Raw genomic sequence first — 269,096 nt, 5'->3', positions numbered from 1 at the left:
CTTGTTGCTCAACTATGTGGGTAAGTTTTCACGCGATCGCTGGAGGTTTCACCTTGCACACATTTGCACCTCTGAGCTGGCAGAACCACTGCAGTCCTTCACTGAAGCACCTGGCAGGATATTAAAATTTTCCACAGTAGACTCCGAAGAAAACCACCCACATGACCGCTCAGTGGCTTCTGTGACATAAAACAGTCGACATGGTGAACACAGTCATAAAATCCCCTGAAATGACCAAAAATCTACAATGTTCGCCCTCCCGAAACTACTACCACTGTGTTCAGCGTTTTTGTTTTGTTTTTGCTTTAACTTCTCACTGTGTGATAAATGTTCACGGCCCAGTGGCTACAGAATAATCAACCATCAGCATTTACCGTAGATTGGTTCTCTGTAAGCCTCTTTCATGCAGCTGTGTCTGCCACTTGTAGAAAACTTCCCAGAAAAATGAAGCCTTGATTCTGCAACTACAAGTAGCTTTCCTCAGGTGCCTGAACTAGTGGTTACTAGAAGCTCTGTGATGGAATAAAAAAAAAACAAAAGAAGACGAGAGCCATCCTGACAGAGGAAGTTAAAAACATGGAAAAGAAACCAAACATTAAACAGCAGTTAACCTCAGACAAGCGTTCATATGATTGTAGAGAGCTGAGACTTGGGAGGATCCAAATGAGATATTCGGTTTAATCAGTAAGTGGACAAACCTGCTTACTTAACAGTAAGCAGGTTTGCCCAAGAGAAAATGATCCAATCTTTGCAAAGCGAGCAGAGGGAGGGAAAAGTTGTCCGTTGACACTTTGAAAAACTGGTCTTTCATTCTCTGAAAAGCCTGAAAAACTATTAAAACTCCTGGCCAATTGTTGGGGACCACCATCGACTGCAGATTTGGTGTGCAGTCAATAGCTCCAGGCTGGGCTGACACAAAAGAAACCACAGTCTCAGACTTCATAGTAATGAAAAGAAAACATGTCACCCTGGTGGCACGCTGATATTTTGGCAATAACCTTTGGACAACAGTGGAAGAATAACCCACACTTGGTTTTAGTTTTACAGACACTTCCTGTTAGCAGGGTCAATTTGATGTGGATGTAAAGTTGGGCTTTCTTTGTAGATGTTTTTAAAACCACTTGATTCATGGATTTCATAAAAAGCTTCCTTCATTTTATAATATTCATGTCACCGATCCCAGAACAACATGTTCTTATGCATAATTCTGCCAGCACTCAGTCGCTTGCAAAAAAACCCCCCAAAAAAACAACCCTCACTGCGTCTTGATGTCTTATCGGGGATAAAGAGGAGCAACAAAGTGCTCACTTGTTTCCGCATGCAATCACTGTAGCTTATATAAATCTGTCTTCTGAGCTCGACATGGCCATGTGCAGATACGGCGCTGTCTGAAGGGAACAGAGACACCGGGGTCATTTCTGCTTTGATTTGAAGATTACACATAACGACAGATATCCAGTCTTACAAACTGGGGCAAGAGGTGGGGTTTAAAAATAAATGTAGCGTTCATCAGGTAGGTGAAGTCTACAAACATGCTTTTGAGCTACATTACATGACTCGCAGGGAGCAAAAGTCATCCTCTAAAGCGCAGAGTTTCTTTTAGAAATCCATCAAGTGCAATCCTAAACAGAAGGAGAGCCCATTTAATGCTGAACTGAGGGGGAGAAACTATTCACTGAGCTGACATCGTGGCATTTCTTGCACACATGGCGTCACATCAGGTTACATTAAATGACTGAGTGGTTTCCAAGAATCTCATCATCATCAGACCAATGAGCTAATTCACGATCCTCTTAAGACAGAATGACTGTCAGTAATGGCTCTACTAATTATCTCTCACAAACACTATCCACGGCTTTATCAATGTAATGGATTAGCTGGACGACGCCCTCCACCCGATGTGTCACACACGTCTCACAGCTGCGCTCTGCAAATGTTTGGAAAAAGAAGAGAAAAAAAAAAAGGTGGGGGGGCAGTCATAACCTCGCCAGGCTGAGACGCTGTAGAAGCCATGGAAATCAGAGAGAGACGTGAGCGCGGTTTCAAATTGGGAATGAAACCGTTGCCCCATTAGGACATAGTTGTGCATCTAATAATATCTCCTCATTCCTGCGAATCAGAGTCGGGCAGAAATGCTGGTTTTGGAATGCCGGGTGTCATGAATAAATGATTTCCCCCTCGTTTTAGTGCACAGAGAGGAGGAAGAGGAGGCTGATTGACAGAAATGTGTAATGCTTTGCGAGGAAAGTCTAAGAATCTGGAGATGTTTGAATAAGTATGCAGATGCATGGCTCTCAGCACAGTGTAAGCTCCTGAGATCTGAGACAGCTGTGCCTCATCTGAATCCAGGCGAGTTCAGTTTAAAACAACAGGTAGGTTTTAATATAGTCTCTAATGTAGGTGAAATCAGATACACTGCTACATGATTCCAAATCTGTCTGCTTAAAGGGTCATTTTGTTATTTTGGATGTGACAAAGTGTAATTAGCTGTACTTGCAGGTTCTCAGTCATCCAGGTCAAGGTGGTCTAAAGAGCTTTTTAAAAAAAAAAAAAAAAGAGACAACTGGACTTCTTGAAGTTTGTTTTATCCAACGGGCTCCTTTAACTCCAATAGCAAATGTTGAAGGGTCATGAATATTGAACCCACAGACCCACTGATCATGTGATGTGAGTAATCACACGAGCCAAGGTGTGAAAAACAAAAGGCACTGGTTATTACTGTCACCGGGGATTAATGTTGGAATGAATTGTAATTACTTACCATTTCAAATTCCATATCAACATCTTTTATTTTTGCCTTTTGTTCATGGCCTCACAGTTTGGAGTAAAATCTTTTTCAAATTAAAACACATTTGCTGATGATGAGATCAACCCAGATACCCACTGCACTCATGGTGTCACCAAATGTAGCATTTAAATGCTAATGTTACACCTCAATATTTCTGCTTTTGCAGGTGATACTCCACAAACTACTGCTGTTGCTGACCATGCCCAACCCTTTATGAGCACAGTGCACCCATCTTCTGATGGCTGCTTTCATCATGGATCACTCCATGTCACAAATATTCTCAGACTGGTTTCAGATGGCCTCCAGAGTAATAAGATCTCAATCCAATAGAGCACCTCTGGGATGTGGTGGAACAGGACAGGTGAAGCTGTCAAATATGCAGCAAATGGGTGATGTTATAAAGTCGATATGGACCAACATTTATTAGAATGTTTCCAGAACCTAGCTGGATCTGCCATGAAGAATTAAAGCAATTCTGAAAGCAGGGTGCAGCTTTGTACTCGTAAAGCTCCAATGATGTACATGGAGACTGTAGATAATAGAAACATGTATAGCTGAAATAAATTAAAATAGGCAGATACATTAAAAGGAAAATAATCAGCAGTTAGTTTGGATAAAAGTAATCAATGAAATGACTGAAAGTAGCAGGTCAAGAGTTGAAATAGCCAAAAATAATGAACCAACATTAAAATTCTGACCTGCTGAAGCATCAGTATCAAGAGTCCAAATATACCCAAAGTAACATAAAAACTTCAGCTGCAAGGAAAAATATTGTAACAATTCTGTAACTGTGTGAAATTGTAGGTATAAACTCAGACTGGCCTGTGTGGGTTTCCTCAGAGGGGAAAAAAAGAAATCTTTAAATTGCTCAAGCAAAAATTAAGTGTCTGCCAAACCCATCCCGAAAATGAGACTCAGATTTGTAATGTCAACACATTCTCGTATTCACTCTGCACCACAAGAAGATGAGTTTTTGGAAGAGGTGAGACTAACGATGAAAAGGATTTTATAAATACAATTAACTCCAGCGCCCAACTTCCTTCTATTTTCTCTGAGCAGCGCTTGTCACAGTCTAAACGGATGATTGCACTTTCATGGCAAAATATTAATAGAGTGAAAGAAGTCAGTAGTTCAGGGAATTGTACTCTTGTCGTCACTTAGAAAAGATTACATACACGCTTGAGGGCATAGAACAATTCAGAACGTGTGGGGTCTATTAATATCAAACGTATGAATGAATCACAGATTCTGGGTCAGTTAGATGAGCTGAGATCTTTTCGTTCCGCTCGTTTTACTGCTGTGGCACTTTTACACTTTGGCTTCTTTAGCCTTTAAGCGTCCAGCCTTGAGAGCGTATATGTTCACAAGTATTGATCGCTCGGAAAAACAAGGAATTCTTAAGTAGTGTTCCCCCTAGACGACATCACTTTGTACCTTCTATCTCTTGCTTAAGCCCAAACAGGAGCTCATCTTCCCTCCAAATATGAGGAAGTTCATAATTACACGTTATTCTGAAAACTAACAGTGGCAAACGTAACGGAAGAAAACACTCAGGAAATACGGCCGAGCTGTTAAATTATTATAATAATAGAAAAGCCTGAGGAGATTTAAAGTGTAATACATAACTGCAATCTGACAGTAAACACGGAACAATTTGTTTCACAAGATGACAGATTCTGGTGAGGACAGGACTCAAATAAAAGGATTCAGAGGAGATGAAGAATATCTCTAGAGCTAATAATTTAAACATTTTGCATGAGTATCCCTCCAGCGCTCATCAAAGTTTAGACAAATTTAATAACTTCTTCCAGAAGTGACCTTTTTTTCCCCTCCCGTCAGTGTGTCATTTCCACGCTTCTCCCAGTTCACAATGAAGGGCCTCGATGTGAATCAGCGAGAAAGGCTGATGGGGCGGAAAACGCCGCGCTTATCTATGCTGGAGAGTGGAACAGATGCGGATATGACTTTGTTATCATGCTGCTCAGTGAAAGAGAGGAGGCGAAAGGATACGATGGGAGGGAGGAGGAGGGTGGTTAGGAGAAGAAGAGGAATGCCTGCTCGAATGTCAAGTTAAGTGCAGGAACAGATTTCTTGGCAGGTGGGACGGGCCTAAATAAAACAAACGACTCAAACTGTCCTCCATTAATAAAACATTCAGCATCATCTTTCATTATTTACCCCAAAAAATAAATTAATTAAAAAAGAAAGAAAATATACAGGGAGGAAATCTAATTGTGGGGACTCAGCATCAATCACATGGCTAAACAAACAGATCCCCCTAAAAGAAGCATGTGTCCAAAGAAGCCTTGGTCTTATCGATTACATGAAAACACTGATCAGTTTGGTGCCAACACATCCTCTGCTTCAAAACTCCAGCGCTGTTACTCTCTTAGGAGAAGAATAGGATTCCTGTTCCTTTTTAAGTGGGGAAAAAAAGGACCTGTGTGGTCCGTATCCAGTGTGGACTGAGCACAGCAGCATCAGCAGCGCCCCCAAGTTTACTGCGTTCATCGTTCCCAAAATAAACAACAAGTGAGCCATTAATCTCTCTTAAATGTTCTTTATTACCTTTGAGGAGGCTTTCATAAAACCGTGTTAAACGAGTGAGTCTATTCCACAGTCGCTCCAACTGCTTTGTCAAGTTCCCCAAAAAAAATCTGTTAATATCACAAGTGTTAACATAGGTACAGTATGACGCCTAACAAATACAGTAAGGCCACATCACTATCTGCACAATAACAATTACAGTACAAACTGTGTGTGCGCGTCTGTGAGAAAGCCCATCATAAACCTACAAACAGTAAAGAAGATGAAAAGCTTCAGACAATAAATTTACAAAACATAGCAATGCAGAGGAATCATCGTTAAAACGCCATCAAATATCTGCATTAAACCAAAAAAAGGTTCAGCTCTGTCTCCAGAGTACCAACAATTAGAATAAAGTACTCAGTCTCACAGCAATCACCCTGAACATGATGACCTTCACACGCTGGTATTGCACATGGTTCTTGTACCATCCCTGACAGTTACATTAATAAAGCATCTTTTCATCTGCAGTCTTCCCACATTTTGACATTTTCAAATTTAATAACCGACTTCATGATACAAATACCGGCAGGATGCTACAGCTAAAGGTGAGGTCTTTTTTTCTTTAAGCTGCAAATGGTTTATGTTGTTAATATTACGAACCTGCAAAGTTTGACATTATTTTCCCTACAGAGTGTCCCACATTTCCAAATCTAAGTGGTTTTTTTTATAATATAATAATCATAATTCTAGTAACTGACAATGGCTCAGTTTAGTGTTTTAAGAAAAAAATATTACAGAAAATGACCTGACAGCTAGTGTCGAGTGCATTTTACCCACAGTGTCACGTAGTGAGTGTAGTGTGAACCACATTCAGTGGTCCCAGGGGCATCCACAGGGGTCTCCACAGGCTCTTTTCCTATCCCACAGAACATGCAGCTCCTTGGCCGTGTGCTGGGGGGACGACAGCATGTCCAGGTAGCACTCCTTCTCGCACAGCCAGCCGGGATCCTGGCAACAGGAAGGGGAATAAAATTTATTCAATTATGAGGCGGACGCTGGGTCACATTTCTCTCGGGTTAAATTGGCAGTATTTTATTTTGATATGCTCCAGGTTACAAACATTAAACCAGTTAACACAATTACGCCTTTAAACTGCGACTCCACTAGCAAAGCTTTTTTGCCGCATGCTCGTAATAAAAATGTTAAGCTGTAAAGCAAACCGCATATTGAATTACTGGTAAGAGAAAAACAATCATAAATGTTCATGCCACAGAAATCTCCACAGAAATCAAATTGTACGTGCTTAGCAGACTAAAGAACTCAAGGGTGAGAGGGGGTTTTATCATTTCAGTTCACATTTTTATTTCACGTTGTGTCTTTTGCTTGCAGAGCCTATTAGTGAGATGCTAAAGTTTGGCTAATGAAGCTCAGAGGACCAATAGTGAGTACAAAAGAGTGCAGTTTTCTTTTTGTTACGCAGTATGTAGCTTGCCTCCACCAGTGTGTGAATGTGAGAGTGAATGAATAGTGGCATTGTAAAGCGCTTTGGGTGCCTTGAAAAGCGCTATATAAATCCAATCCATTATTATTATTTGTTTTTCTCTTTGTCTGACATTGTTTAACAGCTCTAAGTCATATAAAAAAACAAAACTATGTGTTAATACACAGTATCTTATCAATATTGCTGTAAATTTAAGTACCATTTATATTTACAGCTTGAATTCAGCTGCCATTTATATTCTAAGAAAAATGTACACATTAAACACATTCATATCTGTACCTTTCTAACATTTCTTAATGCCAGACGCTGACCTTTATCAGTCTGACGTTGATAAGGGAAAGTGAAAGCACTGGGCTAAGTTGTATTTTATGCCAGTGTTAGACTGATAATAAAGCAAAACAAATCATTTATGTTTTACTAAAGCTGGCAGTTCATACCATTCAGCTTCTCACCTGATATTTCTGAGGCCCAACAGCTGCCATCCATATCCCCATGCTCACATCCTCTCCCTGCAACGAGACATCCAGGATGGGCTGCTCACATTATGATCATGAACGTCGGACGCTCTTATTTAGCATTCGTACTCTACCTGGTAGGCCCTCAGTTTCTCTGCATTGTTGGCAAGCCACTGGACCAGGTCACGAGAGACCACATAGCCAGAGCCGCAGGCAAACGCCGGGTAGGCTGGACTCGCGTACTCCAGCTCCTGCCACTTCCCAATGCGATCCACTGCCCAGCTCTGCCTGAAACTGGGTCAGGATGGCAGAGACATCATCATCAAATACAGTCTCCATTTCAGGTGACCTATCAGCTTTTTAACCGTGCACAGCGTTCCCGTTTCTTCGCTCCAAAACTCAGCTGACAGCGCACTGAAGTTAAACTGTAAGCACAAGTGGACACAAAGTATACGCTGTCAACAGTACCGGACGCCGAACTGTACTTACTTCCCCCACCAGAAATTGCTGCGTTTGAGACCCTTGTGGTCAATCTTCATTAATACAGAGTCCACGTCGATGTAACAATCATCATCCGTCTTCAGCAGTAGATTAAAGTCAGCGTTTCCCACAGACCTGCCGGAGAGGGAATATGCAGCCTTAATTAAAGCCCACCCTCTGATTTTATACAATATCCCAGAGTGGATTTACTTTCAAATACCAGCGAGCATGAAGGGCAGGAGGTCTGCAAATAAGTATAACACTTATCACATCACAGCTTAAGACCACTCTGTGTATTTTGCTTTATCTGATGACTCAGAACTCTACTTCTTGACTGAGCGACTGCAGTCGTGATTTTAACAGTGAGACATTTTGAGGCGTCGGCACACTTTCATTTCAGGTTGCTGATTTCCTCAGAGGGCCCAGGCAATTTGGAGACAGAGAATCGAGTCATTAGCACTTGGCATACCATTTATAGAACTGAAGCAGTTTGGAAGGCACGTTCCTGTAGGTGTCTACCACATCTACGAACACCATGTCGCCATGCCTGAGGCTTTCCTCCTGCAAAGTGGCATCCTCCTCCCTCAGCCTGGAGGCATGGCGCTCCATCCTGGCTGGGCGGCCCCGCAGGAGCTCTGACAGACCGTCTCCATCTGACGCAGAGTGAGGAAAACATTCGGGGTAATCAGAGAAAAAGTTGTAATAGTTTTTGTGCAAATATTATATTTATTCAGCCCAAATTTTTTAATAACCTAAGGCGCTTGAGGTATAATAACTTTAATTACCATCGAGTAAAACGATATGAAAAAATGATAACGTTTGGCACAATGGACCATTAGTTCGGTTCTTCAGAGATGCTGAATGATGGATTTAATTTTGTTTTGCACAGATTTACACCAAATCTGCTCTTAAGATTCAAAATGCAAACACATGTAGGTAAAATCAATACTGGAACAGCCGGGTGTTGAGGCTATGAAAATGCTATTTTCTATTTGGAACATATACAAAAAGCCTGCAGCACGGTGAGCGGTGTTTTTCGAGCTCTTACATCTGGTCTGTTTTTAAAAATGTGGCTTTGATCACACAATTATCATATAAAAAAAGTGCAAAGTTTATTCTGCTGCAGGACTAACCATAGATAGTAAATGTGAAGCCTCCAGCCAAACCAGGAAATCCAAGAGCACTTCTATGAGGCAATATCCCCTCCGCAATCTGCAACTCCAAGAAAAAGAGCAAAAAAAAAAAGTTTTAAGTTATTGGAAACTTGAAAGAGGAATGAGAGTGCGTTATTCATATATCTCCTTCTAGATACTGTGTGCGAACACATACAGAAGAGATCTTTAGGACGCCTCCTCCATCACTGAGCTGCACGGAGGAGGAGTTGACTGTGGTCAGTGCGGCAGAGTCGAGACTCTCCCAGACGAGCGTCCCCTCAAACCCCTGGAATAAAGACAGATGTTATGGGTGTGCTGTCCAACGCCATCTCATCTGAATGATGTAATTAGCTACCATCAAGGACACTGCAGACTTGGAAACTTTAGAGTGGATTACATTATGCTTCGCTACAATGTTGATGAAAGATTAATTTAACATCCCCTGAACCTAGCCTCTGCTGCAGCGATGTACCGGTGTACTCTTGTACCCCTGACATCACCGCCAGGCGTACGTGCAGACACGGGGACGGCTTTCGCTTGGCGGTGCGTGTTAAAAGCCAGGACATCGTGAGCATCAAACACTTTTTTATGCACTGATGTGTTGCTTTTCTGCATCAGTTCAGGTTGGGGATGTTTACTTATTCAAAGGTAAACATCAAATTCAGCGCGAGGTCACCGTTATATAAATATAAGAGGACAAAATGAAGCGAGGCTCTCCAAAATTTGGCTCTCCAAACAGATACTTATTCTATTTAACATCATCCTCAGTGAGTGAGCTCATACACATGAATGCCTTCATGTGTCCTCCTCTGATTTGGGGGGTTAACCTCTTTAAATCTGCATGTGGCACCCATTCACATTAATGATAAATCCCTTCTGCTAAATAAATTTATAAACTCCTGAACTTCCATAAGTCTCGTGTGTTTTTCTCTTTTCGTCTCCTCCACAGTTATCAACCCAAGCAGAGCTAATGAAAACAACCCAAAGATCCCTAGTTTGATTCCAGGAGGAGACACAAATCCCTTTGTGGCTGCATCAAGAAAATCCAGGTTAAAAAATAAATTAAAACAAATCTGTCAAATCAAATATGCAGAGCTACCTGCTGTAGTGACCCGTTGTGAATAAGAGCAGCTGAAAGTAGCTTTCTAGTACTTAAAAAAAATAGAATAAACTAAAACAGCTTCTGAAGACTTATATTCCCGACTGGAGGACTTTTACTCCATTTTTCTTTAGTCGTGGCTACAGCTCAGAGGATCAGCGACAAACTGACCTTCGGCAGGATGAACTGCTCCACTGGTTTGTACCACATCCAGTTCACCAAGGTCCCCGTGCTAATGGAGCTGAAGCGAGCAGTAACCACAGCCTCCTGAAGAAGAAAGTGCAAAAAAAGAAATATTCAAACTTTTTATCCATAAAGAATTCACAGAGATGCCGTCCTTCATACTGAACACAGCCACACACTGCTCTGTCAACAGCAGGACTCTAAAATGAGCTGAAGTTTGTTCAACAAACAGCAGCAGCACAGAGTCCTCCAGCTGCCCTCGGGCTGCGTTTCTACCGAGCTCCACAGAAACGCAGCATACGCGATGCATTATGCTCACAGGCCAAAGCCACGTTACCTCCTGGTCCAGCTGGAGAAGCTTCACCGTCACGTTGCTCTGAAGCTCGGCTCGGGTCCCGCTGGGAAACACCCCTAGCCGGGTTATCACCACCGGGTGGAGCACCTTGAAGTCCAGGGCGATGGCAGACACGTCGGAGGGGGCGAGCAGCGAGGGATCAGACACCGTCACAATCTCCATCTCTCCGTCCCGGCCTGCCGCTGGGACACAGAGAGGGCAGCGAGTCACTGCACAAGCACACATGAAATTTATTACAATCCCAACATGCTGACTATCTTTCTTTTTTTCTCCTAGTGATGAAGAGACGAGAGAAAGCATTCGGAAAAAGCGGCGGACTCTGGGAAAGCTACACCATCAGCACTTTGAGGAGCCGCTTCTTCAGGACGGCTGTCTTCAAAGCGAGCCCCTGCTTGTGAGCGTGCTCTCTTAATTACAAAAGAGCAGTTTATTACCCGAGAGATCAATGAAAAGATCGAGGCTGTTAAAGCGAAGCTGCGAAGCCCCCCCCCACCCCTGCCCCGCTTTCACTTTATGTGCAGTCTACACAGCTTCTACAGCTCCTTCCAAAATAAAGACAATTAGAGGCGAAGAGGAGCAGAGGTTTTATCACGCCAAACGCTTCTCACGTTAGCTGAATGGGACTGAGCCGCAGGATTGTGCTACCACTAAGAGACAATAGACAAATCATTTTGATCGATGCTTTATTCCCCGGAAACATGACAAAAATGTGATTATCAAACTATCATACATTTTTATCATTACATTTCTGTCGCTAAGGGTGTTTATGGGCAATTACTTCAATATCAAGCACCAACTATAGGCTGCATTGGGCATGGCTCATTAAATAGATCATAAATCAAACCATTATTTTTATTACTGGCTAGTGGATGAACATTCAGTCTAAAAAAAAGAATAAGTACATAAATAAATAACACACACAAAAAAAAGAACTCAGTGTCTTTAAAGTGCTTGTTTTCTGTAATAGTTCAGAATTCAAAGGCAAAGACAAAAATCTTTAATTACATGTCAATCAGTCCATTCATCTCATGCTGTAGTGTTTATATCAGCTCTGAAATCTCAAAACCTTCAAACATCATTAAATATCTCACTATTTCTCCTGGATTCAAAGCGTACGTACACACACACACACACACACACACACACACCTACCTTCTGCCGGCAGCAGGATTACTGCTCTGAGAAGCTAATTAGCATTCACCTTATTGTAGTCCAAAAAAATAAATAAATAAATAAAAATCGCTGTGATGAACGCAGAGCAAACAAACACATTTCAGCGCCACAATTAATTGTCCACTTGACGCGCGCTTTGACCTGAATCCTGCGTCAGGTACCCCGACTGTGCTTAAAAAGCTGCCACTGCCTCTTTCTCTTCCAATCACACGGAGCATCACGCGCACCCAAAGCCTGCCTGCCATTCTGAAGCAAATCACGTCAACAACCAACAGCCATTAACGCAGTGGAGGGCAAGAGAAAGGGCTGGGGAACAAAAAAGAAATAAATAAATATATATGTAACGCATTGCCATGACCCCAAAGGCCACTGTGTGAAAAGCCCATTCTGATGAGCTGTAATTATGTTTCCATGAAGGCAGCTTAACGCCAGTAAAAGTGGAGAAAGCCGGCTCAAGTGGACGGGCTCGGCGAAGGCGACAGACGTTAACAATTACTGCCAATGTTCAAAACTGACTGCGAGGGAGTTAAATTATTTCATATAGTGTCTGCTCTTTGTGCAGCTCTACTTTTCTAAGTGTTAAGCAGTTCTAGTTACCCCACCTCCTCTTCCCTCAGCCCTGCAGCAGTGAGCATTTCTGCTTTGGCCTTAGATATACAAAAGGAAGAGAAAGTTGTCCTTGAGCTGTGGGAACACATGAATAAAAAGGTGTTTCACTCTTTTTCTCAACAGCCATTCTTCTCATTCTCTCGACTCCTCTGCTGTTATCCTGCCTCCGCTCCCCTTTGACGACCGTGCACGCAAGCAACAGATTGCCGAGAGAATTAGAGCTGCAGTCAGATGCCTCTCCCCTCTTTTGCTTTTCTATTTTCCCCCTCTTTTACCTGGCTCGGTGAAGTTCAGGAGGGAGCAGGAGTAAGGATCTTCTCGGTCATCCTCTGGTATAGGACACCCATGTTCCCCCACGATAAACTTCACCCCCACTCTGGATGAGAGAAAACAACAAAAAAATATGTAACAACACCACAAACACTGTGACATATCCCCCCGTTTGTGCAATATTCGGCTACAAGATTTCTAAAGCTTGTCCATCTATCCACCCTGCGTTGCCATGGTTACCGGGGGGTTGCTTAAAGGCCATCACACCTTATCTGTGCTCGGATCGCTCAATGAGAAGGAAATGGACAAAGAGGAAGAATGAAAGAGAACAATATTGGCCGCTGGTCAGGTAAAGATAAAAGGCTTGATGGGGCTGTCAGTTATTTGCTGCCAGCTGCTGCTGGCTTCACCCCCCCTCCCTTTCTCTCTACTATATGAATTTGACATGGTGAGAAAAAGAAAGGCAAGACAAATCAAAACAAACAGAAAAGCTGTGAAGTTGAAGGTCCAGCCTGCTGACCTGTGCTGGAAGTGGGGGTGGTGTCTGAGGTATCCCAGCCAGGTCTCTCTTATCGCCTGTCGCAGTTCATAATGATGTCTTGCTGACAGCACCCCCACCAAAACTTCATAGAAAGGTAATGGCTCATCTGCATTGGAGACAGACATTTCACTGAAGATGACCTCACACAACAGCAGAGTACTCAAAATGTAAGGGCAGATGTAACATATGGATAAAAAAAAGAAATCTAACCAGACCTGTTTTCCTCTCATACTCAGTTTGCGGTGACTTACTGCGATGCACCCCGTGAAGATTAATGTCCTCGTGCATTAAAAGGTAGTTAGTCTACACTGATCTGATGGTGAAGCCGCTTCACACAGCCAGCGTGAGGGCTGATAATGAGTGATAACCCGCTTCAAGCAGCCACGGAGCACAGTAGTTGCACTGTAACACGGCGAGGGACTATCCCAGCAACGCCCCGCACTATTCAAATGTTACATTCACCTATTTTTCCTCCGTAAAACACACATTAGAAAACACTCATTACAGTCACTGCCGTTAACTACCTGTCCACACACACACACTAACTAGCAAACTACCACACCGGGGCGGTAAAGGCAAAGTTAACCAGCCGCTCGAAAGGAAAAAAAGTTGCGAAGCTGAGGAGGTAAAAGCCCGGGGTAGTGGCTAAAAAAGTACCCGAGTATGTGTTGTTGTCCAGCGGGGCGGAGGAGGGTCGTTGTGCCAACCACAAGTGCACCAGGACGGCGACAGCACAGGGAAGCAGAAAGAGCGCTAGCCTCCGCATGGACGGAGCCCTTCATTCAGCCGGAGCAGCCTTCAGCTTTAGCGGCGCGGAGCCTGCCTACCTTCCTCGAGCCGCACGGTGCTGCGCGGTGTGAGCTGCTCCGTGTGTGCGCTTCATTTCAGCTCCGCAGCTCTCCGCCGGGCTTTCACCACTGCCTCATGTCTGCCTCCGCTGCTCGATGAGCGAGACCAATGGGAGACGAGGAGCCCTACCGCGGTGCACTCTGGGAGGTGAAGTTCAACCCTGTAGCCAATCGAACGAGCCTTAAACTTGATATAGCAGTTCTCTAGGTTAATAATAAAAATAATAAATCATACAAATGTATGTTCTGGTCCTTTCTCAGCTTAATAAAATTACTTTTATTCTTTTGACATAGCTTCATTATTATCAATATTATTATTTGTAGGATTAATAGTAATAGTATTTAAAAAATATTAAGTATTACATTACTTTTTAAAACTCTAGCTAGTGAAATAAAACTATAAAGTACATGTATCTAGTACATTTACTTAGCTAGACTAGCATGGAAAAAAAGATGCAAATTAGAGTGACAAATACTGGATATTTAGGGCCAAAAAAAAAAGTTTTTATGTGATACAGTGGTCCGGTTCCCTTTCCTCCATCATACTGTGTACAAAGATAAATGTGTTGACAACAGCAGGCAACACTTTCTAGCATTTAATGTGTCTCCATTAAAAATAAATCAGCCTCGTGCTGTTTTATTTTCCACTCAAATCATATTAAAGTCAAGAGTATGTTAATTTAAGTATGTTCACTAAATATTTTATCCCATGTCCCTAAAACAAATGAAACGCTAAAACACTAAAGGTGCGTCCCATCCCATGATTATCACATAAAGACATGTCAGTTTGGTAGGTTTGTTTTCCTTTACTCCACACAGTAAAGTGAGGAAAACACTGTAAGCAAAGACAAAAATTAACATATGAATCATTTCATCCTCTCTAAACCCAGGTGATGTGTTCTAGAATTAAGAGCGCAACTTTATCAAAAGCTGTTCCCCTGTGCTGCACATAAATCATTTAAATGGAATCTTTTGTGCATGGAGACGAACGCTTGAGGAGGATTTCTTTTGACTCGGAGAGCACCAGTGTTTTCCCGGAGGAGGAGGAATGGATCACCCCACTGAAGAAAAAAAAACAAACAAGCCCTCTATAGTGCTTGTAAACATTTTATTTGTATTGATTTTAATGGAATTCCAGCATTTCACAAGTGCCATTTCAGAGACCTTACTGCCCCTCGGAGTGAAAAAATAATGTGACGGGGAAACACTGCAATGTGCTGCATGTCAGTGCCCTGAGCAGAATTCATTGAGAAGCTGCTGCAGAACACCATGCTGTGCCTGTAGATGAATAATCTTATCAGGAATTATTACTATTCTGGTAGACTTTGGGGGCCTCACTGCTCAATTTGGAAAATTGCTCCAGTGCAGATATCCAATATTAGATAACCCTCTGCCCCAGGGATAATTACTTTCCTGTGCATTATATAATTCTTTTTGGACTCTTATTCATAGATCTACTCATTAGGATGATTTAGTTCTCTCCCCGCAACACATTATTCATTTGAAAGGAAAAGGCTATTCATAGCATGTTCAGGGGTCCTTGAAACCCATCCAAACATCCCGCAATGCTGTGGCTTCTCCAGCCCTCGTCTATCAGAGTCTGCTTATTTATATGTGGAGTTCATACTCTATTTATACTATTCCAACTTGTGTTTCTCATCTTTTCCCACTCAGGAATCACTGTACTTTCCCTCCACATCTATAAAAGTTTCTTTTTATCCAGTCAGGTCCCACATGGGAACAATGTGCCTGCAATGATGCAGGGACCTAATTTTAGGGGGGTTTTTTTTGGGTACACCATTTGTCTTCTCAATAGCGCATATCGTTTCCACAAGCAAAAGGATTTTTCTTAACTTTGATGTAGCCATGACCAACAACTAAATTTAAGCAATATAATTGCCAAGAGATTTAAGGTGTAGATTGACAGAGATCAAGATTATTCAGATTGTGGAAAAACAAAAGCGTTTCAACTTTAGAAACCAGAAGCGTATTCATGGAGGAGCCCATCATTCACTGTAAGATGCTGACTGAGAAACTTTGCCTCTCACTGGGGTTTAAATGTGAAATAAATGTAGATAATCAACAGCACAGCTGGTCCCAAGCCTTAAAAAAAAACAGAAAGAAAAGAAAAACTATAACACTGACTACTTAATTACATCCTAGCCCTTTGGGATCAACCGGGCGAAGAAAAAAAAAAAAAATCAATAAGAGATACCAGTATTCACCTTCTCAGTGTCATTCATCAAAACTGTCAGTGCTGTGCATTAAATCATAACTGCTGTCTCTCATAATATCAACACGCAAGAGTTGATTTCCTTGTTTGTCCAAAAAAAAAAAAAAAAAAAGACCAATTCTGCCTCTGACCCGATCATCAGACCATGAAGTGCAGTGAAAAGTGGCTAAAAATAGAATAACCACTATCAACTAAATTAGGTGGAAAGTTGTAATTTTGGCCTATTCCCCCAGTGAGGATGTAAATGGATGCATGGATGGAGACATGAAGGAGCAACAGCAGACAACGTGAATGCTGATGTCAGCCGCGGATACCTCGAATCATAAAAATCGAGGCCGTTCTTCGTGCAAACTGTGCTGTCACCCAGCACATGTAATGCCCTCCCGCTTTAGATTTGCAGAATAGAAGGCAAACTGGCCAAGGCTGAACTGAATCGTAATCCTTTTCTTTTTTTAAAAAACACAAGAGTGCATCCAGATGGCCCATGGTTCAGCTCAGCCACAGGAGGTCTCCAATACACACCGAAACACGATGTTCCTCTGCGAGACCCAGAACGATTTGCAGCATGTTGTCGGTGTGATCAGACAGATGCCAGAAAGAGAGAAAAATACTGAAGACACAGCACACTGTGGGTTGCCGTTTTCTTTTAATTCATTTGATCCGTCAAAGGATTTTTACAAAGTCTGCTATGTAAATGCTATTTATTCCCCCCCCCCCAAAAAAAACAATAATACCATTCATGAATACAGCTGCACGTTGTTGACATATCCGGACTCCAGGGAGATTATTATGTGCAGAGTAGCACCCAGAAAAGTCAATGAACAGGCAATATTTCATATCATAATAGTTCTGTTATAAATAGAAATAAATCCATGCAATATTCATCTCTAGCCGTCGTATTTCTTTTCAGATTTTGGCACCATCCTTGAGATGAGGTCAGCGAGAGTGTCCTGAGGTCAGCTCAGGTTTTCAGATAGGAAATAAAGTCGATAATTATCCTGAAGACAATTGAGTCTGCGTTTGTTACGGTCCAGTATCAGAGACTGATTCCTAATGCAATGGCTATTCAAGTACCAAAAAGGAAGTCCCCACTCACCCTCCCCTTCGATGATAGAAACCTTGATGCAAAAAGCCTGAACCTCCAAATAAAAGAAAGAAAAGAAAAAAGGGACCCCATTATGTAAACGACCCTCAGCGCTGTTTTTAAAAAATACTCACGATAGTATCAATAATTGCATGATTTATAAACGTTCTTTTTCTCTACGTATCATACAGGCTTAGGAGCACTGCACGTCATGTAGCTGTCAGTGCTGTGCAACAGATATTCGTTAATACTACTGATAACAATATTAATAACGATCAGAACAAGTCATCATAAAAATCAGCAAATGCTATTCAACTACCATGTAAAGGAAATGTTTCGACAGTGTGCTTTTTTTCTTCCAAAAGAGAAAAAACCCAGAACAGAAAAAGAAAAGGCTCCGGGAAGCACAGTGTGAAGATCACACCGCTCCCACAGAAGTTGGCACCGTAACATACTGTACACTCGAAGAGACTGACGGTCCCTCGGAAACAGAGGAGGCTGTCAAAAAGGAGCAGAGAAACATGCAGGCCTCCAGTTTGGTATTAATGTCAAAGGCCTCGCCATTCACTCTAGGACAGGCAAAAAGGAAGAAGAAAAGGAAAAGAATCAGGCTCAGGAAACATGCCCAGAAATTAAGAGACTGCTGAAGGGAACAAGATGTCCTGCAAAAAAATAAAATAATAATGATATTTTATATCTATTCCTGCAGAGAGCTGCAGGATTAACTGATGCTTTTTCAGATTCGAAAGAAAAGAGCAAATCAAACCGAGAAGCAAAGTTAGAATGCATTAGAGTGGGCAGAAGGTGGCAGATTCATAAATAATTCTTGACTTAAGGGCTTGTTTGCACAGTGATAACCCCGAAGAACTCATCTGGCTGTTGAAACATTAGCTCTGCACCTTTCAAAAAACAGTCCACTCATTTCTTTGCAGCAGAACGCGACGTGCGGCCGCCTCATTCTTACTGAGAGTGCAGCGGAAATTATTCACTGTGAGATACGGTTTCCGTTTCTGGGCTTTAATCTGAATCAGATTGTGCTAAAGCGAGTGGGTTAATTGTCGATGCTGAAACTGAAACCACTGCTGAGGGAAGTCGTCGAATTTTTAGTGGTGCTTTAAGTGTTGCTACTAATAGTTACATCTGTGCATTGAGAGCCATTTAAAAAAAACGAAAAAAAAAAAAACACTAACACAAGTCATGATTGAGTTTATACAAAGACCTACACATTTTTATTCAGAAAGAAAAAGGGGAAATAAATGTTTTTTAAAAAAAGTCAAACACTGGGCAAAGTTGTTTCCTGAGGCAAGTTCAAATCTAGCACAGAAAAAGAAAAAACCAAAACATCTCTCATCTCTTTGAGCACTAAGCAAGGCTGTTTCTCTAATAACAAAGCAATAACAAACCTATTTAACAAGACATTATACGCCCACTGGGTTGCCAGTTTGGTAGCTGACTCCCCCAAAACCTTCAGCCACCAGGGGCAGAGCTGACCAACAACAGAGTGTCCCCGCCTTGGCAAAACTCAGCTCAATGCCTATGGCCAGTAGCTTCAGGTGTGGTGAAGACAGAGAAGCCAGGCAACGCCATGCCTGCACAGCTCTACCAGCAGCTCATCAGAGGATGGTGCAGAAGAACTTCTTCTCCCGGAAGGGGTTCTCGGAGGCGGGCACGGGCACGATGAGGGGGTCCTCGCGTATGTGCGCCTCGCAGTATGCCATCAGGTCTGCGGCGGCTTTGGATACCTGAAATATTCAGAAGAAATTTTTTGATCAGACATTTCAGATTTATTCTTTAAACTGTGTGATGATGTTTCAAGGCCGTTTTTTGGGGGTGCTACCAGAAACACGCAGTCCTGCATTTCAGATTTTCAATCAATGTTCATGTTGTTAAAGTTGCTTCCAGTGTTCTCTTACTAAAGTTCAGTAGTCATGGCTTCAAAGTTCAAACTCATCCTGGGGCCATAGCTGCATCTCATTTCTGATCTCTGCACTTTAGCTGCAAAGCAGCATAAAGGACCCCCAGAAAATAGTGAATAACATCGTATTACACAATTTATACCAGATGATTAGTTTTTCCCCAGAATCAATTAAATGCTGGCTTTCTTTGTATCTTTGTTAAGAGATAAGACAAAGATCGGTTGTGAGAAGCTTCCCTAGTTGGTGCTTAAAAGCTAAAGAGGTTGAAACGGTCACTGCAGCTCATGAAATTCATGCAGTCACATGAAATCCAGTGTGAAGGAGCTCAGTGTTCAGAAGTTGCAGGGTAACCCTTCTCTGGGCATGAAGTGAAAAAACAGTCCTGTTATGAAATATCTTGGAAATCAACGACTCCTGAGCTGAAGAGGACCGAAACCTTTCACCTTGCTGTCAGCGCAGAGTGTGGAGACCCCATCAGTGCTCAAGTCCAGCTCAAGTACAGGTTTGAGTAACTCGCAGACGTCGGACCGTACGCACACATCAAAGTATTCATGGTAAAGTTTTCAAACTAGTGACCCATCAATATTTCAGTAACCGAATTAATTCGTATTGTACAATCAAATTCAGACTATGGGCAGGGTAAAAACATTTTAGTGCAAATATTAGTGGACGAGGCCCAAACGTCTTTTCTTGAGAGCAAGGTGAATAAGCTCACACATCTCTGCAGCTCACCATTTATTCATTCTCAGAGCAGATGTTTCTGAAGTTAAACTCACACCAGATGAGACCTGGGCAAATTGCTGTAAGGCTCTTTCAACTTGCATATTGCCGATGTTCCCGATTTGTCAGCGCCTGTAGCGACTGCACCGATGACCGTTACCCGAGCCTCAGGAACCAGGGCGAGAAAGCTCGTCGAGGTAACTCACGGGTCTTAAGGTGGGACTTCAACAAGCATAGCACGAAGCATGTGACATCTTCCAAGGCAAATGAAAAGAAAAAAAAAAAAAAAAGTCGAACGGTGACCATAAATTTTATAGTACAGTCAGACTGTATGTGAATGCAGGTTTTCAACTGGGAATTGAGTGGGAGGTTACGGGAGGGGAGGCGGCAAATGGAGAGCAGAGGAGCAGCTGCATCAGAGGGCTGGCGAGGGCTCAGGGATCTATGTGGAGGACAGAGCCATCTGATCTCCTGCCTGCCACTTCACCTCACCCACTGCTGCTCTCACAAGAGAATAGCACAGCTTTGGTCCTCAGCATGGATTGTTACATTACCGTTTCGACCATCTTGCAGCCTGAAATGGAGCCGTTTCAACTCAAAATCCCACAAAAAGAGAAGAAATGGCAGAAAACCAGGATGTGTTATTCAGTTTCTTAATTTCAACATCCCTACCAAGCACTTAGCCACAAGGACACCCATATCTATTTAAAAAAAAAAAAAAAAAAAAAAAAAAATCTATTAAACATGTTCTCTTCCCTCTCTCCCCACAAACAGCCTTTACTGCCTGCTTTGCTTTCACATCAGGCAACCACAACAATTTGACAATACGCTCACAGGTCACACAGTCTGGCAAACACTGAGGTACATCATGCTGTGCCAGTAAATCGGAAAACAAGAATAAAAGTCTGTAGCCATCTCAACAACTCAGTTTTGAGCCAAACGCTAGTGTCAGCGAGCCGACTTTAAGAAGCTTTATCGTGTTTACAGTATCAACCATATTTACCATATTAGCATTATGCTGTTTGCTAAATGCCACAAAAACAAACAGTCCAGGCGATATTATCCATTAAATGAAATATTGGCCACATTAAAAAAAATGTGACATTATTAAAAAGGTCAGGGATCACCAGTGTCCCCACAGACCATCCTGAAAGGAGCAGTGAAGCCTTTGATTTTGTTCCACATGGTTGGACTGCTGAGAGGAATGGCAGACTCTCTAATCGTAATTCATTCTCACTGGAAAGTTAGCTTTTGCCCAAATTTTTAAAACCCAAGAACAGTTTAGATCTACTCATGGCCACTTTATTAGGTACATCTGCTCATTAATGCAAAAATAATTTCTAATCAGCCAAATGCATGATGGTAGCTCGGTGTAGCTTGACACGTCATCATGCTCAAACTGAGCAGAGTGAGGGAGAAAGGCGATTTAAAGGATTTTCAAGGTTGAGCATTTCAGAAACTGGTGATTTACTGAGATGGTCACCATTTGGGGTTTACAGAGAATGGTCTAAAGGACAAAATACTGAGTGAGCAGCAGTTCTCTGAGTGAAAATGCCTTGTTGATGTCAGAGGGGAATAACCAAACTTGATTTGAGATTATAGGAAGGCAACACGAAGTCAAATCACCACTTGTTGCAACCAAGCTGTGCAGAAGAGCATCTCTGAATGCACAACCCGTCACAACTTGGAGCAGATGGGCTACAGCAGCGGAAGACCACACCGAGGACAACAGAAGACTGGATGATGTTTGGTCTCATGAGTCGATTTTTGCTGCAACACTCACATGGAAGGGCAGCATATGGTTTAAACACGAGACCATAGACAAATCCTACCTTGTATCAATGCTTCAGGGGTGCTGGCAGTGTAATGGTGCAGGGAATATTTTCTTGGCACACTTAGTACCAACTGTGTATCATTTTAAGACCCCATCATATCGTATTTTTACTGAATGTCCATCCTTTTATGACCACGGTGCACAGATCTCTTGATGACCGCTTACAGTACGGTGTTGTTGCACGTCAAGGTGCTCAAATCTGTCTCAGACTGATTTCTTAAACATGACGGTGACTTCACTGTACTCAAATGGCCTCCAGTGTCACCAAACCCGTTTTTGCATGCAACTGAACAGGAGATTGTTAGCAACTGTACTGCATTCATGTCAGCATCGACCAAAACATGAGGAATGTTTAAAGCACCTTCTTGATGCCATTAAAAAGGCAAAACTGTGCTCTAACCCAGTACAAGCAAAGTGTAACTATAGAAGATGGACAGCGAGTGCATCTCTCATTTTGAACTACTTTTAAAAACGACCCCATGAAAGTACGACATTCTGTTCAAACTACAAATGCACAGCGGAGTCATTTCCCCCACTGCTGCTTTCATTTCCATCGAGCACCTCTTTCAGCAAAATCCAACCCAAAGTTAAGTTTAGTTATAAGCTGTGCAATGCATGAAACTTAAAAAGGAAAGCCAAGCATACTGACACAGCAGTGTTACCACGCATGGCTACCTCTCTGCATCATTCTGTCAGCTTTCTGCTCCAGCCACGGTACTGTCGCCACCTTCTTCCAGCTAATGCGTTTCTATTATTTATGTCTGCACCTACATCATGGATCCCCTTTTGCAGTTCCTCTGTTGCTGATAAAAGCTGTTAAGTCACCTAATACTCAATACACCACACGGTGATATTTCAGAACAGAGGTGTCTGTGCTGAAACTAAAAAAAAAAAGACTCAACGCCACACTTTAGTTGGCAGAATTGTAACACTGCATTCATGAGAGGATCAATCGTCATCAGTGACTGTACGCTTACAGACCCACCAGTGATCTGAATATTTGGAATAATGTGACTAATGCGTTAATTAACAGAACTTTAATTAGCTGAAATAAAAATTAGTCGCTCAGACACAATGTACCCCAAATGGCTACCTAAAAACTAAAAAAAGACCAAACTCAGGCACTAATTAGAGAATCCAAGCTCGCATGAAGTGTGAACACTAACAAAGCAAACAGTTTAATTATTTTCATAATCAAAGTAAATGTAGTCATTATATTATTATGCAACTGCAGCCAAATGCTCCTGCTCTGAACAGGAGGCTCACAGGACAGAGAGTGGTACTGCTCAGTGTGTGTCGTCAGGCCCAGACTGATTGTAATTACACCGCAGCCCCATGATGGAAGGAGAGTCCTCCTAATTAGCACAGATCACATTCCTTTGGCTGATTGAGCAATTAATGAGAGTGTGGTGATCCCTCAATCAGCAGCACAGAGACCGCTCTTGTCACACTCTCCCTCGTCAGATCCCTTAATTAAATTTAAGGGATCGCCAGGCGTGGCCAAGTCTCCTTTTCCCTCTGCTTTTATATCCATGCACATTCGAGTTCTTTTATGAAGTATTATTTGGATCGCCACATCTGATGCACTATGCGGTTATTAAATACTAGCAGCTGTCTCGCTTTCGTTGAGCAACCGCCGAGAAAATGATACAGATGTGAATCATGCTGCAACTGAAGCTGCTGTTTTGCAGAGCAACAAGATCCCCCCCCTTAATTTGGAAATTTAAACAAAGCTTAAAATATGTTGCCTGAAAATGTCTGAACACCATTACAGCTAAGCTAACGCTTCATATAAAAAGAGGAAAAAAGCAGATGATCCTCAATACTTAACATCAGTGTAACAACACCTGCATGAAAACCAAAGTTAGGAGGATTTGGCTAAAGAATAGAGTTGTTATTAAAGCAGTTTTTTCTATAAAATCCTAAATTGACAGTAAAACTTTAATTCTCATCTTAAGACAAGAGACTCATTATATATTGCAATAAACCATTTATAACTCCATGCTGCTGAAATGCGTGTAGAGACGTGGGTCACAAGACAATAATTTATGAATCAAACAATATTTTTTCAGCTGCCTTGCTGTCGTTCTGGCACCATCCTGTGAATCCACTCGAGAACTGGCTGCAGGCCTGAACATAATGTGCAAAAAAAACAACAAGGAAACTGTCCATTTTTCTGATGCTGGGTTTTCTTTCTGCATAGACAGTCTGATAAGACTGCCATCCAAAACCTGAAAGTTCTTCTACGCGGTTGCATACGGGGGAGGAAACCTCGCGTTTTGATTCGGGAACACTGATGCTCTACGTCAGAATGGCTACTTACAGTCATGTGAGGGGACACACCTACCTACACTCATGATTCAGTAGCTTTAAAACCACCTTTGGCAGCAACAAATTGGACTATCAATCTCTCACATCTTGTGAAGAAATTTTGGACCACTCTTTCTAAATTTGTAGAGTTTGAACAAATTTAGAATGGTTTTAGAGCCTAAATCTCCCAAAAAACATTGATTTCTTGGCATTATCCTATAGATGCTGGAGAATTTGGATTTTTATTTTCCCATCCACTGCAGTGAGTTTCCCCATCTCAGGTTGGCAGATCACGTGCCGTTTTGTCCTTCCTCATTTCCTTCTAGTCTTAGTTTTTCAATCATCTCTGCTTCACTCTAAGGTAAAGACGTCTCCTTACATAGAGTACTTACTAGTCAGTGCGCCATTATTCTTACAAGTTTGCAAACTTAAGTTGTGCTGCATGATCTTCTGACAACTCTTCCAAAGAAGTCAGACTTGTTCAGTCATTTTCTAAATGTACTCATGAACTTTAACATGCTAACTGATGCCTGCAGAGAGGAAGCTCTTGGCTGTCAGAGCACTGCACCGTCTGACCTTTGGGGTGAAACTGCTGGGACGTCTGCTCCCGGGACAGATTGCGTTAACACACCCGAATGCTCCAGACACGCAAACTGCCAAAACGGCTGCGTTCATAGAGGTGCTCACACCTGCTGATGATCAGTTAATGAAGTGCATTTGATTGTCAGCATCCTGGCTGAGCGGCTCGGTGCCTGTGGAAGCAGTGCGAGGATACTGCATGGAGTCCTGTTAAAAACACTTTTCACAGACTCCACAATGATCTCACAAAAAGTAGCCAAAGTGCATCAGATTTATTAATATAATAAAGATATTGCTATTAACAGGCTTCAAAACCAGAGGAAGAATTGCTCTTTAATAATGGGTTTGAACTCAATCTGCTGGTTTGTGTTGAAAAATTAAAAAAAATTCAACATTTTCAGCAATTTTCCAATGAAAATTTGGCATTTTAGAGTTTGTATTGTCTACAAAAATGCTGCAGTCCCATTGCACACATGCTGTGTGTTAAAAGCCAAGTAATGGTTTTGCTGTTCGGTACACTTAATATCTTTAAAACGCATGAGGTCTTATTTTGATGAGCTACCTGAAAGAAGCCCAAATTGATACCTAATCTTCTTAAAACTGATTGCAGTTTCGGGCGGATCACTTTACTTTTTAAGACTATGAGGTTTGCTTGTAAGCAGCCTTTGTGCTGTGCCGAGCAGGAATGAAGGTGTTTGGCCGGCTTCCATGCTTAGCTATATTGCTGAGTGAACAGCCTCTGATCTGCAGGGCAATCATTCCCCAAACACACGAGGAGCCTACTGAATGAGATGACATTAAGTTGCATAAGAAGTCATTCATAAAAGAAAGTGTTCAGAATTGCCCCAACATGCCAGATACATGAACAGAAAACAGGAAGTAAACATACCGAGAAAATGATGCCTGGAATGGACGGAAGCACCAAACTGATGTCTAATTGCAGCAACAGCCTCGAGGTGATCGACCACAAAGAGTGCACAGGGAGCAAAAGTCAATATTTAACCAGGTGTTGTTTAATGAGGAAACAATACTGTTTCACAATAATGTGTGTGGTGGAGAAGTAATCCTGCAGCCACACTGACCTAAATTGGTGGAAAGTTACTGTCAGAGCTGGTTAGCAGCCACCATAGCCCACCTTTCCTACGGGTTCATCCCTCACATTTAACACGCTGGTCTGCTTGGAATTCCAAGCTGTGCACAGCAGAGGCGATGATAAGGTGAACCGAGACTTCGTGCAATGCCTGTCAGAAGACATCGGACTAAAGTTATTTAAAAAAAAAAAAAAAAAAAAAAAAAGACCCACGTGCATTTTATTGGCATGTCACAGTCTGCTGTGGAAGTCAGTGGTGGGAAATGCAACGGTTGTAGTTTGAGGGTTTATGTGACAGGGAACTAGGCCAAATCTGATAATGTTGACTCAAGCGATATCACTAAGGCTCAGAAAAATGTGAGGATGCAGATTGGGGGAGTTAAAAAGAAGTGATCCCACTTAGCGGATCAGACAGCAGTGGTCAGCACAACCAGAATTATTGTGCAATGAACTTGCAGTCTCTTTGCCTTTGAAATGGCCGCTTCAAAGATTGAGACCTGATTTTGAGAACTCATGTGATCAACTTTGGTCCTCAATTTGGCATTGAAACACCAATAAGGCAGAGTCCATCTGCCATCAGTTTACAGCTTAATGTAATCATGCTGGCTATTTAATCTAATTTAAATAGTACCATATCACAGCTGTCACTTCAAGGTGCTTTTAAGTAGATCCCCTAAAATAATACAGAAATCCCAACAGTCAGAGGAGCCCTAATGAGCAAGTTCTTGGCGACAGTGAGAAGGAAAAACTCTCTTTTAACAGGAAGAAACCTCGAGCAGAACCAGGCTCAGAGAGGTGCAGCCATCTGCTGTGACCGGCTGGGGGTGAAATTACAATAAGTTTGAAATTCTTCCACATAGTGTGACATGGTTGCTGCAGGAATGCAATTTAACTACAAAATGACAAAGTGGCTTGGCAACTTTGCTTTTCATGTGAGAGAAACAAGAATGGAACCAGTTGAGTCGAGTCTCCTGCTGCAAGAAGTCATCACAGATGAGTTGAGCCCATCAGCATAGATCTCAGAGTGATTAAGATGTGCTGGAAATCTGTCCACGCTTTTAAATTAGAGGGCAGTTACTTGTAGAACGTCGCTAATTTGAGTGATTGCAGTCAGAGCCATAAATCAAGAACTCAAACCTCACTAACAAACACCAAACATCATCAAACGTCAATTACTTGCCAACTAGCTAGCGCTGACGAACGTTCCCTCCCTTCTAATTGCTATAAATTGGTTGTTGATCCCTTCCACTACATAACCAAGATTGTGTTTAAAATGCATTTAACAGGTTAAAATAAAGAGGTAGTTTAGGGTCATTTATTTTTCCCCTCCCCACATATGCAACTGACACACGCAATCCACAACCATGTCCATGAACGTCAGAGTAGGGCTGCTCAATTAATCGAATTTTAATCACGATTACGATCTGGGCTTTCAACGATCATTAAAAATGACTGAGCCGATTATTGGCCCCTCCCTCATTTATCCGCGACACCTTAAAGGCCGGTCCGTGAAAATATTGTCAGGCATAAACCGGTCCGTGGCGCAAAAAAGGTTGGAGACCAGCTAAGCAGAAGTTATTTGGAGAGTGACTGCCGTTGGTTGAAAAGAGAGGTTAAAAAAAAACTTCAGTGGTGTTGCACACTATTTTATATTATTTTTTAAAGTCATTGTTAACCCTTTAAAGCCGGTCAGAGCAGCACGCTCAGTTTTGTGTAACTATTTTTAAATCCCTGAAGAACCCTGAGCCCTGTAAGCTAGCACAATAATTTTTTTTTGCATATGAAACCGGAGGAGTTGTACTTACATCTTATGACATCAGCTTGTCCTCGGTCACGGTTTCCTTCCACATAAAGCTTTGCAAAAATTGCATAAAAAGCGCTTGCAGGAACAAAAACCTAATATTCCAGAAACAGGCTTTGCCGATCCGATCCTAACACTTCCCACAGTGAAACAGACGTCAGTGCGAATTATCGCGCATGTCCGCCATTTCCTGCCCAAAACCAGAAGTGACGTCATTTTCGCGGAAAATGTAGTTTTTTACTTGTAGGCCTTAAAAGCCTATACTGGTGTTTTTATAAGTCATGTTTGACTTTTCTGAATAGTTGCTGGGATGCTTAGAACTCGAATTGCACTGCTGGAAATAGTTTATTTTGATGCACATGCTGTTTTCTTTGCAAATTTGCATCATAGGATTGTTTTTCGTTTTTCCTGCAGTATATAAAAATTGGTGTATCTCCAAAATAAAACTATGAAGACACTCAAAATAAATTTCCTGTTGTTGTAAACTATTTTTTGCAACTTTTTTGTATTTAAAGTTTTGAGGGATAAACCTCTTAAATTTCTCCAAGTAGAAATATATGTAAAAAACAAAACAAAAATGATTTAATTTTTTTGTAGTTTATTGCACTTTTTTGCAATTAATGTAGTTACTATGGACTTAACGCATACATATTATTAAAATATGGGTTATAATAGTTGTATAGCAACTTGAAATGCTCCCACAAATGGCACTACAACATGTAAAAAAAAAATATATATATATAAGCTCTGGTGGACTTGGTTCTATAGTAGGTCGTAAGGGTTAAATAAATATCGTCAAATAATCAAGATCTCAATTTCAGTGAAAATAATCGTGATTATCATTTTTGCCATAATCGAGCAGCCTTACGTCAGAGGTACTCCTTCAGAACATCAAGAGGCCCTGCTGATGTCATAGTGACCACAGTTACCTTTTATATACACAATCTATAGAAGTGCCCAACATTCCTCATTCAACTTTACACAATCCAGGGACTCAAAATAACAAATATGCAAGTTTGTAATTACACTGAACTGTCACCGAGTCGAGTTGCAAGGTGGGAAAAAGTGCGCCAAGCATCCATCACGAGTCTGGCAAAAATGCCAGCACTGCAATACTCAAAACTGTGGCGCGCTTCTCTAAAGAAAAGAAATCCAAGAAAGACGAGGGAAGATAATAGCAGTGATTTACTCCAACTGGACCAGGCCATCTAATAAATGGGTTAAAGCTTTTATAATGGACTGAGACAAAGAGTGCACAGTAATAGCGGACCCAGGATTCAACACATGGATGTTATCTTGAATGTTTTATGAGTGCAGAGTTATTACACTGTGCTTCTAAATCAAGAAAACATAATAGGCTGGAGTAACAGAAAAGTGGACCATGTCACAGGGATGAAGGTTTAAACAGGACTAGTGATACATTGTTTCCATGCCTATGTACAGCGTGTGTCTTGGTCTCTAAATATACCTAAACCTGCCTAAAGAAATTTGTGGAAATACAGTCACACTGGCACCGCCTCCTCATGATGTGTCCCATTCTTCAACCAGCATTTGTCATAAGTCAGTGTAATTGAACAGCACGCTCAAGTTGATCAAACAAGTATTCAGTGGGGTTGATGTCATTACTGCCGGCATGCCACACCATCCACTCCACTCCCAAATTCTGGATGAAGTCTCTGATTTGCAGGGGCAAGCACAAGCAGGATCTGGACTCATGGTTGAACATGGTGTTCCTCCACATGTTCAGGTTCCAGTGCACGTATTGGTGACACAAGTGCAAACATGCCTGATGGTGAAGGGCTCGGGACAGGCCGCCACAAAACCGGCATGGAGCCTGTTCTAGATCATCTGGGTAGAGAGCCGTTGTCATCCTGCAAATCTGTAGAAGACTGCTAACAGTTCTTAAGTGCTGACAAGGGAGGAAAACAGTCTTCTTGGGACGCCAACTTCACCGCCTTTCTCTGACATCCTCCATTATCGGAATCTTCGTCTTCAATTTGGAGATTGTACTAGAGCTCACTCCAAATAATGCTGCATCTTGGTTCTGCAGCTTGACGTTGTCCTACAGCGCAAGCACCAAATCAGTCAAACGTGGCATGTTTGGATTAGACACCAACTGACCGCTGCAGCAGGGTCCATTAGCTTGCCAAGTTGGCAAGTTTTTCATGGGCGGAACAAATGCACTTTCCTTCCAAGTGGTACCATTTAAGGAAAAATAAACAAGATTTCCAACTGTATAATATTTATTCCCAAGAGGCTTTTTGTTACAACAAAAAGAAATTGACCAAAGACAAATTTCCTTACTTTTTGTGCCAGGTTTATTTTGATCTACCTCAATACGTCTGACAGCAAGCCAATTCAACCCCACTGTGGAAATGAGGATTCATTTAAAAATTAAATAAATAACGTTCAAACAGCTGGGCACTGTAGTGTTTACCAACGGTGATTCAAACAGGAGTAATTAGTGCATTAATAAAGGATGCAGATTTAGTGCACGAGTGAGTATTTTAAACACGAGGAAAAGCCAATGCAGTGTGGCTAATTGATGCATTTTTCCCAGTTTTTGGACGACGGCACCATGATCCCGGCCATTTCTTCTTTTAAACAGTGTTACTGTGTGCAAATATGAAGCCATGAGAGCCAAGCGTGATAATGTTGCCAATTGTAAGCCAGCAAAGTTAATTTTGTGCTTTATTCAGACAAAAATGAGCAAAAATGAAATGCTTGCTGAGAACTGTCACTCATCGAGACGCGCCTATTGAACTGCTCCAAAATCCCAGCCGATGTTAGAGGCACACAAAGCTTTCAGTTCCATGATAAGTGGAGGTACGGTTTTTGAGTAATTGCATACTTGGTAACAGAAGCGATGTGAAAATATTTGTTCACGTGCGCAGACAATAACAACAATAAAGCTTTGTACCTTTATCCTATCCATGCAGGCCTCCATCTTCAGTTGCTCCACAGCTTTCCTGGCTTGGGAGATGCTGGCCGTGCTGTTGTTGGCGATGCCGTCCTTCATGGTGCTCCTGTGACGCCAAACAGATGCAAGGGAGGGGGGGGGGGGAGACTCAGTGAACGTCACATTAAATCAGCACCCCCCTGGCGACAGCTCTACCCTGATGGAGCAGCTACTCTACTACAACCTCACCCCCACCCGTTCCTTTTTACACAGTGAAACTTGGAAGGACCCATTTTGTTTGTCCATTTGTTATCTGAAGAAGCTGCTCTGTGGGCATCAGCTGGACAGCGGTTTGTCATTTTTCAGCCAGCGCTCATGCATGATTGCTTTTCTTCCTTTGTCACGTTATCATTTAGACCAACTGGCGGGGGGGGGGGAGGTTAGCAAGGAGTGGAGGGCTGGGAGGGATTAAGAGAGAGAAAGACACACACACACACACACACACACCCCTAGTATTTTGCTCAAGTGCTCTTCAGCAGGAGTTTATGCTGGTACACCTAGAAAAGCAAAGCACCTGCAGCTTCTCCCCAGTTCCTCCCAGGATCTGCAGATCTTTCCACTGCTGGCCTTCCTCCTCTCAACTTTCACCTCAAGAGTACATCAGCTGCAGCTCTGCAGATCAATTCTCGCAATCACTACATCTTACTCCCATTTTAGCCTCCTTGAGCCACCCCCACCCACCCACTCACCACTGAAATGTCCCAGTTTGGCAGCCACGGCAAAGATGTGCCCACAGATGTGTTTTCTAATAATTTGCCTTAAGAAATGAAGCATTTCACTGGAGGTGAGGGGTTGCTGAATCAATCCCCCTTTCTATGATAATATGCATTATTATTATTGCGCATCTATTCTTTGTTAAAAATCACACAAAAAATGTATTTATCTTAAAGCAGACTGTCGAAGACGACAAATTCTTCTGCCATCCCTCCAGCCTCCACAGCTCTACGGCCAATTTATAGCTTTTAAATCACACCCTCGTAGGAAGCCATCGGGCCTTCTCCGTTTAGGTTTGCTTTGGATGCATCCATCCTGAGGGTTGCTCGGCTGTATTCGCCCCTGTGCAGTTTTATCCAAATGCAACGATGCTGCTAATTGCTGATGCAGATCTGTGAAAACGCGTGCGACTATTTATTTCTAAGAGGAGATTAATCTGTGGACACACAGCGAGCTGCGGCCCTGGTTAGAGCAGAAAACAGCAAACCATGCATCATGTGTGGGGTGGGGGGGAAGGAGCAGCAATGATTTTTGCACTGATGATAAACATTTTGAAATAAATCCCTGCATTGGTCGGATACGCGCTCATTAATGTAGCCTGCAGCCGTCGACCTACCTGAAATGTGCCAGTGGTTTTCCAATTTGGGAGAATTCCGGGTTGACTCCACCCAACACACACAGACACACACACGCGCGCACACACAAAGATCTGTCAAATATGAAACGATAAGAGGAAATCCCAGCCTCGCTTCGGTCTGGACTGAACCCGAGGAGCCAAAAATCTCGGCGTCTTTAAATGTCGCCTCGGCGGCTCGCTCAGTGCGTATTCCGTGTAGGAAGATGAGCTCCAAGCGGTGAGGTCTTGGTGAGCACCACGGCTGGACTTGGAGAGATGTTACGCAGCAGCAGCAGGGGGGGAAACCTCTGTATGACGATCAGATACAGGCTGTGGGGCGGGGAGCACTCGATCAGTGGACCAGGAGCAGCAGCAGCAGGGAGCCGGGATGAGCTTCAGCTGTCCAGAGTGGCCGTAAACGCACCGACGCTGCCTGTTAGTCAAATTAGGAGCGGCTGATTCTAATTAGCTTGATTGCTGCAAAAGGCAGCGCAGGTCTGCAGGCTTTCCCCGTATCGTTTATTATTTTATTTTCTATCAGCTTTGACATCACCGTGTCCCCCTGATGGCCTCACCCTTAACGACTGCACGCGCTCTTAAGCGTGGCTTGCATCCTGATAACTTTTAAAATTTTAATTTGTTTTTCCTGTTCGTGCTTCCGATCTGATTTGTGCAGTACGACACGAGTTTCTGCTTACATTATGTCCCTGAACGCAACCCCTCCCCCAACACACGCACACAAAGAAATGGACACAATCAACACGACGATAATATTTCTTCAAATATTTATAGATTTTTATATATTTATAATATGCTTATCACTTGGTTCATTCAAACACGTACACGCATACAAACAAAACTAAACATTAGGAACCTTCAAGATGCCAAAAATGCAAAGGAAAAAAACAGAAAACTAGCAGGAGGGGCCAAAATACAACTTAAGCAACCTAAAACGATGATCTTAAATTATGCATAGCTTTAAGTCATTAACAGAAATATAATATTTCCTTCTGTCAGAAAATCTGTCACATTTTCTACCTTTTACATTAAAAAACAAACAAACAAAAAATACATACAAACACACATTTGGGTTGAGAGGTTGTGGTTCACATAAAGTTTTTCATACATTTCATAGAGAAAATCAGTAAACAAACACAGTAACATCATGTCCACGTAGGATCAGGAAGAAAAATAAATCAGGTCGAAGCGAAAAGGAATGAGTTAACAAGAAATAATCCCTTTCTCAAGTAAGTGTAAGACATTAGTCGTCACCGGGTGCTGCCGTCACCACAAAAGGGAATAAAAACTAATTGTTTCACAGCTGTCTTAGAAAAAGAAACGAAATGCACCCTGGTTTCTTCCCACATGAAACAAGGTACCAAAAACATGACCTATTGCATGTCTGTGTCTGATATTGCTTTCTGGATTTGATTTATTAGTGGAATTAAATCAAGCTCAGTTTGTGTTAAGGCCACAGATCATTGGCTCTACTTAAACTGAAGTAGCTGAGGGGGAAAAAAAAGTGCTTCTGATTCTCGTTTAAGAAACCGTGAAGTGCAGTAACGTAAGTGGGAATGTAAAGAAAGGCTACATGGATCCTGGAGTGGGTTAAGAAAAAGAAACAGCTGCTCGGCCATTTCCCAGACCGATGTGTGTAGTGTATATGATATCAGCCGACGCGACGCTCTTTACTAAACCCTCCCACACCCACTGCACCCTTTTAGTAATGCTGCACAGGTGCTAAGTAAGTGTGGGAGATCAGTGAGGATCACGGAGCATTCAGGAAATCACTCTCTCCTCCGCCTTCTTCCTCCTCCGACTGCAAGCATCTAACAGTTTGTTAATTGCTTTCTCAAAAAAATAAATAAATCAGCCCTGTAAAGTAGTGAAAAGTGGTTCTTGTGCATTTAAGCGACGGGCAAGACAGAGATGAGCCTCCATGGTGTTTTTAAAGAGCAAATGGGCTGGTTTAACTAAGGGAAGCCTTAAAACAAGGAGCATTGCAGCAAATGTTACATCCACATTCACACAGTCAAGGGCAGCATCGTCCTAGCATGCAAAAGCAGGACAGAACAACAGGCACCCACAAGGTCCCCTCGGTCCGTCAACTGAGCTCAGACACAAAGTGAAGCAGGTCTGTGACTCTAGCGTTCAGATCTGAGTGGAGCAGACAGCGCGGCAGAGGGACGTCTCACTCCCGCAGAGCGGGACCTCTCCTGGCGACAGACGCGAGGAGGGGGCTCCCTTCCCTTGCAGCCACTGCAGCGTCAGCAGGACGCGTTCACTGAGCTGGGGCGGCGATCTGTCAGACCGCACGCTGCAGGAGACGTCGAGGTGAAACACGAGGGTCTTCACACTTTGAGTCTGGCTTTGTCCAGACCATAGCAGCTTACCAGGAAACGGCTAAATCAACACCAGCCAACAAAAACACATCAGCAGGAATTAAAGACTCGACAAATGAAACACTCTCAGAAATACATCTTGTATAAAGTGTCTGATGCAGCCTCAGCCAAATACTCAACCATTCCTGCAAGAGTCCATTTTAATGTATTTATAAATATATACTTATGTACATATAATACTATTTTCATAATCATTTCTTGATGCTGGGAGTGGCGGCGGTACAGTTTGCTCTGCTGGGGATGGCTTTATTTAAAAGTCAGGGAGGGTTCAGAGAGTTTGAGGACATGCTGACATGTCCTCCTCTCTGTCAGTGCAGACAAGAGGAGGAGGAGGAGGAGGGGAGGTCCTCTTGCTGAGAAGTGGACAGGCGCAAACATCACACAAACACTCATCCTGCAGCATAGCTGCTCAGGAAGGAGTAGAACATGGGCAGCTTCATGCGCTGCTGGTCCCGTCGACACCACGCCATCACCGTGCCCTCGCTGTTGGCCGTGTAGAGGTGGTGGCCATCACACGAGTACGTCAGGCTGAAGCAGACACGAGAGGAGACTGTTAGACTTAAAATGCTGACGAGCATACAGGCGTGGCATAAAAGTACAAAGAGAACAGCGCGCAGTAAACAAACCTGATGATGGGCTTGCTAGACTTGGGAAATGTGATCTCTCTCACTGGTTTCAAATCCCAGGTGCTCCATAACCTGAAAACATATCAGAGATTAAAAAAAATAAAAAATAAACAGTACAGGGAGCGGGATGTCAAACTCATTTTACATCGTGGGCCACATGCAAGCCCAGTGGGCCGGACAAGTGAAGCTCCTGTCAATCCAAAGACATTTAACTACACATTTAATTCATGGGATCTCTTAATATGAGAAAACCAGCAGTGCAGTTTCAACAGGACATCTGGGATTTTCTACATGACAGAAATTCTGCTGCAGTAAAACAAATCTGTCAGCACGACTCCTTGGGCTTAAATTATAAGAAATAAATGTGTAAAATTACAATGTTCTGGTAGCTCTTTGCTCAGACTGCACTCCAAGTATAAACGTTTTTGGTCATTCACAGACAATTTCCTATTTTATTCTCCTTTTTTAAAAAACTTCTGAGCTATTGTAAAATAAATAAATTCTATAGCAGAGAGTGAAAAACAGGAACTTTCTGTCATGCAATATTTACTTATTTACAGTTAGATCCATAAATACTTGGACAGACAACTTTATTCTAATTTTGGTTTGTAACATCACCACAATGATTTTTAAATGAAACAACTCAGATGAAGTTGAAGTGCAGACTTTCAGCTTTAATTCAGCGGGTTGAACAAAAAAATTGGATAAAAATGTGAAGAACTAAAGTATTTTGAACACAATCCCTTCATTTCAGGATCTCAAAAGTAATTGGACAAATTAAATAACTGAAAATACAATGTTCGTTCTTATAACTATATAAACTTCTATGACTATATTTAAAATATGTTTGAGTAAACATGTAAAAAACCAAGCTTGTGTCAGTGTCCATATTTATATGGACCTAACTGTATTAATTACTTTGGTGAGTGGCCATGGAGTGGATCTATATGAGAAAAGTCAAAAAAGTATTCCCTCCTCCAAAATTTCCAAAGCCGTCTAGTGGAACAGGACACAAACGTAACGGCAAAAGAAAAGTTTTGCCTACCTGACGACGCCATTCTCCAGCCCACCAGCGATGACGTTGACAGACACGCCCTCCGGCTGGTTGGAGAAAGCCAGAGAACAGATGATCTCTCTGCAGTGGACATGCCCAATCAGGTCCCCGTTCACCGTCCACAGGCGAAGGTCGCTGCCTCCTCCCTCTGGAAACAAAAGAAGAGGAGCCATAACTCACACCAAGGACCAGAAGACACTTCAATAACCAGAAGATGAGACGCGATAAACACTCTGGTTATAAAAGAAGACGCCCGCCCCCTCATACCTGAGTCACACACTGTTGCGATGTCCCCTGTGGTCTCGCTGGCAGACACAGCCATCACCGGGCTTTTGTGGCCTGTGAGACTCTGTACATAACAGAGTCTGGAAAACACAGAAGTACTCAGAAACCACACAAACACTGCATAATGCAGTTTCTTCTTCTTTAAAAAAAACAAAACATAAAAACCTTTCACACACACTGACCTGTTCAGGTCCCAGAGGATGCAGGTGCCATCATTGCTCACACTGATGAGGATGCTGTAAGGTTTGCAGACAAACAGGCTGGTGACTTCGCCCGTGTGCCCGTACAGGTGAACCTGAGATTCCACCTCCATCTCTGATGGCTGTGGAGGGAAATACATGTTAGAGACCACACACAGAAGAAATACAGATCTAAATGTATCTGTGACTCTTATATATTGTGTCTTGCTTTTTCCTAAAAATCTCCATTAATTAAAGTCAAATTGCCTCTCGGTAGTTGCTGGAAGTCCAGAAAAATGGCAAATCCACATGTCTACTGGTGGGGACTGACGAGGTCTGAAAGCTTCTCTGATGACTGAACTCTGAGACCTCTAATCCCACTTATGGGCTCAGTGGAAATGTGTTTCAAGGGCAGCTGTGATGTGACTAATGAAGCTGAGCGTTTGAGCATGGTGAGGCTGCCTAAAGAAGAGGACGGGGGGGTAGGGGGGGTGTAATCAGCGGTGGGTGGGCGGTTTGGGTGTTCGTGTGCAGGCGGAAGGTTAGAGGGGGACGTTGCCATGGAAACGCACCGTGGTGCTGGTGAAGCGGTTGCTGTAGGCGGTGATGACTCCACACTTGCTACCCGTAAATAGCTGGCAGCCATCGGGCACCCAGGCGCAGCTGGTCACCTGGAGGAGAGGGAGACGGACGGTTGGATGGAGGAGCGCACACCAAAAGCCAGATAACTCTTATATAACAGGTGGTCAGGATTTGTCGAAGCATAAACTGATGCGTACCTGGTGAAGCTGTGAACACTGAATGAAGTTGATAGGTGGCTCGCTCTGCTTGCTCTTCAGCCTCAATATGTTGTCCGCGTAGCCCCAGCTTAAGATGGCTGACCACTGGATGTCTGTGCTGTGCATGCTCCGCACACCTGCAGAGCAGAGAAGAAAAATTTAATGCGAGTCAGCGGGGCACTTGTGCAATACTTTCTGGAATGAGTCTTTGGGCTTCCTACCCTGCTCCTTGCTGTAAATCATCATGAGGCAGAACTTGCTGGAGAGGCCGCAGATGGCTCGCGTCGGCAGAGCCAGCAGGGATCCGAACCTCTCCCCGTGCGGCTGACTGAAACACACCACTGGGTCCGGAGCGGAAGGTGAGCCCACATACTCGCCCCACTTCAGACCTTTGATCCACGGCAGCGGACTCTGGGGAGAGGAAGAGAAAATTGCTAGGTGAGGAGCAGATCATTTCACGGGTGGTGAATTAAGTCATGTCTTGCTCAGCGCACAGCAGGCTGCCAGAGTCACAAACACCACAGAGTTGATTACCGGGCAGACTATTTCCTTGGCTGGTTCTCTGCTTTCTCTGAAGGCCAGCTGGACCAGGAGGCCCATGGCTGCTGGCAGCTCCCCCTCCATGAGTTTGGTGCTTGTCCTGCTGATGTGAGAGGTGTTAAAGAGCTGCCTGGGCGTCTGTCCGTATGTCTTGATCATCGTCTCCAGGGCCCGTCGCTGAACAGGGTCTTCTACAGCCGAAACATCCATGCCAAAATAGGTCTGTAAAGAGTGACATGAAACTGGTGTCTGAGCGACAAAGGTTTATTATTTATTTTTTTACACTAACGTCGAGGAAATGCGAGAGTCAGCAGCTACGTACAGCTGGGTGGAAGACATTGATGGCCTGGACCGCTGCTTTGCCTTTCTGCTTGAGCCCGAACACCAGATCGATCCACTGACACAGCGTCTGGGAGACCTGATCAGACTCTAGTGCTTGTCGGTGGATGAGGATGAACAGACGTGGGTCGTTGCGAGCCCACGGCGGTAAATTCACATGATTCACCCTCTCGCCATTCTGACGAACCCCGAAATCAAAACCTATCCAGGCAAAGAAAAAACAAAAAAAAGAGGAAATTCTGAGAAGATGAAAGATGAACGCACAAAAGCTAAAAATAGGAAAGGAAAACTAATTACCTTCTCTGTTAACCAGGAATTCTGGGAGGTAGAAAAACTCTGGGATGAGCTCTTTGACGTCAGTCATTGACTCGTAAGAGGACAGACGCCACGTAGTGTTCATGGAGTGAAACGTCCGGTCCGGGATATCAAAGCTCTGGTCTGATTAAGGCCGGAGACAGTCTAATTACAAATTCGACTCACTGATTGAAAACATCTTTCATGACCTTAAACACCACGGTCGCTGAATACGTTTACAAATCACATAAAAAGATGCCTCGGAGGATCAGATGAATGCAAAATAAATTAAAGAGAAAGAAGCGAGGAAGGGGAAGGGTGAGGAGCTGATCAGAGAAGAGTGTAAAGATGAAGAAGGCTTTCATGAAGCAATAACACAGACACTGCAATCCTATGTTAGATCTGAGAGCACCGTGCCAGATTCAGGCTTCACATAAAAAAAACAAAACATACTGTTTGGTCAGTATAAGTATAGCATCATTCATTTATTAGAGGCCCAAAACAATTAACCATAACCATAAGATTTTCTTCTTGTATTCTGAAGGAGGCTTAATGTTGCGACTTACCCTGATAGGCGAGAAACATCTTTGTGAAAGGAGGCATTCGAACCAGGAAGTGCAGCACAGTGCCGCTGTTGGAGTAGTGGGAGCCGTAGTGGTAAGGCTGGACGGGAGGCATGGGGTCGTCCTCACGGATGCCCTTCTTGTACTCCTCCTCCAGGTACTGCACGAGGAACACGTCAGTGTGTTTTTATTTATGGAATACGCAAAATGCTCGAGTAGCACGTGTTGAAACAGACACGAGGACTTACCCTGTAATTATCCACGTAGCGATCCTCTTTCTCTTTGGACTGGACGGCGATGGGTTTGCTCAAGTTCCTGCGTTAAAATACGAAAGCAAAAAATTGTTGAGCGATGACATCATCAGCGACAGAAGCGTTGACTTCAAAGAGACGCCAGTTCCCTTTCACTTTTTCTCAAAAAAATATAACAACAGTTCAATGTTTGCCTGGATTCATAATACTTTAATAGAAAAGCTTTAAACGGGAGGCTTTAAATTAGCTTTTGTGTCAATGTCAACTCGGGAAAAGATTCGTCATCCAGCACGGACCTGTAGATGTTTGGGTCCTGCAGGTCGAGAGTCTCGTTGGTGTAATCTCGCAGGATAAAGGGGAACACCGGGTACTGCATGAGGTCGTTGAAGGAGCGGCCGGCGTGCTTGTTGAGATGCGTGAGGTACTCGAAGTTGGAGATCTGACCCGAGCCCCAAAGCTGCGTGAGCGCCGTGATGTTTCCGTGCTCCAGCAGGTTGGGAAGATCAGAGGTCAGTATGTTGTGGTAGACGTCATCTCGGAACTGAGGCCAGAGCAGAGACACCACGAGATCATTTCCAGAGGTAGTTTAGAGACTTGACTGAAACATGGTGCTAACTTGCAAATGTAACATGAAAGATGAACTTTAATTTAAAAATATTTAATGGCTAATCCACATAAAACAATTAAATTACTCTTTAGTTTTAGTTTCATTCATTCTAAAGCTTCTCCAGCAAACCGAGCCTCAGATTCTGCAACAACTATGATAGAACATAACGATCTTTACAATTAAAAAGCTTCAAACCATTAGTAGCTCTGTGAGGCTTATATTATCGTAATGATGTTGAATTACGATGATCTCCCGACTATAATCCCGATCCACTGACATCACATTAGGTCAAGCATGCAAACATTTACACTTTAAAAATTCCATATCCTTCTGAACTTGAAATAAATACAAAAGAGAAATGGAAAACTTTTCTTCCTGCCTTATTGACAGAAAGGTTTTCAGAAGTCTGCAAACATTATCTGTTTGGCTTTCGTGTGCTCAGTAGGTCGGCACGCCCTTTGATTTTTCTGAATTAAAAGCATGAGCAATAAGCCATCTGTCTGACCATATTGTAACTTTCTCTCAGTGTATCACTTTAAGCCACTGCAAAATAACGATATATTTTCACAGCAGAGTGCGATGCTACTGAATCTTATTATCATGGCTTATTGTCAAGATCGATTTCTCGCACGGAGCACTACAGAGCCAGAGGTTTCAAGAGCAGAATACCAAAAAGGCAATTCAACAATTAACTCCCACAGCATTTATTTTTTCTTCTTCTGAAACTGTGATTTTGTCCAATCTTTCTCTTTGACCATCACTATGCTTCTTTGTTTTATCATTTTTAATCACAGTCCATCCTGTGCGGTTACATTTTATACTCAGATAAAACACAGACTGGAATATTTCCTCCTGTAATCTGCTGGGTAGTCTAGTCCAGTCAGCGCTCTGCAATAGTTATGTTGAACAGCTAAAGTAAACAACTTACAAGATCTACTGTTTATTAATCATGAGCATTAACCAAACCTTCCACAAACGATCCGGTGTCTTTTATTTAAAAGCCCCTCTGACTCCACTCACCTTGGAGTTGTCAAAGGCCAACAGCAGCGTCCTGCCGTTGGTGAGGAATATCTCCACAGCGTTGTCTCTTAGCTGCCACCATCGCTTGTGCACCTCCTTGATCTCCTCGTACGTCCAGGAGAAAGAAGGTGCCTCGGTCTCCCCGTGCAGGCTCTGCTCAGACACACAAACATGTTCGGTGTTGAGTAGCCAGGCGGAAATTATTGCAGAAATTATTGTCATTCCTCTGGCAGGGAACACGCCTGAACGGTGCTCTGGCTTTACCTGGTTGTCATGAGCGTCAGCAGCGTTGTCCTCCACAAAGTACATCCCACACTTTCCTGTGAGACAGCACAGGGTGAGAGTGAGATTTGAACGCAAGACAAACAAACGCTTCCTTTACTGAATAAATAGCAAATGCTTGTGTGTGATGGAGGAGCAATACTCCGCGGTGCCTCAGAGAGAGCAGATTATGGAGCTCTGTGTAAACAGTGGCCGGTGTCTTACCCAGAAGAAGCTCCCCTGCTGTTTCTCTGGAAGGGGCAACGCTGATGCAACGTCTGGTGAACCTAAGGACAAAAGAATGACGTTTTTCTTACAACCTGACATGACATGTTCACTTAAAGGGTTACAGGAAGAAAGAAGCAGGATGTTATACCTGATGGATTCACTGGTGGCTTTGTCTTTAACAGTGGAGGAGAAGGAGGAGTGAGTCTTATCCTCAAACAGGAAGGACAGCGGTGGCTTCACAGTTTCTATTAAAAAAAAAAAAAAAAAGAAATATGAGATTTGGGAGACACCAGTGCGACACAAAATTTAGCCAAAGAGCATTTTTTCCTCCCACCTTCAGGCTTGCGTCTGTCTTTGAGCAGGTATTTGTTTGGGATGGTGAGGTAGCATCTCTGTAGCCGCCGTCGCTCACGGTTCGGCCCTTCGGTGGGGTCCAGCTGCCAGGAAGTTGGGTAGGATGTGGGATCATACCAAACCGCACTGGAGGAAAAAAAATAAAGAAAAAGAAACTAAAAAAAGCACACTCAAAACCTTACATCAGTACAAAAGAAAGCTTTGCAGGTCTGAAAGGGAAGTATTTGATTTGTTTTATTCGCACTTTAACCAAAACCAACAAACAAGCAGCCACAGCGAGGATGACATGAGCAGTAATGTAGATCATGAACAACTCCTACCGGTCGTGTGTGAGCTGCTGCACCAGCTCCTGCCAGTGGCGGCTGGCACTCAGGTCGGTCTTGTAGAGGCCCCTGATGTGCTGGATGACTTTCTTTCTCTCCATGCCTTGCCGGAGGGACACAGTCTGAGTGATATCGGCTGCAATCTTGGATATATCCTTTGACTTTCCATCCAGCCTCTGGATAAGACTGCAGAGGAAAAATAAAAAGAGTGAGCGAACGAAATAAAACAAACTAACATATGATTCTGTCTGTTAACAATAGAAAAAAGAAAGAATTATACTCACTTCCTCTGAGCATTTGCCATTTTCTTTTCCCATGCCACTTTACTTGTTTTCTCTTCTGCTTCATACTTGAATTTTTCCTGTTGCAGGTAAACAAATTTATCTGAATAATAAGAAAAATGCTAAGCACAGCCTGTCAGGTTATCAAAGACAGACTTTTGCTTGCACTAAAGTTAATATATTTCATACAGCTGAAGGGAACAGATGAATTAGGTCAGACTAAAGCAGCCTGGAAGCTGGTGCCCTTTCCTTTAACAATGACTCTTTGACAATGACCGTGTAGGACGTACCTCTTTTATGGCCTTGAGCAAGTCTTGTTTGTGTGGAGCATTGGGTGGGATGCAGCGATGACCGCAAAGCTTGAGAGAGGTCATGAATACACCCACGGCGCTCTGCTCTTCTTTGGTGAGGTTATCCTTGTGATCGTGCAGCATCTCGTACAGGTACAGCGACAACTTTGGTCCGTGCTGAGAGCGGCGAGAGAAAAGAAAGTGCAGACTTTAGTTTATTTGTGTCTGAAGTAAGTCACAGACACTGGCTATTGGAGCCGAGCTTCATCTAGCTTTCAGTAAAGTCTGGCAGGGGGATGAACAGGGAAAGACACCAATTTTTGAACTTTTAAAGCTAAAGAGTTTTTTTCTGTACCTAATCCGCAATTTCTCTCATTATATAGATTAAAATGAACAGAAATATCTCACTTTAGGGTCTAATTCATGGGAGTTAACATGACAAATCACATTCACCTCTAGTCCAGGGCTGAGACTCTCCTTGAGGATATCCAAATGTTTGGGATCAAACACAAACTGAAGTGCCTCCTTCCTGTCTGATAGAGGAAGTGCAGGGCTGAGTGTGTGCACCAGCAAACGGCCAATTTGGACCCGAAAAGTGTCCCGACAGGACCACAGGATCCTTCGCCACTGCTGATGCGGGGCTCCGCCACGACCTGTGCTCCCCTACGGATACACAGTAGCAACACTAGGTTAGCCATCAAACGCTACAACGCTCAGAGTAGAGGTTTACAAATAAGAGCTTCTAAAGCATGAAAAAGCTTCAACTGGACTGCTGTCGTACCAGGCTGACTTTGATCCCGTCCATCATGAGCTGGAGGATGTCCTTCTGGAAGCTCTTCTTGCTCGCAGGAGGTAGAGTGAAGGGAGTTGGAGAGTGCGGGACAGAAGCGGAGCCACCATCTTCGTGCGGTTGATCAGCTGGATCTGGTGTGAAAAGCTGTTGGTCTGTGCACTCTGGGATATTCAGCAGATCAAATAAATCTTGACTCACATCTAAAATAAGGAAAACAAAAAAACAGAAGCAGGATTAGCGTGCAGTGTTCATAAAGGGTTTAGACCAGATCATTCAAAGAAACACCAGGCTGTGTACCGTGGTAAATGAGTCTGTTGACGGCAAGAACCACAAGCCTCTGCAGCCGCTGGACAAACTCGGTCTCACTGGCACGGATGGGGTTTTCCTGGCTCATCCTCCTCTGCATCATTTGGTTGAGCTCGTCACTGGCTACAGAGCGCATTCGCATCAGCAGAGAGTCAGTCTGGGCCAGAGAGAACCGGCGCCGACCTACAAGAACAATCTTGATAAGTGCTCGAATGTGGTTATAAAATTGGTAGTCTGGGATAATTAGCCAGTTTTCAGAAAGGATAAGCACACGTGTTTTTGGTAAAGAGAAAATTATTAGGATTCACTAATCAAATAGTCATCTGTGCTGGAATGCTTAACACTGACGAAGTTAAGCATTTGATCTCTCACACACTCACATGCACACAGAGAAGGCACCAGTAACACACTGGGGTACTGGGCAAATTAACCCCCAAGGTGAGGTCCTGGGGACAGGGTGAGTTCACTGCATGAGAGGGAAACATGCCCCTTGACAGGGAGGATGTTTTCCGCAGCTACCTGCGTCACAGTGGAGCATGTACGATGGAGCTCCAGTGGGGGAAGGGAGGGGGGAGTCCTGGGACAGGAAGCTGAATGGAGGGGACAAGGGGATCTGGCCATAGGAGCAGTAGTGCTGCCTGGGGATGCGGGGGATAATGGAGTCTTTGATGGCAATGGAACCTTCAGATCGGGATGAAGAGACGATCAATAAACAGACACATTTCTACCTCCAGCAGCACAGAAGCAGACTGCAGCTTTCTACAGTGCCAGAGCCAGTTTGAGACACTCACCGGCGATGCTCTTGCGTTTCTGATAGATGGCGTGATGCGGAGAGCTTGGAGCGTTAACAGAAGTGCTCAGTTTCTGAGGTTCCTGGTTGGCGGTCGTTTTTATAAACTCAATCGCCGACTGAAGGACACGGAACTGCAAAGCCACAGCCATCTCTGGGAAAAGAAAGATTTGTGTCATGTTAGAGCCAACCTGCTTCTGATGAGTGACTCAAGGTCACGCTCTTCATGCTACAGTCAACTGACAGGTTAGTCAATTTTACAATTAATTACTGCTCTTTGATACTGACAACACTAAAATTAATGGCAACAGGACTTGCAGACAGAGCAGCACAGGTAGCCTCATGCGGCATTTAATGGTGTTGATTACACTAGTGATGAACACACACGCCTCACTAACAAGGACACAGTCATTAAGTTGAAATAAGCAAACTGCAAAGTGCTGTACAATTAAGACTTAGAATAATTATGAGAAGTTGAGAACAACAATACAAAATGTTTTTTTGCACAGAGCCCCATAATGTTAATAATACATCTGAACATTTGAATATAATATCTGAAATGAAAAACAACCAAAAATAAAAAGATACACACTCATAATGCCATTCTAATGCTTCTGTGATCACAGAATGATAATATCAGATCATAAATATAGCGAGGAAATAAGTGCTAATGGGGAAGAGGAGGGAGAGATATTTTTCAGAGAGCAAATAAAAGGGAAAAATGAGAGAAAACCATTTGGTGGGAAGATGAAAATGGGAGATATTTCTCAAATGAGTTTCCACTCTGCAGATGGAGATAATAAAGTGACAGCCCTATTTGTTTCTGTAGCCAAGCTTGACAGCTTGATATCATCCACGATTGCAGAGCATGGGAGGTGACAAGACTGATGTGTTTTGCATGTGTATCGAAATACGGTTCTCACCTTGTGTGCGACGCATCTTGCTGGTCTGCATGAAACCCAGTAAGGTAATGAGGTCTTCGATGATGCGGAAGTACTGGGACCCAGAGGAGCTGCAGGAGTGAATAGTCACAGCTACAAGCATCTGCTGGATGTCACACACCAGGAGTTTGTAGTCATTCAGGGGAATACTACAGAGGGAGGACAAGGAAAACAAGAAAATATGAAGCACAGGAAGTCAGTCTACCACTCACATGTGCCAGATCAACCAACAATAAGAGGATTAATGATTTAATTCTTGGCTCAAAGGTTCAACACAAACGTGCTATGAACCCGTGGAGATGTCTGAATGAATCATTCCCTGTTCTGGCAGTCGTACCCGTTCTCCATGCCATTGAGGGTAGACAGGGTGTTAAAGAGCACGTAGAGCAGTCCGTGGTCTAGCAGGATGTCTGCCAGCTTGGGGCAGGCATTGATGAGCTGCAGGAGCATACACAGGATGTTGTGCACCAAAGAGTTCTCATACAGAGAGTTCTCAATAAGACCCAACACTGGGATGATACAGCGCTTTCTGAAGGGTGAGAGATTTTCCATTTCCTCCAGGTCCAGACTAAAGAGAAACACGAGAAAGAACAATGTGGCACAACATGAAGAATATGTTTGCATCCAACATTATTCATACGGCAGACAATTCTATACATATTAATGTGCAATCATGCGCCTGTGGTGCAGTGGATGTTATGTACTCACTCTTCCTCCAGGCCCACCGGCCGTCCAAACAGCATCTCCAAGAAGCATTCAAGGAGCCCCTGGCTGCCTTGGTGGATGTATAGTTGGTTGGCCAGCAGTGAGAAACCGTGATTCTTCAGAAACTTCTCCTTTTGCTCCTTAAGAGCTCTGGTGAAATAGGCGTCCAGCAGCTGGGTGGGAGAAGCAGAATAAATTACGCCTGTCAGTACAGAGGAGTACAGCGCCAGTGTTATCCCTCAGCCTCATAGAGGCATCCGTGGTATTACGACAATCCTCCTGTTTGTTTTATTAACAGCTGTTGCACCCTTTCACCTCTGACAATTGGGTTGTAGCACTGCCCCTATGCTCCACAGGAACCACATGTGTGTTGGCATTTAGGAGGGATATGCACAAAAAAATTTGGATTAATTGTTGGAAAATATAGTGGGCTGAATGCAAGGTTTTTCCCAAAGAGCCACTATTTACAAGTAATTTATGATTAACAAAAGAAAATGTGTAGTGAAGTTTCAGTGTGCAAACCTTTTAGCTGCAATAACCACCTAGTTTATAAAATTCTTAAAAATACACAAAAGTAAAACAAAAGGCTATTCAGTGACACATTTGTGATTTGGAGTTTTGATGGGATTTGTAAGCATTAAGGAAAAAAGTAGTGTTCGGCCTGTCCAAGCTGTTCCCAGCTTTCTAAAAGCTCAGTGTGAGGTATCTCGGGGGAAAAAGTGCTTGCTGCAAAGCATAAAATACAAAACTAATGTGTAACTACAGCTTGTTGGAATGGCAATGAGCTCACACATCCTACAGCCCGTAACAGTATTTTGCAGAAGATACTGGGATGAAAATGAACTCCTGGTGCAGAATCAGACCCCCCTCTGCTTTACAGTACATCAGACTCTCTAAGGAGAAACCAACCTTCATGACTCCTTGCTGGATGAGCGGTGATGAGTGATTGACCAGGACGATGAGGGCCTCTGTCTGGATGAGTTTGTCCATCACCTCCTCAAGCATGAGGTCAGGCAACAGCAGCAAGATGCCCCTCAGAAGATCATAGAGCCCACAGCAGATCAGCACCAGGCAATCCTCTGTGCTGGACCTAAGAAACACACCAAGACGAATGTTACTGCACATGAACGGCTACACCAACCAAATAACACTAAGAAAGTCAAGTACAGACAGAGTGTTGAATTTAATATAACAAGGAGGAATAAGCTGAATCTATCACGGAAGTACAAATCGTTGTCATAGTTGGCTGGGGATTATTACTCTGAGCACATGCTTTATGAAGATTATGCAAATCCCGACTCTGGTCATTATCAGATGCGAGACGTTTCTGGTGATACATTCAGAGCTAAACCCACGTGCACGTGGATTTAGATAAACTGTTGCTCACTGCAGCTTGGCCACAGTTTGTTATGGGCTGCATAAACATAATTACTTATGATAATGAGCGCTTAAAACATCCCGAGTGTTTTTTTATTTATTTATTCATTCACAGTATATCAAGCTGCCATGTTAAAGAGAACTACATACCTGTCATTGGACTCAGTCTTGCTGTGAGCCCTCTCATAGCCAGGAGAGTAGGTGTAACTTTCCCAGTCTTCAGGTATGGAGCTCCGGTCAGCAGCTGTGGGCCACCGGCTGATTGTCAGCGAGCCATTTGTAGCTGGGAAGGCCAGACCCAGACTAGCAAGATTGCTGTGGCTCCTCTGGAAGGATGGGATGCCTTTCAGGCTGTCAGGTCGGCGTGGCGCCTCGTCCATGACCCACTCGAACCTGTCCTCGGACTCTGCCACCCCAACGCTCCCGTCTGCCAGGCTGTCGACCTCTGCTGCCTCATCCCGCTCCTCCTCCACACTGATGGATGGTGTGCGCGGGGTTGCTCCCTCGCCCGCGTCTTTGTCCTCACATATCGTCTTGGCAGACTCACAGCTGCTGAGGAGCTGCTCATCACCTCCGCCCTTTTTGAGCGTCTCTGTGCTTCCGAGAGCCTGATGAGTGGCGAGGGACGCCCCGTTACCTTCGGCTGCCTCGTTTGAGCTACTGCGTCCGAGCCGAGGCGTCAGCAGAGGCGAAGAGTACGGAGACGGCCCCAGACTAGGGGCACGTAATGACTGATCATCACCTCCATGATCAAGGGAAGAAGCATGGAGATGGCCTGGAAAACACAAGAGACTCATTGAGTATTTGCAAATGCTTCAATTAAAGGCTGCAGAGCACCTTATTTGTATGCACGCATAGTATACAACACTTAAAGTGCAAATACAAATACTCAGAGACCAGCGGGCTGCGGCGAACAACATAATGCGTCCTTGTTTAAACAGGACTAGGAAATTAAATCTATCCCCTTATAGCTGAGTTGATCACAAAGTATTGTAGGAATTACTCATGTGCTTGCTAAAGTTTAACTAAAATAAAATATAAATCAAAAAGAAACACCGTGATTGCAAAATGGGGCTCTTAAAGTAAAACCAGGAATAATAAATGCTCAGTCAAAAGAGGTAAAACGATAGAGTAATTAGATATGTTGAATTTATATCACAAAGTATTACAAAGAGAGGCTCTAATAGACTTACATCAAGCTGAGGTTATTTCAAGTCTTTTTAAAAGCTAAAAGCAGAGGAGGATGGGAGGGAGAGTTATAATGACCTAATGCTCATGCATCAGCTTTTTCCCACAAGTAATGATGTTTACATTAAGTTCTTAAAATAAAACTTTTGAGACCAATTCATCACAGAGTGAGGGGGAAAAACCCAACGTAATCAGGCTGATACAGCACTAAACATGTTAAACAAATTTCCTTTGTTAGAGGCACATACTCTCATAAAAGCACTGCTGAGCTTTCGATTTATAATATCATTCAAAGCAACAACCTGAGGTCTGTATTTAATTATCTGCTGTGTTAGGGTACTGGGAGTGCATTAAGGTTGGTGTTTAGTTGGAGCAGCTGTACCGTCATGAGGAGCATCGGCAAAAGCAGTCGGGGAGAGCGACACCACAGAGCTGCTGGCAGACTTTCCTCCGCTGTTGGAGTGTCTTAGGTACATAATGGACTGCACCTTCTCCTGGTACAGCTTCCCATCTGACAGAGAAACATCAAAGGAACATGGCACATTAGCTTAATGGATCTTTGATATGGAGCTGGTGCGCTCAGCTGTAACCGCTTCCTCACCTATATGCAGTGAGAAGTAGAAGGTGGATGGAGTGTGGCAGACGTAGGTGTTGGTAGGTGGGTGCACTGCCATCAGGAAGTTATAGATCAGTTTTAGCAGATCCATGTCAGGAGGAGACCCGAGTACTTCCTGGATGATTTTGATGAATGACAAAGACACCTCCTGTGGGATCGCCGTGAGATGCTCATCCCGATGTTCCTTAAAACAAACACGATATTTAAAATAAAAAGGAAGGAAGAGGGAAGGGAATGTGAAGCAGCTCTGTGGCAGCGACCTACCTGTAATACCTGACAGGTGAGCAGGAAGCGATGCACTACTTCAGCCTTGAGGAACTGACGGATGTTAAAGACCTGATGAGGGTGGTGAACCCTGATGAGGATCTCTAAGGCAGCGAGCAGCGTCTCCCACACTCCGCACTGACACAAACAGTAAATGACACCATATGACGGCTGAGACAGTAAAACAGTTCTGGAAAGAATCCTCACGGACTCTTTGATTTTAAAAAATGTCGTCTGCAGCACAAAAACTGCAGGAATAACCACTAACTGATGCTTTCTCCGAAAACATTTGATTCACCAGAAGATAAAACCTTAAAGCGCTTCAGAGGCTGCGGGGATTTTGTGGGAGAACTAAAATCAGTGACTATGGCCACTAGAGTTAATGTATGAATTTCTAAGAAGCTCATCATTTAGCTGATAATGTTTTAAGCTTTCTGTCTGTTCAGGAGAGGATATCAATAACAATAAATAAATAAATAAATGAACAGACCCTGAAAAAACCAGAAACGCTGAGATTCACAAAAGTCATTCAGAAAAAAAGACAACTTTCCTTCTTTTCTTTACAACTGTACCTTCAGGTGTGATGAGAAAATGAATGATTAGATCTTGAACAAACTGCATTAGAAATGCAGCTCATTTGAAGTATCCTCACAGTAATGAATGTGTGATTGCTCATCTTCACCTGCTTAGTTTTTCATGTTTTGTCTGCCTTTGTTAGACACAGTGTCCTTCAAAAACATCATACATTATTTATTTATGCTCTACTTATTTCCACCGAGGAGAGTGGAGATGATGAGTTGTTATTAAGGAGGAGAGAGGCTTTCTGGATGTTTACATTACAGATATCCTCGCACGAAGGGCGATGGACTTTAACTTGATGTAATGTTACAGTTTCTTTTTGATGTAAATGATAAATGATAAAAACTGTTCTTAAGAAAATATATGTGTGCAAATACATGGATGTTGCTTTTGGACGTGATGGACCTGACCAAAACGATGTAATTGAATTAGACGGTGTGCCATAGTTACATTTAATTGTAATGCAGTCTTTACCTCCGCCTTGGCCCAGATCTTCCAATCCAACAGAATGTCTGAGAGAAGCCTTAAATCCTGAACCACGGCCACAGACTCCGCGTCCAAATGGAACTGACCGTCTTCTCCGAGGATGAGGATGGGTCCACTGCAACACCCATCGAGTAAAGTCTAGGAAGAAAAATCGTGGCCGTCAGAAACGCAACGACTTCTGTAGAGTTTCTGTGATAATAACTCACAGGGCGCCGTTCACTCTCATCAGAAACACACCTCAACATATTGATAATCTCTAGTTCTGAATCTCAAGCAGGAAGAAAATCAATACATTCTCCATGAAATATTTGGAGTGCTTATCACTCAGTCAACTCAGTCAAAACTAATTCCATTTACTCCACGAGCAGCCCTGTCTGTATCGATCAAAGAATATCATTTGTGACCAGATTCACTGCAGTGGTCATAAATCTTGCAGTCCTTTATGTCTCTGGTACATTTTGTTACTTGAAGACAGAAGCTTGCAGCCTTGCACTCAGTTAAAACATTAAGATGCAGGTTAACAATGTAACTACCCCAGTTTAAGAAAGGTACCAGAATTAGATTTCTTTTACAGCATGAAGTGAAAGGTACAAATGGAAACTATCAACAACTGTAGCACAGCGTGTTCCTTTTATATAGGAATGATCATGGGAATTTAATGCCACTAATCAGTGCAGTTCTATGCTATACAATACAGGATGAGAAAGCCTAAAGTGACAAATGCAATCAGAGTTGCTGTGTTACTCTGCAGGAGCTCAGTGTTTCATCAAGTCAGACACAATGCATTTCAGCCAGAGCCATTACACAGCTCAATTACAGACACAGCCAGAGGGTCAAGTAACAGCAGGGTCACCAACACCGGCTCAGAGAGGAACCAGTGTGTCGGGCCAGATCAGATTCATGGCCCCCCAAAAATCAAATAAATAGAGGATATATTTTACTGTGCAGATCAGCTGAGGCTGCAGGGACAGAAGACAAGAGTTCAAGGTGTGACTCACTTTCAACATGTGATATCCTACGATGCATTTGGGCTTGATGAGGACCTGATGGATCATGGAGTAACCATGGTAACAGTCCATTTCGTGGATGCGGTGTTGGTTAAATTTGGACAGCGACAGCAGCACTTGCAGGGCCAGAGCCTGGGTCTTCTCACAGTCACTGAGCTCCACTGTCTGGACACAACGGTGCCAGAGGAGGCGAAGGGGGGGAAAACAAAACAGAGTGAACATGAGGGCCTGCTGTGGCCACTGAGATCTCACAGAAGCACAAAATAATGTCAAATGCTTTCTTTATGAATGAAACTGAACTAATGGGCACCTCATCAGTTGGCCTGGAATATAATTAATCAAATACAAAAATTCTCCAAAGTCATTCAAGAGCCTTCTTTCTCCTACATACTGCAATCAAATTGCATACATATTATATATAGGCTTTGCCCTTCACATTTAACCCTTTACTTATTTTGGGTCTCTTTAAATAATCATAACTCTGTTACAGTTTGTGTCAGAAAGAAACCCCAACTGGTTTCGGAAAGAAGAGAAGATGAGCTTTATGGAGATATTTGGTGTATAACGGTAGCACAAAGCATTCACGAGATACTGCTGTGTGCACACAGACAGAAAAATCAGGTTCTAGATTTTACCATATGTGCCTCACATTACTGTAACTCCTCAACTATTTTGGGCTAGAGAGAAAATTCAAATAGTTCTTGAAAGCTGAGAATTATGTAGCAATTTTAAAGCCAAAATTACAAAATAAGTCCAGGCAGCCTGTATGACACTTGGGTGAGAAAGGGTTAAATCATCCCACCTGTGCAAAGAGGAAGACAAAAGTTCCAGTTCCTCCGATCTTGTGCAGGACACTCTGCAGGCCGTGGGTTTCGGTGGGGAGCAGAGCTCTGAGAGCACTGGACTCCAGGGAAACACTTTGCACCTCTTTGGAGCTGAAGGGCCGCTGGGTAACCACAGTCTTTGCTTGACCTTTCAGTCTGATTACAGGCTCATAAATTGTGTAGACTCTCGGACTGCTGGGGGCGTACACGACCGCCAGGCTCTCCTGTGCAGAAACCAACGCACACAATTATCTTTTTTGGGAAAAAAGTAATATCTTAAGATAAGATAACCTTTATTAAGATAACCTTTATTAGTCCCACACGTGGGAAATTTGTTGATAATTGATTTAGGATATTAGATATAAAGTAATTTTAAAAATAAATAAATAAGGAGCCAAAATGTCCTCAAATAGGGTTCAAATGTACACCAGGGCAAGGGTTGTTAGATTTAACAGTAAGTTACAAAAAAATGGCCAAACATTTATTCTTATCATCTTGGCTTTTCTTTTTATAGCTATTAGCTAAAAATGAGCTATTATCAACAAAGCAATTCCCACTTAATGGGAGAAAAACTATTTTCAGTCTGACTAAAATAACTGCAGCTTAACTATAATAGTTGTTTTTCCCCATTTGGGACAAATTACTTCCTACCATGCAGTATCATTAATGACAGCTAATTGGAACAGCACATAACTCATACACCGTGAAATGAAACAATAAATGAGACATAGGGGGGATTTGCCACGCTAACAGAGCACTTGAATCACCCTGCATAAGTAGAGGGGTCGGCGGCGGGCATTGCAGGAATTGAATGAGAGATGAACAAACACGGCAACATTTTTTTTTCTGGCTTCATTTCATAATTACACTTTTTGTGACACGGCTGATGTTTTAATGCCTCGTGTTAAAAAAAAAAGAGAAGAGAAAAAAAGAGAGACTTACGACCAAAGTTGTTGTGTCTACATCCTTGCTCTTCATTAAAATCTCTCTCACGTGCTCACACTTCAGACCTTCCTGGGTGACAAACTTGGAGAATGTTACACTGGGTTTGCCATACTTGCAGGGCATGATCGAGGTGAGATCTGGTCCACTCGTGTACAGGTAGAAGGCCTCCTCAGATCCTATTCTAGACCCTGAGAAGAGGCATGCAAACATCTATTATTATTTGACTTAGGAAAAGGGAATATCCTCTCTCTTAAGGAATATCTTTGTGTGTTTGTGCAATCCAGAAGCTGTAAAATTGATTTGTGAGAAATCCAAACTAAAGGCTGAATGAACTCAAAGAGTTAATGATTTATATGATTCCACTAATACGCTGCAAATTAATAACACATGAGCTGATGCAATGCAAGACTCCCGAGGTGTCCTGGTCAACTTTTTTTTCTTGATACTTTCAGTCCTGCTTTTCAAAGAAGAACCTGCTACACACAATGAATTCCAACCACAGCGGAGAGGCCAAGCTTGTCTAAACACATCAGTTGGGCTCATAGGTCGAGAGCGCCTAGATGCAAGGCTTTCACAGCCAATTAGAGGTAACCAGAGAAGTATTCAGTAAGCCTCCCGAGAGAATGCTGAGAATCCACAGCACGCCACACATCACACCACGCGCAGCCTTCTACAGCTGCATACGCTTTTAAAATACAAATGCATCACAAAGCATTTCTACAGTTTCTACTGCTTTGTAAAAGTGAAGGTGATAATCAATGTGCCACCAGAGAGCAGCACTGAGGGCAGTTAAACAATTAAAACGGACTGCAGTGCGCATGTCTAAGTATGATATTACAGACACGATCTTCAGTTCAGTTTAACAGGAGCCCTACCGTTGAAGAGTAGCACAGTGCCCATGTTCCAGCGTGTTCCCATCTCCTCTGAGGATGGCACACAGTGGCCCAACATGCAGAAGGTTTTGTTGCTGTCAGATGATAAACTGGACTTTCTGGGTAGGGTGTAATCCAAAGAAACTTCACACTTCCTACAGAAAATGGCAGTTTGGACTGAATTTTAATTATTTATCAAACCATGCGAGCCAAACGACAGCTTACATTTCGGTCAGTTTTCCTCACCAGATGCCAGACACCCAGACGACCACGCGGCCGTGGACGTTCTTCTTTCCCTCCGGCTGCTGGCTGTAAGTGAGGGCAAGGTGTTGCCACTGGCCCCCACTGAACAGGCCCTCAGCTGAGTCTGCTTGTGCCAACAGGCCTGCTTTTATCTCATCGTTGGGGTCTATACAAATCCTGAGGAAAAGAAATATATTAGAATACTTAAAGTCCAAGAAAATCTGAATACTTAAAAAAACAGCACTTCATTCTTTTGACACTACTTTGAGACTGCACTCCTTGGAGCTCACCTAAAAGTGAGAGAGCCTGTAGAGAAGTCTGCCCACACTTGAAGCATCAGTGCCTTGGAGCCCATGGATAGAATATGAATGAGTCCTTCCTCTAGCAATCTTGTCCCTGCCTGAGATGACGCATGGTGCAACTCAGCTGCAGGAGGGTTACTTTCTTCTGGAAAACAATAATCAGAGAATGTCAAAAACGATTCGTGTTCATGGGCATCATGCACAAAGGATTCTTAGTAAAGGAGTTCTGCCTCACCCCTGTTTTTGTCCCCGTCCTTCGCTCCCTGCTCGGCCACCCTCAGCCATATAGAGGTACTGAAGCCGCTGGCCATATGGGGCCAGCAGTTCTGTCCAACTAAGGGCAGGTGGAGAGGGGCGATGTGCCAGGGAGAGGTGCGCAGGTGGCTCGGTTGGTACTCAGCTTCTCCCTCCCTACGGCCTGGAGACAGCTTGCTCTTCCAGAGCAAACCAACACTTTTCCCTCCGGCGGCACAGTTCTGTCTGGAGCTGGGGGAAAACACTCCCGGAGTCGAAGCCCCAAGGATTATCGGAAAACTCAGAAAGTGTAGAGGTTCGATGTTCATGTTGGCTTCGACAATTTGTAAGATGCCCTTCAGTAAAATCTCCTGGGAGGTAACAAAGTAAATGTGAAGTTAGGGGAACTGTTTTAAATTTGATGCAAAAACACTTAAATCTGGGCTTTTTTGTAACCCTAAACTTAAAGCTGTTTTCAGCTGCTCTCTTATTCACAAGGAGTTGCCACAATGGGTAGCCCCACATATTTGATAGTGCCGATTTTCACAGCGGGTGTCCTGACACACCCAATAAAGAGATATGTCCCCTTTAAAAAAAACAAAACAAAACCAAGCCCCCCCATAAAAGCTAATACACTAAGAAATGTAACTGATTTATCTGTGATCCATAATAAACCTGCAGAATATTGATAAAGAACCAGCAAACAAACCATGAAGAATGCAGATGAATACAGCTAAGCACAAAGAGTTGTGTGTTATCCGCACAGATGACAAAATTAACTTGCCTTGCAAGTTGTTAAAAATAAATCCTTCCTGTCTGCTCTCATAGACGTCTGAATTCCAATTAAATGCAGACGTGTGTTAATAAGTACTAGTATTACATCTGTTCTGCACACTTTGGTGTTAATTGTATACAGAATGAAGCTACCTAAGGGAGCATTATGTGTTGATACATTTTAAAGCGGCAAGAAGTGAGAAGAGAGGCTGACAGCACGGTGTGTTAAAAATAGATTCTTGTTCCTGCTTTAAAACAAGCAAAAGCATGCAGGCACTGAGAACAAGAAGACATCAGTGTCAGGCATCACGAGTGCAAGCAAACAGCACACTGTTGAGTGACTGATAGGAGATGGCTATTTACAGTAGGTGGGGTCTTCTCCAGGAAGAGGCGACTCAATAGAGCAAGTTCCTCAGCTGTGATCCTCTGGCTCACCATGGCAACCAGCAGCTCCACAAGCACAGTCTGGCAATCTGAATGTAGACCAATGAAGAGCAGATTACATAAAGAGTTATCATCGCATTTTGGCAGGCATCAGAATAATTTCTTACCACAGAAAATAGATGATTTTTCTTAAGCTTTCTCAATAATTGTGAATGTAATCTATGTTGTATTTGAACTTTTAGCCATTAGAAATTGGCTGACAAAATATCCCAAGGACAAAAATCCTCCCCAACACCACAGAGAGCAAACACTTATCTTGTTTTTCCTTTAGATTTTGGACATCATGATATTATAATGTTAAATAAGATCAACTTAAGTTCCAAAGAAGCCCACCGGGTAAGACTGACTAAGAACTACTAAAGGTACCTATGATAAAACATGACACTGAGCCCAGGGGACCCAGCTGAAATGTCAGAAGCAGAAAAAATCTCAGGAAAACAGCAAACTGAGAGGGCTCCCCTCCTCCTGAGACGTCACACATGAAAAATATGTGTTTAGATCAGATAAGACAGAAAAAAAATAAAGCAGGATGAAGAACAAACCTGTGAACGAGTGGTTTGTTTGACTGAGAATGTTGTGAAAGCCAGACAGGATAGTTTTGACTCCTCCCTGTGAAAACAGGAACAAAGCAGTCAGTCATTTTCTTCAGACCACAGCTGAGTAGTAAAGTAAGACAAATACGGGAGGTGGTTAAGTGTAGCACAAAGAGGAAACTGTGGTTGGCGGGACCTGGTCATAGAGGAGAGCAGCATTGTGGTGATTGGCGTGTACTGCACTGAGCAGGCTGTGAAACACATGACTCAGAACCTCCAGGTCTGGGGAGCCAGAGGCAAGTAGCTGCAACTCCATCGTACAGATCTCTGGGAACAGGAGCGCGCCTCGCCCGGGCCTGTCTGCCACTGCTACAAACTCATGCAATGCGGCTGGCTCCACCTTCAAACCTAAGAAACCCAACAGAAGAAGATCAGAGACACAAACAAGAGATTGGCACGCACTGCCTGCCTTGCTAAAGCACAGGCACAATATGCCACCCTCTGCTCCTTGAACAGCACCATGATTCAAAGGCATTCCCTCTCTTGGGTTCTTGGAGGTAGAGCATAAAAATGAATTTGCCTCAGTTCTGTGCTCAGCTGCAGAGCTGCCTCGTGTTTTCAAGGAAAGCAGTCCAGCAGGCTCTCACACGGCTCCTAGAAACTCCTTTTAATTAAAGAAGCTTGGTTGTCTTCCTGTGCACCGCTACACGCTTTGTTACAATCTACCACACACGCATCCAGTCACATATTGCTAGCAGTAAATATAAACTAAAAGCCACGTACCAACTGTCATACCCGTCTGCCTTGATAGTGCATTATACTGATGCTTGTGTTTGGTCTGTGGTTAAATTTAATTGCAGGAAGTCTACAGTATGCATTTCACATCACTTTTCGCTATGTTTATGGTCTTTATCCTTTCAATTAACCTCAAACTAATAAACACAAGGATCTGGAGCAGTGTAAACGCCGCTAAGAGACCAGGAAATGTGAGGAGGCAGCAGCTACAGGAGCCAATTTGGACAAAACGAGAACAGCCTGAGGAGAGAAATTCTGGAATAAACATTTTTATTATTAAATATTAGAAATAATTTTGAATTGCTGTAATGCTAGATTAAAAAAAATACAGGAAAAAGGATCAAGTTTTAATTGAGTGTGAAAAAAGGAACAGTCATTGGTGCTTGTGCTCAGTTACCTAAGTTGAGCTATGTACCATTGAAAAAGGATTTTCAGTGGAAATAAGTGGTTTGATTTTACAGAAACACGAGATAAGGCTAATTACCAAATAAATAGCACTGCATTGTGAAGTTGGTTTGCTCAATATGACTCAAGGTTAAAGATTCTGTTTCTCATGACATAAGAGTTTTCCAGGAAGCTAAAATTTCCATCTGATGAAGACTTTAAGTCACAGGATCTAGCTCATGAGACCAAAAGAATTTAGTTGCCTGCAGTTGTAAAACGTAAAACAATGACTTTATTCTGAGGAGATGAAGCAAAAATAGTGTAATCGGGCCGTGTCTTTAACCTGCAAGCGGTGAAACAGAGCTGACACAAGAGGTTAAACGCATTTTCTGCCTTGTCATATGCATGAATTAAAAACTAGCCACCGTTTATTGCTTCACATCCTTCACAGCACACCAAAGGAGGATGTTGTTTTTTTTCTTTATTATAGAAGTAACTGTCTGTATGTGCATTTGCACTGAAAAAAAGAGCATCCAGTGAATGCACAGAACTCCAGAAAGGACTAATCATTCAGCAAAAAGACCGATTAAACAGTTAACAGTGTGAGAAACAAGGTTTCCCAAGACTCAAAACAAGCAGGTTTAGAGGTTATAACGGTCCCATGACCTCTCAATCCAGCGAGGTTAGTCTGTTGTTGTTATAGCCAATAAAAACAAGATGCAGAGAAGACAAACATCTGAAGTAAAAATGATTTATAGCGTTCAGAAAATAAACTGAAAAATGAATAGGCAGTGAAAAGTAATAAGACTCATATAAGTGTGAACTGCAACCAGCCTCAGTAACAATATCTGAAGTGGTTTGGTATGTGCAGCAGCTATGGATCCTTGAGGAGGAGTAAGTGAGAATAAAAGCATGCGTGTGTGTGGTAGTGTGGCAGTAAGTGTGGACCTACCCTCTTCCTGCTTGGCCATGTCCTCTGGGTTGCTTTCGCTGTCAGCGTCGTAGCCCTCCTCCTCCCCTGGGGGCTTGCCGCCGCAGCTCTGCACCTCGTCCACCTCCTCAGACAGATCGCCCGCTGGGGCCGCCCCCTCCGCCAACACCTGGAGCTTCTGGCAAGAAGAGAGTGAAAGAGCAAGTGAGGCAGAAGAGGAGGTAGGAATAAGAAGAAGAAAAAAAAAAAATCATGAATTTCAATCCCATACACTCCAAGTTCAACGGCTGGTTAACTTTCAAGCACTTAAGATAAGATTGCTTTCATAAGAGCTTACCCAATGCTGCTTTAAAAAAAAAAAAATTAAAAAAAAAAAATTCCTTGATCGAGTATTTTTAGGGTAAAATGTAAAAGGCATGACATGGAGTGTCATGCCTGATGCGGCGAATCGACTGCCCTCAAAACGGGGGAAAAAGAAAGTACAAGATTTTTAGTCATAAGACAAATATCAGCTGACCTGCAAGGCGCTCACACAGCTCCAGTTCCTCGACATGAACAGTTATCATATGTGCATGTAGGCAAACACACACACACGTAAACTGACAAACTAAACCATTTCCTGGTTCAAAGAGGCTTTTTGCATCACACACCTCTATTCCTTCGAAACTAATATGAGGCTGCTTTTATATTTAATTGTGGGTGAACATTTTAAAAGACTGGTCTAAATCAGTGGACAAACTTTGCGGTGGAAGACTAATCTCGGTGCTTCAAGCACATACTTGTAATGGTTAAGCGAACATCACAGTCTGCCAGTGCTCACTGAGAAAGAACTAAGCTCTTAGGAAATAGGTAAATCTATTATATAAAAAGCCAAATCCTCCTGTGTTGGAACAGGCTTAGTCAGACAGGCATTTTAAGACTTGAAGAAAACACGGCTGAGAGACATGAGACAGTTACTTTCAGTCATGTAAGTGTGGACGGCTTCTTTTCGTTTGTGTTTGCCTTATTTATGGAATAAATGAAAAAACAGATTCATGTCTCTTGCGAATCTTAAATAACGCTTTACAAAGCCTGCACTGATAGTGGCACTGCTAAGGAGGTGAGAGTTTGTAGAGGCCCATCTGTACTGAGCAAATGAGAAATTGTCAACATGTGTGAAGATAACTGATTGAATTAAAAAATGTTTTCAATATGTTAATTAAACTAAGTCTGTCTGAAGAGCTGACAGCAGAGTGTAAAATCCACTAAAACAAAGAAACATCAGCAGCATGCTGGGTTTTAAAATGAGGCTGCATCCGCTGCTGGCTCCACACAAAGGCTACAATTATTTACGTTCACCGTTTCTGTTGTTGTACATCAGGCTGATAACAGCAGCTTAGCAACATAGTGCGAGTGGCCTTACACGGCAGTACTGATGCTTGATAACACTTGGGTGGAAAATGGTTTTCCTCTCATTGTACGCTTGCCTCTTAAATAAACACCACTGCTCATTATATTTTACCACGGTGCTCAAACACACGCTGTAGATGCACAGATACTTCACTCTGCAGACAAAAGAGGCAGCAAAAAGAAACATACAATTTTCACTCGTGTTTGCACTGCATGTTATTGTCCGTCTGACTGGTTAATAGTGGCTGCTGGTGGGAGATGATGAGTTAATAACATGGGGGTCACACACAAGAAAATGCAGTTGTTTCTGATCACACAGGCTCTCAACTCTCTCTCTAGTTCTCAGCCCTGCCTGAAACCTTTGAAGGCATTTGCCCTTTTGTTTTGCCCTTCTGCCAAGTTGCTGAAATCAGTAGGAATTATCTCTGGAATTTGTTAAAAGAGTGAGAAAAACAGTAACATAAAAGACAGAGAAGTAAAAAACAGGCAGGAAAGTATGCCTGTTGTTTTTAGAGTCAACAGGACAGATATGGGCAATAAAGGCCTCCAAGATACTAACTGCTCAACAAAAGGTCAATAAATCAACCTATAGCAGCTTTCATTTAGTGCCATAATATAGTCATTTGAAATATTTATTTCATGAATGACTTTTTAGTAGTGTGAAAACAGGCACATATTGTGCAAGCGAAAACAAATGGTTTTAAAAAGAGATTTAAAAAAGATTAATTTTAATGAGTAAATGGAATTCAGCCGAACAAATAATGGAGAGACATTTTGCCAAAAGCTTTATAGAGTGATTAGATGTGATCAACAATGACGGCACCTCATGTCTCTTTATACATGAGTGTTTCATGAAAGTGGAGAATATTTATTGTCTCACAGGTTCTCCCAAGGCAGGACTCACCCTCTCTGGCTTCTCCTCAGGGGGATCGGGACAGGATGACACCTCAGCCAAGGCCACTCTCAGGAGAGAGTCAAACAGGGGTATGGCAAGGTCAGAGTTCACCACTCCAGACCGAGAGAGCTGGTCTCTCACTTCTAACAAGGTATCCTCCACTGAATGGAGCTATAATCGAGAGGACATGACACTTTAAGTTAAGCCAAAGTATTTTTTTGCGTATTTGGCCTGTTTAGGGGTTAGTTAATTAAACACATTGCTCAACATACCTGATAAGAAAGCTCAGGCTCTATCCTCTGCAGGGCTGAGTTAGCACTGTGTAGGCAAATAGCCAGCAAAGCCTCAAGGAGACGAATACTTTGAAGTTGCCATTCTTCCTCAAGTTTCTTTGATGGATCTTTGGTCTTTCCTTCAGCTGGACTGGTGCTGCTGGTTTCAGATGCATCATGAGAAGTCTCCTCCAGTCCCAGTGAAGTGGCTGTGGAATCGGGGCTGCCTTTACCTTTGCCGTCTCTCTTCTTCTTTGCTTTTCCATCCTTCGTTTTACAGGAGAGCTTTTGAATGACCATTGCCATAAGGCGCAAACAGACATCCAGTCCACCCAGCCTGAAGAACTGTCTCTGGAACAAAGGGCTGGCCAGGTAGATCCACCGACACACTGACCAAACATCAGCGGCGCGTCGTAGCTGCTCTTTAGAGGGCAGGGCTACACTGTCTGGGGACAGATATGGCAGCCGTCCACCCAGAGGTTCACTCGCTGTACTGTCATAACCCGAAGTGTCTTCGGAGTCATTGGCTGAGTCCCGGTCAGAATCTGCCTCCTTGCTGACGCAGAGGAAGGCCACACATAGAAAAAGATTGATAACATGAAGGTGGATCTCTGTTCGGCTGCGCCCCGGTCCACGAGCCTGGCCGCTACGGCTCTTATGTCGTGGATAAGCCTCCTTCAGGCCTTCATAGAACTTGCTGAGACTCTGTGCGCCCTCTCCGATGCCTCTGGACCCCAGTTCCTCAGCCAGGCCTAAGACAGCCTCCCTTTCTTCAGCATCAGCACTCTCCAGCTCCTGAAGCACCCCCTCAGCCTGCTGCTTTCCACTGCCTATTATCAGAGTCTCAAACACCTTCAAAGCTAAAGAGCGTGTCTGGTCCAAGTAGACAAGCTCTGTCACCTGGTTGAGTCCATTACAGCTAATAAAAAGGTCTCTGATCACCCTATAATACAAAAGATGAGAAACTAAGTTAAACAAAAAGGACATTTTAATAAGTTGTTTTTCACATTAAAATGCACTGTGTCATTTATTACCCCCCTCATAAAGAATGGGTATATATATATAAACCCAACACCAAAAAAGATGAGAAGCTATGTAAAATGTAAATAAAAACAGAATGCCATGAATTATTATTAATGACAACAGAACATATAAAACATAAAATATTTGTACTTAGAAAATGTACCAAGTCTTTCTGAAAACTATGGACATCACACCCTCTGGACTAAAGAGGAGAGGGAATATCTGACTTGTTATCAGCGTTCAGTTTAAAAGCCTGTCTGGTGGTATGGGGGTGCCTCAGTGCCTATGGTACTGCACATCTGGAAAAGCCCCATCACTGCTGAAATGCATATCCGGGTTTTAGAGCAACATATGCTCCTATCCAGACAATGCCTTTTTAGGGAAGGTCTAAACTGCATACTACATCTACTACAACAGCATGGCTCCATAGTAGAAGAATCCAGGTGCTGAGGACATTTCACCAATTGAAAACATTTAGTGTATCATGAAATGGAAAGAGTGACGAAGATCCAGGACTGTTGAGCAGCTAGAATCCTGTATCAGATAAGAATGGGACAACATTTCTCTCCAGCAGCTCATTTCACAGATGTTTATGGACTGTTATTAAAAGAAGAGGAGATGCTACGTGATTGTGAACATGACCCTGTTCCAACTTTTTCAAGCCGTGTCGCTGCCATCAAATTAAAAATAACCTTTTTCTTGAAATGGTATGTTTTCTCAGTTTAAACATACGTTTTCTATCTTCTGCTGCAAATTTAATATGGGCTTATGAAATCTGCACATCATTGCATTCTGTTATTTGCATTTTCCAGAGCATCCCAACTTTTTTTGGAACTGGAGTTGTACTTCTTATTAGCCAGCAAAATAAACAACATGCTGACAACTCGGGTAGATGTGTAGAGTGCACACAAATACCTCCTACCGCAGCGCTCCCTTATTAAAATAAAAAGCACCGCTCAGTTCAATCAGACAAGTGCTGTAACCAGCCAGTGACAGAAAAAAAAACCTCATCACGCAGGAGCCTTCACACGCCAACTCCATTTGTTCTCTTCAGGTTGCAGAAATAATTCTCTCTCCAGCACAACACCTTTACATAAATAAGTCATCATCTACAATAATGCACACGGACACACCTGCTAGTCTTTATTTACTGCGTTTTCTTTGTTCTCCAATGTCTTTTCTGCTTCATGTTTATTCTATTGAGCAACATGAAAGACAAATTCACGACTTGTTATCTTAAGGCAAATCATATATTTACTGGGAAAACACAGCTGACACCTTACCCTTTTAAATTTGTTTACTGGTGATATACACACACTACTGAGGCTGTGATGAATAATAAATGACGCTATCACAGCACAAGGTAAATTATGGTGGAAGAATAAAGCATCACCTCTGAGTGAAATCAACATTTGGTGTGGAAAAACAACTTGAGAGAAGTGCTAACATTACAAACGGACTGAAATCCCACAAAAAAAACAAAAAACAACCACTTTAATCTCAGCATGGAGTTTTCTCTGCAGTGTGCGGTGACACAGATGTTCAGTTAGAGCTTTGAGGATGGGAGCGTGAAACACAAAACAAATTTAACAGATTATTAACTTGTTGATTTCTTTTCACCAATTTAAACCCATTTTCTCCAGTCTTCCTCTAAATAAATGTAGCGTTGATTAAATCTGCTTCTTCACAACATTTCCTCCTTTCATTAGTGGTCTGAAACTCCATCAGAATGGCTATTCATTAGTCTGCATATTTAATGCTCACTTCTGAAAAATATGATTCCTGTTTCGCAGAAACCGAAACGAGAGCAGGAGATGATGCAGTGGCAGGCAATGCATCAGATGATGTCCAACTTTGAAGAAAAGCTGCTCGTCTTTCAGGTTATCTTTCGATAACTTTTCCTGCATGAGCAGACTGCATAAGAAGGGGATGTAAAAACCACTTAAGTAGAATTGGTTTTGCCCATCCACGTGAAGGATGATCACACAAATAACCTCATCGATTCAATCGCTCGGTTTGTGAGACCACGAAAGACAGAAAAATCTGACACATGTCGCTCAAACCTTTTCCCGCAGTACTGAAGGCTCTGAAGCTCCAATTTGTGTAACTCATACATGAATGTGCCCCAAATCAAATGATCTGTGGATCCTATTTCGCCTAATTTCCATCTGTCTGCCAACCTAAACAACACAAGTTAATCACCGCTTTGCAGCCAGCTAACTTTGCAGCTATATTTGGAACAAATATGTATATAGCCCAGTAGATGGAGCTGTATAGTCTAACCTAGCGAGAGTGACCATGTGCAAAGATGTGAGGTCTGACCATATGCAACTGCAAATTCAGTACCAATGAAGACTTTTTAATTTGGAGCCTGTCATGGAGTAATGCTGCAGACTTCATGGGGAAATGTGGTCGTTCAATTTCATCCTTGAGACCAGTACAGATATAACATCTTAGTAAGCCACGCACCAACTATCCTGTGTTCTGTGAGCTGAGGTTATAATAAAACAGACCAATACAACTAGATCTACAACTACATCCATTGCATACCAAACAACTGAATATGGCACAAAAACCTTAAAGTTGCTGCAGAAAACATAAAAGAGAGTTTTAATTGTAAATGTTATACCCCTTCATTTGGGCTTTGAGGATAAGTGAAAACTTGTTTATATAAACTTATAGATCTACATTTATAGTCTATTAATTAAACTAAAAGTCTCAACACAAGCTGAGAATTTTGATTCCTGCTTTTCTGAATCTAAAAGTAAATTGTTGTGCATTTTGTCTCAAAAAAAATTAACAGAATGAAAAAATAGCAGCAGAGTTAAACTGATTAGCTATTGGGCTATTAATGTTTTTTCCTGTTAAAACACATGTGGACTTTTTATCAATAAATATTTTATCAGACACCTCATTGATATGAGCAGTTTATTGTTATGCTCTAAAGAGTTGTAAAATGTAATTCAGAGGATTGGTTAAAAGAGAGAAAAAAACCAAACCCATCACAGATGTCAGTCAAACTTGTAGAGAGCAGAGAACTCTCTGAATTTTAACAAGGAAATCTATCAGCCTACTGCTGACAAAACATCTCAAAGCATCCAGCCATCTATTTTTTAACACTCCCGATCTTGCTGAGGGTCGCAAGAACATGCAACCAATCACAGCATGTGTAGAGCGGCCGCTGAGATGTAATCTAAGCAGGTCACCTGGGTTAACACACAGGCACAGACCTCTGCACGTCCCATTCTATGGGCGTTTCAGAGTTTACTTAACCTGTATGTCTCTGGATTGTCTCAACATCTCAGAATTCTACAGACAACTGAGAATATCCACACCAAAAACCAAAAATACAGTTTTACACAACTTCACATTTGCCAGCATTTTGATAAAAGCACACGAACAAACATTATCTGCCTCTGCTATGTTATGCTACTGTACTCACGACACTCTTACATAAACTGTCAATAATCCTCTCCATCTCGCTGAGTTCACAAAGCAGTGCTAAATTATTGATTAGCATTAATTAGCAATGACCTGGAGGGATAGATCTAATGACAAAGAAATTCCAAGTAGATTAGGTATCCTCCTTTGAACTGGCGGATTATATTTGCTTTAGGTCATTGTATCAAAAGGACAGGAATCCATTTCATAAGAAAGAAATATGCAATATCTATCGAAATAAACATCTATATCACTTGTCTTTCAGAAGAAATTTATAAAATAAATTGCTAATGCTTCTGAAAATATTCATAACCAAAGAACGTGCTGCTTTTTTTCAGGAGGTTTTGACATCTAACAACACACACACACACACACACACACACACACACACACACACACACGAAGAGGGAAAACTGAGAATTATATTTTAAACTAACTAAACCTGTGAACCAGCTCACCTTGATTTGAGAAGCGATGGTAACGTTTGTAGGTAAACAAGTAGTACCTCCACAGGCAGGCACTGCGTGTGATAGCTGCAGACCTGAGTACAGACAGTAGAAACTCCCAGTTGCTGGGCGTGGTGGGCTAGCTCTACTCCTCTCTGCAGCACAGGGTTGAAGATGTGTGTGTAGAGCTGCCACTGCACTATAGCATTGCCCCTCTGAGTTAGGTGGCACACATGGCCAGCTATCTGCTGACTAAGCTGCCAGTCCTCACCAAACACTAGCTCTTGGTAGGCCTCCAGAGCATTCCACTTCCACAGCATATCCTCAGTGCCCCCTCCACTTGGCAGAATACCCTGGGAGCGGTAACACAGGCTGGTAGAAATAGCTGAAGGTTCCCCGTGCTGCAATGTCTCCTCCAGGCCTGGCAGCTGGCTGCTATCCAGAGTGCAGATGTTACATGAGGCCAGCTTGGCTTTTTCTGAAGGCTGTCCCCCACCAAGCTGGTCTAAGATCAGTCTCCCCAGGACACTAAGAACATGAGACTGGTAACTACGCAGCCCTGGAGCTTTAAAGGCATCGAGTAAAGGTCCTACGACTGAACGGGGGTCCATACAACAGCAGATTCCAACAGCCTGCACCCCAGCCAATACCTGCAACACACCTGGCCCGCTGGGGGACAGGCGCTGTAGGAGCCGCAGGCACTGGTGGGCACAGGCAGCCAAGCAGCAGCAGCGCTCAGGATAACGTACTGCTTCACCCTCCATCTCTCCTCCGCCTTCTCCATCCTCTTCAAAGGGGTTGCGCCTAGCAGCTTGCTTGAAAGCAGAGACGGGCAAACCTGACAAGTCTCTGTGATGATGCAGGAAGTGGGAATATTCACAGCGACGATGGCGCCTTCGGGCACACACAGACTGATGCAGCTGCTCTGACTTTGCCTTCTTTACAGCACTGACAATCTTGAAGACCCCTGCAATGAGGCCTCGTAGCCTCTCTGAGGCTTCACCTCCAACTTTAGAATCTCTGGCTCTGCCAAGTCCCTCCAGTCGAAGCACTGTAGTCTCAAAGAGCTCCAGGCCACGGTGCTGAACAAACTCATGGATGAGCTCTAGAGCCTGACTAAAGAAAAAAGGGTTGGGAGTGGAAGCCTGCAGGCAACCCAGCAGCACTTGCAGTACTCCTTCTAAAAGTTCTGGAAGCAGTAGCGCTCTGTGGCGATAACGAGAGAATGAGAAGTCATCCTGTACTTCCTGTAGAGTCTTCTTGGGCCGAGGAGCAAAAGGGTTACTCTGTCTGTCCAAGCAGCTCCGGATTTTGAGAGTGGCTCGCAGCAGGTCTGTTAGACTACGTCTCAGGCTGTCTGGAAGGCTGTCATTCTGACTCACATCCACAGACATCAGGTGCAAGATGGTTCGTAGTAGCATTCTCTGAACTAGTGCAATTGGCTCCTCTGTCCAGCCTCCAGCAAGCTCCTCTGGTCCTGCTCCTCCTCCACCCCCTGGACCACAACAATCTCCAAATTCAGTAAGGATCTCTGTGAGAGTAGGTACAACGCTGACAGCCAGGCCAGGGTTGTGGTTGATGCTCATGTCAAATTTACACACTTTCTCCAACAAGGAAAGCAACACATGGCAGAGATCAAAAGGCGAGTTTTCCATTCGATTGAATATTGATATTGCAGCTGGGTCTGTTAGGGTTTCGCTGTCAGCCATCTGGGATCCAGGGGCTCTGGGATGTGGGTATGGGGCACTCATGGTTTCTGTGGTGGTGCCGGTGGACGTGAACTGCGAGGCGTCTGATCGATGATGCTGACAGCTTACCTGGATGGTGGAGCCATGTGATCTTCGGCTCCGTGCACTACCTGGGCCAGTTTTGTCTTCAGAGTTGGCTTCTGAATCTGAGGTAGAAACCTGAGACTTGCGAGCATCTTTCACAGAGTATCTCTGCGCTGTCCGCCGGGACCTCCGTGACTTCCAGGTACTGCTGGCAACACGGGATCTCTTCCCAGAGGTCTGCTCATCTGTTGCAGCCTTCAGCCCTGTTCTGAGAGGGATGGCCTTCACCTCCCGGTTCAGGAATACCTCCAGCAGGGACGGCAGGGTGAAATCTGTCAATACATAGAATACATATCTATCATACTTGTTCTAGGTGCATGCAAATCGCAAAAAAGTAAGAAAATCCCACAAAGTGAGAGTATTGTTTTTTTTGTTTTAATATTTAGACAAGCACTTGATCCTGGTGTCTACAGATAAAGGTGACATACTTAAACAAGACCAAAATAAACCTTTTCAACAAAAATATCAATAGATGTGAAATGCTTGTGTGGATAAAATATAGTAACCTTTCAAACTACTATGGCACCCTGTATAAGAAAAAAAAAAATCTTATACAGGGTTTCCCCAGCAAATCTAAATGGAATGGAATAGAAAGTCTTTTTCTTTATGACCAAGCCATTCAACACCACCTCATTTTTTTTGTTTTTGTACCATTCCTTGGTTGATTTCTTTGAGTCCTTAGAAGCATTATCCTATTAAATGGTCCTACATTGTTTAGACATTCAGACTACAATCTGAGGACTCAGACTGCGCTTTGAGTGCTCAGATTAAGTAGAAAAGTGCCAGTCCTTTTACCATTTACAAATAGCTTACATCATCATCAACAAGTAAGCTTTGATAGTGAAAAATGAAAGTTAAAGCCCTGCCAACAAGCTGCCAAATCCCTGAGGCAGAGGAGCAACCTCAAGCCGTACCATTTTCACCACCATGCTTCACAGTTTGAATGGGGTTATTTTCATCAAAAGCTGTCTTTGGCCTGTGCTCTGCATCCTATCATTACTGTGACCACACAATATTCCAAAAGGTAAGCTCTTTGCCCATATGTTCACTGGCAAGCTGCAGCTTTAATGTTGTTTTTGGATAGAAAAGACTTGTATTGGCCCTGCACCCATGCAAGTTAAAATTGCTTTCTGATTGTAAATACATGCACTTTGTCACCGATAGTTGAAATAGTTACCTGCAGATCCCGAGATAAAATCTGGGAGGGTTCATTGGGCCTTTTATTATTCATTTCTTTTTACGCATCAAGTGATCTTGATCTGAACTTGCTGGAGCCAATCATTGTTATGTGTACTATGACTAACATACTTTTAAATCACCCTGACTAACTCGTAGGTATCCCCTCAGGTTTTCTCTTAAAACCTGACTGCGACTGGAGTGATTATACCACAAACTCCCACAGAAAGGAAAAAACCCACCCTAGATCTCACAAACGCTGGATTCCATTTATGTGGATCTGATAGTGTTACATATGTACAGGTGTATTTTGTTGCAAGTGTCTGATATTTATTAACTGATTTAATATAGGCAAATGTTTAATGCAGTCAAGTTGTTACATTTTGGGTTTAAATACACTTGTATTAATTGGTATTGCTTCAAAGAGTACAAAATGTTATCTGTACAAATACCAAAAAGGCAACATTTTTCATGGGACTACCTATAGACAGCTGCTGAGTATACTTGTAGACGTATACTCAGCAGCTGTAAATGTCACATTTTAGTATTTGACACGTAATGTTAGACACCAGCCTGACAAATATTTATTTTTAAATATCAAAAATATTACTTCCTAAGTGTAATGCTCAGCTGCATCTCAGCAGCCGTACCTTGTTTGCTCAAACTCTCAGTAAGCAAGAATTAATTAAAGTAAAAATGTCTAGGGTGCATGTTAGAAAGGATCGGCAGCCCTGTACTAAATGCCAGTGTCATCTGGAGGTCACAGGACTCTGTAATCACTGCTCTTCTCCCATTCTGTGGCTGCTTGTGCTTGCAATACTAACATCATTCACAATGTGGTAAATGGTTAAAATTGATTAATCCGTTGTGAAACAAGTACAGTAGAAAGTTTGTGTTGTGCAAGTACAGCCCTGAGATAAAAATAAGTAATTCAATAAGGACATTAGAGACGCAATTTAAAGTCAAAACCAATTTCAGTGTCTTCACATACAGTAGTGTGCAAAACTCTTGAGCTTCCCCCCAATTTTTATCGGTTTCCAAGGAGACAAAGTTTTGTAATTTTTTTTAAAGTGGTCTTGACCAGCAGTTCTCCAGAGTTTATGGGCTTTGTGGGCTGTATTTCAGTCAGTGGTGTTAGGGATCTTTTCAAAATAGATTTAATTATCAATGCAAAAACTATGGTAATGGCTTCATTTTTCAGCTTGAAAATGATCCCAAACACACTGCCAGAGCAGTAAAAGCATAAGCATGGATAGAAAAACACAGCTGAAGACTATTGGTCAAGGACCTCGACATTATTGAAGGAGTGTGGGATTGTCTTAACAGAGAACAGAATAAAAGGCAGCAAACATCCAAAGAAACTGGAGAACTATTCCTGAAGGCTACTTAAAGAAATTACAAAGAAGCTCAACTAAAGCTGTGCAAAAGAATAAAGGTGAAAACTTTTAATGTTCACTTATATATGTTATTTCCATGTGTGTCTGCACATGTTTCCTTAAATCCTTGCATTCATTTCCCCATTCGCCAATGAAAATATAAAGAAATGAACAATGGGTAAAGACTCTTGCATATTACTGATAAACCCACCAAACCTGATGCTGGAAGACTGCTTGATAGTCTTGATGCATGCTCAATCATTCAGGTAAGTAAATCCCAGAAAGCTGATTGTGTTCATCTGAACGTAGCACTTTCAGTGGGAGAAACGTTTCGTCATTCATTCAAGTGACTTCTTCGGTCTCTTTTCTCCCATAATCAACTTTTTGGGATTGCTTGATAGTAATAATTTTTTAAGAATAATGTAAACGCTAGAACACGAAACAGAGTAACTATAATGGTTAGCTAATTTTATACTTATGAATTGGACACATTTAAAGGAAACTTTTTAGGTAATGTTACATTACACGTCATGTGTGGGCACTGACCTGGGGCTTTTTCCTCCTGCACAGGAATCTTCCAGACCAATGGGAGTAAAGACAGCAGCAGAGTGAGCAGTTCCTCACGACAGGTCAGCTCCTGAGAGGGCAGCAAAGCACACTGAGTTTACCTAGAAAGCCTCTCTTTGCTTTTCCCTGTGGTCACACTCCAATGTCACACCAAGACACACCCACCACACTTGGTTTGCACTACTTTCAACAGTTAGAATGAATAGATTATTGCCAGACACAATAATCTGCCTTGCATCTAAATGTAACAAACTTAAAAAACTTCCTTCAGCTGGAAATAACGCATTTATTTTTTTTATAAGCACTTTTATTGAATTAGTTATTTAATCTCCAATGCAAGTGCGTCGAGGAGCAATGTAGCAGCTACATGACAGACTTACTTCTGAGACCTCGGGGAGCTCATGTCTATCCAGGGGATTCCTCCTCCAGGTGTTAATTAAAAATGATAAACCTACTCTTTCATGTGTGAATTAAACAGCTTTCTGATTTAGCAAAAACATACAGGATGTTTAGTTTATAGCGCACGCCGACTTAGACTGCATTAAAAAAAGAAAAAGTGCAATCCATTTCATTCCAGGATCATTTTGAGCATTTCAAAGTATTATATTCAGCTACTACTTTTTACAAATATGCATCTCCATTTATTGCAAAAGGTACATTTTGGATAATGAAGGGAGAAAATAAGCTGTTCTTCTCTTAACGATTCATAATAGAAGAGTATGAACACAAGACCAAACACCTTTGCTGTGGAAATGCCCAAAGGAGAGTAATAATAGCATCCTTGGCAGAGGATGAAGTCCCACTCCTTCTGTGTTTCTAATTGGTGCTTCTCTTAGGTTTTTTTCTGGTCCAGGGGTAAGTGAACATTATAGCCACAACTGTTTTCAGTTCTTTTTTGTCTCAAGTGTACTTGTTATTGAAATGTGAATACAGGGTAAGAGATATGGCCAACGTGCCTATTTGCCTTGGCTCAAAACATCGGTGCTCCAGCGCAACCTTTGATGGTTCTGTTCTTTAGGACATCTCCAATGGGTGTGTCAACGTTAACGGTTTGCAGACAGAAATGACTCACACCGACATTCAGTAAGTAAATGCAAGTCACATATCCAGTAGTATCTTCACTAGATATTCTGTTAGTATTACTCTGGAATTTTTCAAATACTTTTACTACCATTTATTGATGACTTCTGTAATACATTTTTTTCTAGCTGTAGTATATGTAGTAATCATTTGAAAGGTAAACCATTAAGGTGAAATCAAAGAGCCGACACAAGCCTGACGCTTAACACATCAACACACAACCTTAATTTAAAAGGGAACAAAAAATAATTTAATAAAACCCTCAAATCAATAGGATGTTACATGGTTGACTACAGGACTCCTGTTCTGCTAATGTAAAGACTAATAACACTTCTACTGTTAAAGAGAATTTTACAGAGTAGATCTGAATCATCTAAACCAACAGAGTGAAGGTGACACAGTCTGGGAGGACATAACAACTGTGTGGAATAAACACTACTCAAAATACATTTTCTCACACACTAGGTCTATGATTTAAAACCTGATTTGTTCGAAAAGTTTAAGTTCTTCATAATGTGTCTCTGAAGGCTTTATTCCACTTGGGATGCTGCTGATGCACACAGCTGCACATGGATGCTTTACACTGAAGGCTTGGACAAAAATAGAAAATTTACTTCAAATTAGCTAAAAGATATGAATAACATGAGGCAGTGGGGACACTGACAAACAGTTCTTTTTTTTCAAGAAAACACTTGATATAGACAGGTCATTTTTCCCAAAATCTTTTTCTCACACAAACTATCAAGGGGAAGCGCTCCAGCAGTCATGTGAAAGCTGCAAAAACCAACCATAAATAAACAAATAAACAAATGAAAAATCTCCTAAACTCTTTCTTGACACAAAAAACACTCACAGACCAAATCAATATATAAGAAACACACAGTGCGCTCCAGTGTGAGCTCCAAGGTGAAGTTGAAGACTGGTACACAAGTGTGTAGGCAGAAAAAACCCTGCACTCTGTCATAGCCTGGTGCCAGTTAACAGAGGAAACAAAAACTGTGTCTAAAAGAGGCACATCCTATTTAACAGGAGCACCACAAAAAAGGCCTCAACTTACCCTCATAGACAGTGGGTAGGAAACTTTGGCCTTCATTTATTTCTATGTACTAATATTGTTCAGACCACATCACAAAGAATTTTCCGAGGAATTGTCTTTTATGATCTATTATAAAAATGCACACACACAGTCTAGCTATCTTTGTGAGGACCAAAATCTGCATTCTACTATACTTACCATCACTTGTGAGGACACACAAACGGGTCCTCACAAATTTGATGGTATTTAAAGGCATTTTGAGGCTCAAAATGTGGTTTTAGTGTCAGGGTTACAATTAGGTTATGTTTAGGTTCAGGGTTAGGCATTCATTTTTAATGGTTAGGGTAAGCAGCTAGGGAAAGCATGATGTCAATCAAGGTCCTCACTAAGATAGCTGAATGGGCTTGTGTGTGTGTGTGTGTGTGTGCGCATTTTTAAGTGCAACTCATATATTCTATAAAGACTTGCATCAATAATTTGCATATAGCAGAAGCAGAAAGACCGTCTCTCAGCAATCATTCATGTCATCAACAGCGTGTGGGCATCGCCAGTTTCCTCTTATGATAAAACCGTCTTGTAAGTTGTGCAAACACCAGAAGCAGATGTATTGTAGGAGCCTAAATTGCCTTTGAACAAACAGAAAATACTGGCTCTGTGGTAGTAAAAGAATTGGCTATAATGCCTGGAAGTCCCCTAATGTGAATAAAGGTTCTAGAAGCATAGAAAAGCAGTCAATTCAATCCAGCGTTATTTATATATCACCACATCACAACAGTAGTCACCTCCAGGCACTTAAAAAAAAGCATAGAGAAAGTTACTGACAACCATCAAACTCCAGGAAATTTTCAAATATACAGCATGCTCAACTAAATCCCATCTTGTTCACTCTTAAAATGTTATCGCGTCTTATAAATGCATAATGGTCATTAAATATCTCCATTCTCTCATTTCTGTCATGTGCTTTAACTATATTGCATCTCTCTACTGCAAAGTCTATCTGCAGTTTCTCCTTGATCAAGAGATTAGATGCTGCAAGAGGCGGCAAGTGAAGAGAAATTTGAATCTGATACGCTGGTGTTGGCAAAGCTGCATAAATGATAAATGTTTGTGGGTTCTCTGTAACTACAGCACAGAAAGGTTAACTTTTTGGGGAATTAAATACATAATGGATTTTTTTTTCTATAATCAAAGTCAGGATGGGTGCACTTGACTTCTCCTTACCTGGTCAATGATCGAGTCCAGGGTACTGAGCAGCAGGAAGCCTCGTCCCCTGACCAGGTACTCGCCCAGAGCCACCATGTGACTTTCCTCCTCATCTTCCTCCCGTGCCTCCGATCTCTGGGCTACCGCACTGCAGAGCTGATGCACATCAGTCAAGAACTCCCGTGCCAGTGTGTTACTGGCCCCACTCATGTCTGAGCTACAACAGAAGACAAACACATCAAAACACTCATAAATATTTCGGATTGTAGCATTATAATACTGAAAAACTCTGGTTTCCTTCTTCACAAGCATTAGTGGACAAACAGTAAAAATACACCTTGCTATTAGTGTGTTTGTAACTTAACTCGCTCAGACGAACGATAGTAAATTTCTCTCAAGTAAAAGAAAACACATGAATCACGTGAATATCCGATTTTAGCAAAAGCACTCACTTACGTCTAAAAAAGGACAAAAAACACTCCAAAAACAAACAAATAATCCTTTTGCCATAATATGTTGAGATGGCTGTGAAGCTCTAACTAATGAGACAAAACAAGGATGTAATCACATTAGTTCAGCCTTTGTTTTGTAAAACTGCATTCCCTTTACAATCCACTGGTGACGTCAGATCTAAGACACAAAACCATGGGATGAATGAAAAACCGCCAAACCCAACCCCCCTGAAACAGCCAGACTATACAAGGCATTGTATAAATGAGCAAAACAAATCAATGCTCCAATTACGCTCATTATGATCAAACATGAAACTGTTGATTCGTACTGATACCAAATCAAACAGGAAACTGTGCTTATTCTACTAAGAAAGCCATTTAGAGCGGCTCCAGGCTTGTATGTGCATGCCTGCCGCAACCACGTGCAGCATAAGCTGTAAACCACACACCTCCTTCAATCACCGTTTCAGAACAATTTCTGTAACACAGCACAACGCGAATTCAAGACACGGCCTCAGGACTGAGACATGATTAATTCCATCAGACAGATCCAATAACTCAGTGTTCACACTTGGATGTTTACATTTCACCTCTAATCCAAACCTGCGTACAATACAATAATCTACACACAGGAGGGCTTGGTTAATAAAATCTTCAACATGTACTTAATTTAAAAGAATAAAAAACACCCATTTCTGACACAAACCTCTGCAACACGCACAGTCCTTCTTATCTTACCAAATGTTACTGGGCCAAATAGTTTCCTTCCAGTCATCTTTTGTGTGCTGAAAGCTTGACTGCAGCTCTGCTGGCTGTATCTGCACACCATCTCACATGACTACTGACTGAATTTTCTGTTCTGCAGCACAAATTCCATTAAATTGGAATTTCAAATGGAAGCTTTCCAGATTCGCAGCAGATCAGCGTATCACATGAAAGCATGTGATGTCACATGGCGATGGGAGTGGCCCTCTGAGCTGATCAGCCTCCAGTGCCCCATACGAGACCTCAACCATCATTCATTGTAACTGCCTTTGTATCCTCCACTACAACAGCTGAGAGGTTTTCTTTAATGCACACAGAGTCCTGCAGAGGATACGCAGAGAAGGTGCCATAAGGGAAACTTTACACACAAAAAAAAAAGATATTTCTCAAACTTTTTGCTGCTTTCATCTTTACAAATTAACCTTGCACGGTGATGAATTTGAAATGCAAATTTTAATTACATTTTTCCCCAACTATTTCTAATTATACTTTTCCAATCAGTAAACACCATTTCCGTAAGATATTAAGTGTAAAAATCATGTTTATTTTTTAATTTATTGCAGTTCCAATATTGGTTCTAATTAAGGCCATGAGGTTTACACAATAAATAAATATTAAAAAACAAAAAAATAGCACTGTCGGAAAGAGGAGTGGGCTGCAGATATTCACTGCCGGCTAGACTCAGAAAAAGATAAGGTCACAAGAAGAAAGTAGATGAAGTGAACTGGCTAAAGAAAATAGAAAAGAGAGCGGCACATTTTAGAAAATCCAGCTGCAACACCTGGTTTTGTGAGCCAGGTCTAAAATTTTGCCTTTGTATAGATCTGCCTCTGCTTACAGAAGCTTTCTAACTGTCTCTGAAGACGCTTAACCTTTCCCAAGAAGCCTTCGCTACATTTGAGGTTGCCCACATTGAGCTGCTTTTATTTTCCCATCCTTTAATTTTCAAATGCTTTCAATAACTTGTAAACAAGTTGGGATTTCAACCTGAAATTCTAGAGACTTCCAGAAGTCTGATGTAATAAAGCGAATTGTGCTTCAATAATAGGTGGCACCACAACCTGAAAGCATTTTTATCTCATAACTGGCTGCATGAATTTGCATGTAATTTGGCTTGCATAATGCAGTTGCAACAAATCTAAATTTTTATAAATCTCAAATTGAACCTTTGGTACATGACTAAATATATCAGCTCGTTGACTAAATTTGCTGAATTTGCCAAAAATAGTTTCACAGTTACCTAATTCAAGCCACTCAATTTGCCAAACAACCTTTGGATCTCACATTTTTCAAACACGTCTTACTGTAATTAGTAGTGTGTGTACACAGCATTTTTCATTTCCCTTAATATTTTAACAAAGTTCAAAGCACAGAATATTTTTTAAAAGAAGTAGATAAATTGGTGTACAGTGTTTCAGAAAAATACTACACCACCACCCAGTGTAAGGTTTACGCCACAGTTCCCCTAAATTAAAAGGTACAGTACTGGTAAAACAGTAGTGACAATATCATTTTGTTATGTTTCTGGTGATGTATTACCATTAATTACTGTTTTTAATCCTTGAATTTTCATATTGACTGTTTAAAACAAAACAAAACAAAACAAATTTGGGATGTTTGATAGAGGTGGGAATCACCATACATCCCACGATACGATATTATCACAATACTTAATGCACGATACGATATTATTGCAATTTTTTAAAAATATTTTGCGATATTCAGATTCTGTACATAAAGGTAAACTTTATCAATATTCATTTTGTCTAATATCAAAGTCTCACACTCAGTCTCTCATTTCAGCCAGTTTTATTGTTGACAAACTTAAACGGTTTGTATTACAGTCTAGTCCAACTTAACTGAGTGCAACCATCTGGTACAATTATAGCTATTCTGAACTATGCAATTTATGAAAACTATGCAGCCCCTTCAGCAACTGAAGAATTTGAAAGTAAATTAAAACAAAATATAATTTTATATTACATAAAAAAAGCTTTAAACTTAAAATAAAACATGTCTTAAATTAAAATAAGTAAACTGTCATGTTTATTGCTGCCAAAAAAAAAAGTTAAACACATTTGGACAGTGAAGGAATGTCAGGATTCTTGCTCAGAAAAAGGATCAACATGCTCTGAAGTCAGAGCACAAAAACCTTTTTTGTAACAAAATATCGATTTCTGCTGTCCCTGTATCGACACATTATTAGCAAACAAAATATCACGATACTACACAGTATCGATTCCCCACCCCTAATGTTTGATTAAGACACCAAATTACATCTCTGAACAGAACATTTTCTTTTACTGGCTGAATTTTATGCTTGATTAATTTCTGAGAAATCCAGTGCCCGACTCAAATTTGGGTATAAAAATGTGAATTTGCTTTATTATTTGCCTAATAAACAATGTAAATTTGAAGCTTTAAACAAGTGTTTGGCAGGTTGCTAAAATATTTCTTTTTTATGACAGTTGGTCTAACAAATTCTTGAAAAAACTGCATGCACCATTTTCTTCCACTGTTATTAGAGATCAAAAATGCTAACAGCTCAAAATCATCACCATGATCAATGTGACAGCTCTGCAAATACACCATCAGTTTACAGCCACCATGTTTAAGAGAGTTTAGCGACAGCTCAGAAAGTTCTTTGTCGTCAATATCGGATCCAATTCACCCGCTTTGTCCTGCTACCACGAGACCTTAAATCGAAATTCAGTACTTCAAAACGATTTCCATGAAAGCTTCCCACTCCAGATGTCAAATTTTAGGTTTACCCCCAGGCCAAAAACTGCGACGTTCTTCACTCAAACCCAGTTATCATTACAGTGGATGCTTTGTTCAGCTTTGTCATTTGAGTCATGCATTGGATAATATTCAAATACAGCTCCCCTCATCTATGAATAAAAACCTCAGTGTCATTGAAAGGATTCCTGTGTGGCATGCACTGTTAACAGACTGTCAGCACTGTTTATCTCCTGCATCTGTAGTTCTGGTTCTACTACAAACAACATGAGATTAGATAATTAATGCAAATTTAATGCAAAAAAAAAAAGTGTAATGAATTTAAATCTGTCAATTAAGACTTAAGTGAGTTTTCATGGCTGCTTGTAAACAACAACCGGGACAGTGGACTCCGGGCTTATATGTTTGACACAGATTTACACAGAAAACAACATAAGTCAGTACATCCAGAGTAGTATTACACACTTCATTACTCTATTGTCCAGTTTTCTGGATTTTTAATGGCACATTAAATCCTCTTCGGTGAGGAGGGTCTAAGCATTGCACAGATTTTTGAACAGATGCCCCGCTATCTTTAAGGCACTGTTTTTTTGTGAGGGTTGTTTTGCGCGATCGTTCTCGTTTGTATTCTCCATAGGCATTCTACTGGATCAGGTAAGATAGTAAGGTCTTCCATTTTTATCTTGTTTAGAAGCTCTGTGATTTTATCATTGTGTTCCCTTTTCAGAAGACTAGGAGTCACCTTGTCATCCAGCACCACAGGCATTCGTGGTGTCGTCTCAACAGCACTTAGTGATGTGGCCACTTCACTAACAGGAGTATGCTAGCCTGTCTAAAACATGCTGGACTCCTTCTGACTGAACAAATAATTTTTGGTAATAGTACCGAAGCGCTTCCTGAAATTCAACCTGATTCAATTTAACGTGGAAAAAAAAAAAAAAAAGAGCACCACATTTTAATCAGAGTACAGCATGAAGTCAATTAATCTTCTGGGATATTGATCTGATCAGTTCAGTAGTAGACAAGGTTGTTAATCAGTTTCTACTTTGGTGTTAATCAAATTAACAACAGGTGCACTAGAGGGGCAACAGTGAGACAAGCCCCAAAACAGGAATAGTTTTACACGTGGAAGACACGGACATTTTTCACTGTTTTTTTCACTAGGTTTGCATTTGGCTAGGGTCAGAGTCACTACTGGTAGCACGAGGGGATACAGGGACCCTACAGAGTTGCACAGGTAGTTCAACTCCTCCAGGAAGGCGGGGACATGCGCCATTGCTAGGAGGTTTCCTGTCTCTCCCAGCACAGTCTCAAGAACATGGAGGAGATTCCAGGAAACAGACAGTTAGTCAAGGAGAGCTGGAAATTGCTGTTTAAGGTCCTTAACTAATCAGCAGGACCGATATCTGCTCCTTTGTTCAAAGAAGAACAAGATGAGCACTGCCAGAGCTACAAATGACTCACTGGGGATGGTCTGAGGGCGTGATGTCCTCTAGAGGGCCCTGTGCTCACTGCCTGTCACCGTGGAGCAGATTAGCATTTGCTGTAGAAAACCAGAATTGGCAGGTCCACCACTGGAGCTTTTCACAGATGAGAACAGGTGCACGACCAGTTTGGTGGTTACCCAGTCCATATCAATATAGATATCCAGCATGATTTCTTTTTGAGATCTAATGTGTTTTTAAAAGAGCTCCTTTAATTTTTTTTAAGCAGGGTAGAAATCAGGGAACTCCAATGCACTCTAGTTTAGTAAATTAGTTTTAATAGAAGTTGAAATGTTTTCATTGACCTAAAGGAGCACCTATATATCTTAGGTTAACCACGCAGCTAGAATACATTCATTTCTTGACCATTATCAATACAGACTGACACTGTAATCTTGTCTGTCTGATCATTATCTAAGTCACAGAAATCCAGACCATCACCGATACTCCTGTGACATCTCTTTTTCATATTTAGACCGTGAACATTGTCACTGTGATTGGAGGATTAGCGGTACTATGGTCACTAATCTTCCTGTATCATTTCAGAACTTTGTAAAGGCTTACAGTCAAATTTTTCAATTCCTCTCTCAGTTCTAGTTTTGCAACAAAAAAAAAGAAACAACACTTCTACTCACGTTTGCTCAAACAATTTCAAGTAAAAGGAGTTTATTTCAAAATGCAATCCAAGTGTTTTCCTTGAATTTCTTTTTTAAACTATATGTATACTGGATGTTGCCTCTTCAAATAATCCCGACAAACATGCTTTTTTTTTTTTGGCACAACTCTTTGTTCACATGTAAGCATGCAGGCAGTATAGGTATTACTTTAATCTGTGATCATGCTCCTCTAACAATATTACTTATAAACGTGTAAGCGTCTGATGGTTTAAAACAAACCACAGTAACAGCACACAAGTAAAAATCTACAACCTAGTCCAATGTAAGAAGTTGTACAGCATGAGGTCTTGTTTCTACAACATCTGTTAGCCAACTGCTTCATTTTCACATAAAAAAAGCTCTGTTAATTAAGCAAATTAGTGTTCAGTAATTGATCTCACAGAGCAAAACATCAAAACGCCTCAAGCTCGTCTTTACACAAGGACATTATTTTTGGTATTTTAACAATGATTTTTCAGCTGAAGGAACATGTGGATTGCAAATGCTAATGCATCCACTTAATTCTAGGCAGACTGCGTGTGTGTGTGTGTGTGTGTGTGTGTGTGTGTGTGTGTGTGTGTGTGTGAGAGAGACCGACTTACCCACACTCAACAGAATACAAACAAGAGGTACTCGAGGTTCCTAAAGTCCCACAATTTTCCTCATCAGTATGTAAATCTATGCAGTAAGGTACTCCAAACGCCAATGCACCATGATTACATAATTCCTCAAACCTCTACTATAGAGGCAGGACATAAAAGGATATAAATGTGTCATTTCTGCCGTTCTTTTGCCAAAACAGAGAAAAAGAGGACTAAAATAACTGCACTTCCTGCATGTTTGCACTGCATCCAATCTACGACACACTGGTTCCATTGTATTATTGTAGGGCCTTTATGTTAAAATATAAAGCGCCTTGTGGTGACCGCTGTTGTGATTGGGCGCTATATTAATAAAACTGAACTGAATATATACATTAAGTTGCATGTGGCCTTGTTTATTCTCTTAAATTTGATTGTTTGATTTTGACAACATAGTTTGAGACACAACTATAGTGATTGTATTATTAGCCTACAATAATGCTAATAAATATGTCTTTATGATTCCACTGTTGCACCAGATTTTCGAAAGCTCATTTCATACATAGGCTTTATCCCGGCAAAGTGACACAAATGTCTTATAATGAGGTGTTAAGACACTGACAGAGTGATGAGACCTTACCAGAATTTCAGTGCATCTTTGCTGCTGTGCTTGCAGTGGTGCTGCACGTAGTGGAAGAGACAAAGGAAATTCTCCAGACTCTGAAGGCTGACCTGATAACACACACAGAGACACACAAATGAGACACAAGAGTAGCAACATAAATTAAACCCAGGTTATTATGTACATGTGCTAAAACAAAGAGGACCTGAAAGCATTTTCTTTTAAAGTGACAGCTACTGTAACATTTTTAGGTTTTACAATCATTCGAAATGGTAGCAGAGTCCATTCAATAGTGATGTAAAAGCCTCCAATGTCATTATGTGAGCGTATTGCTCCAATATAGATTTTTCAGGTCAGATAAAGTGCTGGGAGCCAGTATATTTTCTCTCTCCTCTCTAACCTCCAACTATAAAAGCACCGATTTAAAACACATTCAAAGAGAAAAATAAGTTACCAAAATTACAAGTCCTGTAGTTATAATATTTCTGATGCCATTTTGATGAAAATAACCACATTTTCTTTTAGCATCTTTCTAATATAATCTTTGCCCCAACTCCATAAACTTATTAGCAAAGTGAAAAATTAACACTTTGAACAAAAGGTCTGCCCTACTGGAGAGCACTATGAAAGTTCACAATTAACAATATTAGCAATAAAAGTAGTAAGCTTAATAGTACTGAGGCATCTATCAGTGTAGGGAAACAAAGACCATATAATGATGAATCTGTTTTGTCACAGTGCAGCGGTCAGAGCCTGACCGCCAAGCACAAATCTGTCATTAGAGCTGGAAGGCAACAGGAACTTTCTTACCGGTAAGACATGCCATCTGACCACTTTTAACTGCATTACTTTTCTAGGATAGTGTGTTAATACCTTGCCAACAGACGGGTGAACCACTAAGCCAGCATACTGCTGTCTCCTATGCTACACAGGAGCTAGCTTTACGCCTCCGCTAATCTGATACCGCTGACTGGATTCATTCAGGCAACACTGATCCCTGACTGATGCGGCTGCCCCGAGTGTCTGGGTCACAAAGCCAAAGAACAGACACCACATACTACATTACACAACAAGATCTACAAGCTTAGGGTGATCCCTACACTGCTTTTTGGAAGGTAGGGTTATTAAATGACAATCCCCACAGCTGGTCCATTAAAAATAATATAAAGATGCATTTAAATCCTTCAAATAAAAGATAAATCACATGCATGGAATATATCAACATAGACCTGAAGGAAAAACCGCGCATTTTGGAAAGAAAAAGCAGAAAATAAGCACACTTGTTTTTGATTTGTCTTCATTTTTGTCACGAGCCCAGTATTAGCCCTTAAATCCCCCAACCCCATCAAAACAACGATAGTTTGAAAAGATCTTTATCTTTGGATAAAAGATTATGTCAAGCACCTTGAACAGATTCATTGCAAAACAGTCTTTTATCATTACACAACTTACAGTACGACATGACAAAACAATAAAGCCAAGTGATGTAAAGCATCACTTTAACAAGTAAACTTGGCGACAGTTAGAGTGAAAGTGTGATTTTCTCACACGCTATGATTGAAACACAACGGGGGAAAAGTTTCACATCGGTTATTCAGGTGCTGAAGTTCTATTACACCTCAGCTTTTGACGCCAAGCATCACGTTTAGCACAAGGACTGAGGCTATTTTCTGGCATCACTGCTCTGCTACCCTACATTTAGGCGAGAAGTCAACTTCCTTCCTGTGTCATAACTGTCAAAAGGAGGTTATTTACTCTGTTAGCTTATGTATGGTATGAAACAGATTTTACATGTGTGTCATATGGTCAAAAGCATGTAGACATTTAAGGCAGGTGTCTTACACTGTGAGGTACCAGATGATGAAGGTGCAAAGTTGACCACACTCACCAGGGTCAGGGAGGGTCAGGGAGGGTGATACTTCAACACCTGAGGCAACAACCCACCTAAGCACTGATGTGATGGGTGGATGGGGGAGGGGTCACTGCACATCAGGGGGCTGGACAACATCATACAGAGCAGACGGGAAAGGGAAGAAAAAGAAATGCATGGAGCATGAGAGAGACAGGAAAGGACAAGGGGGGGAAAAAACATGAGAGTGGACAAGAGCGTAAAGGTGAAAGAAATAAATGCAGCAACAGATGAGAGCAAAGATAAACAGAGGAGGTGACTGGCAGGAGATCAAAGCTTCAAGCTCGCAAAAACTGTTATTAGTTTGATAAATAAGCCCTGAAGCAATGCTGGAGCTGTGCACGCCGTCTATTAAATTAATCTTCCGAAATGAGGATCTAAAATGACTGGGTTTGTCCTCGTGTTATCTTGTGTACCTGTGTTCTGGTTGTATTCCTCATATGGGAAAGGGAAACTGAATGGTTCGAGATAACATTTCCCAGCAAAGGTTTGTTTTTTCCTCCGAGGCTCGAATCCAATATTACAATGCACTCAGCACCAAGCAGCCAGCGTGATTTGATAATGGAGAGACTGCCAATAGCGATTAATGCAGCTTAGAAGGGAAATCAGCAGTTCACAAAGCTCACTGAACACATCTCTGTAAACGAAAGGAAAGTTCTGACCTTTCCTCTGCACCGACTTCTTTATTCGCTCATTTGTCATGTAGACGTGGGCAGGCTATCCAGGTCGGTTGACACTTGCCGCTACAGATTTCCATTACTATCGCTTATTTAAGGTGTTACTTTCTGTTTTATAGCTTGCGACAGTAGAATACATTAACATAATTTAACCACAGGTAACTTTGGTTATGTCGACCTTTCCTTTCATCTTCTCTCGTGGACTGCCACTGCACACGTGTAAGATTAATTTGCTTAAAGTAACACACATTTAAGTAAAAATAACAGATTCAAATCAGACTTCCCTTCTCTACTACATGGGAGGTATACATGATTCCAGCTGAGACTCTGACTTTCCATAATTGCTTTGATACAGTTGCTGTGACTTGTGTCTTTATCCAATTGGTGATCATGGGAGACCTAGTCATGGGAGTGTGATGGGTGAGTCACCCATGCTTGTACAGACTTTTCCTCTCAAGCTCTGCTTGGATAATTGGGCAGTCTACAACTTGGCAGAGGCGCGGAAAGCGATGTGATCCTGTCCTCATGAGAGAGGACGTGTAGCGTTAGTTATGCAATCTTGTTTGTTTTTTTTAGTTTGAGATCTCAGCTGATTTAATTTGACATTTGGGTGATGAGCATCATGAGAAGCCCCTAACGTTACACATTTCCGCTATGAGTCAGAGAGCAGAATCCTTTCACACAAGATCATAAATAACATAATAAAATGCTCCCCCAACCCCGTCCAATAAGACACAGGCAAAATATCAGGTAGCCACAATTTAAAAAAAGGTAGCATGTTGGTGTTTTTGCTACTCTCAGATCTTCGCTGTCACAAACAGTGACCTTTGTTTGAGCATAGCCACTGTGCAGGAAATGAAAATCTGTTACTGTCTGCTTCATTGTTTTCATGACAGGGAAATAGCACGCAAGCTGGTGTTAAGTCAAAATTACAAACCAAGCAACCTGCTCTGGCCTTTCTCTTCCCCTGTGGCCTGAGACACTGTGTTTTTTGAGGAGGAATCTGACTTAATAACAAGCCACCGGGTGGAAAAAGCTGAGGCATAGCAATGGCTGGGATCTGACTCAACCCCAAACCAGAGAGATGAATAATTCATCCATTCAGCCAGTGGTTTGGAACAGCTCCGGAGACCAGAGCGAGCAGGAGTCAGGCTGAAGCTAAAGGGCAGAACAATGAAAGCAGATGTGAAACAAGTGTATGGTCAGTCAGCAAGCCCAACAAAGCAACTTCACTAAAATTGCGATGATAAACAATGCCAACAGCAGCCTGTCAAAGTGTGATGATCACAAGACAGCACGATCAGATCCGGCATGATCTGTAGCACTTGAATTAAAATTCAGTGGTGAATCACTAAACAGTGAAGTATCGGCAAATCACTGAGGATCAAATGATTTATCTACTGTGTTGACAGATGTTAGAAATGAGTAATCCTAAAACTTCTATTGTTTATTCAGCACTGAAGGACAGAAATGGTGCACTGGAAAAAGCATTTTGTTAGATAAACTTGTTCAACTGCTCATTAAAGTAAATCCTCCAATCACGTCATCAGCTCAGTGAATTCAGGCATGCAGACGTGGTGAAGATGAGCTGCTGGAGATTAAACTGGGCATCAGAATGGGGAAGAAAGGAGATTTCAGTTACTTTGATCACAACATGAGTGTCTGTGCTAGACATGCCCATTTAAATATTTCAGAAACTGCTGAGCTACTGAGATTTTACCACACAACCACAAAAACAGAAAATATCCAGTGAGCAGGAATTCTCTTTGCAAAAAATGCCTCGTTGATTCCCGAAGTCAGAGGAAAACTCCCAGACTGCTTTGAGCTGACAGAAAGGCAACAGCTACTCAAATAACCATTCCTTACAACTGAAGTATGCAGAAGAGCATCTCTTAATGCACAGCACATCAAATCTAGCTGCAGACGGGCTAAAACAGCAGAAGACCACACTGCCATTCCTGTCAGCTAAGAATGGGAAACTGAGGTTATAAAATCCCACAGACTCATCAAAATTTGAAAAACAGTGTCCCAGCTGATGAGTGTCGATTTCTGCTTTTGCATGGTAGTGTTAAAATTTGGCATAAACAGAGCACAAATCCATCCTGTCTTGTATCGACAGCTACATGTGGTCAGTCCATTAGTGTCAACTAGCCATCTTTTAAACACCGCAGTGTTGCTGCTGATCTTTTTCACCACAGTTTACCCATCTTCTGATGGCTGTTTCCAGAAGGATAACGTGCCATGTCACAAAGCTCAAATCACCTAAAACTGGTTTCTTCACAATAGGTTCTTTGAAGTCAAATGGCCTCCATAGTGGAACGGGAGATTTGCATCATGCATGTGCAAACCTACAGCAGCTACGTGATGCCACCACGTTGATATGGACTTAAATCTCAGCAAGTTACACAAAAAATAAAGGTAGTTCTGAAGGTAAAAAGACATCCAATTCAGTATTAACAAGGCATAACAAATAAAGGGCCTATGAAAAAGTAAAATCAAGTTTTTAGGCGTTTCTCTAAATGTAATATTACTGTTACCGGTCTGTTTTGATGGGCTTGCAAAAAAGCTCTGGGGTGTCCTACTTCCATCAGTGACGCTGAAGATGCGTCTACATCTTGACTGAAGTCCACCTCTGCCTAATAAATTAATTCACTGGACCTCAGTGATCTGATTTATTTGTGGGATAAGTCTAAAACAAGAAAAAAGAAAAGACCTTGAAGTGGTCTCTAAATGCATTACATCTTATTGGTCCACGTGATTCTGACACATTAGGTATGACAGGACAACCTCCGAGAAGCTCCCCCACCACCCGAGGTTAGGAATTACTAACACTGAAAGCATAAAGATCGAGAACTCTCCAGCATAAACTTAGTGGTTGTCATTTTTCAGTTACTCACATAAATTTCAAAATCACTAATCTAAATTATGGTAAGAAAGAACTGAACATTCGTTTCTGACTACTATGAAGATGAATGAGATACACCGATAAGAACTTACATTGCACAAATAGATACACACAGTTCAAAAATTACCACCAAATATTCTTTAGTGAATAACTTAGGGTTAAACTAAATATAGCATTGCAGATATATGCCTTATAGACCATTTAGTGTACTTCACCCTAAAATGAAAAGAAAACACTATAATTGGGCAACCGTGGCTCAGGGGGTTGGGAATCGCATCTGTAACCGGAAGGTCGCCGGTTCGATCTCTCGGCTCTCTGTCCTGGTCGTTGTGTCCTTGGGCAAGACACTTTACCCTACTGCCTACTGGTGTTGGCCAGAGGGGCCGATGGCGCGATATGGCAGCCTCGCTTCTGTCAGTCTGCCCCAGGGCAGCTGTGGCTACAACTGTAGCTGCCTCCACCAGTGCATGATTGTGAGAGTGAATGAATAGTGGTATTGTAAAGCGCTTTGGGTGCCTTGAAAAGCGCTATATAAATCCAATCCATTATTATTAATTAATTATTTTTCCATTTTTACTGCTACAATTACATTTCCTGTACTGCTATGAGTTCAATCGTTTGCAAGACAAACAGCACAGCATAAGGTCTCAGTTAATACAATCACAGAAATAACATTGACAGCACAGCCTTTAACCAAAATATTCTAAAAATACGAGGATGGCACAGTTTTTTCCCCTCACTGTTCAGTCCTGACAAGCCAAATAACAAACGCTGGGGATGAAAGTAAAGCAGCACTGCCATCTTTACTCTCCTTTTAGTATTCACCACATTTTTGCCTCATGCTTTGCTCGACAAGTTTAATCTTCTTTAGACAAGGATTCAGTGCTTTACCACAGCATGAATGAGATGCACAGAACAGAACTCAGAGAAGTAATAACAAGTGATGTGGGTGGAATGTGTGGCTGTCCTTATTTAAAACAAATAATTAATAAAAACAATTAAAACAAAACAAACATACCATTTTATCAGCTTTAAACAAAAGTATCTGCTGTCACATATTAATTGACACCTCACAGACAGTGTAATTAACACTACAGCCCATAATTTGTAAACTGCCAAAACCATAACTCACAAGATGTGTTCATCCACCGTGCAGGAAAAGACTGGTTATCCACATTTATGCAAAAAAGCTAAAGCCAAGCGGACCTTACATGAATTCAAGACCAACTGGTTCAGTTAATGGAATTTTAAGTAGTTCAGGAGTCATACAGAGCAAGCAAAGAGATCACTTAGCTGAACCCCCTTTGTGCCAAAAAGCAAGAAAAAGAGAAGTGCTACAAACACCTCACTTTGGTGTTTTGAAACATCCTGTTAGCTCATAATGAAACTTAACTATCAACAGGCAACCTGTTTTCTTGCCTGGCTCCTCGCCAGGCAGCCATTCTGCTAAATGGACTCTGCTCATCAAGATTCAGAGAGACTGGACTGAATGAAAAGTATCCTTTCGGATCCTTCGAAATATCCTCTTTGTAGCAGATCACACTAATTCAGTAGCTTTGGCTCCATTAGAATGAATGCATAGAAAAGCTTAATGTCAGTAATCCTGTTATACTGAAGCTATGATACATGCGCACACCCTTGGTAAATACCACCAATTCAGCACAAGAAGTGGCTGTGGTTATGCCATATTGCTGTCATCTAAATGGTAATATAATGTGCAAACTAGGAGAAACTAAGTGACAAGGGGCAAAAAGAGGCAGCAGTATCAATCCAAACGTTCTACTCTAACCAGTTTTGATTTTTTTTTAGTAACTGCCTATCTCAGCTGTCATAGGGTTTGAGATGGGGTGCACCCTGGACAGGTCACAGTCCCACTGTGAGGCTAAATCCTACAAAGAAGCAAGACATTTGTTGAGTGCATAACTCTGAGACACTAAAAGCTAACACCCACATTAAGAACGCTCAAGTTACCAGTGATAAGTATGCAAAGTTCAGTGGCCACATCTAAGGTCGTCCTTGTGGCATTTAAAATAAATAAATAAATAAATAATATAAATCATAGAGAAATTGTATGTCTTTTGTCTTTGCAGCTTCATAAAAATCTGTGATTACGTGGAGCATAAACAAACTCGCACTGTCTGCTTTCTCAGAAGAGAGTGACGATCGAGCCACAAGAGGAAACAGAAAGAGGAACACATCGGTCAGGGTTAGCCCACCCAGCACTTATGTTAATGACCACGGTGATTGCGCTGTGAACAAATGATGGAAATACAGGGTGTGAAATTAGTCCTGAAACACCTTAAGAAGAAAAGCAGAGAGAGGCATGAATAAAAGATGATAAAAGTGAGGAGCTGCTGCAACACCGGTATATTTCACACCTTTTTTTGTGCTCTCTTATTGATTGCAGCAGGAGAAGCTGTGTTTTCCCTCCCCTCTTCTCTAGAAGGTGTGATCACAGAAATGGATGCAGAGCAGCACAACAGAGGCTTGCTTCTGTCAACGGTTGGACATTTCCCATGATCACTTTGTTGTGTTTACCTGTAGACTGACTGCCATGAACAGAAGATGTCACTTTGGGTGAAAAGGATGGAAAGTAGACGCTCTTGCACTGACGGGGTTGGCGGAATGAGCTGCATCTGTGTGCTGCAGGCTCAATCAGGAGGACAAGCTACAGGATCATAACACAGGACAGGACAGCTGTGCTCACCTAACCATCTCTCTACACACAGACTTGCATGGCACTTTGATCACTGGGAAGCTGACAGGTGGAGGAGCGCACACAGTTGTCCCATGAGATTCGTCACAAGTGACAAAAGTTACCAGTAATAGAAAGGCTGAGCCTGCCTGGCACACTCCAAGTGTTGCAACAACTGAGAAAAAGCCAGCACCATTCCTCCTGCTGATATCCTAATGCAGACTAATGTGATTAACAAAGCAATGAAGCATTCTACACCAGCAAAGACATGATGACTATGGAGGAAGGAAGTCATTATTTCCAAGAGAGAATAAACCCTCAAGGCTTTCTAAACACTAATTAGCTTTAAAAATGATAGTAGGTCTGTCTTTAAAAGGACAAATCACACATGATTAATCAAAAGTAATGGGGTACATTATGAGTGAGTGTGCCTCTGTGTGCGCGCGAGTGTGTACTCTTAGATCCGCAGTCTGAACCTAATCCAAGTCTCGTGATCTGGATGCCGTTCATTCCCTGACAGAAAGAGGGGGATGAAAGAGCTGCAGAGATCTGACAGTTTTCAGAACCGCTACCACATATGCACAGGATACAATGAGATAGAAAGCAAAGCACCTTTATGCAGCGCCAACAGTGAATAATCTGTGGTTTACACCTGCCTCCACCTCTGTGCAGTGACTTAATGCTGGGCCTACGCAGGCCTCTGGTGTGCACCAGCCAGATTTCTGGCCACTTAAGTGATATCTGGGGACCGCCAAGGTAAACCAGAGGGTTTAAGGTATATGCAAAAACACATCGGAAGTCATTTTCTTTGATAGTCAGTGACTCTTCCCCTTACCCACTTTTCATATGCACATGTATAATTCTGCACAAAATTCATACTGGAGCATTTTGCCTAAACGTGTTAGTGAACACTGACCTCGGCACAGCGAGGGCAAAAATGAGAAGCAAAGTATTTCTGGATAAGATTACCTTATTCATGAGTTTATCTAGGTTAAAAGCGTTCATATAGCACCTGTCACAGAACAAACTCTTGCTATTCAAGCGTAGAAAGCACACTAACTTCGTATCGACTCAGCCCTTTGAATGAAATCCTGGAGAGAACCGGTTTTGCAACTGTATCGTGATTGAAAACAAATAATTTGTCTCTATCAGAATAAACAAGATACATGGCTGTCTTCAGACCTTTTCCCAAGTACAATGACATCATCTTTTTTAAGGACCTGCTCCTGTAAAAAGTAAGCAGCACCACCACCCAAAGAATGATCTCTGACGTTACACTCCTGCCAGAAGCGCCATACCTGGAGATCGGCTCCTTGCAGTCTACAGTCCATATACTTTTCCCACGCATAGCACAGATCCGTCTCCTGTGGACTGGCCATATCGTCCACACTTCCAGATACAACACCAAGTCTGGTTGAAGAAGTTAGGAATCAGAAAGGTCTCCTCTGGGGTTCTTTCTCAATCCTCCAGGTGGCTGGAAGTGCCCCGGGATAACCCGAACGAAGCCCCAAATCTTCTTCGGAGTCTTTCATAGCATATTCACTGCATCGCTCTGCCACTTTTAAACTGGGCTTCTGCTGAAAAATACAAAGTCTGATGGGTTAGCAAAGCAGAATTAGCTGGCAATGCCGCATTCACTTTTGTCAACAAACGCAGATACACTAACAGTTAAAAACAACAACAAAAAAACCCCACACTTGAACCATAAACTTCGCCCAAGCGAGTTTGACACGCTAGGGCATTACCAAAACAAAACGGACACTAGCCATACAGACAGCTAGCTAGCTAGGTATCTGACAGAACTGCGTGAAGTCTTTAGGCAGCGACACACATCCCATTTCCGGCGACAAATTGTGTTTTCAAAATAAATGCACCCACATTTATATTGCAGTAAAAGAACATCGATAATCCGAATCGCAAATAAACTGAAAATAAAATATCCAATTTGGATGCTTGCTGTATTCAGTCAGTATTAAACGGTTAAATTACACTCAAATGTAATTTGTATGTTTATATTTAAATTTTCGTTTCAAGTGTGTTATGGAAATATTCAAATGCAGAGACATCTAGGTTTCATACTGAGATAAAATAAATATATAAATTGCAAGTGGTAACTCTGTAATGTGGCTATTCCCCTCCTCGGAACTGGACTTTACTTAAAATACATATACTTTACATCGCACGAACGAGTTAGATATATTTTGAAAGTTCATCTCCGTTAGCGTGTTTATAGTTGTGGCTAGCTTGACCGAAAAAGAAACAACCCAGCAGCTTCGGTAACTTTAAAAAAATGTCCAAATAAATGCCATATTCTCCGGAGATACGCATTACCGACTGACTTTATGAGCGTTTTTTAACGAATAAAGTAGCTATTCCGGAGTTCTTGGCTCTTTAGCCAGCAGCCGTGACGTTAGCGGCTCTGCTGATTGTTGCATCGCACCGTCCTGTGTACGGCAGCTGTCAAAACTGTATCACAGAGCGACCAACACATCTTCAAGAACATCCAAAACAAGCAGGTGCTATGGGTATAGCCACGTATCTCTTACATGTATGATATTTACCTGTAATAAGAAGAATTAATTTTATGACATACCTTCGTTTTCCCCCAAATTAACCCAGCTAAAGCTAGCATCCATCCAGCACTAAAGATATTGGGTCGTTAAGCCCTCAGCTCTGACTGCAAGACAACTCCCTCTACAATACAGCCCATTTAGTTGGCTGCGAAGAACCTCCTAGAATCCAAAGAGAAGTCATAGCAAATGTTTTGTAATAACACCCAAACAGGTACACTAATTTCGCGATTTATTTCCTTGGAAACTATTAATATGATCTAAGACTTAATATGGCTGTGCGTAATGCATGTTTAGCCCTTGAAAGCCAAATAGTTAGCTTAAGTTTTCTATGCGCTGATCAGCTTTTTTCCTCAAAGACTTGTCTGAGGGTGCAAATGACCATTTTGTTATTAAGCGCTAACGGTCTGTGGAGTGCCCACTGACTGCTGTTCTGCTCCCAATTGGATAACACGCAAATCATTTTCCAATCAATCAAAGCTTTTAGCCCAGGGAATGGTGGTGCGTTTGGGGAAGCTCTGTAGATGGCAGAACAGACTGGCAAGCTAATTCATTTTTTCCCCTAAAGTGTAATTTGCTTGTTTGTGCATATCAAAGTGAGAAGCCGCCACACTCGAGACAATTGTCTAAAAATCCCGGCGTTAGGTTATCTTTCTTGCAGATTAGGGTTATTACGAGTATGAAAATGTAGTTGAACTACTTATAAAGTTAAACGAATCGACTGAGGTAATTTTTGCGTAATGACGAATGATTGATGTGTTTAGTGAAAAAAAAGAACAAGGATTTGCTGCTTTTATTTATTTTATGGTGACATTACTGTGGGCTTCAGGACACTGAATTCCCCCCCCCCCCCCCCCTTATTCATACATTTTAATGGACAGCTGGTAATCAGTGAAGCAAGACAAGCACATCTGTCACAGTTATGAAAAACAGAATTAGCTTCTTGGTTCTGGTCACAATCTCCCCTGCTGTTCCTTACCCGTGGCTTGACAGATGGCCAGTAGAGGTTGGCGGACTGAACCAATAGTATCGATTCCAACGCTGGTATTGGTATCAGATCAATAGTAGCACGATAGAATCGATACTTTTTTTTCTATCAAACATGCACTTTGAAAAATATCTGAACCTTTTTGATCGTCAGGTCTTTTTTAATTTATAGTAAATAACACACACACACACACACACACACACACACACACACAGCCTCAGATTCAAAATATATGAAAAGCTGAAAGGTGTGTTTGTTGTGTTAAAGTATTGTGGAAAGTAAAAGACCACAGTGATTCCATGATCATTAAAATGTATTCAGAATTTGCAAAGTGATGATGATTTCTCTAATAAATCCTGACACAATGATCTCCCCAACTTAAGCTGTCTTTATAGATTAAAAGTATCAGCATATTTAAAATACTGTCTCAATATTTACTTTGTGTCTGATCAATACCAAATTTTGCAGTCTTGCACAGGACTAATGGTCAGACTTTTTTATTGTTAGACAATGACAGTCACTGATAATTTGGATAGAAAAGGACAGAATTTTATTTTGTTTTCCAGTTATGGTCATAGCATTGTTTTGTGAGATCGAAATGACGATTTGTCTCAGAGTCATATCAAGATATACCCCTAAGGCGTTGATGTGAATGGGACAAGTCACTGGAGAGAGACAGTAACGACTGCTGCGACTCGAAGCAGGTTTTCAATCAGGTTTCAAGTCTTTATGATAAAAATATTCCGGGTTTATTAAAAGCCCCCTTAATGCACCACTGACGTACGTGTCTCCCCCCTCCAGCACACAGACTGCGTGGGTGGCAGCTTTTCTTGATCCTTTTTGAGAAAGAAGAAGCATCATCCAAGCAGACGCAAAAAATAAGTCATGTGACAAGAAACACACACACACACACACACACACACACACACACACACACACACACACAGCTTGTTAAAAATAAGCCTGTTGCAAGAAATGGTGTATAATGGCACCTGTGTATAAGTCATCTGCGATAAAAGTCGCGCAGAAATTGTTTAAGAATAAACATTTATTACATTTTCATACATATAAATCTGCAAGACAAGTTATTTATTCAACCATGGCAGGTACTGTATATCACAAGGCATCCCCTTTTTGAGGTTATACAATGGCGACACCTACCGCAACAGCACCAGATATGAATATTTGTAATTCACTTACCTAACACAAGGTGTCGCTGTAAAGCAACAAACTCGGGAGCCCACGGTGTCAGAAAAATTTTTATTCCCTCACATTTCTGCTCAGCATCTAGACTCATCCCACCAGCTTCCCCCCCTACCCTGTTCCACAATAACACTTCCATGAGAAAAAGCCCAGGTTCAGTGTGCAGTAGTGCATGAGATGATGTCATTTACCGCTCTGATAAAGTTCACATTAGAATTACGCATTCCTTCGAGCTTCATTCTCAGTTTTTGTGGACTCAGGAAAAAGGTCACCATGGTAGTGCTTCTACTTACAGTTCATTGTGATTTTATAAATGGGAAATGTAACACACACACAAAAAATGTAGGTAACAATAACAGTGAGCAGTAGAAAAAAAAAAAGGCACAGTAAGTTCACCTCTGCTTTTCAGAGGCGGTTCTGGTTCTGCAGCAGTTCGAATTTAGTCATGCTGAGGGGCTCTGGATTTAAAACTTGTCCACTCCGGGAGTGCTGGATGTCTCCTTTCAGTACTCTCTCTCGACGCAGCCCACTTGAGCCGCGTTGTCGGGACACTTGCAGGAACGGCCGTTTGGTGTTGCTAAACACAGGTGGGAGCAGCCACCGTTGTTTCCAGAACAGTAGTTTTGTCCTGACAGACGGAGGGGACAAAGGAAACATTTTACAGCAGGCATCGGTGGGAAATAGCCTTTTCACTGCTTGTTATTAATGCACTAAAAACATCCAAAGGAAGCACGCAGCAATCTCCAGATGTTGGAGGCCCCTTTCCCCTGACTCTGCATTCCCTGGCTTTAGCCTTATCTATAAGAGAGGCTGTTGCCTGGTGCCATTAGTCATTCCTTTGCTTGATAATAAATACAAGCTGGAAGAATTCCCCCAGTTGCTTAAAGATTAAGAACTGTACTCGTGTTTTTTTGTTTGTTTGTTTGTTTTGTTTGCAAAGTGCTCTAAAGGATTCTTTAGAGAGCCTGCAGAGGTCACAACTAGGTCAGCCTGGTCCCAAAAAGGAAAAGGAACGCATAATAAGGTTGGCCTCAAAGGTAGCCCCCAAATATACAAGGGTCAAGCAGTTTCTGCATGCGGCTTTAAAGTGGAGCTGAACATCAGGGTTAGATACCGTGCAAAGATTCGCTTCGAGCATGTGAAGAGGGGGAATTGAAGGGGAATGTGCCATCACAACTTCCTACCTGCAGGACACTGGGCATAGGCTGTGGCGATCCCGTATAACCTGGTCCGCTTCTGAGGCTGGAACTCATCTGACTCCCTGCTGGCATAGCGGTCCACTGCAATCACAGCATCCCTGTTGCAAACACAGTCAGCACAGGAGTTCAGAAATCCAGGACTATCTGAGCTTGCGCAATCATCCGTCCGGCCTCCTTATGTTTCCTACAAAGTCTGTCGAGACTGAGTAAGGCCAAAGAGGGGGATGAGGGTAGGTTTCTTAGCCACAACATGACATAGTTTGTGGTAAACTGTTTAAGTGTGCACCACCCACACCACCTCCTCTCAACCTTTCTGCGGCCCTGGCGAGATCACAGGGAGGCCCTGTGGAGGTCACTCGCAGACGTCTGGGACTGAGAAATTGCAAGCAGCTGTCACTTTTCAGGACTCCTCCTCACCTCATGTGCACACTAACACACACACATACTCACACATGCACACACACACAAAGCCCTCCCCCTTTTTTTTCTGCAGTCACTCAGGAATAAATAACTTACAGAGCCGGACACATGTGGAGGAAGCTCCACAATTTCGAGTGTGGGAGCGTCTGAGCCCTGCCACAGAGAATGTAAAGGGGGTTGAGTGTGGGCAGCTTTTTGACCTTTAACCTTCCCTCTCTTTCCTCTGCCTTGACACATTGAATCACAGGTAAAAGTAAAAACCCTGTGTCTTCGGTGCTACAACACCAGTGGTTCTCATTTATAAACAAACTCCAGCTGCAAGAAATATTATTATTATTTTTTTTTTTCATGATTTAAAAAGGCAGAGTTTGAAAAAACATTCTTAAAATAAAAATCAAACCTTCGCCAGTCGGTGTAATAGATGTTTTTCCCGAAAGCTGTCATTCCAAAAGGATACTGGATCCTCTCCAAAACCGTACTGCGACTACCCCGACCTGGATCCATGCACTCCATTTTTTGCGTGCCTGCAGGCAAGAGACTGTAATTAGTGCTGCTTGCACACAGCAGACACCGTTTCACAGATGAGTCATCTGTCTGAAATCTACCTGCGTCTGCCCAGCAAAGCTGTGAGCTGTGAGGGTCGTAAGTCAAGCCGTTTGGCAGGCCTAGATTGTCTCTAACCAGCACCCGTCTGTTGGATCCATCCATGTAAGATGTCTCAATCTTGGGGGCTTTACGGTTCCAGTCAGCCCAGTATAGGTTACTGTTGGAGGACAGGTGAAGAGTGAGTCTGCTGTGATGTTCAGCAACACTGAATATCAATCTGTTTGTGAATGTTACCTGCTCTTTAAAGTAAATGAGCATCGCAGATTTTCACCGAGAGTGCTGTTTAACTCAAACTATGTTCAATAAACAGGCTGTTAAATCATAACGCACCCGTTGGAAGGGTCAGCGATGATGGCTCGTGGGTTGACGAGGTCGGTGTTTATGAGGACACGTCGGTTAGACCCGTCCAGAGACGCCACCTCGATGTGATCCTTAGCGGAATCCGTCCAGAACATTGTTCGACCCAAGTGGTCGATCGCAATCCCTTCTGGGCTTTCCAAACCTGTTAAAACAGTGCATTTTTTCTGTTTTTTTTAACCTCCTCTTTCAAAATGTAGGGGAACCAGTAGCATGAAGAAAACACTACCTGAACTAATGACAGAAGTGGGCTCTCCCCCCTCGATGTTGGCCTTGCTGATGGAGGGAGACGTGATTTCTGTCCAGTACACCATTTTCTCCACACAGTCGTAGGCTACACCAATGATGACCTTCTCCTGTGGAGCCAAGGAGGGTGTGAGCAAACAACAAACCTTTGAAGTGCAGTTTTCGTCACACAACAACGGTCCAGAACGTGGAGCAGATGTGCTTTTTGGATGGTATCGTCGAGACTTTAAATCCAAACAAACTGAGTCACACAGTGAGGAGCTCAAGCAGCTCAAATCAGTGCAACAAGAAAAGCAGACTGCAACTGTAAAGTTGTCTGACTGATGTTAGCAATTAGCTTGAATGTCACCATGTGCCCCCAGTAAAGTGCAAGCTTTGGATGCGAGAAGCAGATGGGAAAAATCCCAGAGCTGAAGAAAGTTTTAGGACAACAGAGCGCAGTTATTTGTGACTGTTTTCTCATATATTATTTAAATTAAGTAAACAATCCTGACAGGAAATTGTGGCTTTAACTTAAAAATAAGAATAAAACTGCTGCAAAAGCCATATAAAAATTTATGAAATAACTCCTCTCTTAAAGATGAACTTACGGGCAGGTGGAGGACGGGCTTGGCATCGTTCTTTTTCATGTCGTAACCCCCCAGAGGAACGTGCTCTATCCTGCCGCTCTGGGCAAACAGCAGGTGTGTTCCTGGGGTCAGGGCGTCCACATCGGGCCGTGGCCGGGGTCCGACGGGCGGCAGCCCAGTATTGTGGTCGATACCTAATTGAGACGCACACAAATCAGTTCATCAAAACTCCCGAAGTGTTTGTGCTTCCATAGTTTTTGTTTAATGCCACTGTGAGTGACACTGTCACCTCTTTCTGTGATTTACTCACACATTGGTCTGCTGCCAGGCCCGGTGCGAGTCCCCGAGATCTCCTGTCCATTTTGGTCCACGCACCAGCAATGTCCCGTGCTTCCATGGCACTGCATGGGCTCATATTGACCGTTGTTATCACACGTGGGGATGTAAGCGCCAATCGGAGGCCGCGGCCCCCGTGGGCCAGACACACCCAGGACGTTCTCTCTGTGAACCTCACATCGTGTTTTTGGCCTCCCTGAAGAAAAATATGAAAAGAAAGACTCGAAAATTAACAAATACAGCCTGCAACAAACTCCCCGAACTTGTTTCTTTTATCTTTTTGGAGTCTTCTAATTTAAATTTCAGCTACACATAAAATTCACATCCTTCACAAGGCATGACAAATTCCTCGCGCTTTCCAGAAGGGAATGAGAAACAGATTCCAGCTGGCACCAATATACTCTGGCGAGGAATTCATTTTCCAAACACCCCCTCCGGCCTAAACGGCTACAAGGCTGTGAATGAAAATGACCCATTTTGCGAAACAACATCAAACAAAAAACTATTACTCGGCTGTCTGAACTCCAGTGAAGGACCTCCATAACAAACATGTAACTACACAGGCTTTATTTTCAACCCCCAGAATGAATGTGCAGCCAAGCCAGCTAACAAATGTTTAAAGCAGTGCAATTCAGAGAGTTCACCTACCAGGAAGGCACTGGAAACCGTCGCCGCTGTAACCTGGCCTGCACTGGCAGGTAAAGGATCCCTCTGTGTTGTAACACACGGCGTCTGAGTGACACCTGCTTTGCTGACACTCGTCTATGTCTTCAGGCAGATGGATGAGATGATGGTGAGATGGATGGATGGAGGATGAGAGAGCAGAAAAAAATCAAATATGAACATTTTCTGTGTCATTTTATGAGTGGAGATCCATGCAGAAGAGCTTGGGTGAACCTTTGACTTAAACTTTCCTCAAATAGCAGAAAATCAAGCAAAAATGTGGAAAGAATGGAAGGACCCAGACCAGAGAAACCCCTCCAAAAACCCTACACCCAGACCCGGGACCTCTACACATGAAATTCCCATCTGCTTTTAATGTTTCACTCTTCGGTCTCTGTTGGTGTATTATGCAACCAACCTGACCGCCCACAGTCCCGAGCAGATGGTGTAACAATTCAAATAATTCCTAAGGATGCATTTGGTGAATCAAGTGATTTTGGCCACACTGAACGTAGTCCTTACTTTCAGCAGATTTTTCTTCATGTCCCTCGTTTTTGACCGGTCACACTTAAAGCTGCTTTGATCTTAAGTGCGCCGGACCAGTGAAATTACATGACAAATGTGTAAAATCATTGCCCAGACTGTCCTGTAGTTATAAAATTCAAAGTTTCATTCAGAAAACAAAGCCGTTTTCTGTGAACTCACTGTAAAAAAACAAAACCATAAATTTCTGTGGTAGATAGTAAAAAAAAACCCAGGAAATTTCCATCATGTAATTGTGTATCTATAGATGACTTTGCTGTAGTATAAAGCGGGGTGGGGGGAATCTTTATCAATAGGAAAAGGTGTAAAACTTAAACAAATATAAATAAAGTGAAGTTATAGTGAGTAAAGTTAAAACTGTGTTTCTAAAACTCCGGGGTGGAGTTTTTGCTGGGCCGATTCTGGCCCCTGGGCCTTATGTTTCACACCCCTGCTTTAGAAGCTCCTACTATTTAATTTAATTGTTTAATTTTATTTCATAAATGGAAGGAACAGGGAAAACTGCAAATCCTTACATGCAGCCAACAAACTTTAAGCCTTTTTTTGTCAGTAAAATTACCTAAAAACTCATTTAATAATAGAAAACACGTAACACTGCTTATTGCAGGTTGGTGAACTATGCAAAAAAGAAAACCCACAAACAAACAAACAATGAAAAAAATTCTGAGAGCATTATGTTTGTCTGCAGTACCTTGGCAGCTTCTACCGTCTCCTGTGAACCCTTGTAGGCAGGTGCAGACGTAGGACGAGCCTCCGGCGTAGCTGCACTGAGCATGGGGTGAGCAGGTATGGGTGCCTGCCTCACAGTGGTCCACGGGTCGATCAACCTCTGAGGAGAAGCAGAACAAGTTCTGGGAAATGCTATCAGCGTGAGAAAAATAATGTGTTGACTGGTTTTGGATAGAGCCGCTTAAGTTGGGGAACAGGGTGAAAAATATGGCGTGAAATTAAGACGAATGAATATACTTTAATATTTATTTAACTGAAATTCAAGTTGGATCTTTTTGGGGCATGCCAGAAAATACTTTACAGCCACCGCGCTGAGCAAATCTAATTTGCTGCTGCTGCTACACGTGTTAATAATCACCACAGACTTTTTCATACAATAATGAATTTTATTACAGGTTATGTTTGCACCTCTACCTCCTTAGAACCAGGTAGGGTTTGCCTGATATGGAATAGCACTTTACAGCACACAAAAGCCACTTACTAATGCAGGTTCTCTGGTCACTACCGAACTGATACCCCTCTTCGCACTCGCAGCGGAAGGTCCCGGGCTGGTTGTTGCAGATAGCGTTAGGGCCGCAGCGTTGAGGATCCTCTCTGCACTCATCGTTGTCTGATAAAAAAAGAAAAAGAAAGAAAAGAGTAGTGATGAGATGCTAAACTGATTAAATTTTTTTTCGTCTGTCTACTGTCTTTTGCTTATCTAATTCAGAGTCACAGAAGAGGCTGGAGCGTATCCCAGCTGTCATAGGATGAGAGGCGGGGTACATCCTGGACAGATCGCCTCTCTGTCCAAGTGCCTTTTTCCTGTTTTTATGTATGTAAAATCCTGGGAAACTTTACGTGTGACGTTGAGTCGTGTAAACAAAATGACTTGATTTAAATAGTCTTGGACTGGGTCAGAGTTTGAGAAGTCTGGTTTGCCAGATAAGTTTTTCATTATCAAATGTTTTCGGATCAAAGAAAAGAGCCTGATTAGATTTATAATAATACTTTTATGATAGCATCTGTCTGAAATTCTTCCTTCCTCTTCCTGTTTGGTCTCTAATGCAAAAGATTCGGTTGTATAGAGGTTGAAATAGCTCTGTTAACCTGGTCTCTGAGTCGGAAATGCTTTGTTTATCCTATGGGACTCCCCCTGCTAATTGTATGATTGTGCCATTCCCTAGTCAGGAAGGAAGGCTTTAGAAAATCTGGGTTGATTTTAATGATGAGTTTGAAAGATATGGAAACAGTTAGATTTTTTCCAAAAGCAGAAAATAAACTCTAACTGCTCTTTGTTACACGATTAAATATGCAGTTCTTACCATAACATGCGCGTCCATCGCCGCTGAAACCAGCAGCACATTGGCAAGTGAACGTTGCTCCCTCTCCGACTTTGCAAACAGCATTCGTGTCACATCCGTGTCTTCCGGTTAAGCATGGGTTGTGCTCCGGCTGCCCTCCTGAAAAGGAAAGGTGAATTTTATTTCTAAACAGGTTTTGTTTTGGGTTTTTGAAGCAAAACATACCTATTTTTACCATTTAACAATAGCAACAAAAAGCCTGTCTGGCAAAAATAATCTCTCTGTCAGGACGTTGTTCCTGAGGAAGGAAGTGAGCTCAAACCAAAGGCAGGAAAACGAATACGTCTTCTCACCATTGATGTCCCCGATCTTGCTGGTCAGGGCGAACCGGATGAGTTGTTGTGCAGGATCGTAAATGGCAAAAATGTGGTCCACGCTTAGCATCTGTGTAGGTTTCATGTCTCTCAAAGTCTCGCTATGATAGCAGCCGTTGAAGGAGATTGTCTCACGCCACTGATATCTCCTGGTTTCCCTGGATCCATCCTGCAGAGTCACTACGTAGTCCCGAGTGGACGACGAGGTGATCACTGAAAGGCAAGATGGACACGTTAGAAACGCTCACCTTTTTTCACTTCTTTTATGTCTCGCTCAAAATCAGAAAAGGTGGTGAAATATTGTTTCTCTGTTCAAGTCATGTCTCACAGTTGTTGTTGTACTGGTAGATCTCAGAATACGGGTCGAGCTTTATGGTGGAGCCAAGAGGCACCTCGGCCACCCGGCCCTCCAGGTTGGTGCTCACAATCAGGTGGTCGTGCTCATCGATGCCTTTAAACTCTTGCCTGATGTTCAGCTTTTCATTCCCTGGCATAAAGGTCACCTCAGCCTGCCGAGTGAACTCCCCCCCTGTGGAGGCCAGAGAGGAGGATGTTAACTCTAATACTGGCCCGGGATGAACTTTGTCTCGTGGCCTTCTGTTACAGCTGAGGTAATGCGAGTGGAATTCAGGGAGACAGTGCAGAAGACTGCAGCTGTATGCAAGCTGTGTTTGCAGCAGCGCAAACAGCTTGTTTACAGAAATTTATGCTTCCCACTAGTTTTTTTTTTAAACCCTGTAAAAACTACAAGGCAAGCTACTGAATATCACATCATGAGATATCTTCATTGCAGCGTTGTTCTCACTCACCGATGATGCTGAAGCCGTTCTTGAAGCCTGGGTGCTCCAGAGCAAACGCCCACCCAATCACACCGCTAATTGACACCAGGGGCTCCAGCGAGGGCCCAACAGTCTCCGGGAGGTCACTGATGGCGACGTAGGCTCGACCCTCATTCGCAACAATGTAAGAATGGAGGTCGATGTTGGCGAACTCCACCGGAGAAGGAGACCTGCCCACAAACACTCTTCCGTGTACTTTGCCGTTCACCCTCTGTGGCTTTCCTGCAAAATCCCCCAAAGAAAACAAAACAAAAACACAGCCACCCCACTGAAGTTACTCACCGAGACGTGCAAACCCACTTCCCTTAAAATGAATTTCATCCAAGAACAGCTAAGATTTCTTCTAATGTTTCCACATCAACTAGCTAATAAAAAACGTCATATTTAAACGCTTTTCTGCGTGTACCTTCTGCCACACACTGTATCCCGTTGCCATAGAAGCCAGAGATGCAATGGCAGCAGTATCCGTTGGCATAGTCCCTGCATTCACCAAACTTGGAGCATTTATTTCTGTTGTTTGCACAGCTGCCAAGGTTGTACGAGAACACTGAAAACATGGGGAACGGTAAGAATACCATGACTGGAACAGCTGATAAGACAAGTACAATAAACATTTATATACAACATGCTCTCACTCTCAAAATACACTGTGATAGACAGCATGGCTCAGGAAGCAGAGCTGCAGACAAGCTAGACATCATAAACTCACCATCTACATTTATAATTGGATCATCCACCTCCACCACCTCCGGGTTCTGTGGTTGGAACTGAACTGGGTGGACTTCAGTCTGTTCCTGCAGATAAGGAGGGTAGGCTACCACCGGTCTGTCAGGGTACAGCGGCCTCCTTGCAGCGCTGGACTCCTCATAAGCGTCAACATCTTCTTGTGGTGGAGCCTCAGTGGGCAGCTCAGGGACCTCACCTGGAGCCACGTTGCTAAAAAAGGGAGAAGTCCCAATCTCGTACACCCATACACCCCTCAGGCCAGAGTTCGTCTCCCTGTGGGGGGAAAAGTTTAGATTCTGGGCAGAAAACATGTCTTCAAGAACCGTCATTGTTACCGTCTGACTTACTCTGCTAAAGCTCTAACGGACTGCTCGTCATCAGTGGTGGTGCGGTAGTATGGTCCCTTGATGGAACTGAAGAAACCCCGGACTAAACCCTTACTGAAACCAGCATGCATGATTACATTAGTGTCTCCCACAAGCATGGAGGAAAACTTTATCCCATCCCTTGGATAGAGGACAATAGCGTATGACGTGGTCTCCAGAGATGCAATAACCAGCTGGAAGGTGTTTCTCTGAGAAACAAAACATTATAGACTCTGTCAGTGATCACATCCACTTTAGATTACTTGAATAACTATGTGACACTCACCTTCTTGATGCCGCTGTCTCCTCTGCTCTCAAGTCCATGGGTGGTGACATCAACCCAGGTGACCACCACAGCATGGGTGGGATTGATTTCGTCATCTTCAGGGAAAGCCCTGTTGATGTGCTCAGCAGCGCGGCGTAGAATATCAGGACTGGAGTCCTCTCGGAAGAAAACTTTCCCCACACCATCGCTCGTGTGCAGGTCTCCTTGCAGAGCTGCAATCATGCCAAATTTTGGGGGCATTTTGCCAAGATACGTCAGCTCGCTTTCTGGCTCTTTTGTGGCGACGAACCCATTGGTATTAATCTGAAACGAAAAGCTAAAATCATTAATCCAGAAGACAGAAACTGAAATGAAATCCCTGCGATGTTGTACACAGTTTTATTCTTGACACAACTTGAACTGTTTCACAGGGGATACAATCTGACCCACTTTGATCTTCATTGCAGTAATGATTTGAGTCAGCAGCTATGTCCCACTACTGTGCTAATGAACAAACAAGATGCTATTTAACGCAGTCTTTACACACTTGCAGTGGGAACACATGCAAGGCTCGTAAAAAAGAAAGAAAAAAGCGCTCGTGTGAAGAAAACATGCCCAGACACACACTGGACATGGGGGCTCCTTCACTTCCTGACCAAAGGAAAAAACAAAAGGTTTCCTGTCCTTGCCCCCGATGAGTAGCCCCAGAGAGCCTAAAGATTGCGCACTAAATGTCATTACAGAAACTTCCTGCCAAAATGGAGGGTAGATCTGGGAAAATGATCAGTGATCCTATTTACAGAGGTGCTGCAGATAGAGAGCTCTAAGGTTAGTGGTTAACATGTAAGTGCTCAGTAAAAAATGGATCATACTCATGAAGGGTGAGAAGAATCATCCCCCCCACCCCAGGGCAGAGACAGTTCAGGGCAGACCGTCTCAGAGATGAAAACAAAACTCTTGAGGGCATCTTGACTGCAGCGCAGAAATATGTTTGTGGTGGGTAATGGAAGGTTAACCTGGAGGCAGTCAGCAGACTAATTGGTGAACGCTGCATTCATGTGTTTCATTTAAGCTCCAGACTCATGTGTTAATCACGTTAATCATTGTCTCTGCACGATCTCCTTAAATGGAGATCGTGCAGAGACAGCCTCCACTGGGTTGAGACTGGACAGGCTACTGTGGAATGAATGGCAAGCTTTACTAAAGAAGAAACTTTCATTTTAAGAGCTTGAATGCTTGGTAGAAACATCTTTATGCATAAAACATCAGCAAAGCTTTGACGAATGCATCTGTTAGTGTAATCACTGCGTCATGGCACAGTTTACTCATGCAGCACTGAAACAGAGATGTAGCACTTTTCTTTGAAACCAGAACTGCGGGAATAAAGGGCTGTTTGTCCGTTCCACACAATGGTGCGGCTTTTAAAAACACTACAGGCCAACAGTTAATATTCTAGCAAATCATACAGTTTTACATGATTTACTGCATTTATTCCAGAAACAAACCTCCCAGTGACCACTCTGTAAAGTTCTCTGTCTCATCACTGGGTGTTTTTAGGATGGATTGCAAAATAAGGTTTGGTATTTGGTATCGGCAGTAAAATGATAACCTCGAGGGAAACAAAGAAATGCCTGGGCACATGCTTTCGACATGATACAGTCGCATCTGCATATAAGAAATCCAGTATTTACAAATACTCCACAGACAAGAAAAAAGTCATACGCTGCTGGAACTCCGTTGTCCAACTTCCAGGAACTGTTTAAATTCACTCCATTTCTGGCTAACGCGCAATTGCGCAAGAACTACGGACGTTTGATGACCAGTAAAGCCAACGCAAGTGCATTAATGTTAATAATAATAATCATCAAAATGTTAAGAATTAACTTACAAAGATGCTGAGGAAAGTGCCATCATAAAACAACACCGGTTTGCTCAGATCCAGTCGGTACGTCTGATCATTCCCTGGCTCCAGTAACTGGTCTCTTGCGCTCGGGCCAAAAGGAAAAAGCTCGTCTCGACTTATGCTCTTTACCGAGACCACAAATCCGAGAAAACTCAGACAAGCAATCCAGCCTTTCTCCTTCCAACCCATGGTCCGTCTTTCAGAGGGAGCTAAGCAGTCCTGCGTTAAAGGCGCGAGTGATACATCCAACCCAGTAGTTGTAGAAAGAGTTGTGGGCGGTCACTAACTCACAGAGGAGTTTCAGTGAGAGGTAGTCCAAACTTTGCTTTCATTAATGTTCCTGAAACAAATGGTATGGTGCTGTTGTTGTTGTTTTCTTTTTATAATGGCATGCACTTTGACTGAGTCAAATTAAACTCTGAGAAGAGCTAAGGTCATTTGCAGATCCTTTATTTAAAATTCTTCAAACGGATTATTGCAGTGTTGCCAATACAGTAGAAAACAGACAGCTATGTGCAGATTATAAGTGGTTTTAATAGAAGGGCCACTGTCTCTGGAGGGACAACACTGAAGCTGTATTTGCAGGTTTGGACATAGGCCAGCAGGCCATCAGAGCATGGACCAGTAACCGGCAACAGAGCCCCATGCCCGGTTTGACTGAAACATTATGTAAAGGACAATATCACAAAGCACTGTACCATACACTAATCATTTGAGGCATGTGCTGAGGCTATCAGACTCATCTCCAGTTGGGATAATGAGAGTCATGCCGGTACAGTAATATGCTTCAACTTGGAGCTGTTTTTGAGATGCTTAGTGAACCGTCCAACTCTTCGGTCCACAGTGCTCTGGCAGTTTGTATTCACGGTCCCCCACAAAGGGTTTTTGCAAATGTTTACCATCACTCCAAAATGCAGACTCATCCACTGCTGTAGCTCTTAAAGTATCTTCAATGACAAATTACCTCCAAGACCTAGAATGATTTCCAAAGTATCTGATATGTTTAGACAATGTTTCTGTGGTTTTCTCATAAATACCACCAGGAGGAGATTTCTTTAAACAAGACAGTGATTTATGAAGCTGCCTAATGTTGTGATAAAACACCCAACATTAACTTCTTTTTCAAACCTGCTGAGACTGTGTAAATGAAATATTTCTTCTGTTCCTCTGAGCTGCAAAATAGTTGCATATTTAATCATCTGGGAATTTACCCAGCTGTATTTATTTATTTAGAAAGAGATCTTGACACCCCCCCCCCCCCCCCCCCCCCCCAATGTTCAGCACAAAGTTAGGCCGATGATCAAGCATTAGTAATAACTGGCAATGAGTCTTTTCGAGTATGAACGGCCTGTTTAAGGTCACGTCAAAGCATCTCAATCTGATGTAAGTCCAGACTTTGACTAGGCCACTCAAAAACCTCCCCCTTTTTAAAAATCCAGTCGAAGGTGGACTTGTTGATTTATGAACTCTGAACTTAACTGACACAAGTGAGATCTGCAGTTCTTTAGATGTTGTTCTCTGTGCTTTTGTAACCTCCTGAATGGATCATTAAAGGGTTATTGCAATAATTTTGATAGGCTGGCCTTTCCTGGGAATGTTCAAGATGCCGTTCCAAGGTTTTTCCATTTGTAGATAATGGCTCCTACTGTGCTTCACTGAAGTCCCAAAACCTTAGAAATTATACTTCCAAAGGGATCTCAGATGTTGAGATCTCTTAGTCTACACACACACACACACACACACACACACACACACACACACACACACACACACACACACACACACACATGAAATGTTTAAAAGATGAAATGTTTGATGATCTGAAACATTTAAGTGTAACAAATATGCAAAAAAAGAAGAAATCAGGAAGAGAGCACATACTTTTTCACAGCACCGAACATGCTGTGGTTCCAAAATCAGCAAGTCAGTATCCCCCAATGTCTTTCTGTTTTTCTACAGCTAAAAGGCGCCACCTCGTGGTCACTTTGTGGGATTTCCATTTGTGGTTTCTAAATGCCTACCCCACAGATTCACATGGCTTCAAAATTAATCTGCATACACCATATTTAAATAACATAGTGCACTTGTATTTCCTTAACACAGATTTAGATTGTTATATATGGGCTGCAGAGAATGTTATTCATAACAGCACATTGTTTGTAGGAAATAAAATGGATCTCTCTGCGTTTGAATGATGAGACACAATGGACCCTTGTTGGGATATTTACATCAGAGCTGGTGATGCCATTAGGTCTGACTCGTTACTGTCTGAGCGAGTCTGCTTTCTCTTACCAAGTTGCCTAGGAACCAGCAGGCTGGTGTTTGATGTGTCTATAACAGGACGCTGTGGCCTGATAATCAGACTGAAGTGCTATTTCATTATCACTCCAATACTGTTACAGATGAAACCAGAGATGCAGGCAATATGAAGGGCTGCAGGCAGGCTGAAGTAATTCTGAGTGAACAAAGAAACCGATATATACCATGTACAAAGAGGTTTTATGCTATCTGTATAGACTGACAGTACACAGCCACAACAGTGAAACCACTGACTGGTCAGTTTACTGCAATGTTCTGCTGGGAAATGCCTTGAGTCCTGGCATTCATGTGGATGTTACTTTGACACTTACCACCCACCTAAACTTTGGAATGGACTAAGACATCCATCCACACCTCCCACTCCATGTCAGAGCAATGGTATCCCCCAACAGCAGAACAGTTCATCCCAGCACTCTGTACAAACTACACTGACCTGGCCTAATTAAGACATACCGTAATTAAGCCTCTTGTCGAATTATTCATCTTTGAAGTAAAAATCTATGCATTTATGTTCGCATTTACACAGGCCAAACACAAAATCACATATCTCTGATATTGGAGAGTACCAACCTGTGGTTTCACAGCCAAGGCGGAGGTACTGTAGCTGACGGCATCCTGTTTGGTGTCTGGCTGGCACTGTCCCCGTGTGCTAAAAGATTAATGGATCACAGTGACCTCCATCCTTGACATTCTTCGTGTTCACATGCCCTGGTCTTGTGAAACCAAAACCTTGCTGCTAGGATATTTACCATAACAAACAAACGTCCCTTAGATTTCTGTGCACATTGGATAAATAACCGATTGGGTCATAAACTGAATTATGTGACTTGCGGTTGGAATTACAGGGAAATGTTACATTTGATTTCATTTTCATTTTTAAAACACAAAAAGTGTTTTATTTGTGACCAGGTGGACTATTCAATGTATGAAAACTATATGAGGTCTTCTGAAACTCAGGATGTAGTTTAAAATGTGGCAGAAAATAATCCTGATGATGTCATGAAAGCCATGGGACTTACTTTTTTAAATGAAAAAGCTACATCGCAAGATGTATCTGTGAAGTTCTAAAAATGTGGGTGTTTTCCAGGCAGGAAAGGTCAAATGAAGAACCGATCTGCTTCATCAAAGCTGTAGCATTCAGTATTTTTGGATCATGACTCATAACAGGAACTAAAAGTCAGGAAACGATCGCCTCTGTAGGATTAGTTCAAACATTTGTTGACCATTTAAAAGTTTGTCTTTCGCCAAGGTTGGCTGTTTCTTTATGATAATTTAACTGTATAAACAGTGTCTTTATACCATAAAGTCAACCTATCATACTTTTTTCTTATTTTGTGTCATCAACATACTCTTACAGTGCTGCATATTCATATTAAACATGGAAAAAGTCTACAATAATGACATCAGTGTCTTCTCAGAGAGTCAAAACCTCAGGTTTCAACTGCTCAGACAGACTTTTCTGCTCTGGGATCTAGATCATGTTCAGTATTACACCCTTTATTTAAACAGGATGTCCCCCTTTGATCAAGAAAGAATGTACATAGAAATAGAAAGACACATTATACATAGTTGAGGAAAAGTATGCATGAGAATGATTTCAGATTCATAAATAGATCATTTTGAAATGTTCTGGTAACATCAGAAAATGTAGCTCCATGTTTATTTATTTCTGTATTTGTTGGAGCTCATTCCAGTTACAGGCAGTAAGGTTTCTAAATCCAGTTTTTTGAAGTTCAGTGTGGATAAGAGGCAAAGCTAATGTTAGAAAGTCCTGTGACCTGACGCATTAAAGTGATGTCCTGAAAGAGGCAAACACCTCTGACTGTGAGCACAGCACCGGCGGTTCAAACCGAAAAAAAAATCATTACTTTATTGACCTCATTCAATTCTTGTGTCCTTTTTGTAAATTCAATTTTTGCCCTGTTTTACGATTGGCTTGTCAGTCATCTGTAAGGACCTTTGGACTGCAATAATCTATTAAATATACAAATTCATTCTGATTAACTGTAATTTGAAATGAGATAACCTCGAAAGTCTGAGGCTCTGTCTTGTAAAGAGGACAAGTGCCAGACGCTAAATAAAAATAACATTTTCCTCCTTTTTGTATGCAAATGTATCTCATTAAGAATAATTAATTCATTAATTATCGTATAATAAGTCTTTAAACTTCATAAAAATTTTAAACCGTAATGTTGATCTGGGATTTACACGTTCTCGTTCAAAACATGAGGTTATTACAGTAAGTAAAACTAGATGCGAATAAAATAAATAAATAAATCGAGTAAAAAGCTTCAGTTTTAATATTTGTTAATTTGGTTAAATTTATTCTCAGAACTTACCTGATGAGGCTTTGGCGGACATGTTCATTACATTGTTTCAGTATAATACCTTTCCAGATTTTCCTGAATCTTAACCCTGACACATTCTCTCCATACATTAACAGGAATTCAATAAAGGAAACAACTAATACTGAAACTAATAAACCGAAGTAAAAATATTTTTTACGTACTAAAAACTAAACTGAAACTAAAAAATTATAAAACGTCAAAAACTAGTTACTTTCCACTCTGGAAAGGAACTGAAACTAAACTGAGTAAAAAATAAATACATTTCAAAAAGTCAAAATGAAAGAAAAATAAAAACTGATTAAGGATCCTGACTTTTGTCATTAAACTGTGTGAACCGGAAGGGCAGCTCCCCCTGCGTGATTAATTATACTCTTTATTTCACTCATCTTGATGAACTGAAGGTAAACACATGTAAACTCTCCCGGGATCTGCGCTGCGGTGGGAAACCCCTCCGCGGGGTTAAAGGTACGGCGACTTGCGTCAGCTGATGCGTCGCGTAAACGAGTGAGCAGAACGGAGCGGATGGGGGCGCTGGAGGAGGCTGGTCCTCTCTCGGAGCTCCTGCTTGCAACTCTGAGCGGCTTCCTGCTCTCTCTCCCGACAAACGGCTCATTCTCATCGCTGATCACGTGCTTCGCTCTCCGGATCGGCTGCAGGAAGTTGGACTTGCTGCGTTTTTTCCCTCCTCGCTCGTCTTGACAGCCTTGTTTTCTCCTCCCCCTTTCTCCTGTTTTCCCTCTGGCTTCCATCTCTCTCTTCAGCCGGCCGTGAGAGAGAGACAAGAGCCGACAAGGTGGCTCCGTGAAGCCGCAGGAGCTGGCGGTGATCACCCCCCCTCCTTCTCACCCCGGACACAGAGAGCAGGTCATGGAGGCTCTGGCGGAGGAGAAGGGGCTCTGGGCGTCGGACGACTCGCAGCCCCTGCCTACTTTGAGCCCGGCCGTGCCACCCTACGTCACTTTGGGCCTGACGGTGGTCTACACCGTCTTTTACTCTCTCCTCTTCATCTTCATCTACATCCAGCTCTGGCTGGTCCTGCGGTACCGACACAAGCGCTTCAGCTACCAGACCGTGTTCCTGTTTCTGTGCCTGCTGTGGTCGGCGCTGCGCACCGTGCTTTTCTCCTTCTACTTCAAGAACTTTGTCACGGCCAACACTCTGGGACCCTTTCCCTTCTGGCTGCTCTATTGCTTCCCCGTTTGCCTGCAGTTCTTCACGCTCTGCCTCATGAACCTGTACTTTGCGCAGGTGAGTTGCTCAGATGTTATTTTTCTTTTTCGTGTGCCAGCACAGTGTTTGATTAATGAGGGAAGTCTATGTCTGGGCTAAAAAAATTGTGTCACACCCCAGCTGGTTTATAAACCAGTTAGTCCAACATCCAACTTGCAGTGTGATAATGAACTAGCAAACAAACTAAATGTGGGGCAAAGAGTAGATTTGAGTGGGATAATGTGGAAATGCTGAGAGCTGCTTTAAAACACTGATGTATGTGATTGTTCTGTGTATTCTACTGTCATGGATGGGAGGACGGGGAGAAAGGTGGACCACCTGGTCACTCTAGGTATAGCCTCCAGCCAGTCAAGGCAGATCGCTGCCCCTCTGTGAGCCTGATTCTGTTGGAGGTTTCTTCCTGTTAAAAGGGAGTTCTTCATTCCCACTGTCACCAGGTGCTTGCTCACAGAAGGTCATCTGATTGTTGGGGTTGTCATAGTACTATTGTTGGGACTTTACCTTCCACTCTAAAGCACCTTGAGGAGACTGTTGTTGTGATTTGGTGCTATATAAATAAAATTCATTTGCATTGAACAAGTTGGCCAGTTTAAACACATTTTGATAATATGGTAAATGACCTGTATTTGTATAGCGCTTTACTAGTCCCTAAGGACCCCAAAGCGCTTTACACATCCAGTCATCCACCCATCACACACAGGTGATGGCAAGCTACATTGTAGCCTCAGCCACCCTGGGGCGCACTGACAGAGGCGAGGCTGCCGGACACTGGCGCCACCGGTCCCTCTGACCACCCCTTTCAATAGGTGAAATGTCTTGCCCAAGGACACAACGACCGAGACTGTCCAAGCTGGGCCTCGAACCGGCAACCTTCCGATTACAAGGCGAACTCCCAACTCTTGAGCCACAATTGCCCCCTATGGACCTAATATAGGTCCATAAACCTCATGTCATAATTTTCTTATGCCCACCCACTATGGCTGGATGGATGGCTCTATTTATTTTTTAATTTTTCAGGATTTTGAATTTTAGAGAGGCATTGTCAGGATACAGGCTTGACATGCCACTGTAACGGTGATTCATATAGGAAGTAAGTCGTCCACTGAATATTACCTGTTGCTCTCAGTGCAACAGACTCCCATTCACATCAGGTGCAAAAGTGGGATGCAGTGAATCATTCCTTCAACTGCTTACATAATCCAGATACAAAATAATAGCTCCTCTGGCCTCTGCCTGAAGCCTATTTTTAGCGTAAATCCTATTGCGCTTGATGTGAGTCACAGTTGCGAACGAGAAGCGAGGCTCAAAGCTTCTGAGGCCCTGCGCTGTGTGACCATTGCATATCCGAAGTTCAGCTCTAAATAGTTTTACAGCCTGGAGGTTCCTGTTTAATCAGAGTGTCTTGTGCGTTTCGGAGAGCAAGAACAGAGAAGTGAAAGCAGTCTGACACAAGGCCATTGCTCATTTGAATGAAACTGTTTGTTTCCTTTTCACAGGTTATTTTTAAGGCAAAGTCCAAATATGCACCGGAGCTTTTGAAGTACAGGTAAGACCAGCTGGTGGACTTAAATAAAATAAAGAGTCTTATTCTTTTTAATAGTAATTTTTGGGGTTAATAAATCTTTGCCTGTTTTTGTTTCCTCACCACCAGGCTGCCACTGTATCTCACCTTCCTGTTCATCAGCCTGGTGTTTTTAGTTGTCAATCTGGTGTGCGCCCTGCTGGTGAGGATGTCCTCTGCAGAAGCCCACACCATCGTGCTGGTGAGGGTCGCGATCAACGACACGCTCTTCGTCCTGTGCGCCATCTCGCTGGCCTTGTGTCTTTACAAGATCGCCAAGATGTCGCTGGCCAACATTTACCTGGAGTCCAAGGTGAGATGTCCTGCAACTCAAAGTCAGGCAGGATTGGTGCGGTGTAGACTTCCTGAACACTGCCACTTACGACTGATTTAACAGCCGGTGCGTCACTAGCATCAAAAGGTATTGTGCACCCTTGTATGAAGAGTCACTTCTGCACATAATTTGTGCTTGCCACGTAGAGATAGTTCCCTAGCAACTGGGCGTCGTTCTTGTGCGTGACAAATTGTGCTGCGGTGCATACGAAAGCTTAAGGTTCGATACGGTGTGGACATGCTTCTTGTGTCCCAATCACACCTTAATTAAAGATACAGAAATTTCTCCTGTGCATGAAGGAGGTCTGTTTTCCAAGTTTTGAGCATGCTGATGCAAAAAACCCAGCAGCACAGTTTCATGAAACTTAGTGGAGTGGTGAGGCGTGGAAAGGGGAAGCACATAATATTTTTAGTGACGATCTAGAGCACTTTCTTTAAGCCATTTCTTGACGTCTCACCAGTTTGTCTTATTTTCAGCCTAACATGAATTCACGAGTCATTCTATTTTGTTTTGTTTTTTTTAAACTGAAGGGGACATCAGTGTGCCAGGTGACGATTATAGGAGCCATCGTCATCCTTCTGTACGCATCCAGGGCCTGCTACAATCTGGTGGTGTTGGCACTCTCAAACAAGAGTATTAACTCCTTTGACTATGACTGGTACAACGTTTCAGACCAGGTGAATCACTGGGGGAGGGGGTCACGATGGTTCATGTTAAGTTTGAGTGCATTTGTCCGAAAATGTCATTTGGTTTCCTGTCTAACTGGATAAACTGGATAAGAGGAATGATTGCTCTCTATAGTAAATCGATACCTCACAAAGAGACTGTAGGAAGTGTGGAAACAAGGGGAAGCAGCTATGCTAGCTCAGACCGGCCCATCTAAAGCTTACTTTTTTGTTTCTTTGCTCTGCTGCAAATATGTAACAAAAAGTGGGTTTTAGTGCAAGTTCTAGAGAAATCAGTCTGTTTTCCAGCTCCTTTAAATATTTTATCTCTTATCTCTTAAAAGCCAATTAGCTGTGTTTTGACTGTTCAGACTAGCTGGTCAGAATTTAGCAAGACTTGCATGTGTCCCCTTTTTGCTCTCATGTTATTCTAAAATGCATGCGTCAATTTTTTTTCTTTCAGGCAGACCTACAGTCGACTCTGGGCGACACGGGCTACATCGTCTTCGGAGTGATCTTGTTCGTGTGGGAGCTGCTCCCCACATCTCTTGTCGTTTTCTTCTTCAGAGTTCGACAGCCTAAACTGGACAGGGTGAGCCAGCAGTTACCTTAAACCAGTCAGGAACCCTCCTTGAGATCACAGGTTTATAAGGAGGACAGTTACCTTTGAGTGTTTGCGCTGATGCCTTCTGTTTGTCTTGTACCGCAGAGCGGCACTGGGCTTCCTGGTCACATCTTCTCCTCTAGGGCCTATTTCTTTGACAACCCGCGGCGTTACGACAGTGACGATGACCTAGCGTGGAGCATAATGCCCCAAAACATCCAAGCCAGGTAAGCGTGCCACAACCTGTTCCCTGGAAACTGCTGCACAGGAAAAAAATGTTCATGAGATGCTTCAAGTGTTTTGATTTTTGACTTTCTAGTCTCGCCGCCGACAGTTATGAGTGGGGGAGCCAAAGCGGCGGCATCGGCGCCTACATCGGCGATGACAGTTGCAACTTCACTCCTCCAGAGGAGCTCAGCCACTACTGACAGAAGGCCATGATGACTTCCTCGGACCTGTGGCTTTGTTTTTGTTTTTTTAAATTGTAAAGTTTTGCACACTGACTGACCGACCAAGGCACACTGGGATCAAAGTGCCCTTCAGACTACAAACATCCAATTTTCTATTTTGTCTAAAGAACTAATAGACTTTTGTTGCCAGTATGTATACAGACCCAGTAAAGGGATGTGATTTTGCACACACTTTGTACAAAGCCTGATCTGCTTGTAAAGGTTTATATTGAATATTACTTAATATATATCCTGATCTCTGTAATATGTCCTGTATTTCTGTTTTATGTAACATCTATGAACAAGTTTCATTTTTTCCATACAGATTTGTTTCTATAGAGAAGATATTCATTTAGTTCATATTAAAAAAACAAAAAAGAAAAATAATGTACAAATGAAGTTTAGTTTTAATATCACACCAGAATAGTTTCTATGTGGATCACGTACAGCTTTGGCAGCTACAGATTCTCATCTTTTTGTACAAAAAATGTGCAGAGACTGTGTGGAGACTTCTGTAGCACCTGGAGTCATCTATGACATTAACACATGAGGAGTATGTCTTTTCCTTTTAGGAATCTAGTAATTCTCAGTACATAAATGTCAGTGCCTTGAGCTAGATAAGCACAAGAAACTAACGGTAAAGATACTTAACTTCAACAGTCTTGCTAGAAAGCAGAAAGAGATGGCTTTCCTCTCCAGCTTCTATTAATGAAACACTCAAAGGAGAACTCACAAGGGTTTGTGGTCACTTAGGAACAGAAAATCAAAAAAACAAGATTAGGTACTGATGACTAAACTCTCTTTAGGGAGTGATCCATTTTCTTTGAACACCTGACAACGAGGACTTGTCCTCTCTGCTATTGGAAGCGTGGAGGGTCATCTTCAAAGATCTGAAGCCTTCTCCAAAGACTAAAGAGTGAATAGAAACTGTGTCTGGCAGGTGATTTAAAAGAACCTCAACATTGTGTCAAATTGTCCTACAGTAAATGAGATTTCAGCGCAGCATCTGCAGATGACTAGAAAAAACTGGATAGCTGAGATAACCACATTGATGAAAACCAAATAGAGCTTGCTAGAAGAATAACCTCATTTCCCCCATGACAAGATGATGGCGCAGATGTTAGTTTGTGGTTGCTTCACTGCCTCTGAAATTTGGCAGCGTGCAGTTGTGGGTTTCACAATGGAAAAAAAGCCAGTTACTACTATTCAAATCTAATCTATCTGTACTTAATGCGATGGAGCATTTTAATTTCTGTCCTTTTAAACTGCAACTCCAATATCACAAATTTTAGCTGTGTCACCTTTACTCATGGCAAATCTTCAAACCCTACATAACACAAATAGGTTTAGGTGAACCCATGACGACTGTTACATAATGATCATGCTCCGTGACTAATAACAGCTTCTGCAGCCCTGACACATTTTCCCATTGAGCTGTGATGAAAAGGAGAGCACTTCTGAGCACAGACACGTCAGCTCTTCTCTAGAACGTAACTGCGTAAAATAACTAAAAACCAAAAAGAGCACAAAGACAGCATATCAATTGTTGAAACTGAGAAATTTTTATTTTTATTTCCAAAAATAGATGCTCATTTCAATTTGAAGCCAGCAACGCATCTACGGACAAAAAACTTCCAAACAAACAAACAAACAAAAAAAGATGCAGTACAGCAAGTTTCCTGCAGGGAGCAGCACAGATCTTTGTACTGTATATGGTGCAACCAGGACTGCACATAAAAACAGAGTCCTTTTCAAGGATACTGTCTAAGCATGTGTCTTGCAAACTTGATGTTGAGTCCGATAATTCATGTTAAGCCTGAATAATGTGAGGAAAAACTGCATAAGACTGTTTGACATCGGAAGATGACGATTTGCAATAAAACCAAATCTGAAAAGTGCTTTTAGCAACACAGTTCATGCCTTTTAAAAAAAAAGTTTTTTTTTTGGGGGGGGGGGGGGGGCTTGCACCTTGCTTAGAGAGTTCAAATACTGCTTAGTCCAGACATACTGGATTAAAACAAATTAGACACGCTTTAAAAATATTTGCTCATGCAGCGTGTGGAAGGTTGGTATGCGTAAATAAACTGACTCAGAAATCACGTTTCAGGTAGCCTTAAGATGCATTTCTGCGCATATTCACATTGCAACGCTGAAAATACAAATGATCAGTCAGCGCGAGTTCATGTATCCTCCATTAGCATCTACTGCGCTGCAGAAGAACTTAAACTAAGACGTTCTGACGGGAATCTGAATTTTAGATCATTTCTGAAATGACTGCAAACATAAGCACATACAGTAGCTTATTATAACAGCTGATTCATTGTGAAAAGCATAACACATGACAAATTTGCAGAACACTGTACCTTTAAAAAATAAACAGCAAAAAAAAGAAAAAAAAAGATGAAGACTTGCTCTGAGCTTAATACCTGTTCAAAGCAAATGGCTGAAAATGTCAGTTGTAACATAAGCTTCCTTCACCAGAGGTGAAAGAAAATAGAGCAAAAACAACATACTATCCCTTTCAGTACAATGTTATGACATTCAAGTTCCGCTGGGTCGCAGAGGTTGGCTGAAAATGAACAGAAATCACCAGATTTTTGTCTGTTTTTTCTCTCTCCATAAGCACAGATCTTCCACCCACTCATACTAAAGTCTGCTGTATGGCAGTTAAAACACACACTCGCACGCTCACTATAGGCCACATTCTTAGGACAGAGCACTTAATGGCTGTTTGCAGGGGAACTGTGCATCCCACTAGCTGGGATCTGACGATTTGTTGAGATCAACTTTTACTCCTTTATCCCCCGCACCTGCACGCAAGGGAAACAAACACACAAGAGATGACGTAAGACATCACAAAGGGGTTGATACCCAGAAGCAAAGACTGTGCAGTTGATACGCTAAATCCTACCTGTTAAGTACTTTTCTTTAGCTCTGGCTCGCTCGTCTGCGTCAAAATACCACACAGTGATGGCATACCTGTGAAGATGGAACGGGAGCAGTGAGCCTCCCGTAAAAGAGAACGAGACTGTCTGAGCATGTGCAGCGGACACACTTAGACACTGACCTTGTGGCGTAAGCGGGCTGAACCTCGTGAGGGTTCCGTCTGTCCGACCAGAACAAAAGCAGACGGTCAAATTTTGGCTCTATGTCGGCAAACTGGGCCTTTCCCTCTGGGAAGATTCGAAGAAGGCCTCCATGTTCCTGGAAGAGCAGAACACGAATAAACAACCCCATTATGTATACAAATCAGGACAAAGCAATAGCAGGAAGGTAAAGCGAGACCGTAGGAAGCAAACATATGTGAAGCTTCTGCAGTGATCACATCTCTGGACTTAATCTTCATCGCTGACAGGTAACTATTCAGAGACAGGAGGCACCCACAATAAACACATGTACTACTCATAAAACAGACACTTAAAAGCTTCTTAAGTTATCAACGTGGAACGATAGTGTCGAAGGAAAAGGGCTGTCCAACTCCAAGGGCAAGGAGGAAAGCTCAGGATAGGAAGCAGCAGCGGGGGACGGCTTTCCTGTGGAGGGATAGGAAGAATAACCCACAGGAAAACTGCTGTGGCTGGATAAAGGAGCTGGGGAGTGAAAAAGCAGATTGCTGCAAGCGTGCCGCTTAAACTCTCACACAGCTGATATGATAGCCCTCTCTTCACACGCAAACTGGCACAGTATAAAGGCTCACACCCTAATGTAATGCTATTCCCATGTACAGTGAATGAGGGGGAATGCCAATGGTGTGACCAAACTAAATAAAGCACAATAGCGACAAAGAAGATGAGAGAAATGGTTTTCCCCTGCAATTTGAGTCAACGAGCTCAGGGACCACTCATTTTAACAGCAGTTTAACTCCATGTATGTGATTTTAATTTAATTCTATCTATACAGCGCCAAACCACAGCAACAGTTGCTTCAACGCACTTTATATTCTAAGGTAAAGACCCTACAATAATGGAGAGAAAACCACAACAATCCGTCAACGTCCATGACACCCTAATTGGCGAAAGTGGGAAGGAAAATCTCCAGTTTAACAGGAAGTACTTTCAGAACCAGGCTCAGGGAGGGGCAGCCACCTGGCCTGACCATTATTATGCAGGCCTGCAGATGAGGTTGTATGGATTAACCCAACCAGGATTACCCTTTGCCTAAAGGGCACGACCTCCTGACCCACATGGAGCTGAACTGAACATGCTGAATGCAGCAAATGCTAGCATGGCTATAGACTCTTAGGCTATCCTCAAATACAGAATCAGGGTTGGAGTCCATCCTGTAGTTCAGCCAGTCAGTAAAGTCATGTAAGTAGAAAAAAAGCCCAAGACATGATTGGAATTAATATTCAATAGTTAGCTGTGCTCTGGATCACCAGTGCAACTCTTTATTATTGATTACAGCTAATTACATCAACAGATTGCCACAAACTATTGTCCTTATGCTCAATAGTTCAGATCTGGCGTTTGGAATTATTTTGGTTTTCATGTGACATATGACCCTGAAGGTAAGCGCGTCATGGACTAAAGTAAAACAGTATGTTGGATGTGCCACGCAATGCTCAATTACATGGGTGGGAACTAGTATGTTAACGCAGTTAGCTCATTAATGTGTTGGCCGTCTAGCCCCACGCACGGAGATTTGCCGTGTTGTGGCGTTAACGTCATTTCAACGAGATTAACGTTGACAGCACTAGTGGGAACACAACGAATATGACTACACGGTTACACCGACATCATCCTAGTGCAAAGACAAGTGGAAGCAGACAAAAACAACAAGCATGCATGCTACAAACTTTACCCGAGTCATTTAGACAGCCGTTAGCACATGATTCTCCTTATGGGGACCTGATATGTTTAATATTGTGGCGAGCTCAGACAAGGTGGAGACGGAGGTGTCGTTTGGTCTTGCTTCCCGTGAGCTAGCCAAGGAGCACAGCCGTTTATTGACATCTGCAGAAAAACACTGCCGCTAGCTAACTGCTCAGCGCGACAACCGCACAGCAACAACAACAACGCACAGAGCGCCTTCTGACCCCGGAAGGACACACCGTCGCAGCGAGAGGGCGTCACCCGTCACTATGGCAACATAAACAAAACATAACTGTACAAACAGAACCCCGAACAGCCCTGACCCGCTACATAGTCCCCACCTAAGGGGTCAGTCGTCCCCGACGACCCCATTACCCCACACAAAGTCCTGCAAATGTCCGGGTGCCTTCTTTTGGCGCACCGGTCGGTCACGACCGGCGGGGGAAAGTCACTCGGGTCAGAACATGGAGTGCCACCATCATCCCACTTCTGACACCAATGTGGCGAGCTCAGACAACGAGGAGACGGAGGTGTCGTTTGGTCTTGCTTCCCGTGAGCTAGCCAGGGAGCACAGCCGTTTATTGACATCTGCAGAAGAACACTGCCGCTAGATAACTGCTCAGCGCGGCAACCGCACAGCAACAACAACAACACACGGGGCGCCCTCTGACCCCGGAAGGACACACCGTCGCAGCGAGAGGGCGTCACCCGTCACTATGGCAACATAAACAAAATATAACTGTACAAACAGAACCCCGAACAGCCCTGACCCGCTACAATCCGGTTGTTCAGTGATGACGCGACGAATCCTACTTCCGGGTCTAAAGTAGTCTGCGTTTAATATGGCTTTTGTGTTGTTAACATGTTTAATGTTATGTATTTTCTTCTATTTGATCTCAAAAAGCTCCTAAAACAGTCAGTGATCCCTGTTGACCTCCCTCGGCTTTTATTACCACTAATCGTTTATTTAAGCTCAGTTTTTAAAACCGTAGGATGTAACTACAGCCCAGCCCATGCAGCAGTATATGAATGACTAACCTGGTATTATGGATGGATTATCTCAGTTGTTCTCCTGGCTGAAGTTTGGTCCTTTTACAGCATCCTGCCATGCGATTACATTTGTTCCTGACCACCGAGAACACTCACGTTAACTTTTATCGAGTGGAAAAAAAGTTAGCTTGTTTATAGGGCTTTGGAGCGTGATGTCACGGGGGTGGGCGTGGAAAGGATTTTGGCCCGATCCGCCATTTTGGGGGTCTAGCGCAAGTGAAAAGGGAGCACACACAACAGCCACGGTTCGTATTTGCTGTGTGGTCGGCTGCAATGTTCGATCGCACGACCGGCAAGAGAATAAGGTTGAAAATGGTTTATCTTTTCATTCTTTCCCAACCCGGAAGCAGCTCGTGTATCGATGTTAGCAAACGAAGGCGTCCAGCCTGGATAGCAGCTGTGAGACGAGCTGACGTGCAGTTCTCTTCCATCTCCAAATATCTGTTGGTGCTCCAGACATTTTCATTCTGGTAAGTTCTAAATATGTTCATATCACTCTTTATAGCCTATTAGTTTCATTTTCGATGCGCTCTGAGGTCATAGCAAATTAGAACAAACATCCTACTGAGTGATTTTGCAGAACTACCTTCTATTTATAGAGTTGCTAATTATTTGGCATTATTGCAGCAAACCAGCCTATGAAATGGATGAAACATCGTGACTGAGTTCCAGCGCTACACAAGGGACCTGCTTCAAACATACCACCATGCCAATCAAATTACTTCTTCCATGTGAGGGTGAAGAGGTGACCCTCCTGGATAAGATGGTGAAGGTTTGCTGCGTTTAGTGAACAGTGTGGTAGTAAAACCAGGGAAAAATGAAACCTGCTCCTGTTAAATATTCTTAAGTCTTGTGCTGTTATTTTTTCAAAAGATACAGTAAATAAAGTAACGTTAGTAGTGGGTGATATCATGTAAACACTCATGATTTGGTGTAAACATTTTGTCATTTGTAAACTGTAAATGATATGGATTTTACACTGTTACTGATGTGATGCTCTATAAAGTGGTTTTAATAAAAAAAAAAAGGCAAAATTATTTTGTTTCTTTATTCAACTTTTGAACAGTGGGACTCAGTCAGTACATATTCAGTAAATGCAAATTATTTACACAGCAGTGCACTACAGGCATAAATCTAGACCCCTAGATAAAACATTATGGGTCACAACCCACAGCTTTACTGTGTTCCAGCAAAGTATCCAATAGCAGTGACAACTCCTCCACAGTAGCAGGTGGGATTTCTTTTTTGAGGACGGCTCCTTTTACCTGTCACTACAGATGGTCTGTTTATGTTTTGATCAAGAGCCTTTTTTTGGGCAGCTGAAGAGGAGAAGTCTATCTTATGGCCAACCTCTGGCTGTATCTTGGTCACATTACCCAGCAAAACCCAGTATGCAGGTTCATCTGTAACAGTCCTTGTGCCACGGATCAACACTGTTTCGTCTACTTTAGACAGAAGAGCAGCGACGTGGGTGCAGGTCTCTGCGACTCCGGCCTTACAGCTGCAGTGGGCGACTTCAACCTTCCCTGTGATGCTCACAGTGACCCATGGCTGCGATGCTGGTTCATTCAGTCTTTGAGAGAGCAGCACCTGAAACACACACAGACAAAGTTCATTTAAAGACAAGAACTATGAGCCAAGGCCGACGTAAATGTGTTTTATCTACTTTATCATAAATGTAACAAAGTGTTTAGAAAGTTAGCACATACATGTAATTATGCATTTCTTTATGTGTCCATCTATAGAACGCTGCAGGTTATAGTGTAAATCTGTCTGTTCTCTGTCAGAAACCTGCCTGCAGAAAATGAACCTAAAGCATGTAATGCAAGGATGTCATCACTTTAGAGATGGAGAAAGCATAAAGTGACAATTATGAATCACTTAATATGATAAGGAGATTCTGCAGGTCATTAATCAATGTATAAAATTAAAATAAAATGTATTTTTAGTGACACAGGATACAAATATGGAAGCAAGATGTGTAATTAGGATTATTTATAATAAACATTAATAAATCATTGCAATTTCTTTAACCATAAAGAATAACAATCCTTCAGGACAATGTCACATCAATGCACTGAACTCACTATGTTATCCCTCTAACAGCCTCCACATGTTCTCACTGTAATTTCCCCTCATGAATGAATTTATGCTGCACTAATGTGAATGTTTGCAGGGAAATCAAACGCATTTCACACGCAGTACTCGAGCTGACTTACCTTTGTTTGAATGACGACTTTTACGCGCTGATTCCACAGATAAGGTATGAAATATGTCAGGCTACGTCAATAGCGGTTGGTCTTCAGGGTTTCTACTCCACGGCCGTATTTCATACGGGTCCACATTTCCAATGCACGCTATTTTCTGCAAGTACCGCCGCTTCGCCTCTGGACGCAATCGGTCTCTATACAGTCCATTCTCGTTTGAGCTGCTTTTAAGCATCTTGTAATCGTTGTTCCAACACAGTGTGTTTGATTTGATTCGTAGACCCCGAAAATGGTGCCGCGCTCCCACAATGCATTGCGGCGTGACGTCAACTCCAAAGCCCTATATTATGCTAGCATAGCTGTGTCGCTAGCGGTCACGTAGCACATCATTATATACCAGCTAGCCCAACTTCAGTAACCCTACAAACTTCACTGCTGTTTAGTTTTCTGTCTTCATTTATGCTGGAAGTGATAACAGAGCTGTACGTTTGAATTTGTTTCCAAAACCCCGCAGTCAGGACATGCTATATTGTATTTAGATAGAAGCTAGCGAGCTAACTCCCTGCTAACTTCTAACGCCGTTAAATGTCATAAATTCCGTTTTCATGGATGCCTGGATGTTAAACTCAATTGTTACACCTGGTAGAGCAGAACGCTGATCATTTTACTAAAGATGAAAGACTTTAGACAGTTTTTCAACTCTCAGTAATGCCACAGTGATCGTTTGATATATGGACTTGCAGCGGAGTTTAGACCCAGACACGGCTAGTGACGTCAGACTGAACAACCGGATATGCTGCTGAGAATATAGCCCAGAAGAAGCGTATAGTATAGCTTTTATTTTGGAAAGAGTCATTTCTCTGTAATAAACTCTCTTTTCCAAAGATGAGTGATTCCTCAATCAGATACAGGGCTCGCAAAATCGCTAGCCCGACGTCCCGGGGCTAGCGATCTTTCCAGTCGGGCTATTGTAGGAAGGAAAAATATATGTCAATGCTTTTGCATTCTTTCGGAAATGTAGCTGGGTAATTATGTCATTGGCATCGATGAGCCACTGTCAATGTGACATATTGAAATCGCGTTTGAATTTGCGCTTGTTTTTTGCTTTCACTTTGCAATCGCGCGAACTGTGTATAGAGAGCGACAGTACTGATTGGTGAGTGATGATAATTTGTGCACCAATTCCTCTGACATCGTCTTATCAATCGTTAGCTTACTATGCAAACATGACAAGTGAAATCTCCCGCAGCAAGCTTAAACATATGAGAGGTTGATCGCGCAGGGAATCGCTGACCGTTATGTGTATGTGTCAGGGTGAAGATTATGGGTGAAAGTTATGACAAATCAGACTATAAGGCAAAAAGAAAGTGCAGCTTTATGGTTTCATGGACAAAAGAATTTCTGTGGCTGCAATATGACGAGCTATATAACCAGGGCTGCACATAAGTGGTCCGCAGGTGCGCATCCGCTGTCAAAAAACAAAACAAAACAAAAAACGGGCACAAGATAAGAAGTTGCAACGCGTGTTTGCATACATAAGATTTTCTGGAGGAGGACAGACATTTGTTTAGAACTCTTAAAGATGTCGAAGAAGCTCCTTTAAGCAATTACTGTGATGTTCCTCCACCTCCAAACAAATGTCAGAAGGAGTCCGAACCACAAAAGAAGCACGTATTCTCGGAAAAGTGGTTGCAGGAGGTGAGCTGGCTTCAAACAAATGATGAACGCACAGAGATGTGGTGCGGAATGTGCCGTGAAAATCCCACTCTAGCGCACAAAAACAGTGCTTTTTATATGGACGCAAACGCGCGTTGCAACTTCTTATCTGGTGCGCGTCTTTTATTTTGACAGCGAATGCCGACATGCGGACCACTTATGTGCACCCGTGTAAATAACATGATGTTCTGCCAGGTGTGTTGTTGGTTTTCTCTCGATTTCTGAGTCGACAAGCGCCTTTGTTACTGGGACCAGTCATTTTAAGAAAGGCCCCCATTAGAACCCATGAGAAATGCAAGAAACGCATTATTGCTCAGTCTGCAATATCTTTCCCAGAACAAACACCAATTGCAAATAACATACTAAAAATAAACCTGAAAAATCTGTTTAGAACAGCGTACTATGTTGCAAAGAGTGAACTACCACTGGCAAAATGTAGCAGTCTTTGCAAACTTCAAAAAGCAAATGGCCAGATCTTGGTTCCACTTGTCTCTTACCCGTGACTTCAGCGGAAATTTCAAATTCAGGATCTGACACAGATGGATTCATGTCCTACACAGTTCTTACAAGTTCATAGAAATTTCTGTTCAATTAGAACCAAGTATTTGAGTTGATGATTGCAATTTTTATACAATGTTGTAATTTGTTTTTCAACAATTTTTTGATTAATGTTTTGTTTCCTTTACAATATTAAACTTTAATGTATAATATTGTAAAGGAAACAAAACAGGAAACAAAACATCAATCAAAAAATTGCTCTCTTTTTTATTCGGGCTACTTAAATTTATTTTGGGCAACCAAAAACTGAAGAGTCCCTGCCCAAAGGGCTACCAGGGATTTTGAAATTTTGAGAGCCCTGAGATATATTTATTTTTTTAATTACTTTTGTTTCAGCAACATTAAATTTAAAAACTGTACTTTTGAGTTAAAATATATATTTATAATTTTAATAAATGACAAATTAAAAAAGGTATGAACATTTTTTTGTATCGAAAAAATATCGAACCGTGACACCAAAGTATCGAACCATATATAACGCCATGGCCAAGTGGCCGGCATAGTGTACAGGAACATCTGTGCGGAGTATAACCTGGAAGTCCCGAGGTCAAAATGGGAGATGCCCTCAAGGGTGGTGGAGAATGACCGAGCTAAGATCCTGTGGGACTTCCAGATACAGACGGACAAAATGGTGGTGGCTAACCAACCGGACATAGTGGTGGTAGACAAACAGAAGAAGACGGCCGTAGTGATCGATGTAGCGGTTCCGAATGACAGCAATATCAGGAAGAAGGAACACGAGAAGCTGGAGAAATACCAAGGGCTCAGAGAAGAGCTCGAGAGGATGTGGAGGGTGAAGGTAACGGTGGTCCCCGTGGTAATCGGAGCACTAGGTGCGGTGACTCCCAAGCTAGGCGAGTGGCTCCAGCAGATCCCGGGAACAACATCGGAGATCTCTGTCCAGAAGAGTGCAGTCCTGGGAACAGCTAAGATACTGCGCAGGACCCTCAAGCTCCCAGGCCTCTGGTAGAGGACCCGAGCTTGAAGGATAAACCGCCCGCAGGGGCGTGCTGGGTGGTACTTTTGTTTCAGCAACATTAAATTTAAAAACTGTACTTTTGAGTTAAAATATATATTTATAATTTTAATAAATGACAAATTAAAAAACCATGAACATTTTTTTGTATCGAAAAAATATCGAACCATAACACTAAAGTATCGAACCGAACCGTGAATTTTGTGTATTGTTGCAACCCTAATAAATATATTATAAATACACACACACACACACACACACACACACACACACGCAGCTTGAGTCACACACTGGGGTGGACTGTACAGATTGCTTTAACAGACGGCTGAGCTTTAAATTATTTCAAAGTCAGCGATCACATTACCAGAATTTTCTCAGTATTAATAGTCTGTTAACTTTCTTCATAAAAGGAAGCGTCCCATCAATGACAGAGTTATGAAATTACTAATACTGAGATTGCTGATGAGACACTTTTTTTTTTTTTGAGTAGGTGCTGGAAACTGTGGTAGGGACGTGATGTTTTTACACCCTGTCCAAGTTAAACAAATAAAATCTCACCAAACCTGACAGCACCTTGCACTGATACCAGTATGAATGTTTATCATTTAAAATAACATTTACTGTAAATCAGGGCTCATAACTTTAGCTTTAGTATTGGTGATGGTGGCGGTGATTACTGCAACATGCTCACAGGAATGATAGGAGTGGCGACTACAAGCGTGGGTGTTAACGCACGCAGGACCGGTCCTCGCCACTCACCCACTGTAGGCTGGAGGAAGATAAAATCCCCTGGAACCCTGAGTAAAATAATTATACTAGAAAAAGCATGTATGGACACTTCATACTTCTTACTAATTTACAGCATATTAACTTTTAAAAAAATAGCAGCTAGTCGTGCAAAATATAAATACTTCATACAGCTGCGATACAGCTGCATGGGAGGTGGGAGTTTTACTAATGTGGAAGAATTTCACCCAAAGTATCACAACATTGAAAAATATGCCTTTAGTAATGGCAGAATTGCATATTGCTCATTGCTGACTGGAAAAAAACCCAGCACTGTAGCCAGACTGACACCACCAATGATCACATGACTCTTCATATCTTTAAAAATAAAATGGTGACCATTTTGAACATCACATCTTTCTCACAGCTGTATCATTAAAGTCTGTCTAGGTCAGGATTTATCACAGAAACGGCAAATGCCACCAACAATCTTGTCACAATCTCAGACTACTGTACTCATCTCTATACTTGTCCTACTAGATAAACTGACACAGCACAGGTTTTTAACATGATAATTCAAGTTCCCCATGTTTTTATGTCTGAGATGATTCTTTCCTGTATGTAGCCATGGAGTTCCACAGGGTTCTGTGTTAGGGATAGATACTTTCTACCTTAAACGTGCTTCCTTAGGGAATGTTACAAAGAAACAGTGCATAAATCTCTATTTCCATGCAGATGAGACTCAAACACACAACCAGAACACACACATCAGTTGGTTAAACTACAAAAACATCTGAAGGCACAACGAATTCGATGACCTGTAATTTTCTTTTTCTAAAGCCAACTAAGTATATTGGCCAAAAACCTCAGGGAAACACAGTCTTAACATGTGTATTCGGTGATGTTACCTTGGCCTTTATTGCTACTACGAGAAATCTCGGGAGTCATTTTTGACAAGAATATATTCTTTGTCTCATACGTAACAGTCTCGACGACTGTGCAGCATTGTCAACAAAACGGAACATCCTGTCACAAGACAGTGAAAAAAAACTGTTGGTGCATTGTTACTTCCTAATTGAACTTTTATATTTTCATGTTTTTAGGATGTCTGCATGCCTCTCTCTCTGAAAAGCCTTTAATTCACCTTCCCATAAAAAAAACAAAAACAAAAACACAGTACTGAGAGCAACCAGAACAAAAAGAACACATTTTCTCATAAAAGCTTCCCTTCATAAGCTCCCTTTAAATCGAGAAACGGTATTAAAACTCTTCTCAGTGCATACAAAGCTGCATCGCATTTTTAAGGCCTGGCATTTTCACATTATTCCAATAGAGTACACAATTGTCAGAGTGCAGACTTGTGGTTCAGAGAGTTTCCAAAAATAAAACTGGAGGCAGAACCTTTGGCCATCACGTTCCTCTACTGTGGAACCAGCCCAGCTCGTCTATATTTTAAAGATTAGGCCCCTTTACTTTCCATTTTAACAAATCTTACAACACATGAATTTAACCTTATTATTGTTCGTAAGGCTCCTTGTTTCTCAGTGATCATATTTTGTCGTTTTGCTTTCCTCTCAACTCACCTTGGCAGACACTAAAATGCTGAGGTTTCTGAAAGGCAGCTTTTCCTTTCCCTACAGTCGCAAAGTACTTTAGCTTGATGTTTAAAGTGACTCCAAAAGGAGGGAAAAATATATGGGTTGTAGGTTAAACCTTTAAGCATACTTTGCACTTCGTATATGCAGTAAAGCGGCTGAGTCATTTCCTTTCTCTTACATTTGCTTGCCTGTGTGGTAAATGAGTGTATAATATTAAATCAACATTTTATTTACTGCATTGCAGATAGATGGACATCTACATGTTAAAGTCTCAAAGTGATTTTATACAGAAGGCGTGGCGGCTGAAGAGACATAAATTTGGGGGGTAAATAACTGGAACAACTGAACCTGAACATTCCAAAGCCATGTCACTCTCTCATAGTGAGGCCCCGGTATCCAGGCAACCACATTCTATAAGCCTACTAATAGCCAATCAGAGGCCAGATTGTAATTATTCACATGTCCAACAGGAATCTAGCACATGGCTTGCTGTAACAACTAAAGCATGCGCATAAAAAAAAGCAGTACAACCTACCTCATGACTGATATACGCATTAACAGGAAAAGATTTACTATATAGATAAGAAAACAGGCAATTCTGCGGAGGAAGTGCTCAGAGAACAGATAATACAATGTAAATGGTGCAAGTCAGATTCAGGAGACTGCTGCTTTGAATAAGGTGTAGTGACATCTGATAAACTAAAAAAAAAGAAGTACCTACTGTTATCACAAATCAAAGTAAATCATCCTGACCATCACAGAAACTGCATTAATGCAGATGAACAACAGCAACATGCTAAAACAACCAGGAATCCCTTTGAGGGTCTGAGGGTTGTATGTGGAGACCTGTGATGAATAAGGCAGCAGCTGAAAGCAGTACATAAGTGACCAGCAAAAGGGTCGATCACAGTATCAGTATTTGCAATTAAATGTAAAAGTACTGTTAACTCGGCTGTGTATTTTGTCTCCTCTCACATTCCACTCACCTCACTGCTCGCTCAGTGATAGATGTTTAGAAAGAAATCACAGCGAGAACACAGACTCATGCATGACCTGCCGCAAACTCGCATCTCAAAGCAGCACAGAGTTTCCTGTAATTATGTCATTTTCATATACAGGTCTGGAGGTCAACTATGTAAGGAAGTGTGGACGTCAGCCTCTTGTTTACTCATGTGACTTGTAATGCTAGCAGATATAGCCGCACATCCGGTATACCAGTCCTAATTTCATGCATAATATGATCTTTTCAAATATCGCTATATCGGTGAAGAGACAACGCTCAACACGGTTTTCCCCAGAGATTATACATAATATATTATATGCATTTTAGAGCATATTGGGAGGGGAACTGTATGATCTCTGCACCCTCTTTATAACAAAAAAACAAAAAAAAACAAAACTATATTAGATTGACAAATAATAATTCACGATTATTTTATTAACAGGTGTTTTATATGACAATGGATTAACAATTAACACCACAATCATTTAAAAAGTAAGCCAAACTGTGGCAATACAGTGAACTGAATCTTTTACTATATGTACAAATTGGACACAGCTTCCAGTTCTGAACAAGTACAGCCAATGACAAGTGCCTTGCACAAAGACTTTCAGTTGTAGGAAAATGATTGCTTTGCTCTTCGACCTCAATAAACACTTTGTGAATGACTTTGAGGTCAGTCGCTAGTTTCAGGTCACAGTGACAGTAAGATGCAGTTCAATTAGTAACTTATGTTCCTCACTACAGTCAGAATGGAAGATAAAGCAGGGAATGCAGTGTCCCTTGATTTCACTGTCAGACCTGCCATTTATTCCTGACTGTTTGAAAAAGTAGTGAAAATGCTGTTTGAGGCTTCAACCCAGGACTTCACTATGCAACAGGTTATGGTATGGTGGATAGGACCATCTTTTATATACAGTCTATGTTGAAAACTGCCTCTAGAGCCCTTTTCAAATGTATATTTTTTTTAAAGATAGCCCAAGAGTAGATTTTTTTATTTTATTTAATCATTTAAAGAAAAAACCCTCTATGTTTATTTAGTTTTTATTATGACAGTAAAACGCTTTTTATTCTGCACAATCCTGACAGATAAACAACTTACTGTGAAAATATATAAAAGGCCTGCTTCTGTAAAAAGACTAAAAAACACTGCGATACAAATACAGGTCATACTGCCCCAGCACTGGTGTCATGTCACCGTCTCCTCAAAGAAACATGAAAGTGATCCACTTTACAGTTGCTGCCTTCTGTTATGGAAACTTGGAACCTGTCTAGAAGGTATGCTCCCCAACTGCTTATCTAAGGACAAATACGTCAAACTCTTGAAGCACATTGCAGTTAAATGCATATTGCCAAGAGGATCTACTTACACTTGCATGCACAACTTTAGGCTTTACTGAAACGTCTGGAAGGAAAAATGATCCAGTTAAATGAATAAAAAATGCCTTGTGATGGCAAAGGTCATAGAAGAACAGCTAGACTGGGTTGAACTGACAGAACGAGTAACTCAAATAACCACCCATTACATCACACATCTGTTACATCACACTGAACACGCAACACGTCAGCCTTAAAGCAGATGAGCTCCAGCAGCAGATTCAAAGAGGGGGTGTAATGGTGTGGGAGGCAGTTTCATGTCACACCCTTTTGTCCCCTTTAATACCAGCTGAGCTTCATTTAAATGTCATGACCTACCTGAATATTTTTTGACCATGCCCTTCACTCTGTGACCAGTGTACCCATCTCCTGATGTTGATGTCATATTGAGCTGGGCCATATCATACTATTCACGGTAATACCGGTATAATGGGCAACGATAAGAAAACGAAATATCACGATAGAATATGGGTAAAACGCACATGCGCAGTGCCTTTGTTTTCATATGCACATGGCGGAAAAAGCATGGCGACGACGCAGAATGAGAAGGACGAAAGCGGATCGTTGAATGAAACGGATGAACCAGAATTGGTTTGTAAAAATGCTGCAACTTCAGTGATGTGGAACTGGTTTAGCTTTCGTCCGTCAGACACACACCAAAGCACTATTTTTGGTAGAGCATGCTAGAGGGCCGTCGTTATTACCATGTTTTTTGGAAAATACGGCACACTTAAAACCAATCCTTTGATTTTTCTGAAAATCGACAGTACCCCTTATAATCCCGTGGGCCTTATGTATGAATTCTGGTTGTGTTTACTGACCTTTATGTGGTACACGGCGTTAGCAAATCAGTCAAATGTTTTAGTACGACTTTGCTAAGCTACGAACCCGCACCGCTTGATGGATTGTCGGAGTATTACGGCTATTGTAGGCAGGAGCCTCGCGGAGTGATACGTACTGCGCTTCAACATAATATTATTATTATTATTATTGTGTGTGTATAACCTCTTTTTAAGTTTTGTGGATATTATACATGGTTATGCTGAGGATATGTTGGCCAATTTCCACTGGAAATGCCTTTTGGTTAAATTGTCAGCAAGGAATTTGCATTTGCACTGTTAAATTTTTATATAACTTTAATGCACATAAAAAACAGCTGCTTGTTTAAGTGAAAATACATTGATGGTTTTTTGTTTGCACTAATAAAGTTGTGGAGTTGAAAATAATTTGTCTAGTGTCAATTATATCGTCAGTTATATCGTTATCACAAATTTTCAAATGTATATCATGATAAATATTTTTGGTCATATCGCCCTGCTCTAATGTCATATATATTATATAATCTCAGACTGGTTTCTTGTAAGTAACACTGAATTCCCTGTCCCCAAATGGCCTCTACAGTCAGCAACTGAACAGAGCAGCTTTGATATGTGGTGGATGAGGAGGATCAAACCATGAAAGAGCTCTCCGCAAATCTGCAGTAAGTACATGACGTTATCTTGTTGATATGCACAAAAATCTCAAGACAACATTTCTAAGACCTTCAATGAAATAGGCAATTGTAAAGGTGAAAGGCAGTTCAACTTACTAGCAGGACATCTAAAAATAAAGTTAGGATAATACTGAATTCCTGTGGATATATTTTAAGTACTGTATGACACAAAGTTCAATTAATTTGACCACTATATGAAAATTCCTGTAATAAAACAACAACAACAAAGAAACGTGGAAGGTAGTATGGGGTGTTTTTCCTTCTCTGCATTTTAATGGGAAATATGAAAAAGGGAGAGTGGCCACACAGCATTTACCTACACGTAACCACTATCATGAACTCTGTACGGGTGTGGTGTATGGAATAAAGCAGGGTGGAGGGTGACAACAGTGCCACACACACACACACACACACACACACCACAACTGCACTGACTGGTCAAATGCTTGTGGCAGGAAGTCAGAAGTTATGAAGACCTGACACACAAACACATGACAGATGACTTTGTTTTGATGATTATTTTACAAATAATTTCAAATAGAGCCCGACCAATACAGGAGTCATTGAAATTAAAACAAAAAATATAATGTAAAATAACTCAAAACGATGGGGTTGCTTTCTTAAAATCAACCTTCCAGTATTGCTCAAACTCGTTAAAGATCTGCGGCAGACCAATAACGGCCGGGTATCGGTAGGGCTCTAATTTCAAATCACTCTTGAATCAAATGGTGATAACAAGAAGGTTCTCCACACATCACTACCATACCTTGGCATTCCAATCTCTATTAAGGTAATATATGCATGTGACACACCGTCCATCGCCGTTAGGGTTATCCACATGGCGCACATATCCTGTCCCGTTTCCGGGGTAACATGCCACCATTGCCTGAAGAGAGGAACATGAAAAAAAACCCCTGATTAGTAAAAACAGATATGCAGTGACAACAGCAGAAATGTAGGCATTCAGTCTCTACAGCTCATGTGTCAAACAAAAGCTGTACTGCAAGGACAAGAAAGAAGGGAGGAACGGGAGCAAAGGAGCTTGAACTGCATTTGCTGGCTCGTGATGTGGAAGTAGCAGAAAGCCTCGCCGCAGTCTGACTGTAGCACTGCCTCACCTGCACCAGGACTGACACAAGGCACAAGCTGCCTAAAACACAGCTGCCTCGTTATAAACTTTAAACTGGCAAGGAAAATAAACCGGAGATATCATGCTGCAACTTCCCCTCGTCTCTTCCTGCTCTACTAAGACTTGCATGATCTGCTTGGGTGTTGGCAGTGAACCTCCACGAGCTCTTGTAAACTTCTCGGTGTAAACATCGAGGGAGCACGCCCGCTCCTTCGAATGCCCTTCAGGAATAAGACGCACACAAGCGGTGATTTGCACACCACCCCGAGGACTGTGATACAGAAAAATGTGTTTTCTTTAACAGTAGAGATTTCTCAGACATCTCAGAGCTTTTGCACTGGAAATTACAGCTGACACTTGAACACCAAACAGCGTGTGTTTTCTTTTCAGATGAGTGGTGAACGTGCACACAGGGTGGAATAAGCCCTCATGCTAAGCAGTGTCTAAGCAGCGATATGACAGACAAAGGCAAGTTCATCCACATTCTTTCAAGAACTTGCATCAACATAAACCATAGCAACATTATTATAAACACTCAGGTAGACTAAACTTCTTCCTCGGGGTTTCTACCCTGTAAAATATTATAGAGCATCTATGCTAGCACATTTAGAAGTTAAAGCTACCCTTTCAACAAAGAAAAGACTGAAGGTGCTGGGATTCAAAATGAACATCCGGGAGTTGAACAGGTACATTTACTTCTGTACATGCACAAATTTCATGATTATTTCACTGCACCACAGAAAAATTGTAAATCTTTGCGTGCAAAGCCTTTTAACGCCATAGTGAGAGCATTAAAATAAAATGACATCAGACCCACGTCGGCATCTTCTTACTCTACATGTCTGATCACAGTTACTTGCGTCAGTCCACATTGTGTTCACATGTTTTGTGTGATGCAGGTTACCGCTGGAATGCACATTATCAGGGCCTTTAAAGCTGAAAAACAACAAAAAATCTGACATAAAGATGGGGGAGGTAGCTCTGGCTGCATGGATTTTATCTTTTTTTTTTTTTAAATATAAATGGGGTGGGTTTAACAAGAACAGGTGCTGGGTTGGGGGATGGGGGGGGGGGTACGAACTGACAAAGCGCTTCCTGTAAGTAAGTCGCAATCCAGTATGTTTTCTTTCTTTGTGTGAGTCTGTGTGTGGCAGAGAAAGAAGTAGAGGGGCACAGACAGAGAAAGCATAGGGGTGGGGCTGGAGAAGAAGACAAGAGTGAACTGAGTGAACTTTGACTCTTGGCCTCCCTCCAGAGGCTGCAGTATTTTAATGGTTGTGCTACGTGCAGATCGTGAGGAGGGCTGGCTGATCCTCGGCAATGTCACCCCTCCCACCCTCAACTGCTGGGCTTGCGCTGCAAGGCTGGAGATGGGTAAACAGCGGCTGCTAGGAGATGTGTGTGTGTGTGTGTGTATGTGTGTGTGTGTAGGGGAAGCGTGTGTGTGTTTGTGCGTCTGCTGAGCCGAGGTGCAAGAGCCTAGGCGCTCTGCAAAACTCCCGACGCGGCATTTTAGCTTACAATTCCCTCAAATAGACAGCTGTAGAAACGTTCTAATGCTTCATCAGATCCAGGAAAGCTTGACATCAGCACATGCTATATAACAAATGCAAGAGCGGTTTGTGATTATTCTTGTTACAAAAAAAACATGACATGCATAACAGCTAAACCTATATGGATTGCTGGTCTATACAAAAACAAAAATCCTAAGAGAATAAGATGTTTTAGCTAAAACATTTACAAAAATGCAAAATCCAGACAGCCTCGGCGTGTTAGAATCTGTATTAAAATAATAACAACTATATAAATAATAATAATAATAATAATAATAATAATAATAATAATAGTTGGGAAGGGAAAAAAAAATCATATTTCCCACAATAAAAAACATGTCCTACTAAACTCAGGTAACCCATAATTCCATTCCCTTTGTCTAACAGAGTTACTGCTGATATAGTGGGGACAGGAGTAAATGTTTTCAAATGAAAGCTATTTTTAACACACTTGTTTCCTCACTCTCTTCACCCCTAACCTCTATACCTATTTGAGCTTCCCTTCCTTTAGCCACTTATTCTTCCGCATTCCTCCGCGGCCCTCATTAGGAGGCTGACCTTACTCTTGGTGTTGTTTGTTTACATTCCATAGGCATGGCTTCTGAAGCCGATGGGCATTCACAGGCAGAGAGCGAGAGGAGGTCACAGAAGAAAGCTCAGAGGCTGTCGCTGAGGCCACAGGAAAGGAAGGCTTCATTTCACAGATGGATATTAAAAGAGCATGAAAATAATTGACATTACAAACACGCACAACCTGCAACTAGTACCAAACCATGCACTTCCTTGATTGAAAAAACCAAAACAAAAAACAGCAGTCAATTAAATAAATGGGTCTTTGATAATGGCCGAGAACATAACAAATAAAGCCTGGTACTCAAACACTGCTGCTGCAGCACATGCTTTCAAATGTTGCATAATAAAAGCTAATAATTGAAGGGTTACTTATCTGGTACTTTTAGACTGGAAACTAGCATTATGAATTTTTCCAGACTAGTGTGTGTGTGTGTGTGTGTGTGTATATATATTAGGGGTGCAACAATACACAAAATTCACGGTTCGGTTCGATACTTTGGTGTCACAGTTCGACATTTTTTCGATACAAAAAAAAAATGTTCATGCCTTTTTAATTTGTCATTTATTAAATTTTCACGGCACATTCCGCACCACATCTCTGTGCGTTCATCATTTGTTTGAAGCCAGCTCACCTCCTGCAACTACTTTTCCGAGAATACGTGCTTCTTTTGTGGTTTGGACTCCTTCTGACATTTGTTTGGAGGTGGAGGAACATCACAGTAATTGCTTAAAGGAGCTTGCTTCTTTGACATCTTTAAGAGTTCTAAACAAATGTCTGTCCTCCTCCTGAAAATCTTATGTACGCAAACAGGCGTTGCAACTTCTTATCTTGTGCCCGTTTTTTATTTTGACAGCGAATGCGCACCTGCGGACCACTTATGTGCAGCCCCGGATATACAGCTCGTCATACTGCAGCCACAGAAATTCGTTTGTCCATGAAACCATAAAGCTGCACTTTCTTTTTGCCTTATCGTCTGATTTGTCATAACTTTTCCGTTTTGTGGTAAGCTTTTCTTTGGCTGTCACTTCTTCACCCTGACCTGTCTTATTTGGCTCAGCAGAACTAAAATATTGTGGCGAGCTCAGACAAGGAGGAGACGAAGTGTCGTTTGGTCTTGCTTCCCGTGAGCTAGCCAGGGAGCACAGCCGTTTATTGACATCTGCAGAAGAACACTGCCGCTAGCTAACTGCTCAGCGCGGCAACAGCACAGCAACAACAACAACACACAGGGCGCCCTCTGACCCCGGAAGGACACACCGTCGCAGTGAGAGGGCGTCACCCGTCACTATGGCAACATAAACAAAACATAACTGTACAAACAGAACCCCGAACAGCCCTGACCCGCTACATAGCCCCCACCTAAGGGGTCAGTCGTCCCCGACGACCCCATTACCCCACACAAAGTCCTGCAAATGTCCAGGTGCCTTCTTTTGGCGCACCGGCCGGTCACGACCGGCGGGGGAAAAGTCACTCGGGTCAGAACATGGGGTGCCACCATCATCCCACTTCTGACACCAATGTGGCGAGCTCAGACAACGAGGAGACGGAGGTGTCGTTTGGTCTTGCTTCCCGTGAGCTAGCCAGGGAGCACAGCCGTTTATTGACATCTGCAGAAGAACACTGCCGCTAACTAACTGCTCAGTGCAGCAACAGCACAGCAACAACAACAACAACGACACACAGGGCGCCCTCTGACCCCGGAAGGACACACCGTCGCAGTGAGAGGGCGTCACCCGTCACTATGGCAACATAAACAAAACATAACTGTACAAACAGAACCCCGAACAGCCCTGACCCGCTACAATATGTATCCTGCTGCTTTTACACACACACACATAACGCTCAGCGATTCTCTGCACATGTTTGAGCTTGCTGCGGGAGATTTCACTTATCATGTTTGCATAGTAAGCTAACGATGTCAGAGGAATTGGTGCGCAAATTATCATCACTCACCAATCAGTGCTGTCGCTCCGTATACACAGTTCGCGCGATTGCAAAGTGAAAGCAAAAAACAAGCGCAAATTCAAACGCGATTTCAATATGTCACATATTGACAGTGGCTCACCGATGCCAATGACATAATTACCCAGCTACATTTCCGAAAGAATGCAAAAGCATTGACATATATTTTTCCTTCCTACGATAGGCCGACGGGCAGGGCAGAGATAGATTTTGGTAGCCCGACTGGAAAAAATCGCTAGCCCCAGGACTTAGAGCAGGCGATTTTGCGAGCCCTGTATCTGATTGAGGAATCACTCATCTTTGGAAAAGAGAGTTTATTACAGAGAAATGGCTCTTTCCAAAATAAAAGCTATACTATACGCTTCTTCTGGGCTATATTCTCAGCAGCATATTAAACATATCAGGTCCCCATAAGGAGAATCATGTGCTAACGGCTGTCTAAATGACTCGGGTAAAGTTTGGTGCATGCGTGCTTGTTGTTTTTGTCTGCTTCCACTTGTCTTTGCACTAGGATGATGTCGGAGTAAATGTGCAGTCATATTCGTTGTGTTCCCACTAGTGCTGTCAGCGTTAATCTCGTTGAAATGACGTTAAGGCCACAACACGGCAAATCTCCGTTAACGAGCTACCGGATCGCCCTGTGCAACGTTAACGAGCTAACTGCGCTAACACACTAGCTCCCACCCATGTAATTGAGCATTGCATGGCACATCCAACATACTGTTTTACTTTAGTCCATGATGCGCTTACCTTCAGGGTCATACATCACATCCAAACGCCAGATCTGAATGAGGGTAGGGGAGGTTCAATTTGCCATGTTGCAAGGAGAGCTTAACTTCTGTCTCGCTAGCTTGCCCTGCGCTCAGTGAATCTGCGTTTGACTACTCCGCCTAGGCTGCACTGTCGAGCGCAGATCCACTGAGCACTCAACACAGACAGCATCGTCAGAAGGAAAGTTGATAAAATAAATTAAAAATGTATTTTGTATTGTTCATACATATGCGTACCGAACTGAAAGCACTGTATCGAACGGTTCAATATCGATACGAGTATTGTTGCACCAAGTTGTTTTTTGTAGCTCAAACATTAACTAAGCTATGGTACCTTAAACATTGTCGGGTAAAAGAAATGCTAATGCAAACATTTAAAGGGCTCCTATATAGAAAGAAGGAAATAACTAAGAAATTCAGCAGAATGGCATACATTTACCAGAACATGTCCTCAAACTAAAAACTGATTACAGCTTTAAACATAAAGGACAGTTGCTTAAAACAGACCTGTGAAACAAATGCATCTACACATGACATTAGGGAACTTTCACCCTGTATCGACACATAACTCAGGATGTGAGCCTTGAACTGGGGTGGAGAAAAATGGAAAAGCTGCAAGGAGTCCGCTCACTTCACATAAGAGATGCTTATCCAAACATGAGTACAAACAGTTGGGATGGAGACCTTGTAGCACAGAGGAGTGTGGGAACCACGGCAGTTTGGGTTTTGGCCCAGGATAGCTCACTGCTTTATCTGTCCGAGAGTGGTGCTGCCTCAGAGGAAATCCTTGTTTAAAGTAATGGCCCAGTTTACTCTTTTCTTCTTTATGGCAGGCTGTGAACAATTGAGGGACGTATGCAGCAGCAACACTACCCTTTAACCTCCACATGTTGCGGTGGAAACACAAACGCACTCTCTGGTACTGTTACGCAAATATTCTGAGAGGAATTGTTTAAACTTGAAAGCGCTGTATATCTCAGCACACTCTCCCGCTGACGAACTAAAGATAAATGCATATGCTGGTCTCTGTGAGCTGCTTTAAGTTTCACCCGGAGTAAACTCAGGTCTGGGATCCCTGCAGTCAGTCAGTCTGTGTCTATTCATTTTAGTGGAATTAACTGAGTTATAAAACCAACAGGGGGAAAAAAGGATAACTTTTCTTTATTACTATTCATTTTTGCTATAAAGCTCTCGCTTTTTCTTGTGTCATAAATCGAGCCCACCCTTTCCCTTTAAATCTCAAGCTCACTCACTGTTTAGTGCAGCTCCAGCCACGAGGACTAAAAGAGAGCCTTCGGTCAACAAGATTTATCTAGAGAAAGTAAAACTGTCAGCTTCAGCGCCTTGTTGTTCACCCATGGTTGCTGTGAGTGTCTACTAAAGGGCCCAGTGTACCCACCATGTTGATCGCTTCGTGCACCGCTGTTAACGGCTTTTAAAGCCACGTCTATTTATGCTTGCCATTAAGGCGCAGACAGCCGCTGCGGTCTTCTCCTCAACGAAAGGCGTTTCCACTCAGACAATACTATCACATCAGAGCTGATATAATAAAACATGTGCAATCAGTGACCCTCTAATCTTCTGTATCAAAATATCCTTAAAATGGTGATAAAAAACTGACATGATTGAACACTTGAGTCTTCAACCCAGCTGTGGCAGCAAAACGCGACAGGTTACAAAAACCGAGAGGTGCACGACCGGCTTATTAAGGAAATCCCCCAGAAAAAAGATTTAATCTCAATAACTTGATGTTTAAGTTAATAATTCTATTAAATAATCACAATTGCAATATTGACTAAAATCATTATGATTTTTCACAGAGTTCAAGAGCCTTGACTCATATTCAATGAAAACCAACTAGGGCTGTGCGATATGACCAAAATCTCATATCCCGATATTAAGACATCTATCGTCCGATAACGATATAAATCCCAAAAGTGTAACATTTTCTGTAAATTCTGTGAATCTTAGGCAGCTCGACTTGTTTCCAGCTGGGCATCGTGTAGCTGGAGTCGAGTGTTTTAACCACTGCCTGAAATGATACATTTTTAGACATAAGTTGTAACGCCCGCCGTTTTCTTTGTGTTTATTACACGGCGTGCTGCAGGGAAAAGCCTGTTCTAACGTTTGAGTCTAAGGTTTATTTTTTAGCACACGACGGCTCTTTTTTGCTTCTCATCCGTAAAAACTCTGCATCTTTCACGTGATTCAGTTTATTTTGAAAAGTCTCAACAGGATCTTGAGCTTTATTGTGAAAGGTTTATGTGGAACAAGCGGACACGCGGTGGTTTTACCGTCGTTGTTGCTAACGACAACGCATAAAAACAAACGCTTGTCTGTCTGTAGTGTGGTTATATAAAATATAAGAGAAAGAGAGAACTTTAACTAATTAACATAGCCACTACAGTGACCATCAAAACAATGAAAAAATATTGCCGTAAACAGTCTATTTTGCGACACCACGAAACAAACGATTGCGTAAAATGAAACGATAGACGTTTTTATATCGTCATCCGATATATATCGTTATATCGAACAGCCCAAAAACCAACAGAGCAGATATTTGTATCTGACCTCTGATGGCTCCATCCACTCCATCAACTGTGTGAGAGCCATGTGAACTCATTCTGAAACTGGGTGATGCAGCATGTTGATATGTTACAGTTGAACATGTCAAGATATGAGTTAAGAAATTGGCTTTCTAAGTAAAAGACAAAGTGAAATCTACATCTATATTAAACATGACTTAAATAACAGCCGAAGCCTTCATTTACTGTTGCAAAGAGGCAATTATAATTATTAAAGTATCTAATTTGCAAAAATATGTTCATCAGTGGATGGATGTTCATGTTTGATATGGCACTGAAATTATGCCAGATGCCCTTCCTGAACGCAACCATCCTGTTTATCCGGGCTTGGAATACATTAGCTTGTGATCCCCTGAGACTGTCTTTCTCTATTTAAAAGAAAAAAATTCTAATTATGCTTTAATTTGTTTTTTTAAAACCACCATTACTATCACCCTCCACCCACCATAAATCCTTCCTGTCTTCAAGCCCACGGTTGCAAGTAGTAAAAAACAAAGAGCTCTTTCTCAGGGCTCCACCTGGATCGTGGCCAGGTGTTGCTCTTAGACAGCTGTGATAGGAAACAGAAGGATGGATGTGCGCTTTAAGCTTTAATAAAATGTATATTTTAACAGCTTCATTTTAACCGATGAGCACTTATTCAAGAAAACGACACTGTAACAAATGCTGGATTAAATTAGATGCATTCATCCCTCTCTCTGGTATGTCACACTGATTTAGAAATCACTCTACACGGCTTAGACCACATTATGGTTTTAAATAAAAGAATGGTATCATGAGCATTTGAAGAAATCCACAGATGAATTACAGGCTTTGAGAGGGGATACGTGACCATGATGGCCTGTATTTATATAGCGCTTTACTAGTCCCTAAGGACCCCAAAGTGATGGGTGAGCCTGAGCGCTGAATACTTCCTAGACTATTTCTGGTCAACAGTGAGATGGTTAAACAATAAGCAGGATAAAACCAGGCATGAAATGTGCTGCACTTAAGTCAAGCTGGTACTGTAGGCGGACGGAATGAGCAGCTCGTGGAGCCTTTAGCATAACGTATAGCTGTCCCCAGCGCTCAGAGGACCACTGTCACATGACTTCCTCTTGTCTACTCGCTCTGTAGAGCTTTAAGATTTAGGTCAACGGTCAACTTCCTTCTGAAAGCACATGTCCACACGTTGCTCTGTGACAGAACAAATGACAAAAGCAAATAACTGCCAACAACGTCAAAACACTGTTATCAAACTCTGTTGATAAGGAAGGGGTCTGTCCAGTTCTGTCCTGTTTAAGTTGAACTGCTTTGAAATGAATGAATTGACAAGATGATTTCATAGCATGAGGAAAAGATTTTGAAAAAAACAACGGAAAATCGCAATACCGCATACCGTATTACATGCTCACAGTCTACGACAGTAACAGCTTTTCAATTAAACTTCCTTAAAGTCGTCCTTTTCTTGACAATTTACAAATGTATTCTTGATGAATCAATTAGTGCCCAAAGACATTATAAAAAGCAAGAACAACATCTTTAAATGTTTATCTTTAATCTAACAGTCTATTACCAGACTTCAATGCATTTACAGACAACTAAGACTAACAAAACCTGCAAATGCACACATTTAAATTATATCAATGGGATGTCTCTGGTTTGTATTCCTTGCTGAAACAACTTTTAAAATTATCGCATACGGAAGCACTAAAAGAAAGAAAGCCCAGAAAACTGTTTGTTTGTTGTTGTCTCTAGGTCTTGCCTACACTTATGTTACAGGGGGATGTTTTTTTTCCCACAGCTGACCCGTTGTTTTTCACAATAAAGAGTCATGTTTGAGACAGTAATGCAGCTGGAATCCATATCCGGTTGTTCAGTGATGACGCGACGAATCCTACTTCCGGGTCTAAAGTAGTCTGCGTTTAATATGGCTTTTGTGTTGTTAACATGTTTAATGTTATGTATTTTCTTCTATTTAATCTCAAAAAGCTCCTAAAACAGTCAGTGATCACTGTTGACCTCCCTCGGCTTTTATTACCGCTAATCATTTATTTAAGCTCAGTTTTTAAAACCTTAGGATGTAACTACAGCCCAGCCCATGCAGCAGTATATGAATGACTAACTTCGTATTGTGGATGGATTATCTCAGTTGTTCTCCTGGCTGAAGTTTGGTCCTTTTACAGCATCCTGCCATGCGATTACATTTGTTCCTGACCACCGAGAACACTCACGTTAACTTTTATCGAGTGGAAAAAAAAGTTAGCTTGTTTATATTATGCTAACATAGCTGTGTCGCTAGCGGTCACGTAGCACATCATTATATAGCAGGTAGCTCAACTTCAGTAACCCTACAAACGTCACTGCTGTTTAGTTTTCTGTCTTCATTTATGCTGGAAGTGATAACAGAGCTGTACGTTTGAATTTGTTTCCAAAACCCCGCAGTCAGGACATGCTATATTGTATTTAGATAGAAGCTAGCGAGCTAACTCCCTGCTAACTTCTAACTCCGTTAAATGTCATAAATTCCGTTTTCATGGATGCCTGGATGTTAAACTCAATTGTTACACCTGGTAGAGCAGAACTCCGATCATTTTATTAAAGATGAAAGACTTTAGACAGTTTTTCAACTCTCAGTAATGCCATAGTGATCGTTTGATATATGGACCTGCAGCGGAGTTTAGACCCAGACACGGCTAGTGACGTCAGACTGAACAACCGGATATGTGCAGCCTTGCAGCGCCCTATGATATGAAAAAAAGGACCAAAAAAAAAAACAAATCAGGAGCAACATCTCCCTTGTGTGTATTGGGCTGCATTATATTTGAAAACTTAAGCTGCTGTGGGACCTCATTACAGTATGTACAGTGTTTAAATTCAGTACGGAGTCATATTTCAGCATGCTTAACACGGCTATCATGTTTCATGTGATCGGCATAACTTTAATAATGTCAACTTTGAAAAGTAGCAGTAAGGGTGTTTATAATGGAGCCTTAGCTTAGCTGGCTATTCTTTTATCATGTAAGACAGACTAACAGTAGCGTGAAATAAGTCAGTAACAGGACAATTATGTTGCTGCTACAAGCTTCTTTAGGTTTCCGGATAATGTTTAAATGGTATCAGAGAGCATCCAACATGCTGGATCTGCAAAGAAACAAACATGTCCCGCTGCCTGCAACTTCCCACAGTGTTATCAAGTGAACGGGGGAAATGGAAACAATGCCATTTAATAACTATTTGGGCAAAATCTTTTTCCTCTGTCTCTCCCAATGCGAATTGTGCTTACATTGTGTCATATCCCTTTGAGCCATTGATACTTGCAGCATTTCCATTTGTGCAAGTCATGCTGATATTTGCTGGTCACAGTCCAGCCGTGTGTTTGCCAAGGCAACTAGGGCAGTAGGCGAGGAAGTCAAGTTCTCAGTAGAGTGTGAGTGAGTGGCCAGCTGCATGGATCAACAGCACAACCTGAAATAATGTGCTTTCTCCAAAACATTTAGGCCTACTAAGAAACAGCCAAGGGTGAGAGAGGAGGGGGGACCGACTGGACAGGAGAAGCAACCTAAAAATAACAGCATACGGCAACTAGAGCTGTGCCAGCACATAAAAACAAGTACCTGGAGCGAGTAAAGGCCACAGACTTCAATCGAATGTGGGCTGTTTCACCACTAGATCCTTTAAATGTCAAGGGCTGTTATAACAGAACATGATGTAACAAATGTAGATCAGGGACAACTCTTAGTGTATCATTTTTAAGCGCTAATTCCAGTTCTGGTATAGTCTGTTATTTCCCTCTAAAAAGATGTGACAAATATATCTCAAGGTCAAAGACCAAAGAAGTCCTCAAAACTGCTTAAAGCTTGTCAGAAGGTTGGAGCTTTGTTTTTATATGCAAAAGAGTAAAAAGATAAAAATAAGTTTACAGATCAGGAAATCAAATAATGAAATTATTGTAAAACTCAAAGAGCTATGAAAGGCTGTTTTCTGACATTTAATTGTTAAATTTTATTTATTTTGCCATGTAGGAGTCAAACTTATCTCAAAATTTAAACTTAGTAACTCAAACTTTTTAGATGAAAAACTGAAATTTCAAGTTACTAAGATGAAATGTATAAATATAATCTGAATTTTAAACTTTTTTATTTTTCTGTTTTAAATGTTTAACTGGATGGAAAAAATAATTTTATTTAAGTGGCATAAAGAAAAAGACCATTAGATCCAATTAGAGCAGGGCAATATGGCCAAAAATATTTATCACGATATATATTTGAAAATTTGCGAAAACGATATAACAGACGATATAGTTAATGCAAGACAAAATACAACTTCACAACTTTACTACCGCAACAAAACCCATCCATTTATTTTCACTTAAACAAGCAGCTGTTTTTTATGTGCATTAAAGCTATATAAAAATTTAACAGTGCAAATGCAAATTCCCTGCTGACAGTTTAACCGAAAGGCATTTCCAGTAGAAATGGAATATAATATCCACTAAAGTTAAAAAGAGGTGCTTTGCAACATTAAACTGCAGTGTGCCAAATAAAAACGTCAAATACGTATTTTTCGGACCATAAGGTGCACGGGATTATAAGGCACATTAAGCGAAACAAAGCAGTCAGATAAATCAAACTTTATTTAACTCATTCTTCTTGCTTCCTCCACTTCTGTATCATTCATTCATTAATGCTGTATTCTATCACAGCTGCTCTATTCCCATGTTGTTGCAGTATATTAATGACTAACCTCCTATTGTGGATGGATTATCTCAGTTGTTCTCCTGACTGAAGTTTGGTCCGTTTACAGCATCCTGCCATGAGATTGCATTTGTCTCTAACCATCAGGAACCTTCATGTTACCTTTTATCGAGTGGAAAAAAGTTAGCGTTCATCCTCCAGCTTCACTGTTTATGTTATGCTAACATAGCTGTGTCGCTAGCGATCACATCATTATATACCAGCTAGCCCAACTTCAGTAACCCTACAAACGTCACTGCTGTTTGGTTTTCTGTCTTCATTTATGTTGGAGGTGATAGCAGAGCTGTACGTTTTAATTTGCTCAGAAATCTCTCAGTTAGAACATGCTATATCATGCTTAGGTAACTAGCGAGCTAACCTCCGCTAACTTCTAACTCCGTTAAATGCAATAAATTCTGTTTTCATGGATGGCTGGATGTTAAACTTAATTGTTACACCTGGTAAAGCATCAATGCTGTTCGTTTTATTAAAGATGAAAGAATTTAGACAGTTTTTAACTCTCAGTGTTGACTTTGGGACCTGTAGCGGACGGAGTTTTGGACCCAGATCACTCCCAGATTTACGAGCACCTTAGTCCGACAAATACGGCCCGCTTGCATGTTCTACAAAAAAAGTGCTTTGGTGGGTATCTGACGGACAAACACCAAACCAGTTCCACATCACTGAAGTGGCACCATTTTTACAAACCAATTCTGGTTCATCCGTTTCACTCAACGATCCGCTTTCCCCCTTCTCATTCTCCGTTGCCGCCATGCTTTTTTGGCCATGTGCGTATGAAAACAAAGGAACTGCGCATGCGCGTTTTACCCATATTCTATCGCAATTGACTTTGTGCACGCTAGCATATGCTACTTCCGGTGCGGAAACTCCTGTGGGGAGCTTTGTTTCCGGTGTCCTATTCACGCCCTGTTTACGGTCCAAAACAAGTTTAGCAAATGAATGAATCAAGCGGCGATTTACATTTCTATAGATGTCTTGGGCATTTACCCAATATATCTGTAAATGCTTCTATCCCCAAGTAGAGCTGGGCGATATGAGATTTTTTCATATCACGATATGTTTTTTTCCATTTCAGGCGATAACGATATCTATCACGATATAAGCCAAATAACTATATTTGTAAGATTTAATTGTGCCGTTGCTCACAAGTAAAATGTGAAATAATCATCAGCTTGTTTTTATTTAAATATTTATTTCCCATAAGTTCAACAGGGTAGATGTACTTAAGGAACATGAGACTTTTTCAGATAAATAAAGGCAAATATTGCAAACTACACAAAAGGCAGCCGCTAAAGCGTTTAAGTTTCAAAATAGAACAAACGAAACAGACTAAATTGTCAATTCCACTTAGAAACAAAATATTAATTCTAAAAATAAATCTTAGTTTGTTTTACAGAAGAACAGACAAAACTGACTAACTTTTGTCAATATCAAATAAACTGAGAACTAAAAGGAAATTCTCAATCTCTCCTTGTTGTATAGCTGAGCTTTTCAAACAGTTTTAACAGTTACTTTAGTCTGACAAAAGCCGAATGACGAATTAGCGCTTCCAGTCAGAGACTGAGGCTACGTCCACACGTACACGGGTATTTTTGAAAACGGAGATTCGTAAATACTAATGTATAGAAACCCTTACCAGCAATCATTCATTTTTTGTGTGGCTTTTTTCACGGTTTGTTGACATGCTGTGTAGGTGTGTACTTGACTAGCTGATATCGACATAAAGGGGAAACATCTGGTTGGACTATTCTTCACCTGTAGTTTGAATGCTGAACATTTGCCTGTTTAAATCATAAGACCAGTCACTATACAGAGATGTGCTTCTGAATGTGGACGATGTGTCTTCTGCTGCAGTAATGCAGTTCTGCTTGTGTTGAGTGATGTAAACAACTGATCGATCTAAACTCTTTAAATGTCAAAGTTGATCATTAGATTTTTTATGACACAACAGTGGTGAGTGTTCCCACCTTCTGCTCTTTGTAACTTAACGCGATCTTTCCATTTTCGAGTTTTGGACATGATTTTGGAGTATATCTTCGCAGTAGCGATTGACCGCAAAGTAAAGCTACCGGAAATGTACAACCCCACATCCGGTCTCAAACCAGGAAGTTAGCATTTTCTCGTGCACAGGGTCTATTTTATTTTCTTATCGTTGCCTTACATTGTACCAGTATTACCGTAAACGGTGTAATATGGCTCAACCATAGATGCAATAACTGTTAATAAAACCTTAAATCTTTTGTAACCATTTTTTCCCCCAATGTACCAGATTTTAATAACACTTCTGTAAGAAATCTGACCTTTTTAAAGGCCATAATGTTTACTTATTATTAAACTATTCTAAAAATGTGCTGATTCCAATATATGGTGTTTGTTAACTCTGCAGTTAAATCATGTTTAATCTACACACGATTTGGACAAAGCAATACAAAAAAAAAAAAAAAAAAAAACCCTACATTTTCCCAAATGACCAGAAAGTTTATGTTATATCATATTTATATTTTAGTAAAAAAATACCTACTGGTTTAGTGCGCAATGCTTTGAACCAGTTTCAAAGTGTTAGTGATTTATCTGGAGAAAGTAAAGCTGTGAGCTTAAGCTCTTCGTTATTCACTTCACGGCTGCTGCGCAGGTCTCCAAAAGTGTACGAGCCCACTGCCGCACAGCCTCCACCAGCAGCAGCAAGCTTCCTGTGGTGTAGGTAGAAAACCCTAACCCTTGCGAAAAAGACTTTGTGGTCAAAAATACCTGTCAGTTTAGCCATAAACCTAGGTCACGTATCCCACTCACCTCTTATTCACTGATTTATTTTTTCTTTTCATTTTGAATTCAATTTAAAAACTAAAGAAATCGCTCTGAAAAACTGATTTAATCTCAAACAGCTTGATGTTAGGTTAATAAATAATTATATTAAACAATTATAATATTAACTAAAATCATTAAAAAAAAATTGTTTCACAGTCCAGCAGCTTTTATTTATTCTCAGCCAACAGAGCAGATATTTGTGATGGCTCCATCAACTGTGTGAGAGGTGTGTGACTACAAAGTTGATTTATTTCTCTAATATTATAATAAAGGGCCCATTGCTTTAGTGTGTTTAGGTTCTAGCCAGATTCAAAGTGATGTTGCTAAACTTCTAGTTAATAGTGACTATAGCCTTCAAAGAATTTCACTCAGGAGAGGAGGAGGAAGAGGAGAAAGCCTGAAAGCACCTCATCCTCTCCTGAGGCAGTCTCATGCTATAAGGCCATGGTGACCAGATCTGTCAAGAGTCGCAGGTCACACGCAACCATCGTTATCCACTAGACAGCACTAACAGTTAGGAAAAAACAAACCAGGAGCCGGGAGAGCTTCTGAACTCTAGCTGCTCAGCCTGAAAAAACGAGGACATCCGACAATTAAAAACAAGTTCTTAGAAAACACATTTTAGTGAAACAGAAGCTACCCACAGCTTCCTTTCGCCCCTGTAACACGCAGGTTTTCTTCTCAGTATAGGAATGCTGCCTAACCAAATATGTTGTGTGACGCTGAACTTATCACCACAACCTGTCACCACTAAAGCTGCCACATGGTTGCAGCTTCTTCACATCACTCACATTTTACCAAAAATAAAAGCTAAAGTACAAACATATGAATACAATATATACATTCTGATAAGCTGGACTGCCTCCATTGTTTGTGCATGTGGCAGCATGTGTTAACGGTGTTAGTCGTGTCACTGGTCAGAATGACCGTCCTGAAACTAATGCAGTCTGTTAGAACATATAGCTCTGCTATTCACTGCTTACTAAGGTGCTTTCAGCGAAATCTGATCTTTAATTTGGAAACTCTGCTTTCTATATCTGATGCTTTCCCCATCACGTTTATTTTAAATAGAGCACCAAACATAATTACACACCTACAAAACACATCTAAAAACCAATAGTCATTCAAAATATGAACAATACACACTTAATGGAGGGAGTGCAGCCTGTAGAGGTGAGGACTGGACTTGAGCAGTAATCTATGGATAATATGGATTTAGGAATATATTCTGTAGGCATCAGAAAGCTAAACTATTTAGACATCTGAACTAGGATCAATATACTTTTTTTTTTTAAATCATTTTAGGCTAGAATAAACAGTCCAGCATGACATATGCTTGCAGCTGCTTGCTAGAACAATGTGCCTCGTGCTTTGCTTTCATTAGATTTCAGCTGGATTTCATTTGATTCAAAGATGCTGCAGACACGTGCTCTATCCAAATTTAATCTTTCTTATTGGTTGAGGTATTGCGTTTATTTAGAGCAATGATTTGAGGGTGTCTTTCTATTGCCATGGCGACCGAACACGTGCGCTGTCTGTGCACACTCTTCGTGCGTCCAAAACAAAACCATTAACATGTGAGCAGCACCAGCAATCACCTTTCTGACTCAAAGCAAAGCCAGAAGAGGACTCACCGGCCTCTTACCCGCAAAGTCGAATCTAATTAGCAAACAAGGTTGATCTGTTACACCTAATAGCGCTTTAACGACAAAAGTGGGAGAAAAAAAGCTTCTGCAGAATGATGCACCCCTGTTAAAAACCTGCGGTACTTTTGATTTCATCCCCACGCAGAGTATTGCTGCTTCCCTGACCTTGTAGTGTGTGTGGCAGGTGTCGCACCAGCAAGCCTCTGGCTCCTGGAGGATGAATGCAGTAGATGCGCAGTATGCGCGTGTGCTTCGTACTTACCTTTGTTCTTCCATTTATCGCATAGTTTCCCAGTTTGCCATTACAATGTCTGATCAGGTCGTCCATGCGATTCATTAGAAATTGGATCTTCTCGCAGCGGGGCTCCTTGCCATCGATCCACGTGATTTTATCCCCTCGGATGTCTTTAGTGGAGTCGCTCTTTTGACTCACCAGTTGACCGTCTGTGAACTTGCCAGTTTCGTACAGGGCCTTGACATTTTCAAGAATGCCCAGCCCGATCTCTGCTCCTACAAAGCCGTCCACCACACAGATGCCGTGCTTATTCATGCACGGCACTATGCACTCCATGGCAAGTTTCTGCGGGGATAAGCTGCTCTGTCCGTTAGGTGTGGCGGTGCTGTCGGACATATCATGTCCAGCTCTCACCTCAATTCTCAGTGCTTTTGTGTTTGCAATGTCTGCTTGCTCGGAGCTTTGCTCTTCTCGACATTTCTCAGGCGCCTCGTCGTCCCCGGGCGGCGGTGCCTGCTCGGGCTTCTGTGCGGGCGGCTGCGGCTTGTCCGCCTCTTTACAAATGAGCTTGTGTTTCTTCCAGTCCTGCTTCTGGTGCTCCTTGCTGCAGTAGAAGGAGCTGCGGCATCTACCGCACTTAAGAAGGTTATCAAACCTCCCGCAAAGTTCACAGTACTGTCGGTCTCGGTCCAGCTCGCTCTGCGGCTTCTCCATGTTTTGAGGATACAGGAGGCGTACTGCTCCTTTAATACCGATCCTTCACGCGCTCTGCTAATCGACAACTTTGGAAACGACCCGCCGCCGACGCCACGCTGATACCCAGAGGAATCAAACATTCAAAACCCTGCCATTTTATCGCACTCATGTCCTTTTCTTCCTCGTGTGTCAGCGGAATAACACGACAACGTGCGCCCATGGACCAGCTTTTAGGGGTGGGTCGAGGTCTTTGGGAGGCATTTTTGCAAGCTAGCTCTCCTTCCCGGGGTAATGGATGTCGCCGCTCAGAGTGTGCTCAGCCAGCCCAGCTCGAGGACCGGCCCGCTCTGACGTCAGCACAAAGGCACCGCCTCTCTCGTGCTGCTTTCAGGTGCGGTCGGACAGACAGTTGGCGGTGAAAAAAGGCGTGTTTGCGACACGTGAAAGTTCATGTTCAAGTCTTGTCGGGGGTGGGCATGCGCCTCTGGTCAGTCGGTAAAAAGTGATGTACATATGTTACCCTAACTGTTTCAATTATGCAATATATTCATGTTCTCTAACAGTGCAGAAAATTAGCTCCACCAACCATGCAGTAATAAGTATGAACAAAATGTGCAACAGACTGAAAGGGCATAAATGCATGATTATACTTCTATACTTTGAGTACCCAATCCAGTATAATAGGTTATAAATCCAATGTTGCTTTCTTTCTGACTTTCACCATTACTGTAACACTGCAATACTGTGTAATGGCAAATTAAAGGTAGCGCTGTCATTTAAATTTGACACAAACCGCTTACAGATTTGTGGAAAGGACAAGCAAAAGAGATATAGCCATATGGCAAGTGTTGCTTCAAGCATCGCTGACTCGTTTTGTGCGCATTTCCTATCGAAGCAATAGTATCATATAGCCTAAATTATAAAGTAAGAAACCAGATATTCTGATGAGTATTTGTCTACCTGCGTGTGGTTGTGCTGTTGTAATTATTCTATATTAAGCAAAAGAAACATCTAAAAACCTGTGTCGTGCCGAAAAGTGATTTCTGGTATTTGTCCCCCCAAAATAATACAAATAAAAACATAATTGGAGGTATTTACATCTGCTAAACATACCACTTATGAATGATAGCAAATCGTTTTGAGCCCTGTCACCTTGTGATGCTAGTGAAACAGAAGCTACCCACTTGCAAGTCAAATGTGTCGTTAAAATTAAAATGTCAAGAACTAACATCACACTTCTATAAAGATATTTTAATTGGCCAAAAGGGACTGGATTATAATCATGATGTTGATGCAATAAGACGGAGTCATAAAGATTTTTTGCAGAACAAGCCGTTTCTTTGTTTTATATATAACCCCTTCGTGGCTCCTGTTGACTATAGTCTATTTATGAGAAAAAAGACATAATAAAAACAGAAGAATCGGAAACCAGTTTTTGGCACAAATCAGTTTGTAGGAGCTTGAAGGGAGCACCTGAAGGCATCTCCAGTCAGCAGCACTGTGTTGTGCTCTCATTCCTGGCTCGCATAGGTGAAATTCCTTTCGCACAAACAAAAAGTTAAAGAGCTTGCTGCTGTTATGATAGACAGATAAGTTGGGTGGCGTGCAGTTTATGAAACTTAGGATTATGACAGACCGGTGACTTAAATCACTTACTGGAAGCCATATTGGATAACATTTTAAATTTTATTGAGCATGGAGGTACTCATATAAATATTTTATGACAAACACCTGTCATTCATTCATCACAACGGTAAGTTAAATTGTTTTGTTTTTTCATCTGGGTCCTGGTCTTGTTTTATCCACAAATATAATATACACAAAACAATCATCCAGAATGACACACCAAAGAGATGTAAGATGCTGGTAAAGGGACCAAATGTCAATACAAAGATGTAAAATTACTAAAATGAGACACAAAGTACACTTAAAGAGATACAAAGTTAAAACAATGACACATAGAAAATACCCCAATTGTCACTCAAAATTAGATAGTAAATCCAAACGTGATGATATGTACATTTATTCCAAGAGAGTGGTTGTAAAAAGATGAAAGGTGTTACTACAAAAAGGGGAAAAAACTACAAAAAAAATGACAATGACATAAAAACAAGAAGAAAAAAAATATGATGCACAAAACAACTTCTCGGAGATGTTAAATGACCACAGGGAGACGCCCAATTTTAAATTGAGACCTAAAAATAATCATGAAAAGTGAATGAAAACAAACGTATGCAGTAAGCATCACACAACAGTGGCCAATATTCAAAAAGATGCACAGATGGTTAACAGAAAGCAATCGCAAATCACATCTGCAGGACTTTCAGTAAAGACATTTCAATCTGTGGAAGAAGTCAAGGTGGAACGTTTTGTTGAAAAGACGAGTAATTCGCCAAAGGTTGTCTTAGATATTCGATGGAATATCTAAGACACTGGTTATTTTAGGGTGGCAGTCTGGAGAATTTCTACGTTTGAATTTTGACTGGAAAGAGAAATTGTCTGGGCTGCACAAGTTCTGTGTGGCACATCTTTCTTTTTGGTTTGGTATGGGAATATCTAATTAGTATACATGGTATCTTCAAGAACTTACTTAATAGTTATAACGTCATAAAAGCGATTATTATGTAATTATTATAAATATAGCTGTTATATGTTTGTATTGTTGTTATTGAAATTGTGTTATTATTATAAATGCAATTGTTATATATTTACGCCAAATTTCTAAAAGCAGATTCTAATTATTTGAAAATTAGTAATAAGGAAAACATTGTAATAAAACTAACTCCTGATGCTGACATTTAACTACGTATCCCGTGATGCATCTCTTTGAATTTCCTGCTACGCGTGTAAACAGCGCAAAAGCCCCGCGATGGACTGAGGTCCGCACCAACGCCTGTTATTAAAACCAAGGAAACACCGTTTTATTCGCGTTAAAATATTTGTAGGCTCTACTAATTTTGTTTTCCATCGCTCAGAGAAGATAATTTTTTCGGATTAAAGCGGAACTATTTTGTTTTTTGATCGTAATAGTACTCAGCCTTTACGTTTGACTGGTACTGGCGTTAGTTAGTGGCTAAAACTCTCGAAATACACCCCTTAAAACTGTGCACTACAACACCGAAGCTATGAATAAACGAGAAGGTAAGTCCATCATTTCAAAATAACAAGTTTAGTTTTATGAGTTTTGTAATTACCCAGCAAGCCTAAAATAACAGTAGGACTAATACATGATAACGTTTTAACCTACTCTGCCTAAGTCAGGTTAACGAAATCATTTCGGTCGTAACAGACGTAAACAGTGCTAATCCCGTGTTCCCTTAAAATGCCTAAAGCACATACTAGTGCGAATCACGAGTCACCCTACGATAGGATTTTATCATAATACTTCATTGACGATACAATATTATTATCTTTTTTTTTTTAACCTTTTGCATTAAGCCAAGTATCGCATTTGTCTTTTTTCAACTGCAAAGTATGCACAATTTTAAATAAAGTTATCTCACTTTCAATATTTTTTTGCTGCAAAAAATGAGATTCTAATGCGTGCCAACACTGTCACTAAAACCTGCAATAAATGTTTCTATCAGTCTCCGATTGAATGGGGTCAGGTTGGCAATTACACGCAATCTGTATACCCACGCACTCAAGCTCTTAGCAGCCATTTGGTCACTACAAGTTGCCATTGGCTGCTGAATGGGAAAAATCTCACCATGCAGCCACTGTCGTTGTCATTTGTTTGTACATACAAGAAATTTTCTGTCCTACACTCCAAAAAATCTGTTGTTGGAGGAACACAATTTAATCATGGCACCTTTTCCACGTGATTTAACTAAGTACAATAACCCATTTTTTGACCATGTCAAACCAACACATTTGGCATTTGGTGGTTTAATGTAATCAGATTACGTTGGATCAACGTAGTGTACTTACATTGACTTATGTCACTTTACATATTGAAGTATGTAAAGTGAAATTTGTTTTAATTCATTCTACACAAGTTAAAAACTTCAGGAAAACACAATGAAATCTTGTTGTTTGAACAACTACTTTGTTAATCAGGGCAATTACTGCTAGTCTTGCTTAATGAACCAATATGGGATTGATGATTTCATAGAGACAAACAACCATTTGCACTTAGATTCATGGGTAATTTAGAATAGCCAATTAACCTAACTCTAATTACGTACTGCAAACCAGACAGATTGTGGATTTGAACCCAGGCCCTTCTTGCTGTGAGACAACAGCACTCACCATCACACCACCAAGCTGTCAATCCAGGCTAGGAAAGAAAACTAGGAAAGCTTTGATTACAAGGTTTGATGCAGACTTTTCTGTACGTTTTTGTCCTTGACAGGTTAAACCACAATAAATAGCGATAAAACAACTGCACCCACACCACGTGTGGGTGCAGTTGTCTGCCTCTTAAAACTCCAACGATTTTCCTGCAGTTTGGCATCTAATGTGATCTTGTGAATTTCGTGAGTCCAGGCAACTAACCACTCTTACTAGATTGTATGTCATGATCATGTCATCTCAACAAGAACAAATTAAGTTGTTGAATTTCATGCAGATGCTACATGATTTAATTACGTTCACCATAGGAACATGAAATAATTTAGTTCCAATTACAAGTTTGAATCTTGTACATATAACAACCACCCAATTTCATTTTTTTCAGTGTATTTTATTTGTGTGACTGAGAGGCAGATAGAGGCAGTTATTATTTAAAGACTATGACATCATCTCTACTGTCAGGTGAGGGTTGTTCACGGAGAAATGCAGATGCAGCGCAGGAGCACGAAATGAGTGCCAACCCCTCCTCGTCTGTCATGGCTGCCTTCAAAGGTAACAGCATCCTCAGTATTCTCACTGCACTTTGCACCCAAATGGTTTTAATGTTGTATTGCCTGCACTGAAACATTTCTCTGTGTATTTCAAGTTTTCCAACAGGAGCTCGACACCAAACACGACAAATATGAGCGTCTTGTTAAGATTAGTCGCGACGTCACAATTGAAAGCAAGAGAACCATATTTCTTCTGCACAGAGTGACCACGTAGGTGTTCTTAACAATAATATGCACCGTATAGATTAGTACAGTTAGGTCTATAAGTTTTTGGGATAACTACTTGTGCCTCTGTGCACCAGCACAGTGGATTTTTAAAACAATGATCATGATGTGATTAAAGGTCAGACTTTCAGCTTTAATTCAAGGGGTTTAACAAAAATATTGCATTAATTGTGTAGGAGTTACAGCCACTTTTATACACAGTTTCCCATTCTCAAAAGGCCCAGTAATTGTACTGACTGAGGCAGTTTCAGGTGAGGCCTCTTCCTAGGTTATTTCATGATAAATACAGCAGACATGATATCTGAAGTTCATTCAACATGTTGAAATTAGGATTTTATAGTTTTCCACTTTAATTTTAAACACCAAAGCAAAAAGAGATCATTAGGCATCATTAGGCTAAAAAAGAAAACAAAATAAACCTGTCAGAGATAAAGCCAGATAAACAATCTGATATATTATTAAAGACAAAACATACTAACTAGCCCACAAAAGACAACTAAAGTGGATGATTATCGACAGTCACTCTTCTGCTGTGGCCATTTCTGATGAGCCACAAATAAATGACATGCACAGCAGCCAATGTCAAAAGAGAAACATTCAGGAAAACTATTGCTCAGGACCAGTTTAAAAAAATGACAAGTGTGGCTCATTTGAAGCAAAATATGAGGAAGTGAGGGGTGGCTCAGGACAGAAGTATCTGTAGTTACTCACATTTTCTGCAAAACTTTGGTTAAACCCCTTGAATTAACCCTGAAAGTCTTCAATCACATATTGATTGTTTTGTTTAGTCTTCTGTGTTAGTATACAGAGGCAAAATTACAAAAAATGTATCATTGTTCTAAACCCTTTAGACATAACTGTATATCAGTTTTTTCACTGGAGCCTGCTTCTGATTGTAGTTGCTGTCTGGACACTACAGAGTGTCTTTTTTATATCATTGATGTAAACAGCAGCTTCGAAAATAACCTACCTATCATTTACATTGTCTCTATTCAGTACAGATATAGTTTTGAGAGGGATGTAATGTGTGAATATATGCTTTGGAATAATATGGAAATATCTTGACAAAACATATAATTCAATGTCAATCAAGATCTCAGAACAGCGTCAGCTAAAAATGTAATAGGACTTTAATGAGCTTCACAGGGGGAAAATCATCTTAAAATGGCAAATGATCTTTAAAAGTGATAAGTAAAAACAATAAATACATTGGCATTAGTTGTAGTGGGCATGCAACAAAGTAAGTCTAAAACAAAAATAAATATTTATATGTTTTTTGTACCTTTTAACATTTTTTTCTGTGTGTAAAGTGTACCAGATGCAGAGGATGTCTTGAACGAGGCAGACATAAAGCTGGATGGAGTCAGGCAGAAGATTGGGCAGATTGCTGAGGAGTTGAAAGGAGAGGATATTTATCAGTTTCACAGAGCCTTCACACCAGGTGAGTGGTCATTTACCTCTTTTCGTTTATATATAAAGCACATATTTATTCTGAAAGAAACTGAATTCTTTGAAAGTGGTGTTTTTTCACTCTAAAATGGTTAATCGGCTGTTTAAATTCTCCTGCCACACCCAAGTGGATTTATTAGATTACGGTCCCATGGGATACAAGGCACGTGGCCCTTTGTGTGTGACTCAGTTAGATCATATCTGATGTAGATTCCACTAGAGGTGTTTGCAAAAATGATAGCTCACATTCGTTGAATCTCCTTCTTATTATTAAGCAGTAAGTATTTTGCTGTTTTAATCTTTATGAAGTACATTAAGGGTTCTAATAAATATACCTTTAATATAATAATAGTACAGTGTTGGGAAGGTTACTTTTAAAATGTATTCCATTACAGAATACAGAATACATGCCCCAAAATGTATTCTGTAACGTATTCCATTACGTTACTCAATGAGAGTAACGTATTCTGAATACTTTTGAATAATAATAATAACTGAATAATTCTGATTACTTAATATATTATCGTGCTTTTTACAACAACATGAATGTACTATTGCTGTGTGATTTATTACTATTACTGAAGGTCCGCGACTCCGAACTGTAGTAAAGGGACCTCTGACTAATACGGCGGGGTCCCTGTCAGCTCGTAGCCGAAAAATAGCTTTACTTTGTTGTGTGGGTCAACTTTTCTTGACAGAGAGAGGCGTTGAAAGACTGCTCCAACGGAACTTATTGTTTTCGGAGGAAAACACGAACACGGTGTACAGTCGAGTCTTAATAGCTTACTTACAACTGGGCTCCTCAGGCACTCTTCTTGGCTGAAGTGGTTATTATTATATTTACATGCTTCCAGCTCCCGTTTTTCCTCGATGACAACTCGTACCTTTCCACTCCCCTTTTTCTCCCTCCTCGCGCTCACAGACCCATAACGTGTATGGCAGTGCATTCTCCCTGCAACACGGACTACACTGCCCATGATGCTACATTCTTTAGAGCTATGCTTGTAGCATTCTGCCTGTTAGCTTAGCACAACAACAACAACAACGAAAAGGCGCTCTCTCACCCAGGAAACACACAGTCGCAGAGAGAGAGAGAGAGAGTGTCGCCCTGTAACCATGGCAACCATAACGCTGCCGCCTGGAACAAAAGAACGTAGCTGTCAAACAAAACCCAAACAGTCCTGACCCGCGACAATATGAAACAGGAAAGTACCGCAGTGTAATCCATTTATTTCAACAAAGTAACTGTATTCTGAATACCCCCTTTTTAATCGGTAACTGTAACGGAATACAGTTACTCATATGTTGTATTTTAAATACGTAACGGCGGTACATGTATTCCGTTACTCCCCAACACTGAATAATAGTGTGGAAGGCCCTAAAAGGTCATTCAAAGCCATTGAGTATAGTCAATAGAAAGTTAGCACAACTAGCTTGCATTGTATAATGCAGCTCTGATAGAAAGTCTACTTCTGATTGGTTCACTCAGCTGCCTTAGAGTGACGATAGTGTCACTCACCCAAAATAAGAAGTAGACAAAGAAATGTCGAAATCTAGAGTTAAGGTGAGATATGAAACTACATTTTTTTTCTTTATCCGTTGATGTAATTAATAATTTCTTTTTTATGATTTGTACTTAAATGATTTTCTTTTATCTTCAATAGACATATTGTAAAGTCAGTGATAGTGTTAAAGCATGACCTTGATGCAGGCCTGGATGTGATGGTCACGCCTTCTGATAAAGTTGTTTTCAAACTAGCATAAGCACCACTTTTTGTTACTGTAGCCATAATGTCTGCAGCGAAGGAGAAAAACATGACTGGCAGCGAGTGGGAGCTGTTATCTAGCAGCTGGGGAAGTCATTTTTAGATTGCGGTCACACAGGAATCACTGCTGCATCCTTCGCAACGTGACCAATGGCAGTTCCCACCAATTAGCCCTTTTATTTTTTTCCCCATTTTCATCGTCTTTATTAGATTGAGGCTGGGCTCGATGCACGGGCCCTCCAGATAATCTTGGCTGGAGGAGAAGTCTCCAGGCATGTGTAATGGGTCTGTTTTTTTTATATAATGACCATCAAAGATATTATGGGCTAAATCTGACCATAATTGCCACTGATAACAGAGCAGCGTGGCACTTGGGTACGCTTTTTTTTGTTGTTATTTTTTTACCCTGCTAGCTGCTATGAGTCAGTGCAAACGTACATTAACATGTGGAACTTTTCACGTGGCTCACCTGCAATTCAGTGAACCGCTCTGTGGTCAAACATTAGCTCAGTCCAAAAATCCTCAGTATTCTCAGTACATGAATGTGCGCCAAACCGCAACGGTACTGTTTGCGCATTACTCAAGATCTGATCCTGCCGAGCTATATTCGCACCCTCGCCTCTCAACTTTTCCTACCACCATGCCAGTAAAATCTCTCAAATTTCCACTTTTTTAGCTCTTAGTCACTGTTTAGACACGATGTTCTGTAAGGTTTCTGCGAGCCTCGTTGACCAAAGGTAACTTCTGCTTCAGTAAAGACATAAACAACTCCTGACAGTAAATGCAGGAACTGGGCTCTGCCTGCCTGCCTCAAAGCCTTATTTAAACTGCCCTGGACTGTGGTGTTCCCTCTGTGAAAGTGGATCCACTGGCAGTGTTTAGCTGGTAAGCAGTTTGTTTGTTTGTTTGTTTGTTTTTTTAAAGAGTCGAAAACAGTTGCCAAATAAACACTGGGAGGACCGAAGCCTAAAATACAGTATTTTTCAAAAGCCTTTAGCCGCTCCTCATTTCTTTATACTTTGCTTGGAAAAATTGAGTTAGGTGCTTTTTCTTTTTTTATTTACGAATGATTCATATGTCAGCATTAAGTGGTTTAACAATCAAAAAACATTCCTCTGAAAATGATCAGGTCCAAGCACTGGAATGAAAATCAGAATACTTTATTAATCCCTAAGGAAATTATGTTATGTATATAAGTGAAAAAGTAGCCAATGGCTACTCCAGGCTTCCAAAGGTCTTTTAAGGTTTTAAAGACATTTGGAAGCCTGGAGAAAAACAATTTAAAGAAATGAAAAGTGGCTAAAGACTCTTTCATAGTACTATAAAATTATGTACTCCAAGTAAACATGTTTCAGTTTAATAGTTTTTGTTTGTAACTATTAATAGTTAATCCTCCATTTAAAGTTGCGACTACACTTACAAACCACTCAGTTTCACTTAAACTGTTAATCCACAATTTTAAGTAACAATGTTTCAATGCTAACTATGCTGTTAGCAAAAAAAAGAAAAAATGTTTTCAATCCAAATTTATTCATAAAAACAACAAAGATGACCAACATGTTGTACATGAAACAAAGGGTTAAAGAATTAACACTAACACACACGCACACACACATACACAAGCGCATTCAAGGAATTACAAAAAATACAAGCAATAATATAGCAGCCTAAATACCCAAGCTCTCGCTCCGGGTTAAGAGCCAAAGAATAAAAATATTTTGTTTTGTTTTTTTACCACTGGATACTTTGTTGTAACTGTTAACAGTTTATTATGATTAGATAAGAATTAATTTTTCTTTTTCAAATTTCTTTTGATAATAAATTGGTAATTCATGTCATTTCATTATTTCCAATTATTTCTCTTTTTCCTTAAGATGCTATTTTATGTTGCTTTTGCAATACTTGGTTAACTTTTAACTTTTCTGCTCCAGCTTGTTCAGATCAGTCCAGTTAATCAAATGCAAATTGTTGACATAATGTTTCCATGTAACCCATACAACTTTGAGAATTAATGCTGCGATATGGTTCTGATACGTCTTTTGTTTAAAGACACAAATGTTTAACTATGTTGGTAAGTAGAGTTATTAGGTAATTATCAAATTGAAGTTCTCAGTATCAGATTTTGCTGTTGTCTCAGCAGGTGAAATTTGTCAGCTACTAAGAAACTAATAGAAAAAAAATCAATGATTTTTCTATAATTATTCATAATAAACAAAATGTTAAATGAAGTCATTAAGACATAATATAGATGATCATCGATATATTTAATGCATTTATTTTACAAAACCAAATAACGAAGTAGCTGCGATTGATAGTTTTCATATTTTCCGTGCACATTAGTGTTGTGTAGTCGTTCGGCCCACTGCCTGTACACGCTGGTGTGACTGGACTGAAATCATAATCAGAGTGGTGAAAGCTATTCAGAGTACAGTCAAGATAAAGTATTCTTGCTGGCTCCGTGCAGCGCATTGCGGTCAGTGCGGAGAGATAGCAGGCTCTTTGAAGTTCAACTGCCGCTCCAAAAGTAAACTTCAGACACAAAGTCTTCCGTCCTGTGATTATTGGATTGTTGTTTACCCAGGGGCAGAAAACAAATGAGGGGTCATCTTAGCCCACCAAAAAAAACACCCACTGTTGTTCTATCAAAAGATAGAGACAGGAAACAGGTTTTATTTGAATCATTATCTCCATCTGTGATCTGTACTGTGCAGATTTCATGTTGATGCTGCACGCTCTGCTTGCTACGCTCATTTGATACATGGTCATTTTAGTGAATTGCAAACAAATGCCCCAGCCACTGTCACATTCAGTTTTAGCAAGCACAGTGAAATGATCAAGTGAATATGCCATTGTTTTACTCTGATCCATTTTAATGTACTTTAATTCATCAGGGATTCAGGAATATGTGGAAGCCGTCTCTTTCCTGCACTACATCCGCCATCGCTGCCTCATCAGCTTGGAAGAGATCAACGCCAGGCTGGTGTTCATGAACACAGAGAAGGCAGATCCTAAGGTAAAATCACAGAGGACTGACTGAACATTAACAATTTATGAAGTATTTTTTAATCCCCAAAAAGTCCTTAAAAGAACTATGTGACATTCTGGAAAATAGATTTTGTCGCTTTCGTGGTATCAAACTCTGTTTGGCTCAGAGAGTGTATATAAAAATAAAACTTAGATGTAGCCACTGTAAGGTCACCGTTCGATTTGAGACTCCAAATATAGAAACTTCACCATTAATGTTTTAATGGTTTTATTTTTGGATTGTTTTTTCTTTTCTAAAGCAAGATGTGACAGTTTATTTTTTTCAGTTGTAGGGTGTCTGTTGATCCACACAATATGACTTAAATCTCATTAATTTGCATTAAAGGCATTGCATATAAAATGTTCAAATTCAGAAAATGCACATAAATAAATAAGATAATTTTGAAATTGGTGCCAGCAGCATGTCTCAGTGTCACAATTACCAGTGTGTAGCATCCCTGTTTCTTTTAACAGCTGTTTATAAACATCTGGGAACTGAGGGGATCAGCTGAACCTTTGGGAGAGGAATGGTGTCCCATTCTTGTCTGATATGGGTTCTATCTGCTCAATAGTCTTGGGTCTTTTCTCTGTTATTTTTCATTTTATGATGTTCCAGATGTTTTCAGCTGGTGAAAGATTCCAACTTCAGGAAGATCACTGCAGGAGCAAGGCTCTTCTAACCGTCTATTGAAGCCACACTGTTGTACTTGTAATACAACTGTAATTGTATTGCTGGAATATGCACGGCCTTCCCTGAAAAAGACATTGATGGGTGCCCAATGCATCCCTGTACCATCACAGATGCAGGTTTTTAAACTGAGCGTTGATAACAAGCTGAATAGTTTCTCTCTGCTCTGATTTCCCAAAAGAATTTCAAATAATAGTGTTCCTCCAGATGTTTCTTTTTAGTACACTTACTTTTTCATCCTTTTTTCCCTCCTTGTCTCAACTTTTTGAAATTTTTGCTGCCATCTAATTCAAAATGAGCTTCCCAGATTAAACATTTAGTTTTCTGTCTTCTACTATGAATGTAATATGGGGTTAAGAGATTTGCAGGTCATTGCATTCTGTTTTTGTTGCCATTTTATAAAAAGGCCCAGCTTTTTAGAATGTATTCTTTCCTGTCCTGTTTTCCAATTCAGGGCTCAGCTGAAGCGATGCCGGTGAACGCTCAGGTCTTGACCTTTCAGGTGACGTCGTCCGACTACCTGCTGGGCGTGGCCGACCTAACAGGGGAGCTGATGCGGATGTGCATCAGCAGCGTCGGCAATGGCGACATTGACACACCCTTCCAGCTAAGCCAGTTCCTGCGGCAGATCCACGATGGTTTCTCCTACATTGGGAACACAGGCCCGTACGAGGTGTCCAAGAAGCTGCACACGCTGCGGCAGAGCCTGGGCAAAGTAGAAGACGCGTGCTACACCCTACGCGTCCGTGGCTCGGAGATCCCCAAACACATGCTGGCAGACGTGTTCTCTAGTCGGACCACACTCATCGACCCCGAGGAAGGAGTGGTTTAATCCCGCACTGCTTCAACGACGCTCTTCTCTGTGGTCTCATTGTCTGGTTTAGTTTAGCTCCATTTGGTGTTTGTGTGCATTTTTAATGGGATTTCACTGATGTTTCTAGTGTTTTATGACATGCTTGTTCATTTTTTGTTATTACAATAACAACAGTATTACAATAGACAATGGATTCTCTTTTGTTTGATAAAGATCTGATGACTTCTGTTGTTTTGCATGAATAAAGGTTCTGTGCCAAATATGCCATACTCCCTGAGACTTTAAGCGGCTTTGAAAATATGTGTTCATTTTATTTTCTCTCTCTCTCGCTGCCCTTCCCTCTCTCTATCACACACAGATAATCTAAGGTAGTCCCACTGGCTGTCTGCACTCTTCATTCAGTGTGGAGGAGGAACATGTGACCTTTGCACATTGCACACCCCTATTCTCCAGGAGACACACACACACACACACATACTCACAAACAACCCCTTGTCTCCTTCTTCTACCCTCTTTAAACACTCCGTCCCAGTGCAGTGACGTACACTTAAAGTGAGATTTGGAATGAGAGGAGGAATATTCCTGGTAGAGAACTGATATCATGCTTCACCTCATGGTGTTTGTTATTGTACGGTGACAAATGAAAATAATGATAGCATAGTCTGTTGTTGAAAATAGATGCCTTTATTCAAGATAGGGCCAAAACAATCTTATTGCCAGATTTCACCTCAGAGAAAATGTTATTTTATGATTCACATTAGTCACCTTTAGGTCTGTATACATATCACATTTTGATCACACATATATTAGAAAAAAAAAAGACTATGACAAATTTAATTTTGTACAAAAAATGTAGGCTATTTGTAATTAAGTAATTGTTTTGTTTTGATATGAACTGGATCATTTTGATATTGTATAAGTTTGTCCCTTTTTATGACTCTGTAAGAGAGAGAGTCCAAATAATTTAGGTCTGCCATCTGCTGGGCAATTTCAGAACGGTGTATACAAACAGATACATGTGCAGAAAAAATAAAGTTTTGGCCTCCTTTTACACTCCAAAGAAAAGCAATTTGTTTACGAAGGAGATGATCAGCCAACCGCGGTTAAAGAGGGGGTTAAGGGTGGCACTGGAAATTATAGCAGGAGATGATAAGGGGGTCTAACTCCCCATTTTCCTGTAGAAATAAACGTCCTCCTCTGCTTCACTGTGAATATATAACTATCTAAATATAAATAATATTACATGCAGTGACTGTTTGACTGCATGGGTATATTGCATGAACCTCAGTCCACTACTTACTATTCCTAACTGCTTTACTTTGTAAAACTATAACTATACCATATCACAGTGGTTCCATTACCAAACCATTAAATCTTGTGCTTAAGTGCAGCCATTATATTATTACTGGGTAACTACATCTCCTAATTTGTGCAACAGGAGACGTAGTTATCTCCTGTGTAGTTATTACATAGGAGGCCTGTGCACATTATAATCAGTGTAACGCACTTTAGCTAATTTACTTTAGCGCCCCATTTATATAAATGAATAAATAAATCCTGGAACAACCCTAATCCAGAGATTTGCTGTAACTCTACTGTCTGGAATATGGCAGACCAAAACCACTCTTAACATCTTTGTCAGTGAGAGCTATAAAACTTACAATGATTTAGACCTTTGGCTTGGAAATGACTCTCGTGGCCATGCTTAAAAACTTCCTGGTTCCATACACAGGAGAAAGTCAAAAAACTGGCATGGACCTTTTTTTATTAGGAGAAAAGAATGCTATTAAATCCACATTCAGACTATTTAAATGTGATACTATATATTTGTGTATACAGTGACATAAACATGATGGATCAAATGAATATTTTGTGAATACGACTAAATCAGGAAACACGTAGTCAGCCTATGGTTGTAGTTATGTATGAAATCAAAGTTGGATGAAAACGTGTATTTCTCAAGGTTTGATGTAAAAGTGAAAACGTGTACACATACTTTTGGGAAATGTAAAGAAAAAAGTTATTTCTTAACTTTCTATGGCGGATAAACTAATATATCTGTGTGAAGTCTGACATCTGCTGGTCAAAGTCAGCAACACAGCTACAGCACTGTGAAAAATGCATGCGATGGATGCATTGAATGCATAGCTGATGAAGGGAAAGAGCAAGCTAAACCTAACAGAGCAGGAGCTAATGTGTTATTAGTCAACAGCTACGTGTTTATCCTTTGATTAAGTCATCTTTTATCCTTGCAGTCACTCTTTTCCTGATTGCTTAATTATTTCATAAAAGCCCTCATATATCAATACATAAGACAGATGTGATTACATCATTCTTATACATTTCATCTGCTCCCTTATAGACACCGTGTGTAATTTTAGCATCTTCTTTCTGGGTTTTTCGCATAATATGGTGTTTCTTATGTCTTAAAACTTATGGCACAGAGGTAAGCCAAAGACTAAAACTTGACAACTAAGCTAAAACTTGAGAGGTTAGTCAAAGGGCTTCTCCTGGAAACTAGCCAGCCTGTGGGGCAGTGCGCTGATGTCAAAAACGCATCTCCAATGCGCCTCTAATCTTTAACAAAGAGCAGGTGATGGCACTCTGCGTGCCAGGCAACGTGTTTCATCCCTGCTCTTACCCTAGCTATGTGTAAGTACGTCCTGCATTCTGTCTGTTGAACAGAGCTTTTTGTCTCTGAGTATTGTTCACGAGCCAGGCGAGCTGAATGAAAGGAGCACTGGGATGAGCGGTGTGTGAAGGGGTGGATGAAAAGACTCTGCGCCATGTGAGGTCTAGGGTTTGGTGCTACTCGCTGATTCCCTGAGTGCCGAAAGAAAGAGACACATTAAGATGTGTAAGGGAGTACAGACCTGCTACACTGTGATTTAAATGACTGAATCACACGCATCCTGTGTGTATACATTTGAACTTCATGGTATTTGTGACTTAATAGTAGAGAGATGGTATTTTCCCCCATAAATTTCCTCCACAAGCTTCAGTGACACTAAAATACAGCACATATAAACATAAACAACTGCGTTATTTAATCCGGTTCCGTGTCCGCTGCTACTTCCACAGTGTGCCCGCTGTGGATATGAGGCGGTCTGAAGGAGTCTGGAGTCAAATTCCTGAACACGTAGGAGCTCCAACGCGACGCATGACGCAAGGGCGCAGCGACTAACGGATTACTGATCGATGTGTCGACTAACAGACGGATTTTCCTGGGCTATGTACTTCTGCCACTGCACACCACCGCTGGATGTGTTTTCCATACTTTCCCCACAAGGAACAGCACGACGTGAAGTCTTTCTCCAGACCGTCAGTTCAGGCGCAGCGGGACCCACTTGTTTCCAACAGGGGGAGAAATGTAAGAATCTGATGTACCATAAATGTTTGTGTCAAGAAATTTTCATCAGGGACAAAACAGCGCGCTGGGAAGCAGTTTTCACCCGTCACTCACTGTGTGCAGGGAAAATATAGCAGCCCGGGTTCACTTTTCCATAACGGAAATGAGATCAGTCCCTTTGCTTGGCTTCACTTCTTCTAAAACATGGTCGATGTAACTCTATGCAGGCTTGTGCCACCGAGGTCTGACTTTCTTTGACTTTTCAACACAAACAGCCTTTTTTAATGGAAAAATGTTCGCTGGACTGATGGGACTGGAATGCCACGGCAACTCTCTGCTTCACCGCCGCGAAACCATTCAAGGTAAAACAAGATTTTTAACTATCCGCTGATGTTCTCACACCGACCCTGGTCTTTTACAGGATATGTATACACCCCCAGGAACTTCATACAACTTTAATACACCGAAATTGGATAAAATAGTAGTATTAGGATGTACTAAGCCGGCAGTTTTTAGGGAGGGATAATCATCAGATGATTAAACAAAAGCAGAGCAGCCGCAGTGAAGACTCATAGCCTGTTTAATAATGCATTGCCTGGAATGTGTATGAAAGTTCACAGTTCCCTGGATCATAAAGGTTTAAAGTCTCCCTACCAGTCATTCATGGAGGAGTGATGATGAGTTGGAAATGATTAAATACTTAAATAATATGTTCCCCACCTCTTTAGACAAAGTAGAGAAGCATTTTCCTGCGTATTGTCTCTATTTGGGTCTTTTAACATGTTTTATACAAATAAAATGAGCTTGACTAATAAATAGAAATGTGATCCAAGTCTGTTCACGCAGGATGCCGGTAATCAGACCTCCATTAGACCCATTTATCAGACTGTTATGATCTCGCCACATGCAACAGGGTAACTACTGCAGTTAAAAGGCTGCTAGATGTGGTAAACCTTAGATAAAAATCTATTTCCCAAAGTGCTTCCGAAACAGCTTCTGCTGTGAGTAGATTTTTCCCTGGTCTCTGTTGTGTGACATTTTTGAATGAATCTAATCTACCAGAAATATCAAAATGCCTATTAAAGAGTATGTGCAGTGTGTAAATGAATCTCTATAACACAGACTCAACTGATCCTCATGTGATTACAGTCTGACAAGAGCATAGCAGAGACGCAATCCTTGGAATATCCCCATCCTTTAACCTACCGTGCAAAATGGAGCGATAAGGACCAAGATTTAGGACCAAAGATAGGAACTGGCATTGGAGCATACTGTATTGTTGGGTTTTCATCCACTTATGTAGTCATTTCTTTAGTAAGATGAATAGATATCACTGCTAACTTTCACTTCCCCTTTTTGTGACGCTCTCTTTGGTCACAAGTGACGAGGTTTTGCACATCTGCCGAGCAGTGCTGCTTCTCAGGAGGTTGCTGACATGCAGATCCGCTTGTGTGTCTGTGTGTGTGTCAGAGGGTGCTGAGCTTGTTCCTCAAATGTTTGTGTTTTTATGAGAGCCCCTGCATTCCTCTCTGTCTTTGGCTCAAGCACTTTCAGTGCCCAATTGGATGCAGTGTTTAACCTAAGGGTGCTGAGGAGGGCCTCTTTAATCTCCAAAGGTAAATAATCTCGCCTCTTCTGGCTGACATGCTTCTTTTTCTCAGGCTCTCTGTACAGTTTCTTCAGCACTGATAACATGCTACAGTGAGAATGCTGTTGCAGAGAGACTGTTTTATCTTTGATGTTGAACCACTCAACGTCACTGCTTGCTTGTTTGTATATTCTGCCTGAATTCCCGGTGAACTATTTTAGCCCAAAGCCCGACAGGAAGTAGAAAATACCTCTGAGGGGCTTCAGCCAAAAAATAGATGCCCCTCTGACATACACACAAGCCAGCAGACACAAAACAATGGGCCCTGAGGCATTTCCTTCCCCTTAAACCAGGAAGAGCTCTCTTTGTGTAATCGAAGTATGGCGAGGATACAGTAACACCATCATGTCCCTCTTCTTTCGACTCTTAGTTGTTGTAGAGGGCTTAGTATAACATCTAGCCACACCAGATGGTAGACAGTGTGCGGTTGTAGCTGTAACCTACAGATGGTGTTGGGTTTCTTACATCAGTTATGGACCAGTGGCCACGTCTGCAAGGACCCTCTAATGGACCTGTGTGTAACCCAAGCTCTAAGTGACACTGCACACACACAAAAACACTGTGGCTACAATGGGAGCATCCGTGTGTTACTTTCACTTGAAATACTGCTCTCACTGGTGTCTATTTGAGTCTCTTACAGTCTCATGGGATAGGTTAGGAGTGGCATCGTAGGAGGTTACTGGGTGTTGGGAAGTGGGCTGTGGTTTGCTCATCGGTCATGCTTTCTTCAATGCCCCGCATTCCTGTCTTGATAATTGTGCTCCCACTGCAAAAAACACATTATTTGTAGAGGTTTGCAGTTGCGTAAGATGTTGTTTTTATGTGTTTGTTTGCGTTTTCTACTTTTGGATTTGTTTTTATCGTAGTTAAAGCGTTTAACAGGCTTTTACACTGACAATAGTACAACTGATCCCAGTGTTTTCAGCACTGTCAGTGTGCCTCTGTGTGACTTCAGTGTTCGCGAGTGGGAGGAGAAAGCGAGAGCCAGAAGTGAAAGAAGGAGCAGCGCAGCTGTACACAAAGGGGCTGTTGATCCCCAGCATTTGAGCGCGCCTCCTCGTCTGAATCCTAAACATGATATGTATTAATCACGTGGCCCTGCAGCAGGTGTCTAACTCCCGCCACAATCTGGCCTTTATCATTACGCTCCACTTTCAGACCAAACGCTGTTTGCATGCATGTTTGTATCACTTCTTGTTACTAAGATTGGCAGTGTCTGTGCTTCACAAGCTATTTCGGTTATGCCCCCTTTACAAAAAACATGGCTTTCGTAATAACTGAAAAGCTTTGAGACAAGCTATGAGTGCAGTGCAAGTGGGTTTGATAAAGCGAGGGTAATCAGTATTGTTCTAAACAATCCTTCAGTTTATTGCTTTGGCTGGAAGACTCACAGGTTATAGCACCCACTCAGAAATAGATCTCAGGTAAACTTTATCAGCCTTACTGCTTTAAGAAAAAGAGAGAAGCTGAGTGGTTATAAAAACAATAGCGTCATCAGTGCCGGTTTGTTAGTGGACCAACATGAATCAGACCTTGCCTGTGTGCCCTTTGCCCTATATTTCAGTGAAATAGACCGATTTAAGGCTCCAGATCCAGGCGTGAACCCCCTGCTATGTTTTGAGAACCTTTCCTCTGAAGAATTTTGCTATTTGCAAAAATAAACAAATGCAAATCTAACCTCAGAATATATTGTTCATGCATCTGGTATCCCACAGAGAGGCATGTCTTAACTTATAAATGACTGTGCAGCTTTGGTATTTCCCAACAGCTGGAGCAGAACCCTGGGAAATGTCACACATCTGCCCAACGTTTAAAAAAAAAAAAAAAAATTCAGTCCATTAGGCACTATTTTTAAAAACAAGGTCATTTTGCTGGATCACAGCTGCTTCGGGTACTTGTGTAATTAGTACACGTAGCATTACATCTTCCTGCTCTAGCCATTGATTACATGGTTAATCCTACCAGTTCTATGAGGTCATGCGTTATCTTCCTCATGGCCATGTTGTCAAGCTTAATGGTTAATCTCTGCATCGACAGGTGGCAGAGCATCAGGGACAGCTGGCAGCTCCAGCCGTAAGAGGCTCCACCGAAGACCAGGGTACATGAGAGGAGAGCAGTGCAGACTGCAGAGCGCCACTCAGGAAGAGGAGGAGGACGTTGGGACAACCACTTTTATTACCAATGGAAAATCAGGACGTGACGCTGACATAGCTGATGCAACTAATGCTCAAAGGCCAAGTCCAGCTCCTGCAGACAGTGTGTCTTTAATAAATCATCAACAGCCTGATAAACACACGTGTAGCTCCTGGAAGACTCAGAGCTTTGTCTGCTCTGTTACCCACCCTCCTTCCCCTGTGGACTGCAATTCTAAGAGTACATCCAGCCATCTGGGCCAGTCCTCACTGCCCAACAATGAACTCAGGTTAAGTTCGAGCCTGGACACTCATTCAGAGCCAGAGGACTCTTTTAACTCCAGCTTCAGTTTCATCCAACAGTCACTTACCTCCAGCCAGAAAACAACCACCACACCCACACAAGAGCAAGAACTAAGTTCATCAACAAAAGCATCTGACCTGCCTCAAACAAAACCCGAAACCTTACCTGTCGAGCACAATTTCTCTAAGCAGTCGTCTCCTGCTCAAACACTACCTGGAGGAAAGTTTTGGCGAGAATGCCTGTTTGCCACCCACGTAGAAAGATCCCACGTGCCTGACTGTGAGGCTCAGTCTATTGATATAGAGGCCACCTCCTCACTCTCCCTGGACTCGGACAGTACCTCTGCCTCCTCTGTCACCTCAGGCTACGAGAGCGCTACACCTGCCTTGGAGCAAGGCTGGGATAACCTGCTGAAGAAGTACGAGGGCGTGCTGCAAGACTGCCTCCAAAACAACCGCACTCACACCAAGGTGGGCAAGACAGACTCATGAAATTCACATATCAGTCATTCAAATTAATCTCCCAACAAGGTCTAGAGCAGCGACGTCAAACTCATCTAACACTATGGGCCACATACAGCCCACTTTGATTTTAAGTGTGACGAACTAGTGAAACTCCACTTTCTGTTTAGTAAAGTTTAACTAAACAATTTTCCCAAGAAGAAATTTCAACAGTATGTCTGTTCTATATGATAAATATGTAAAATAACAGAAAAAGTTCTGGCACCCCTCACTTTCCTATATTTATAATAATGTTCTTTTATTTCTATAGTAGAAATTTCTATGATGGACATAGTCGATACAGGAACTTCTCTGTCATTGAATTGTTTTTCTGTTATTTTTGACTATTTGGTGTAGTATAGATTGCAATGGGGGGTGGTGTTTGTCAATGGAAAAAGCTGTATATCCTAGGAAAATACAGTTAAAAGTTCAAAATCTATTCACTCCTTCACATTTTCCAAATTCTTCCAGTGGGCCAGATTGGAGTTTTTGCCGGGCCCTAGGTTTGACACCTTGGTCTACAGTCAAGATGAGACTAAACTACAGAGAGATGAATACTATATTAAATCAGGAAACCCGTATTTGCTTTCCTTACTAGTTCCAGCTCATACCTTGTTGGTAGATATGAAGCTACAGCCAGCAGCTGTTAGCCTTGTTTTGTTAACAAAATTCACCCAAGAGTTGAGTAACTCTGAAACTCACTAATCATCTCTTTATCTTATACTAAGTGTCAGAACTAAGTTGCACTTTAAGACCTGGTCATGTATCGTGTTTGTTTGTTTACACTTGTTTTAGACGTTCAAGCTAACCAGCTAGCTTTTTCTAATAGCAGAACATTGTACTTACAGACTCATCAGAGTGATGCTGTACTGATGCTTTCTTGTTTTATTAAGAAAGACAAAAGCAAGCAGGTTTAGATTTTTCTGAAAGAGAAAACTAAGTATTCAACTCACCTACTTAACCAAACTTTTGGTTAACACTTTGTAATACTGCACGTGAGTAAGGACATAATTCCCCTGAAATTAAATGAAATTTAAATATAGTTTATTTGAAAATACAAAGTAATTAAATTTACAAGGAAATACTTAAAGATAGGTACACTAGAATAAGGGAATAACTGCAGGTATTTTATAGAAAAGAAGACAAATTATTCTGTAATTAATATTAAGTACTACCTAAGTACTTTTAATTAGTGTATAATTCATGCATTTTGCAAGAAATGAGAAATAATTGCCTTGTGAGTATTTTACAGAAAAGCAAACAATATTTTTTTTTTATCTTACATTCTAAGCTTGAAAGTGATAAAAATGACCCCATATTTCATCTGATAAAAACATTTTTCAGTATTTGCTTTAGTGTTTTACATCTGATAGAATCTTTCAGGTCCTCCTCAAAAAAAGTAAAACGGTGAAGTACTGTAGTCAAGTTATTGTTAACGCCCTTTCCTCAGCTTGCTGACCCAGTATCACTTTGACCTGGCAGTCATTGCACCCACCTTTTTTCTGCATATATTGACTGTTTAAAAGGCGATGAACTCTGGAGTTACTGTTGTGTAACCTGTTCTGTCTTTTTGCTGTCTCTCAGATTGAATCCATGATGTTGAAGCTGCAGAGGCTCCAGCAGAAAGCAATTCTGGACGACGATTATGACGCAGGTAAACCAGTTTAGCCATTTCGGTTAAGGTTACAAAATAACGACTTTATGAATGATTTGATAAGATTCTATTTATCTTTTTACTATTTGTTTTTAAAAAGTAAAGTTTAATATCCCTAAACACAATAACTTAAAGTTAGAGAAAAGAGCACAGTTCAAAGTGAAAATATTCTGACTCAGTGACCAGAAAGCCACAGGAGCTTAACACGTGCTGTCCTTCTAACTCATGAGTGTGCTTGCACTCACATGTTTGGATCATTTATCACTTTGATGTCAGCTTCTTTATTAAATTTCTTGCTAATTTGCTGTTCACCATACTGAGATGACCTGTGTGAAAGAACATGTGAGAGATGAGGCACAGAGCTTTATTTTTAACTATCCTATAATGGTAAAACTAGAAAATCTTCAATTTATGTGGCTTAAAACAGAAAGTAGCACAGTTATTATGTCGACTCAAATCAAAATAAAGGGTATTTACAGAGAAATAAGGGAAGCTTTTACAGAAAAGTTTACAGGAAGGGGTTCCCCGTGATTATTGCAACGAAACAACAAAGCCTCAAACCTAACAAATATCATTTGTACTTGTACCTGACCTAGATATTGTAAAAAAATATAAACAATCAAACCAAAAACTGCATTTTAACCCATTTCTTTTATTTTGTGATAGAACAAATACATAAGATACATCTGCTTCTGTGGTTAACACATTTGCATTACACACAGAAGATCCCTGGTTTGATATCAGGAGACTGAAATCACTGGGAGGGTTTTGTCAGGAAAGGCATCCAGCCTAAAAACCCACCATATTAAAACCATGTGTGTCTATCTGCACGTGGTGACCCCTGTGAATAAGGGAGCAGCTTAAAAACAGGTTTAAATACACATGTTTCTGTATCCTGTAGATCTGTTCGAACGTGCTTATTATTTGGGTCAGTGTTGTATGCCTTGGCTGGTGTTCTCCTTGTCTATTCATTCTCTGACTTATACGTTTAGTTTTCTGTTTTTCCACTTACACAGTGTTGGATTAAATAGCTGATGAGATTGGTTCTGTAAATTCTGTCTGTGTATGTCGTGCTTGCCATCTTTTAATTTAGCTATGAACCCGCCAGACTGGGATAATTCTAGTTTTATGTGTTTACAGAGCCAAGAAATGCAGATTTTTATTCAGGATTCATAAATACAGCAAGGTCAGAAATGTGCTCCCTTTAAATGACTTCTAGTAAAGGGCTAGAACACAACACCACTTGCTGATAACTGGACTCCTCTAGCTGATGTTTTCTGCATGTTATTCAGCATGTGTGTATGTGTGTTCACAGCTGAGCGCTTTGGGAAAAAGTTAGAGGAGCTGTCTAAAGAACGAAGCACTCTGAAGCTGGGTTTACCCTCCCAACAGCCCAGCGTGGCGTTGCTCCTGGAGAGGCTCCGACAGGCGGTGGACAGCGCCCTCCAGAGGGCAGACTGCAGTCAGTACAGGTCAGTGCTGGTTTGATCATGTTAACTGAAACACTATATTTAAAACGTTAACTGCATACAATATATAAGGGGAATATAATATGAAATGTGGCTACACTGAAAATTACTTTTCCTGTTTTGTTTTGGACCTCGTTTTATATTGTGTGTCACTTAAACAAAAACAGATCTACTTTTATAGCAATAAACTCCCTTTGTTCAGGACATAATGGGGTTTATTTGAGTTCATAAGCTCATTCTCTTTCTTTTGTTGCAATATTGTAGCACAGATCAAAGAGGGGGAGCTCTCCAAAATAGCTCTTGTGACAGGAAGGAAATCAGGTGGGGCCTCTTCAGAGAGTATCCCGAACAAATATAAGCAAAAGGATTTTAGGTCACCTCTGATAAACAGCAGATTTTCCACTGTCACAGAGTTATTTGATGAGAATCTGTGGGAAAAAGTGATTACACACAACCATACTGTATATTACCAATCTGCAGCTCTCTTTAGCTTTGACTTACAGAGATTAAAAGCAACATTAAATGTGGATTAACCTCCTGAAAATGTTAATCAAAGCTGTTAAAAATGGTGTCATTTTGTGGCAGGGAGTGTGCAGAGCCTGTTGCAGGGGAGCAATCCGACTCATCACAGGGTCCACTGCAACGAAGAGAACGTCTGATACGAGAGAGACGGCTTGTCGAGGTAAATTCGGCTCACGTCGTTCCGCTTTGTACGTCAGGCTGGTCTGAGTTACTGCTCCTCTGAGAATTTAATAAAACAGCTTCTTTCCTTGCTCACAAAAGTGAATGAAATTTGTAAAATATGCATAGCTGTCAGCAGTATTTACACTGACAGTGAATGAGTGTGAACAAGATTAATTAATCTCACTGCTACTTTAATATCAAACAAACTATTGATTAACAATTCTGAAAAAAGCTAATAACTCACCAGTCAAGTTTCCTTCAGTTTCAGATTAGGTGTTTGAATTTTTCATTCAATCTGCTGGCTTAAAAAACTGAAGGACTACTTCACTGTTGCTGATTACCTTCATAGAAACTATGATATTTCTAACATACATGTAAAATGAATGAAATGAACATTGCTCCACCTCTGCAGGAGGAGATCGCAGAGCTGCAGCAGAGACTGGTGGAGCTGAAGGACCGTAGCCGGTGTCTGGAGCAGCAGATCCAGCAGGAAGAGCAACAGGTGGAGGCTGAGGAGCTGGAGGCCTCCGTGCTGAGGAGCTGCAGCACGGCTCAGCTTCGCGACATGAGCCGAACCCTCCAGGACCTCGTCGCTTCTGAGAATCGCACACAAATCTCAGTCTCTCGTCCTCCCTCCATGCTCAGGTCAGCGCCATATATGTCATGATTTGCTTGCTTAAATGTCACATTTGTGACATGAAAGGCTGTGTTTGCATGAGCCGAAAAAAAAGGAAGTGGAAAAATAGAGAACTAAACAGTTGTCTTTTTGAGCATAGTTAATAATAATGCTTTCATCTTGTTTGAGTGGTTGCATGAAATAATTAAAAATTTAGAGCCTCCTTTACAAAGCTGCAGGTAATGAATGAATGAAACATGCTGTTCCCAGGAACAGAAGTTTACAAATGAGGATAAAATTATTATTATTTATTATATATGCGCAATGACATGCTTTAACTCTGTATTCCTCAAAGCTTACAAAAACCAAGAGTTATCCTCCAATTTACACACAGTATATAAATCTTCTCTGCCTCTAAAAAAGCACTGAGAATGACCGGAACGAGAACTAGTCGGAGATGAGACTAAAGAGCCCAGAACAACTGCCACGCTGAAATGTGCTAAGAACAACCTGGGGAAAGATTGTTCATACTGGAAGTGCATCATTTGGTGAGATGAGATGAAACTAGAGCTCTTTGGTCACAGACAGAAGGGAGAGGCGTATAACCCAAACAGCACCGTCCCCACAGTGAAGCACAGTGGTGGGAGTGTTATGATCTGGGGATGATTCAACGTTTCTGGAACTGTAATCTCCTCAAAAACACTTCACTAGTAATTCTGTCCTCATCTGTATTTAGGGAAAAACTTCAAATGAGGGAATCAAAGCCTTCACTGCAGATCTTTGGATGTATTAAAGGCGTTTTGCTCTCCAGGATCTGCTTCTGCTAGCGAGCAGAATAGTTAAGAAAATGTGCAAATGTATGTGAAAAATGGAAATTGAGGTCTTGAGCATTGAGAAAACATTTTCACAGCTTTTGAATTTTGCACGTCGGTATTACAGTTTCTCCTGTCGGTCGTTGGACTCTCAGTTTGATTGGTCGAGCCGGATCTAACACCTAAACTGTGAAAAGTGTCCGCTGATTGGGCCTTTGCATGCATAACCTTTACTCAGAACTAGTTTAAAGGTAACATAATTTGTGTTGTTGTGTTAATTTGATGTATTTCTACTTACATATTTATATACAATAGAGGAATCGGCACAGTGTATGTCAGGAATGAGGAAAACAAGCCCTGAAGCTGACAAATTGCCAAACATCACAGCATCCTCCATGACAGCTATTTGTTTATCCACTTTATGATGGTTTCCTCCTCTGACAGCAGGAGGACTGGAGTTTTAAACATAATTCTTTACTGTAAATGTAGAAGAAGTATTTTTGTTACCTGACGCCAGCTTAATAGACAGGTAACGTTTATCCAGTGCAGTCAAAAGGTTTTGTATTCTTTCATTTTTCATAAAAACTCCAGGAGGTGCATCTTCTTATTTAATATTACTCAAAATGTGCAGTAGAAGCCAGATTTGTATTTAATATTACTTTGATAAAAATATGAAAATATCAATTAATTTGGGCAAAATTAGCCACAGTAATGATAATTTAACCTTGTGCAAGATCTTGGTGTGGTTACTATGCATAAAGCATTTGTTTAGTACAAGTCTGTCAGATGTGCTCACTTCTTATGCAGTGGTCAGTATTTGTATTTGTGCAATACCTGGAACGGCCAGGTGGGGCTGCTATAGAGCTGCAAATGCTGGTGACCATGCAACAGTCTGTCCATAGGGTTTTTTTCTCTTTCATCATGTTACATACATTTAATTAGCCCATTTTGAAGTTGATGTGTCAGTGGCGATCTGCTGTTTCTAAGTCATCGCCTCTCAGCTTCATCCATCCTTAGACAAAGTGGCACTTTGAATAAATCTTTCAGCAGAATTGTCAAAATCACACCATCACGTTTCAACCAAATCAACACCTCCAGTAACAGCACAGAAGACACCTAGCCTTGCATTTACATGAATCATTACCCTTTTTATCAGCTTACAGGCAAAATTGCTCACTTTGTTCGGTGATCGACAGGTCTGCCCATGCAGCACTGGATGCCTATTGTTCCTGGAGAGGTTCAGCTCATGTATTTCAAGTCTTTATAAACAAAAGCCACTGACAAATGGATGTAATGCAAAGCAGTTTGCAGCCCTTTAGGAGTAACTTGTTTCTTAGATTCAGAGAGGACAGCTAGTTTCTTATCCCACGTGCCTTCAGTCTTCTTCTCTCACACCTGCTTGAACCTGCTTTGAATTTTAATGGCTTTTTTCTTAGATGCTAACGATCACTTTGCATCATATCCTCTGAAGTTAATAGCTTGCAAGGGAGCACTGTGGAAAGCCTCTCCGTCTTGCCACTCGTTAGAAAGACATGTAAATTGTACTTATCGCCTTCTTGGCGGTGTGACCCACCACCACTGGCATAATTTGATATCTGGCTTATTCTCACCCCGGCTGAAACGCATTTATTCTCGTTGCTGATTGAAATTGCGACCTCAGATTGGATATTCAGCTGCACATCTGTGGGTGGCTTGCCACGGGTCACCGTGATGATTGTGTTGCAGTCGCCCCTTTTCCAAACAACACAGGATATTTCTGTCTCGTATCAGGTTTTTTTCCACACGAATACTGAATTAAAGAAATCCACTCGGCGCTATAAGACTGATGTTCAGAGACAACATTTAACTCTGACTCACTCTGAGCATCAGCTTGAATAACATGGAGTGGACATAATGATTTTTGTGAGACAATTGGGACTGTCTCAAGGTGACTGTACTGTGCATAATGGATTTTATGCTCATTTTTCTCCATCTTGTAATTGATTTAGATCTGTCACCAAGTAGTGTGACCTTAATGGGTTGTCCTGTTTTCCCTTATTGTCTGAAATATTGGGCTAGAGTTGAATCCAACAGGCCAGTTAAAGAAAACACAAATATTGAGCCATATTTTACAATGGAAGGTGTTTTTCAGGTTCAGTCTTCTCTTTATTTTGATGTAGTTTATTTCAGGTCAGTATTCCAAAAAGGGGCACACTCGCTCACAGCGTTTCTCTTTCTTACGCTAAAGTAAGCCACCCAGATGCAGGCTCAAGCTTCACTGGTTACAGCATTTGATTCCAAATGCAAAATTTAAAGCTCGTGTCCTCACAATGCAGGTCTCTTATGCTCGTGTTTGCACACAGTATCAGCTTATATGTATTTTTTTACAACCTAAGATGAACAGTGTTCAAAGAACTTACTCTGTATGGAGATACCCACAAGTCTTTTATCTTCTGTATGCCAAGATGTTTAAGAAGCTAAGAGAAGTAAGAAAGTCTTAAGCTAACCCACATGAACTTGAAAATTGGTGGTGATGGTATGGCCTGAGCTCTTAGGAAGACATTCTTGTAATTTCTTTAAGTAGTCTTCAATATAGTTCTCCAAGCTTCTTTAAGGACTACTTTGGATCTTGGCTGCCTTTTTGTTTTGTTTTTTGTAAAGATGATCCCACAACTCTTCGTTAATGTTGAGGTCTGGGCTACAGGGAGGCCAATCCATGACTGATAGTGTTCCAATGTGTGTTTCTCTATCTAGGTATGTTTTTATTGCACTGGCGGTGTGTTTGGGATGATTGTCATGCTGAAAAATGAAGCTGTTGCCAATCAGACGCTTTCCAGATTACATGGCCAATCAAAATCTGATGGTACTTTCCTGCGTTTATAATTCCATTCCCATCACCACTGGCTGAAATGTGGCCATACACCATGACGGAGCCTCCACTGTGTTTTACAGCTGGCTTTAGACACTCACTGTTGTACTTCTCTCCTCACCTCCTTCGTATATGCTGATGAAGACCTTTTGCCAATGAAACTTTCTTCTTTAACTATCTAGATCAACAGTTATATGTTTGCAACATCTTGCTTTCTCTTTAACTTGTCAAGGTTTTTAAGGACACTGCACACTATGTCTGCACACTAAGTTTTTGGCTAAAAGTTCTTTGTAAGTCACCTTGTTGGTGCAACTATTCAACTAAACAAATGTGAACAAATGATGCGTTTTCATGACAGGCTGCTATGTTATCATATGTGTAGAGTACAACACTGGTTCAGACCTTAAATTAGATTTATTTTTTTGTCCGTGAATGATTCATAAGTCAGTTTTAAGTGGCTTAACAAATAAAAAGCTGTTCCTCTGAGAGTGGTCAGGTAAAAGGACTGGATAAAATGATAAAAATATGGCCAATGTCTAAAGAAAGACCTTGAAAGACCTTTAGACAGCCAGGAGAACGATTCCTCAAGAACACGTTAAAAGACTGCAATCTAGATAATTAGCTGCAAAATATAAAGAAATGTCTCACTTTTGTGCATGGCTGAACTGGTCGTTGAATATTTGCTCCCATCCACTGGACAAACACTCTCAAGACTGTCCTTTAAAAAGTTATCCAAGGTTCAGTTTGATAGTTGTTAGTTTGCAAACCGTTAAGCGATTAGCTGCCAGATGAGTAGAAGCTAAAAAAAAACAAAAAAAACAAAAATCTAGATTGGAACAGGAGATATCATATTGATAACTCCCGATTTCATCCCCAAAATGGAAAAAATTACCTTTAGTCCTGCACTGTGACATTTATGTTTTTATTTTGCAGACTCCAGGAGCAGGAGCAGGCATTAAATCTGTCCATTAAGGAAGCCACTGCTAAGGTAAGCCACTGTTCCGCTGACTTGATTTATTCTATATCATCTCATTCTCTTCTCAGCATGTCGACGATGACTGAATGTGTGTGAATATCTAATAAGCAGTAAGTCAAAATACACATTATGTGTCTTGTGCGAGCTTTGGTGTTTTTAATATATGTACTAAATGTCAGTGTCTGTATTCATGAGCTCGTTTCTCTTTGACAAGGCAGTAAACTCTCCAGTTTTTTTGCAAGAGTCACAGGAGTTGTCATTTTGAATAAATCCTCCCTAAATTCTAAATCATCCGTAAAATTATTACAACACCTGATGATGAAAAAGCTGTCCGATTTGCTTAAATGCACACTTTTAAAATCAACTAAATGAGTAAAACATGGCTAACGTAGTGATTTGAAGCCCGTGTCCATTGTTTGTGTGTTTACCTGGGTTTGCATGCTGCTGTATAACTAGAATTCACTCATGCTTATCAAGGGTTTGCTTTTCCTTTGTGCTTCCTGCACAAAGGAGGCACAAAGCTGCACACGGTGTAATCAGAAGACCATAAGAAGCAAAAACTTGATTTGGATGTAGCAGCGGTTCCTGTTAATGTTGAGATTTTGCACCACTTCTGTGCTGCTACTGCATTTAGATCTCTCTTGCACATATGCATCAGTACAGACGCTAAATGTGCCGTGAGAGCGGTCAGTGTCTGTCTCAAACTGACCTGAATTTTTCATGTCAAAGATGGTCACTGGTGATGAGAACTGAGTCAAATAGTCTCGGGTATGACTTTCAACATGGAGTTCATGTTGTTCAACTGTAAAATCCTGAGGCATCTGCAAGAGTACATGTAGAGCAAACAACGTCAGCTTTAGTGTGTTTCAGTGTACCACACTGGGTTCTAAAAACTCTAATCCCCACATCTGTTTACCTGCAACGTCTCTCCTCTTCCCCAAAAAGCAATTCATCATTTGGGGCTGCTTGGCAGTGCGTGTTGTCAGATTGACACTTTTAGGGTGAGATCCAAACCATGAGCTCATCTATACCTTGCTAGTACTGGATGATGTTGGACATCCATTAGCCTTTATTCTTTGTAGCACAGATTCAACAAGCTGCTGGAAACATTTCTCTGAGATTTTGGTCCATATCGACATGACGGCATCACACAGTTGCTGCAGATTTGTCGGCTGCACATCCACGATGTGATTCTCATGTTCCGCCACAACCCAGAAGTGCCCTACTGGATTGAGCTCTGGTGACTGTGGAGGGCATTGAGTACAGAGAACTCACTGCCATGTCCACGAAACCAGTTTAAGATGATGTGATCTTTGTCACATATGTTATTCTGCTGGAAGCAACCATTAGAAGATGGACACACTGGTTATAAAAAGGTGAGCGTAGTCAGCAACAGTACATGCTCAGTTGGTAATAAGGGGACCAATCTGGGCTAAGAAAATATCCTCCATATTATTACACTTCACAACATCGCTTTCCTGTTCTTAGCTGACCATTTCGTTCACCCAGTGTGGTCTTCTGCTGTTTTTGCCCATATGCTTCAAGGTGAATGTGTTGTGTTCAGAGAGGCTCTTCTGTATACCTTTCTTTGTGATGAATGGTTATCTAAGCTATTGTTGTCATCCTCTGTACTTTGGCATATTCATTCGGACATATGCTGCTTACTAGTTATTTTCTTTTTTTTCAGATATTTTTATCCAGAAACTAGATGCATGGAATAAGGAGATAGAAGTTAGCTTACAGAGTTAGCTCTGTAAAGCTACTGTCACTGAGTCTTTCAGAAAGCCATCATCAAATCACTGATTGATGTTGCCGCTGCACCTGAAAGAAATGTCGTGGGTTTCTACCCAGATATACATTTACCATCATCACAAAGTGCCCATTGTTAAGCTAAAATGAGAAGTTTGGTTCCAAGATGATATATTCACCAAGTGGAAAATTGCTCACCTGCTGTGACAAAATGATTGCTGACATGAAAGTAACTTTTTTGAAATTGACAAATAGCCTGATGTTTTGAAATTAAATCAGCGATGTCAGAATTTCTACAGTTTGAAAAAGCACTCAAAAAATATTTTCACTTCATGTAATGCATGAAATAAAATTATACAAGCCTGTTTGGGGAAAAAAAAAATCCGCTTTCTACATTTCTGTGCGGAGAAAACTCTCCGGGGATGTTCTGCCTCGGAAATAACAGTCTATTTGACTGCCTTTTCAAAGTGTTGCACATAACTGTGTCAGATTTAAGGAAAACATGCGTCAGAAAATCTGGATCCAAATCTCTTTGAGCAGTGAAAATAAAGAAAAACAGTTCCTAAAAAGAAGGAAGCGGATTGTGGGGATTGTAGCTGTGGTTCAAAGTGTATACAATGGAAATAACAGAGGTTTAAAGGACAGGGTGAGGGCAGATGAGGGCCAGACGGGCTGATGGAGACCATCAGCTCCTTTGTGAATACTCAGGGCTGAGGTGCCGCATCCCCATCAGGCTGTGACATTCAGGGGCCTTTTCCTCTCTGACTTTCTAATGATATCTTTTATGAGGATTTCACATTTTCCAGTCTGTCCATGTGAAAGGAGAAGCACTCTCTTTCTTTCTAAAGGTTATAGACAAAGGTAACACATCGGCGTTGATGCTCTGCTGTGTATTCAAAGCAGAGCGAACACAGAAGGACGGAAATGAATTTGTAAGGTCTTGTAAGAATGAGTGTCAAAAAGAAAATGAAAGTGGAATTGGAAATGAGCTTTGCCTCCTGTGGGATCCATGTGTCTGCGAAGGTTTTGTTAGTTACCGCCCTCCCCCCCTGCTCTCTCCTCTGCATGTTCCTCTCTTTCTTTTCCTCAGGTGGTCATGAGTCAGAGACTGGGCAGCAGCCTAAGGAGGAAAGTCAGTGAGACTGAAACACAGCTTTTGGCACTACATGAAGCCAAACTGGCAGCCATCTCAGGTAACTTTCCACTCAACCACACCCCACTACATCCCTGCTGCATTACTCTTTTTTTTATTTACCCCATTTACTTGGCTCACCCACCATTAGCCTCACTTAATTACGCTATTAATGATCAAGAAGCTCGTTAATGGACGTTGTAAGCATAATGTGCTCCTGTGGTGCACCGGTGCAGGTAATGACTTCAGCAGTGCTAAGGAACTGAAAGCAGAGATGAAGGCGGTGTACCTGGAGCGGGACCGACTTGAGGCTCTGGCCAAGAGGCTGCACAGCCTCAGCTCAGGGAGCAGCCAGGAGCTCGCCAGGATGAAGGAGCAGCGGCAGCAACTCAGACAGGAGCTGGAGCAGAGGGAGGCCCAGCATGGTGAGTGGCAGAGGCTACCCAGTATGACTGACAACATCAAACCCTTGTCTTTACTATTGATTAATTAATATATAAATCTACAACACTGTTACTTTATTCATTTTTTTTTCTACAAGGAGCAAGACTTTATCACAATTTTTAAAAAGTGGTCTCGAGCAATAGTTCTGCAGGTTTTTCTTTGGGCGTTGGCTGCTTTTTCCTTCATTTTCAGTCCAGTCCTTGTACCTGATCACTTAACACTGAACTACAAATCACTGAAGCTTAAAAACTGTGCCTAACGGTGCAAAGGATGAACCATTGTTGTGCCTACACATAACAAACAACTTAGCATGAGAACACAGTTTGAAGGGCATAAAATAGTATTTCTGCACTAACAATTGAAATTGAAATTTTTATTTTTTATTTTTTTTATTTCAGTCAACAACAACAACAACAACAGATTATAATTTTACATAAAAGTACTCAAACAGTAACCGAAAAAGGAATAGGCTGAAGCCTTATGGCTTATACTTATCCTATCCCTTACCCCCATAGAAATAATCAAATCCTTAACCAAGAAAATAAATAACATTGATAAATAAGTTGTATAACAGTTTGAAAAGAAATCAATGATAAATCAAGAAATTAAATCAACACAAAAAAATGTTAACAAACCAAATTTCTATAAACTTGTATAATACTAATTTTTAAAATCTTCCTGAAGAATGACAAAGAAAAACACATCGTCAGTTCATCATTAAGTCCATTCCATAATTTCACTCCCAAAACTGACACACATCTATACTTAACATTGGTTCTCACTTTAGGCATTTCAAACTTATAAGACCCCCTCAAATCATATTTTCCATCTCTTAGTTGAAACATACTTAAAATACAAATTGGAACATTCTTTTTCATCACACGATATATCATTTCTAAAGTTTTAGAATATATAATGTCCATGAATTTTAACATAGATGATCCTACAAAAAAACTGGTTGGTGGACTCCCTATATCCAACTTTATTTATTATTCTAATAGCTCTTTTTTGCAATTTAAATATTGAATCCAAATATGTTTTGTATGTGTTCCCCCAAATTTCTGCACAGTAGGTCATATAAGGCAAACAAAGGGAAGTATACAATAAATAAAGGCAGTTCTTATTCAAAAAATCTCTTGTTTTATAAAGAATAGAAATAGACTTGGATAATTTTCGTTTCACATGTTCTATGTGGGGCTTCAAACAAAGTTTATCATCAATAATTACTCCTAACAATTTTGTCTCATATACTCTTTCAATTTCAACATTATTTAAATTCAATTTTACTTTAATATTACTTTTACTACCTCCAAATAACATAAATTTTGTTTTACTTTCATTCAATGATAGTTTATTAAATACAAACCATCTATTTAACTTTATGAGTTCTGTTTCCACTGTTTTCAGTAATTTCTTTATGTCTTTTCCTGAGCAAAATAAGTTTGTATCATCAGCAAACATCACATATTTTAAAGATTCCCAAGAAGCCGTTAGCTGGAATCTTAGCATATTTCAGTATGCTGCTGGATAAAAGAAAGAATTAGGCATAAAAACTGTGTACAGTAGATGAACAGGATCTAAACACGGTATGTCCTTAGAAAAAGACCTGACACAGGACCTGTGAGGAACATCTGGCCCTTCAATTTATCCAGCTGCTGAAGCCTCATCAGAAATGGCCTCCATGAAAGGGTGGCTGTCAAGAGGAGGGAAACAGTCCAGCCAAACATTGACTTTCAGGCTTGTTAGAACTGTACAGAGTCTGTTTTGGGCTTATATTTTGTATTTCCATGTGTAGATTTCAATAAACTGCTGCATCTTTTGCCCATTATGGTATTACTTAAAAATCTATGTAGATATATGAATTTATATAATTTGTTGAGAAGATAAATCTCACACAGGTGAATATTAGCATACAGTTAGATTAATAAAATGTTCCTACTAGCTCCAGTAAGGCTCTACATGAAGCATAACTTCTTGTTTATTTTGTACCAAACTGAAATGTAAAAAATTACCATTCGGTTTAATGGGGGGTTAAATCTGAAGTAGGGGCTAGATAGAAACCACTTTGGTTCCACACATAAAATTCCAGTTAATTTTATTTGCATATGCAGGATTCTGTGGCTCATAGTTGCAGCTTTTACAACAAAAAGTGTCCTGGTTAAATCGTTAGCACAAAAGAGTAAGAACTGTGCTAAATAAGCAACAGGTTTTTGGAGAAAAGCTCCAGAGTACACACTTATGACCATAAAATCTATATCGCAATTTTAGTTTTAGAATTCCTGAGGCGTGATTAACCACAAAACATCCAGTCAGTGAGCTCAGGAGTCACTTTCATGCTTCTTAAGAGGAAAAACCTTCGGTGTTAATAAAACTAAGAGCGCTGCTTGCTTAAATGAATCCTTTCCTCCAGCCCTCTATCAGAAACAAAAATGAATAAAACTGGTCGAAGGAACATATCGATATGTTTGTATTATAATTATAAAGCTGGTGTGAGCAGTATTTTTTTTTAATACACAAAACTAACACATTGCTTTTCAAGTTGACATCATATTGTCATTCATTCAGATTATGTTTCTGGCCTTCAGCTTTTTGTTGCTGAGAACAGCTGTCTGCTGCATCTGGAAACAAGCCTGATTCGAGCAGCAAGAGTGAACGAAACCTGTACAATAAGACAAAAATCTGAAAAACTGTGAAAAAGCTCAAGAAACAAAAAGTCAGCTTAAGGGATGTTTGTGTAATAATTCTCTTTGGGACATTACATGTACACATTTGTTCCATTGTTAACATACAAACAGTTATTATAGTAGCTTAGAATAAACATTTTAAAGCATGAATATGAATAAGTGCAGCATTACCTGAAACAGCGCTGTTCTTTTTTCCCCTGCCCACTGAGGCGTGAAAGCGTTTGTTGTGTACTTGAAAGGCGCCTCTCTTTTTCTTTGAATACACTTTTTAAATATCAGTTCAAAATGTGAATCATGAGAGCTCTTTGAAAGACAAGTCGCCTCTTGATGTTGCTCCACACTGTGAGAGGACATCAATGAACAATGACTTTTTCTCCCAAATGAAGCAAAAGTGATCTGCTGTCAGCGGGGGAATCGGCTTCAAACGAGTTACCGGCAAGGATTGGCAGTCGCGAAGAGGCGAGGTGGCGAGGGTGGTGCGAGGGAATTGAGCTTTAATTGTGTAAAGTTAGCCGGTTACCTTCGAGCCAGTGTGCGCAAACATAATGCATCAGCGTTCACACGCTCTCCAACTCGATTAAGATCTTAAGGAACGGGGGCTTGTCTTTTTAAATTTTTTTTTTTTCTTTTTTTTAGGGTTCAGTCTTTAGATTGATTTGGCGCGTGGGCATTTGGTAGAGATCTAAATGGATTTTGACGGCACCACCTGCAGTGGTACTCTCTCTAGTCCATCAGTCACAGGGAGATTTCTAAAAAAGGTCACTTCCCTCACTGAGACACGCAGACGGGAGGATGAGGGGAGGGCGGGAGAGGGGGGGGTGGTGAAGTGATGGGGCTAGAGCAGGAAGTGAAGCGGCATCAGACTGAAGCTAATGCTACAACCTCCCATCTACCATATGCTGTTACCCAGATCATAAAGATTTGTGGCTGGAGCTTCACATTTAATGCTATTGTCCTGTCCTGAATGCACCCTTTCCTGTCACTAGGGGGCACCCTTTTATTTTTGTACTCCATTGTTCAGGCTTAGTTGCATGAAGTTTTTAGGGGGTTGTATAGTAATGCATAGACTTGCTATTTTAGTACATCCAGTCTATAATTGTATATCGTTATAGGAGAAAGCAGCTCTTTTCATTTCAAAGTGATTATGTTTCATCGACCTCCACTGGATTTTTGTTGTGGAAGCACACCCAAGAACACCTCGGTCTGCTTGACAGCCAGGGATAACACTGATCTCTTCCATGACAAGCATCACCACGTTCACCTCAGCAGCCTAAACGCAGCGTGCGTGTGTGCCTCATCTTGAATAATGTAGCTCTGCAGGCTGGGAAACCAGTGGTACGAAACTGCGGCGGCTAAACAAAGGATTTGGAGTCAGGTGGTAACACGTCACAGAGAAGACGGCAAGTTAATGATTGGTTGCGCGGCGTGCTCAAACGCTCAAGTGGGCGCACACAATATGGCAGCAGGCGCAATTTCAAAATGTGTTGCTGACACCAAGCAAGGGGCTCATTAAACTGTCATCCTATTTGGTAATAAGGGGCTGGCACACACTTGCTGGAAACTGATAGCCCACCAACAGCACATTACCATTTCTTTAGCTGGAGGGGATTAGAAATTACTGTCTAAGTCAAAGCCAAGATGGCCATCCTTTTAGGTTTCCGAGGCATTTCTAGCACGCGCGCTTGTGGTATTAGTGTCATCCCGTACAAAGAAAACAGCATGCCCATTGTCATCGCGTGAGCTCCGAGGCAATGAATAGTCCTGCTGATGCCATGTAAAGATAGAAATTCATCAACAAGCTGAAGCCACACAGCTTCAGCTTGTTGAGTGCTTGCGGTGTGGGGGCTTTTTGGCCTGGGAGCCATTATGTCCCTAATTGCCGTTGGCACGTTTGCTGATGAATACCACAGCCATTATGGCCAGAGGTTTGATTCCCCGCTGAGAGTATAATTTTGTCCCCAAGAGAGATCTCGAGCGACGCTAAATTTACAAATAAATAATTGAAGAGCTGAATAAGATGCGTAAATGACCCCCAGTAGTGAGGACTTTCATATGGGGAAAGCTGCATCAGACTGTGCTCCTCTTCATTTAGCCAAGTAGTGTGGTAATGCCTGTTCACTGCCATTGTTACAATGCCAGCAGTTCTCTTGTTTTCTGCTTCACGCGGCTCAACTGGAACCCATTTAATTACTGTACCAGCTATTGTTTCTCCATACAGCTCCTGTTGCTCGTGCCGTAGTTTAAAGCCAGTCAGTTCGAACCCAACTGTGCGGTGCTAGTCGGATTTAAGTGCACATCAATACAAGTCACTCTGTGTTATTAGACAAATGCAATTTTCTCTTACAGTAAAGGCGAGGACACATATGATTTATTCATAGCTCTGGCTCTTTTAGGGTGCTTCTGTTGAGAACATGATGGAATGTGTGACAGCTCTTCTCTGAAGAGCATCTGAGTGATTGAGAGCGGCACGGTGGTTAAGTGGACTTGGGGGGGGGGAAGGATGTTTTTTGGTCTTTGTCTCTGAAGTTTCAGCAATATTGAGTATTTTTTTCTTCCTGTCATTCCATTATGAATTTATCATTGAAAGAATTACTGCAAAAACACAATTGACTGAGGTACCTCTCCAATCAGGCTCCGTCAATCAATCAATCAGGTCTTTTCTTCAATTACATACCGCTGAAACAAATGTTTTATATCCCTACTGTGCCTTCCTTCTCTTCTACGTGCACTGCAAACACGGTAAAGCTCAAAAAATGTTGCAGCTGTTTGGTTTGGGATGTAACGCCAGACTGTCAGTCCACCACACTGGCTCACACTGAAAGCAGCCGACTTTCCATCTTGTGGAATTACTTGGTATTTCTGTAATATTGTATTTTTTAATTTCCCCTAAAACGACTGGAGTTTCTAAGTATATTTATCTCATGAGCCACAAATTTGCAGCTAAACGAAAACACCAGAGTAAGATGATATATTGCTCGCATATACAAGTGGGAGATGATGGGGGGGAAGATGCATTTTAGTGAAAATGTACTAACCCGGAGTTCCAAGAGGAAACCCGGGGAATAATAGGATGCATGTTTAATGGGGCGGAATTGTTGAGCTGGTGAAGCGTTGAGAGTGCTCTGCACTTTTTTGGGAGACTTCCTCATTGCCGAGGAATGTTGCTTCTTGGATTCAGTTGTCAAAAACAAAAAATATATTTGCAGCTTGCTTCAGTAGAAATATAGTTTAGAGCCTCTTCTAAACAGTTTCTATTTACTGACATACAATGACAGTGAGCATTTCTTAAGATTTCAGCTGAGCAGTTTAGCACCCATCACTTAAAAAAGACCAAAACACAACCCAACTACAGTTTTGCACACACCCAATTACTTGTCAAGTGATTCTTTTTGTTGTGCATTCAAGCACAACCCAACAATATGCTCCGCTATGCCAGCTGCAATCTGTGCATGCTACAGCTAGAGCATCATGGGTGATTGAGCATCTGTCCTATATCAGGCTGTCCCTCCGTCAGCTCTGCTGCTGTTAGGTTCAGGTATATATGGTGGGAGTGGCTCCATATGCCTACTGCGTGTTTGTGTTTTACCTGCAGCGCTGTCACACTCAGACAGACCTAGCCAAGCTTAAACACATTCATCACAGTCAGTGCCTTCAGCTCAATTACAGACACACAGTTTTGTCTTCTGCCTTATTATTGCACAGGCTTTTATAACAAGCATGTCACCGGTGCTCTGTTAGCGCAGAGCCGCCTCTAATTTGTTTGACAACAAGAAGGCCTCACAGACGTTTGGGTGCTTTTGTTGTTAAGGCGCTGAAGAAATGACCGCATTATTCACTTAGAGTTGGAGAGCTCTTTGAATGCTTGTGATCCAGGAGGCACTGAAAACACCTTGCCTATATTAACTTTTTTCTGTAAAACCCATAACTGTGATTGAGTTTTGAAATTTTAAGTCCTGTCTATTATTGAATATTCTCTGCTTGACTTTTGGTTTCACCATGTGTCTATTCTTAGCTTTTCTTAGTTTTATTTTCATCATATTTTGTAGCCTAGTTATTGTTAATATTTATGGACATGATTTATAGGTGACTCCTGGAGTTTCAGTTTATTCTTTTTCCTCTCTGGATAAATCTCCATCTCTGTTTGGTGATGTCCTGTTTTACTTTGTTCATCTCTTATTTGTGTGCATTGTATTTAGTTTTATCCTGTTTCATTAGTCTCTGACTAATTTCAGCTGTGTCTTGTCACCCTGGCGTTTCCGATTTTCCTGATTCCCTGTGTCTATTTAAAGCCTCAGTTTGTTTTAGTTCTCTGTTGTGTCATGCTGTTGGACTGCGGACCTCCTCTTGTGTTTTCTGGTCTGCGTGTCTGTTTGTTTTACCAGGCCTTGGATTATGTGCTCCACCTAAATAAAAAGTCTTTTTTTGCGTTTCCTGAGCTCATTCTGCTCTTTGGGTCCCTTATCAGGACACACTGACAGAAACTTTGTAAACTCTGCTACAGTTGTGACATCCTGCTTCATAGGTTTGTCTGTCACATCAGAGTTTGTAACCATCAGACTCGTCTTTTTCTGTCTTAGAGTGTTAGAGCTATTTAGCTGAAGCAATTTAGCTTCGATTAGTCTAACAAATTCTGATTCATATATAAAGCAAATGACATTGTCGCAGCACCCAGTAACCCATTCTCCACATCCTTCAATGGTGTCTCAGTTCTGCTTGCGTTATGAATGAATGGCCTTTTCGATTTTGGCCGGGGTCCTTGACAGCAATCAGTGATGTTTAATGCCTGCTGAGATCACTAGTGTGAAGGGAGTCTGAGCTCATGAATTTCCGATGTGGGCTCTGTGAACGCCTTTGTGAAGTTCCTTCAACACCAAATATGCCACGGCACGCATCAGGGAGTAACAGAGCGACTGTCTTCTTTATGGGCTTTTTAGTGCCGATTTTATTCGCATTGCCTGCCCATGACAGCAGCCTCCCGCAGTCTTACAGGAAGTGGTAATATCACCCAGTGCTCTGGTTCCACTCTGCGCAGGAGGAGGCTCTGCGCGCTTGATTTCTCGTCCCATTCTATAAAGAAAAGATTATTTTTATCTGTCACGCCTGAAAAACCGCCGTAGTTTTACCACTGGTTGGCATGGCGACAGGACGGCGCACTCTCCTCTGTGTATAGCATGGCAAGAAATATTAAGTAAACAGTTAATGCACTTGTGTGTCAATCTCCCACCTTCATCTGTTTCTATCCGTCTTGCTGTTGTTCAAGCTGTAGCTCAGTTTGGCAACTCGCTCTCTGCCAGCTAAAGTCAGGCTTAATGCCCTCCATGTATTATTCAGCGGCTATCTGCTTGCAAGCTGCTTAACAGAGCCAGCGTGAATGGAAGTTGATAGGGGAAGCTCTATCAGGTAGGATAAGATCTCACGTGGCAATTAGAGGGTTGGTAAGTGAGCTGTCTGGTCCACATACAGCAGATATGTGATAGCTTCTCCAGCTGCCTCTGATTGCACAGATTTGGCCACTTTGACTGAAACGAGTAACATCCCTTCCTGTGACTCCCACATTCAAGCCCCCATAAATAACCCAACTAGCTCCATCTCAGCTCTTCCTTCAAGTACAGACAGGAGTGTGTGTGTGCGTGTGTGTGTGTGCAAGAGTGTGGAAAGTGTTTGTCACGCTACTGTCGCTGACATTTTCCTTTTCTTCCTGCTGTGCCTGGCCCCGAGAATATGTCACCCCCAAGCTGATGCTGTCTATTAACCACCATCAAGACAATGATGCAAATTGTATTTCAATCCGCAGACTTTGTCTCTGTGTGAGCAGCCTAAGCGGCATCACAAAACATAACAGTTTCCCAATTGTTTTTGGCTTTCCTAGTTCTTCATTAAAGTTTGTATTTTAAGTAGGAGTATGCACTCATGTAAAATATAATCGTACTCCCTTTAAAAAAATTGTTTTTTACCAAATGTTAGATGAAAATTTTACACCATCTGCTCTATATTCAGTATTTTACTATTTTTCTAGACAATAGCTTCCACTTAGAGTAGCCTCATTATTATTGTCTTGCAGTGTCTGTGATCCTTTGACTCCAAGGTGGGAACCAGTGCTCCCTGGTTCCAATGGATTGTTGAGAATGTATAAATGTATAGGAATAGCTATGTTTTACTGAGGAAGAGTAGGAAGGTTTGGATTGTATGTTATAACTCGGGTCTATCTGTCTATAGATATATATAGATAGCATCTATGTTTCCTATTCCTATTGTGCTCAAGGATTGGAAGCTCCTATGGGCAGGGCATATTCTCATGTTTCATACATGAGCTCATTAACGCAGCTCAGTCCTCCTCTCCATCCTGACTACTGCTCAACCAGCCTCCTCAGGCACAACTCACTGCTGGCAGAAGGGCACAGGAAGCAACATAAGCAATCCATCCAACTTCATGCCCCACAGAAAATCTGGCAAGATATAAAGAACTATGCCATGATAAAATCCCCTTTTATCCTTGGGCCATCTACAGTTTTATCCCCTCTGAGAGTAGAGGCAGTGATCTCTCCTCATTTGTGTGTTTGTGTTAAGAGAAAGCCAGCTGCTCCTCTAAAGTGAAGTGTACTGTTGCAGTTTCTCTGCACAATGCCGTCACCAAGTGATGACAACTAACTTTTCTAACATGTATACCATAGCTATTGATGCGTCAATGTTAACAGTATTAGAGGTAACGTGCTGTTGTTCTCTTTGTTCTTTTTTTCTCACTCAGAAAGCCGCCTGAAAGAGAACACCAGCAAGTATATTGAACTACTGGAGGACCGATTGCACAGGTAAGGCTTTTCTGTGCTCTCTGCTTCTTTTTAATACAGACGCGAAGACTCTGTGTTCCTCAGACTAATAAACAAGGAGATGTATATAAAGCAGCAGGCTCCAAGGAATTTCCTCTCACTCCTGCTGTCCTCTAACCAGAGCAACGTCTCCTCAGTGCATCACATCACCTACCACATCATGCTCTCACACCTTTTTTTCATACGCCGTTGTCTCCTAGAGCCCCTTCTCACATTGCAGTCTGTCTCTCACCTACACAATTTGTCTTCCTCTTCCCACCTTCTCACATACCTTTTGTACCTTTTTTTAGGCTTTGACATCAACTCATCTCCCACCTTTCCGCTCTTCCTGTGTGTAAACCATTTTAGACAAAACAATATCTTTCTTCTGACTGGTTCATTGTTTCCGTCTGCGAACTCAGAGGTTCTAAATCACAAAGGACAAGTCATGTTACGGGTTGCCACCCATCTCACCTGACTTAAGGAGTGAGCTGAGGAGGTGAGAGTGTGGATCCTGGTGAGCATTTGAGTCCATACAGATGCTTGTGCTTCTTTTATAGTTCAATCACCAGATGGATAGACTCTTTGGCAGACAAACAGCGACTGGCTCTTATTCTACAGGTTGTTGGAGCAATTTTTGTTTTACAGATGGATAAATATAGCCGGTAATGATTTTGTGCACCACATATGAGCTGTTCTTTCCACTCAGTCTATTCTAGTTGTGTTCAGAAGAGAAAAGGTTAGGTGGTATGGGTTTACTTTGAGCTTGCAAAAGCCTTTATTATCACAGACCCTGTTTGTCTACTTGACCTTTGTCTCTGTTTGTGGTGTGTGTAGGGGGGCACAGCTTTGTGTGTTGCATCCTTGGAGAGGCAGGGTCACCTCTTTGGATGAGAGCCAGGACTCAGTGACATACTGCAGGGCTCTTGCTTGTTGAAGGATGCACAGACTGGGGGTCTGAATGGTCAAGGAGCAACATGGTTGCGATCTCAGCGCCCAGCAGGGAATCGTGCCTCAGGACCATCGCTGTCAATAGGGCAGATGGCTGCTTTGTGTTTTGTTTGTATGATGGCAACACTTCTGAGTTTCTAGCAGAGGCATTTGTCAGAGTATTTTAGAGAATGGGATGAATCGCTGCCTAAATATAAAGGACAAAAGAAGGCAAAACGTTTGTTGAGGGCTAGGCACATAGATAGATAGACACACGCACACAACAGATGACAAGCAGCCTACGTAGGATACTATCAAACACAGAAACTGCATAATGAAAGTGTGACACGTTAAAAATATCATCTAAAAACAAGAAAATGCCAGATGTTACAATACAACTCAGTGGTATCACCAGTGGAGACCTTCTGTCTGTCACCGACAGGCCTTCTGTAAGGAAAGTCTCCGAGCTTAACCTGAGATAACCCTGATGAAACTGACAAGGTTATATATTAAAGTTCTTCAGTGGGCTACAGAAAATGTTATAACAATATAAAACCTTTTCCACAGGCTGAGTGCTGCTCCTCACAGCAACTAAAATTTTCTTCACACGTGTGCCCCATTATACAGCTATAAAAACATCTATAAAATGTTTAAGTCTAAAATCTCCTTTTAATTTTCTTTTACGCAAACCATCTGAGATTACAAATCCTGAAAGCTTAGTACTGCTCCCCGAGGAAACCATCATTAACTACTATTACCAGTAAAACTGGTTTGCAGTGGAGCTGCTATATACTGTGTTCCTGTTTGAACACAGTATATAGTTCCTTTGCTACGAGGGCAGATGATTACATACTGTAAATCATAAGTATTTCCCCCACAGACTCTGCAAAGGGAGGATGTAGACACTATGACCTCAGACACTGATCAGTGAATTGCTTCGAAGCCTCATGTTTGGTGTTATTTTTCATAAGCGAGGGGTGAATCCGACTGAGACACAGAGGATGCTGCTCGGTTGTATGAAAGTGAATTGTACATCACAAGAAGTACAAGTTGCCCTACTTGGACTTTCCCCCAAAGACTTCTTTACTATTGAAGAGTCACCCCCTTCCTGCCATTAGAAAGAGTGCAGATCTGAGACACTTGTGCATGCATCCTTACATCCCTCTTCCTAACTACTTATTTAACTCCATGACTTCCACACTGGCTTCAATTTTCAGAGCCGGGTCAATGATATAGTCACATCACTCTGAAAAAAGAGAATTTCCATTCAAGGACACCTTCTTGGGTGACTGTAAACTAATTTTCTCGGCCATCACATTCTATATTAAATGATTGGCTCTTCAGCCTTAGATCGGCCTCCATGACCAGAGGCGGTCTAGATAAATTCACAAATATAGCTCTGATTTATGGCGTACACCAGTCCCTTCCACCAGCTCCCGCTTGGCACAGTGACACATATTTGCCTTGATTGAATGTGCCGTTTTCCCCACATGTGCATACACCACTAACCCACGCACGCACACACACACACACACACACACAGACAGATGCACACATGCACTCATCATCCACTGTAAATGTTATCAGTCAGCTCTAATGTACATTACCATTGATAGAGTACCGTGGTGATGAGAAGTGAGGAGAGGAGGAGGGGAGAAGGGTGGAGAGAGGCAGATTAGTGTGCTGAGATGTCTGGTCTCCGTGGAGACGGATGGTGTTGAAAAAACCAATTATCTTTTCCTTGCTAAAGACTAGAACAGGATGTTAGAACAGCGCAGATGCTGTAAGTGTGTCATCAGAATAAAAAACATTTTATTCAGATTAGCAGCACCACACAGTTGTTTAATACATTTATGCAGATGTTTCATTAGGAAATGCTTCTTGTTTTTGTCCCTCATTTATATATTCATTCTCCTGTAGAGATTTGAGCGGCATATATCATACGCGACGGATACTGGCACAGAAGCCATTAAATGCTGAGATGTATAGTTAAATTGAAGATGCTCTATGAAAATCTAAATGAGAAAAAACTGGGATAAAATGTGCTCCTCTCTTACTTTTAATATACAAATTCTTGAATCCACATTTTTTTTTAAAGTGTTTGGAACACTTAAGCTGGATTTGCCCATCTGGCTCCTGTAAAAACCTCCTCTAGTCATCCACCAAACAAACCCCTCCCAGTCCTCCATCTATCACACCTCCATCGCTATATTATTAACACCTCTCCACAGCTGGTGTTATTTGTGAGGCTAATGTTAAGGCGAAACATTATCACATCTCCTTTCCTTTCTATTGTGTGAAGTCTTATTTTATAGCTTTTAGGTTTCCTCAAAAAACAAAAATGCATCAATGATTATATTTCCTTTCTCTCACTTTTCTAAAACAACCAAAAAAGGTGTTCATTTTACCCAGAATATGATTTTTATGTAACAATGAACTATGACTCAAAATCTGAGAAAATATTTCATGCTCTGAACCCGATAACCATAGACTGTATATAAAAGATGGTCTCCGCCACTCCGACTCACGTGTTTTGGACTCCCTTTTTTAAAAGTCAAATTTATCATTTTGACTTAAGTCATGTTAATATTTTCAGAAGGAGAAGTGACTGTATTTTTACAAGAGGGTGAAGTTATAACTTACCAGCTAAAGCACCTAACTTAGTTAGCGTGCTGAATTCATAGACCACATGGGTGCATCGCCTAGACACTGCAAAGGGTTGTAGCCCATTTATGGAAGATTTGCAGTACATACACTGCCTATGGTACCAACAATACTAAAAAAAATAAAACAAGTCCTCTTGGTATTAAAGGTATTGTAAATGTCAGTTCTGGTGACATCTCTACAGTTAATAAAGCACAACAAACCGTGTTAATTGTCAATATTAGATTTTTAAGTCGGATGAGGATATTTGGCAATTTAAAAATATACTGTATAGTATACAGGCTTATATATCCTTCAAACACTTGACAGATAAATAGATTTCTTCAACATTTGTTAGTTGTTATATGTAGTCATTTATGATTTCTTACTAAGATTATATGACACTGCAGTTTAAAAATAATCCTGTTTTATTGTCACAGCAGGTTGCGTAGTGTACACTGGACTCCGATTAGCTGGCTCTTGTGTTTGTGCCGTTCCAAACATTTGTGTTGGGTGAATCATACAACGCCCTCTGGTGGACAAACTATGTAATGTCAACACTCATAACATAATTCAAATGCGTTCCTCCGGTCTCTTCTTTACTTGTTAAATTTTCATTTACCGTCCATTATAAATTTGCTGATACTGACAGACTGGCCAATTACTAATGTCAGTTAGTAGTGCACTAAAAATGACCTACTCCTCAAACAACACTCATAAAGAATATGGTGAAGGAGGTGTTGTTTTTTATGTTATGTTTCTGTACTTAATTCTTTATTTTCTTCAGGTCTGTTTATGCTTTTCCAGTTTGTATGCTAGCTGTTGGCTTTCTTAGCCAGGAAACTTTTGTAAAAGAGATTTTTAAATCTCTTAAAGTCCAACTTTACTGGTTAAATGAAAGATAAATAAAAAACAAAACAAAAAAAGGATAAAAAAATGGTCAAAAGGTCCAGTTCAGTGACTTGCATTGGCTGAGGTAGCACCTAGTAGACAGCTACCAGTTACAGCTCACTGCTTTGGTAGTCAAAGCATGTAATATAATTCATAACATAACGTTAAATAATATTAAAACTTAGAGTTAAATTCACAAAACCTATAGGGACAAAACAAAATAAAACTTGTTTTTTTTCCTGGCTGTAAATAAGGTTATTTCTGCTGTGAAGTTGGACATTTTAACACGGGAGTCAAGGGGATTGACTTGCTTTTGGAGCCAGCATCGAGTGGCCATTTCAGGATATGCAGCTTTTGGCACTTGGTTGTTGGCTTCACTTTTCAGCCCTGGGAAGTTTTTGAATGATGGTCAGACTGGATGTGAACCCATAATGTGCCTCTTCTCTCTTGAGACGTCTAACTGAACCCGCTGGTACCTGCAGGACCCGGTCACTGCCCCGTCGTTTAAAAATTCCAGCAGATTTATAACCCTTCCTCAGCAGCAGTCTGGATTGAATGCCTTGAGGGGAAACAGGAGTCCTGCCAGTCAGTAGTCCCACAGGGAAGCGAAGATACTATAGAAAGAGAGTGTGCCTGTCTGTTTCTCCTCCTTATTACTGGGCCATCAGCAGCACAGCACGCCCACACCCTGCCGCTGTCAGATGGCAGTCGGAGCGGCTGCCACCAATTAACCCCGTGGGCGACGAGTTCATACCAGCGAGCACCAGGACGCCACCATCACAGGGATGCTTAGGCGCTAACATGTTGTCTGAATTTTCAGCAGACAGAGCCCTAATGCCAGCGCCAGTTGTTTGTAATGAATTGTGGTTGACACTGAAGAGAAGCCGCTTTGATCGATGTGGCCAGCTTTGACATTTTTAGAAGAATTTATGATTTTTATCCCCACAGAGAGTGATTTATGGGCATGTAAGTTAACACATGTGTGCTCACCCATATCTGTGTGTTGCATGTGTTCCTCTCCACTTCGGAAGAGACAAAAAACAATGGCACGGCTCATTGGGTGCATCCCCACCGTAGCAGAATTCAGAGGCAGCGAATTGGTGATGGGGGTGGAGGTGGAGGTGGGGGACTGGGCTGAGCAATTTTTCTATTGTCTGTCTGCCAAATGAAGGTTAGAGAACGACTGAGAGGCGTGCGTTGGCAGGGTACAGAGGTTGGCAGCCCTTTCAGGCAGGAGATGGGCTGGAAAACAAGTGGCATTCAATTTTGGGGATTTTTTTTGGGCAGGTGATTCAACCCTGAGAGAGAGAAGAATGAACAGAGGGAGAGATTAAACAATGTCATCTGGGTGCATTTTGCCTTTGAGTTTGTTTATATATCACGGAGAATGAGCCACTGTGCACTTTTCAGGTGAAAATACTATTTTATAAGGGTTTGCATGTGAGTTCAGCAAATGACATTGCTGTATTTTCTACCATTGTGAGTCAATCATTTTCAGTTTATGTCTGTGAGAGTATTTCCTCCTAGGTTGGAATTTGGCATGTGAAGACAGACAGAGGACATTTCTTCCTTTAAGAGATTTGATAAGTCTCCTATAAAGCCATCATCGTCTTCCCTGCATCCTGTCAGCTTTAGTTTGATTTTTCTACATGACATGGATTCACAAAAACAAAGTTGGTGTTAGTTAGTGTGGAAACTGTTGCCTTTTGTGTTTGGTCTAAAAGCCCTAAAATCTATTAAAGGCTCAGAGATCACGGTCATTTGTGAATGTTTAGTTATCTAAAGGTTGCTGAAAGGAGAAGGTCAATAAACAAGAAGATTTTAAAGGTCAGAAGGCCTCAATTGTGACTCAGTGAAGGAGCATTTTATTTAAAGGAAATGGAAAATGGTTTCTGAAAATAAAAAGATCAATGCTTCAATCCTCACAGAGGCAGCGTCTCTCAATCAAGGAATCTCTGTATGTGTGTCTGGTTTTCTTGATAAAAAGTGTATTTGATTGTTTTGATGTAGTGTATGAGGTAATCTGGATGAAGTGTGGTGTCATTTTGGGCATTTTCCCCAAGTTTATATATATATAGAAACCTCTGCTTGTCGTGACATTTACCTTTGCTTGTTTTGTGTGATCAGCTTAACCTAAATAATGGAACAATGAGATAAAAGTCAGTAACGGTGTAACTCATTTTTAAGTATATACGATCCATTTTTACCTGCTTTAATTAGTTTCTGCTGGGATCTGAGATCCTGCAAAGGTCGGGGAAAAAGGAGTGAAGAAGGCTGACTGATCATAACTCAATAGGTAGATAAAACAATCTCCTTGCCCTCCCAGTGAACTCGTACTCAGTGACCCCAGGAGAAACGAACGCATCCACACCCTCTTTTGAGTAAAGGGCATCCTTTCAGGAGGAATATCGCTCTTGTTACATTTTGTGAATGGAATTTTATTCTTTGAATGATTCACTTCTCATCTGTCACTCAGAGGTTTATGTGCTTTATTTGAAGAGATGCTGCTGTAATAGGAATGTCAAACTTGCTGGACAATGTGGGCCAAATACAGCCCAGTATGACCTTAAGTGCGCCAGACCAGTGACATGCCCCCTTTCTGTCAGTGTAAAGAAGTTTAACTGCACACTTAATCCCTGAGATATGTTAGTATTAGAAAAAAGCAGTGCAATTTCAAAAGTACATATCAGTATTGCTGCATAACAAAGAGATGCTGCTCTTTTAAATGAAAGAAATCTGTTTTCTTTTTACTTTTTGGGGCATAAATTGTAAGAAATAAATGTGTAAAATTGTAAAAACAAGAAGTTTCTGTAGTGCTGAAAAAAAGGTCCTTATCAGTAGAAAAAGCCATAAAACCTTTAAAAAAGTTAAAGCGACAAGTCCAAAATTTATGAGTGTTTGCAGGGTGGATTTTAGCCCCTGGGCCTTATGTTTGACACATGCCTCTGCGGTGATGCGAGTGATGTGCATCAATGTATTATTTTAACATTCTTTTATAGCACACTACATTTTATTTAATAGCTTAACATATAAGATTGTATTTATGTATTTGATTACATGCTACAGTTCAACTATTTGCTATATGTTGTAGTACATTTTTAAAATTTCACATCACTGAATAACATAAAAGAACATACCTGATGTTAGTTTTCCTTCAGCATGCAGACAGCTCCAGATAGCTCTGCTGCTAAAGCCTGTTCTGACCACTTGGACTTTTATGATTTAAATACTGATCTCAAACTTGCACTGAGAGCAAACATCAAGTTCTCTATCAGAATGCATAACATACTTGTCTCCTTCCCTTGCTAGTTATGGGTCTCCCAGCTTGGAGCGAATCTGGGAAGCCGACCTGGAAGCATGTCACCTTTTCCTGCGAGGTCTCCAGTTGCGGACTCCCAGCTGCAGTGGAGCAGACATCGAAGACTTCCCCACTGCAACAGTTTATCCTCCATCCCAGCCAGGCACCAAAGAGGAAGAGGACTGTGCCATGCTGACTGCTTTAGGAGGGCGATGGTGTCCTGAGGCCAACTTACAGAACTCAGAGTTCACTAAGGTAACAGTAAATTGTCTTGTGAAGAGCACACTATGTATAATTCATCTAAACACCTCCGTATAAATGCTGGAATGCTTGACAAAGGCTGGGATTTAGTCTCTTGAATACGAAGGCTTCACAAGTGACACTTTCAAGCACTGAGGTCTTACATATTTTCTGCACATAACCCATATTTGCCACTGAAAGGTCAAATGAGAACAGTCTGCTTTCAGAAATACTTGCTGTTCTTTACTGTGCTGTGAAATGTAACCTCAAAAAAAAAAAAATCTTCCTGCTCTGTCAGCCTTAGCGCTTGGCTGGAGAGGACAGCTTCAGTTTGTGCATGGAGCCATTGTGAGAGTCTGAGATTCTGCCGACTGCAGTGAGATGAGCAGCAGTCAGTTAGCGCGTTTGCTCGAAGGTATTTCTAAACGAGGAAAATGTGGGCGTGAGGGGGGCAACCGTTTGGAAATACTTTGACTTCCTGATTAAATGCTTTAGTGGGCATGCATGCGTATGTATGTGCGCGTGCACATGTGTGAGTGTGAATTCTCTGTGGCGGTCTATCCCACAGTGAGCTGAGGTCCACTGCCTCAGGGCCGAGTCCGACTCATTCTCTCCTCTTCTCACACTTTCCTCCACCCACGGAGTCTGACTAGTGTGAGATAGGAACAAAGCCAACAGATCCAGCACTATCTATGTATGTATGTATGTATGTATGTATGTATGTATGTATGTATGTATGTATTAGGGGTGCAGCGATATTCGTATCGATATTGAACCGTTCGATACAGTGCTTTCGGTTCTGTACGCATATGTATCGAACAATACAACATTTGTAATTTATTTTATCAACTTTCCTTCTGACGATGCTGTCTGTGTTGAGCGCTCAGTGAATCTGCGTTTGACTACTCCGCCTAGGCTGCACTGTCGAGCGCAGATCCACTGAGCGCTCAACACAGACAGCATAGTCAGGAGGAAGAGCGCAGGGCAAGCTAGCGAGACAGAAGTTAAGCTCTCCTTGCAAGATGGACCTCCCCCACCCTCATTCAGATCTGGCGTTTGGAATTATTTTGGTTTTCATGTGACGTATGACCCTGAAGGTAAGCGAGTCATGGACTAAAGTAAAACAGTATGTTGGATGTGCCATGCAATGCTTAATTACATTGGTGTGAACTAGTGTGTTAGCACAGTTAGCTCGTTAACGTGTTAGCTGTCTAGCCCCATGCACGGAGCGATCGGCGGTAGCTCGTTAACGGAGATTTGCCTTGTTGTGGCGTTAAGGTCATTTCAACGAGATTAACCTGAAAGCACTAGTGGGAACACAATGAATGTCATATTCATTGTGCACATTTACGCCGACATCATCCTAGTGCAAAGACAAAAACAACAAGCATGCTACTAACTTTAGCCGAGTCATTTAGACAGCTGTTAGCACATGATTCTCCTCATGCTGCTGAGAATATAGCCCAGAAGAAGCGGATAGTATAGCTTTTATTTTGGAAAGAGACATTTCTCTGTAATAAACTGTCTTTTCCAAAGATGAGTGATTCCTCAATCAGATACAGGGCTTGCAAACTCGCTAGCCCGACGTCCCGGAGCTAGCGATCTTTCCAGTCGGGCTACAAAAATCTCTCTGCCCTGCCCGTCGGGCTATTGTAGGAAAAATATATGTCAATGCTTTTGCATTCTTTCAGAAATGTAGCTGGGTAATTATGTCATTGGCATCGGTGAGCCACTGTCAATATGTGACATATTGAAATCGCGTTTGAATTTGCGCTTGTTTTTTTGCTTTCACTTTGCAATGACAGCACTGATCTGTGAGTGATGATAATTTGTGCACCAATTCCTCTGACATCGTCTTATTAATGTTAGCTTACTATGCAAACATGACAAGTGAAATCTCCCGCAGCAAGCTTAAACATGTGAGAGGTTGATCGCGCAGAGAATCGCTGAGCTTATGTGAGTGCGTGTGTAAAAGCAGCAGGATATATATTTTAGTTCTGCTGAGCCAAATAAGACAGGTCGGGGTGAAGAAGTGACAGCCAAAGAAAAGCTTACCACAAAACGGAGAAGTTATGACAAATGAGACTATAAGGCAAAAAGAAAGTGCAGCTTTATGGTTTCATGGACAAAAGAATTTCTGTGGCTGCAATATGACGAGCTAAATAACCAGGGCTGCACATAAGTGGTCCGCAGGTGCGCATTCGCTGTCAAAATAAAAAACACGCACAAGGGTTAGGGTTAAATTTAAAAACTGTACTTTTGAGTTAAAATATATATTTATAATTTTAATAAATGACAAATTAAAAAGGCATGAACATTTTTTTGTATCGAAAAAATATCGAACCGTGACACCAAAGTATCGAACCGAACCGTGAATTTTGTGTATCGTTGCACCCCTAGTATGTATGTATGTATGTATGTATGTATGTATGTATGTATATATATATATATATATATGGATTGTGGTTCCAAGCACAAACGTTCGTTCTTTTTGGATCTAATATACAGGAAGCTGTAGGGTTTCATTGCCATGTTTAATTCTGCCGCTGTTGCAACCTGTTCAGCTTCTCTCACAGACCTGTCCTTAGCATGCATAAACACACAGTTTTCATTAATGTCTTCTTCTTTCCTGCCTTTCCTTGACCGCATATGATAAACTGCATGAATCTATTTTCTGCTCCCCCTTTTGTCTTTCTTTGCTTTTCTTTCTCCTCCTAAAGCCTGGAACCTCCTAACATTTTACCAAGAACTAAAAGGTGAGACAGCCAGCCATTTCTCTCTTTTGTCCTCATCCTGTGAGCTGTGTTTTCTGTGTAATCCCTCCGCCTGAAACCCAGTGTAGCAAAATACACCCTGTAATATTTATGTTGGGTATGACTTTATCTTTGAATTTCTTTGCAACAATTACAATAAAAAGCTTTTTGGCATGTAAAAACGTTTAATCTTTATATGAAGACTTTTAAGAATAACCTTCCTGTTGTCGCTTATAGAAATAGAAGAGACACGTTCAGTGGGTGCTGTTTTCGTTCGGCAGCAAACATTATTTTAGCTTGGTAGATATGAGTGTTTTCATCTCAAAGCAACAAACAATAAAAGAGGAGCTTGAAGCTGGTTAATCTTTACAATCTGCACCTTGAAAACTGTGTGAGGCAGATTGTACGCTGCTGCGAGATGTGATTAGAGATAGCAGTGGCAATCCAGTTTATATGAGTTGTTTAAAACTGCAGCATTTGAAACCAATCAGATACTGTGTGAAGAGTTATGGATGGGTCAGTTGTGTTTGCCTCAGAGTAAAGTAAAAAGGCTCTTTTGAATTTAGAATAATAATTAAAACTTTGCTGATTATTTGTTTTCACTCTGCTTTTTAAAACCACAAACAATATGTTAGCCTCCAGTAGGTAGAGTAATTACTTTTCCTTAGTGAAGAATGTAAAATTACATACTTTGAATGCTAACAAAAAAACCCTGCAATACAAACGAGTCTGTTAATCTATTTTCTTGTTGTCAGTTTTGCTGATGAGTAATTACAGCCTCCTTGCATTATGATGATGCTGCACACATACAGTACACAGCCGACATAATTGTATTTTTAATAATTCATGAGCAGGCTTACGACTGTGTGGCCTCAACAAATGTTCCCATTTTTGTTGCAGAAGCTGGAGGAGTTTTTGTTCTGCATGGAGGATAGTCACCCAGAGGTGCGTGATGCTAACACTATCACTGTGTGGTTCAATGTTATCAGTACAATGCTAACATTATCAACAACATGACCCCTGTCACCTGTTTCACCATCTACGTGAGAGGCACAATGTCTTTTTTGCAACATGTTTTTTATGACTGTTACTTATGAGGGATAAGTAACAGTCAATTTTGAGTTTATTTAATAGAAAAAAAAAGGATATTCTATTCATATGTACAGATCGCTTAATTCTGCTGCTGGCAAACTAATGCATCCTCATGAACATTGAATTAATCTGTTAAAAATGCAGAAGGGCAGGTTTTGTGGTATCTACCATGTTGTCCTGCTATCTTGAATACAATTTATGCATGTGGCCACGGACTGGCATTTGTGTGCAGAGGAGGCAGATTTTAAATTGCGTCCAAGCCTTCAAACTCCAGATATGAAGGATCATCCTTATTGTCAGCCAGCTAATGTTAGGGTTGAAATTGCACTTCTCTTTTGGTAAACAGTTTGGTTACATTGTCACATTGTATAAGAGGTTATTTGCCATTCCAAGTCCAGGAATGTTAGATCCACTTAAAAAAATATATCACTAACCTTGGCTAACAGCAGCTAACCTTGGTTAACAGCAGCTAACCTTGGCTAACAGCAGCTAACCTTGGCTAACAGCAGCTAACAGAGGCTAACAGCAGCAAAAACAACAGCGCTTGCTGACACAAAAGTACATCATGTCTTCAAAAACCCACCTCATTGTTGCTGTTGTTGGACAGAAGTGAGCTTTGCTGACTCATCGATTCCTTTTCACAAAGCTTTACAGCCTCCTTAAGTAGATGTGGATGTTTCTCATCCAGCACTGGCAGCTGAGGTAAACAGTAGGCAGAAAGCCTACTGAGCAAAAACTGTGGTTTGGAGTCATTTTGGTGTGAGATCAACAGTGTCCATAGATTTTCAGGTGACTCTTGGTAAAAATATAAAATTTAGGAAAGTATTAAACTGAAAAATATCTTTTTTTTAAACATTTTTTATTTCCCGATTTGCTGGCAAATGTTGATATTATTTAAATATTTTACAATAGTGTGTACAAAACAGTCTAGATTTAAGGTTAATCTCTGGGCTGAATATAACATGTTTGTCCTACAGTGGCCACCATAGTTGGGATTACGCGCTTTAATTGGGAACGGTAAGAAAACAGAATTAACTTAATTGGAATCTGCATCTTAGTGACATCTAGTGGTGAGATTTTACACACTGTAACTTTATGTTTGAATTTACACAAGGTCACACAGCCACACAGTGGCTCAGTAAACGGTGGCACTCGCAGGAATTCAAACCAGTAAATGACGCATGTCATGTTTAACAGGTTCTCAATGCTACAACCTGCATTACCAGTGATAACATTTCACCCAAAGCTTCTATCAAACATTGGCTCAGTTACCTTCTAAAATCTATTTTAAGAGACAGCATCAATTTACATGAAATTTTAACTGTGGCGCTGTAGAAGTGAGAAGCCTTCCCCTTTTCTAACTTTATATGACATTACATGTAGTTATTAAAAAGCCAGATACCCTAAAATAGGTAATTACAATAAAGTACAGCGACATTACAGTGATACATCACTGAGTCAGATGATGTGATAGCTGTTTAATGGCATCTTTCCAGTGATGGTGTTGTGATAGCATCGGGAGGAGCTCGATTCTCTGCCTCGCGCAGAGCGTCTGACCTCTTTCTCCTTTCCATAATGACTTTAAGTAAATGATTTCCACTTAGCTGCTGCCCTGCTGCCACAATGGAGATTGATTGGTGTGTGTGAGTTTGTGTGGTCATGTGTGTTGCTACTGTTTTCTTCTAACCTCTACTAATTGTTCTTTTATCCTTTCAAGGTCCTTGCATATGTCTTGTTACACTCACCCATAGTTCTGAACAACAGTAGATACATCATTAAACTGGAATGTTGAATGGTTTCCGTTGAGATTTGTTTGACTGCTTTGCAACAGGTTCCTACATCATACCTCGTATTACAGGAGCTACTGTATACTAATGGTTGTTTTATAATGTTTAACACTGCATTGCTTTTCCACCTCTGAAATGAAATGTATCACTTTGTAGGCACAAATGAAGAAGCACACGTACTGTTGGATGTCAGTCAAGCTACAGGTTTAGAAGATCATTGCCAAACAAACATCACAAAGAAAAAACATAGCTTGATGGGTTTTTTCCCCCAAACTGAACAATTGTGGAGAATCCTGCAGTGTAGGACAGAAGTGCTCAAAAACTGAAGCTGTATTCAAATTCCACTTCACATTTGAATAGCGACAAAATTAAGTATACTCAATCCTGCGCACTATAAAAGGGCTGATTTTTGTAGTTCTTTGTTGATGGCAGCTATTGTCCCACAATGAAAAGCAAAATCATTAAGGTCAGGTAGAAATGACAGTTACAGCTCTAGAAAGATGAGGGGAAAAGGAAAGAAAAGATTTTTCTTTGTTTTGGCAAAGCTTATTTGAGTGACATCCCCAAAGTTACCGTCAGCTTGGTGTTAAACATTACAGACATTGTAAACTTTGCTTTTAGGAAAAAGTAAAATAGAGCCCAAGTTTCTACTGCCACATTCAAAGTCACTTGAAACACCTCTCTACCCCATTCTGATCCTCGATTTGAACTTCAACGTAAACCGCAAAATAAGGAAATGATTTACAGCTTTGTCGAATTTCTTTATGGTTTGGATTTTGGGACAGCTGTGTGCATTTATGGCACGTCTGGGAAGCATTTGAACATATGATGCATGCCGACTTTTTGGGGCTCAACCTACATACTGCCTTGAGAATATGTAATAAAATAACTGCAGTACTGAATTCTCTTATTACTGCACATATTTGTATACAATGTTCCTTTGCAGACGTATTTGCTGGTAAGGATTAGTGTTGAAACCTAAGAAGCAACCTTTCACATTACAAGGGAGCTGCAACTTGAATATACCAGAAATTGATCATTGTTAAGAAAAGTAACTTAGAAAGTACTTCAAGTATGAGCTAATAGCTTTCCTTCAGCAGCGGTGTCGTGGATGTGCGTAACTTGCAGGCTGCTGTTCACTGAGAGACACCTATTTTTTTGGCATTTTACTGTGATGATGTCCTTGAACGTTTCACCTCCAAATTTGAAATAAGATTTCTGTAACTTCCACTGCAGACAGCTGGCTACCAAAAGGTAGGAGAGAAATAGAACCCGTGTGAATGCAGGGACCAAAAGACAAGACAACACACTAAAGGTTCTTATACGAAATTTGTTTGATGTATTTTTGATGTGTTTTCCAGTACATAAAAAAAGTACTTAACGCATTAACGAGGCTAAAATCTTGATTTACGTTTGATCTGCTGTTTACAATATGCTGCAAAATACAGACTTTTACCTCCTGCTGAACTTGTTTGGCATGAACCGCCGTATTACTGGCCTTTCATTTATATTCATTTAGTTTTTATTATTATTTTTTTTTTATAAAAAAGTCAGGCACTCCAAGTTTCTTATTTAAAATAAATTAGCCACTGTATTTTTTAAGCAAATACTGCCTTGAGTGCTATGCCAGTGCAATAATATTGCTTTGTATTGTCCGCCTGGTGCAAAGTGGGTAGAACAGCACCCATGGGAGCATGCACAATTACCTGCTGCCTCTCACTCATTATTGCTTAAATAATCATACAACTGCATACATGAGTTTGAATATTGAATTCCTAAATAATTTCCTCAACACCACGCTCCCCCAGTCTGCTTTGTTTACTTTGGTTTAATAACATTAGCGCTAATGTACAACAGAAATCAACACGCCAATACACGCAAGCCTGCGATTCTATTATGCAAATTGACATGTCGGTGAAATCTGTCGCCTTGTTTGTCAAAGGCAGAGATAGCGAAGAAAGCTGTTTTGATCACCACCTGGAGCAACATTACAATTTGTGATTTTATTTTATTCTTTTAAAGATTTTGTTTTTGTTTTAATGGCTTTTAAACAACCGTGTCTTTTAAAGAGTGTCATTCTGCACGGGGAGCTTTTGTTTTCTGTCCTGTGGTTGTATTGACTTTACAAAAGCTGACTGAAGGCTGGAAAGTAAAGAATCAATTAGCTACACAAACCCAGGGCCCTTATCTGCTGGAGAAGCCCCTAACCTGGATAAACAAACAGCTCACTGAATCTGTTGAGGGGAAAAGATCCAGGACGAGGTGAAGTGAAGCCAGAGGAGAGACTTGTGACAGTGATCGTTTGTTCATTCAAAGTTCCTCAAGCGCTAAAATATCTTTTCTCTGAATGCTGTTTCCTGTGGGCCTCTCTGCATTGAAAAAAATCTCGCTTAATTCCTTAATTGTGTCAGGATGTCTCGCACATATTGCCGCCCCCAACACTTGCTGTTGTGGTACGTTTCTTTTCTGGTGTTACATCATCCAGAGTGGGAGAGCTATTCCAGGGCAGAGACCAGAGACGCGACTTTTCAGTGATTGTTCTGACACCTCTGAGCTGCAGGGAGTTGATTTTTTTTTTCTTTTTCTTTTAACCTGCAGCTATGAGTCAGATTAGACTCTTTGTGTTGTTTAAGGAGAACACTGAGTCTGTGTGCGTGTGTGTGTCTGTTTGCTTGAAGTGAGTGTGCGTGTACTCTTGGGTGTGCGTTTGTGTTCTCTATGCTTGATAAGAGAGAAGAAACTAGGACACAATGTCTGCAAAGGGGGCTGTTCTAATTATGGCCAGCGTTGCTCCCCGAATGCTCTGCCCTACTGCACTCTGAACTTCCACCAACCTGACATCCCTGCCATTCTTCAAAATGCACCCAGCCTTGTAGCATCATGTAATATGCAGATATCTCTTAATGTTGTAAACACTGCCCCTCTAGGTGTGTGTTTGCGAATAAACGCTTTTTGTTGCACATTAACTGAGACTTGCAAGTGGTTAGAATGGCAAAAAAACGTTAGCTGCTATAATAAAAAAAAAATCTGTTAATAAACAGAGTCATCTGAATGAAGAGCATACTGTAGTTGGTAAATATAAATATATAAACATGTCAGTGTGTGAGCCTGCAAACAGTTCATCTAACCCAGGGCAACATGAAGCACGATGATAACTTTGAGGTTTATTGTTTGTCGCAGTTTTAATGCTGCATTATACACATGCAAACACGGTTTGTCATTTTTATCAGGCAAGGAGGGGCTAATAAAAAAACTGCCCAGTTGCATTATGGGAGCTGTAGCCAATGTTTTTGTAGCTTGGTGCATGTTACTTTCTAGGAGACAGAAATCTTCTGTGAATTTCCCAACTCTTTGCTTTTCTTTGGTTGAACTACATCAGATTAGCACAAGTTTTGATCATTGTCAGTATCAGAGGCTTATATTTGAACAACTTCCCTTGTTGACCCTTCATGTCTTCTCTTACCCAGGATGGGTGCAGCGACACTGGGGCTACCGAACTGACGGAGCGCTGTGAGCAGATCAGTAACAGGCTGATGTCCTTGGAAGATGAACTGCAGATGGCCATACTGAATCAGGATCAGGCCCTCACCCATATCCTTTAAATTAACTGTAAATATACATCATGCTACAGTCACAGTGGGGAAAACAGTGGCTGGAGCCTGTGGCACAAACATAATCATTGCTGCTGTGGGTGTTGAACTTCCAGTGTCTTTGAAATGGTTGTTTGGAAAAGATCCAGGTCTCTTACAACTTATAGTCAGTTGCTGTCTACAGAGCAACATTGGTGCATCAAATGGCAATAAGACAGAGTCAGTGTGCTATTAGTTTGCAACTGAATGGGGTCAAGTTGGCACTTACAGTCTGTTTCTGATAATAGGGCAATTAATTGTGAAAGATCAGTGCAATTCACAAATCTGTTGCCAACATTAATTACTACATTTAGAGTCCAGCCAGAGTCTCACAGATATGAAACAGAAAATTGCAGCACAAATAGTGATATAGTTGCTCCAGGACAGCAATATAATTGCAAATTACATGGGTGCTGGCTAGCCCTGCTTTTATATAAGAATATTTGAGTTGAGTCCGGTTTTATAAATTAGTTGCACTCATTGATTTAGAGCAGCGGTCCCCAACACCCGGGAACGGACCGGTACCGATCCGTGACTTGTTTGGTACCGGGCTGCAAAAGTTGAGGCTCCGGTGTGAAATTTGTGGTTTTCAGGGTTTTTATCGGTTTTCAGCGTTATTTTTTTATAATCGTTTTTATCGTTAACTCTGTTTCCCTGGGTCTTTTCCAGTGTGTTATAAATAAATCTTCTTTTTTTGGTACCGGTACTGGTTTTATTTTGTTGTATTTATGTGCGACACCTTAAAGGCCGGTCCGTGAAAATATTGTCAGACATAAACCAGCGCAAAAAAGGTTGGGGACCGCTAGTTTAGAGTGGCTCAGATTGATTGTGACATGCTGACTAAGTTCCTCTGTTAGATTGACATTATTTGTAAACCTTTACCAATCAGTCTGAGAGTGATTGCAGTCAGCCTGATTTGAACCACCAAGTTTTCCTAGTTGCAATGAGTTCGCTGTCCTATATTACTCTTGCATGACTGACCTGATAATTCACACCTTGGGGTCAGTTATGTGTGTCTGTCCATTTATCTGAAACACCTAGTTTTCCTCAAGACCTTCCAACTCTCCAAAGTACACATTCAAACTACCTTGCTTAACTGCTGACTGACTGATGTTTGCGTTTTGTGACGTTACCATTCAATGAAAAAGGAAGAAAAAATCAGCCTGTCTAATCTGACATTATTTGTCCATTCAACTTCAAATGTAAGCTGGGTGCACAGGATTTTTCTCAACAGGTTGGAAGTGCCAGCTGCAAAATGAAACGGTAAATGTCCATGTGAGGTTATTAGAGGGCCGCTGATGCGGGCTGCCAGTCACCATGGGCTGAGATTAAAGCTGGTCGACAGGGGCAGTGCCGCAGCAGATAGAAGAATGTCACTGTAATGACTCCCCGTCATATCTTAACCTCTATTCTCCAAGCTGACCCTCCCTCTCTTCACCCGTCCTCACCGCCCCTCCCTTTCTCCATTTGCCCACTTCCACTTGCTGGATGTGGTTTGCAGGAAATTACAATATCCATGATAATGACTCAAATCAAACTGTTGAAGCTGATTACAGGTCACAATACATCATTTTCTGTGCTAATTAGAAGGCTGATTGGAAATAGATTAGTGTATTTTTCTCGCTCCACTTTTCCCCTCTGCATGGTGGGCGTATTAAGACAGAATCAAAAGGTAATATTTCAACATTGGCGTGGTGAAAATTTGCCACCTTTACCTGCTGTTGCTTAGTTTCTGTCACGTCCAATTTTTCTGTGCTGGACAGTATTTAATTGTGTATTTAATTTGGCGATCTCTAGAACCAGTGTGTTCTGCAGTGCCCCCCTCCCCGGCTCTTTTTGTTGATCTGTGGTTAGTCTGCTTTTATATCTTTTTAGAGCATCCCCCACTGTACTGTCAGGGGCCAGCACAGACCCTGTTTGCATGATTTCAATGCAGCCTGGCAGTCGGAGATAGACAGAGACCGGCGCACCTCTTTCCACCTCTCTGCTCTCATGTCCTTATGTGTCACTTATTTCTGATATTTGAAGTCACTGCACTCGTGCAGAACTGCAGTGGACACTTGAGGACAGTATTGTCGGTTTGCAAGGAAAATTGAACAGAAACTGAACTAGCGATGCTGGGACTGTTGCCATAGTGACAGTACGATCAAAACGGCAGTGTCTAAGGGTCTTAATTGAGTCCCTGCTCTCAATAACAGGAGGTGTATGGACAACCGCGGAGACTGGGATTGAAGAAAATGAAGACGAGGGTGGGCAAAATCCTGTCGGTGTTTGTGGTTAGTTTTAAGGGTTTTTAAGATCATTCTGAGCAGTTTCTTCCCATTTGTCGAACCCTCTGCAGTATTCATGAAAAGCTCTTTAATAGCTGTTTAATTATGAATGAGGACAATCTGTGTCCATTCAGACAGCAAAACGAGCCATCAGGCCCCATCTGCCATCAAAGCCATCCCTTTGATTTGCCACTTAAGCTGGACACTCACACGATTAATTTGAGTTTCTAAGCAGGTTAAACAATCCCCCTCCTGTTGACAGCCTCTATCCCGTTTCATTGATGGTTTATGAATAATTTAGCTGGGCAGTCTGTTTGCTTGGGTCCCCACATTGCCACCCAGCCTCACGGTTGAGACGAGCTCATGAATAGCGAATAATTGGATGGGGTTAAATTGAGTATGACTCGATGATCTGTCCCGATAATCCGCTCGTGGGCCAAAATCGGAGATTGATGACTTCATCACGTTATGGCTGTCCGCTGCTATTGCCATTAACCGTCAGGGGGCACACATCAGGGCACATGTGACATATTTGTCTGTTGGCATGCGTTTTATTTACATGTTAATGTATGTGTGTCTGCAGCAGCATTCTTCCTTAACTCCCTTCGCACAGTCTTTAGAGAAGGAGGTTCAGGAAGTAAAATCCACTTTACAAACCATGCTTGCACAGCTCAAGGTGGAAGAAGAGGACGAGGAGGAAGTGAATGAGTTGGATGACCTCATGAAAAATGGGATTGAGGAAGAAGAAGAGGAGGAGGAGGAGGAGGACCAGTACTTCAGTGACAGCTGGGACATTTGAAATAGATGTTTGCAGTGTTTTATGAGCACTTAAACACAGAATGGCTACCTGATAGGTTGACCTCGGCTTTTACAGTAGAAGTGACCCCATATCCATTTACTGTAAAGCCTCACTCGAAACACTCGACAAGCAGCCGCCGTGGTACTGCTGAAAGTTTCCATCAGATCAGGTCTGTAACTTTTCACCTGCTTCAAAATGAAGAAACGTGATATAAATACAACACACGAGACACTTTCTCCCTTAAAAAGAGTGCCTTTGATGACTAGTTCACATTGAGATGTTTCTTTTTAACCGTTTTCAGATACAGTTTTTTAAGAAGGTCAAATTTATTTTTCACTTTTTAAGCATTTAAATGTCACCACTTTTGTTACAGTCCCATTTTATAAGCAAGATTTAAAGTCTGTGTAACCCATGGCTGCAAATGAAGGTTTGGTTTGAGTTTTGACCAGACACCAAGCGGACAATCGGAAAACGTTAAAATTTGTTTTCACTGCTAACAGTTTTGCACATAAAATAACATAAAATGTATGCCTATTAATTGTTATTATTATTGTTATTGTTATTATTATTATTATTTTGGTCTGCCAGCCACTTTTGTGTGTGTTCTGAACGACTGGACTTTCTTGTAACTGCGTCCATGAAGTAACTCGTTTGTGGTGCTACAAAAATGTGAGCTAACTTGAACACTTTATTATCTGTGGGTGGAAAATGCAATATTTAGATTTTTCCGTTGTTTTCAAACGACATTGCGTACTTTAGGTTTTTAACATTTTTGTGACATAAAGGACAAATTACATCTACGTAGGAATTATTGAGAGATAAAACATCGGTGGGCACATAAAAGGATTAGAAACTGCTGTTTTTGTTGGGTTTTTTTCCCCCTCTGTTTGCCACTGGTTGTGTTTTTTTTTTTTTATTCATATTTGTGCTTTCACCTATTATTGAGTTCTGTTTTGTTTTTTTAAATTTACTAAGCAGCTGTACCTTATTTTATATTTATTCCTTCCAGTTTCTCACTAATTACAGCATGTACCGTTCAATGTTGCCTCCTGCTGTTTTCTACTTGCATTGAGTTACAGCCTCTTTATGGATTGTTTTTTTTTCCCCGCTCATAGAAAATTTGCTGGCACGCTGCCAGGCAAGTGAGGGCAGCGGTGACAGGCAGAAGATATCAATACGGTAATAAAGGTCCTAGTGAGGTCTTTGGGGGATACATGGGTTTCTGTTGTTATCTCACCTCAGCAGCAGCGGTGGCTAATTGGTAGGCAGCCTCACGGAGGGCATGTTGAGGGAAAAATGGGATGGGAACGGCACTTTTTTTTCTGATTCTGTGTTTTTTGGAGCGGGGGCTGTTGGGGGATTCTGCCGTGCCACGCTCTGGGCTGTAAACACAGCTGAGCGTTCAGGGGTTTTTCTGCAGAAGCACAATGGGCCGTTCTCACATTACTGCCAGTTTGCCAAACCACTTGCCAAGCTAGAAATCTCCACATCTATCAGCTTCAGACAGAGCCCAGTACACACACACACACACACATGCACACCTTCCTGCCAAACACCCCAACCTCATAATTGAATCTATGCTTGCATCATACTGTGCCCCACGTGGCAGCTCTGCTCATAAAATGGTCACAGAGAAAAACCCAGATGGTTTGAAGCAGGCAGGGTGAGATGTTTCTCAATGTAAAATGAAGCATCACGCAGCGCTGGATCCCTTTCTTACAGTTTGGTTGCTAGGATATTGTACCATACCTCGTTATTATAATATATTATTAAAATCGTTCCACCTTTTTCCTGCACAGTCCAGTCAGATCCATCCCTCTTAGTTTCATTCCTTCTCAAGCTTTATAGTTTCTTTCGCGAGTTTAGTCATGCATGGAGAAGTCTGCATAACTGCAGTGTGACAAGAAGACAAATGGGTGGCAATTAAGATTACATCGTGGTAATAAGATGGGAATAATGGGGCTAAATAAGCCATGAGAATGAGTTAATAACAGAGTAATACCAGGAAATTACTAAAGTACTGGAGCAGCACTATAGTGATCACCTTTGCCTCACAGGAAGAAGGTCCTAGGTTTGAATCCAGCCTTTGGCTGAGCCATGCCGTGTGATACTCTGGTTTAGGTTAGTTCGTTATTCTAAATTGACAGAAGATGGACGCATAAATTGATGGATAATAAAGATATAAAAATTGGTGCTATTGGAGTGAATTTGACAACATAAATCTAAGTTTAATATTACCAGCTATCTACTTGGATATTCCCAAGCTTATTACTTTGGTAAGTACATAATATTTTATATATTACCTTTCTAATATCAAACTCTTACCACACTCTTTTAATATTATTTCCATGTACTGCCACCAAAAAATTCATTAGCATGTGAAAATGACATGCAAATGCAGCTGATATTCCATCCCTTGTTTGAATATTTCACTGATTTTATGAAGAATATTCCATGCCCAAAAATAAATGAATGAATGATTTTAGGAATGTGTTTGTATCAGGGGATTTGGGTTCTGGGTTTGTTTACTAGATTCCCTGCTGAATTGTTAAGTTGTCTGACAGGTACAGGTACAAACTCTCTGAACCATGGGAGAATCAGAGATCGTGCTGATTTTTCTTTCCTCTCTCGCGCCGCTTCAGTTGGCGTCACAGACACCACTAACGAATTCAAACCGATGTTTTCGGTGTGTTCGCGTCTTTCATATCCTACGCGATCTCGGCATCCTCCTCTGAAACTGACACCGGTGTTCTGTGTGAGCGACTGCGTGTCAGTTCTGGTCACTGAGCCAGTGAATGTAGCTCTACTGAGAGGCCGCGCGGACATGGACCCAGAACTCAGCTCTGTCTGCAAATGGCCCTTTATTTCAGTCTTTCCAGTCGTTTGAGGAGCTCATTCTAATTCACCCTGCACTTCACTCAACTGTTGAATAAATTCAAATGAGCAATTTAACATGAAGAAAATTTCCTGTGGAATTAATAAGCATTTTAAATCAGTTAATTGCAAGTCCTCCCAACTCAAAATCTGCATATTTCTCTCTTAAACCAGTGAAAAAAGATGGGAACAAATGAAAAGCTGAGCAGCAACTACAGAAAATAGCCTGCCTTATTCTTTTTCCTGTGGTCTGGTGTGGATGCAGAAAATCACACTTAATTATAAACACTTTCCCACAGGGAGCTGCAATCTCCCCAGAAACAGCCTGTTTCCCATCACTTACAGTACTGGACAAATATACCCAGAGACACGCATAGTTTCTTCTGCATTTTGATGTATCACATATACATTCATATGAAGGGGCACAGAAGTCTGGGAGAACATGAGTGGGTGTCCAACAAGTGCCGAACGCAATAAAACTGCACTCATATAAACAAGAGAATGGCACCAAATGCAACATCTTGTATGAAAAGACAATCTTCAGTGATCCAAGCGTGGTATAATTGATATCCTTAATACACATGTGAGTTTGACCTATGGGACTGGTGAATGTTGCATGATGATATTATTATGGCGACAAGAATCCAATGAAGAGTTTATTGCACAGCTGTGACAACAATCAGCTCCGGCAGACCCCATTCCAGCTAACTTAATTTCCAGTGAAAACCAAACAGTCTAAGCTGTTTTCAATAAGCAGTAACACACAGGTAGCATAAAGAATGATAGCAACGGATTAAAAAAACTAAACTCTAATTACAGGAAAGAAATTGAGGTCACGACCACATTTTTGAGGGTGGTTTAACAACCTGAGGAAACTGCATGTTGTGTCCTAAAAGCATACATATGGGGAGTGTTATATTACGGGAAGATTTGCGTATTTTTAGACTCATAATTTAAGGATTCAGACACCCACTCGCAGCTGTAAAGATTTACTTTATGTTTCTGCACAGCAGAGCTTTAACTTAAATCCCAATTTGAGCAACTTTACAGTGAGAGTGCAAACATACATGTTTTTACCTGGATCACAGATGAGAGCACTGAATGACAATAGTTGAAGGTCATCCAGTGTTCAAATATCTGAACTGTGAAACAGAACAACTGACGCTTATCAGTCAGCTCCCAGTCATGCAAGTGGTATCCCCTGGAGTAATTTGACCTCACAGTGATGCTCCAGTAGTGTCAAATTTCACTGTGAAGAAGATCAAAATGTCCATGTTGGGAGATGGACGGCATAACCTTCAACCTCTTAGTCAGAGAGCCCTATTTCAATTTATTTTCATTGATAGCACTTTATAATACATTATAATATATAAAAAAGTGTGTAATTATCCTGTAATTAATGGAATTTCACTCTATTTTATTTGTAATTAAATTTACCTACAAATGTCTGTGAAGGTTCTCAGTCATCCAGGTCATTGTAGTTTAAGAAGCTTGGAAAGAAAAGCCTCTGGACTTCTTTAAGTTGCTTGAAGCCGTTTCGCCTCTCATCTGAGAAGCTTCTTCAGTTCTAGAGTCAAATGGGTCATAAACGAATGGCACAACGTAGAAGAGCCACCTCCACGGGACAAGACTCGGCTGTTCATCTGCATCTAAAGGACAAAGGTCACTAGGACGCCAGTGCCAATGTTCACATTTTGGACAGAGAGGACAGATGGTTTGAAAGAGGAGTGAAAGAAGCCATTTATGTCCACTGTGAGCGACCATCTTTGAACAGAGGCGGTGGCTTACAACACCAACTGTCTATAATCCAGTTTTAAAATCCCTTCCCAGACGCCTTGACGCCCACTCACATCCTGGGCCATTTGACCTCAGGAAATCACATGATAGGGTGTGGCCAGGTTTCACAATGAGCTCACCTGAAACCCTGGCTGATTGTGACCTGCACCCGCTTTCACACCTTTTTTGTGTTCAGTTTTGGGCTTTTATATAAATAAAAAAAACAATTATTCTATCGGTGTTTCTTCATTCGTGTTATTTTTGGTGGTTTTCTCACGGTCACTTCAGAAGTGTTCGCTGATGATTGAACAGTGTTTGTGAAAGGAAAAAAATCATCTATAATGCACCAACAATTTACAGCTCGAAGACTTTTGACAGAACTGAAGAAGCTTCTCGGATGAGAGGTGAAACGTCTTCAAGAAACTTAAAGAAGTCCAGACGCTTTTCTTTTCAAGCTCCTTAGACTACGATGATCTGGATGACTGAGAACCTTCACAGACTATAATGATTTCAATATTCTTGTAGGAAAGCGAGACCAGTCTTTATATGCAATGAAAGAGGACTATTGACTAGTGTAGCACCCACGACACACACATATAATACATAATAAATGTATAATAAGACAAGGTTCAGGCAGCAGTGCTTACAACATTAAATTAAAAGTTGAAACGTTACTCCTTCAGTGCATCTACCAGTAAGGATTTGTAGGTAAATATAATTACACTACAATTTCATATAAAATACCATTAAAATTCCATTTAATTCTCAGGGAATTACATCCTTAGTTGTGGACTGTCTCAAAAAATGCTACCACTGACTTTTTATGGGTTACTTTTGGTGAACATTTTTCCATCGCATGATTAAACGCATGTTAAAAAGCAAACTCCCTTCTGCAACAAGCTGCTCGGACACATCCTTGGCTATAGCAGTTACACATGGTATCATAGCATCTGGTTCACATTTTAAAGGACTGCTACCGAATTCTTTTGGAGTAACCTGCATGTTAAAAAAAATTACCAGTGCAGCCTATGGGTTTTGATCAAAACCGTGAGAAGAGGTTTTAAAATAAGCGTGCTGTAGCAGCCCACAGGAAGAGTAGAGTGTGTGTTGTGGGGGACTTGAACTCGTGACCTCAATATATGTAAAATTCATGCTGGAGCTCAGCATATAATTAGTGAAACCACACTGGCAGGAGGAGAGAGAGAGCGAGGGAGCGAGAGAGAGTGGTGTGAAAAGCAATAAAGGTCTCAGAGCCAAAAATCAGAGTGAAGATTTCGTGCTGAATGCACCATTAGGCCGCCAGATTCCCTCAACTATGTAACATTCTTTACGCTATATAAACGAAACACGCTCCCTTCTTTTAAATTTATCACAATGTACCTCGAAGCAACGTGTAAAAATATTTTCAGATGGATTTTGGTGAACAGAATGATGTCACATACTATGAATCTAATCCCAGATTGAAGTATAGCATGCTCTAAAATGGTTTTCTCTCAGGCAATCGCTTTAAAAGCTTAAGCTTGCTTCTCTGCCCAAAAACCATCAAGGTAATAAGATCAAAGTCAGAACCGACTCTGACTATATTGGATCTATTTCCAAAGATTTACCGCATCCACATGCTGCTGTGGAACATCACCGTTGAATCCAAAACAATACTTTGCTTTGATTTGAACAAAGATATGTTTGTGCTGCTAAACATATATTGTGCTATGATGTGTGGCATCATGAGGGGCTGCAGAGCCATTTTTAGGAAACACCGTGAATAGGAGAAGCAGCAGCAGACTGATTATTACTTTGATTTCTGCAGAGGAAAAACATGTTTTTTGTTCATTCCTCTTGGGAGAGCTCCTTCATTTAGATCTATGAAGAAACACTTCCTCTATGAAACCCAACCTCCAGCTCACCTTGAACATCCCAAGGGGACAGCACTGCCACTGGAAAGCTGAAATATCACGCTAGCTCTGCCATCCTTCCCACTTAGTCTCAAAAACAGGCAGGTACCACACCAAGGGGAGACGGGATCGATAGATGTGATGGATGGAGCTGACTGCCTATAAGAGAGGGGCTGGAGGACCGACGGGAGGGGAGAGAAGTAATGAGAGCTACTGTGAGTGATGGGGTGGGGTGGGGGTTTGCCGTGTGAGGCGGGGTAGGTGGCCCTCGTTTCTTTCGCTTGAGCTGCCAGTTCGGCCTAATGAGACTTAGAGGGGCTCGTGTCCTGGGGAGGGAGCTGAGGAGGTCAGATGCTGGTTCTCAGCAGCTGCCTGTCTGTCTGTCTAGACAAACCCACAGAGAACGATGAGCATACGATATAGTTTAGTGTTTGAAGTTTACTACTTTAGTATTGTTCTGAATCCCAGGCTCACAAAACTGTGCAAAGGTCTCCAGCCACTCCTCATTTTTGTATTATGCTGGTATTTTGGAAATAGGTATTGAAACATCTGCAAACAAACTGAGTTATTGCAATTCTAATGAACTTGAAAGCCAATGTTTGGTATGACCAGCTTTATTCTTTAACATAGCCTGAACTCTCTTTAATGTAATTTCTTTAATTAATATATAGGAATACTTCTCCAGGCTTGTTGAAGGATATTAAAAGCTCTTCTTTGGATGTTGGCTGCCTTTTGTTCTGTTCTGTGTCAGGATGATCCCACAGTGCTTCAATAATGTTGAGGTCTGGACTCTGGGGAGGCCGTTCCATGACTGATAGTGTTCCACTGTGTGTTTTTCAATCCAGGTATGCTCTTACTGCATTAGTAGTGTGTTTGAGATCATTTTCATGCTGAAAAACGAGGCTTCAGGGAGCAGTAGGGCAAAGGGCAAAATGCATCTTTTGTGTCACTGCTGGATTATTTTCCCTGTTTCTTAAGGACACGACTTTCAGAGAATGTTCATCTGCTGTAAATAGCATTTTAGGCCTTAGATTTCTTCTTTTGTTCTCCACCTGCCTGCCCAGTTTCCTCACTTGTTTAAGGAAACACTGCACACCATGCTGAGACATGCCTGGTTTTTGGCAAATAGCTCTTTAGGAATCAACTTGGCGTTGCAAAAATTCTATTTTAAGCCTGCCAAACTGTTATTTGTGATAGTTTCTGTAGATTCAACTAAATAAATCTGAATAGATTATGGGTTGTATGACAGGCTGGTAGCAAAGGTACAATTTAAAATTGATTCTCTGCTGAGTTGTTTCTTATGTGCAGACATAAATGTAATTCATTCTTCAGGTTAGGTGCATTTTTTATGTTTGAATGATTCTGAAAGATTTTGCACATTTTTTTTCTGAACTTCAATTAAATTTGCTTTGGCTGGTTTTCATTCACTCTCAGATCTCTAATCAGCACTGCTGCCAACTATTTTCAATTTCACTGACAAAAAGCTCCCTTGCCTTAAACTCAAAATAGAGTGGTTTAATATTTAGCAGCTAAATAGCAAAGATATTTTGCAGAAGCTAGTAGATGCCCAAGCAGAGCTGAAATCTGAGCAAACATTGGATTTACATTAGTCTGATGGATACAAAGAGGATTCAAAATGAATGCTATTGCTCTTTATGTATAAATAACCCTGATATTAAGCATCTGTATGCCTATAATAATTAAGTGACCCAGGTTGCAGACTCTGGTAGGGACACATTTTCAGGGTGGACAATTTCTCACTCTGCAGTATAATTTGCTTCTTCGGTATTGGGCACTCACTGCTCTGTGGAGATCCGTGGAAAATATTATGCACTCTAACTGTAAAAATAAAATTTTTGCTTATTTTAGAAAATAAAGTGCCATTTTTCACTTTGTAATCAAACATTTAACTCCATCGTTATGTATGGCATAGAGTGGACACAGGCAGACAGGAATAACAAAAACTGTACATGAACAGAAAAGCAAAGCTCAAAAAGGCTATCCATAAAGCATAAAGATCCACAGGGAGGACCACAGGACCACAAACAGGATAGCAGAACATGAAGGGAAAATGACACAGGAATGTTTAAAGTCATTAACAACAGGTGGAACCTCCTCTAACATTCAAAGTAAAACAAAAAGAAACCAATAGAGACTAACACACACAAAACTGACATTAAACAAGGGAACACAGAGGGACCAAGGTGCTCAGATAAGGTACGAACATGGAAACAAGAGAAAAGAAGGCACAAGGAGACTACTGCTAAAACTACTGATAACAGAGCTGAGCCAGAACACAAGATAACAAAACTAAAACCCATCACTCGAATGAACAAAGTAAACACAGACACCAAAGAATCAATAAAACCAGAACAAAGACTCGTATTATCCCGGAATAAAGAAATCTAAAGATCAAACACAAAGAAATCACCACTTCTGGAACAAATATAAGCACCAAAGATGAACCAGGACTCAAGTGTATTCACTAAGACCCCAAACTGAATAACATCAAACCTTAGTAACAAATCTTGGGGCCGTGACAGTTGGACCGATATTTTAAAGACCAACGCTGGACCATACATCACAACTGGGGAATTATGTTTCTATATAAACAGATTACCACACTGGCACTGGTTTGACTTCTAACTCGGTTTATTTTTCCAGCGTTTGGATTCCACATGAAAGAGGTCACTGTGTCACTGATCTGACGCTGTAGTATTAAATGTCTTGATATAAACACTACAGACAGAATAAATAAGCTGGATAAATGTATGTTATAAATCTGTTAGTACCGCGTTTGTGTTTCCAGTTTGCCTGATAAACACGTCACACAGGATCGTGGATATCCATTACAATACGGCCACTCTGTGCCCCCATTCACGCCACGCATGTGCAGACGCACGCATGTGCAGACGCACGCATACACACGCGCACGCGCGCGAGTGCAATGTATTTGACAAGCGCCTAACACACTATTTATAGCAATTTTGCCTTAAGATGTGAAACGTTTTAGTAAATGTGTCAAGCGCTATATAGGTCCCCTTAAATTTCCTCATCCTTTACAGTGCTACCACGCTAACACAACAAACAGCCGATGAAGAGCAGCCCAAGGACATTAGTGCCATTTGGAATTGAAAATGGAAGCAGGATGAAAAAGAGAAGAAGAAATAGAAAATGACAGAGGAAAAAAAAGCAGATAGCGCTGACTGTGAGTGTTCCTGTAGGGTAAAGGATGTATATCTATAAAGGATGCTGGCTGTAACACCCATCTGGGAATAGATGTCTGCTAGAATATGCAGCAGCTTTCTTCACCAGCACCTCAAAGCATTTCCAAAATGTTTTTCTGTTTCACAGAAACTCCTGCACTTTGATTTGCTGTTAATCACATTGTTCCATTAAATGTTTGGAATTACAGCTACCTGCATCTGCATGACGATCAGCCGGCCGTGAATTATCTAAACGAAATGGAAGTGGCAGATAAGCAGCCTCACAGCTACAGGAGAAAAGATAAACTTAAATAGAAAAATCATTATTTATCAGAGAGCTCGGGAGTGCGTTAAGCCGGCGTATTGTGGCACAACAGCGAGAAAAGCACGTGCAAATAAACGTGAATACTCAAGGATTGTTGTGATCTTCCAGAGCAGCGTTCTTTTTTTTGCAAAAACAACCTCGAATTAGAATTTATATGCATCACGTAATAAATAAAAGGCTTCATGCAGTTCAATGCAATGGAAACAGGTACCTGTTTAACAGGTGGTCATATGGAGTGAGGCTTTTGCAGCAGCCTGGGTTCAATTCCACCCTGAGGCTGTTTACTGTACGTATTGTCTCTGTCCAGCTTTCCTGTCTTCTCTCTACAGTCCTAACATTAAAAAAATGGCTACAAGCCTGAAAAATACATCTTAAATGATACTTGCAACCCAACTGAGTTTAATTTGATTTTTCTTTTGTCTTACAGTGGTCCTTTTACAGATTTTCATATGACTTTCACAGGATAATACCTGCAGGGTACCCAAATACAAAAACACTGCCTGCAAACATCATCTATTGAATTTATGACAGGTGCTGCCTTTTCAGTCAACAGAGAAAGCAGAGATATCAGATTAAAATGGACCTCAACAATGTAGATTAGCACCAACATGAAAAGCTATGTCAAATACCATAATGCATATCCTAAATCATCTTAATCTGAACTAACCCCAATTTAACCTGCCATAAAGCAGGCTATATCATAAGCTGGTTGCATATCTTGCCTTTATATGAACCCATATGTGCTTGCTGTATCTGCCTTTCCAACCCATCTGTCTCTTGCTAATTCAGGTTTTAGTGTTCATAAAAACATAGTCTTTTTTTTATATATAGAATCAAATTATGTTGCTTTATGATACTAACAATATACTTTATTTAATCTGTCTTTCAGCAGTGTTCAAGGTTGGGTGACCATCTGTAAGTGAACTATTTAAAAAAAAACAACACAACATGAGTAAGCAAGATAGTATTTTTTTTACTTCTCTGTATTTGTACCTGGACTTAATAAACAGTAGCAGCTAGATACCGAAAGGTTGGATGGAGGTAATTCATTTTTCTTTGTCCTTTTAAAACCCCACAATAGAAAAACCATTTCTCATTTTAGCAGTAGTTCACCGATTGTACAAAATAAGGATTTAAGCAACTCACTGTGGTGGAAAACTAATGTAGTGGCCTCAGTTTGACCGAATATTTGCAGCAGCATAAAAAACAAAAACCTGCATTTTGTCCTCATATTTTAGCTGACCTTGTCCTTGTCTGAAACATATTATATAATATTAGGAATTAAGGCCTCAGCAGTTTCAAGTGCAAAAGGAGAAAACGTGCAAACACGTAGGAGCACTTGGAGCCTCTGAGGTTTATTAATATACAGCTATATGTCAGATTAATAACATTCAGCTAGCAGAGAGATGGTGGAGGGAGTGGCCTTGTTCCGTTCTGCAGCAGCTCTATTGCAGAGCCACGAGGTCACTTTGTGCCCCCCTCCCGGGAGTTTTCCAAAGGCAGGCATTCCTCCCGCAGTGTAGAAAATGAACTTGAGGAGCCCTTTGGAAGCACCCTGGGGCCTCTGTCTCCGTCTAACCCTGAGGTCACGGTTATGGTGGAGGCGGCTTCAACTCTGTCTGCAACATAGGCATCTCATTTATTCCTCATTTCTAATCTCGCAGTTAATTTTTCAGAAAATCTTCTGTTTGTCTGTCTTCCACTGGGCTCCATTTATTACAAAGTGAGAGAAGGAAAAGCTTATTAATAGAAAAAGTATTTAAAAAAAACTATTTCAAGGGAGCACTGTCATTATTCCAGCAGTATCTAATTAATTTTGCTTCCAATAGAGGTTGTATCTGATTCAGGAATTATCTGGAATGAGAAACATGGTCAAACTGCAACTTCTGCTTTGTTTTTCCCATTTGTTTTCGTGGCAAATGTGCAAATATTGCATAGAAATCATGCGAACCCATCAGCATTAACAAGCTGTCAGCTCTGTTGAACATCTTGCTATTGGTGATAAGGGAAATCCAGGAAAAGAGCAGGAACAGTCGCCCTGGGAGTCTTAGCCATACTGCTTCCTCTTTGTTTTTGTTGCCATGGCACTGGTTCATCCATTCCCCTCATTTCTCCCTGGCATTTCACAGTCTGGATACTGCTACTATTACTCTGTAAGAGCCCCCCTCTGTACGTCCCCGTGCTGCTTCCAACTCACCAAAATGCCCCATCAGCACCACCGTGCCATCTGCAGGTTTAAGCCTCAGAGCAAACCCTCTGGGTTTATCTGTCACGGCGCGCGCTGCAGGACAGGTGAGGTGGTGAGGTGAAAAATAACCTTCTGCCCAGTTGCACTGCAGAGCCAGGAAGAGACCACCCCACCCCCCACGAGCAAAGAAAATGAATTGGAAAAGAGAGGCGCATCATTCTTCTTCTTTTTGATGGGTGCTCTCATTTCAGCGGCTGTCTGGGTGTAGTGTTTGTGACAAAACAATCAGGGGAACTATAATAACCCATTGTGTGCAGGCTCCATGGTTAGGTCAACAATAAGACTATTTGATGTCTGATATGGATGTTGTGCTTAGTGAGGAAATAATACTGACAATACGTCTTTCAGGGCTTGATTTTTCTCTGTCTCTGTTGATACATAAATGCATAAAAAAGACTGAAAAGAGATCATTACATTTAGGATTTTGGCAGCACCTGTAAGGCACGTTTCTGATGAGAAAATGGCTTGCTTCTGAAAGGTGTCCCGTTACTGCCACCGCATCTGCCAAAAATAGTCTTACGTCTCCTTCCATCCATCAGTGCTGTGGTTGACTGCCTCGCTATAAGCAATTACCGCTCCAATTGGACTTAATGACACTGAGAGGGAGGCGGATCTGCAGCTTGGGGAGCAGCTATGTGCTATTTATAAATCTTTTGAACAGGCACCTGAAGCTGCTCAATCAGAGCTGTAGAGCTCCAGATTAAGTACCATAAGCCTGTTTTGGGAGTCAGTGATTTGCTCCACTGTTTCTCTACCACACCGTGACCTATTTCTGTAGCTGGTGTAGCCTGGACATTAAAAAAACAAAGAAGCATGAAAACACTGTCATCGTTTTTATCTGCAGCATCATTCTGACCCAAACAGCTCGGGAAGGTGAGAGAGCGGTTTACCCACGGCTCATTGTAAGCCATACTCTAAATTCACCGCCTTTGAATTTAGCTGCAGTCGGCTAATTATTCTCCTGTTAAGGATATGCTCAGTGTTGGTGCCATCCATCTTTGTCCAGCATGGCTGCACATGACAGCTTCAGCATGACTATCCACACACTGATTGATATCTCCATTGGCACTCCCTCTCAGGGATAATGAAAATGAATGACGGCAAGGTGCAGAGCGTCTCGCAGACTCTCTCCATGCTACATTAAGTACGACCGGCAGAGTTTTTGCCAGAAGCAAAACTCTGCTTTCTTTCCATGTACATGTCCCATTGGATACAGTTTGGCAGCTCCACTACCTTTAACATGACCACACTTGACATGACCACTAAAATACAAGCGACACTGGCACTCGTATTTTAGTGTAAGCACTTTGTGGGGGTTGTTGCCACGAATCTGCCAGCTGGGGTCCAAACTGTCTGCCAGCTGTGGTTCAAACAATGCTTTTCTTTCTTTCTTTGTTCTTTCTTATTTCATGGGATTTTATTGTTGAAATGTGGGGCTGTAAGGTGATCTGATACAATACCATACACAGTATACTGAATGCTGGAAAAGAAATCAAGTGAATTAATACTCTGCCATTTAAAGCAATATCCCAGTTGTTTTGATTGATAAATCTCTCTGGTGGCTCCCAGTCCGACCCCTCAGCCTACTAGTACAGGAAATGCATCTATTATAAATGTGAAAATCCTAGGTGATTTTCAGAACTTAACCTCTGACTTTATGTCAAGATCATCAGATTTTAAACTTTTTAGCAGCTGCACCCATGGGATGAATTTTAAAATCATATGTTGCCTCATTCTTGAGTCATTCACAAACTCACGCATCATGAAAATGCACCTGACTACACCCCAAAAAGTGCTCACAAATATCTTGAGAAGTGCAAAAAAGAACCCAAGGCAATGACTCAACATCCAAAACTCACTAGATCCAATCCAACATCCCCGCTTTTCAACCGCCAGGACTCAAATAAACTATTATAATTGTCTCGGATATCAGAGGACACCGCCTGAGGTCCCATGTCTACACCCTAAGCAGTAAGAGCAGTTTTGGACAGATTTTAATGTTGCTGATTGATGTTTATGTCACATGGCTGCCGATGACCCTTGGATCTGTAGTGAGAGTAGGGGGTGGGTAGAAGAGAGCCTAGAGAGGAGTGGACAATGGACAGTGCTGGCATGGTGAAGATGGGTGAAGACAAATGTCAGAATGACAGACGGATAGCAGCAAGGATTACAATATGGTGGTGAACCAGCTATGATGTATGGATTGGAGACGGGCCCTCACAAAAAGATAGGAGGCTAAGCTAAAGATGCTAAGAGTTTTCTGGGAGTGATTATAAGGGACGGGATTATAAATGTGTGTATCAGAGGGACAGCTGAGGTCGGGCACTGTGGAGAGGAAAGGCTGTAATGGTTTGGACATGTGCAGAGTAGGGCGAGTGGATATATTAGACAAAGGATGTGGAGGATGGATGAAAAAGAGGATGACTACACGGAAGATTAATGCTGGTAGTGAAGAAAGACATGCAGAGGGCTGGTGTGGCAAAAGACGACACTGGGGATAGGGTGATTTGGAGGCAGATTATTATTATGCAGTGGTGACCCCTAAAGGGAGCAGCCGAAAAAAGCTGAAGAAGCTTAACACCGACACCAAAATCTTCTCAGCAGGGTGCTACTTGTTTTTCTCAGTTCCAGTTCACATATTTCTCTCCTCCCTGTCAAGTAACATTATATTTCACGCGCACAGTTTATCAGAAATGCAACCTGGTCACACCACCCCGTAACTATAACTCCAGTGTATTTTATTCAGTCACATTGACAGAGCAGCATGGCTAACATGAAGTGGAGCACCTGTTCTCTGAAATACCAGAGTGATGACACTGTGGCATTTAGCCAGAAAGATGAGCACAGCTCTGGAAGGCGTCGTACGGTGAGTCTCGCTGGCTGCCACCCCAGCCATCAGGAGAAACATTATCTGATTGGCCATAAAGACGCTGATTTGAGGGAAAAGGAAACAAGTGACAGTTTACAAATGTCATGCTGGTCCTGTCACACTTGTAAAAGATAATATTACAGAGGTCCAAGAACACCCAACTGCCACAGTTGGAAGATAATGGAAGGTGACTTTTACAAATGTGAAGAGGTGGCCTTTTCGCAGTGAATTTCATCAAGTGGGGCCATGGGTATGTTTATTGGTCAGCCTGCTAGTGCATGCCAAATGGATTTTTTTCTTATCTGGAGGCCAAATGGCTCCGCCAGTAATCAATCCAGGTATCTGTAAGCATGATATTTATTACATTATGATTTTCTTTGTATGCCAAAAAGGGATGCACAGGGTTCTGTTTCTGGACAGACTCAAATTAAGCTCCACATTTAAGAGGTGTATTAAACAGTGATGTTTTTAAAACTAAAAACAACATCCTGTGTTCCAGAACACAGAAAGTTTTACTTATGAATGTACTTTAAGTGGTCAGGAAAACAACGTTTGAAATATGCTGTTGTGGCTGACCTAGATTGCACTGTGAGACATCACACCAGTGGACAGTGGATTTTCAACTTGAATGACCAAAGACAAGCTGCTGCAAAATTCAGACACTTTCAGGCCAGGATGCTGCAGACTTCCCATGATGCACTGAGCATTTCTCTCCCACAGTTTGTGTTTTGTCCAGGGAAACACAGGGCTTAAATTAGAGATGGACCGATCCGATATTACGTATCGGTATCGGTCCGATACTGACCTAAATTACTGGATCGGATATCGGAGAAAAATAAAAAATGTAATCCGATCCATTAAATATCACGAAAGCACCTCACAAAACTTGCAACACGCCGTAACTCACCTCAGAACATTAGCACGTTGGAGCAGTATGCATCACGTGATAGAGCGGCTGTGGCATGCGGGACCTGTCGGTGGTCTGGATAGCATTTGGAGCTTCGCTAGCAACCCCGCATTTCATCTCCGACAAAGTTATCCCGAGAGAAGTAAAGCAAGTGTGTAAGTCCATCTCTGAATGTTTGTAAAGCATTCCTGCGTTAAGCTTAACGAGCGACTGCCTCTCGCTCTCCGGCTGCTACTTCAATCATGAAACTGCTTAACGATCAGCTGATCGGCTTTTCTGTTGCGAGTCCGTGTCTCTTGTTTGCTTTTGGCCCACTTTGCACCAGAAAGAGGAAACCAGTGGCTGAACAACAGCAGCACGTTTAAGCTTGATCAGCTGTTGTTAGAATTTATTTATTATTACTTTCTACTCCAGTAGCTGACGCTGGTAACTGTGCAGGGGCGGATCTAGCAAAGTTTAGCCAGGGGGGCCGATAGGGCATTAACAGGGAAAAGAGGGCACAAAGACATACTTTTCTTTCTTATTCTCATTTAAAATGTCTAGCTTTTAATTATTTAATATTTATCTGAATCTTACACCCAAAGTTTTAATCTGATGTAAAATGTATAGAAGTCCATTATTGTATATAGTGACTATTAAGTCTAATATATATACCCTAGTAAGCTATAGTACTTTTTCCTTTGGGAAGGTACCATCTGTGCAGTCTGCAATTTTGTTGAAGAAAGATGTTGAATCTATTTAATATTTCTTGAAAAATAATTGATTTCTGTGTATTTTTTTCACACTGCATCAAATTAAGGTTGATTACGTCGATTAAGCATCATGAGGTGGAGCGTGAGGGGTGGTTCCCTATTTTTTATTTATTTATTTTTGTTGTTGCTGGGAGTTGGAACCCTATTAGTTAGGTTGCTTAATATTTATGCTAAGTACTCTTTAAAATACCAGAATAGGGAGGATGGTGTAGGTTTAAGTTTATTAGATTGATCAGTATTGCTGAACTATGAAATATTTTTTTTTTGCATACAGGTATAACAGAATAGCTTTAGTGTAGTTGTTGTTTTAAACTTGAGTATGAACTTATACAAAATGCAGCAAGATATTTAAAAAAACAGTTTTGTTGATTAAAACACACTATATCGGATTCATATCGGTATCGGCAGACATCCAAATTTATGATATCGGTATTGGTATCGGACATAAAAAAGTGGTATCGTGCCATCTCTAGCTTAAATACACCAGGGAGTAACGAGGGAACGCAAAAACAGGAAGGAAGCACAGCTGGGGCTAATCTGACATAACGAGACAAAGGAAGCAAAGTAGAATACACTGACATAGGATAAGGACTATCAAAGTAAAACAGGAAACACAAGAGACATGTGCAAAGATGCGGACTTGACAGTGAGACATGACACATGGGACAGAGTAGACATAACACGCAACAAAGGGGAGGCACATTAACAAAACCTGAAGACTAGAAATCAGGAGATACCAAAGAACTTAGGGAGCTAGAAGTATAGAAACAGAAGAGACTAGTAATAATAAATTATGACAAAATCAAAGATCAATAATAATTCAAAACACAAAGCACTGGGTCACCGACGCAGGACCGTGACAATTCTTTAAAACTGAATTGAAATTAGTCTAACGAGTAGTTAATTGTGTTGCCCAGCAACTACCCTTTTCCTAAAGATTTCTATTCCAATACATAGCGCTTAATTCAAATTCTTTTCAGATTTGTTGACCATTAGATATTTCCTGATATGTTCCTTAAGCAATTCAGTCAAAATTATGTGCTGTGTATTGTTAAGCGTATTGAAATTAATTACAGTAACACAAACTGTAATCAAAAGGTGCCTCTAACAGGACCAGTTCTGCATTCAGCCTCACGCTGCTTCTGTGTTTCACGCTCAGAGTAAAGCAGCTAATGCACTGACCCTTTAACCTGTGTTCCTGCAGACTATTGAGAGAGAGAGAAAGTCTGATGCCCCCGGATAGAACAAACCTCCACACGGCCCAGAAAAAAAAGAAGCCTATTCATTCAGTGGAGGGACATGACTACACATAAGAGGGCTTACTTTTCTCTAGCTGAGTGAATCATTTATTAAATTCTCCTCTGGGAGTTGGTCATCCTGGTCAGCGTGCAGCCTAAATTTCACTGTTTTAAAAAAATAAAATTAGCTTTAACTTAGAAAGTGAGATTACACAACACATGGTGCAACGATCTGATAAAAGAAAAATGTGAGTAGGCAGTTCATTTGATTGACATGAATGCTTGGTGTGTTCTTTCCACCTCATCTCAGGCTGTTCTGCTCAGATGCATTAGTCCTGAGGCAGGAGCTGTACTCCCTGTGACCTGTTAGCACTGCAGAAGGTCAATACCACTGCTACCAACAGCAAAGCTTATGAGTTGTTGCTGTTGCATCCTCCCTAGGGTAGGTAGACATGAAGAAAGCAGGCTGTATGATATATAGGTTATCCTAGATCTGCTGACAACTTTGTATATTTCTCCCATGATACAGTATATTATGTATCTATATCCTTTGGGTGAGGTAGTAATTGTTTTTTATAATAGTGAGCTATACTGTGGGGATTTGAAAGTTCCACATACAAACAAAAATGTCAAGCCCCCTAAGTCAAAATAATATGAGGACTCACACCCTTAGTTTTAACTGCTGAAGTACATTATAAGCCATGAAATTCATGCTCATAACAGCGACTAACAGACATTTTCATGTTACATTTTTTAAATGAGTGACAGACTAAATGATCCAGCAAATCCCATGTCTTTTTCAGACAGGCAGAACATGTCAGCAGATGGTCTCTTTATGTTCATGCTCTCCATGACTTCTTTTCTGCTCAGTGGTATCCATCCAGACCAAAGTTAGCCTGATTCAAGCATCAGGAAGTAAATGTGCTTCATTCACATTCATCAGTGACGAGAAAAGTCTGGAGGCAAAGTCAGTTGGGTGCCAATTTTTTTCCGGTCAAGAAGTTGATTTTCTTTTTCAGTTCACCAACTGGAAGCTTTTTGCCATAAAAAAAAGACAACTTATTCTTTTTCGTCTTTTTTTTTGCTACAGCTTAAATTCACTTCGCAAAAGCCCAGTTTGAAGATCAGGTTCAAGGTTCTTTATTCGTCACATGCATAGTTATACAAGTATAACACACAGTGAAATGTAACCTGACACGCTCCTCGACATGTGCAAAAAATGGGGGGGGGGGGTTGTAGAGGAAGAACATTATATATATATATATAGTATATACACTGGGTGAATGTGCAGTGGTAGCAGCAAGCAGGTGAATTCTGTACATTAATGAGAATAGACATCTGACTATTTTACAGAATAGACAATATAAACATATTTAAAATGAAAGGAATTTGAAATGTACATTGTGCCTGGGTTTAGAGTAATAATGGATTGGATTTATATAGCGCTTTTCAAGGCACCCAAAGCGCTTTACAATGCCACTATTCATTCACTTTCACACACTGGTGGAGACAAGCTACGGTTGTAGCCACAGCTGCCCTGGGGCAGACTGACAGAGGCGAGCCTGCCATATCGCGCCATCGGCCACTCTGGCCAACACCAGTAGGCAATAGGGTAAAGTGTCTTGCCCAAGGACACAACGACCAGGACAGAGAGCCCGGGGATCGACCCAGCGACCTTCCGGTTACAGATGCGCTTCCCAACCCCCTGAGCCACGGTCGCCGGACAGTCGAGTGTCTGGAAGAGAGTCCTGTCTCAGTCAATTATAGATGATGTGAGAAGGCAGGTGTGTGTGTGATAGATCTAGTGATAATTGATCAAATGGCACTCAAACGAATGCAATGATGCGAAAGATCACGTCACATATTACTGCAAACCTGTTATTTACAAGTTAGTGACTTTCCTTGAACATCCAGTACACACTGACACCGACACATCAGCTTACCCTCAAACATATAAACAAGTGATCAAGCGGCCAAATGTGACAGGAAGAAAAGGTCGGGCTACGCTTGAAATAAATCAACAACCACGTGTAAACGCCACTGGATGAATGTAACTTCATACATTTACTCACATACTGCACTGCACTCACGTTTGTGTTACTTTATTTCATATACTATAATTACTTGGGCAAGATACTTCACCCGTTGCCTACTGGTGGTGGTCAGAGGGCCCGGTGGCGCCAGTGTCCGGCAGCCTCGCCTCTGTCTGTGCGCCCCAGGGTGGCTGTGGCTACAATGTAGCTTGCCATCACCAGTGTGTGAATGTGTGTGTGAATGGGTGAATGACTGGATATGTAAAGCGCTTTGGGGTCCTTAGGGACTAGTAAAGCGCTATATAAATACAGGCCATTTTACCATTTACATTTTGAGTTCACATATGTGAAAATATGTTTTGTTAGACTGTCAACTATGTATAGACAATGGGAGGTTTTTTCCCTCCAGATTTCAGGATTTGCTGCTTCCTTGTAATTGTAAATGTTAATTAATCCCAGTATCTTAGTATCCCAGTAAATTATGAAACAAGCAGTGTGAAGGTGTCGCTTTGGGCTCTGGGTAATTATGATGGACATTTCTCTTTATAAACTAAACAATTTATCAGTTAATTGAGAAAATAATTAGAAAATTAGTCCATTAGTTGCAGCTCTATATAAATGAACAAATAATTATGACGCCAAGTCAGAACTACAACAGTAAAATGCCACTAACACATGAATTTACAAGTAATTTTAATCTTATAACACCACGGGATGATGGCCTCAGGGGCTGATTAGAATTAGTATACTGTTGATATGTTTGGTAATATTTTCAGTGCATCACTTCTACTCTTCATGGGAAATAATCCTAATTGCAAATAAAGTTGGGATGATGAGTAAAAAGTAAATTGTATATGTATATAAATAAAACCATTTTTAAATTGTTGATATGTTGATATTTGTGAATCAAATTTCAATATAATACAATATATTAAAATTTTAATATAATGGACACTTTAGTTATCACTGAGGGGAAGGCTCAGTCACGTTGACCAGAATTTTCTATAGTAAGTTAAAGAAATATATCCAGCAAAGTAGATACCCAGAGAAACATGCACAACATTGTTTCGGTCTCTTAGCCGCACAAAGGCAGTCCTTTTTACTTAAAGCAATTTAAAGCAAAAATCACACTGGAGCTCTCTGGAGCTGTGCTGTGCACACAGCAACAGAACACTGAATCCCGGTTCGACCAGAATAGGAAAACTAATAAAGTAAATCAGCTCCTTGGCTGACAGCTGGTGATATACAAGCAGACTTAAAGCTTAGAAAGCTAAAATTAGTGAATAAGATCTAAAAATCTAACCTACATTAGCTGACATTTTTAATGCTATTTAGAGAACAAATAACTAATGCCTTTGTGCCACAGCAACAACCTTGCATTATTAGAACACAATTCTGTGTATTTTTAACAACATTAACAATAACATTCGAAGACAATTTTACTTTTAAAAGGGTCTAAACTTGGCAATGTGGAAACGGTCAAAAACTGAGGAATCTCAGGGGGCTGTGTAAGCCTAAGGCCCAGAAGAAGGAGAGTGATGAAGAGCTCAGTGGAGCCCAGTTTCTCTGTGAGAAGATCCTGCGGTACCTCACTTTGGAAGAAGCCCTTGACCACAGACGCCCACGCAGGATGCAGTGCTAAGCAAAGCAAAGGGCAAGGAGCCTAAGAGTTTTCTTATCAATTATGAACGTCATCTTATATAATGTTCTTTATCACTAAGTCCTTATTTTTATTCTAATATAATACTTTTCCAATAGTTTCCTTGGATTAAAGTTCAAAGGTCTCGATTGCATCACCCAGGAAGAGAAGACAAGGCCAACTTAGTATAGAACATCCATTCTTTTTAGTTCTGTTTGTTTTTTATGCAAAAATATTGATTTTGCACAACGCTGGCTGAATAAACGGCTCGCCTTTCATTAAGTTCATTTTATTGCCTGTGTTGTCTGCATTTGGGTACTCACCCTCTGCTCCACACAATCTGCCCCCTCAGATCGTGACAAGTATTTTTAGAAATGGGGTGGCAGAATTACACACATCCATCACCTAAGATACAGATACCAGTGTTAAAGGATACTCTGGGAGGGGAAGAAAGGAACCCCTGCAGATGCATAAGTCTCTACAGCCCAGCTGAACAACCGGGACTTGGACAGGGGTTTTCCAGGATCCCAGGGTGGAAGGCAACAAGCTATCCTCTATTCTCCTGATTGGCCGTGTATGCCTAACGCACAAGGCCACCGGATGTTGAGCCACCTCCCGCTCCAAGCCCTCAATGGGAGCAGACTGTAGCTCAACCGACTGGTATCGCAGATGTTACAGCCAATAAGAAGGCAGTTTTGAGGGACAGACATTTTTGATCTGTCTCCTCCAGTGGCCCAAAGGGAGGGCGCTGATGGCCTGCAAGTTGTTTGTTGATGGGTAACCCTCAGGAACCGTGAGCTCAAACCGGCGTCGGCCTTGCTAAGAGCTGAGCGACCAAGGTGATTGCTGGTCAGTTGCTGCCACCATGCCATTTAGGGTCACAGGAGCATCACAGGAGCAAGGACTGCGTCCATGCTCCGTGTGAAGGTCTGGGGAGCGAGAGAGATGCCAAAGGGTACGACTCGAAACTTGAAGACCTTCCCCTCGAACCCGAATCTCAGAAACCACCAGTCCTGCTGCCAGATAGGGATCTGAAAGTATGTGTCCTTCATTTCAATGGTGGCAAACTAATCCCCTTCATTGATGGCTTGCCTTACCCTTTAAAATTTTGCATCTCAGGGGCCAAAGACAACAGCTGGGGCCCATGAGGTCCAAAATCGGATGGAGACCCCCGTCCCGCTTGGGAACCAAAAAATAGCGACAGAAGAACCCAGCTCGGCGGTCCCCAGCATCAACCTCCTGTATAGTACCTTTCCCCAGGTGGGCCACTAGTTCTTCCCACAATATGAGGGCCTGCTGGGGTTGCTCACTGACGTAAGGTTGCTGTAAAAAGGCAGTGTAATGGCAGGCAATTTGTTGGGGGTGCAAAGATAAATAAGCAAACGAGAAATTTAAGCAAAACAAATATCACTTAGAAGCCCTTCGTTTTTCTTATGGATGTGCAGAAGCTTACACTGAATTTCTTGGTCTTTTCTTGAAGCTTGCACTGCTGGTCTTTTTATTTAGCTTTATGCTCTTCTTTGTCTTTTTTGCAGTTCTGTATTCCTTTGGAGAGCTTCATTAAACATCACTTGAAGCCCTTCATTTCACTTCAAACTCTTCACTCTTCATAGGCCAGGGATGTCAAACATAGGGGACCTTATGTTCGACATCCTTGGCCTATGATGTTGGCAGTTTGCACATCAGGAAAGGCAATATCCATCCTAAAAGGTATATACAGGTTTTAGAGGAACAAATGCTCCAATCCATGTCTTTTTCACTAATTTACTAGAGTGGTATGCACATGTAAAACATATGACCTCAAGCCAAAGTGTAAGGGCCAAACCTCCTACACATTTTCTCCCTTACACATGCCTGTCAGTTTTGCAGCATCACAATTGGAGCTGGCAAAGTAAACATTGTTTGACAACCTGACAAGCACTTCATCTGTTGCACCCTGATAGCTTAGGACTGTCGGCAGGAAGAGCAGGTATATTGTGGGCTTTGTAGCATCATTGCAGAATAGACTTGCATTTTCTGCTTAAACCCATCTGTGTGTTTCAGCTCTGTCAGCCAAGAGACAACAGATCACAGCTGGTTCAGTCATTTAAGTCTATATCTTCCTACTGTGGATATCACTAAAGTAAACAACATTAAGACCACTAGAGAAATAAGCTAGAGATCTTGTGACGCTGTGTTTACACTAGAAGTGTGCCTACATAATTTAGCATCTGCAGTATGTGCTTACAAGTGTGAATAAGCTACAAGATGACCATGGCTCCGCTCCACTAGAAAGCAAGGGAAACAGTAGAAATATACAAGGAAAGCATAAAGGGAGAGGACCTGAAAGGAAGCAGGTGTGTGTGTGTGTGGGGGGCGGGGGGGAGCAGTTAAAAGGGAAAAAAATGGCTGACAGAGTTTATTTAGTCTCTTTGTGCTCTGTCAGGGCTTTTCTTACTGCAGTAGGTACCCGTCTGATTTTAAGGTTTTGGGGACAGTCTTGCTTGTGGCTAATGGGATGGTGATGGAGAAAAAGCAGATGGAGGATTAAAGCTGGCCTAATTGCCTCTGCCCTCCTCACACACGCCCCATCTGCTGAAAGGGGATCCTTGAGGCTTAGTTTTTCTCAGCGAAAGCCAGTGCTCTCCAGCGCTGCCATTGTCTGGATATGACTGATGTGCCCACCGCTGACCTTTTTCCTCTTCCAGATCCAGCCCGTTTGCTGTTTCCAAACCGCAGACTTTCTCAGAGAGGCAGAGTCATTTGTTGCGATATCATAAGCACAAGAGCAATTCAGTACATATCCTATGCTCGCTCATGCAGCATAACAAGATATATTTTTGTTACATTACTTTTGCTGTAGCCCAGTAAAACGTGTTATTAAAAGATGATTTGTAGAATTTTGCATTTTCCTCTATGTTCTTATGTTCACTGGCTTCCTGGAAAGCTGACTTGCAGACATTGAGACCAACATCACCACAGCTTTGCTATAACTGTCACACCACATCATCATATTAGCTCACGTTTGCTTAAACTGTACAGTTTTTCATCTCGGCTCAAGTCACATGCCTTGTACGGTTTAGAACAGTTTTCTGTCTGACAAATAAATGAGAATTATCATACCACTTTTTTAATTTCGTTGTGTTAGGTATGGAGCTAAATCTGGGAGGGAGTTAGGTAGTTTAGCATTACAGTTGGGGGCAGTGGGGAGGGGGGCTGCTACACTGGTTTACTGGAAGGTAAAGCCCACAGCACTGAGCTTCCCTCCTGCCTGAGCGCTCTCCTGGTTTTCCCACCCTTTCTCTGTTTGTGCTTGTGTGCGCTCATGTAAGTTAACACTATGATCAAAAAACCCTTTGAGAACCATATGGTGTTCCAATTTTGCTACAGATACCTCCTGCTCTTGTTCCCGTATGGTGATCTGCCTCGGGGTTTAAAAATGGCACCGTTATTGTCGTGTGGAATCGCTGAAGGCGCCTGATTTAGAGGTGATTAGTGGTTCTGGGAGGGAAAGGGGGTTTGCATGGTGTTTCCCCTGTGGACATAGAGGTTTCATGGGGAAAATAGCCTCGAGGGAGGATTTGGAGCCACTTTTTGTGCAGTTTTAGATAAAGGCCACTGCAGCCAGGCATAACAGACCAATTGTGTGGGCCCCAAAGCATCACGAGTAACAAAATCTAAACACAAAGATGGTTTTAAAAGATTTATTGTACTGAATTAAAAAGCTGCTGATCACTGTACTGTTGCTTCAGAGTGGACAGGAGATTTCCCGGTGGGCACAGGGGGCTTGTGATCTCATAGACTGATGCACAATGGACCATTTCACTAAAGGCCAAACCATAAAGAAGCACTCGGGTGTGTATGATGACAGACAAGGAGGGGAGAGGAGGAGTAAGAGAGCTGAAAGAATCCCTCTGCGACCCACTTGCAGTCCTGGACTCCTCCTGCTGCAGCATTTTCCAGTGAGACAGCACTTTGACAAAACTGTATAAAAACAGCTAGACACAGACTGACCTACATACAAGAACCGTTACCAACCAAGTAAACACTATTATTCTCCACAAGGATGGATTTTAATCAAGCCTTCCAATGCTAATGAGATCTGGTCCCTGGTACACTGATTACATTTAAGTGCTATGAATGACAGAAGTGAATGCCCATTGGAAGAACCTATGAATAAAGTGGCTATGTGGGAGCCACGTGCGATACTGATGGGCTCATTTGAAGCCCAGGGGCTCAAAACAATTTGTCCATCAGCTTCATACAGAGGAACACTAATGGGGACAATGTGGGCTACAAGACAAGTGGGTCACCATCTATTCGTAAATCCATCTCAAGTTTGTGTGAGAAGTCCTTTCTAAGTTCTTTTTAGACCCATTTGAGAAGGATATAGACTATATGCAATTCCTAAGTTAAAAGTACATATTGTAGCTATTCATATAAAATGTATTCAAATGACGTGTTAGCCGTTTGTAAATGTAGATATGGTCGTATCTGATGTAATATATGCAAACAAGGAGATGTATCCATGCATATGTAGGTTAGCAGTATTCATGCAGTTTAGAATAAATTGGAAACACCAGTTACGGTGACCTACTGGTACTATTTTGGAATTCAGGGTAACGTTATTCACAGGTTGTGTTATTGGCGTATGTTGTACTATTTCTGTTCAAACTGCATTAAACGACATTTCATTAGGTTTTGGGTCAGCTGCGTTAATCTTTTTCTCTAATTAGCGCTTTTACTTATCACTGGTGTGACTCATATTTAAGCAAATTAACAACAAGGGAAACATAATTTAGATGTCATTTGCATGTCTGCTCAAAATAATTCTGTCAGCTACCTGAATTGTACAATACTTAAAATAACTCATGCACTATGTAAAATTACTTAAATGCTGCCTAAATGTTATTATAGCATACGGATTTCTAATTTCTTCTAATTTCTTACCTCCTTATCTTAGTGTACCCACCTTTAAGTAGTTGTAAATGGTAAATGGTAAATGGCCTGTATTTATATAGCGCTTTACTAGTCCCTAAGGACCCCAAAGCGCTTTACATATCCAGTCATCCACACATTCACACACTGGTGATAGCAAGCTACATTGTAGCCACAGCCACCCTGGGGCGCACTGACAGAGGCGAGGCTGCCGGACACTGGCGCCACCGGGCCCTCTGACCACCACCAGTAGGCAACGGGTGAAGTGTCTTGCCCAAGGACACAACGACCGAGACTGTCCAAGCCGGGGCCTCGAACCGGCAACCTTCCGATTGCAAGGCAAACTCCAAACTCTTGAGCCACGATCGCCCGATTGTAAGTAAATATAATTACATCGTAATTTCAAATAAAAGATGTATATATTCCATGTAATTACAGAGGAATTAAACCCATCATAGGCTGCCTTATAAAGTGTTACCAATAAATGTAGTAGCACTTCTTGAAATGTTCTTTCCTCTGTACTTGACAGCTTTAGTAACACATTACTTTACAAAGATTTCACACAAAACTTTTAAACATGAATGTGATATTTCTGAAATTCATACAAAAACAACTGAATCAGCGACTTGACTAATTATTGAGTCAGTTTATGGAAACTGGCAACACTTTGAATAATCCGTTAGCGCACGTTTGATAGCAGCTGTCACCATTTTTAGAGTTTTCTCAAACTATAAAGCAAAACAGCATATTGATAACACGATTCAATTTCAAAATAAAATTGTAGTCTGATACAAAATGATTCTCTAACACAGCTTTTACGTTTATACATGAGAAATAATAATGAAATTGTATCATATACAGCCATGTAAAAAAACGACTTTTCCCAGGACTCTATGTAGTCTTGTGAAAAACTTACTGAACCTCATAATTCAGCAGCTTGTTAAACCACATTTAGATTCAATTTACAAGTGCCAATTCAAAACAACAGTCGCCTCAAGGCACTTTACATTGTGAGGTTTTCAATCCAGGACTTTTACACATAATTTTAGCATCCTTTAAGTCAAGGACGTAAACGCTCTGTGTGGTGCAACCCATTAAATGTAGTGCTGTGTAAATCTTCATGTAACAATCACTTGTTATTATAACAATAAACAAATGGCTCCTATACTTTACTAGCTATGTGGGCATATAATTGAGCCACAAGGGTGCATGCAGACTGAGCTTTTTGGACAAATATGGCCCCTAAGAGGGTTATTTGTTGGTTACATGCAGCCTGGACACGAATTGCCACAGCCTGGTGTGTCATTTTCCCCCTAAACCCCACCTCATGACATTTGGACAGCAAATTAAGCCGACATCTGGGTTGCCAAAATGACAGGGGGTTGTGGTTGCCGAGTGCCAGTCCCTCATTTACCTGTGGGGCACCTGTAGACTTATTAGCTGAAAAAAGCGTGCACAACACAGTGCTGTGATTACTGCTAGAACCCCATTTGATCTCTCTGCTCATACGTCTATTGGTAATTCCACCTCATGTGCTGTGCCACCATTGACAGTAGGCATCATCAGAAAGAACACTGCTGGACTTGGATCAGTTTTGACAAACTGACACCAGGCTGCTAATCTCTGCGTGTCGGCAGCATCAAAGGAGGGCGTCCAAGGTTATTCTCACAGAGCTGTGCTTGACATGGCCTAAAGACTATGCGGCTTATCTGAAGTGCTCTTCACGGCGGCACGCTGTGTTCGGAAAGCGAGATGAAAGGGATTTGTCAATCTTAAGTGTCACTTTTGTCCCCCGAGGATCAACGTCACACAGTTAACAAAACATATTATACATCATGTTCACCGCAGACGCACGGCACAAAGAGATTTTTGATGGTCAACAGCAAAACAGCTTAATCCTTCTTAATGAAATGAGGTTGATAAAATGATGAATATAAACGCTATAATGTAATGGACAGATCAATACCCGCAGATCTACCCACTAACAATAGATTTTCCCTGTGGATTTGAGAAACAAGAAAGACAAAAGATAGCAGGTAGCACTGTTAAAGGTAGACATAAGTGATAGCCAAAATACTTTGCAGTATTATTCCCCTTGAGACATGCTGTGAGCTGTCAGTTTCTCACCACTAACAGTTTCCATATAATAATTAACACCTAAAATAGATATGGTACAATGACAGGGCTGTGAGCTTTCTAATGATGGTGATGTAGCAGTAACACAAATAGCACTGATCCTGTGAGCTCTGAGGACAGAGGAAGGGAGTATTATCACCGCACGGCAACCCACTCACTGCAAGCTTTGGGTGCAGAGTAGAGCTGTGCTGGGCATCAGACCAGAAGGGGTCACTCTGCCACCATCACTGTACTCTTACTGATTGTTCTGACCTCTATCCGTACAGTGAGTAAGCTGGAACTTATTTATACGATTCAGTAGAGCTGGGCTCAGTATACATTTTTTGTGGTTGTGCTCTCCTTAGCAAGCGTTTCAATCTGTTGACAGATAGTAAAGGAGTTTTTATTAAAATGACAGCTGGAGATGAAAAAAATTCAAACATCTGTCCATGTGTTGCGCGCTGTCGTTTTATATTAACACGGGTGTCAGCAGCAAAACTGGAACGCTATGTTTTTCCAAAACTTTGTGATAAGGGTTTCTTCCGTGTCTTCTTCTGATGCCTCTCTCTCTCTCTCTCTCTCTCTCTCTCTCTCTCTCTCTCTCTCTCTCTCTCTCTCTCTCTCTCTCTCTCTCACAGACACGCACGCGCACGCACGCACATGCATTGTCTCTCCAGCACAAAAGCCCTCACTCACTGATATTCCAATCATTTCTCTTCCGATTGCTCTGCACTTGGCTGCACCTGCTCCAGCATCCTCTCTCATTTTTTTCCTACCTGGGGGGAAGGTGAGTGGTGAAGCTCGGGCAGAGAGGAGGGCTCTGATTTGTATTAATTTGAGGCCGATCTCTGGGGACAGACCAAGAGCAGAAGAGAGAGAAAAAAAGGGGGAGAGAGCAAATGTGTGCCTCCTCAATCCCCAACCCCCCCTCCCCACTTTTACCATCACAACCACTGGAGCTATACAGAAACAGGAACCATCCAATCAATCCAAGTCTCCCCAAAGGCTTGTCCAATCAGCCCAAGACTTGACACAGGAATTAATCACTTCACCATCTCCAACAATTGAAGGTACCAAGCCGTGTACGGAAGCTTCAAAGGAAAGACATGTGGAGAGGCACACACAGGCGCAAAAGTCCTCTTCATCCCTCACTCTCAACCCCACACACTTCCTCACTTTACACACAACATCACAACATCTCCACCACTGTGGATATAAAAATCCCATTCATCACAATGCAGTCCTATTTTCTACATCTCCGGTCTGGTTTTCTGTCAGTCTTGATAAAACTGTGGTCAGCAAAGTAGGTTTGGGATGACGGCAACATCGCTGCAGAGTCCACCGGAGAAGAAACACAAGTTTAATAACATGTTATTAAAGATCAGCAGGCTTATTGAGCGAACAGCAAACAGTTGACCACATTTACTCTACGAGTTCTCACAGGGTTCAAATTAAGGGAATCTCTAGTTCATGCTCAGATTGGAAAAGCAGCTTCCAACAACCATGCCAGCAGTTCTGCGAGGCTCGTTTCCACTGTAGCATCAAAGGCCACTGCACGGTCAGGGGCCAGTGCTGGCTTCCTCCCTTGTCATAAATGCTTAGCTGTGCTTTATACTTGTTAAAAATCCATGTTTGGATAAGTTTGAGCATCCTGTAGCTTCTAAGCAATCTGGAACATTTGATGTGTCGTTGCAGAATGCTTCAAGCTTCACACTGTATATTCCGGGGGGGGTTATTCCAAAGATGTTATATAGGGTGACCAACCGTCCTCTTTTCCCCAGATATGTCCACTTTTCACGTTCTGTCCGGGGCGTCTGGGGGGATTTTCGAGATTGATGAAAATGTCCAGGTTTTTCTATGGGCCTACAATACTATGGGCCATATGTGTGATGTCACCCCCGAGGTGCTGCTTTGTTCTGGTTGTTCTGCACTCACAGACTGCACAAGTGCAGCTTTTCAGACGAACTGCAAAATAAATTTCCCTCATACCTTCCCGGTACTGGTAATTTTTCTTATACAGATAGGGCCTTATTTCTGTACCATTGTTTAATTCCAGAGTTATTTTTTTGCACTTGTTAACTTATCTAGCCTATATGACATTTTTAATTTAACCATTCACTAACCGCACAGAGAAGGCATCGTTTGAGTATGTTAAAATTTTTCTTGAAGCAAACAGCATTATTAAAGTTCTTCGTGACTGGGGCAAGTGTCCTTTTTTTTAGAAATCACAATATGGTTACCTTACGTTATAGGTTATGCAAAGTGTTAAAGACACAGTTAGCAGGGCTTCACTGGAGGTGCAATTATCTTTACATCTAAGTGCAGCGGATCATAACATGCAAGTGGAATGTGGAAAAAACCTGTAATATATAGCATTTTATTATGTTAGCATGCTAGCATTGCTAATACTAAACATGGCTGCCACAGTTAGATGAAAAGTATATGAATCAATGAAGTTAATACAACATCTTCAAGACATTTCTCTACTAAACAGCCTAACTGTGGCTTAAGAGAACAAGTGTTTAATGTATTTATCCACTGGGGACTATGAATCGCTATGGTTCTTCTTGAAATTGTTGCATGTTAGCATGGTTGGTTTTGTTTCTGACATTTTGTCAATAAGAGGAATACACAATCAAATCATCACAGTGGTGTTGCTGTTTTACCTCCATCAGAGCTTCAAAGACACGTTGATCTCAGTGTGGCCTTTTCAACCAGAAGACAGGATAAGGGTACTGTTACTAACCCAACACCCCTCCCCTTGATTTGTGTGGGTATGTGTACATACCCACACAAAGTCATCAGTGACCATTCCATACATTATTGCAATACCATGTGTTGCTCTGTTAAGGAGTGAGGGTAATTGTGCCTGGGAACAGCTCAAAGGGTAATTGTGCGTGGTGTGCAGGGTGTCTGCAGACGGCCCCACAGGCACCAGAAGGGGTTTAAGGGGTTTGGGAAGGGGATGACTGATCAGCGCTTTGAGACCGCATCTGAGCTCCTCTTCATCACCAGCACACCCCACAGGCATTTAACAGTCAGAGAGTTAGGATGTTGACCTGCCCCAAATCTTTCTGAAGCTCTTTCGTTCGTGGTTAGGAAAAAGCCTCCAGTGGGATCTCAACTCATTTATCTAACCGTCGTCAGTCTCCCGTAACAGCAGCAGCACCCGTTCAGTGCTGATGCAGAGCAGGCGTGAAGCTGTTTGCTCTTAACATAACTCAGTTAGTGAGGGCAGCTTGCTCGATGACATCAGCTTTGGACTCAGATGAAAGCCTGATGAGGCTCGGCAGCTAAATCTGTCCTTGTGAGGGATTAGTCTTTTGACAGGAGGACTCAGTTACACCGTCTCAGCATCAACACGGAGATGGATGCACGTGGAGGTGTCTGTGTGCATAATCCAGTGGTATGCTGGTGCTGATGCCCCCCCACCACCAACATGTGTGCATAAGTCTGTGACCTGCATTCAGTTTACCTTGACTTTGTAATGTTTGTGCCCTTTGCTCCCACAGCCTGATTGACAGTCTGATTATATCTGCCATCTTTGTGTGGGTGGACAGCAGGCACTTTGATGTGAGCGCATGTGAAATAAGTGGCCTTCTCAAAAAATGGGTTTAGGAAAAGTGCATTTCCAGAGATATTTCAAGGTAGATCATGTGATTATCCTTTTGTGGCTTTGTGCTTGAAAATATGTCACTATATTTTTCTTCTGTCTATAAATTGTGTATTACATTTTGGAATTGTCAGCAGAAAGTGGTGGAGGTGTATGTGTTGACCAACATTGTTTTTTTTGTGTTAGTTTTTTTCTTTTTGTCAAATAAAATAGGCAAATATAGTTCAACATATAGGATAGAAAAACAGGAAATACAGAATGAGATTTTGGTGATAGTATGCTGATGAGTTTCTGGTATTAATATTTACACTAAATGGAGACAAGTATAGGACCACACCTTTCAATCTTTCACTGTAGGTGTTTGCAGTTTCATTGCCACAGGCATGCAAGACAAAACAGTGTGCCTTTACAAAGATTCGTTAAAACAAATGGGTCAGTTATTGACATCAGCACATAAGTTGTGATCCAGGAGCTTCAGTGGCATGGGTTTCCATGGCTGAGCAGCTCATCTAGATGTAATGTCTAAGAATTTGTGTAATTTAACTGTTGTGTAATTAGTGTATCTTCAGATTTTCTTCAATACAACATTATGTTTATTATGGTCCTGTTGTATCACAAAGAGATCAGGACCATAATGCATATATGTAAGTATACCTTTGAACTTTACTTTTTAACATCTGCATGTGCCTTCACTGGACCCTGAACCAGCTGCCTTTCAGGGTTCCCCTTGGCCTGGAGGTTGTTCCCTTTTTTCTCTTCTCTGCAGTATTTAAGAACGGACTGGTGCCAAGATTCCTCGTCAGATCGTTGTTGCCTACGGTGGTTATCAGGCCCTCTGCTGTAGAACCAGTTTTCCTTGTGTGCATTCAGTCTGTGATCTTGTTCTCTTGTCTGTTTTCCGTAAACATGTCTGGAGAATGACGGCTGAAGACAGATTCCCCTGTTTCTCCCAACCTGGAAGAATTCAAGTATCTCTCTGCCACGCTCACCTGACTGACATAACTCAGACCAGTCGAGTTCTGTGTGGAGAATTGTTTTGCTCACTTGCTTGCCCACTGTCCACCACACCTTTCTTCCCACTCTCTCACCCTCTGAACTGCAGACCACCTGGGTCTACTCCCTCCCCATCTTCTGTGAAAGAAAGCAAAGAACTGAAAGCTAAAACAAACACTCACCTGAACCTCTATTAACTCCTGGCCTCCTCTCCAACAGAAAAACCCTAACCTATTCCAGCTGAGCAGCACTTACCTGAATCAGTTATTCCTGCCTCTAATTCATTCTTTTGTATGTCCTCTCTTTATTTTTCCCAAAAAGATCTTTTTTAACAGCTGCTACCTTCTGAGTCCTGCTTTTGAGTCATTCCTGTTTATTATGACACTTACCTAAGTGGGTGGACTGGACTTTGATATGTGTGTTATATTTGTGGCAGTATCAGTGAAATCTCTGTGCTAATGTGGCTTCTCTCTGCTTCTTAGCAGTTGGCGGCTGAAGTTGGCTGAAATGCTCTTTCTCTGAAGAACTCACCTGGGATTCTGAGCTGGTCTGCTCCTGCGGAAAGTGGAGTTGTGTTCTCAATTACCTGAGACTCATCTCCCAGTCCACCTTCCACCACTTCCACGGCGCCTCCGGCGCCTTCTCTGGAAAAAGTCAGAATCAAAATCAAACTCGTAACACATATTCCTTCAGTGCAACTCCGGCAACAAAAACTAATCTACTTTTCCTCTCTGGCAGAAGACCGTTCCCACTCAGTGAACTGATAATCACCTGTGATTCCCCCTGCTGCAGATACCTCTCCATTAACTCGAGCTTCTGCACAATAAACCTTTCAAAACTGCAGGCTGTTCCTGGTCCACTGAAAGACTTACTATTATTGCTTATGACAATGAAGGGCTGAGTTCAACAATATCGGTCCTTAGCTATTTAAAAAATATAAAATGTTCATTCCACTCTTTAAAAGGGTCCAAGAGTCGCTCTAAAAAAATGCAGCTTTGTTGAAATGCAGCAGCTGAGTCATAACATAAACGGCAGATGCTTAAATGTTCTGGTCTTGAGCAACTAGAGTCTCCTGGGGAGTTTAATAGGATGTAAAACTCATGAAAGAATAAAGTTACGTTGAAACCAAGCACACCATTGTTTTTCTTGTGACATTGCCAATAAGTTTGATGTGTCACATGGGCCTCTTCCTATTGAAAAAAAAGTTGTATCCAAGATGGCCGACTTCTAAATGGCCACCATGGTCACCACCCATCTTGAGGAGTTTGCCCCCTCACATATACTAATGTGCCACAAACAAGACTTTAATATCACCAACCATTCCCATGTTATTACGGTGTATCCATATAAATGGCCCACCCTGTATACATAGAACTACATTTTAAACCTGCTTCTCAATTACTTATTTAGAATTTGTAAAAATGGACCAACAATTATGTTATTTCCAGCTGTAAGAGCTGCTCGACCTTTGTTTTAAAAAGAGAAATATTTTCAGACAAATAATATGACATGTTACCATTAAGGGATTTCAAAATAAACAGAAAGCATCTTACCTTTAACAAAATACAATGATAAGTGGAATAACTGTAATAACTTTGAGTATAAGGGTGTAAGAGTGGAAGCGGAGGCATTTCTGTAGATAACATCACCGTAAATCAAGATAGACAGGAAGACAGCCTTTATTATCCACTTCCTACAGAGCACAGGGAAATTAGCTCAGTTTCTGTGCAAATTGAATCCCTTATAGTTGCTGCAGTTTGCTGGATGTGTCAAAATAGAGTTTACTTTTTTTTTTTTTTTAACCAACCAAATTCCAAAATGTTCCTCCAGTCTTCATCCAGTCCGAGAGGTAATATGCAAGCTTTTGTCCCCAATGTGTTATCAGACCCTGGTGATGACGAATTGCGGAGCCTACTTATGAGTAACACCTGACAGATAAATAACTTTTTCTTTCAGAATAAAAATGGTATGTTTCTCAGAGGTTTCAGTTATTGCTCTACAAATTAGATTGTAAGATCACTGGACAACATATGTCACAGTCTGGCTGAAGCAGATTGTGTGAAGGGAGGAAGAGGACGCAAATGCAGACACTTGGGATGAGACTATAATTTAACAAAAGGTGAGCTATTTATTTGTGGCTGGGGAAAAGGTACAAAACAAAAGGCAGATGCACACTGAGGCAAAACTAACTAGAACTAAACTGGGAGAACTAAATGCTAAATACAATAGACAAAGAACAAAACCTTGAACATGATTACAAACCGGGAAACATGGAGGCATGGACACATGATGAGAATTCAACAGACAACCTGATACTGAGCAAAGGAAGACAGAGGACGTCAATACACAGAAGGGTAATGAGGAAAGTGGAAACACATGGGAAACACAGCTGACACGAACGAACACCAAAACTACACTGAACATGGAAACATAAGATTGTTAAAATAAAATAGGATAAAGAGATAAAGACTGTGACAACACAAACTTGACAATATGACATGAAAAATGCAGACATGAAACAGCCTGGGGAGACACACGGGGAGAGGAACAAGGAAACAGATAAGGGGAACGAGGCACAGACATAACTAAAAATCATACATAGAGACTTACACAGGAAACAGAAAAGGACACAAGGGAACATGGATGAAACTTTAACTAAACAAAACCCAACTAAGACATACTAATAATAACACTAGATACTAAAATGCTGAGTCACAGACCCAACCTTCTTATAATTATCATCCAATACACTCAGAATAACTTCTGAAAGGGAATTTTTCATGTAAGCAAACAATAGCAGCGCTTAATTTATTCTAAATTTAAATTTAAAGCTCCCTAAAAAGGCCAAACCAGAGAAACATATACAGCCAATCATACCTGTGCAAAACAACCGACTGGAGGTAATAGGAAGAAAAGTGGCAAGTCCTAAAAAGTTACAAGCTGAAATTACAAGCATTTGAGCTTGCAATTTGCTGCAAAAAAGGGGTTAGGTACGCAGTGCTTCATAACACTTGTAATAATTTTTACCATTTTAATTTAACTGCATCAGTGCTGCAGATGCTCACAGCGAGGACTTGCAGGTAACTTGCTGATCTATAACATTTTTCAGGGTCAGCGTCTGAAGTCCTTTACACACTGAACACGCTGTGAAAACACAACATGAAATTCCAAACTCTTCAGATCCAAACTTGTCTTATAATATAAATATACACCGATGTGTCCTCAATAAACGCACTGTCCGAATCAAGCGACGATGATAAAACTAAGATTCTGGTTCCAATTCCTACAAGCAAGCAGATAGAATTTCATGGTTTGATCCAGGAGTTGCAGCTGTATCACATCTGCTTTCATACACATTTCAGTATGTCAGTGGGGCAGTTTGAACTCTTGTTGGTAGAGTTGAGACCAAATCTGTGGAGGCAGAGTAATTATTTCACAGAGAGCAAAGTCTAAATGTGTGTCAGAGGTAAAATAGTATTAGTTTACTACTGGAATATTCGGTACCTGAGCTACACAGCCAAATGCTCAATCTGATTGGTCAGATCGGTTTTTTTGGTGTGTGTTAGTGTATGTTTTAGCATTTAGCTTTAATCAGAGAATATCAGGCCTCTTTTGGATGACACTACTTTCACCTCACTTATAATGACTTAATGATGGTAATACAATGGTGGTGAAAGGGGTGAAAATTATTTCATTGGTTAATTTATGAATCATTTTATACATTATAGTGAACTCAGACAAAAGATCGGGTTATCAGAAAAGCTAGCAGGATTCATTCTATGAAAGTCTGAATACAGTTAGTTTGGAGCAAAGTCAGCAGAGCTATGCTAGTGTGCCATAAAATAAATCAGGCAAATACAGCTAACTGTTTTCCACTGCTGTTCCACTTTTAACACTTTTTCTTGTCAACACAGTGGCAGGCTGTCTTGCTCGAGCTCCATGAAGCGAGCAAGTCCAATGGCTAAGATCAAATCTGACAAGGAATCACAAGATTACATGGTGCTAAAAAACACACATTAGCCCCGAGCCCGTTATGTAACCGCTGACCCACTGACCATTCAAAAACAAGCCTTAGAGCTAAATGTGCATTTCAGTGTCAGTGCCCCGAAAACGCAATGGCACGCCAACAGTGAAGAATCTGTCGAATCTGGGGAAAAGCAATGTCAGAAATGTGCACACACACTCAGAGACACACAGGGGCACACAAACAGGGTGATAACAGTTTATAACTCTCATGCACCGATGAAATGTCCTGCAGCCTTCAGCTCTGAAACAGATGTCACACCTGGGCAAAAAGACAGATGTAAACAGCTCCACACAGCTGTTATGTGCCATATGCTATAAGTGTTGTTGCAGCCTTGTATTAAGTGCCTCTTTTAAATCTCCAATTAATGAAAATTCAAATTAAATAATGAAATGAAATTGACAATTTTAAATTAACTGCATCAAGATAATTTTGAAAACATTAATAAATAAACAAAAGAAGTTGCAATTGCCAGCAGACAGAAGTTTATTCACCTCCACGCAGCTACATGATTCAGGAGACATCCATTTGTTTGTGTTTAGTGACCTGTTGTGCTGATAAGTCGGGACCTTCCTGACCTAAATAGGAAGTGACATAAAGGTGAGTGCATCATACCTGTGGGCCCCGGCTGCCATTTGTGACTTTGCAGCGGACAAAACAACAAACAACAGAAGAATGAAAGTTTGCGAAAAAGAAAAACAATTGGGGTTTAACTTATAAGATTCTGAGTCCTCATCCATGTGGTGATTTCTGACCTTCGATGTATGGAAAAACATGCTGGCATGGATGCATTTTGATGATAAGCACTCAGAGGACCCTTGGAAAAATGCCATCCAATCTAGGAATGTACCATCAAAGACAGAGCATGCTACCTCGAGTGCTTTTTACAACTCTCCAAACAAATCGCCCTGTTCTCCCTCTCTCCATTATTCTTCCCTTGCTGTTTTGTCTTTCTTTGCTCATTCGAGAACACACAACGCCCGGGGTCATTGTGTTTGTGCAGACATCAGCTGATTTTCTGCTTTGCCTGGGGCACATTGAGGAGTCAGGAGAGAGGACGACAAAGAGAAAGAAACAGTGAGAAGGAGAGAGAGAGAGCAAAGTCATCCTCCTAAAACTCTAAAACTGGCTCAGAGCATGAATGCTTGCTTCTATCTGCTGCCCTTGAATGTCTGCTCACCCACCCCTTCTCTGCTCTGCCATCTCTCTCTCGGGCTCTTTGTGGGTTTTGCCTGTAGAGGAGAAGTGCCTGTGATGCCTGATCACAACATGACACTGCAGAACATCGGACTGCTCTTTCCAACTGTCTTCATGAGTTATGGTCTTTCTGCCAGCCTCATACAGTTGGGCTGGTGGTGCAGACTCAATAATTCAGCAACAGGGGTGGGTGGACTCTTTCTCTGGCTTCTTGCCTGCCATTTTTAACCTCATTATATCAGTTTAAGTACACGATTAAGTCAAATTGTGTCTCTAAAGACATGAGTGTGAAAAGTGTTACATGAGAAGATTATTGCAATTCTCTTGACTTCATGGGTATACCAAGTGGTAGCCTCCGGGACTGACAACGGGAAGTGCCAAAAACTACAGTTACTAAAAAGGTCACTCGAGGCTGGCTGCAAACGCGAGTCAGCCCCCAAGACTTTGAAGTTAAATGCCCATCGTTACAGCAGAAATTAACATGCTTACAAAAAAAAGCTTTCAGCTTATATTTCATTTCTTCAGCTGTAAAGGGAGTGGATTTTGTTAGGAGTTAACAATTTGTAATATTAAGGGAATGGCTGCTTTGAGTAATATTAGAGATAACCTACTACCTGTTTGCTAGATGGCATATCTGGTCCTTTCAACTGTGTTTGAGGAGTTGGTGCTTTTATTTGGTACCCAATTATCTGACAAATAGTAAAGTTAATGTAATAATGCCTCACTTAGCACCCTCTGTGCTCTGGTTTTGTGCAAACGAATTCAGTTTTTATCTGCAATTTACTAATTAGCAAGTATTATGTATTAGCATTCCAACCTTCTGTCCAAAAACGGGTTCCTCTTGTTCTGCTGGTCAAGTCAGCCAGCTGACATTAAAACTGAGCATCAGAGTAAAGAATAAAGGTGATTTAAGTGACTGTGAAGGTTGGAGGTTGAGGTTGGAGTGAGTATTTCAGAAACTGCTTATCTACTTCAGTCTCTTCTTGAGAATAACCTGAAAAAGACAAAACATCCAGTTCTCTGGGTAATATTTTCTTGCTGATGCCAGAGGTCAGAGGAGACTGGTCAGACTGCTTCAAGACGATTGGAAGATATCAGCTACTCAAATAACCACTAACTAGTCACAACCAAGGTATGAAGAAGAGCATCTCTGAATTGTTTTCTTGTGACTTCTCTTCATGACCACAGTGTACTCATCTTCTTATTGCTGCTTCCAGCAGGAGATTGCAACAAGGCACAAAGCTCAAATCATCTCACGGGCTCATATCTTGAGCATGACAATGATCATCTCCACCGTCACCAGTGGTGGAACGGGAGATTCATGTCTTGGCTAAAGAAGAAAGTGACCAGGAATATTTCCAGCAGCTTACTGAATCTGTGCTACTAAGAATTAAGGTAATTCTGATCACCCATACCATAAAGTTATGGAAAATACCTTTAAGCCAGGATAAAATGTATCAGTATGATTTCATGCAAAGAGAGAGCACAACAGATGAAATGTTTGCTTTGAGAGTAGGGCTGCCACGATTAGTTGTCTAGTCACGATTACGTCGACTATCAAAATCGTCGACGACTGATTTAATAATCGATACGTCGTTTGAAGCTTTGTAAGATCCCAAAAGACGCAGGAATAAGTAGTAGGATTTAAGAGTGTAATAACGGACTGAAACAGAAGATGGCAGCACTGCATGTACAAGGATACCAGCTGCAGTGTTGCCAACTTTATATTTAGCGAGTTTTCAGACCCCTTAGCGACTTTTTTTCTAAAAAAAAGTCGCTAAAAAAAGACGTGAAAGCGTGTATTGCTTTTACTCTCAACAAGCAGCGGGTGCTGTAACGCAGTCAGTTCTTCTTTTACTCTTTTACTCTTATGCTGTTTTGTGGATCACAAGGTTTAAAACTACTTATAAACACACACATACACAAAGTAACTCCACCAGAGTGCCTATTTCGGGTCACTTTTGCCGGTCCAAGCCCGGGTAAAGGAGCAGGGTTGGAATTGTGACATTAAAAAAAACAATAATTGCTAAAAGAAATTTAATTTGTAGTTCTAAATAAACTCTAAATGCATTTAGGACGTTTTTTACTCACTTTATGTCTCTTCCACGATGTTATTTCTCTCTCCAACAACATAGGTTACAATTAGATTAGCATGACCAATTATGCAAATTAGGCGATGACATCATTTAGCGACTTCTAGCGACTTTTAGGACAACCAATAGCGATTTTCCTTAGTGAGGAGTTGGCAACACTGGCCAGCTGCCGTTAAACCCCGAAGAAGAAGAAGCTGTGTCCCAGAATTCATAGCGCAGCCCAGCTCAGTTTCCAACAATGGCGGCAGCTAGTTAGTTCTGGGTCACAAAATAAACGTTTAACATATTTTCAGGCGAGAATGTAGCTGTGTAAACCTCAAATATCTGCTCAGTTTATCAAGACATCACATATTTGCAAAAGCGCTCCGACGTTTTCGGAGACGTCTGTTACCCACCAGCTCGATAGCTAGCCGGGGGCTAGGCTCACTAGAGCCCGTGAGAACACCGGACTCCCGCCAAATCGTTTTCAAACCCACCACCGTCTTTCGCTACTCAGGTTAAACATGATATATAAGTCACTTAGATAACTTAAAAATGTTATTGTTTGGCTTTTTTCAGTGTTTTATTTGTTCCTGAGTAAATCGGTTTGGCTGAGATTAAAGTTAAAGTTTTCACACAGCTGAATAAACGTCAAGCAGACAACTGATTATCAGAAGTGTGAGATGCTCGAGAATATACTCCAGTGTCCCGTTGTATTTTAGATAGCAAGGAGCAGACGCCTGAGTTTAATAAAGTCCACCGACACAATCTGCAAATTTCATTTAAATTCAATAAACTATCATCTTGTCTTTTATTTTTAGTTAGCACCTTAAACACTTCAAGCTGTAAGCTAATGATATAAAAGCAGATGCATGCTGGTACAATAAGCTGTACATTTTACGTCCAATGGATGATGATCTGATTAGTCGACTAATCGCAAAAATAATCGGTGACTAGTCGACTATCAAAATAATCGTTTGTGGCAGCCCTATTTGAGAGTGTTAATGAAACGTGGAGGATGTCCGAAGGAGGTGGACTATGATGTTCACAGATGACATAGTGAGTTAGAGCCTAGAGGGATTGAGGTATGCACGGGAGAAAAGAGTCTCCAGCAGAAGTTAGCAGGAGCAAGAGTGAATAAGAGAGGCATAAGCGAAGATGCAATGAGTAGATGAACTGATGGTGGATGATGGAGTTTAAATACCTTGGGTTAATCATCTGAGACACGAAGAAGAGAGTGCAGGCAGGGTGGAGATGAGTGTCAGGGGTGATTTGTGATAGAAGGATAGCAGCAAGAGTTAAGGGGAAGGTTCATAAGATGATACAAGAGTTGAAGAAATTTGCGATTTGGAGAGAAAGTTAAAGAGGTGAGGCTGAGATGGTCTGGACATGTGAAGAGGAGGATTACTGGAAATACTCTGAATTGATCTCCACTGAGGTGGAGATCACTGATCAGTGGAGATCAATTCAGTGAAGGAGGACATGCAGAGGAGAATGATAAGGAGGGGATGAGAGGGGGGCAGATGATCCCCTATGGAGAGCATTCAAAGAAGAAGAGGAAGAAAAAGTTATTTCTTCCAAGAAGACTTTAAATTTGCCTGTAAATCATTTTATTAACTTTATTTCATCTTAGTAAACTCTAGTGACAAGCACAACACAGCAATGCACTGATAATAGACTCCCCCCCCCCCCCTTCTGCCTTGATGTTAGAGGTCTGAGCTGAGAGAGAGAGCGAGAGCGATTCCCACTTGAAATCAGATCAGTTACACTGTAATGAAGGCTAATTCTCTTACCTTCACCATGGTTAAAATGTACCAAAGCTCCCATGAGAAACCTCTAGCAAAAGGATAGCAAGATATAGCCTAATGTTAATCAGCCAACCAAAATTAAATCAGGATTATAGAAAGCTGTATAGCTTACACAGTAATATTTAACTGAAGTATTTGGAGAAGTGCCCAGATATGAGCAATCATGTCTACACCCACTGCTCAGAAGTGACATTAAGCCCACAGAAGAATTTGCTAATAGGGCTGCGTGGAAGAGCTCCGACTCAGTGAAAAGCAGCTGGCAAAGACCAAGAAGTCAAGACAACTCATGTAACCGTGACCACATTTAATCAGCAGCAGGCTCTTACACAAAGACAATAAGCAGTTCATTAGAGTCACTGCTGAGCTGGTGGTTTGAAAAGCAAAACAGTCACACACCCAGGCAACACAAAGTCAACACAAAGGCACTCCTGTTTGTCGGTGCTGTGCACATGCTTTGACAGCTTTTTATTCTATGTGCCACAGATAGCAGTAAACCGTCTAAAATTTGTGGGATTTGTCTGCTGAATTCTGAATGGTTGCATTAAAGTCTTTGTTGCTGATGACCCTTCACCTTTCCTTTCCTAGCTCCACTTTGGGAAAACTCAAAAAGGCCCGAGGAGCTTTGGAGCCTTTGCTGCAGCTTTTGGAATTTTCAGTATGTGCAGCCTGTCTATGTACAGTATGCATGTGTGTGCGTTATGTGTGCCAGGCTGTATTGATTTGTATGGTGCTGCTAGCCAGACGTGCCTCCCCGAACGGACAGAAGACAAAGGAACGAGACAGAATGGCCACTCATACTGTACAGCCTGGCTGCTGGGCACATTTCACGCCTCCGTCACCATGGAAACCCAGCACTGGTTCAGCCTGGAGGGCGACAACAAACCTCACAGTGGAGGAGCGAGTTCGTTTGCACCCTGGCAGAAGGGTAGGTAGACAAAAAGAGCCCCTTTCCCTTCTGATATTACAACAAAAAAAAGCAGGAGAAAAAAGCCTCCCACAGTATTTCTGCAGCTGATAGCTCTCTCTCACATGGAAGCAGTGTGAAGGTCCAACTAAAACAAGCATGAATAGTCAGGATCAGAAGATTATTTGGCTCTCTGTGTGTTTGCTTTTAATGAGAGATGCCATTCACACCTTTCAATTGCTATTCATTTCTGCTATCGCTCACATCTCCTCTGCACAATGTGCCGTCTTTGTGCACTGAATTAGACCTATTGTATGTGCAAACTTTCAGCTGCCCGTATCGTGATCCCTCATCACTTTGCCTTTATGCATGCAGAGAAATTTATTTCAGCTCTTTTATTGCAGCACAAGCACGCATTACCATTACCTGCCCTTCTTTTACACAACCAAATGGAATAAATGATTATTTAGCAGCGCCATAAATGTGTTAACACACTGCTGACACATGGACAAACGTGAGCTCTTGATTGGAAACACTTTTCCTGCAACCAAAACAACTCGGAACGTTTTCGGTTCCCATTCAGATATCTTAATGTCGCTTCTTAAATTTTGACAATATTGAATTTATCTTTTTTAACCTGTACATGGTGCCAGCATTTAAAGCCAGAGCCACGTTGCTGTTTAGAATAGTAGTTTAGTGGGGAAGCTGCTCGAGAACTTGTTTTTGTGAGATGCCCGTGCAGGGCAGGCACCCAGGTCTGCTGTAGCGCCAGATGGTGGTTCATTAGTTCTTGTGTGTTGTGTGTTTGGTGTGAAGCGTAGGAGGAGCAGGGCGGATGTTTGTTCCCGTCAACAGCCAGACTTAAAGTCTGGCTTTATCCCTATATAATTCTTCCCATTCCTCAGAGTGCCAGAGCGTCTGGCAAGCAAAGTGTTACTAGAGTGAAGTGTGATGGGAGGACACGTCGCTTTCCATTTTGTGCTTTCTGCACATCACATAACAGGGAATGTAGGTGCTAAATTTAGCACTATATGTGTTTAAGTCTTTATATGCAAAGAGGGAGGAGAAATTCCAATTTAATGCATCTACTACAGACTACAACTTCAGCACACACACCCGATCAGTTATATTTCAATATACAGTAGCTAATATTCAAATCTACAAAACAGAAAGCTACAGACCAACATTAACAACATTGTTGTTCATTGCTATATGTTGCAGGGGCGCTTCCAGGATTTCTTTTTAATGTGGTGGCACACGAGAGAGACGGGGAAACCAGTTGGGGCACATGGGAAATTAAAAAAAACTAGCAAATTATTATAGCTGCAATAGTTATAATGACTTTAATTGTGGAAAGACCTCTTACCTTCACAAATGTGCATTAAGAGATCTGGCTGCCCCAGAACAATATGGCGACCATACCGAAGCACACAATTCAGCAACGAGTTACAACCGAGCAGTATATGCTGCACATACACTTTGATATAAGGCTACTTGTGCAAAATACAGGAGTTAGGGAATCCTATGTAGCAGCATGAGATCAAGTGGTGCAAGCAGTGCTTTGGTGTCTTTTCCTGCACATCTCAATTTTTGCAACCTTGCACATTTGGCCTTTGCGAGTACAAATGGATGCAGCTATGTGATGACATCACTGTAACCGTGCAAAGCAACAAATACAGCAGGTTTGACTTAAACAACATTTCACATTCACACCTATGGCCAGTTTAGACTCAAAAGTTAACCCAACTCCAAACACAGGAAGAACACGCAAACTCACAAAGGCCCCAGGCAACAGGTGAACTCAAACCCTGGACCTTTTTGTTGTGAGGCAACACTAGTAACCACTGTTCCACCGCTCAGCGACACAAAGCGCTACATACTGTGATGCACTGAGGAAGACGGAAATGTTTGCTGCAAGCAAGGGAAACCAGAGGCTTTTCAGTGACTGGTTTCAGTAACTGTGATTTATTCATCAGTGTGTGTGTGTGTGTGTGTGTGTGTGTGTGTGTGTGTGTGTGTGTGTGTGTGTGTGTGTGTTGAAACAGCAATAACAAGGGACAGCACAACCAACAGCAGAAGCAGAAGCAGTCTGATGAAGCACAGTTCCGATTTTCAGACTTTAAAAAAAGCAGTGAGTCACGGTTTTAATTGGAAACACACGGGAATTGTTGCAGCATGAGATTGTGAGTCTGTTGAGGTTAAAGCTCTCACATGTGGAACTATTTTCCTCACATCAGTTCTCTGAAAGCTTGTGTGGAAATGCAAGGCAATGAACACGACTATTATGAACAACGGCGTGCCCCCGAAGATTAAGAGAAAGAACAGGATCCTCTGATTTCAGCTGCAGAAGAAGGTGAAATAAGATACAACATATCCTGGCCCTTTAAAGTTGTTTTCCCTGATTCAACAAGTGAACACGGAAAGCATGACTGCCTACAGCAATGCCCCCGACGGGAAAATGTTTACAAAAACGTGGGAATAAATTGTGGTGACAGAGTGTTCCTGGAAGCTGAATCCTAACCAGATCCACCTTTGCTGAGAGAAGCCGGCATAAAAATGAAGCAAATCACAGAGTCGGTCACTACAGGAGGAGGGATTTTTTTCATCTGTTCCCTAAAGGGGGTAAAACCAAATTGAAAGGACCCATGAGATTCATGTTTGGGCTGCTTATTCACTGCCTGTATTTACAGAGAATACTGATGGGTAGATTGCTGATGACATGATGAGTAATTCACACATTTCTGGCTGTCAGCCCAAGTGAATCACTTCACATTCAGCAAAAGTTCCCCAAAGTGGATAAAATATCCAAATTCAAAAATAAAAGAAAATTTAAAAAAAACACAACTTACATTCAATTTTCAATTCAATTCAATTTTATTTATATAGCGCCAAATCACAACATAAGTCGCCTCAAGGCGCTTCATAGATACAGAGAAAAACCCAACAATCATATGACCCCCTATGAGCAAGCACTTTGGCAACAGTGGGAAGGAAAAACTCCCTTTTAACAGGAAGAAACCTCCGGCAGAACCAGGTTCAGGGAGGGGCGGCCATCTGCTGCGACCGGTTGGGGTGAGAGCAATCCACAGTTAAGGCATCAGGGTCCCAGTGAACTTTAATAGTACTAATAATATAATTTTGGCTTCTTGCCACACTGGCCTGCCATGTATCAGGCGTTACCCTCGGTAACTAAACTGCATTGTGGGTGGTGCGATAGAAACCCGACCTCGCTCCTTGCAGATGTTGCTGTTGTTTGAGTTCTTCCAGCTGCTGGCAGACACACAAGCTGCCACACGGCTCTGCGCTTGCACTTAATGTTATTCTTTCTCTTCTACCGCTGCCTATTTGCATTGTCACATGGTGTGCAGATAGCGGCTGATGATTAGAGACTGCATGAGAAAGGGCACAATTACAGTAACCACGAGCTGGAGAAAAGCAGGTGATAAAAGAAAAAAAAAAACAACTCCATTTGAGAGTGCCCAATATTCTGGTGCAGATTTCTATGGCGAGGTACCTTTTTGCAGAGAAGTGGAAGGGAGGCAGATTTGTACCTTTTTTTATAAGCTGAGAATTAGAGGGGGAAAAAGAGGAACAAAAAAACCTGTGTCTCCATCCCAACTCCTCTCAGTCCCATTCTTCTCTGATCCTTGCATCATCTGAAAAGGCTCCCTGCTTCAAATCTTTGTATAAAAGGTTTGACTAACAGCCAGTAAACTTCAAAGGCTCAGGTTTTGTGATTTTGTTTCTGTACCTAGTGGGAAAAAAAGGACTAGCAGAGTTGCTACCAGCCAATTCAGCTGATTATCAGGGATTTTTCAGTCTTTTTTTGCTTTGTCTTGATAACATGTGCTATATTTAGATACAGTTAGATACAATTGTGCTGTTTGTGCTAATGTAGTCAAAGAACCCCTGATTTTAAGCTGGGTCAGACCATCAGCGATGTGTCCTGGGGTCATCGTGTCTTTTGAACATCATACCAGTCAAACCAGCTGCAGTTAAGACTCAGGCTTCTGGCCCAGAAGCTGCTACCCACAAATCCGCCCTCTTAATCCACAGTCACCTTGAGGCATTCTCTTAGTATTCTGTGTAATTCTGGATGGGTCTCTTCTGTCAGTTGCAGCATAGCCTCTGCAGAAAAACTCCCCTAACTCTTTAAGTGACCTCTACCAGCTCCAGACTCTCGCAGTACAAAATTAGATTTGCTGAAATGTCTCCCCGCTGTCTCCTCTGGGTCATGCAACCATATGTGTTCACCAGGTGTGCTCGGGTATGCCACCTTTCCATAGGCTGTCGATTTAGCAATTCTTGAACGAGGAAATCTACCAGTCGGTTTGCTGTAGTGGTGAAGATGATACTTACATGCTGAGAAATGCTGATCCTGAACCAGCTGAGTCATCAGAATCCTGCTCTTTTACACTCCACATACCTTCTACAGAACAGGACCCAGATACTGTTGCAAAGCAAGCCAAAGACCTTGGGGCAAAGCTAGTACACGTTGCAGGTTGTTTAGGCTTGTGTCTGTTTCTGAGCTGGAGCAAACATTTCGTCATAAAATCGTGCGGCCTACTTCCTTCAGGAATAGCTCCCTTAGAATGCTTTTAGCTGACTTGTTGGACGTATCACTGACTTGGGTGGGCCCAAATCTTAGCACGATTATGTTCCAGGTCCATTGAGAAGCACGGATACCTGCAGGTTACACAACAACCCATCTTAAAGACATCAACGCACTTTATCTAAAAGCAGAAATGTCAGCTTGATAGTGGTTCAGGTTAAATAAAAACACACCTTGAAACACTGCATGGAAATCATAACTGTACTAGCATAAATCTACACAACATTCACATTGTATAAATCAGCATAATCCATATTTATGGAAACAGTCCAAGACAGAGAAGCTGAATATAGGTGGGTGTTAAATGCATTTACTGTACAACTAAATAACTGAGAGAGAAGCGAGGATGTGTCGGACCTCAGGGACCCGACAGGCTGAAAGCTGACTGGCTCGTCTTTGACGTATAGATCACCAGAGCTTTGCACTTTTGTTATTACGCGCATAAATTACAGCGGCAGTATGATGAGCACTTGTCAGGTGTTATGTGGCGCAGGGGAACATAGACAAATATGTTGTGAGTAAGTAAATAAATAACAGACAACAGCACTTTTGAGAACTGGAGCGGTGTGAGTTTGTTTACCGGAGATTAAAGGTCATTCATCTTGAGATTGCTTTGTTATGCAAATGCATTCAAGCTTTTTTTTCTTTTCTTCTTCATGTTGCATATAATTGACTGAAAAAGCAATCAATACAAAATAATGACCCGTCTGAGGGCGGGCTTAATATCCTATTGACAGACGTGTGTGTTAAGGTGGAGAATACTTTGCAGGAGTTGTCTTGTTGTGCAAATTAGTGGCTTGATGTTAAATAAGTGACGTCACATCTCAATCTTTAATTCATATTTTTACTTTATAAAGTCTGTGCAACACCTCTGCTGTTTGGTAGTTTTAAAGGATGGATGAGGAGATGCTCAGCAGCAGAACAGGCTCATGTAACATAAGTTTGTACTTTAAAATGTTTTGATTAGACACCTAAAGGATAAGTCTAAGACTGCGTGCTTTATTAATAGAAAATTCAGCTGAGTAATCCAAGTCAAACTGATCCCTCATTACAAAGGAGTCTGATAGTGGAGCTTTGTACCCGCATCACAAACTGAGCTGTCACCGAGAGAGGAAGAGGAACATTAATTTGTACTTATTGAACCGGTTAATGAACTATTCAGGAAAAGACCAATATTCTGTGTTTGCTTCATCGCTCCTGGTGAACATAAAGTCCTGCTATTAGGCAGACTAATTAAAATTACAAATCAGAAATCCTCCAGTTTTATATTTTAGCTTAGCAGATGAGCATTTATTGCATTTGTTGACAAGCTGAATAAAGATGCATAAATGTCACCATCTGGCATTTGAAGCAGGAGAGTAATCCCCGATCGGCTTTACTGTGAGAATGTCAGAGGAAATTAAAGTAAGACATAAGATGAGAAGGTTGATATAAATACTGATCCAAGAACTTTTTATGCAATGAAGTTGTGAGAGCAGAGGTCTGGAAGCCTGGCTTTATGGATGGCAGCGTCTCTTCATCCTGTGTTGTTACTGTTTCACCCTGACATGACAAAATATCTGCAAAACTAGTGTTTAGCACATATTAGAAAATTGGAATATTCCACTTGCTATCAGCATCTTTTCCGCATTACTTTCTTTACAGAATCCAAACTATAGACGTGGTTGTCAAAGGAGCTTGCAAAGAAAAGCGTCTGGACTTCTTTAAGTTGCTTGAAGACGTTTCACCTCTCATCCGAGAAGCTTCTTCAGTTCTAAGGTCAAATGGTGGAGAGTCCCAGATTTTTATAGATGTGGTTATTAAACAAGTTCACATGGAGGTAAGGTGGGGAAAAAAATGTGTGCACAAAAGCACACCTCAACAAGAGAAGCCTCCCCCAGCAGGATTTGTAACGTATCAGAAGCTGATCGGGAGCACCTTGAGGACACTTGGATTGTTAAGCCCCAGGTCCCAATCAACAGGCTGGAAATCCCATTCCACGGCCATCAAGATCAAAGGATCTGCAGCTTATTTAAAGTCAAAAACAAATGACTTCAAACTATGAATGTTTGTAAACTGAAACAGGCTCTCAACAGCCCCATGCATGCAGATAATGACAGGTCTGCCCTAATTAGCCGCACATGGACCCAGCGTGCACTTTATTTTACAGAGTGATGAGACCGTGCCAACATGCACTCTGGCATCACTCTCTCCTGAACTCGCTGCGCCGACGAGGAAAAGCTGAAATACATTTTGTGTTTGACCTTCACCGTGTCCGCATCTCCTCCTTTCACACCGAGGATCGATTGCTTCTCCAGTTAAGCTTTTACTGCTGATGATGGGTCAGTGGGGGTTGTTTGTTATTCAGCGCTATACGCCCCCACTCTTAACACCTACCATTCACCCTCCAGACATCAATATTCCCATGACCCTTTATAACAACCCTTCTAACTCGGCCGCACAGGCCCAGGTGCACTAATGCAACTTTGCATGATCAATATCTAAGATTTTTATTTTTTTTTAAAGGAAAAAAGTCAGCCTAGAGATCTGGTCCTGAACTTCTCCCAGCCGCTCACCAACCTACCCCACGCCTTCAATACCTGCTCACAGTCGGGGGCTGTTTGCGATTGAAGCAGCCGATTGAGAATCGATAGCAGAGCTCACTGTTGCTGCAAGACTGAAGAGGACAGCGGACAAGGACAAATGAAGATAATTTAGGAGCGCTGTCTTATCTGTTTGCTCCTGTCTCTTTATCTAATTTGGCAGTGAAACAGCACATGCAGCGAACACAAGGCAAGGGCCTTCCCTTTTTTATTTTCGCACATTCAAGCACGAGAGGTTTGCTCAGGTTGTGCCGCTCCCCCGTCTGTGTCATCCAAGATTTCAAGCTATTCTAACAGAATTGACTTTTTGTAGATTTTCTCTGACTTCTATTTATCCTTTCTCATTCCTATAGCAGGCAAACGGGCAGATGAGAAGCTTCTAAGACGTTCCCCTTCACTAGGTTCAGCTAAGAGGGTGGTCACCTTTGACTTGACTGACAGATAGTGAGGCCCCATGGGGACCTGGGGGAGCCAGACTGGGGGGAGAGCAAGATGACTGCCCGCTGGTTTGGAGGAGCTTTCCTTTTTACTCCCCTCACTTCTCCTTTCTTTTGTGTTGTGTGAGATGCAGCTCCCTGGTGAGTGAGAGGGAATTTCAAAGTGCCCGTGAAGGAGAGATGAGCTTCACAGATAAGCAGTCCAGGTGAGAGAGAGCTAATCCTGTTGTTACGCCTCGCAGGCACACAACACAAGTGAGATTTGGTAACTGTTTGGCAAGACCAACGGCGAACCTTTGTCAGTTTTTCCCCTCTCTTTCACCATCCGCAGCGCTTCAGACCCGAGTGGTGGTCGATACTGTGTACAAAACTTACGGTTATAACTGGGAAAAAATTGGCTTTAAAATGTTGAGCCGAGAATTACACAAGCATTATGAATAATGCAGCAAGAGGAATTGTGATATTTCTGAACTATTCCACACAATGCTGGAGGAGATTTAAAAAAAAAAAAACATAAATCCACCAGAAACATAAAATCCAATCAATGTTTTCTTAAAGAAGCTGATAGCTAAAGCTGATATTTGATATTCTGCAGGCAGTTACTCCACACTGACCTACGCTCGCAGTCGATAAAGCCCCACTCCCCCCCTCGCTCCCTGCGCTCTCTGCCAGCTGTGCTCTGGGCATACTGAACCTTATTCTGGGTAACATGATCACCACCAGGGTGGCACTCACGGCAAGGGAGCATCTGCTGTGGGAATGTGGAAGCAGGACAACTGTGTCCCAGTCACATGTTATTATGTGTGATGAGCAGCAAAACTGTGTAGCGCATGACCGCCGCTGCTGAATGGCAGAGGAACGCCAGCATTTCTTCCTTTAACTGCTGACACAGTCACATTTTGAGAAATCAATGTGGTTTGCATGACTGCTTGTCAGCATATTTTTCAAGGCTAATGAAATTCCAACATGTCACTGCATCACAGGACTAGTCCTGCGCATGGATTGCCACAGCTTGTTTTCACTCTGCTGCCGATCCGGCCTCTGTCCACCAACATCGCTCGACGCCAAAGTCATTGGGCACCGCTCCTTAGTTGTTGGTCAAAGTCCACAAAAAGCCCCGGACTCCCCCTCTATCTGAAACGGGCAACACTTTAGCTTTGTGCCAGTGTGAGCTCCCATCTGCTGTCCTGGCATTGCACGCGCACGTGTAGATTAACTACCTCATCTCGCTGCATGCTGATCCCGGCCAAACCCGGAGCTCGCCTAAAACACGCCCATATGACCATCCAGGTATCTCTGGTGTGGCGTGGCCCGACGGAGGTGAGAGGTGAGAGGAGAGTCACAATAGAGTGTGTTGTAATCTAAGCTCCGGGTTCATTCATAAAGCCTTCAGACTTACATGGCTTGCCTTTTTAAACACTTTTTATTGCTTTGTAACCTGAGACACAAACTTCAAACACACTAACAACAACTAGCTCCAGTTCCTTCACAGGTAAATGCAGTTAGAGAGGTGAAAGAAATGTATCCAGCCAAAAATCTGGCCTGAACAACTCTACCCACAATTCAGTGCAGCAGCATACCCCCCAATCCCCTGGAGGACATGATGTATTGGGCCACACTCCAGCAGCTGGGCTGGAGGTTTATGCAGGAAGTCGCAAACAAATTTAATTGTTTTGGGGTTTTTTTTGCTCAGCACCCAAAAAGGCTTATGATTAATTATTCAGCGAGTCTTTCAGCGTCCCTGCAGTGAAAGCAACATCTGTCATTTATTTAAAGCACACCAACTCACTGGGAATCAAGTCACAAACACATTATGGTTTCATGTTTCCATTGGAGAGTCTTAGCGCACCTGCTGTTTACAAAATAGAGCATGAAAAAGTCTCATAGTAAAGGTTGTCATCCTTGGTTTTTTTAGCTTGCAGGAGCTTAACGAACGTACCGCAACAAATTAGCTCTTTGTCTCTTGTTCAAACCTGGAGAACAGGTTTTTGTGACTGAGTCTACATGCAGTAGCCTCTTCCCACTAGGTGCACAAAAGATTTTTTCTTATAGGGTCTGTTAGTTTAAATGTTTTAATCATTGCTTATGACAAATTTTAAGAACTTCAGTTAAAAATATCTGACTCTCAGGACTTTTGTTCCTTGTTATTCTGGCTCTAACAAATGCTGTTCAGTTAAATATTGAGATCACCCTGTAAGAATACATGATGTAATTATATAAAGAGTGTAAGGTCATACTCAGTTACCCCTTTATGTTGTGTATAGGAACCCACATTTTTTACAGTTTTAGGACTAAGGGTCCCTGATACCACTATAAACAGAAACAGAACGCAGTGATTTACAGATCCAATCTCTAAATACTGTCTTTTTTTTATTGAAAATTGCACAAATACAACAGGTCAAATGTTAAAACTTTTCTTTTTCTTTTTAAATTTATTCTTTTTAATAAAAGTATTTTGAAAAAGCTGGACCAGGGCCCCTACTTCAGGAACCAGGTTCACCAAGATGAGCTTAAAATATAAACTGAGTTGATTAACTCAAAGATCTGAACAGTTTCCTGTTCCTAAAAGGGCGATTGGAGTTAGTCCAATCAGCTGCTAAATACACTCACCTTGAGTTAAGCGTGTGCATGAGTAGAGAAAGAAAGCCATCATCAATGGGGCCTGATACCATGATTCACTATGGGAACAGGTTTAAAAAATAAATACATACCTTAAATACCTTAATTTTAATCCAGTGGGCTGTGGACTATGTGGCCACTCTCATGTCATCATAGATCAAATAACAGTTTGATATTAAATGCTTAATTATTTTAAACAGTCTTTAAAACAAGAGTGTCCCAAAGCAAGGCTATGTTAGGATGTGCAGCTAGAAAGCAAAAAGAAGCTAAAATAAACACAAGTTATCGTAGCCACTGGTAACCTCCAGGTTGCCTCTTTAGGTCCCTGTGCAGGTGCCGGATTCTTGTCTCTCAGCAACGAGCATTTGTGTGTGCAACAAACAAACATAAACATAAATAAAAACCCAACCCAACTAGAGCTTATGAATGGGTAATGGCACAGTTATGAACTAATATTCAGGAGCTAATTTGTTCTAATCCCTTTGCAGCAGCTGCATGACGACTGCTGAAGAACAGCTACTGCAGGGA

The 269,096-nt window shown here is 41.5% G+C and overlaps 8 protein-coding genes across 16 annotated transcripts; 3 read left to right on the top strand and 5 right to left on the bottom strand.

The window, feature by feature from the left end:
* Nucleotides 1-5,332: 5,332 nt before the first annotated feature.
* b3galnt2 (beta-1,3-N-acetylgalactosaminyltransferase 2) lies at nt 5,333-14,095 on the bottom strand. Its single transcript, XM_082557764.1, has 12 exons — nt 13,795-14,095; nt 13,117-13,243; nt 12,602-12,702; nt 10,527-10,726; nt 10,178-10,273; nt 9,083-9,193; nt 8,887-8,965; nt 8,223-8,406; nt 7,763-7,888; nt 7,408-7,567; nt 7,271-7,327; nt 5,333-6,325 (listed from the first exon to the last, which is right to left on the bottom strand). Exons 1-12 carry the CDS (start codon nt 13,901-13,903, stop codon nt 6,188-6,190), a joined length of 1,488 nt encoding a protein of 495 aa, XP_082413890.1. The 5' UTR covers nt 13,904-14,095; the 3' UTR covers nt 5,333-6,187.
* Nucleotides 14,096-16,856: 2,761 nt separating this feature from the next.
* On the bottom strand, nt 16,857-32,349 carry gng4 (G protein subunit gamma 4). Its single transcript, XM_082556992.1, has 3 exons — nt 31,842-32,349; nt 30,473-30,578; nt 16,857-19,044 (listed from the first exon to the last, which is right to left on the bottom strand). Exons 2-3 carry the CDS (start codon nt 30,569-30,571, stop codon nt 18,916-18,918), a joined length of 228 nt encoding a protein of 75 aa, XP_082413118.1. The 5' UTR covers nt 30,572-30,578; nt 31,842-32,349; the 3' UTR covers nt 16,857-18,915.
* Nucleotides 32,350-32,609: 260 nt separating this feature from the next.
* On the bottom strand, nt 32,610-92,762 carry lyst (lysosomal trafficking regulator). Of its 5 annotated transcripts, none has more exons than XM_082557761.1 (54): nt 92,665-92,762; nt 91,370-91,648; nt 81,904-81,995; nt 74,605-74,803; nt 71,247-71,337; nt 66,329-68,420; nt 61,407-62,349; nt 61,144-61,305; nt 58,872-59,028; nt 56,937-57,148; nt 56,750-56,816; nt 56,127-56,236; nt 54,991-55,360; nt 54,744-54,900; nt 54,457-54,630; nt 54,214-54,365; nt 53,336-53,526; nt 52,372-52,617; nt 51,561-51,734; nt 50,551-50,700; nt 49,498-49,635; nt 49,219-49,417; nt 49,000-49,128; nt 47,580-48,204; nt 46,962-47,142; nt 46,056-46,225; nt 45,685-45,915; nt 45,330-45,496; nt 44,408-44,560; nt 43,608-43,799; nt 43,299-43,510; nt 42,971-43,180; nt 42,518-42,694; nt 42,231-42,307; nt 41,944-42,132; nt 41,604-41,749; nt 41,418-41,514; nt 41,267-41,328; nt 41,045-41,100; nt 40,781-40,933; nt 39,450-39,694; nt 39,151-39,217; nt 38,906-39,062; nt 38,343-38,483; nt 38,029-38,246; nt 37,701-37,928; nt 37,388-37,577; nt 37,167-37,303; nt 36,960-37,058; nt 36,391-36,530; nt 36,191-36,288; nt 35,915-36,071; nt 34,870-34,941; nt 32,610-34,771 (listed from the first exon to the last, which is right to left on the bottom strand). In XM_082557761.1, exons 2-54 carry the CDS (start codon nt 91,448-91,450, stop codon nt 34,633-34,635), a joined length of 11,472 nt encoding a protein of 3,823 aa, XP_082413887.1. In that variant the 5' UTR covers nt 91,451-91,648; nt 92,665-92,762; the 3' UTR covers nt 32,610-34,632. The 5 variants fall into 5 exon arrangements, with proteins under 5 accessions (XP_082413887.1, XP_082413885.1, XP_082413888.1 ...); XM_082557759.1 differs by having other exon boundaries at nt 91,370-91,645; nt 92,665-92,753; XM_082557762.1 differs by having other exon boundaries at nt 58,872-59,025; nt 91,370-91,645; nt 92,665-92,753.
* A 1,897-nt stretch (nt 92,763-94,659) lies between these two features.
* nid1a (nidogen 1a) lies at nt 94,660-106,517 on the bottom strand. Its single transcript, XM_082556991.1, has 20 exons — nt 106,241-106,517; nt 104,374-104,676; nt 104,070-104,296; nt 103,706-103,995; nt 103,403-103,543; nt 102,967-103,218; nt 102,486-102,686; nt 102,137-102,370; nt 101,805-101,942; nt 100,982-101,110; nt 100,463-100,600; nt 99,214-99,333; nt 98,540-98,761; nt 98,251-98,423; nt 97,644-97,770; nt 97,388-97,559; nt 97,057-97,214; nt 96,852-96,975; nt 96,017-96,129; nt 94,660-95,460 (listed from the first exon to the last, which is right to left on the bottom strand). The coding sequence occupies exons 1-20, from the start codon at nt 106,442-106,444 to the stop codon at nt 95,336-95,338; spliced, it is 3,591 nt and encodes a 1,196-aa protein (XP_082413117.1). The 5' UTR covers nt 106,445-106,517; the 3' UTR covers nt 94,660-95,335.
* A 4,916-nt stretch (nt 106,518-111,433) lies between these two features.
* Nucleotides 111,434-116,087, top strand: gpr137ba (G protein-coupled receptor 137Ba). The gene is made up of 7 exons (XM_082556595.1): nt 111,434-112,170; nt 113,649-113,698; nt 113,804-114,026; nt 114,578-114,724; nt 115,176-115,304; nt 115,422-115,543; nt 115,636-116,087. The coding sequence occupies exons 1-7, from the start codon at nt 111,790-111,792 to the stop codon at nt 115,742-115,744; spliced, it is 1,161 nt and encodes a 386-aa protein (XP_082412721.1). The 5' UTR covers nt 111,434-111,789; the 3' UTR covers nt 115,745-116,087.
* Nucleotides 116,088-117,686: 1,599 nt separating this feature from the next.
* egln1a (egl-9 family hypoxia-inducible factor 1a) lies at nt 117,687-152,413 on the bottom strand. 3 transcript variants are annotated; one of them, XM_082556593.1, is made up of 5 exons: nt 151,302-152,358; nt 134,043-134,162; nt 118,833-118,969; nt 118,677-118,744; nt 117,687-118,575 (listed from the first exon to the last, which is right to left on the bottom strand). In XM_082556593.1, the coding sequence occupies exons 1-5, from the start codon at nt 151,986-151,988 to the stop codon at nt 118,520-118,522; spliced, it is 1,068 nt and encodes a 355-aa protein (XP_082412719.1). In that variant the 5' UTR covers nt 151,989-152,358; the 3' UTR covers nt 117,687-118,519. The 3 variants fall into 3 exon arrangements, with proteins under 3 accessions (XP_082412719.1, XP_082412720.1, XP_082412718.1); XM_082556594.1 differs by lacking the exon at nt 134,043-134,162 and having other exon boundaries at nt 151,302-152,402; XM_082556592.1 differs by lacking the exons at nt 117,687-118,575; nt 118,677-118,744; nt 118,833-118,969 and adding an exon at nt 122,661-123,216 and having other exon boundaries at nt 151,302-152,413.
* Nucleotides 152,414-153,514: 1,101 nt separating this feature from the next.
* Nucleotides 153,515-165,040, top strand: tsnax (translin-associated factor X). Of its 2 annotated transcripts, none has more exons than XM_082556597.1 (6): nt 153,515-153,723; nt 156,726-156,815; nt 156,910-157,024; nt 158,350-158,480; nt 163,146-163,267; nt 164,421-165,040. In XM_082556597.1, the coding sequence occupies exons 2-6, from the start codon at nt 156,773-156,775 to the stop codon at nt 164,796-164,798; spliced, it is 789 nt and encodes a 262-aa protein (XP_082412723.1). In that variant the 5' UTR covers nt 153,515-153,723; nt 156,726-156,772; the 3' UTR covers nt 164,799-165,040. The 2 variants fall into 2 exon arrangements, with proteins under 2 accessions (XP_082412723.1, XP_082412722.1); XM_082556596.1 differs by lacking the exon at nt 153,515-153,723 and adding an exon at nt 154,804-155,111.
* Nucleotides 165,041-167,876: 2,836 nt separating this feature from the next.
* disc1 (DISC1 scaffold protein) lies at nt 167,877-217,397 on the top strand. Of its 2 annotated transcripts, none has more exons than XM_082558189.1 (15): nt 167,877-168,150; nt 168,357-168,491; nt 171,815-172,683; nt 174,298-174,367; nt 175,683-175,839; nt 176,422-176,518; nt 176,933-177,165; nt 181,730-181,784; nt 184,612-184,714; nt 184,890-185,078; nt 194,527-194,587; nt 202,358-202,601; nt 206,240-206,284; nt 211,686-211,810; nt 214,730-217,397. In XM_082558189.1, the coding sequence occupies exons 1-15, from the start codon at nt 167,979-167,981 to the stop codon at nt 214,914-214,916; spliced, it is 2,742 nt and encodes a 913-aa protein (XP_082414315.1). In that variant the 5' UTR covers nt 167,877-167,978; the 3' UTR covers nt 214,917-217,397. The 2 variants fall into 2 exon arrangements, 1 of the variants encoding a protein (XP_082414315.1); XR_014280609.1 differs by lacking the exon at nt 214,730-217,397 and adding an exon at nt 205,307-205,342 and having other exon boundaries at nt 167,878-168,150; nt 211,686-211,707.
* The last annotated feature ends 51,699 nt before the right edge of the window (nt 217,398-269,096 follow it).

This window comes from Aulonocara stuartgranti, assembly GCF_965226115.1.
Source record: "Aulonocara stuartgranti genome assembly, chromosome: 13".
NCBI classification, from domain to species: domain Eukaryota; kingdom Metazoa; phylum Chordata; class Actinopteri; order Cichliformes; family Cichlidae; genus Aulonocara; species Aulonocara stuartgranti.
Note: the sequence above shows the minus strand (reverse complement) of the source record. Positions and strands in the feature narration are given on the sequence as shown.

Excerpts from the sequence above, each read along its gene's own strand:
- b3galnt2 (XM_082557764.1), bottom strand. The coding sequence starts at position 13,903 with ATGCGGAGGCTAGCGCTCTTTCTGCTTCCCTGTGCTGTCGCCGTCCTG. Across the intron at positions 10,727-12,601 it reads CCTGAACTTCACCGAGCCAG|CGGCAGGCCGGGACGGAGAG; the intron begins GTAAAAGAGGGG and ends TCTGTGTCCCAG. Across the intron at positions 9,194-10,177 it reads AGCAGTTCATCCTGCCGAAG|GGGTTTGAGGGGACGCTCGT; the intron begins GTCAGTTTGTCG and ends TCTTTATTCCAG.
- gng4 (XM_082556992.1), bottom strand. The coding sequence starts at position 30,571 with ATGAAGGACGGCATCGCCAACAACAGCACGGCCAGCATCTCCCAAGCC. Across the intron at positions 19,045-30,472 it reads CCTGCATGGATAGGATAAAG|GTATCCAAAGCCGCCGCAGA; the intron begins GTACAAAGCTTT and ends TGAATATTTCAG.
- lyst (XM_082557761.1), bottom strand. The coding sequence starts at position 91,450 with ATGGCCAGTCCACAGGAGACGGATCTGTGCTATGCGTGGGAAAAGTAT. Across the intron at positions 46,226-46,961 it reads TCCAGCAAGGAGTCATGAAG|CTGCTGGACGCCTATTTCAC; the intron begins GTTGGTTTCTCC and ends TCTCCCACCCAG. Across the intron at positions 41,329-41,417 it reads GCCACCAGTGAATCCATCAG|GTTCACCAGACGTTGCATCA; the intron begins GTATAACATCCT and ends TTTTGTCCTTAG.
- nid1a (XM_082556991.1), bottom strand. The coding sequence starts at position 106,444 with ATGGGTTGGAAGGAGAAAGGCTGGATTGCTTGTCTGAGTTTTCTCGGA. Across the intron at positions 101,943-102,136 it reads CAAGATCGGGGACATCAATG|GAGGGCAGCCGGAGCACAAC; the intron begins GTGAGAAGACGT and ends TTTCCTTTTCAG. Across the intron at positions 96,976-97,056 it reads GCTTTGCTGGGCAGACGCAG|GCACGCAAAAAATGGAGTGC; the intron begins GTAGATTTCAGA and ends TCTTGCCTGCAG.
- gpr137ba (XM_082556595.1), top strand. The coding sequence starts at position 111,790 with ATGGAGGCTCTGGCGGAGGAGAAGGGGCTCTGGGCGTCGGACGACTCG. Across the intron at positions 112,171-113,648 it reads TGAACCTGTACTTTGCGCAG|GTTATTTTTAAGGCAAAGTC; the intron begins GTGAGTTGCTCA and ends TCCTTTTCACAG. Across the intron at positions 114,725-115,175 it reads GGTACAACGTTTCAGACCAG|GCAGACCTACAGTCGACTCT; the intron begins GTGAATCACTGG and ends TTTTTCTTTCAG.
- egln1a (XM_082556592.1), bottom strand. The coding sequence starts at position 151,988 with ATGGAGAAGCCGCAGAGCGAGCTGGACCGAGACCGACAGTACTGTGAA. Across the intron at positions 134,163-151,301 it reads CGATAAATGGAAGAACAAAG|GCAATGGTGGCATGTTACCC; the intron begins GTAAGTACGAAG and ends TCCTCTCTTCAG. Across the intron at positions 123,217-134,042 it reads ATAGAGATTGGAATGCCAAG|GTGCTGCTCTCTCAAAGACT; the intron begins GTATGGTAGTGA and ends TGTGTGTTTCAG.
- tsnax (XM_082556596.1), top strand. Across the intron at positions 156,816-156,909 it reads TGTCATGGCTGCCTTCAAAG|TTTTCCAACAGGAGCTCGAC; the intron begins GTAACAGCATCC and ends GTGTATTTCAAG. Across the intron at positions 158,481-163,145 it reads TCACAGAGCCTTCACACCAG|GGATTCAGGAATATGTGGAA; the intron begins GTGAGTGGTCAT and ends TTAATTCATCAG.
- disc1 (XM_082558189.1), top strand. The coding sequence starts at position 167,979 with ATGTGTCGACTAACAGACGGATTTTCCTGGGCTATGTACTTCTGCCAC. Across the intron at positions 172,684-174,297 it reads ACAACCGCACTCACACCAAG|ATTGAATCCATGATGTTGAA; the intron begins GTGGGCAAGACA and ends GCTGTCTCTCAG. Across the intron at positions 174,368-175,682 it reads GGACGACGATTATGACGCAG|CTGAGCGCTTTGGGAAAAAG; the intron begins GTAAACCAGTTT and ends GTGTGTTCACAG.